This window comes from Scomber scombrus, chromosome 1 (assembly GCF_963691925.1).
Source record: "Scomber scombrus chromosome 1, fScoSco1.1, whole genome shotgun sequence".
Classification (NCBI taxonomy): Eukaryota; Metazoa; Chordata; class Actinopteri; order Scombriformes; family Scombridae; genus Scomber; species Scomber scombrus.
In genome coordinates this window covers 9,428,444-9,716,801 of record NC_084970.1, presented here as the reverse complement: position 1 = coordinate 9,716,801, position 288,358 = coordinate 9,428,444, and the positions used below count along the sequence as shown (strand labels likewise).

At 41.2% G+C, this 288,358-nt stretch overlaps 14 protein-coding genes across 17 annotated transcripts in view; 4 read left to right on the top strand and 10 right to left on the bottom strand.

Annotated features, from left to right (window-relative positions):
* adcy7 (adenylate cyclase 7) overlaps positions 1–7,044 on the bottom strand; it is a 60,933-nt gene extending 53,889 nt beyond the window's left edge. The window contains exon 1 of the mRNA XM_062420095.1: positions 6,954–7,044. The gene's annotated coding sequence lies outside the window, so the exon portion shown is untranslated. The remainder of the gene's footprint in view (positions 1–6,953) is intronic.
* Positions 7,045–7,497: 453 nt separating this feature from the next.
* Positions 7,498–32,733, bottom strand: tent4b (terminal nucleotidyltransferase 4B). The gene is made up of 12 exons (XM_062420118.1): positions 31,857–32,733; positions 18,097–18,220; positions 16,583–16,629; positions 15,682–15,802; positions 12,413–12,520; positions 11,954–12,082; positions 11,532–11,745; positions 11,293–11,419; positions 11,006–11,109; positions 10,710–10,909; positions 10,160–10,306; positions 7,498–9,917 (listed from the first exon to the last, which is right to left on the bottom strand). Exons 1-12 carry the CDS (start codon positions 32,423–32,425, stop codon positions 9,762–9,764), a joined length of 2,046 nt encoding a protein of 681 aa, XP_062276102.1. The 5' UTR covers positions 32,426–32,733; the 3' UTR covers positions 7,498–9,761.
* A 2,419-nt stretch (positions 32,734–35,152) lies between these two features.
* On the bottom strand, positions 35,153–44,810 carry heatr3 (HEAT repeat containing 3). Its single transcript, XM_062444236.1, has 15 exons — positions 44,576–44,810; positions 44,021–44,193; positions 41,463–41,550; positions 41,020–41,120; positions 40,575–40,684; positions 39,677–39,817; positions 39,099–39,394; positions 37,686–37,776; positions 37,277–37,431; positions 36,892–36,974; positions 36,612–36,748; positions 36,322–36,410; positions 35,840–35,983; positions 35,573–35,749; positions 35,153–35,289 (listed from the first exon to the last, which is right to left on the bottom strand). Exons 1-15 carry the CDS (start codon positions 44,717–44,719, stop codon positions 35,176–35,178), a joined length of 2,043 nt encoding a protein of 680 aa, XP_062300220.1. The 5' UTR covers positions 44,720–44,810; the 3' UTR covers positions 35,153–35,175.
* Positions 44,811–44,967: 157 nt separating this feature from the next.
* Positions 44,968–47,544, bottom strand: cnep1r1 (CTD nuclear envelope phosphatase 1 regulatory subunit 1). The gene is made up of 6 exons (XM_062415701.1): positions 47,483–47,544; positions 47,004–47,075; positions 46,629–46,702; positions 46,252–46,361; positions 45,532–45,586; positions 44,968–45,435 (listed from the first exon to the last, which is right to left on the bottom strand). The coding sequence occupies exons 1-6, from the start codon at positions 47,505–47,507 to the stop codon at positions 45,394–45,396; spliced, it is 378 nt and encodes a 125-aa protein (XP_062271685.1). The 5' UTR covers positions 47,508–47,544; the 3' UTR covers positions 44,968–45,393.
* Positions 47,545–48,370: 826 nt separating this feature from the next.
* On the bottom strand, positions 48,371–50,669 carry LOC133981405 (arylamine N-acetyltransferase, pineal gland isozyme NAT-10-like). The gene is made up of 2 exons (XM_062420071.1): positions 50,135–50,669; positions 48,371–49,796 (listed from the first exon to the last, which is right to left on the bottom strand). Exons 1-2 carry the CDS (start codon positions 50,139–50,141, stop codon positions 48,919–48,921), a joined length of 885 nt encoding a protein of 294 aa, XP_062276055.1. The 5' UTR covers positions 50,142–50,669; the 3' UTR covers positions 48,371–48,918.
* Positions 50,670–51,449: 780 nt separating this feature from the next.
* Positions 51,450–55,012, bottom strand: LOC133981413 (arylamine N-acetyltransferase, pineal gland isozyme NAT-10-like). Its single transcript, XM_062420083.1, has 2 exons — positions 54,935–55,012; positions 51,450–52,976 (listed from the first exon to the last, which is right to left on the bottom strand). The coding sequence occupies exon 2, from the start codon at positions 52,969–52,971 to the stop codon at positions 52,099–52,101; it is 873 nt and encodes a 290-aa protein (XP_062276067.1). The 5' UTR covers positions 52,972–52,976; positions 54,935–55,012; the 3' UTR covers positions 51,450–52,098.
* Positions 55,013–59,832: 4,820 nt separating this feature from the next.
* sdr42e1 (short chain dehydrogenase/reductase family 42E, member 1) lies at positions 59,833–62,187 on the top strand. 2 transcript variants are annotated; one of them, XM_062420060.1, is made up of 3 exons: positions 59,833–59,889; positions 60,302–60,378; positions 60,678–62,187. In XM_062420060.1, exons 2-3 carry the CDS (start codon positions 60,317–60,319, stop codon positions 61,774–61,776), a joined length of 1,161 nt encoding a protein of 386 aa, XP_062276044.1. In that variant the 5' UTR covers positions 59,833–59,889; positions 60,302–60,316; the 3' UTR covers positions 61,777–62,187. The 2 variants fall into 2 exon arrangements, with proteins under 2 accessions (XP_062276044.1, XP_062276035.1); XM_062420051.1 differs by lacking the exon at positions 59,833–59,889 and having other exon boundaries at positions 60,130–60,378.
* A 1,081-nt stretch (positions 62,188–63,268) lies between these two features.
* On the top strand, positions 63,269–91,433 carry wtip (WT1 interacting protein). The gene is made up of 8 exons (XM_062420025.1): positions 63,269–65,012; positions 72,999–73,100; positions 82,958–83,025; positions 84,403–84,465; positions 84,734–84,864; positions 85,156–85,207; positions 86,046–86,114; positions 87,789–91,433. Exons 1-8 carry the CDS (start codon positions 63,506–63,508, stop codon positions 87,939–87,941), a joined length of 2,145 nt encoding a protein of 714 aa, XP_062276009.1. The 5' UTR covers positions 63,269–63,505; the 3' UTR covers positions 87,942–91,433.
* A 7,813-nt stretch (positions 91,434–99,246) lies between these two features.
* Positions 99,247–105,630, bottom strand: gpib (glucose-6-phosphate isomerase b). Its single transcript, XM_062420022.1, has 18 exons — positions 105,474–105,630; positions 105,017–105,107; positions 104,783–104,851; positions 104,335–104,454; positions 104,156–104,239; positions 103,834–103,980; positions 103,647–103,718; positions 103,511–103,555; positions 103,371–103,424; positions 102,478–102,538; positions 102,150–102,193; positions 101,898–102,050; positions 101,412–101,541; positions 101,207–101,283; positions 100,521–100,649; positions 100,140–100,215; positions 99,837–99,903; positions 99,247–99,691 (listed from the first exon to the last, which is right to left on the bottom strand). Exons 1-18 carry the CDS (start codon positions 105,590–105,592, stop codon positions 99,568–99,570), a joined length of 1,662 nt encoding a protein of 553 aa, XP_062276006.1. The 5' UTR covers positions 105,593–105,630; the 3' UTR covers positions 99,247–99,567.
* Positions 105,631–107,676: 2,046 nt separating this feature from the next.
* On the top strand, positions 107,677–142,301 carry LOC133981273 (granule associated Rac and RHOG effector protein 1-like). 2 transcript variants are annotated; one of them, XM_062420020.1, is made up of 14 exons: positions 107,677–107,733; positions 120,203–121,650; positions 130,472–130,684; positions 131,442–131,582; positions 131,958–132,053; positions 132,150–132,311; positions 132,579–132,737; positions 134,991–135,088; positions 135,717–135,842; positions 135,994–137,102; positions 138,159–138,324; positions 139,042–139,179; positions 139,557–139,632; positions 140,225–142,301. In XM_062420020.1, the coding sequence occupies exons 2-14, from the start codon at positions 121,147–121,149 to the stop codon at positions 140,600–140,602; spliced, it is 3,366 nt and encodes a 1,121-aa protein (XP_062276004.1). In that variant the 5' UTR covers positions 107,677–107,733; positions 120,203–121,146; the 3' UTR covers positions 140,603–142,301. The 2 variants fall into 2 exon arrangements, with proteins under 2 accessions (XP_062276004.1, XP_062276005.1); XM_062420021.1 differs by lacking the exon at positions 107,677–107,733 and adding an exon at positions 114,341–114,416.
* Positions 142,302–142,455: 154 nt separating this feature from the next.
* ss18l2 (ss18, like 2) lies at positions 142,456–144,030 on the bottom strand. Its single transcript, XM_062418429.1, has 4 exons — positions 143,932–144,030; positions 143,732–143,808; positions 142,949–143,033; positions 142,456–142,847 (listed from the first exon to the last, which is right to left on the bottom strand). Exons 1-4 carry the CDS (start codon positions 144,019–144,021, stop codon positions 142,788–142,790), a joined length of 312 nt encoding a protein of 103 aa, XP_062274413.1. The 5' UTR covers positions 144,022–144,030; the 3' UTR covers positions 142,456–142,787.
* Positions 144,031–147,061: 3,031 nt separating this feature from the next.
* On the bottom strand, positions 147,062–284,730 carry lsm14ab (LSM14A mRNA processing body assembly factor b). Of its 2 annotated transcripts, XM_062420027.1 has the most exons (11): positions 284,727–284,730; positions 155,600–155,740; positions 154,677–154,840; positions 153,406–153,553; positions 152,520–152,699; positions 152,129–152,209; positions 151,844–152,020; positions 151,321–151,477; positions 150,350–150,376; positions 149,170–149,410; positions 147,062–149,083 (listed from the first exon to the last, which is right to left on the bottom strand). In XM_062420027.1, the coding sequence occupies exons 2-11, from the start codon at positions 155,721–155,723 to the stop codon at positions 149,060–149,062; spliced, it is 1,323 nt and encodes a 440-aa protein (XP_062276011.1). In that variant the 5' UTR covers positions 155,724–155,740; positions 284,727–284,730; the 3' UTR covers positions 147,062–149,059. The 2 variants fall into 2 exon arrangements, with proteins under 2 accessions (XP_062276011.1, XP_062276012.1); XM_062420028.1 differs by lacking the exon at positions 284,727–284,730 and having other exon boundaries at positions 147,062–149,080; positions 155,600–155,910.
* LOC133981316 (transcription initiation factor TFIID subunit 4-like) lies at positions 157,655–247,349 on the top strand. The gene is made up of 14 exons (XM_062420023.1): positions 157,655–159,047; positions 161,915–162,075; positions 172,946–173,098; positions 173,864–173,986; positions 174,529–174,618; positions 175,420–175,629; positions 180,250–180,325; positions 181,455–181,569; positions 190,585–190,754; positions 197,484–197,614; positions 201,090–201,215; positions 206,186–206,242; positions 220,664–220,786; positions 245,058–247,349. The coding sequence occupies exons 1-14, from the start codon at positions 157,655–157,657 to the stop codon at positions 245,229–245,231; spliced, it is 3,102 nt and encodes a 1,033-aa protein (XP_062276007.1). The 3' UTR covers positions 245,232–247,349.
* On the bottom strand, positions 251,435–276,578 carry LOC133979575 (BTB/POZ domain-containing protein kctd15). Its single transcript, XM_062418123.1, has 5 exons — positions 276,549–276,578; positions 273,771–273,946; positions 266,573–266,717; positions 259,757–260,062; positions 251,435–251,593 (listed from the first exon to the last, which is right to left on the bottom strand). Exons 1-5 carry the CDS (start codon positions 276,558–276,560, stop codon positions 251,435–251,437), a joined length of 798 nt encoding a protein of 265 aa, XP_062274107.1. The 5' UTR covers positions 276,561–276,578.
* Positions 284,731–288,358: the final 3,628 nt, after the last annotated feature.

Genomic DNA, 288,358 nt, shown 5'->3' with positions numbered 1-288,358 from the left:
AGAAAAAACGAGAGAGAGTGAGAGGGCAAGAGACACCCACACATCTGCACCATCCACACTCAAACGAGCATTCACACAGGAGGAGGCATGCATCGGCTCATAACTGGCTGCAGGCTGTTTCAACACTCGACACAGCGTTCAGTCTACACGTTAGCCACACCAGGATTATATATTTATATCAAGTTGTGGTCAACACATTGTTTCATGCCAGAGCGTTAAGGGGATATTATACATGCTGTAGAAGTCTGAGCTCTATCTTGTTGGTTATAAATAAATGATTATTTTGGAGTGTGTGCTTATGTTATAATACATTTTATCACCAAACTGCTGAAGGCTGATTGGTGCAATTAGTGTTTTCACTAAGGGGCTGTGGGCGGGGAAGGTGCCCAGGAAATGGAACAATTTAACAGACAATAGGTGAAGAGGCATTTCTCTAATGGCTCTCCAAAAGCATTCTATCTCAGCCGTGCTGATCCTCTCCAAACAGCACAAGTAAAAGAGGGCACGGCCTCTCGTGGCCCCTCAAGAGCTTCTCTGAGCAAGACGCATTAGCAGTCTTCAACAAGTTGTGGGACTGAAAATTAGAAGATAGATGATGTCAATAAAATATAAGATAAAAATACAGTTCAGAAATGAATATCCTATCCATGTATGTGCGCAGGAGGCTAAAGTGGATACTTGCTTTCAAATGTCACTCACTACACTCAACTACACATTTCTACAGACCTACTCACTCATAACAACATATGTGTTTAGCTAAAATGTGTTAAGGTAAGATAAGGTGTGTACAAGGACACTGGATAAAAACATGAATTATCAGAACCACAAAAAAACCCACAACTATTGATCTAGCCATTCATTAATTTGGGCCAACATAATGATATACAACATAAATGTTCATGTAAAAATGATCCAGATTATGTGATCCTGTTGAGTAATTCAAATTTAAAAATGAAGTATTTTGCAAGTTATCTTAACAGGTTATTGATTATTTGGGTTGTACTGAGTAAGGTTTGGCTAAATCTACTTGAAACATTGATATCACAACTGCCAAACTGTCAGTTTAAGCTCTTATATGTGATATATCTATATGAACTGGCAGCTTCTGTAATGATTTACAATGCACAATGTGGAAACCCTTGTTTCTACTCGCACTATGACATTTAATACAGATACAGTAACAGCCATAAATTGACTTCAGCACTTCATGTTGTTCAGTCCACCCACAGGCCACACACTACTGCAATTAAAATATGGTGCTTCAGGCCCTACTTTTGTCAGAGTAGTGATACAGTATATAGACACACAGCTGCTGCCCCTGTAACCTAGCATTGGTAGGCGGGAATGAGCCTGTTTGAGTAACGCAAAGCAGAGAGGTTTAAATGGCTAAATAACTTAACCTACTAACCTGTGTGTCTCTAATGCATTCACTGGAAACTATATTAGGATAGAAATATGTTAACTTACTAGTAACATCAAAAAAGAGCACACAAGTTGTGATTTCCTAACACAGGGAGGAGATCTAAACGCCCCACAGATAAGGCCTCAGCCAAACCCAGAAACACATTTTCATGTATAATTTCCTTAATTATTTCCTTATTTTCAGAAACTTTGTCACAGATTTGCTGTTCCAGTGCTCCTCTGTCTCCACAGTGTAGTTTTTAACCAATGTATTTAACCTAAAACCACTTGTTATACCTTAATTATACACAGAGGACCTCTGTTCAACTTATTATAGAAGAAAACAACTTGCTGCAGCAGTGGTAATTAGTGTGTCGGGGTAAAAGGAAGAGAATACTTCTACATTTTCAGTTCATTTAATCAGTTTGTAGAGATGTGGTAGATATCGGACATGATTTGGCATGAAAGGGCAGATCATCAGTCAGCATGTGTTATGTATCTAGTTTGTAGAATCATGAGAAAATGCCTGGTTCTGTTTGAGGTTTCTTCCCGTTAAAGAGGAGTTTTTCCTTGCAGCTGTCGCCAAGTGCTTGCTCATAGGAGAATGTTGGGTCTCTTTAAATGAAATTAAAGAATACAGTCTAGACCTGCCCTATGTGAAAAGTGCCTCGAAATGACTTTTGTCCTTCTTAAAACTGAATTGAATTTAGTGTGTGATGCCAAATCAATGAAGGTTTTATTAAGTTGAAGTTACAGTAAGATAAACATGTATTCAGTGTTGAAAAAAACAAACCCTCGCACAGATTCCATTGGTCAGTTTAAACAGTGAGATCGAGTCTCCTGCAGATTTGATGACGTCAATGACAGCAACCTTTGAACCTTGAGTGACATTAGAGTACTCGGCTCCTGTGGTGTCCTGCTTGTGTTGGTTATTTTTTCTACAGTGGGGAAGCTTCCTATGATTTCAAAACACAATATAGGGGGAAATCCTGGGAGTGAGAGATGGAGAGAAGCATCACTCAAGTAAAAGGTCACCTCCACCCAACTCTCTGGCCTCACACACTCAGACCAGCGAGTATTGAGATGAGGTTAGGTTCACTTTAAATAGATCCGACAGGCTTAAAGCAGTGTAAAAAAAACAATCCAGTTGGGTGGCTCGGGTGTGAGTGGTACTAAGTGGCCTGAATCACTGACCGATGATCTAATGGCCAATGTTTTTGCTCTTGTGTGTATCCGGGCAGTGTTAAACGATCTCACATGACACCTGTTGTCAAAAGTGAATATATTGTGTCAGAGGTGATGTCTGACCTGATGCTAAAAGTGGGCCTTTGCATCTTCTTCAAAAGCCATGAATCAGATAAATACAATATTCTGATTTTTCCACAGCAGTTATGTTCTGAAGCACAAATTAACGGGCCCACACCTCCGCACAAGCGTAGGCATTTCTGGATTTTGTGTTAATTAAGAGCTACATCTTCTCTGCTCTGTGTGTGTGTGTGTGTGTGTGTGTGTGTGTGTGTGTGTGTGTGTGTGTGTGTGTGTGTGTGTGTGTGTGTGTGTGTGTGTGTGTAGCTCCACTCCGCTCTCGGTCAAGCAGACACACAGACCCACCACTCCTTATTTATCCACCACACAGAGACGTAGAGCAGAGCAGAGCAGAGCAGAGGACAGACAGCGATACGATATAACCTGGTTGTTATGCTACGAGGTCCTGAGCTCACACCCAGAGTGCTGTTATTGGCTGGGGGGATTATACACCCACTGCCCAAAAAGGTGACGCCCAGAAACGCCCCAAACACAGCAAAAATTATATAAAAATAAGAAAATAGTGTAGATAAATACACCACCGCACACTTCTAATAGCTCATAAGTGATGACTGAGAGGGATTATTTTTGCATTAGTCTCTACATTATTTTGTTTTTTTCTTTAACTATAGCATCACTAAATCACTATGTACAGTTGACTTGATTTCTCTCTGATGCTGGGTTTAATGTCTTTTCGAAATGTGCATGAAAATAGAGCATAAGGCTGTGTGAATGACAGATTAGTGCTGATCTCTGGCTAGGAGCACCAGAGTCGGAGTTAATGAGTCCGATTAGTCCCCAGTGTGTGTTCATGGATTAGCACACTGTCCACCAAGAGAAGCCTTTCTCATTTCAAGCCTGAGGAGGAGGAGAGAGAAATTATTCATAGCAAATAATACTATTTTGGGATGTGGGTGGTGTTTATTTTATTATAATTACTGCAAAAAATAAAAAGATGTTTTAAATCAGATACTTTAGTGTTATTGTTTACTAGTTTATGAATAAATGATTGAGAAAATATAAATATTCTATTCTTTCTAAAAAGAAAAGAGAAGATGGTTGCAGAGCAGAGCAGATACTGAAAGTAGTACAAGAAGAGATAGTGAGGGTGTCTTTCTGACAGATGGTGTCAACCCTAAAGAAAACCTGCCAGAAGTCACATTCACATTTCCTGTGAAGGTTCCCCCATACTTCCTGTCAAGGTCACTGTCATTGTCAAGCAAGCAGGCCTCGGCTAATGTATGTGCTGAATGCATGCGTGTTTGCATCAGCGGGTCTGTATATGTTCAGGTTAGCCACATGAGTTATCACCAATTTTTTTGAGGGCCAGCGAATGATGTACAAACCCAACAAAGAGTTTGTTTTGTACAATTCAAACAAAACTGAACAGATTAAATGCTTCTTATTAGAAAAAGAAGAAAAATCATCAGTGAGGAAGTGAGGGAAGCTACATGATCAGATCAACAATACACCACAGGGTATAGATGATGCCCCAATAAATACACATTAGTCTACAAAAGCCCAAATGACCTGATTCTTTTTTGTCTCAGGGGCTGCAAATGCACCACAGTTTTTTTTTGTGGGTGCAGTGAACGTGACATAACAGCGTAGGCAGTTAAAATACAATCTGAAAATTAAAGATTTTCTAAAATAAACACTAAGTTTTGGAGAATTGTCACTGGAAGCACTTCAAGCTCACTCAGGGGAACCACTGGTAAGCTGAGGCTGCATGACAGAGGGGGAAAAAAAGAAACACAAAACAACTCCACCACTGATTATTAAAGGGGACTCGTCACAAAACAACGCTGAGAATAGAAGAAGGCTGTGTCGTCACTCCAAACAGTGCAGATCTGTTTTTGTGTGAGCGCGTGTGTGTCTACGCCGCATAACCCTTAACAGACGGCCCCTGTCCAGATCCATCTAAGTGTAAAATCTATCTAATAATATGCACAATCACAACAAGCTTCCCATCATGTCAGAATGAGATACATCACAACATCACAATGGATAATTGCACACCGATGGCAAATGCCAATGTATGTCACAGTTTAACAAACAGCTTCTCCACGAAGGGGGACTAACCATGGCAGCGGAGCATTGATCCATTGATCCACGACCAAGAATTCAACCCCGGCCTAATGTGGTGCCGCTCTGTGGTCTTGTATGCCTATTATATTCACACAAACAAGCTCCATACTTCTAAATCAATGCCCTGTTCGCCCTCTAACTTGGTTTTTAATCCTTTGAGTTGCTTGTTTTGTTCACTACAGACCTCTGAGAGAAACCAGTACTAATAATATCACTATTTGAATAAACTTGATGTTAATATTTTATTCTGGCTGAATAATAGAAGGGCTAAAGCTCTGTCCTCACCACACAAAACCAGCTACTTGTGACCCCATAAACTATCGACAAAGGGATGTAATCATCCAAGTGATACACCCCTCCCACAGACACACACGCCATGGCTGTCATCCTTATGCAGATGGTGACACTATGAATGCTCCATATGGACAGAAACATGAGACAAAATGTGATCTATGAGCACTGAATTGTAGTGGCCATGCTGTCCCTGGGTGTACACATTTTTCAGACTCCTGTTCATTGTAAACTTAAAACATTCAATTCAGTTTTCAGTGCAAACAGCAATAGCTATTAAGCCTGAGCAAACAACCTTAATCAGCACAAGTGTAATTTTGTTTTCATAGTGAAGAAACAAAGTGCGATGCGATGTTCTCACAGGATATATTTGTACAGCTCCACAATCTGTCGCTGCTACTCGAGCAAAAACTCTGGACTTCCTTTCATCGAATGTTTAAACAACATAATGATGCCAGGAAAAGTCCACTTTGCAACTCTACTTAAGAAAAGTCAGCCAAAGAATGAATGAATAAATGAGGCATGGCGGACGTGTAGATGAGGAGTGAAATACACACATTGACATGTCATAATATTTACATATTAGCCCACGGATCCTTGCTAATACAAGCAAAGAAACACTGCAGTGGAAGCCAATATTTTGTGTCGTGGTAACATTGCAGCTCAAGGTTTTCTCATAGTTTTTCAATACTGCTAACCAACACACAAGATTCCTTTTATCTCCATTGTATTGGAATGACGGCAGAAACCGCACAGATGGATGTCTGTATCTGTCATACAGTAGGTGGGAGAGGTTTTTATTGTCTAAATTAGGCGAAAGTTCCCTTTAGACTTAATGCTCAAAGTTTTTCACTGATTTAAAGTAACAAACTTTGCTGCCCCCTGCCACCCTTCAATTTAATGCCACAGACTCCTTTAACAAATGCTCTGTGGTGGTATTAATTGTTAAAAAAAAAAAAAAAAACTGGACAGGACACCATCCTTATGAACAGCATTTCACATGAACACAGTCAAACTATGTTAAAAAAAAAAAAAAAAAAAGCTCCACTTGTGAACACTAAAGACTGCAAACTTGACCAAATAAATGAGAGAGGATATGAAGCAAATAGCAGTAATGTAAGAGCAGTGAGACAGGAACTGAGAGCTGAGGACAGAGGTTTGCTTGAAAACCTTGTTTTATGTGGCAGAGACTAGAGACTAAAAACACTAAGAAGTGTACTGAGAGGATACATGCACGCAGGCAAGGGGGCTGGTCTCACCATCCCATGTGCGTAATGTTCTCGTTAGAGATATGACGAGATAATCTCTTTTAAGTCCGCATCTTAAGACAGCACAGCAGCACTTCTGCATACTGGTTGGAAAAAAAAAACATTTCCTGCCCCTGAAAATATTTTGAGTCAGGCTTATAGTGTAAGAACACAAAGTCACTGACAAGTGACAACACGAGTTGAGCCGGTAACTCACACTTTATACATTTATCTGCGATGTCAGAGCATTTCTTAACTTAACCGCTGCTCAAATTCAATTGAGTCAAAGTCAGCAGCCGAAATGTTTCAAAAACTCAACATCAAGACTCAAGATGACAGGGCTGCCAGGTGAAAACGCGGCAGGAAAAGTCGTCAATTTTAACCCCAAACTCTGTCAAAAAACACACATTTGTAACTTAAACATTTCGACTCGCATCGAAAGCGGTTGTGAAATGTGAACATTTTTGGCTAAGAAACAAGTCTTTTAACGGTTTTTTTAATTGTTTAAGCGCAGCAACATGTCACCTTTTCTTTGTGCGGTGACAGCGTGGTGTTACGGTTTCAAAGGTTTCATGAGAGAGCCGTTATTTTCTTTGTTAAAACACAATTTGAGTCTCTTACCTGTGACAGATCTTAAACCACGTCCCGGAGATGGATCAAGGTCCCTGTGCTCCTTCTCCCAACTGTCCGTGCGCGCGCTGCTCCCCGCGAGGACGCCCCTCCTTCATCTGTCCGTCACGCGCACACCCACGCGCCGGCACAACGCTCCTTCACACGTTTTTTTAAGAAATCACATTTTATTACCGAACTTTCGGTTATTTTTTTAACGGTATTTTTGTTTTTATTATTACTTTTACTTTATGTAATGTTACCATGCTGAATGTATCCGCCAATAGAAAGTGAAGTCGTGCCTGTTATCTTTATTTTATTATCATTGTCAAGTGTTTTCTGCTAGTGTAGCGACGTTTTCTATAAAGAGAAGGCGGGGGGGGGGGGGCTCCCCTGTCTCACACTTCTACTTTTCCTATCTAATTATGATCGCAGTATGTGTTTTTTTTTTTTATGGTGAACTAATAACATTGTAAGAGAGAGAGAGAGAGAGAGAGAGAGAGAGAGAGAGAGAGAGAGAGAGAGAGAGAAGGACCATATCTCCACACGTGGTTTCATTGTACTGTTTTTATTGCATGAATTGTAATAGCTGCAGAGATGGGTACAGTTGGGTTTGAGGCCTTCCTGCAGTGAATATAGAGATGGTAAAGTGGACATTCAGATGGCACTGCTAACATCATTCACCTTTCTCCCGGTCCGTCTAACACAAGACCAGCGCTTATATACTGCATTTATTTAAACCGCTTTTAAAAAACCGTAGAACGGAGGAGTCGGGGGGGCCAAAAAGAAGAATAAACTAACTAACACGCATTTCAACACCAAAATCTAAAAGTTTGTAAGTTAGTGCATGGATGTGCTTTTCCGTCTGAACATGTAAGATAAAACTTACTCAGGGGTGAGCATGTTGTCCTTAATCATGTATGATGTGAGGTGGTATTATTGCTGGCTCTTTGTTTCATATCACTGTGGGTGGATTTGGGGGTGACATTTGGGATAGAGACAATAAGAGGATTGTGGTGTGCTTTGGTGTACTACTCCCTCCAGCAAGTACTCAGCTTAACATGTTTTCTATGTGCAGCTGCTCGTTCACTTATGAGTCAAACACAAAAAAAGAGAAAAAAGAATAACAACGCAGAGATAAACCAAATCAAATGCAGTATAAAAGCCCAAACTGTGTGGACTCAGACCGGAGCGATGACTCCATCTAGAGGTTAAGTTGTTGTACTGCAATGACAGAGGGGGATTGACATATTGTGTTTGTTGCTAAGATAATTTATAAAATGAAATTTAAAAAAAAAAAAAATCGACTCCCTTTTAAATTAAGTAGACCAGCCACGTATTAAAACAAAATTCTCACCATTAACTAGTAAAATGGTCTCTCAAACGTTTCAAAGTAACTTGGTCACTCAACTGTCACTGAAAAGAAAAAAACAAAAAACAACCCAATAAAATAACAAAGGTGGCATTTTGCTGTACCTCAATATAACTCTACCCGCCCCCCCACCCTCCCAGCAACTTATCCTATTTCAATATAGGACTCAAAGATATGGGCTCTATGTTAATAATACACATATCCATACTATGTTCATATAATTAATAAAAAAATAAATACATTTAACAAATACAAATGATTTTATAGTAGGTAGATTACCAGAGAAACAGATTATCACCCACAGTTGTATTATTAACACTTTTTTTTTTAACTTTCAAGTGTAGGATTTTTCAATAAAATCATAATGACCCCTTTTGCTAATTTTAAACCAGTCATCTTAAAGCCTCTACGTCGGTGTGGCTGTGCTATTGAGCTGGGTGAGAGATCAGGCTCCATCCAGTCGTCTATAGGGCTGTACGTGAGCGTTGGCTCACTCAAGGCTAAATGTTAACACTGTTACACACTCACAGAGAGCAACCAGGAGTAAACGTTGATGCTGATGATTTATGTTGGCAATGGGACCCAAACCAGCTTTTGGCTTTTGCCAAAAAAGTTGCGGGCACAGGATGTGTACGTTAACATGTCTTCAATCGGTATATCTTGTAAAAAGGTCATATGAAACAATTTCCTTTTACTTGTGTCTAGTGTTTTTGTTTTGTTTGTTTTTAAGCTTTTTTTTGCTTTTTTTTGCATTTGCATTTTTTTTATACAAATCTTTGTATAACCTGTTTTAGACATAACAAAACAGATTAAACAAACAGAAAAAAAAATCAACCAACGGAAAGAAATCTCATGCATAAGTTATATCCCACTCTTACTGATTGCATTTGTCAGTTACCATCTTTAGAAAAATCAGTGTACATGTTGTTCATCATTTGTTTTTTGTACATTTTAAGCCGTTTGCCTTTTTTCATCTTTTTTTGCTGTTTTTGATAAAATTTTGGATCCTATTTTCATCTGTGAAAAGTACAGCCAGCCGTTCCACGTATTGCTCCAGAGTAGATTCCAGACACCCGACCTGTCTATTCCTGTACAGCAGGAGGCGCAAGAGGCATGTAGTGTAGGTGCTGGCTGTGGAAGGCTCCGTAGAAGAAGCATGTTGGGAAGCAAATGAGCAACTATCCTTTATGATTTCAGTTCAAGGTCTGAGAAATTAGACCTCATTTCCTAAAACAAATTTTTTTTGTTCTTTTTTTTCTCCTCTCCTGCTAGAAATTGTTGCTCGTCACCCCGAAAAGCTTGACAGAGAGACAGATACTGTAGAAGTTTTAATACTACTAACAACCTCCCAAGGCTGGAGTCTGGCAGCAGAAGTGGGACAGTCAGTCAGTTGCAGACAAGGAAGGGTTGAGGGGGTGTACGGGAGGAGGGGGCAGGCAAGGTCACCCCTATCTGCAAAGGTCTTCTTGTGTAGTGTCTCGCACATTTTTCCTCTTCTTGCTGTTGCCCTGGTGGTGTGGCTTGTTGCTCTGATGACTTTTGGTATTGGAGGAGCTCTGCTGTGCGTGGTGGCCGCTCTTGTGGTGGGAACGAGACATCCTGGCCTGGGGAGGAGCGTAAAGGCAAGATGAGTGTAAAGGCAAGATGAGTGTAAAGGCAAGATGAGTGTAAAGGCAAGATGAGTGCAGGATTATTGACTGGGTTCTTAATAAAAACACAGCCTATTGATAGTGGAGAAGTACGACAATAATGATCTGGTTTTAAAGCTCTGTATCAAGTATTCTTCCTAAGGAAACACCATAAAATATTTTACAGCTATCAGAAATGGCTTATTTCCAAAGCATACCTTTCCTCCCTTGTTGTTTCCAGGTGGAGTGCTGGTAGTGTGGCTCTGTGTCCGGTGATTAGTGACGACTGCAGACTTTTCTCTGTGGGTGCTGGGGCCCCGACCAGACTGCTGTTTAGCTGTCTTACACGGCGTGCCATCAGAGTCCTGCGGAAAACCAAGAATGTGATGTAACAACCTGCCCTCTTTTCACATCAGCTCACTGTGCTTAAATATACGCATACTGCTTTGAGATGGACATCACTGTTATATACACCTCCAATTTGTAGTCTAGTCTAACAAAAGCAGGGAATTTGGAGTTTGTTGTACAGCAACTTAATTAGGAGGTATGTAATTCATGTAGCAAGCAGTTTAGAGACTATAAGTAGTGTATTTATATCAATTTATCTATGTAGAATCTGAAAGATTTAGAAATGTATTTTAATAGCACATGTTTTTAAATCAATCTTAAACTAAATAGTACTTGAAAAGCTGCTAACTGCTACAGATATATGCAATAGTGTAGCATTTGAGGGATGTGTGTGTGGGTCTGTGTGGCTTCGGTACTGACCGCATCGCTGGAGCTGGAGGATGAGGTGGAGGGCGACAGCGGGGAGGAGGAGGGAGATGAGCGCAGTGACGGGGATGGAGAGGAGGAGTTGGAGGAGGTTTTGCTGTGAGGAGCAGACGGTAGTACCACAACGTCATCACCTGGAACGTTGTTGTTGCATTCATCGAGTTGCTGGGACTCAAAGAGTGTGACGTCATTTCCTATAGGAATGCAGACACAGAGGCGAAGTTAGTTGAAACAGGACTTCAAGAGATGTTTAATAAATTCAAAAGAAGCTTAAAACCGTTTGAACGTACTGTTGAGTGTCAGTTCGTTCTGAGACTGGCTCCCCCAGTTTTTTCTGATCCATTCCCTGTACTCGTCCACTTCCTGAGTCACCCGGATTATTCGGCCCAGTATGCTGCCATGCGATATAGAGAGACGTATACAAGTGCTTATACAGCAGCGTGAAGCACAACATGTTACTGGTATTTTCAGCGGGACACACAAAGCTAACCCTGACTGAATATTACAACAGACTGACTGGCTATAAAGAAAGAAACACTTTTTCTGTGATTGACAGCGTCTTTAATTAGCTCCTTACCTTTCCATCTCATTATTGGGGTAGTACTTGGCAATGGGTGACACAGCGTGGCTGAGCACCACATAGGCGTAGTCGAATGCCTGCTTCACCTGCATGGCACCGTATGAACTCCGGCCGACATCATTGTCTATTGGACACAAGACAGATGATCGGTTTGTGTAAATATACTTGACACGCCTTTGTTTTAACTGTGAGCAGCAGCAGGAACAGAATGCTGTGACTAAGAGAGAGAAACATACCTGGCTGTAGTGGGTCCTCAATGTAGAGCATGGAAGGCCTGTAACCGTCCATCATGTTCTTCTGAACTTCATCTTTGGCAACGTAGCAGCCTCCATCTTTTATCCTGATGCCTGTTTTCAGGTAGTTGAAGTGGCGACCGTAGAGCTCAAAGAATTCAATCAGCAGTACGCCGATGTTCATGTTGGGATTGCAGACGTCGTCCCTGTAGTGTAGCTGAAGAACACAGTACAGGTTGATGTCTGAATTACTGCAAATGGCTCAGACTGTTGACCAAATTCGGACATAATTATTAAACTGTCATTCTACATATACATGGCAGCCTAACAGTCTTGTTTCACTGAGAATAGTTTATGACTATATATTTATATGTGGATTTTTTTTTCCACAGAGTTGTCGGTATGAATCACAGAGTACATCTTACCTGCAGGAAGCTGACAGCCATGAGGAAGAGACTGTAGGAGCCGATTCCTCCGGTGAAAACTTCATTAAGGTCCCTCTGCAGTAGGAACTGCTTCAGTACCAGCACCAGGTAAGGCAGCACAGGGTATTTCTGTGGGACAAAGGACAGATACAGCAAGGACATGATGAATGCATTTTGAGGTCTACAGCACCCTCTAGAGGGAAATAGTGGAGCCTAAAAGATCCAGGGTCTTTATTGGTCTGATAACTAATGTATAAAAAGGAACAGCCAACTTGATACATTCAAAACTTATTACAAATATAAATTAACATCTTCTTGCGTTTGACAGTGGATTATGAATAATTAAGGTTCCTCTTTTTGTGGAAGTGCAATAACAGCAGTTTAGTATTTTCCTGGCTTTTAAATTTGCTCTTCCTGTCTCTGTGGGGTTGTTAGGTACTGTGGCGCTGCATACTGTACCTCTTTGAAATCCTTGATGAGCAGAGCAGCTTTAACGCCACTTTTCACATTGAAGCTGATGTCCACTTTGACCTCAGTGAAGGAATCAGTCAGTTTGATGATGGGAACCTGGGAACACAAGATACACACTTTCAGACAGGAGATCACTTACACACACACAATTACACAAAAATCCACTTTTAGCATTTGCCTTGATGTACATACCTGTGCACATGCAGTGTAGTCAGAGTTATAAGGCTGTCACAACAGCTAGTACTAATGTGATTTAGAGCATGTATAACTAACTAGCTGACAGCTAACATTAAAGAGCTAACATGTGTCAGCATCATACTGACTCAATGACTCAATAAAAGATTGATGATTATTAATGAAAGATTGATGATTATTAATCATAAAAGCTAACACATTCTGGTATTTGTACTTGTGGATTTATGTAGTGCACAGCTGATAGACAGTCAAACGTATACAAACATTACAGTTAAGCAATCATAATAATAATAACAACAACAACAATAATAATAATAATAATATGCTAAACATAACAATATTACGGAGCCTGCAAAGGGACATGGTGAAAATAAAATAAAACTTTGGTTTCCCGTGAGCACGAGAAACATTTCTGGTGAGCACGAGATACTTTCTGGTGAGCACAATATACTTTCTCGTGAGCACGAGAAAGTATCTTGTGCTCACCAGAAAGTATTGCATGCGTGCATGATGTCTGAAAGAGGAGACATTATGCATATGGGTTCCCAATCCAACCATTTTTTTGTGTATTATTTTATCATTATTAAGGGCAAAAGAACTCAATTTATGTCCATTGACATTATAATGATTAGGCTATAGGCTTAATATTAGTTTATATTAGTGCATCCAGCGTGCAGCGTGGCTGCACGGCTGCTACCACAATTATGAAATACTAAGATTGATGATTATTAATCATAAAAGCTAACACATTCTGGTATTTGTACTTGTGGATTTATGTAGTGCACAGCTGATAGACAGTCAAACGTATACAAACATTACAGTTAAGCAATCATAATAATAATAACAACAACAACAATAATAATAATAATATGCTAAACATAACAATATTACGGAGCCTGCAAAGGGACATGGTGAAAATAAAATAAAACTTTGGTTTCCCGTGAGCACGAGAAACATTTCTGGTGAGCACGAGATACTTTCTGGTGAGCACAAGATACTTTCTCGTGAGCACGAGAAAGTATCTTGTGCTCACCAGAAAGTATTGCATGCGTGCATGATGTCTGAAAGAGGAGACATTATGCATATGGGTTCCCAATCCAACCATTTTTTTGTGTATTATTTTATCATTATTAAGGGCAAAAGAACTCAATTTATGTCCATTGACATTATAATGAATAGGCTATAGGCTTAATATTAGTTTATATTAGTGCATCCAGCGTGCAGCGTGGCTGCACGGCTGCTACCACAATTATGAAATACTAAGTTTATTGTCTTTGACTGTGACCCTAATAAAAGTAATATTTTACAAATCTACATTATATAAACTAACGAAATTCGTTAAAGTAAGTCATTCAGTTAAACTAAGTCTATTCCTACGAGCGTGAATGATCACTCGAAGTGATCGAACTTTCTTACTTTTACTGGAGTAAAGAGTTGAATCAGTAAGTCTGCTTTTACTAGAGTCTTTTTTACACAAGTATCTGTAGTACTGCATACAGTACTACACAGGCATGACTCAGAAGAACAAGCTTGCACTTTTTAATCATAGTGCGTTGTGTTAATTGATCGGCTGTGTTGTGTTTTACCGGCGCACAGCACGCGAACACACACCTGTGCATGTTTTATGAGAGCAAACTGTCTGCCTATGATTTAGTGAATATATTTCATTAATGTTCTGTGTTTTTTAATTTTGAAATAACAATATTTTTCCCGGTTCCCGTCATTAAATTGCCCAGGAATTGGGAAATGGTTTTGATTGGATTTCCCGGGAATTCCCTTCCTGGGATTAAACCCTAATGCGCACACAGTTACGTACACAACGCACGTGTCGGAGGAGGCAACCGTGTTTGAGTAGCTACACTTAGGTTTGAGTGTGGGCCAGCAGGGGACAGGGGAGGGGGGACATTCGTGCTTCAGCACGGTAGGGAACAACTGACCCTAGTGTGAGTGCGCCCTGAAAGACAATTAAAACAAATTATGAAGTCTTGTAGTCTGTTTCGGCGCAAGGGATACACCACCTTGAATCGCGTAGTTCATTTTATTCATGAACAGTTACAAACATCTGGCCAGCTCTGTGGATATAGGTGGATGTACACAAAATGCAAGGAGAATTAGGACATTAGGCTATACATGTATTGCTTACTTTATGTGACTAAAGTTAACATTTATCTTCACCTTATCATCTTTTAGTTCGTTGATGACACTTTCAGGTATATTTAGCGTTTGAAGGGAAAGAGAATAAATCCACTTCTGCTGCCATTCTTTGAGCAGCCTGGAGGCTTAAGCACAGGAGGCACAACTATCCTTAATTAAGCTACCTTCGGTTTCTCGTGAGCACGAGAAAAGTATCTTGTGCTCACAAGAAAAGTATCTCGTGCTCACCAGAAAGTATCTCGTGCTCACGAGAAATGTCTCTCGTGCTCACGGGAAACCAAAGTTTTATTTTATTTTCACCATTTCCCTTTACGGGCTCCGTACAATATTGCTTCCTGATTAGGTGAGAAGAATTACTGGGTAGAAGAGAACTGCCCTCCGTCTAGAAATGATTGTCCAAACTTATTTCATTTGGTGTAGCTGTGAATGAAAACTGTAAATAGGTCTAAAATATTGTGTATTTGGTTCCTATTAAACGTATTAAATCCACTGTCTGGAAGAACACAACACATGCAAGTAGGGCTGGGCGATATGGACAAAATCAAATATCACAATATTTTAGACCAAATACCTCGATATCGATATTACAACAATATTGTAGAGATGACTGTCGATGCTTTCACAAAATATTTACACTACGAAATCTTTGATTTATAATCATCAGTAATGTGGATATAATGAAAAAGTGGGTAAAAAGTAAATAACAGAACAGCTAGAACAGTCTGGTAAGTTCAGAAAATTACATATTTTACTGTAATGCAGCATTTAAAACCAGGAAAAGACAACTCTGATGACATATTGCGATATTACGATATCCAAAATCTAAGACGATATCTTGTCTCATATCACGATAACGATATAATTTCAATATATTGCCCAGCCCTACTTGCGAGTCAGTTCAGTCTTACCGTTGCCTTGTCCAGAACTTTAATGGAGTTCTCATCTGCAACATTTCTCTTCCGGAGAGCCTCTTCCAGCGTCCAGAGTGGGAGAGTCTCCCACTTCCCAAAAACCACCAAGTCAATGTCACTGGAGGAAAGAGAGAAACAGCAGGTAAACACATAGGCTCATTCTTCCTCACACTGCAAAGTGTTTACTTATAAGCTTTGTAATAATGAGTCAACGGACAAACAGTACAACATACAGACGTGCAAAATACAAGAGGCTGGTTTTTAATGGACAAAACTAGGCAATAATATCCCTTAACTTGAATTCTAAAAAGCATTTTCTTCCTGAGCTCCTTATATGAAGTACATCAGCCATTTTTAAATATCCTCCACATGGTCTAGCAGTGCAGAGAGGTGGCTTTATGCCCCTCTTGTGGATATTTAACTAACTTCAGCCAGAACTTAAGAAAGCCAGCCAATGAGTGAAGTAGGTCAGTGTGTGTGTTCACTAAATACAAGCATTACTTAAAAAAAAAAAAAAAGACACACAAGTACATGTGCGCACAGAGTATATCATCTGTATTTTGTAACTTAACTAAGAGCTTTTTACAACACAGAAACACAGAAACAGACATTCAGAAAATCAAAAGCACACACCACCCACGGACACGAATGCATCCCCACAAACAGCTTAGTTCCATTAGAGTCGTGGACACAGTGTCCACTAATCCAAGTGACATGTATTTGTGTCTGTGTTTAGGAGTTGATTGTTTAGTGTTGTTGTTGTTGTGTTCAAGTGGTCAGCAATTTCAGGCCTCCAAATTAAGTTTTAAAAAGGATACAGGATCAGCGGCGCTAAAAGATCAAGAGAGCAACCATGAGTTTTAATCTCTGGGCTCGTTCAGGAAACCAAGTGGCTCACCTTGTTGGCAGATAAAGACCAGTGCTGAAGCTCCCAAACACTTGGACCTGGAGAGACAAGACATATAGTTACACACATATAGAGACACACATTTGATTTTCCCATGACAAGCTTTACCACTACAAAAAAAAACCTGTTTTCCAAGCTGCACAAATATTATTATTCCACAGCTTAACACGTTGTTGACTTAATGACAAGTTCAAACAAACCTAACAGGTGTGGTACAAGAGCTACCTATCAGGAGGGAGAGAAAGTGTAACTTGAGTAGTTTTAAATCACTTTTACAGAGGAATTAAAGACCACAGCTTAAAAAAGCACATGTTCTTTGTGTTCGTGTTGCACTGATGGGGAAACTAACTTCTAAAGAAATGAGGATTGGCAACTTGTTTACATACAAAACTCTCCTTTTAACTGCTGATCTCCTAACCTGCACGCTATGGAAGTGATTGAAATAACTCCAACCTTCCACCTTTTAAACCTCCCAGTGAGCAGCACACAAATTGGTGTCTGAACAGAAATAGACTTAAGCCTTGACCTCCCCCCCCCCCCCCTAAATCCTGCATCAAGCGGTAGTATAAACTCTAGTGTACAGCGCAGTCACATGTCCGGGGCTAAACTGATTGCAGAGCCGTGTTTGTGAATGAATGAATAGTAAGTCCTGAACGCTTCTGTTTAGGGTGAGGTAACTATGGGTGGTCTCAAAACATTTTCTGTCCCGAGATGAACTACAGCAGGGAAGCTTTCCATAATACGTCCTGGTATGGGTAATTGAAACAAGCTTCCAAAGATAACTGGCAAGTTCTTGATTCAGTGAAAGACTATGGAAACAGTCCAAGGTGTCTGGTGGATGTCTGGGCATCTAAGCTCATCAATTAAACTAGCATCACACTGAGTGGATGACCAAGTTGTCCTTGCTCACTCCGCCGGCCGCAGTGGAAATGGAATAAAGCTCGGGACGGTGCTGTGCTCCTTAATTTAGGAGCTGCTAAGCTCAGAGCAGACAGATTTTCAAGCACAATGCTCTATCAGCAGGATCAACGTCAGTGGGTACAAGAATGCCTGAGGTGTTGCTGATAACATGACCACAACAGAGTACTGTGCAGTGGAGAGATGATAGACAAAACAAGAGGAAGCTTTATGAAAGGTTGGCACTTACAGTCATTTGCTTGATATCACATACAGCCTGGTGTTTATAAGTGTGACTACTGAAGGTTGTAAATTACAGAGATTGTTGTGTCCAGAGTAGTCTGATCACAGTGCTGAACTAGACCAAAAAAACACTGTGTTCAGTGTATAATTCAGCTAATTTTACTATTCCACAAATTCACTAGCTTCTGCCAGAAAATAAAGAAAATAGCCTCTAGTGTTGCATGGCGTCCCTGAAAAGAGGCTTTTAGATTACAGCCGAGATTTTCTAGCAAACAGCTGGGGGCAATTCTCACCCTGGTTATCAGTGGAAAGCTGAAAAATCATGTGTGTCACACCCTGCGATGTGGAAAACAACCTGTGTGTACCTCAGCACTTGGCCATAGGTCGTTGATGACGCCTTTGATTCTGTCCACCACCTCCAGTCTCATCTTCTCCTCCTCCGGCCGCGGGGAGATGTACTCATAGAAATCGCTGATCTCTTCATGTAACCTGCATGGCACACAGGACACAGCAGTGTAAGAGGGGTCAAATAAACACACATTAATACACAAAGGGAAACATATAAATTCACAGTAACTAACAGAATAGACGATGAATGCTTTCATATAAACCATCTATAAATAAAATAACCTGGATTCTGTTTTTTGTGGTGATCCAGCGAATTAAACACTACATATAATTTCCAGATAGATAATAAATAGCTCAAAGGATGCCAAATAAGACATGGCTTTATGTCATATTAAGCATCCATTTGTGACATGGTTTGAGTACAGCTAATTTGCTTGGTTTAATTGGTAACTTAACTTTCCTCAAACCAAAGCAGATACTATCTTACTTACACTCTAGCAAGTTGATAGTGATAAGAACTATAAGCCACAGAACAGGTCAAACAGTGCAGCTCAGTGTAACTGATAGTTTTCAGTTTACAGATCAGTCAAGTACGTTTGTTTTCACAACTCAACGCTACAGATTTAGCCGCATTTCATTTCATACAACTCAAATAGAAATCAAGTTTGTATCACTTTTCTCTGTCTCCTTTGATAGGCATTGAAATAAGAATGAATCACATGTGCTATGTAATGGGGCTAGACCAGCCAAACAGCTCTACAGCTGATGAGTTATTGTACAAGTTACTTCAAAGATATGAATTTATATAACATCAGATTGTGAGGAAGGGTGCTGCCAAAACAATGTTAACCTGCCCTTGGTAAATACGTTTTTTAAAAAGAGCAGGAGTGGCTGAGTTCTCTGAATAGTTCCTTTATCAGGTGCAGGTAGATTCATGTCCATCACTAATATAATTGGTCCCAGTAGTAGGAGTCGTCTACTGGAGTTCAACAAGTATATTTCTCCTGCTTTAAAATCAAGAGAAAAAAATACTCCTCCACACATGGACTGACCTTTACTGATAGGAAGTTAATAATTACTGAAAACCAAGGAAAGAGTGAAAAAATAACTAAAGGTTTGTCTTTAAAGAAAAGCTTTTACCTCCCCCTACGCGCAGCTGTGTGTTCAACCATTTCTTTTTTGGTAAGAGCAGAGTAAAAACAAAACAGGAACCCCTGCTGTGACACAGAGTAATGTTAGTATGGAAGATACACTCTGTAAAGTCAAGTTGAGCGAGAGCACCGCATTCGTCCTTGAAACAGGTCGCTCTGCCCACATGCAATGACCTTTTCACTGACCAGTTTGTCTACATAGCCTACACGTAGACGGAGGGACAAGTCCTCTGTGGGCGGACAAAAAAGAACACAAACACACGTGCATGTGCACAAACAACCATATAAAGCCAGAATTAGGCTAATAACAGGCTTGTTCCCATTGGCAAACCACAGGAGTAGAGAGGAGGAAAAAGATATTTCTGAGTTCATAAATAATACAAACAAAAAACACAGTAAGCTGGACAAAAGAAACAGGTCCAGCTATCAACGCTGAGTGACTGATTTTTGGATTACGCCCCAAAGAGCACTCTGTGTGTGTATGTGTGGGGGGGGACATGAATAATGTCCCCAAAAGTGACCTAGGCCAACGTGTGTGTGTGTGTGTGTCTACTGTCTGGGTTTTATTTAACAAGCACTCTGACAGTAGTCAAAATTGAATGGGTTACACCTTTATGATTTGTTGGGTGTGAGAGTAGCAGAAGCAGCAGAGGAAAGCTGCTGGTCTGGAAACCATCTATGGAACACACACCATCTCCTCCCTACACAAATGCTTTCATGGTGACCTTGAGAGAAAGAAAAAATACTAAACCTGCAGTTGCTGCAGCCAGTGGTGTCACTGTAAGGCGCTGATCAGACAGACAGCGACACTGCATCAAAAAAAAAAAAACACACTAGATACTACATTAGTGTCTGCATATTGCTTGAGTGGGAAGATGTAAAATAAAAGGCTTGCCAGACACTCTACAGCATTGTATATTCTAGAAAAGTCTCAACACTAATAGTCAAATTTGCAAAGAAAATTCTACCTGAAACTTTTGCTTAAAGTCATTAATTGGCACTGATGGATGGATGTTTGAATGCACTGCAGCAAAACAAAGCCAGGATTTACATTTTGAGGTGTGGGCGTGCTGCACTCCGCTCCATGGATGTGGTCTTATGGAAATGAATAAAGAGGCCGCATCTTAAATGCATAGCTGTTGTTCCTCTGAATGCAGACTAATGCCAGGACAGACTACAGTTGGACAATAAGCCTGCATCCCGCACACAAGGTGAAACTTCACAAAGGATCTCTGTAGTCTCAAACATGCACACACAATGCACCACCTCATGTAATCTCACATGTTCACATGGTGAAGCAGAGGTAAATGAAATAGAGTGACATGGTGCTACAGCTTGCTTAATGCTCTGCAGTGAGAAAAAACAAACAAAAAAACAGGAGGATAAAGTAATCTGGATGGTTGGTGAGACATGATCAACACAGGTTGTTTGCTCTTCAGGTGAGATTTAACTGTCAGCTTTAATATGTGTCAACAGTAGTGGGCTAGCTAACGTTAGCCTCAAGGGGTTGAATGTTTAACGTATTGTAAATCCCGTAATGATCCAGATTTTAAGTCGTAAAGATCTAATATGTTTGGAATTTACTCGATGAGTTTGTGAGCAGTTCTGGGGGTTTAAGATTGGATCTGTAAACACCTCACATTACTGGATAATCTGGGCCGAACATCGGTACCCACACTAGATTTTCTTCTCTAATGTCCGGGGAGATTAATCGGAGACAAATGGGCTCAAAATCTCCTGTAGTTTGAGTCCAGCTTAACTGGCTGCTCAGTCCGAATGTACTGAATGTAAATACAGGGTGTGACTCAAAATGCAGATGAACTTAGTACTGAAAACAGGAGGGAGCACTCACTGGAAAGAGCCAGCTGCTACCAAGTCAAACAACAACACAAGTTTCCTGCGCTGCTTATTGTATCACGTGAATACACTGTGCTGAGCACGATTCCTTACAAACACACACACGGTGGGACATCTTCACACAGACCACGATTTTAAAAAAGTGACGTGAATGCCATTATTTCATTTGAATGACTTCCTTTGGTCATACAAAGAGAGAAAGTCAGTAGAAAATGAGTATCTATTTGATACGGCTGCTTTAAAAAACACATAAAATTCACTTTTATCCGTTAAATGAATCAGTTTATTAGAAGTAGTGAGAAGTTTGTAGCATTACAGGACTATTCATCATATGTATTTTGATTTTTAAACTCTGATTAACATATAACATTGAGTAACAGGTTGTTACTAAGACTAATTCAACAGAACACCATAAATAGCACAATAAAAAATTTGATATGTTTGTTTGTTTCTTTTTGCCAGGGAGATATAGGCAAATAGTTTCTGTTTCCATTTGATACCGCCTCTCCAACATCTGACAAGCACTCCACATTTTAATGACTAATCTCCTTTCCTAGAGCAAACTCCAGCCTAACACACACACACACACACACACACACACACACACACACACACACACACACACACACACACACACACACACACACACACACACACACACACACACACACACACACACACACACACACACACACACACACACACACACACACACACACACACACACACACACACACACACACGCTTTCATTTAAGGCTAAAAGAAACTCAGCAGCTACTCTCTGCTGCTACATTTGTTTTGATTTCATGGTGGATGGAAAAATCTCCCTGTAGCTTCATTTGTATCATATACATACCACAACCATAGCAGATAATTCATGTGCTGTGGTTGAATTATATGTGTGGGTGGATGGGTGTGGGGGGCATACATGATTCTGGCTTTAAGGTTCGATGTTTTTTTCCCACAACTTCCACAAACATAGAGCTTTAAAAAAAAAAAAAAAAAAAAAAGAAGAGGGTTACATTTCAAATTTCTCAGTTTGTTTCTTTTACAGCGCAGCATGGTAAACTAAAAACCCATTTTCTGAATCCCTACATCCCTGAGATATAAACATTTCACTCCACAATAGCAGTAGTAGGTTTCATTTCAGAGCAAACAGGACACTTGTGCTCTCGTCGTCACGTGATAGGAGAAAACACATCTCATGCCCCACCTCCCTGGATCACATTGCATGTCTGTCTTGCTCCTGCCTACAGAGCACATGGACTCTTGGCACAGTTTATCAAATAATCCCGCTAGCCTATATCAAAGTAATGGCATGTAATCTTGTGGAACAGGTTTCCATAGAGCTGAAGCTCCCGAAGGAGAGGGGGAAAAAAATATATTTCTGACATGATTGTTTTAGTGTCATTGTGATGTTGCCAGGGTCCTGAGGCACTCTTACTGCTTGTACTGTTAGTGCTGTAGGAGTTAAAGCCTGTCCTGTTCATATATGACTGAAATGTGAATGGAGGATAGCAGGGAAAGAGAATGAGGTAGTAAAGGATGTTCAATGATCTGAGGATTTTTTTTAAATGGTGTTTCTCTGTCTAAGTCTAAGGATGTTTACACATGCCTTCATTTACGATGTTTATAAACATAATTAGATTAATAATCGAGATGTTTTAACACTTGTGCCAAAGTTACATGAACATGTCGCACACTATCACACAGTGGTGTGCTTTCATTGTAAACTCTGACACAATCAGCTCAAAGTTTGCTACAACACAAACGTACAGTTAAGTTTACTGAAATATTATAAAAACCAGGTTTGATTAAAAACTTTCTCCTTACCAACTTCATTGTTGATTGCTTAAGCTTCTAAAACCAACCTTGTTTTGATCTGATACCAGTGTGGAAGTAGAACTAATCACTTTGTTTTTTAAATTTTGTTGTACGCTTCAATGTTGGAAAAAAAAAAGAATTGATAAATCTGTGACAAGGAGCTATCGTACTGACTCGCAATATTCTTGCACAGCCTCCACATGAAAGCACCTCAACATCCTGACGAAGGAGCATAATTCAACCATCAGGCTGCTGGCAGAAGGAGGAATGGGAAGGAAAAGTTAAAAAAAACACACACACACACAAAAAAACAGAAAGCAAAAGATGAGGTGAGACTGTGAAGTTAAAAGAAGGACAAAATGAGCCAGAGTGAGTGAGAAAGATAAAGTGAGAGGTAACGAGCATTAAGGTGAAATAGAAAAGTGGAGAGAGAGAGAGCGAGAGAGAGGGGGGGCAGACTGGGATGGGTGTGGTGCTGAAATGCCTTCATGTGAACGAGAGCCATCTGTTAAGTTGGGTAGGATGGAGGAAAAAGAGGTTATTGTGTCTTCACACTGGGCCCTACGACTGGCTGTAGCACAGCTCTACACTTCACTACATCATACTGTAACTGCATGTATCAAGACAAGTGTAACATAACTGGTAAACCTGGGCAGGCTGTACGTTTTTATTCATGTTGTGTCACTACATAGTATTACCTACAACTGTTATGCTCAAACTGCACAGATCAGCTGGTCATGATCGCTTCTGTCCAGTGACAATTCCAAAAAGTTTATTCAAACCTTAATATTTAATTATTGCCTTCCCTTCTAAATGAAAGGATTGTGAGCAGTGTTGTGGCCATTGTGTCCTAGAAAGAGTCCGAACATCACGGGCCCATTTTCACAAAGGCTTGAAATTTTGGGCCATGCCAACGTTTGCAACAAAAGACGCTGTTGTATGTGTGTTATGTGACACTGCTGTGACTGTATGACTTTAGAGTCTATAACTAACCATGAACAGCTTCAGGTTGACACAGTGCTGCCAGGAGGCAAACACGCTGCATCGCACGCTACCTTTTTTAAAATTAGGACAACCACAAACAGAGGCCGGGGTGTCGGTGTCTCACAGGTGGCAGATTCGTTAATGTTTCATCAATGAACTGATCTGCGGTGCTAAGTGTTGGCCGCTGGGACAGAAAGGCTCGGGTTACACAGGAGGCCAAACGCTGCAGACTGCCTGTCATAAGCCTGGTCACGCCTGAGTGATGCAGGAGGGACTGAGGTCACAACGGGAACAGTTGGACTATAAATATGTAGTGTCAGGACTGGACTTGGAGTATCACATCAGCAGGGTTTACAGTATCTGATAAGGCATCAATCATACTTCCGAATGCTTCTTGTTTACAGTCCAGCTTTAACTTTTGTTTCGGCTTGCTACACTACAACTAAGTTTGCATAGCTGTGGCTTAACTCCTTCCAAAGAGGAGTAGCTTGTAGTTTCACTGGTTTCAGCTCCAAAGTATTTTCCCCAAACACAGGCAAAAGCACTGGCATGTGAAGCATGTTTCAAGCCTCAAGTATGACTATGTTGTTTTTGCCCTAAGTAATCAAGAGAACAGCCAATTCAGCACAAACTGTCCACATTGGCCAGTTTATTAATTGTTGTTTTTCTACATCTCTTCCAAATAAAAAGGCCACTATAAAAGGGTAAAATAACTTGTTGACATATAAATGACTGCACTTGATGATATGGCTTTTCACGTGGCTTTTAAAATGTTTTAGGCTAATTTAGTATTTAAACTTTATCCTCTTTGTTGTGGCAGCATTTCAAAATGAAAGCTTTAATATGTTGGCACTAAAGACACTAAATGTTATATTTTGTGGCTAAACTAACCCAGCATCACTAAAAAAATAAAAAATATTATCATCATAGACGAAATGCAAAAGGAAATGTACTCTGTACACAGGCTCAGAAGGTCACAGTCTAAACAGGCTATGAAAAAAAAAAAAATCAGAACGCCATGTGTCGCATGCTGACTGCATCAGTCTGGAGCATGGGAAGGGGTTTGGACAGGAAGAGGAAAAAAAGAAAAACACATTCCTCACTACACATGGGAAGGCTGAGTTATGGAGAGCTGCCCACACGTGCTGTTCAGAGGGGGCCTGTTTCACCTACAGTCCCAAGAACCAGCATGCAGGCTTCGCTTTCTCTCTCTTTCTCTCTCCGCAGGCTTACACGCTTTGGCTGAGAGCCAGCTAGTGAGCAGAGAAAGAGAGAGGAGGAAGCGTGACAGACGTCAAAGCCAGCAGAGACTGGATGAACTACAGTTCTAATAATGGATCTTCAGTCACAGAGGTGCTATCTGTGTGCTAGCTGGGAGTCATAAATCTCCAAAAGACAGTGGCAATGAATGGCAATAAACGAATGAGCCCGGACTACTCATCAGTGAGCCACTAAACACACTCTTCATTAGCTTGCCAGTGATGTCCTGCTTCACTACTCAGAACTAGCTGCCAACACCGGGCTTCACTAAAATAAATCAAGTGCAGGTTGCTCTGTTATCATAACCATTTTGGGCCACAGAAGCAAACTGCCTCACATGAGTAAGACATTCGCCACATTTAAATGAAGAGGATGTCTGAAGAAAAGAACATTAGCATTTACAGGAACGCTAACAAAATAAGCACTGACACATTCTTTCACACAACTAATACTCAAAGTAAGGCTGGCAAACATGGCCCAAAAAAACTTTTTCTTCAAGGTAGGGGGCAATTCACATTTTTCCTCCTTCAAAATGCAGGAAGACTAAAACATGAGTGAAATGTCATATTTGTAGAACTCGTCCAACGCCGCTGAACAAGAACAAAGGCCTGCACCACCACGAAGACTGTCATTTTTAAGCATATTACAAATACAGGTTATGCCCAACAGCTATGGACTGTCAGTACCAGTCACGTCAAGTAGAGCGCGGACATCACATTTCATCTTTTTCAGAAAAGTCCATCCACTAATTCACCTGCTCATCTTGCTTGATGTCTGTGGACTGCTAAAGCTAGCTAGCTTTAGGGGACATTAGCAGCCTCCTGTGTCTTCAGCTTTCATAACCAGGCGATGCTTCATCTACAAACACAACCTGAGGGCACATACACACACAGTGTCTTTTTCAGTTCGTCTCTCTCAAAAGATGCAACTTTTAAATTCACATAATAGTAAAAAAATGTTGTGAAACTTTATTTTATCCTGCTTAACGGGCCAGACAGGTTCCGGTTGATAACGAATATCATTGTTATGTGAACTTCAGCAAAAGAATGACCTACCTGGTGCTCTAGACAGATAAAATATTAAGTAACCCACGTCTGATAACAATGTGCTTTTTTCACACCATAACCGACATGATAACCAGTTAGAGACTGAAAATGTGAAGGTGACCACTAACAACAAGAAACTATTATTAACAAATGATTGTGCCTGGTCAACCTGGCCTTCCTAGGATGGCTAGGCCAGCTGATGTAGTTTGCCTTGTGATCCTATAGAGTGCATTTGAATGCGCCACCGAAGCATCTGAGAAACAGTGTGTGGAAGTATTGCAGGGGGCTACATCGTAGAGAAGGCTGTTTGCTAACTTTGTAAAAGCAGATGTCCTACTGTACAACTAAACTGAGGACTCACCAGGCCTTGAGGCTGAATTCACACCAAAATCAGAAGTGCATTTAGGCCACATCGGTGGTTACAAGAACCAGTTGAACCAGAATCAATTTTGGAGAAACGCAACCTGATGTCACGCTGCGGTGGCCAATCACGGCTGGAGATCAGACTGACCAGAGCTGTACAACCCTGCCATGATGGAGGACAGACGTTACTAGGACGAGGGGAGGACATTTTTTCCTCACTTTGATGACGTTAAAAGTAAAGTAAAGTTTTCTGTCGGCTTCCTGTCTCAGTTTAAAAAAGACGAGAAAGAGAGAGCTTATGGCGCCAGCGAGAGAGAGAGAGCAGTGATAGCGAGAATGCCGGTGAATAAGGGGAAATAAAAGGATATTTTGTGAGTGTTTCACAGCAGTTACAAGAAACACACCCACATCACCACCCTGCGCCGCAATGCCTGATTTGGTGTGAATTCAACCTTTGACTACTTTGCAAACCACCCACAGACTTCACCTGTTAGCATGGCTTGCTATTTCAATATTTAACTGGGTTTGTGTCACTTTATACCTGGAAATGAGAAATCAACTGAACTAAGAACAAAGTGTTCTCGAATCAAAACTCAACACTCACGCTGATTTTACACAAACAAATGTGTTAATTTTACAGCTGTCATCTAGACTGACACTGGGAAGTTACACAGAAAAAGCGGCAGACTCCTCTAGTACATTAATCTGCTGCAGTACATTAATTGATTTATAATGCTTTTATCTGTTAAAAATTGATAGTAACTTTGGAACATTGCACCTTGCCTACACATTAAAGACCCGCTACACAACACCAGGACTCAGTCCAGGAGGACAGAAATGGGCCACAACTCCCCAAGGCTACACTAACTTCCTGTGCCCATATAAAGAATCTAAATAACTGTCCTACAGGACTAGAAAATGAGGTGGAAACACTCCCTTAAAACTCCCAATCTGATTGGACAGACACTGAAGGAGCTCGGGTTTCTCTCTCAGAAATGGTTGGCTTTGTTCTGTGGAAGTGAGGCCGTGTGGAGCATGTAAACACTGTTCCTTTTCCATCGTGAGGCGGGTTGCTTGCTTTGGAACCGCTAGCTTCCAGAAAGACAGGAGGAGCGTAAAACACAAATAAGCACATGCCTCTGTCTCTCTAGCCAACCCCAATGGCCAAATATAGTGTATAGTGTACAGACTGTCCCGTGGAAAAATGCATCTGAACTTACACCCGCCTTCATCCTCTTTGGTACTTGCAAATCAAATGCAATAACAATTCATGGAGTTATGTTTGCGCACAATCCGAGTCACTCACCCTCACTGGGTTGGCAAATACAATTTTATGCCCTGCGTCCAAATTTATGACGGCACAAAAAAGGAAGAGCAAGCATAGACAGCAAGAAATGTTCAGCTTAAATTCTAATGCTGTACAAGAATCTACAACACTTAAATATTCATAAAAGATTTACTTAATATTGCCCTACTTCGATTTACTCTTAAAGTGAAATACTGACAACTCACTTTTGTACTGTTGCTACCAGCAGCAGCAGACACAACTGATTGATTTGTTACTTTTTTTTGTTCTTTTTATTCTCATTCAACTGTAACATGTAGATCCACTCTCTGGTTTTGATAAAGCAACCCATCACACTCCCAAATCCCTCAAGCTACTCAAGCTTAAATGCTCAGAAATCAAACTGTAATGTCAGCAGTGAGATGGAAAGAAAATTGGGGATTTGGAAGCAGGGATGTGTGCTAAAAAGGTGTATGTGTATCATTAAGCAAAAGCCAATCGGGTATGAGAAGAGGGAGATGTGGCAACGAGAGGCTTTGCAGATTTGACACAACGGGCGTGCTGCTGACCATCATATTATTCAGTGATACCACCCATAGCAAGGCTGACTATAGTGACTGGCTAAAGCTATCAGCCATTTGCCTGATCGCAGAAGTTGTATATGTGCTATAACCAACTGTGGAACTGGATGTTTATCAGACTCCTACACATCCAGACCGTCTCGCACCAGCAACGAGACATGTCTTAAACGACTGCAGACTTAAACATGGAATTAACATAACAAAAGCAGCTTTCACAGCCACATTGATTGGACTTAAGATGTGAATTTTGAAACACTCAGCCATGGAGCCCGCTGGCATTGTGAAAATGTGAGTATGGCCAGACAGAGAGCCCTCAGTGGTGGTGAGTGTGATTGTGGCTCTGAGGTTCAGGTTCTGGTATTAGCAGAGCTAATCACTAAGGAATGTCCTTATACAAACACAGAGCTTCCATATTACTATAAATGAGGATCAACCAAACACTGAGCTCCACACTCTGGTGTTCTGCTTGTCTACACATGTCCAACAGAAAGGGGTGGTGCTGGTGGGGGACAAATCTCTGCACCTAAAAGGTCTTTACAACAGAGCCTCACCCACCAAAATTTTTCTCTCAAGTTATCATATGTTAAAAGAGCCTTGAGGGGGAAAGGCGGTCCCCTGATTACAAGTTACCAAATGTCTTGAGCATTTATTATAACTTGTGACTTGATACTGTTGCTTAATATTAGAGGACTAACTAATAAGAAAAACGGCACAGGCTTAGATAAATGTACAAACTCCATCTTTCTCTCTCTCTCAAATCTCACACTCAGTGAATGAAGCAGGGCTCTGGTTTGTGAGCGAGTCACTGAATCACTCACTGAATGAAGTGGAAGCGTGGTTCATGAACTGGCAGAAGCTGAAGCACATGAAGCATGAACTGCAGGATCACTGACGTTGGCATTAACTACACACCCTGCCTTTCAACTGATTTCATGATAAAAATCTCGCCGCTCTGTTGGATTTGATTTGAGCATCTCTACCTGTTGACATCACGCAGGGCTCAGCACACAGAAAAGAGTTAGCATTGAAATTATACTTCACCCAAAAACTACAGTAATAAACATTCAGCCCCTGTAGGTTTGAAGCGTGCCTGTAATCAAGTTTCCTCAAAAACAACAGCTGTGATTAAATGAAATTCAATCAGTTTCAATGTTTTTAAAAATACTCAAAGGTGTGTTCACTGTTTAAAACAGTATAAAACTCCCTCATGCATCTATATGTGCTCAGTTACGTTCCAAACATAACAAAAAACATCTAAAAGGAAGCCATGCATTCAGCCATAATTTGAGAATACGATGCGTGTTTTCATTATTTGTTACCATTTTGATACTTTTACAATGTAAAACTTGTCACCACAGCTGCTGTTCTTCATGAAGGAGAAAACAAGGGATCTTGGTTTCATTAGAGGCATATTCTGATTCGCCAGCTTGGTTGAGACTTCTTTGGTACCCAAACACATTGCCTGCAATTATTCAACAATATTGTGTGAGTGTTAAAGAAACACAACTTCTTGTTTGTGGATGATTTCAGTCATTGTGAGTGTACTGATTGTTTTTTTACTGCAGAGTTCAACAAGTTTGCCCGACACTCCTAACTTGATTTCCTTCGATATTCTGGCAGCCTGATACCTGTGAGTTTGAGGAGGCCCATGAAGTATCCCAATAAAGTGTTAACTCTTGTTTAGGATGACAACAGAGAATGTCACAATTTGATTCTTGATTCAAAATCAATCCCCAATTGAATGAACAGAAAAGGGAGTAGTTTTTAGTCTCTTACTCGAGTACACTGTGTACTAAACCTTCACTGGTGACCTTATTCCACTGAAATACAATATGAAACATAACTGGCAGATAAAAATGGCCTGCAGCCTTTTGATTTTAAAACATTAACAGCATGATTTAATTGCAAAGTATTTCAAAGTCGTCTGTCTGTGTGAGAGTAATGAAAATAAAATGCAACATACTGACCAACATCACTGATTAAAAGTCTTTTATAAAAACAGAAGTGGGTGTGTTCACTCTGGAGGAGGAGTGCTTCGCTATGTTATTAACATTTATGTCTCCAGCAGAGAAGACCAGCCTCTCTGCTACATTGTTGCAGAGGAAACACAGTGTCTGAATGATGGTGTTCAATGTACTCACAATATACAATGGCTTACCAGTGCATCCTGGAACAGGATCATTCATGTTTGTTTCACAAAGGAAATTATTTAGTCATTAAACCAAAAAAGTTGCCCAAACACTGCCTTTCTCTAAGACGAACTACAAGCTAACTCTAGCGTGTGCATGCTGTAGACTGTCCAGGCACTATCCTCACTGGTGAATTCCACATTTTCCATTCAATATTAAGTTATTAACTAACTTCTACAAAATATATTTGACATTTGTGTATAGATTCTGAATTGTAGAAGATAATAATCATGATTCTTACGTGAATCCGTTTTTTCAGCCAGCCATAGGTGGCAGCCTGTTACCACCTTTGTCCTATTCTAGACTCTATTTACACTATCTGTTGATGGATGAGCAGCATACTCGAATATGCACTTTCCCTAGCAGTATAAAAACTATGTAGGTGTGCTGTGTTGACAGGTTTGAAACAGCAGAGCTTCCTATAAGTGCAAATCTTCAGCACTGCTCTGCATTCATACAGTGACACCAAGAAAACACGATCTTTACAAACTGAGAGCTGTATGTTAATTACTTCTTACTACATTTGGATATTTAAAAAACGGTAGAAAGAAAAGGTACATGGTTAACTCTCCAAGCTGTTTGAATATACATACATACATTCCTCATCATCAAGCATTTTGCAACTTGCATTTTTTGAAAAGTTACTTAGAATTCAAAAGTGCAGGAAGAACCTGCATTTGATACATAGTTAGTTTCATATTGATAACCCACGTGGTGTTCTTCTAAAAGTGAACAAAATAGTCATTCAGCTTGTTTCCCACACCCTTTAAAGTGGTGAGTCACAATAGTCGTTTAATTAGATTTAATGTCTGTCTAAATTAAAATGCTCTGCAGCTAAAAACTTGTATACAACTCCATAGTATTTGGAAACGTGTTAACTATGTCCGTGTGTGAGGCTCACTGTGCTAGAACATGGCAGTGTCACATGTAACTTTACAGAGTTATCCAACTGTCCACTCAACGGGTTAGGAGAGAATTGGAAAGTGGGTGGGTGAGACTGACAACTCAGTCATCCCCCCGCATGACATCTCAGTGTGCAGGCGTTAAAAGAATCAACCAACTCATTTCACACATGGGATGCCCTGAAACAGACTTACGCCTGCTTGATCCACAGTGCACCAGCCCCAGTAAAAATCTGATACACGAGGGCTCACTTCCTCTGTGAGAGCGCCTCCGCTACCAGCAGCGGGGTTTCAAAAAAATGAGCCAGTCAATCTTGAATAAACTCTCTCTTACCCAACAATTCCTTCAGAGTAGTTCCTTGCTTTCCATGGCGTGCCCGTGTAATCATTGTAGCCTCCTGTGTTGGAGCCGCTGTCACTGTTCAAGAGGCTGGAGTTGAATCCAAAAGTGCTAGCTTTGTTGTCTCTTTTCCTTTTGTTGGGGTGTCCGTCCGTCAGCCCCCTCCAATGCACAGCGACCCCGCCGCCCTGCTGCTGCACCCCTCCTCCGCCGCCGACACCGCCCCTGCCAGCGGCTCGGTTGTTGTGGTTGCTATTGGTTTCTAGTGGTATAAAGTCCCGCTGTTCTTTTATTTCTGCGTCCCCCATTGAGGTCGACATCCCCTGAGTCCTGGCTTCCCCGCTGCCGGTGTTTGAGTCAAGTCCTCCGTTTCTGCTGGTAAGGACGGCTCCCGGCGCCCCGTTCACGGTCGCTTTCAGGCTCGACACGGTCTGAGGTCCGGAGGTGTAGCTGTTATTTAGATGCAAGTAACCGAGTCCTTGTGTCGTCTCCCAAATCTGCATCCACAGGTTGTTAGCTGGTCCGCGTTGTTCTGGTTGAAACCAGGCAATTCTTGGATCCATCAAACGACAGTAGGCACACCGCCCCCCACCCCACCACCGAGCAACGCTCAGCTCGTGTGCAGCTAGCCAGGTCGCTAGCTAACGTTAGCTAGCCTGCTATAGCCTCGTTATAGCTGCCCGTTACTTCTACAATCCAGTATAAAAAACACGCTCCGTAAGTAGTGACGATACTCAGTAGTCAGACACATTCATACACATGAGACAAGACAAGAGTGCGAGTCAAGTGTTAAAAATGATATCTGAGGCCAAAGTTGCGGGTGAAGGCTGTGGAAGCGTGTTGCGGCTGTCTGTCGAAGAGCCTCTCTGACCCTTTTTCCTCCGGACCTACGTCCCTCAATGGCGGAGTGAGCGGTGCTACTGCGCATGTGCGGGGCGAGTGAAGAAAAAAAAAAGAAAAAAAGGAGGAGGGGGGCGGGGAAACAGTTGTTACGCAACAGACAACTGTTTTATGTTACATAATATCTGATTTATTATTTGCTCATCAAAGTGAAATAGACGAGGTGTAAGTGTACAAGAATATTTACCCTCATACCCATTCTTAAACCACACATATGTATCCACTGTACTCGTCTTCTAGCTTAAAAGTTAATGTTACGCTGTATTTAACGTCATTCTTACGTTTACTCACCTTTTTAAAAATTAATTTGAAAGAAAACTATCCATAATGTAAACAATAATACACATACTAGATTGTGTTAAAACTCTTGGAGGTAATAGGTGGGCCATATAAATTCCCAAACGAACTGTTACTAACAATTGTTTTCATGATCACTCTTCTCAGCATTCATTGCACTATTTGTATCCTATTTAGAGTTCACAGAACTGTTTCACATGTGAATAGTAATTTCTTACATATATATATATATATATATATATATGTTTCTGAAGACTGTTGGTGTTATATTGTGTATGTACATTATGAGCCACTAAATCGCAGTCAAACCCTTAAATGTGTAAATATACTTGGCCAATAAAGATGATTCTGACTGATTGTCTTGCAGAAAATGTCTGCAATTAAAACATTTTTTAAAAAGCATGACAATTTCTCAAAGCCCAAAGATGACATTTTCAACTGGTCTGATATTCAGGTTACTATGATATAAAACAGAAAAACATCAAGTCCTCACTGAGGTTGTGAGATCAATTCATTATTTTTGCTTGGAAAATAATTTGATTCCCACTAAAGCCCAATATTTTATACACGGTGTGCATTTTTAAGTGTGATGTGCTCTAGAAGTTGGTGTCAAAATGATCTTGGATTCTCTATTTTTTAAACTCAACAAGAAATTAACTTTAGGAAATTCCTAACAGTATGAAGCAACAGCAGTGTTTTGCATCAAACCCCACTACTGGTCATTATAGCAGCATTTGGCAGGAGATACAAAAATCCACACATACCTACTCCTGATAATTCATATTATACAAAGAAAACACTTCACAACATTCTTAAGAAATCAAGATTTATTTCAAAAAATCAATTTATTCATAGCCTCATGACATTCTCCCTCAAATGTATCTCTGAAATTGTTCCTTTTTTTGATGATATGCAATTTACTACTATTCCCCTGAAAAGTTGACCGAAACCCAAATCTTGCAAGCATGTCTGACTCTCACTACATAAGAACTATCACAAAAAGGTTTTGACATTTCCACTTAAAGCCATTTATGGGTTCAAGTCCCTTTTTCATTTTTATTTTGAAGATTAATAAAAACTTAGAATTGTGACTTTATAAGCTTCTCAAATTACGATAAACTATGGATCAGATGCAAAGTAGATGATACCATCTTATAGGTCCATTATTCAAACCTGCTCTGTTGTCGAGCAGGCTTGTTGGCTGTAGCAGCAATTTTGCTGATTGATCACTATTAATCTATTTGTAGTTTGTTCTTAGACAATTAATTAATGTTACTGACAGCAATGCTTTCAGTACAATTTGTTGGCTGCTGTGGTAACTTGTAGACAGAAAAGTTTGCAAATGTACCACAGAAAAGCAGCTACAACTCCATACACACAGTAGTGCCTCACAAAGTGTGCAAATGAAAACGGATTGGAGGTGAAGGAGGCACAGAGAGGAAGAGGTAGAGAGTCTGTGTACATCTCTAAAGGCAAAAAAAAAAATGCCTTTGTTTTAATCAATTTTAGTCTTTTTAACAAACTTGGCAGTGAGCTTACAAACCCTTTCATCTTAGTGAATTAATGAAATCCTGTTTTTTCTTCCTTAGGATTAGATTACACAATATTCATAACAACAAAATCTTCTCCTTTTGTAAAGTAGTAGAGACTACAATGCTTCCTGTACGTGTCTGCAATGTACAATTTTAAATAACCATTGAAATACAGGGTAAGAAACAGGGTATTGGTTTTAAAATCTGGTGTCAGCTCTTCACACCAGATCTATTAATGATACCTGGAACGTGGAAATACACAAATTCAAGTGTGACAACCATTTTGTGTTAAATGATGAATATGAACTGAGGAAGGAGAAGAAAAAAAACTGTACTGCAACATGCAGTAACTAAAAATGATAGATTCCACCCTGTCTTTCTTCACAGCAAATACACATTCACATCACTAAGTAAATCATTATTTAGAGAATATAAACATTGAAATCAAGCAATAACAAATGATCTATTACCAACATAATAAATACTTAATGGTATCATAACCATATTCTGTCTCATTCTTACGACCCTGATATATCTCTCCATCTCTCCAAAGCGGACCGGTTCAAACAGATCGCTGACAGTTCTCATTTCTTCACCACCTTCTCCAGATAACCGATGAATCTTCTCAAGTTGACTTTGATGTTGTCTAACACGCACAGCTGCTGAGGGCTGTACTTGCCTCTGCCTTCTTTACGGATCTAGGAAAAGAAAAGAAGAAAGAAAAAAGATGATGTTATTAAAAAAAAGTTTTGAAAAAAATCTCATAACCTGCTGGAAAGATAATGAGAGAATATCTGAATCTTGGTTTTTTTTCTTAAAACGAGGAGGACAATAAAGATTTGCTAAACGATTATTGTTCCCTAAAACTTATAAGGCCGTAGTAAGCAGTACTATTCAGAAGGAGGAATTTCTTATAACTAAAGGCAGATGAAACAAAAAAAAAACAAACAACAGGATTCAGAAAAGAAATGAATGTGCTACCTTGGCCTTAAAGACAGGTTGAAGTGCCTTCAGTGCAGGTAGTAACTGGATGTTTTCAGCTGCCGCCTCCGCCTCGTCTCCATCTGCGAAAACGTCAAACAAGGCGTCGAGGGCCTCTCCGTTTACAACCAGGTCCACGTCCTTTGTGGCTACTTGAAGTAAAGCGTTTCCAATCACCTGTGGGAAGGGGGGGGGCAAGCTTTATTATTAGAAGCAGAAAAAAATATTCCAAAAAGAAGAAAAAGGAGGAGAGGGAAAATATCATACCTGAAGGGTTTCAGCAGTACCCTTCTCTTTGGCTAACGTGCTGCCAGTGATGCCCAGGATGGCGACGGCATTGACCCTCACGCTGACAACCTCGCAGCGGGCGGCTGCTTCGCTCAGGCTCATCAGCTGCTGGGGGGTCATGTGCTAACAAAAACAAAAACCAACCGCGCTGATATTGAGCTGTCCAAAATAAACATCGTCAGCTGTGTTTTGGTGTGAATTGGCAGCTGTTTTTTTTTTTTACTTTGAGAAGAATACAAAGTCTAGCTTCTGTGTTGCCTCTGTATTTATTTAGGACGCTATTTATTCACTGTCAACAAACGTGGAACCAAAGTTAATGGGGTGTTCCACCAATTTTCAACTGAGCCTAATACTAATATTAATGTATAGTAGTGCAACTCTTCATTTTAAAAACTACCCATGAAAGGGAAATGTTTAAAAATCACCAAATGCAGAGGACAAAGCTGTGATGTAGTCTGTACCTGGGGGATATTTTTAGAGGCAATCATCTGTAGAAGAGATCGCATGGCACTGATGACAGCCTCTAGGAACTCCTCATCTTTGGGTAGCTCTGAAAAATAAACAAAAAAGTGAATAAAATAAATTTAAAAAGGTAAAATGTATTTACTTTTTTCACTTTTCATTACAACTTTGATTCAAAATCTAGAGTCAAAATGACTTCAATTCGGATATTTTCTTTCATTTTCTTCACATGAAAATATTAAATGTGACTCATGTGCTACTTCACAATGCTGTGACATAAATGTGAGACCTGCTGCGCCAAAAACCAGTGTGGACAAGTGCTGTGCTGCTTCCTGCAGGGCTGCCGCTCCTCCCAGAGACTCAGCGTCCATGGTGGAGAGGATGCTGTGGAGGCACGTCAGCGCCCGGGACTGTACCCGCTGCATCCTGAAACAAAGCAGGAAAGAAAAGAAGTTGTTTTTGTTTTTTTTAAACTTCAGAGTGAAGATTGACGATACAAAATGGAACAGGGCCTTTAACAAACTTTTGATCAGACAGGGAATTTGAATTTGAATTTTTGATAGGGTTACTTTTTTATCAGGCTTTTCCAGGAGGGATTCTGCTGGCACACATCCATGGCTTCCTGTTTGGGAAACTGAGTCTTTTTGAGGACCTTTAATCAGGGGGGGAAAAAAATATTAGAAACATCTTCATGCTATTCAGTGTGGTAGCATAGGTCATGCATGTGAATGGGATCTTTGCACAAGTAAATGGGTGGGCTTAACCACATAATTAAACCATTTTTAAGATTCTAAGCATAGTAAAGTATACTGAAATGAAAATGAACTACATTCAGATTCTTGTCGTTCTGACACTGTGATGATGCTTTATTTATGTGATTTCTCCACTGAGGATTACTTGCAAATACTATTTGACTGAGGTGAGGTGTGACTGAAGAAGCCGGGAGGTATTTGCCTTTTCTGGGATGCTGTGATTGATCAAGGCCCCGTGAACCTCAGCGGACAAACACAGCGGAGACATCAGATTGGACAATCCGTCACAAAGGCCGTCGGCACCCATTTCACTTTCATCGCTGCTCGACGACTCCTCCCACTCGTCGTCGGACGGGTCTGAACAGACACACACATACGCAGGATTTGATCAGGGCGATCATCATGACACAGATTCAAGTCGAACACTGACTGATGCGGAGTGACAAAAGGCATTCCCAGGCGCTCAAATTAACTCTTTTCATGCTTTTTTTTGCTATAATAGCTTTTACGATAGACAAACGCGCGCTGGGTGGCCGTGTCACAGGAAATAATGTCGATAGGAAAAAAAAGTGCCCGGGGTCAGCACTGCTGTCCGTACCCACAACACTCACCGTCAGAGCAGCACATGTTGACGATGATCTCTAAGGACGTTTGCTGGGCTGTCAGCAAGGCCATTGCCTCCCTCAGCTCCTCCTTGCCCCTCTGGACAAAAACAAACCAGCCATGTGAGTCAACATCCTACCAAAATGACGACTGTTATCAGCTATCAGCTACCCGCCACACACAAGATATTTCTTTAGAGTGAAAAACCTGCTTGAAAACTGTTCCTATCTAGTCAGCCTACTTATTATGACTGTGTCTGTTTAGCTGCTCTCCTGCCGATTTGCATGGCTGGCCTTGTTAAAAAAAAAAAAAAAAACCCATTGTGTAACCCACAATATAACAGGGTATTTTGGAACGTCATCGGGAATGTCACCCGCAATCTTGAGGCTCTGGCTGTGACTGAGCCGACAGGGACAGCTCTGTCTCGCCGAGGTCAGTGCTGGGGACTGTCAGCGTGGTGGAAGCCAGAAGCTGGTCCCTAGTTGAACCCTGGTGAATGTCCCTAGTCTGCTCCCGCCGAAACCCGACAGTTTGTCTGCTCTGTCAGTCTGGCTTGCGCTCCGGGATGACTCACGCGCCACCCCTTCACCTGGCATTAACACGAGCCGCCAAAATACAGAAGTGGATCACATTCTCGCCTTAAAACAAACTGCTGTACATATCACACCATTGGTGCTATTATTAACGCTGCTGAATTTAATACTTCATTTCTTTTAAAGATACAGTTGCAATACATTTTTGTCATTTTAGTCATTTTATATGAGTTTAGGGCACCTTCAGTTTTGTTCTTCACTTTAATTTTTATACATACATTACCCTGCTTACAGACAGTTGAATACACTGTGTTAATTTTTAAGTGTTCAGCATTTTCTTCAGCAGCGCAGACAGCTGACGTTAAGAATCTCTTGACAGCCTGCGTGAGTCCTCGTTTTAAGTGCTGATTTGTTGAGAGAAATGTAAAAAAAAAAAAAAAGATAATTCACAGAAACGCTCAAATTCTAAGATTGGTTGTCAGAAAATAGTCCCGAGATCTTGAGTTTGTTTCGATTTGCGTGCGAGTTTACATCTGTTTTATCCTCCTGCAATCTGCTGATGAGGGAGACGTGCTGCGGAGAATGGAAATGGGTTCTTAATCTCTCTGACAAGTGTGATTCACAGGTCAACCTCTTTGGCCAGAAGGGCTTACTGTATGCATACTGAGATAAAGCGACATCTAGAGTGCTGGATTTAAATACTGACTTGGTTATGATCTGACCCAGCATTTATCTGTGAAATACTGATAGGAGGTTAAGGTGTTAATGTTCAGACAGGTCTGACATAACAGCCGAAGCCTCCATCTCTCACTGTCCTCGGCTTGTTTTTGACATGCATGCTTGTCTGAGAGTGTTAGTACTGGAAGGGGGGGGGGGGGTACCACTTACAGGCAAGAGGTCAGAGAAATCGTTATCGACTCTTGCTGCTTTCCCGTTCTTCTTGTGTTTAGGTGCTTCCGCCTCCTCCTCGTCCATCTCCTCTACAACCAGCTCGACTGCCGCCTGGTCCTCCATGTCTGTCGCAGCTGGTGCGTTTCTGTGGCGCGCCTCCTCTGCTTGTCTGAGTTCAGGGATCAGCGTGCCTGCGTCCAGATCCAGGCACTGTGACAAGGTGGCTACCACGGCGCTGAGGGTCTGCGCCTGGCGGGCGGCAGGAAGGCTTCCCTTCACGTTCCACAGTGTGCCTGAGGTGACACAGCAGGCTGAATTAGGGCTTAAGCAGGATTATTATAATTATTACAACTGAAGCATTCATCAGCTGCAGTGTTTGATCTGTTTGTCTGGGTGCTGCAGCTTTGACAACTTACATAAAGCTCAATAAAGAAAAGAAAAAAATGACATTTTCTCGGATTATACTTTTTCAACTATTTAAATGTCACTTTCAACATTTGTAATGGTGCCAAGTTTCAGTTTTTGTACAATTTAGGAGAAAAAAAATGGGGGCATGACAAAGTGACAAATTGTACCTGCAGCCAGTGTCCTGAGGAGAGTGTGTGCCATGCCGGGCTGAGATGACAACAGCGAAGTCTCCAGGGCTCCGAGCACAGCAGTGTTCATGCTACACAGCAGCTCTGGGTTATCCTCGGTCACAGTGTGCAGACAGTGGGCTGGGACAACACAGAAAGGAGGAAAGAAAAAAAAAAAGACTCAATCTCAAATGCTGGCATCTCAGAAACTTGAGAAACCAAATGAGTTATTATCAGTATTACTGAAAGTGATGATAGTAATAGATATGATGGGACACATGTAATGTCAATGTCAGTTCGCACCTCGTAGGTAATTTGTGTGATCGCCCTAATTACAGTGCTTGGGGTGTCAGCTCCATTTACACATTGTCATCACACCGAAAAGGTTTCTAACGTCACACATCGTGTTTAAGAACACCCAATTTTCATAAATCCACACAATATCCATGTGAGCCTCTGTTATCTTTTGGACTCGAACAGTTAAGACATTTTGATAGGGTTGTTTAGTTTATTTCTTAGATGCAAAGATTGATCCCGCTCTCATGTCTGTACCATGAACACAAAGCTACTGTAAGCAGCCTGTTAACTTAGCTTAGCATAAAGACTTGAAACGGTAGGAAAAAGCTAGCCTGGTTCTGTCCGAAGGGATGGCAGTGACTTCCTGGAGTCTTACCTGCCTACTGAACTGACCCAGTGGTGAAGTTAACAGCTATGTATATACAATTTGGCACTGGTGAGGATGTGACTGTCAGTACTGCTTGGGGGTAAAATCACTTTTATGTCAACAGGAGCAGTACCAGGAGAACGAGAACTCTTCGTCCTGATAATTGGACAAAATTGAAGGAGACTGTAAATGGACATATGCACTCAACACCCTTATTAAAAAAAAAAAACCTACCAGCAGATATGGCCAGTTCCACGTTGCACGGGTGTCTGTCCAGACACTGGACGACCACATCGAGAAGACCTGATTTGTTGAACACAGTCAGTGCCTGGTTGCTGCTTTCACTGTCAGGATGAGGGGTGTGATACCAGAGATGAATACACATAGAGAAACATTGTGCGTCATCTTAAGGTCAATAACTATGATTTAAGATCAGTAACAGACATTTGAGGATTAAAGTATATAAGGATTGTTCTCTGCTTCTTCCACAGCTATAGCCAATGTATCTTCTTTTTTTTCTTTTTTATTTACACCTTATAGCTTCATGAGCTGCCAAGTAGGCAACAGTTGCAGGATGGTATTACAGAGAACCAGTGTGCAGCAAACTATCCTTTGATAAACACAGTAAAAGGTTAAAAACACAGTGGTGTCAATCGGCCTGCAAGACCTCTTGGCTCACCATAGATTCCACAGCAGGTTCACAGCCTCATTGGCTACATCCTCCACTGCATTCTTCTGGTCATTCATCTGTACTGCAGCGCTCTCAAAGCCAGCACAGCACTGGAAAGAAAAAAATGAGACTGTGTTCAGATGAAAGCATAACAGGTTGGAACTTTGGCGAACACCCATGGAAAAAATTTCAAAATGTAAACTGGCGCGATTTGTTTGTGTAGAAACATATTGTGCATCCGACTAGTAAAAATCTGTAAAAGTACACGATCCCCATGTTTCAACTTCCAGCTTCGTCCACAGGTCGGGGGTGAGCTAATTTACATATCGTGAATATCTTTCGGTCTGGAGGGAAACCTCATTACTGAGGCTACGGTCGGCCCTGCTGGAGCAGCTGCTGATGAGGAGGAATTGAAGTGATGGGGTGAGCTAAAAGCAGCGGTGGAGTCTCACCTCTTTAAGCAGGGCTGTCAGAGGAGTCATGACGTCGTGCTTCACCATGTCCTCGCACACCTCCTGACCTCCACATGCACTCAGATTTCTGTCAGGGAGAAGGAGATACACGCTCATCAGTCAGTGTGAGAGAGACAGAGAGAGCCTGGATACACACTGTGAGCAACTGTTGTATTAAATATATCCAATACGTGGAACTACATTTAAGGTTTGCTGGAGGACAATATTAAAGTTGGACATTAAAACAAGTGTTGACTGAAGAAGATGATGCTAGAAACAATTCAGAATATCATCATCGCTGGTGAAGTTCTTTGGTTTTCGGGGGAGTTTAAAACTATAAATATTAAACACTAAAAAATAATAGAGAGGGACATGTAGCATAGGAATGTGTCAGGTTCCCCTCACAAGAGAACACAGATAAACACAAATAAGTGTATACGTGTGCACATTATGTCATGAGACGCTAATAAAACGTGCCATTAAAATCAGGAACACTTCCCAGCACCTTCTCTCTTCTTGCAGCTATACCTTTAACTGGAGCATGGCGCCCCCTGTAGAATTAATATGACAAACACTTCATTATAGATATAATGCTATATAAACCCACACTAAATGTTATCTTAATTATAGTGGAAACAAAAGCAGAAATATCCCACATGAAAAAACTTAACTGATTGAAGTAATGAGCTCTGCCTCTTATTGGAACCAAAGCTTTTCCCTCCACTCTAATCCTCTGTTCATAATCTTTAACTACAGGATATTTCTGCTGCAACTTTTCCTTTAACCTTCTCATTTCTTGTAAAAAAATAAAATAAAATAAATATCCAATAGGATATCCAGATGTAACACATAGCTTGTGCAGCAAGTAAACAAAAACAATGGGAAGTCTAATAGACTGGTAACACATACATGGTTTGGCATCAGTAAATCCTAATAGAAAACATATTGTGTTGTGTGTGCCAGCATTTGTAAGCTGCCCAAACTGTACATAAAACTTGTTAATGAACACACTCACAGGTGTTTTCACTTCTATGCTTGATTAGACACTTCTCAGGACAGCAGAGGCATGTGAGAGGTGTGTAGGGGTGTGTGTGTGTGTGATCATTCAGGTTAACTGAAAACACCTGTGTGGGTGTGCAGAGGGTCAAAGCCTGAGACCTAAGTTATATGAACCAGATTTTAGTACTTTTTACTGTTTATTATAACCATTACTACAAAATGTGTCCTACATCCCGCTCTTGTTCTTTAATGGTTTTGTTGGCACATGACCACGTTTTCTGGCACATCACCACCATCAACAGTCGACCAGCAGAACTGAAACTCGTGTAACTGCGTGCAAGGTATTAAAAAAACCAAACAGAGGCTCACTTGTAAAAACACAGCCCCATTGATTTACAGCTCTTCAAAGGCTGTGCTCACATTACTGGACTTTTTGTGTTGACGGTTCACAATTATGTTTGGAAGTGACGTGGAATAAAAAGCTGGGCTGCATGCGTACAAGAACGACAAAAGTGTAATTTGTGCAGCAGTCAAATCGTAAACATTGACGTCACGGCTGTGCTGGCAGATGTTGAGATTATTCGTCGGTACATGAATTCCGATCTGACTGTTCAGTCAGCAGTCGCACAGCCAGACATCAGATATGAATCGGATCTCAAGTAGCCCGGATCTGATGTTAAAAAAATCTGCTTTGTCTACACTTGCAGGAAAAACAATCCTATCAGATTTAAAACAGATTTAGGCCACTTCAGCATGTAATATGTACGTCGCCAAAATCTCCACAGGGTACCTTTAAACAGGACTTCACACCTTCACCACAGGCTAATATGCTGGATCAGCTAGTGGCACTCACTGGACTGTGCAGGGAGTTCTAATTTGGCAGATAGTTGATTCTACCTTGATCCCTCAACAGGCCTTTATCAAAGAACACTAACTGTGTATACTGTAAATATACTCACGACCTTTGGAAATATCAACATTAAGCTAAAAAACTATAAACCGAAAAGTAGCACTATACTGAATCATTTCTCTCACTTTACATTAGAGGGTAACCTTTTTCAGCAGATGTTTTGATATGTCATTGCAGGAAAAGCCTCGGTGCATTAACTAGTAATGTGCTGCATCCCTAAGAGCTTTGCCAACTATCCTGCATGCTTGCACATAACATGGGATGCGTTGAATGGAGCAGGGCCATTGTTAACGGTATAAGATCCATCTGCGTATTTTCTGTTTTGACAAGTCAAACTTTCTACTGTGGAAGTCTGTATATGTTGGTGTCTAGTGTCTATTTAAGAACCCTCAATAGAGATTTGTGAGGAGTGTTGCAACTAAAGATTTAAAATGTGGATGTTTCAGCCCACTGAGCCTCACCTTCACTGGACAAACCTGGCCATTTTTTATATATTCCCTTTCACATGGTGACCTGCTGAGTGATTGCTATCCTGCTGTTTTCCTGAAAGCACCTGAAGGCCAAGATCATCTGAGCCAACAGACACTTTTGGGGGAAACAGGGTTCTGTTGGTGCAGCTCACAGCTCTATCACTCTACTACTGACTCACCTGAGTGCTCCGGTGGCGGTCTCCCTCACAGACAGGCTGCTGTCCAAAAGCATGGGCCCGAGGCGCCTCACAGCATCCCTCTGCAGGAAGCCTGGGATGGTTTGGCTCTGCTGCACCACCCGAGAAATGCTGGCACATGCAAACTCTCGCACGTCTGCACTGGGACTCTGCAACTGCGGAAGGAAGAAGATGAAATTAAACACATGAATCTGACCTCTGACATTGTGCAGTGTGGTCAAACTATTCAATCAGTCCCCAGCTGCACTCCTTTGGCACCAGTAATAAGGAGTTCAATCTGGCTTTAAGACACATGTCACTTTAAACTGACACATGTTAAGTAGCTATGAGCAATCATTCTTAACATGAATGCCAAAATAAAGACTTTTGACACATATATAAACAAAACATTAGATCAAGTTTTCTCTACTGAGATAAATATGAAGCTATAGATCCATATTCAATACTTATTAACCATTTAAACATGCAGGGATGTTTATACAGCGACATCTTAAACATGAAGTCATGTGATAAAACAGGACTGGACTGTGCTCATACTTTCTCCAACAACTCCGCAGCTGGACAATCATCATCATCGTCGTGCTCTTCTTCCTCAGCGTCTACTTCCTTCACAGCATTCACCGGCAAACCGACCGTGTTGAACTGCGGACGCTTGAACTTAGTGGTTTTACTTTTCCCCATTTCAGTCTTTGTTCAGAGGCTGCGGCGCATAAGCGTGTAGTTTTCTCCTCTTGTACTCACTGTGACTCTACGATCAAACCTCTAACACACTCAAGCCCGGTCAGGGCCATGTGGAAGATACCTGCCGTAAAGCGGTGGTTGCTAACGGAAAGCAGAAAAATATGTCGCAAAACACATCCCTATGCAATCCGTATGGATATTTAGTCATTCTGCTGTGTACTTCAAATACCAAATAAACCACATGATTACATAATAATAACAAGAATAGTAAGAAGAAGAGGAGGCAGAAGGAGACTTTTTTTTTTTAAACCTTAAGAATTTATTAGGTAAATAACTTTAAAAAATAGACACATTTAGATAAAATACATGCTCAACATCAGAAACAGAGATGAACACATCTGAACTCACACTAAATGAGTCAAATATATATCAAAGACTTATGTGAGCAGATCAGCAGCTTTCACTTCGACACTGTTTTTTTTTTTTAAAAAAGAAAAGAAGAAAAAAAGGCCCCGTTCATGTCTTCTAAATGCATTTCCATCATGCCGACAAAATTCTGCCTCGGTTACTGTTCCCCTTCCTTCGAGACAGAGTGATCCACCAGCGGATTTCCACAAAGCCCAGACACGCTGTCTGACTACCACACACACGCTCACACATACACACGCCTGTGGTTATTGGATGTTCGGTCGTGGTTTGAGGATGAGCTTCCCCGTCTGTAAAAAGACATACATAAGAAGAGTCTTTATGATTTTATACAAATAAGTCATTTGAAGAGTAGGTCACAAAATCGAAGGGATTTGTTAACTCACATCGTCACAGGACATGTTGTATTCTGCTAAAACTGTCCGACAGCGGGCAGCGATGCTGAAGAGGTACAGGTCAAAGATGTTAACCAACAGTAAGGAAGTCAGACAAAAAAAAAGGTACCACAGACCTTTCTGAATTACAGCTGTACAATGTAGCACAACGTCGTTTAGCCAAGTAAGACATGTTCCTGGATCAACATCAAACATTGCAATCAACCTATCACAGCCTTTTGACATAATCAGCGTGCTGCTCCTGTGCTTCTTTTAAAATTACTTAGTCATGCTATCTGTAATATCTGAATGACAAATAAAGGAACCTTGAACCTATATAAAAGGAAGCAGAATGCGTTTATTGCAGATCAAGCCAGTATTAAAGTTAAAGTCTAGTATGTTCATTTTATTGATGAGCTACGCTGACCAAAGCAAAAATAAGGCTCCATCAAGCCTACTAACTTCAATTTGGAAAACTTAGCTTAACACAGAAGAAGCAAAAAAGAATTCTGAAAGAAAGAAGCTCAGGAGCAGCACACTGATGATGTCAAAGGACTGTGATTGGTTGATTGCAATGTTGATTCAGGTCCTGTCCTACTTGGCTAAATCAATTTGTGCATACAATATAGCACGAGAAGGGGTGAGAGCAAATGAGCTTAAGTGCAAATGCCAAAATTATTTTCTGAACTATAATATCCATGCTACTTCATGTGAATTCAGACAAAAGGATACATTGATGGTGCCACAACTCGTTTGTGAATGCCAGCAAAGAACAGAGCTATGAGGGTGATGCAGCTGATGGTGAAGAAGGGATGATTCCACAGTGATGAGAAGAAAGACACCTGCAGAACAAAGAGGAACAAAGTCACATACACTGTTATTCATTATGTTGATAACAAAACTTTAACTTTATTTTGTTATCATTTCTTTATTAATGAGTGCAGGTTTAACAGACATTTTCAAAGTCTATTGCAATTTCCCTGTTTTTGACATTCGATTGTGAAGAGCTGGTTCAAAATAATAGGAAAAATGTAATTCCAATATCATCTGCATGTTGAGTTTCCCCTTTATGCTTCAGTTCACACAACTAAACTAAACTTAATACATACCTTTTGTGTGTCGGGGTCTATCAACCAGTTCCAAGCCCCAGTAGCCGTACATACAGACACCACTATCAAAATCACTGAAACAAGACAGGAGAATTAGGCTCAGAGCAGCAACATGAAATGTACTTCACCAAATACTAACCCCTGTATGTCTTTTCCTCAGTGTTGGTGACATTCCTTTAGCTTTGTTCACACACACTTTGACATAAGTCACTTGTCATTATCCTTTCATCAACTTCTGCTTTTACTGTACTTGCTATGAATGCTTTTCTCTTCAATCATAAAAGTAGGGGTCAGGTTGACGCCAGTGAACAGAAATGCACAGAATTGACCAATTAACTGATATCTTGGCAAATGGTGACTGTAACAGTTACTTACTTCTCCACCTGCCTGTTGCAGGTTGCAAACAGGAGACATACTCTGTCAGTCTTCTCTCAAAGGCTTTCAGGTCTGACAACAAAGACAAAGGCACATAAATACAAATTTAGCAACTGGATTTTGAACCGTAAGTGTATGACTTAGCAACTTATTTTCGGGTGAAATTCTCTTCCCCCTCTGCAGCATATGTAATTTAATTGACTGTATAAAAGAAGCTGGCATAATGTCGACAATTAACGGATTCAACAGATGCTTTCTTAACTACTAACAACACAAACAACTGCCTCCTGTCAGTGCAGCTAACAAACATGCTAAGTGTCGTAAGAAGATTAGCCAGCTAGTTACCGTACTGTTGCAGCTAACTTTGAAATCACAACCTAACACCTTTGTTTTGACTGCCTCCTGTTATTACAGCAACGGGACTAAAACAAATAGGGGACTGTTTAAAACGGTGATAATTTGCTTTCTGTGCTGATTACCTTCGGCCTGTTCCAGTGAGTTCATGTCTGAGCCTTAGTCCCGCCTGTGCGCCTGCGCCCACCTCAGCTGAAGGACAGGCAGAATAGACCAACCCGCATTGAGTGTCTGCTCAGCCTATAACGTGATTGGGTGCAAGTTAGCTAATAGGCGGGTAGACCGCGTTAAAGTCCCGCCCCTATCTAATTGTCTAATGAGAAGCCGGAAGACGCTAGATGGCGCTGTTTGTCAGCTGACAGGTGGGGGTCAGACACATTTATTTTGAGCCAGGTTTCATATTCAATAATTATTCATAAATAAGAATAGATAAATAAGCAAAACATGGGCAAATGGCACCAGCCCTGTTCGGCAACTAGTCACCTATGCGTTTGGGGAAATATCCAGTTTGTGGTGCCTTGCACTTATCTTGTACTGCCTGAGTCTGTATGTTTCCTTGCTGCATGTTGGCTGTCTTTGTGTGAAGGTGACACTCGGCTTTAATATAATACCTCTTATATTATCTTAAAAACATATGTTTGCGAACAAAAAAACCCTCTCTTTTTGTTGTAGAATGTGAGTACTGACAAACTACTAAAACTTTTATCAATGAGAAGGCTGTAAAAACTGTATTTTTGTCTTAAACTATTGTTGTTTTATTTATTTTTTGTATATTATTTTTCTTATCTGGTGTTTATGATCTCCCCCAACATTTTGTTCACAAGAATAAAAAATAAAAAAACGTTTGTAAAGTTTAAAAAAAAATGATCACTCCTCTCCATAATTCATAATTCTGGAGAAAGCTGAATTATACTGGATATAATCATTTTATTTATTCATGACTAAACAACATGAATTACTTTTTTATAATGTTATTTGGGGAAGAAATTAATTAAAAGTCTTTGGACACTGGATTCAAGAATTCATGGATATTTATTGTCATTTCACCTATACTTTTCAGTTTCAAATGCAATATATGATTTATTGATTTATATCATTCATGTATGATTTATTCATTGGGTACAGACTCACCTGTCCATAATGCTTTGTTTCAGACTTCTACATCCTAGTTTTCTTTCATTTTCTGCACACTTTTATGTTATGAGGGATGCTTGGTTTAAGTGTGATGATTACTACACAACTTTGGACTCTGGAGTTTGGCAAACTGTTGATTTTCACATTCATTCCTTATAAACTGTCATTATTAACATGGTACAAAAAGTTCAAAGCATAGTTAATTTCTAAAACAGATGATTATTCACTAAACTTCCTTACATCCTTACAGCTTTTCATTGTCCTTTTTTTACTTCTCATTGCATCATTATATATTACAACAACAACAAAAATGATTGAAAGCATGATTAATGTTCTAAAAAGGCATCTCTTCAACAAGTTGCTCTACCTGGTCAATCAAAAAAAAAAAAAAATCAACACATGTTATGGCAACATTCAACATTGTTTTTCAGATTGAGTAGTCTGCTTTTTTATTTACAGGCTGCAGTTTGTTCTGCAGCTTCACACTGAACTTTCCCTGCAGAATTTGCTCCATCTCATCATCTGTTATGTTCCTCATGTCGAAGACATCTACACCCTCCTCAGGTTTGAAGGTGACCTCACTGTAGGTCCAGCCAACAAGTACTCTGAAGCCTGCAGGTGTCTGCAAAGAGCAGATGGACTTACAGATGAACAGTGAACTAGGATCTGTCTGAAGTATGTGGTTTATCTCAAAGAAATCTTCTGCTTGTCTGGGCTTTACGGTGAAGCAGTAGATCGGAAATGTTTCCTTCTTGTTCACCAGACTTGATGTGGCAAAGTCTGGATTGAGAACCTCTGGCTTTCTACCAGTCTTCTCCAGCACCCAGACACCCTCCTGGTCTATCAGACGAAAGACACCTGCTGCCTGAGGTTGGTCCTTTCCAGAGATGAGCTCCAGAGGCTCCAATATTTGACAAGACACCCCAAAGCTTACATCTGCTATGTAAGCTTTTCCATCAATGATGATCTTGTGGATGAGATGAGATTCACGAAGGCCAAAGTCATTGATGATGCTGCTGAAAACTCTGGAGCCCAATGTTGTAGTATTATATCCCATTTCTCTCAGAACCCAGCCGAACAGGGAGTTGTTCTCAAAACACCAGCCCCCACGGTTGCTCCTCACTATCTTATTGAAAATGGCATCAAGGTCCATGATGTTCCTCTCACCACAGTGAATGCTGAGGTTTTCAAATGGAATTGACATGACATGCTGTTTGTGGATCAATTGCAGTGTTGCAAGATCGGGCTTATCATATGAACCATGGAAGCCAATCCTTTTGAAGTACTCCTCCAAATTCATCTTGCCTGGAAAATACAGGACACTGCATGAAATTACAGGACAAACAGTGTTGCAGTTTCACAAAATTTTGTTATGTCACCTCTCAGTTGTCTCAAAAATTAAAAGGTTTCCCCACCAATATGATTATTGAGGGTTTTACAGTAATAAAGAATCAGTGTTCATTTGTTGCAATTCTGTAGTTTCTCTTTATCAAATCTAACATGGACAAAGTTCAGTGCATGTCAGTAAGTACAACTTTATGCTTGTTTTCCTTAATTAATCAGACATCAGAAATGTTAAAGTTTTAGAATCAGATTTGATTCTTAAAAAAGTTGCTGCAGAAAATACTAGCATTCAGCCTTACCTCTCATATTACTGTAGGTTGAATGGCTAGCGATTAAAATTGTGAAGGGCAGGTATTTGTACAGAGCAAAGGCTGCACTATAAAGCAATTCAGATATTGCTTCTAGTAAATGAGCAGCTTATGAAGTCAGTATCACATGACTGTGTTTGGGTTATTGATTTACCCAGGCCATGTGGTGCTCCACTGATACCTCACTATGGTACAGAGTACACAGGGAGCAGACAGATAATACAACAATCATATCATACACCTCTTGTAATTATTAGGGTTTTCTTTATCTATATCTAAATGTACCTTCTGTGATTTAACATAATATTCAGTGTGTTGGTGGGGTCCAATTGCATGTGCAGGTTTGCAACCTATGGGTGTCAGGCTCAAACAGATAATGTTCTTTGCCCATCATCCTCAGTCTCAAGGTGCTACTGACCACTGCCATTTGACTCTCGAGGCCCTGTTTAAAGCCTACAGTGTGAACTGCCCAATAGACTGGGAAGTAGCCATGACGTTCTTCCAGTATTTTGTCAATGAATCAACTAGTTTAAGTCTATTTGAATTTCTTTATGAGTATTTCTTTCTGCTCTTATCAGAAGAAGCACGTAAATGCAGGCAATGACAGGGGAGAATAACTACAGCTCAGCAGCAACTTTGACAATCTGGCAGAGGTTTAGTGTAAGTGGACAAGTATAAATACTGTACTAGAATAAGCACAGGGAAAAAATGGGGGAAACAAAACATGGACATAACACAGACTGTGTGCACACCAGTGGCAAAGACTTATAGGTGCGAACACGGAAAACACTATGAAAGAAGTTTAATGATTTTAATAAGACCTAACAGCAGGTGCAAACACAAGGATTTCAAATGTAGTAAATACAACACACTCTAGGTTATTCTAACACTTGATGATCTATGCTAAGATGTGCCTTTATGAGGACAAGAAGGAGATCTGAGATTCTGTCAGCAGTGGTCTCCAACCCTGCTCCTGGAGAGCTACTGCCCTGCATGTTTTAGGTATCTCCTCACTCTAACACACCTGATTCTAATAATCAACTCGTTATCAAGCCCTTTGACGAGCCTCAGCTGCTTGATAACGAGTTAGAGTGAGGAGACACCTAAAACATGCAGGGCAGTAGCTCTCCAGGAGCAGGGTTGGAGACCACTGTTCTGTCAGTAAGAGGTCAATGCCCTGTCCTCTTCAGCTTGATCAGCAGGAATGGACTGTTCTCCCAATACAAAAGCCTTTAGGCAACAATAAACCTGACAATACTCCAACAACAACCCTAAAAGGGTCACTGGCCTTTTTATAGATCTGCTTCCTCTAATTTTGGGATTATATACATATAAATGGCTCCACCTTACTCTTATGTCGTGAAACTCAGTTTTCTCCTCCAGCCTTCTCAGAAAACCACAGGCTCAGTCATATTTTTAAGGAAAAAGATGCATAGCTTTAGTTTAGGAGTATAATTTTGTAGCATTATTTACGAGCACAGTTACAAGAACAACCCTACAATAACATATTAGCATTAATAGCTCTGATTGGAGTGCTTAAAACTTCATTAGGTCTTACACTATGTATTTAAAAAATAATAAATATACCACTTGAACTTAAGCAAGTTACACCAGCATTACAACAGCATAATACCATTAAACAAAGTTGCTTGGATATGGTTGGTATTTTCTTTAAGAAAGGCATATTTGTTCCATATATCAATTCTAGATAGTTTGGTGTTCCACACATATACCAAAAACACAGATCCAAGACATGTCATTCATCCACCCTCAACTGTCAGATATGTCCAGAAAGCTCCATCAGTCCACTAACTCCTTGATACCACACTGCACAGAAATGTAATCCAAAGCATTGTGAATATTTAAATTAGATGATCCCTCAACAAGCTGCTCCACCTGGCATGAAATCAACACACATCATGACATAATCAAAGGACCATAACAGGACCTATTTGTCAAAGTGTGTAAAAGGATTTGTTGTTTAAAGGCTGTAGTTTGTTCTGTAGCTTCACACTGAACTTTTCCCACAGAATTTGCTCTATCTCAGCTCCTTTTATGTCCTTCATTTCTAAGATATCAACACCTTCCTCAGGTTTGAAGGTGACCTCACTGTAGGTCCAGCCAATAAGAGCTCTGAATCCTGTAGGTGTCTGCAAAGAGCAGATGGATTTATTGGTGAACAGTGAACTAGGATCTGTCTGAAGCATGTCGCTTTTATCAAAGAAATCTTCTGCTTCTCGGGGCTTTAAGATGAAGCAGTAGATCGTTTTTGTTTCCTTCCTGTTCACCAGACTTGATGTGGCAAAGTCTGGATTGAGAACCTCTGGCTTTCTACCAGCCTTCTCCAGCACCCAGACGCCCTCCTGGTCTATCAGACGAAAGACACCTGCTGCCTGAGGTTGGTCCTTTCCAGAGATGAGCTCCAGAGGCTCCAATACTTGAGAAGACACCCCAAAGCTTACATCTGCTATGTAAGCCTTTCCATCAAAAACGACCTTGTGGATGAGATGAGATTCAAGGGGGCCAAAGTCATTGATGATGCTGTTGAAAACTCTGGAGCCCAATGTTGTAGTGTTATATCCCATTTCTCTCAGAACCCAGCCGAACAGAAAGTTGTTCTCAAGACACCAGCCCCCACGGTTGCTCCTCACTATCTTATTGAAAATGGCATCAAGGTCCATGACATTTCTCTCACCACAGTGAATGCTGAGGTTTTCAAATGGAATTGACATGACGTGCAGTTTGTGAATCAACTGCAGTGTTGCAAGATCTGGTTTATTATATAAGCCATTGAAGCCAATCCTTTTGAAGTACTCCTCCAAATTCATCTTGCCTGGAAAATACAGGATATTGCATGAAATTATGCCACTTTCTACTAGCTCATAATAAAAGGTTTTGTAATGCCAATAAAAATGTATAAACATTAAATAAACCATTTAGAAAATATTAATAGATGATGGCCATGAATTTACATCTTCATCGCTTGCTCAAGTCCACCACATAGAGTGTAAACAAATAATGGGTGTAGGCACTGTGATGACACCAACTGAAGCCTTGAGTTATGATGACGGAGAAGACTTACATGAAAAGCCTACTTTACTACATTACACATCTACCCTGATAATGGCCTTGTAAGGTCATGCTAGAAGATAAACTCCCAAGAGTCCACCTATAGCACTTCATGCACAGCTGTAATAGTGTTTTGCCAATCACAAGGTAGCTACACCCTAACACTGCATTATTGTCTATTTTACTCTAAATGGAAGTAAGCATTATGCTGTATTAAAGAATACTTGAAACTAATCACTGAGACCATAATGTTTACTGAGGTAACAAATCAAGTGATAAGTAGGGTCATTGTCTCAGAGACTTCGTTACAAACTGACTTCTTTTTGGAGCCAGTGGAGTTGCCCTCTGCTGGCCATTAAAGAGAAAGCAGGTTTCAAGCACTTCAACAGGGCTTCACCTTTCAGAACAGGTGTTGTATCAGATTCTGTTTCCTTGTCCTTGTCTATATGTGTTCACCTAACCTTAACCTGCACCCAACCTTATTTCCAATCCATTCAGTTATATTTGTTACCAGTGATGGAAAGTAACTCAGTACATTTACTAAAGTAGTATACTTAAGTACAATTTTGAGTTAGTTGTGCTCTACTAAAGTATCTTGATTTAATGTGAATGTATGTTTCCACTCCACACTTCATTTGACAGCTTGAGTAACTTTTCAGATGAAGATTGGACACGCTTTTAAAATGCAACACATAGTTAAAGATGAAACCAGTGGTTTCCAACTGTTTTGTCTTTTGACATCTTACAAAAAAGCAGTGTGTAGTCGTGGTCACATTTCAGATGTCTAGGAGTTAACAGCTCCACTAAATAGTGATTTTCCCTCTAAACTTCTCACATGGTTTCATTTCAACAAAGGTAGAAATGATCCAATAATTCAACAAAAATCAAAGATTAATGTCTTAAACCTGGACAGTGATTTTGTTCATCAGAAAATAGTTTTTTCTTCTTTTCTCTCCCATTAATCTTCTCATGACCCCTCAGTTTTATCTGGTGATCCTTTGGAGAGGCCCCAAGCCCTAGGTTGGGAACCACTGGCATTATCAAGCTAATTTATAAAGTTGAAAAAGCTGAAACTCCACCTCCAGCAGCTACAACAGTAACATGCTGCTTTAACACTGATGCTTCAGTATAAATAATCGAATGTTGTCATATATAATAATATATCAATCAGAGGGACCAAACCACTACTTTTATGTTAACTACATCAAGCTGATAATACTTATGTACCTTTACTGAAGTTGGATTGCAGGACTTTAAAATAAAGGCATTCAATTCAATTCAATTTAACTTGTAATAGAGTATTTTTAAATTGCTGCATAAGCACTTTTACTTAAGGTTCTGGAATCTTCCAACACCGTCTGCTAGGCCTAAACCTTATCATAACCTAAACCAGAAGGAGAGCCCAAATCTACAGGGAAGCAGACTTCGACATAATACCGAAACCGCCACTTGGTTCAACATGTGCAAACCAACTGTTTTATTTGAGAGTTGCAAGAATACTGCTCTAACACCAACACTAAACTTTTCAAATTGCAAATATTATAGATTATTCTTAACAAGATCGTCTAAAGTCGCATAAATACATAAACTGCGCAAAACTGGGAGGAGGAAAACATGCCTCGCCCGTCAGAATTGACAGCATCGTTCAACAGTTTACTGAACCCCTTAATTCATTGATTTTTTTTCAAATCACCCGGTCCAGCGTTTGAAATGACCTCTTACCTATAAACTGTGATGTAACTTGCGGCTTAGAGTTGTCTGCTGAAGTTTAGACCCAGTGGTAAAATATGACGTGTTGATCAACGAGTTTGTTTGCAGTTGTACGGTTCCATGGTCACCACTAGATGGCACTTTAACACACAGAGAGTCCCCTTCGTGAGGAAACCTCACTATAGTTTTTTCTTACAGGACTATAGATGAAATGATACTGTGGGGATACTGTTCAGCAGGAGTCCCTAAACATACAATGTATGCATTTATAGTCCAAGATACACTTACAGTGTCCAGCTCAGACATTATTACATTACATCTATCACATCAAGCTCCCGCAGTTGTATTTCTATTATTACTTGTGATTTTGTTAAATAGAATGACACAAAATATTTCATAGGCATGAGTCTCTCACCGGAAGTTTCATTGTTGCTAACTGAGAGCATCCAGCTAACTTTCAAAATAAAATCCCTGTTGGCAAAAACGTACAGACAGGAGGTGAATTTCAAATTTATACGCCAAAAGTTCTCCAGTTGTTCACTTTTAATTGTATTTGATATATCTTGGATTGATTGTTCAGGTAAATTCAAGATCCAGGATTCAAAAGTTTATTTGTCCTGTACTCATATTTTCAGGATTATCTGCATGTGAGGGTGGCGTACTCCAGAGCAGAGGTTTTCAAAGTGGGAGGCAAGCCTGCCTAGGGAGCTCAAGTTTCAGGGGAAGCTCAGTCAATTGAAGTGAAAAGATGTTGCATCAATTATTACATTAGTCAACAAAACGAGATCATGTAGTCAGAAATAAATAAACGCCAAATAAATGCCTGTCCCCTTGGTCCAGCTTGACTCCCACTGCTACATCTATTATTATTAGTCATATTTCTATTATTATTATTACTGTTGTTATTGTTGTTGCTGTGTGTGTCTCTCTCCCCCTCTCTGTTTTCCTCTCCTCTCAATAAAACTGATTTGCCTTGATTTACTCGATTTGAAACAACAAGAGCTGCAGTCTTACACGCTTCTCTGTGCTTCCACTAGAGCAGTTACCCACCCAATTACATATAGAGACTGTGTCTGTCCCCCGACCTCCTAAACCAATTAAAACAGCTTTTAATAGAAGAGCGATACATAAAAACCTGACCAAAATTAATACCACTCCAGTAATGGACCATCAAAATAAGAGAGTTAAATGTGGACTCTTAAACACTAGATCTCTCTCCTCTAAAGGTGTATTAATCAATGATATAATATCAGATCATCATATTGACTTATTCTGTCTTACTGAAACCTGGCTGCGTCAGGATGAATATGTCAGTCTAAATGAATCCACTCCTCCCAGTCATATCAATACCCACATCCCTCGAGACACCGGCCGAGGAGGTGGAGTTGCAGCCATTTTTAACTCAGACCTAAAAATCAACCCTAGACCTAAACTTAATTATAAATCATTTGAAAGTCTTGTTCTCAGCCTTTCTCACCCAGCCTGGAAAACTTTACAGCCTGTCTTATTTGTTGTAATCTACCGTCCTCCTGGCCCGTACGCCCAATTTTTATCTGACTTCTCAGAGCTTTTATCAAATTTAGTCCTTAGCACTGATAAGATAATTATAGTAGGTGACTTTAACATTCATGTGGATGTTGAGAATGATAGCCTTAACACTGCATTTATTGCATTATTAGATTCAATTGGCTTCTCTCAAAATGTGAATGAGCCAACTCACTGTTATAACCACACCCTCGACCTTGTTCTGACATATGGTATTGAGGTTGAACATTTAATAGTTTTCCCTCATAATCCTTCTTTATCAGACCACTACTTAATAACATTTGAATTTTTATTACTGGACTATACACCACTGGACAGACATGTTCTTACTAGATGTCTGTCTGATGGTGCTGTCACTAAATTTAAAGAAAAAATTCCATCAATGTTGAGCTCAATGCCATGTATCAATACAACAGAGATGACTTATTCTGATTTCAGTCCCCCCCAGATTGACTGTATTGTTGATAGCGCTGCAGACTTACTGAGAACAACTCTGGACTCCATCGCTCCTTTAAAAAAGAAGATAATTAAACAACGGAAAACAGCTCCTTGGTATAATTCCCAAACTCGACAATTAAAACAAATTTTACGAAAACTAGAAAGAATATGGCGCTCCACCAAATCAGAAGAATCTCACCTAACCTGGCAAGACAGTCTTAAAACATATAAGAAGGCCCTCCGTAACACCAGAGCTGCCTACTACTCATCACTAATAGAGGAAAATAAAAATAGTCCAAGGTTTCTTTTCAGTACTTTGGCTAAACTGACAAAGAGTCATAACACTACTGATCCATGTATTCCTTTAACTCTCAGTAGTGATGACTTCATGAGTTTCTTTAATGCCTAAATCTTAACTATTAGGGACACAATTAATCACCTCTTGCCCTCAATAAGCACTGATTCATCCTCTAACATAGGAAACTCAGAAACTGCTTTTAAACCTGATATTTATTTAGACTGTTTCTCTCCAGTCGACCTTATAGAATTAACCTCAATGATCACTTCCTCTAAACCATCAACCTGTCTTTTAGACCCGATTCCAACCAGGCTGCTTAAGGAAGTCCTTCCCTCTGTTAGTACTTCCTTATTAAATATGATCAATCTGTCTTTAGTGACAGGATATGTACCACAGTCTTTTAAAGTAGCTGTCATTAAACCACTTCTTAAGAAGCCTACTCTTGATTCAGAGGTTTTAGCTAACTATAGGCCCATATCGAACCTCCCCTTTCTCTCTAAGATCCTCGAGAAAGCAGTTGCTAATCAGCTGTGTAACTTTCTAAATAATAACAGCTTATTTGAGGATTTTCAGTCTGGATTCAGAGCTCATCATAGTACAGAAACTGCACTGGTAAAAGTTACAAATGACCTCCTAACTTTATCAGACAATGGACTTCTCTCTGTCCTCGTCCTGTTAGATCTTAGTGCTGCCTTCGATACTATTGATCATCAAATCCTGTTAAAGAGACTTGAACATTTAATTGGTATTAAAGGAACAGCATTAAATTGGTTTAAATCCTATCTGTCAGATAGATTTCAGTTTGTAAATGTCAATGATAAATCCTCCATGCAAACAAAAGTAAAACACGGTGTTCCTCAGGGTTCAGTGCTTGGACCAATACTATTCTCCTTATATATGCTTCCTTTAGGAAATATTATTCGGAAACACTCAATAAATTTTCATTGTTATGCAGATGATACTCAATTATATCTATCAATAAAGCCTAATGAAATCAACCAGTTAACTAAACTACAAACATGCATCAAGGACATAAAGGCCTGGATGACCTGTAACTTCCTGCTGTTAAACTCAGAAAAAACTGAAGTTATTGTGCTTGGCCCTAAACACCTTAGAAACACATTATCCAATGATATAACTACTCTGGATGGCATTACTTTGGCCTCCAGTACTACTGTAAGGAACCTAGGAGTTATATTTGACCAGGATCTGTCCTTTAATTCCCACATAAAACAAATTTCAAGGTCTGCCTATTTTCATCTGCGTAACATTTCAAAAATCAGACATATTCTGTCTCAAAATGATGCTGAAAAACTAATCCATGCATTTGTTACTTCTAGGCTGGATTATTGTAATTCATTATTATCAGGCTGCCCTAACAAGTCTCTAAAGACTCTCCAACTGGTCCAGAATGCAGCTGCACGCGTTCTGACAAAAACTAGAAAGAGAGATCACATTACTCCTATTTTAGCTTCACTGCATTGGCTTCCCATAAAATCAAGAATAGAATTTAAAATCCTTCTCCTCACTTTTAAAGCTCTTACTGGTCAGGCTCCATCATACCTTAAAGAGCTCATAGTACCTTATGTACCTACTAGAACACTGCGCTCCCAGAACGCAGGCCTACTTGTGGTACCTAGTATCTCTAAAAGTAGAATGGGAGGCAGAGCCTTCAGTTATCAGGCTCCTCTCCTGTGGAACCATCTCCCAGATTCGGTCCGGAGGGCAGACACCCTCTCTACTTTTAAGAGTAGGCTTAAAACTTTCCTTTTTGATAGAGCTTATAGTTAGCAAGCTCCTAGTTTATGCTGCTATAGGCTTAGACTGCCGGGGGACTCCTACCCCCATGATGCACTGAGCTCCTCTCTCCTCCTCTCTCTCTCTCTCTATCCATCCATCTATATCCAATAACATTCATGTACTATTAATGCATTCAGTAACCTACACTTCTTCCCCGGAGTTGTCTGTGCTTTCTCATCTCACAGGCAATCTGGGCCTGTAGACGTCCGGATGACAGATTCCAGTCCCGGACCTTCTAGCCTCAATGTTTATTTTCAATGTGCTACTCTCTCTCTCTCTCTCCTATTCTTCCTCTCTCTCCCCTCTACCCCAACCGGTCGAGGCAGATGGCCGCCCACTTTGAGCCTGGTTCTGCCTGAGGTTTCTTCCTGTTAAAAGGGAGTTTTTTCTTGCCATTGTCGCTAAATGCTTGCTCATGTGGGAATGTTGGGTCTCTTTATAAATTAAAACTTGAAGAGTACGGTTTAGAACCTGCTCTATGTGTAAAGTGCCTTGAGATAACTTTGTTGTGATTTGGCGCTATACAAATAAAGATTGATTGATGATTGATGATAAACATTAAACACAATATTTCTCAGAAAGAAGATAGTAGCTGAAAGTAAGCTGAAAATTAAAATTTTAAAGAGCCTATATTCAGTTTAGAAAAATGTAAACTATTTAAAAATGTCAGTAACTACATGTCACATCTCATATTGTGAAAGTACGGCCGCCTTACTTCCTTTGTTATTCTATTGTTTGTACGTGCTTGACGCAGCTGGTTGGGTTGCGTCGTTTAATGACGTATTTTTGCGTAAACGTGCTTGCGTAAGCACGTACCCCTCCGACCAAGGAAGCGCAGATCAGACACCGGTTCAGGGTGCAACAGTGAAGATTAAATAATACTCGAGTGAGTGATATTCATTAGGAATTTCTCTGGTAAACGGTTGATGTTGAGATTGGTACCGCCAGAGAATGCGTGTCTGTGCGTGTTTGTTGCGTTAGTTTGAGGCATGCTGACTTATAACCCCTTAAGTAACCACCAGTGTGTAGTTACCATGGAGAGGCGGTGTAAGAGATTTGACTTATATAAATTTACTGTAGCCCACATTGGAATAAATAGTTCCACTTGGATAATAACACAGTTTAATAACTAGTGCGAACTGTAACTGAGAGTCGTTGTTCTCAAACTACGATAATACTTAATACCGTGTATTTTATGGTACTGTGTGGTAGGCCTACTACATTATCTCCTAAAACACAGGTCAAACACATGGTCTTTTGCTGTTTAACATCTAATCATCGTTTCTATGAACTCACAGATTCATCCTCCTGCAATGGGAAGTGCACGTACCAACACGTTTCTGATCACCGGGGGATGTGGGTATTTTGGATATCGGTAAGCACAATTTCAGGTTGATTTATACTTATGAGAAATATTGAAATACAGTCAGTTAACTTGCAGTATTGATTTCACTTTCCCTGTGCAGTAATACTACTTGTCACAACAAGGTGGCGATGTTGCACCAGTTATCTGTGTTCATTTTTATGCAACGAACAGAACTGTGGTAGATTTGAAAGTACGAATATATATAATTATTTTATCTTTGTCATGAATATGCATAGCACGACTTTATTTAAAACAAGAGACTTGTGTTGAAGATTGACTCATATTTAATAAAATGTTCCCCCCTGCAGGCTGGCATGCTCCCTGCATAAAAAAGGAGCCAAAATCATTCTGTTTGACAAAGTTCCTCCAAACCAAGCAATGCCAAAAGACATCGAGTTTGTTCAAGGGGATATACGTGACCATGCACAAGTTGAGAAGGCCGTCACTGATGTGGACTGTGTATTCCACATTGCCTCTTATGGCATGTCTGGCAGGGAGCAGCTGAACCGGGATTTGATTGAGGCTGTGAATATTCAAGGCACACAAAACATCCTGAAGGCCTGCGTGGAGCACGGAGTGCCCAGGCTGGTGTACACCAGCACCTTCAATGTGGTGTTCGGAGGCCAAGTGATAGAGAATGGAGATGAAAGCCTCCCTTATCTACCTCTCCATCTTCACCCCGACCACTACTCCAGAACCAAGTCCCTGGCCGAGATGGCAGTGCTAAAAGCCAGCGGCACAGCACTGCAGGATGGCTCTGGGGTGCTGAGAACCTGTGCCCTGCGCCCAGCAGGCATCTACGGGCCTGGAGAGCAGAGGCACCTGCCCAGGATAGTTGGCTACATAGAGAAGGGGATCTTCAGGTTTGTTTATGGTGAACCCAGCAACCTGGTAGAGTTTGTCCATGTGGACAACCTGGTGTCAGCACACGAGTTGGCTGCAGATGCTTTGACAGCAGAGAAGCAGCACTGCTCTGCTGGCCAGGCCTACTTCATCTCAGATGGCCAGCCTGTCAACAATTTTGAATTTTTCAGACCTCTGGTAGAGGGCTTGGGCTATCCTTTCCCCAAACTGCGCCTACCTATCTCTCTCATCTACTTTTTCGCCTTTCTCACAGAAATGTTCCATCATCTCATCGGTCCTTTCTATAACTTCCAGCCACTGCTGACACGTACAGAGGTGTATAAAACTGGTGTGACACATTACTTCAGCATGGCAAAAGCTAAGGCAGAGCTCGGTTATGATCCTCAGAGGCACAACCTGGATGAGGTTGTACAGTGGTTCAGAAGCAGAGGCCATGGAAAAAAATGTCACAGCTCTGTCGTCATTCGATTCGTACGAAATGTCCTGGTTGTCGCTGCCTTTGTGGCCGTGGTTCTCTCTTTTCTTCCAGTCGTTGGCGGTTGATTTGCTGCTAAAGCAAAAATATCAAGCTGACATTTTCCAAAATGCCATATGTAGCCTTCTGTATCAAGACTGGTTCATGACGAGGTTGTTTACATGTAAACTTACATTAATATGACAAGTACAGATTGTATGTCATAAGAAGCAGCTGTCTACAGACTAATTTAAGCTAACAGTTTCTTAAAATTAACATGTTTAATTAAGGACCCTTTCTTTTGATACTGTAATACCTATCACATGTGAAAAGAATCGTATACCTCATGTCTTCATTCCAGAGATTATAAGCGTGATGCTACCTCTTTTCTCCACAACAGTGAACATTTTCTGGGGGCAAAAAATAACAAAATAGGTGCCAATGTTTTTCATACTGTATGTGTAAAACTGTAAATAATTAACAAGAAATGTTGCAATAAATAAAACTTTTCAAGGCAAACAGTTTGTTTTTCACTTTGCATTTTTTCACAAATCTACCTCAACAATCTACACTAACCTACAGCAGCCTACATGTATAATTTAACCCAAATGAAAACAAAATCTCTTTCAGAAAAATGTTTAATTATTACATCAGGGACAGGCAGTCAAACTCCTCATAAAGAACCAGTGGTAATAGTTATTCATTCATTCATTTATGGCTATAGCATTTACACTCAATGTATCACAGTCACATAGTAACATCAGTTAACTAAACCCTAATTTGTGGCCATGATAAGACTAACAGCCCATTTTCGTGCACAGCTTCTTATTTGGTTTCCTTAATTGGCTCATAAACATTGCATTGAGATTAATCATACAACATGCAACCTAATATAAACTCAGAACAATCCTTTACCTGCTTGTGCATGGGCCACCTTTTTATTTCATATTTTCTTACCAACATTATATCTATTTAATATTTAAATCAGGGCTCATCATCATCTTAAGGAAAGGAATATTGATTCGCTTTAGTTAGGGCGTCCTGAGAATATTTTCAGACTGAAAAAAAGTGAATTTGCCCTCCATATTACCCATTCACTGCAGCTTATTCCTGGTGTAAAAGGAGTCGGACCAGGTGAGGCGTGCTTTGTGTGGTATTTTAGTCTGCCTGGGATGAATGCAGACGTCCCCTTCTCTCTAAACTATTCTCTTTTCAGAGCCGGCAGCCCCTTGCTGAGTTGGTCGCAATCATTGTTTCTCTGCAGCATTAACCACATTCCAGAGAGGCGCAGCGCATCCTGTCTTCATCCCCGCATTCCTTTGGCGCAAACGAGTCCCCTGCGTGAAACGCTATTTTATTTGGATTTCCACCCTCCTGCTGCGGTCAAATGGATACACAACCGGTATTTATGGCGTATCCGATTATTCACCCTACTTTGATTTCCAGCATAGCGAGCGTAAGAGAAATCTAGAGGAAAAACCAACAAGGGGAAATTCCTCCGCGCAGCGCGCCATTGACTGTAAAGACCTTTCAACTTAACAAAAACTGAAGTTGACAAACGTATCCCTGTCGGCTCAAACACTGAGAAAGAGTTAGTTTTTTTCGGCAAAGGGGGCAAAGCGGGAGAAGACGATGCGGCTCTCGGCGGAGCTTTGTGAGTACGGCGGTGGTTTAGTGTAAATGAGCGACGGCTGTACCGCGGCGTTGTGTTTTGATTTCCATGTGAAACGCAATTAGTGCTCCGCGGTGCTCGCTACTTTTGGCTCGCGGAGCGGAGCGCCCTCTCAACTTGTCCCTCTCTCTCCTCGGGAGCACAACATGGAGCATTATCAGGAAGATTTGGGACTCCGGGCCAGTAAATTGATGGAGGACCTTTCTTTATATGATGCGTATAAAGACGGGATGTACAGCGCGAGGAGAGACTTGGTGATTAACCCCGATTTAGACTTTTCGGCTCCGGCGGTCGCGGAGCATAAAAGTAAGCCAATGAATGGTACCTCTGTGCTCCACCAGCAGCATCACACCGTGGAGAATTTCACGACTGGGAATAAAGTGTACAACGCGGCTCCGGTGCGTCCGGTCAACTGCAACAGGACCGTTCCTGTGGATTTTTGCGCCCCTCAAAGAGACGCGGTTTACAGCGAGGAGGGCTGTTGCACCAAATCCGAAGTGGCTCTACCTTGCTACACGGGTGCTTCCGAGAGGCACAGGAGGTACTCTCTGGAGGTGCAGGGCCACAGGTACAGCACCGGCTCCGCTTTCGACGGCGTGCCCCTCAATAAGCCGGCGGCTCTGCCAGGCAACAGGTGCAACAGTGTCTGCATCACTAGCACTCACGACGGGAGATACAACGCCACCAGCCCCCGATCCAGCCTGGCATCTTCCCTGTCCTCACAAGAGCACAGCAAGCATGCCAGTCCCAGATCGAGTATCAGCAGCCCGCGTACTAGTTTAGTGGTGCCGGGCCAGGACAGGTACACGAGCCCCAGATCCAGTTTGGTTCACTGTGAGGGATCCAGTGTCCACAGTCCCAGGTCAAGCTATGCAAGCACCGCCAGCGACACGAGCAAACACTCCAGCCCCAGAGCCAGCCTCAACAGCTGCGACTGCTGCAGCAAGCCCAGCAGCAACCGAACCAGCGGCATCAGCATGGGCTACGACCAGAGGCACATCAGCCCCAGGTCAAGCACGGCGAGCCAGTACTCTTTCACCACCAGCCCGAGATCTAGTTACTCTGATTCCCGGTATGGGCCCGTGGTCAACCACGATCTGGAGGGGGCGATTTTACACGCGGCCCCGCTGGCGAGTCCACGCTCGAGCATCTGCAGCCAGGACGGGAGCGCGAGACCCGGCGCCACCGCAAACTGCGTGGTCAGCCCCCGGTCCAGCATCTCCAGCCACAGCTCCAGGAGTTCCCGCAGCTCCAGGGGCTCTATGAGCACCTACCCGGATCTGCAGCTGCCTTCACCTAGGTCGTCGATGCTGGGCAGCGGTTTACACGAGGACACGCTGCTGCAGGAGTTTGGAGACTCCAGCGGTGGCATGCAAAACCGCATCCATCTTCAGGGCATCTCGGCAGTGCCGGAGCCCCATCAGCAACAGTCAGCCCTGACGGGAGTCAGTGCGGAGATGACTGCTGGGTCGCCGTCGTCATTTAGTTATGGGGTATCCTCAAAAGCAGCATCCTCAAGCCAGAGGTTTAAGCTGCCTTACCAGGTGACCCCGAGCCGAGAGAGTGGGCCAAGCCAGGCGGAGAGACGGCTGGAGGCGCTCACCTTGGAGTTGGAGAAGGAGTTAGAGATGCACATGAAAAAGGAATACTTTGGTAGGTCATATTAAGTGGAAGAGGTTTGTGAAGTCAAATGTTTGTATCTGGGGATTTTTTAAGTTACAATGTTTGCAACTGATCACTGGGACTATCACAACATGCAGAAATCAGTTTAACTATAAGGAAGTGGTTTCCACATGGCTTCCTTTTTATCCAGTATTACACTACAATATTAAGCCTAACACAAGCCTCATTAATATTGGATCTTGTTTTTAGATAAGTGCTCTTGAAACCCAGGTCTTTCAACATAGGTGATTCAAGGAGAGGCAATTGTATCCAGTGCAGTTGTGACCTGCTGTCTTGTGTAACTGGCTGGCACTTAACCGTCTACACATAGTGTTTCTCCTCACACACTTGTGTATGGCACTGATGCTCTGGCCCCTGACTCCTGACCATACACAGGTGTGTGGGAGAGCTCTGCATTCACAGAAGAAACCTGTGCTTGAAGGTTTTGATTTTTGGAAAGATAGAGCTTTAAAATCCCTAAAAAAACAGCGGTTCACAATGACTGCTTACCAATTCCCATCATTGCTTTCTTTTTTTCCCAGTGAGTATAAAGAATTCTCCATGGAAACGATTGAGCAAACATGTAGTAGTATTAACAGTGTGAAATGGCATCCATTAAGACCTCAGTATTTCATCACAGCCAGGGATTCATTGAAACAATATTAGTAGTAAACAGCACTTGTTTATTTCTCTGTGTAGGGGGGGCTAGGCTAGTGTAAGAATCACAGTCACAGATTTGTCCTCTCTTCAAGTTCTGTTTGCAAGCAGCTAAAACTACACGGCCACTAACAGGTCCCTCTGTGGAAGATAAGAGTGGTTTTGCAGGGCAATAGTAATTTCTGTCTTGGCAGAGCTAACATTTGCACAGCGCTGCGCCATGCTCAATGGAACCTTGTGTTCTGTCGGAGCAGACGGCCTTCGGTCATTCAGAGCAGTGTGGTCTCGATTTGATGAAAATGCAGTTATCCTCCGTAGGAGTGTATACTGTGGTGGTGTTACAGTAGGGATGTGATTGTAATTGGAGCCATCAGACTGGAAATGTTTGCCATTTGAAAATGTTTGAAGTATGACCCTCTATTGCCATTTAGGCCTTTTTAAACGTTTGTTTTTCGCCTGATTTATAGTAGTAAACATTGTGGCACGTTTCTGTGATTAAGTACTTTGGGACTAAATATGTTTGCTTCACCAGCAGCGACACAGCTACAGAAAGGCTGCAGAGGAAGTTGCTGTCCACCTTTGAATCAGCAGCCAGACAAACGGCTGCAGTCACAGAACAGTGGCTCGTTTTATAGCCGGTGCACTTGCTCAGTGAGAGAAAGAGAGAAAGAGGGAGAGAGGCTGAGACAGCTGTTGATTTCTTCCTGAGAAGCAGGTGAGAGGAGGAGGAGGATGGAAGACAGGCGGGAGAAATAAGGAAGACGGCAGGGAGTGGGGGGGGGGACTGGAGAGATAATGGAGAAAGAAGCAAGAGGGTGGAAATAGATAGAGATGGTAGAGAGAAAGGAAAGGGAGGGCTATAGAAGAATGCAGCTAGACTGAGCCCAATAGAGACAGCTCTGTTTCCGTAGCGACAGTGGAGAAATTGATCGCTGGGGCTTTTTTTGGTGGGTTGGTTCGAGCAGGGGGTGGGAGCCCAGTACTGCCTGCCAGTGTCCCACACTGCCCGCACTGCTCTGCCGGCCGGCCCTTGTGTGGCCTCTGTTTGTTGTGGTGGCGAAGGAGCTGTGAATCAACAGCTGGCCCGATACAGGCCTGCAATTGAAGCGGAGGAGTGAGGCCCACCCCACCCCCCTCCTCCTCTTCCTCCTCTCCACCACCCCCACCCCCGCCCTGACTCCCCCGCGAAGCCCTTCATTAACCAGCCAGTGGGGAGTCGGGCAACACCAGACACTTGGCACACGATCTTGGCTGGCGGGCCAGACATAGTTGGTGGGGGTCAAGTCTGATCACCTGCCCAGAATTATAATGGCAGTAGTCATGCACATGGCTGACACACACACAGATGCTGACTTGTGGACAACTGCACCCAGGCCTGCTCTGCATCCTCTGTGTGTTTAACAAAATATATTCTGTACATGCAGAAGTTGCAGTTGACATAAGATTAGATGCATAATTTATTAAGACTCAATTTAAGTTTAAAACCTACATTATCCTCTGATGTGTGAAATTCTCTTAGATGTTTTACGAAAGAAGACTCCTCCTGACATGATGTCATATTTCCAGGCTTTGATACTGGAAAGGCTATCTGCTACACATTTTTTACTGTTCCTTATTGCAGATTTGAATTTAGAAATTCTCCCTTCTTTCATAACACTGCGTCAGTATGGTTTTAAATCTAAAGTAACAGCATCTGCAGAACTCTATAATGGTGGCCACCAAAAGCCACGAGAACATCCATGAAGCACCAGGATGGTTGTTCTTCAAGTGTCTGAAACTTGATTGAATACATTTGGGATGTCACACTTATCAAAGCTTGATGGGAAGTTAATTGCTTTAGTCTTTTTCAGCATATTCACTTAAATTTCAGTATACTGTGCAGCTTTTTTTTTTTTATGCTCTGTTGATCGAAGTATATTTAAAGGGGACCTATTATGCTTAATTTTAGTCATATATAATGTTACAATGTTGGATGTTTATGTGAAACATCGCCAAATAATGAAGAAAACATATGTAGAATTAATCCCTGTGAGCTTCAAACTGCTCTGAACACTCGGTTCCAGATGTTTTTTTCTATTTTCAGCCCGAGCTGATGTCGGCTTGCGACAGATTTCTTTATATGGTCACTGCCCTGCTCTGCAAACATTATGACATTTTTGCATTGTTTGGGGTGTAGTCATGCTGAGCCATGAGTCAAGTTGAGCTGGCACACTGTAAGCAATAAAAATCTCCAGTTATTTAGTAATTTAAAAGCAAATGTTGGGTTTGCATCGGCGTTAACTTAACACAACTTGGATTCGGCTGCCTCTCGACAGGCTTTTGGGAAGCTGGCAAATCAGGACAGAGTAGTCTCGTCTGAAGGGGGGGCTTAAAGAGATAGCAGCTAAGACTGCTTGTTATAGACAGAGGCTGAACTGAGGGACTGCATAAAGGGCCAGTATAAGATAAATAAGGAGTGTTTTCAACTGTGAATCATGCAAAGCCTCTCCAGTAGAGTCAAAAATATAGATCTGGGAAATGAGAATTATATGTCCCCTTTTATTATATTGTCTTTTTTATTGAATGCATAGTCCCAGCTGGGTTTCAGCCACGTGTCCTGGTAGTGTTAAGTTATATGATCTACCATACATGATTCTTTGATAGTGGAAACATATGTACCTGCTCTGTCTGCAGTAAAAAAATCACTCCTATCAGACATGCAGAGCTGTTTAAGAATTTTGCTGCATTTTCACAAACTACCAATCTGCTAATCTCGCCCTTCCTTTGTATGACGGACAGCTTTCACATAACCTGCCTATATCTTTGGTGATTGGTTTGCTCTAATGCTTTAAGAAGTCAATGACACACAGAGTGGTTGTTAAAGTTTCACGACTTAGGCTGTGCAAACCTTTTTACAACTCACAGCACCTTCTGTGTTGTTTTAAGCGATGGTGGAACATGAAGTCCAGCGTGTTTATAAAAGACTTGCAGAAAAGAATGATTATTATTCATATTTTATATTGAATATATTATTATGGATTTCACATACAGTGTTGCTGTTACATCAGGAAGATCAGAAAGGTTTTCTTTTGCTTGATCTTCACTTTATATTTCCTGACTTTCCTCTTTTGGAAATAAAATCTATTTCTTTATACTGACATACATATACTGAATCTAACTGGTTCATCACCTGATTAGTTTTTTTTAGCATTAGACTGATTAGATACTCAGTGTATTCCTGCACAGCTATCTAACAACCAAACAATTTGGTTTGATTTTACTAGTTCAAAGGTGCAGGAATGTATATGCATCGGGCGATGCAGTTTTATTTTTAACCCCAGTGAATGCACAACATCCTGTCCTTGCCACATGGACATGTTATGAAATGGGCACATGAGGGAATAGGCATCCTGTTTTAAATGAAGAAAAAGAGTGCCTCAGAGATTTCCCTACTGTGCTGGAAAATGCTAACCACATACTCATAGCCCCATTAAAGATTTTTAGCATTTGTGTGGAAATCAACAAAGCACACAGTGTTTATCCCTATGCTCATTCGTGTTTTCAGATTGTTTTCTCATAACAAAGATAGTTTCCATTTTAACAAATAAAACATCCGCAGTCAGGCCGACACATGGTAGAGTTTTAAAGGAGCTGCAATATAGTTGCAACCAGATGGAATAAAATGATGAGGGTAAATCAGTGTAGCTTTATAAATAAATCATTCTTTTTAGTTTAGCCTTTTGGGTAGAGTCAGACCCGAAGAGCATCATCAGTAGCTGCATAGATTATTCTGTTGGGGAAAAATGGAAATAAGACCTTAGAAAGGAGGGAGAGATGTTTATTTTTTTAACGCTGCTTCAAACCAGTTATTAAACAGCCACTCATTAAGCTGGATAATTATGGATAAGAAAAGGCTTAGAGGATAAAAACACACACGCGCACACACACACACACACACACGCTTTGTGGGTACACACTCACACTGTTTCTTAGACAGTTGTCTGAAACTTCGCTTGTCTGCTGCCAGGCCGTGGACTGTGTAATGTAGAGAATTAGTGACTTTGCTTTTTGGAATACAGAGAGGATGTGTGTGCAGTGAGCCAGTTGTTGCTGTTTGGTCTGTGAATACATGCTTAAATGTTGGAAGTAACCTTGGTGTCAAGGCTACATAATGGACTCAATGTACGGGGGGGGGGGGGGGGGGGGGGGGGGGGTCACAGGTGGCAGGATGACAATACTGCATGAATTATAGTCCACAAAAGACCATAGAGAGGAATAAGATGCTTTCAGGACAATGTGCTTACATACAGTTACACATATCATACTAATACAGAAGTAAAAGTCTATATTTAACATATGCAATTACCATCTGAAGTATTACTATGTCAAAAGATTATGCATTTTGTCCATTGGTGTAACTGCAAATAACCACAAAGGGAAGTACGCTGCCATAATGATGTAACAACAAGGACACACCTTACATTAACACATGAACAGAGATACGTTTGGATCTCTTTCGGCCACTAAACTTGACTCGTATTCTGTTAACTCTGCACACACACCAAAAAAAGAGGAGCATTCTTAATCACAAGGCAATTAAACGCAACAATACTGACTGAAGAGTGGAGGGTTTAATAGTGGACCAGATAAGGTGAGAGGGGAAATTAGGTCATTACAGTAGGAGGGAGTAATAAGCAAAGTGAAAGAGATACATTACAATCACAAGAAGCAGAACTAATACAGTGACACAATATTAAGTATGCTTATTATTATAAAGGCTTACTGTCACAGTTATTCTTTGTAATGCTACAAACAAATATACTATTTGTGTTGCTGAAGTCGCAATTATATAATTGACGAGGATTTCAGAGCTTGCATGTTCCTCTAATAAAAAGAAGCCAGCGAGAGGGCATATGTATTTAGTCATCGTCTGTTGAGTCGGTTGAGTTGAGGAAAAAATGTTTACAAAGGCTCATGTTCCTCTGAGCCGTAGCGATGATTAAGGAACAACCAGTTACTATCAGAGATCCAGCCATGAATGAAAAGATATCATATGTGTTCATTAGGATTACTTCTGTTTGCTCCGTATCATGTAAACGTCAATTTTTTTTAAACAGTTGGAGTGTTTCGATTCCGCTGAAACCACTTTGTTTACTGTTCTAGTCATTTTATTTTTTGGGAACTTGCTTTACCAATCAGGATCACTCAAAGCTGACTCATTATGACCTGTTTTGGTCTGTCATCTTTGTCATGAGCACGAGTGCAGTCATGAGTTCAAGAGTCACACCAGGAAATGCCAATATTTGACTTTGATTTAGATGAATTAATATGTTCAAACACTCGGGTTTAAAGGGAAGACACGTCACCTTTGGTAGGTTCTCCAGCACCCTCGCCCTTCATCTTTCTTCACAATGTCACAGGGAAATGATGCCTCAGATAGTCCAAGAATTTCACTGAATCTGTCCTGAAATGTGTATTTATTTCAAAGATGAGGAAATATGAAAAATATAATAATTTGCTTGTGGACCGAGGAGGACGAGGATGAGGAGTGGGGGTGGTTTGCAGCTCCCCTGTTGGGATCTTGTGAGATCTTGTGTCCTATAGTCACTGTGACCCTGGACTCACCCCACCCAGGCTTTGACCCTGCACTCCCTGAGGAATGTGACCCCAGCGGAGGTCGTCTTGTGCGTGAGAGTTTGGAGATTGTTAGTCTGCTGCATCCAAACAGTTTTTAACCACTGTTATATATATATTTTTCACTAAAGGTCACAGCACTCTGTAGCTGGTTAGTTCAGGTTTAATTGTGTGCATCTCAGATTTCCATTCACCTTGTGTACCTGTAGATAGCTGAACATTTCCACTTTGATTCAGTCAGTGCATCATCCTCCGCCTCCTCATCCTCCATCCATCGAAGATAAAAATACATTTCTATAAGGGAAGAGTTGATGACAATTTTCTATCACATTACTCTTAAGCACAGCAGGTAAACTCCAGTATCTCCAATTAAACTTGCTCAGTGTCCTGGTTCAACTGTGAAGCTTCTTGTCATGAATCTGTGAGACAGTTTGAAAAGACTTTGAAGTGCATAAAATGTTGAAGACATGAAAAACAAAAGGATGAAAAACATTCCTGCATTCTCTGTTAAGATGTTAATGGTCCATGAATGCACCACGTTCTATATGGTCCTCTGTTATTTAACGCTATAGTTTGTTTTTCCCCCCACTGCGGTAGCGGCCAAAAGAGGAACAATACAACCCCCTCACTAATTCATATACTCTCACAGATCAAAAATCAATGAAGTCAGGGTTCATAGCTAGAGCTGCAACAATTAGTCGATAGAACTAACTTTTGAGTCGAAATCCTCTGGTTCCGGCTTCTTAAATACCAAATGTGTCTAGTTTTTTAGCCTTTGACAATAGCAAACTGAATATCTTTGAGAATTACTTCTTTTTTTTTTTTTTTTACCTTTTACTGACATGTTATAGACCAAACAACTAATTGATAAAGCAAGAAAATAATCAAAAATATGTTTCACACTAATTACACATGGTGAATTTAAAAACTATTTCTGGTGATAACTCAAAAATGTAACCATTGAAATAATAGATGAATAGGTAAAAGAGCAACATCTTCTGGTATCTTAAAAGCCTGTAAAACCGATTCTAGTTGTAGAAGAATAAAATACCTCTCCAGAAAACATTCAGAACATTCACTTTTTGGCTCGGTATTAACTGTGTTGAAGCAGAAGACTGGTGGTGCTCTGTCAGCTTTTACTTGGAAGAAAAGAAAGCACAGACAGTTGTATGAGCTCAGGCCTTGAGTCTGTCCTGCTCTTGTTGACAAAATCAGCCCACATAATCATCACCTTTCCTGAAGCAGTGTGCCTCGGCGATGCACGCTATGATGTAGTGTGTGGAAATATCAGCAGTGCGAGATTGACTTGTGCGTATATCGACGAGAAATCATTAGTTTAGTTTTGGACTCTCTCTTTTTCAACGGAACAATTGACCAATTGGGTTTAAGGGTTTGACATACTATGACATCTCTGGATTTTCGTTGGCGAAATTGTGTTGCCGGTCTTCAAAAGCTGTCAAACTCACAATCGCGTTTGCCTCCACTGTTGCATAATTAAAGGAGTGACAACTGGTGATTTGGCAGAGTCTGTTTTTTGATCAGCTTTTCAACAAAGCTCCAACAAAGCTGCCAGCACGCCACTAAAGTGTTTGGCTCGTAATGGTGCACACTATGTAGCAGGCAGTATATTCATCAAATAGCTCCACATTCACCAATAATTCTCAATATTAAATGATTGCAACTAACTGACAAATGTGTCTCCAACAGGTATCTGTGTCAAATGTGGGAAAGGTGTGTACGGAGCCAGCCAGGCCTGCCAGGCCATGGGGAACCTGTACCACACAAACTGCTTCACCTGCTGTTCCTGCGGTAAGTAACACTCACAAATCAGTGATGAAAACCTCCATCCGCACTTGCACATGCGTTCTCTTTGTTCTCCATTGCTGTAACATGGAAACTGGTCATGGTGTCATTGTGTGTTGGAGTTGTGTGTTGCATTCGTCCTGTGGGTGTGTATTTGGCATATTTGAGTGGCTGCAGGCGACAGCTTTTTAAATGTCAGGAGCTGCTGTATGATTTTATACTCGCGGCTTGTTTTATAGTCTGCTTGCTTCCTATATATATATATATATATATATATATATATATATATATATATATATATATATATATATATATATATATATATATATATATATATATATGAGAGTTACTATATTCAGTTATAACAGCTTGTCAGAAAGTTTTTTCTAATAAATCACCTGTTTAGACTGTTGCCCTGTTGCACTATATTTGATCCCTGCAGTTTGAGACCACACCGACAGAAGGGCTGGCCTCACCCGTCCATTTTTAGCCTGATAATCAAACTGAATCATCATTTTGTCTTTCTTCATTCATTCAGCCCGCTGTAATGTCCGTGTTTGCCGATTTCTGATTAGGAGAGGTTGTTAGTTTTCCCTAATTAATCATTAGCGAGTGACGTATTCATCCCGCAGGCGTCATTTTCAGTCAACACAGAAGCTGCAGCAGAGGTTGCCAAGAGCATCTCAGTTGAAGACTAGAATCTCTTACGCTGTCATCTCATCCATACTTGTCACTCTTATTATTATTTGTGGATGTTCTCTGGCTCTGGCACAGAAAGATCCTCGTTCTACAAAGCTCTGATAGGTCCATTTGTTTCTCCACCCAGGGAAATCATTCAGCAATTAGCACAAGATTAAAACCTGTTTGAATTGCTGAAAATAATCAGACTTGAGAAGTGGAAGCAGGCTAATGCATTATTAGATCGCTACTTAACACTATAGCACTCTTTAGGTGATTGAAGAGTGTTTGACATCCATGAGTCGGATGCCTCGTATGTGCAGCATCGGCCGTTCTATGAGAGCACAGAGTTTTATGTCCAGGACTCCCACCTCCACCACCCACTCTGTCTGCAGATCACTCTGTTCCTTCATACACGCTTGCTTTAAGCTTCAACAGCTGCTGTCTCTGCTGGAAAATCATCATTAGCATCACCAGCTTGCTGCCAGAGGTGGTGTTGCGGTCGGGATCAAAACATCTAGTGCTAAAAAAAAAAAAAAAAATCCTCAACTCTCAAGTCCATTTAGTTTCTTTGAGTTGTCATTTGCAGCAGGACACAAAGAAATAAAATACTGATATTATTTGGTCTGTCCGACTGTAATTAAATCTGCTCTTGAGCTCAAAGTACAGTATAGATTCTGTGTGTGTGTGTGTGTGTGTGTGTGTGTGTGTGTGTGTGTGTGTGTGTGTGTGTGTGTGTGTGTGTGTGTGTGTGTGTGTGTGTGTGTGTGTGTGTGTGTGTGTGTGTGTGTGAGCAAGTGTGTTTTTTTGGGGTGTTCCCGTCACCCGACCCCTGCCCGCCTCTCCTGTTTCCCGGGGAAACAAGAGGAAGATGTCGGGGGACAGAGAGAGAGAGAGAGCTTTTTAGCCAGGTCGCTCCCATTCATATGTGTACTATACATGGATACCGATCCTCAACCCCCCCGCCCCCACCCCCACCCCCTCCGGCTCTGGAAGAACTGCCTATAATTTACATGTAACCAAACCCACATACTTTCCGATTTATTGTGTGTCTGAAGAAAGAGGGGCCAGATGCTGAAGTGTCCAGTTGCCGTAGATGTGGGGTTCGCTGTTTGGGGGGGGGGGGGGATAACCGTTTCAGGTGTAACGAAATGTTTAGGGTGTTTTTTAGCAATGAAAGTATTGTAGATTGTTTCCCCTGATCACTAAAAATTCTGGGACTGGATTATTTCTGGAGGTGCAGCGATCGCATCATCAAACAGCTATTTTGGGACTTTATTGCTATTTGACAAAAACAAAAAGACACCCCCTCCCTAGAGAATTATTGTGTCATTTATTAGAGAAACCGTGTCCGCGATTAGCTGACAAGCCCTTTTTTTTTTCGCGCTCAGCGTAGGTCGTGGCTGAGAACTTCACAGTCAGCGTCGTCTCTCCAGATGGTTTATTGGTAACGTAAACTGTGCGACGTATCATTTGACCTCATGTGAATGGGAATGTTTTCTTTTTAAGCGGCGTTTCGAAGGCCTCTGAGAAGTTTAGTTTCAAAAGTGCCTGTGCTTGTCATAACACAATCCGGTGATTTATCAGGAGCTTATGTCCCTGTTTGTTTTTTGGTTTCTCTCTCGCTCTATCTCTCTCTCTCGCTCTCTCTCTCTCGCTCTTGCTCTCCCCCACCCACTCACCACCAACACCACCACCACCCCCTCTTGCCCCTCCATAGTAGGGTCCTCCTGGAGTCTGGAGCTCCAGGGTGAGTTTGCTGAGACATTGCTCTCGCTGGTAGCCTTGGGCTTTGTTTAACCATGCATAATTGAGCCCTCCTCTTGGCTTACTCCCATGGTTGCACCCTCTTTTTATTTTTTCTCTTTTTTTCATGAAATGGCCAAGAATGCAAATACCCCCCCCCCCCCTCTCTTCCACTTCAGCCGGCCTTCCCTGGAGGACCTCGATCAGACAGTCACAAAGTGTACCAGACCTGCTTATCAGAGGGGGCAGGCCGGGCATGAGCTCACATTAAACGGCACATGGAGCAATGCGTGCACACACACGAGCAAACACACGCCACACTTAAACACACAAACAGACACAGTTTTAGGGATTTAAGGCCTTCATTTGTTTGTTTTTGCACATACTCGAAATGGCGGGTCTACTCATGTAAATATGAATTAAAATGCCACTGAGCGAGACACTTTATTTTCCCCCCCACGAAATTGCACGCTCACCACACTGTATATTTATTTCAGTGCGACCTGCGAGGCAGGGTGTTGTGGAAAATAAGCTCGCCTTCTCGTGATAAAATATGTAAAAAAATAAACACCTCGCTTCAGGCTGGATGAGCAGACTGTCTGCCGCGGGGCTGATGATGACTCATTTCTGTGTTACAGTAATCCAAATGGCCACCGAAAGCACTGGCAGCAGAAGAGAGCTCGGGGGCTTGAATTTCTCCTATCATACATCTGCCACCAGTTGCACCTGCCAGGCAGCGGAAATCAGAAAAATAGAGAGAACGTTCAGTCCTTTGTGTGTTGCTCCTGTTGTCACGCAGTATGTTTACATGCACAGTAATTATAGCAGTGTGGTTTTAAATATTTGGATTATGATCAGAATAAGGCAATACTGTCAATATCTCTATCTGTGCAGGTAAGAGAACTAAGGAGGGTGCTGTGAACATAGATTAACACAAACAGCAGGTATTATTTGGTGCTGATGGGGTGTTTACTCTACGCTGCTCACTAAAAGAATACCATTTTTCAGCTCGGACCTATGTTCTGTATACATGTCAAATATATCATTATAAAAGTCAGCAGCCTTTTAGATACTAACAGCTAACAATGTTCCCATTAGCAGGTGGTCAGCGAGCCAACACATAACAAGCCTGCAGCAGTATTGTGTTTTTTTTTGACATCCTCATTTTAACCTTTCTGGTTTGTTTTGGCTTGTTGAGTTCCTCCTCTTCATATAATGAACAATAGGCAGTGTGGATGCTGTGAGACACATTGCAGCAAGGCCGTGCCCTTATTGGGCTGCAGCCAAATATTGTATTGATTTTTTTTTTTTCTTAGAAAAAGAGAGATTATATAACAAATAGTAATAAGTGGCCTTCACAGGTTATTAAAGGCTCGAGTGAAGTCTTAAAATGGTTTATTCTGACTGATCAGTGCTCAGATAGGCCTGAGCTGGCAAATTCTCCAGTTTGAGAAGCAGTCATGTTTGTCATTGTACCCGCCGCATGACTTAAATGGTTACATTATAATCAAAAATTCACAATGATTAACTGAAGTAGACAAACAGATCATCAGTCACCACCAGTTGTTGCTTTAATCACCAGCACAGATGATTCAGGAGGAGCACCTCAACTTAAATTCATCACATTAGCTCAAGTTATTGGGGAAATTCAATGATTACCAACTATGAAAACATAAATTTTATTGGTTCCTCATATATTTCAGGTAATGCTGTACAGTATGTAACTGTATTCCCAATACAAGCTGCCTACATATTGAGAAGTCTCTATATTCTGTGTGGCCACAGATGTGTGGGCCAAAGTTGACACGTGCTGTTGTACATTTGTCAGCTGTACACAATACGTCACCATTGTGCCTGAGTATACATCTTTTTTTTTAACATAATCTGGACGGATGTAACATTTTATCTTCAGTTGGCCAGGCTCAAGATGAAAACCCCCCTCTAACACCTTAAAACACATACAGAGAAATCTCAGTTTATCTGCTTGTGAACAGTGAACACACTCAGACTGCAAGGTGATAAAATAACAGCACATCACAGACTGGAGGATATTATTAACATTATATTTCCAGTGGGAGGCACAGCGAGGAGGTTTTCACTCTCTCTCACTCTCATCTTCTTTTTCTTTTTCTTTACAGTTGGAGACTCGCCACATTTCCCAAAGCGTGTCTCCTACAGCTGTCCTTTTAAAGATTAAACCAGCTTCATGGTCAAAAATGTTCTTTTTTTCCTTGGTGAAATTTAATCCAAATTTTTGAAAATATGAAATCAGTTTGAACATAAATCTGAATACATATCTTGTAGTCTGAGCATGATATAAGACAGTGGGTGTGGCAGCAATTACTGGTCAAAATAGGGTGATATGTTATTTCTCCTAATAGAGAACTGCATCAGTCACATAGCAGATTTCTACTGCATTCTTCATGCTGCTCTTGCTATACCTTCCACTGCTGAGTTTTCACATAAAATACTTCAAATCTTGTTGAGGCTGCAGGCCAATCGCACAGGTTTAACTTTTTTTTTTTCTTTTTTTTTTAAAATCCATTTGAAGCTCCTTTTGTGAGCGAGTCACCGGATTTCTCCACCCTTCTAGCCAGACCAGAGCTGAAAAAAGAGACAGAGAAGACTGAGTGATGCCATCCACCAACATGAGCCAAAGCGATTACACTGGTTTACTGTCAGGTCCAAAACATAGAAGCAACGCTGTATAAAACACTGAGGTGAGAGAGACAAAACAAAGGGACATCCTGTTGTTTTTGGTCTGTCAGTGTGGATGTTAGAAAAAAGAAAAAAAAGAAAGCACTCCCACTCAGATTTCATTTTTTTGTCTGGATTAGAGTAGACATAAAAGGCAGAACACCTGATTTTTAATTAGCTCTTTTGAACAGGCTGCGTCCAATATCACCCCCCTCATCACTCATCCACTACACCCTCTATAACAGATTAATAGTTTACTCATAGTGAGCAGTCAATTAAGATTTTGGACACTCACTAATCATTGTCATCACTGTCAGCTATTTTTTGGCACATCACGTAATGGCATTGTTGAGGATAGTATATACAGTGCAGTATGTGGTAAATAGAAGATGGCCTCAGTGTGAATGCAGGCAGGTCTGGTCACTCGTTCTGACTGATAAGCCTGATTGCACAGCCAGATGTGTGTTTGCTTGTAGCTTTTTCAGCTGTGACGGGCATCAAGTGTAATCCACTCATTCGGTCAATCAGGCAGCGCCAAAAAATGCCTTACTTGAGGATGTTGCCATGTGGTGGCGAGAGACTCAGTTAAAAACAGTCAATAAGGTTACTTCATCAATCGGTATTAAGCCAGCTTTTTCAAAGATTTCTGGGTTTATCACTGTTTACATGGGAATGAAGGGAGTGGGGGGGCATTCAGCTCTGTAGGTAATTCCACTTCTTCAGATGTATGTTATATTAGCTTTACAACCAATTAACAACTCTAAACGAGTCAAATCATTTGTGCTTAAACTGCCGGTGCATCTGTTTATGAAACCACAAACTGCCTTCACAAAAAGGAACAGTGATCACGTGTCGAAGCACACAAACAGGCATATGACAAATAGGAAGTTGACAAATACTTCTGCTTGGAATATGACCAGATGTCCACTTTTGCAATTGTTTTGTACTAACAATAAGGATTTAGATGTTGCAATGGTAGAAAACTACCAAGTGGTTTATCCAGTGAAAAGATCACTCCCAGGAGATCAGTATTTAAATGCTTCAGTTAAGACGATTCATAGTTGAGAATGAGATATTCTATTCAGCATAGTGTTGGTCTCCCTGTCACAGTTAATTAATAGTTTATTCAGACTTGTTTATTCACCGTAGAAGATGACTTTTGGTGGGTGAAGCTGCTACTGTGCGTCCAGTACTTCAGGAGCCGTTATTGCCTCCAAGTTTAGCTTGATGAAACCAAATTGCATCAGCAGTTATTCAAGCACAAAGAAATCGATGGAATTCAGTTCAATTCGCTGGAACCTCTTTGATTAGTGGTACATTTGACAGCTGTTTTCACAAGTTCAACAGGTGAAGGAACACACAGCACCAGTTGCAGTTTTCTTTGTAATGTGAGAAGCGTAATTGTTTACCTTGTTGCAGCGAAGTATAAGTGATAACATGCAAATAACGCTTTACCAGAAAACTCAGTCCTGTACAAACAAAGCGTGCACAGCATCAGTGTGTTCATCTGAAGCCTCATGGATGAAAACTCTATTACTCAAACTGCAGCCGTCCCTGGATCACATTGTGTCACTGGTACCTGCAGCAACAGCCCCCCCGCCCCTACCCCCCACAGTCCACTACAGTGACCAGTAAACGCTGCTGGTTTTTAGCCTCCAGTCTTTGTGTCAACTGGCTCAATACACAACCGCTGCACCTGAGGGGAAATTTTCATCAAATTACACACAAGTCCTCTTTCATCAGACCAATTTTCATTCCCATGGCAACAGCAACATTCAGAATGAGTGCATTAGCAGAGAGAGCTCTTATTCCTAAATGACTAAAAATGACAAGCAAACAACATTAGGGAGTGTGGGGGCTGACAGTAATGTTATTAATTATTGTCTCAGGTTTACCATCAATGTTATCATTTATGGAGTAAATTATCAGGTTTATTAGTTGTTCAGTGCTTAAAAAGTGTTTTTCTAGCTTGTTTAGGTCCAGTTAACCTTTTTGGTCAGTATTTATATATTTGACCAACTGCATATTCACATTGAAAGCTTTTCTTTGTTTTTAACCTAATATTGTTTCAAATTGAAGGTCAGAAGATCTCACATTCATTGTTTACATTTGAATTGTGCATTGAATTCTGTATTACATCCAATTACATGTAATATTTCTAAAGTATTTGAGTTTTTATAACTTTAAGATGGATTACACATAGTAAATGGAGCTGGTGCTTCTATAACTTGTAGTGCTGTGAGGAGGTTCGGCCTCTCCACAGCGCTGTCTGGTGACAAAAGGCCAGAGGAGAGCAAGAGAGAGAGAGAGAGAGGGAGGCACGGAGTAACCCCCCTCCTCCTCCCTTTTCTCAGTGAGGGAAGCGGGCAGAGAGCGGGTGTTGGAGAGGTGCGGGGGGTTGAATGGGACCAGCTAGTGACCTCAGGCAGAAAGAATGTCCCCGTTTGCTCAGTCGGCCCGCTCCCCTAGCAGCGCACCACACAGTCATCAGCGCTGGGGCCTTTGTGTTCACCTTCCAGACCCCAAACTCCAGAGCAGAGGCCACAGACGAGCACACAGCAACACCTCGCAGCCCCCGCTGCTGCGCTCTTCTCTATAATCTCACTGTTCCTGCAAGTTTAGCCCTCTCAGAAGTCTCTTTTTTTTGTTGTTGAAGATGGTGTCTCTTATGAGTCTCTTACGCTTCACATGGAGTTCTTCCTCAGTCCAGCTTTTCTCTTTGCTCCACGCTACCAAAATGCTAATTGCTCCTCAGTCTCAAAGTCTTAAAAGTCTCACCTATTGTGTGGACGGCATTCCTCGGCTGCTCCGGCCATTTATGTGGGTGTTAATGTATTGCCATCTCCCAGCATTGTGACACAGTGTTTGCGTGTGAAATACAACGATTGCATAAATTTCAGTGTTAAAAAGAGAAGGGGGGGTGGGGGATGTCGGTGGTGGCGGGGCATGTCTTTCCCATGCTGGAACACCCATAAAATCAATGGTGGCTCGGGATGACAATTAAATCTGACTAATCCAGCAGATTTATGAGATCTGTGCGCATCGTCTGCCAGGCTCGGGTGAAGTCATCGTGCTGCCAGAGAGACACGGCTGCTGTTAAATGAATTTGAATGGGTGAGCTGTGAGGGATGCATGGCAGGGGGCTGCAGAAGCCAGCTTGCAGCAGAATTTCCTTTTGAGATTGGATTCAGACTTGGATTCTGATGAATGAAGGCTCACCCAGAGGAATTCAGCCCCTCAACACTCAGAGCTGGAAGCTCAGCGTGTTGAACCTGGGCCCGCTGCGCTGCGGGCATGTTGCTGTGGATGTGTTTTGTATGGCGAAGGGCTTAAGCTATGGATTATTCTCATGATTTTTTTAGTCTTAACATGCCAAAAAAATGATGACAAAAGCTGATAAATGACCAAAAATTCTTAATGGAAAATCAAACGTGTACATTTTCTTTCATTGGATTCATGGTTCCTACATGTGTCAAAGTTTGGGGACATCCTCCGTCCAAGTTGGTGAGCGGTGCACAATGGCAAGGAAGGAAAGAGGACAGATTTTGGGGGCGGGAGGGTTTGGAGAGCAGCCTGCTGTATTGATTGTGTATGGTTTGTGAATGGGAATCCTGTTGGGATCAATGGTCGAAGTAATTAAAGGGAGGTGCAGGCAGAATGTCGCCTACTCTGAGCCAGCCATCTGCTTTGCACTGACCTGCTGCTGTGGCTGTAGAGGAGAGGGACTGAAGAGGAGGAATACAGTATGATGTGTTTTCAATTAGAGTTTCAGCATAGTTTTTTACACCATTTATTGATTTCATGATGAGTTACACCAACTTATTAGTCCATCCTAGAATGAGAGCTTTTGACTAGTCAGGCAAACGGGACCATTTTATAAGCATATTTAAAGCAAAAATGACAAACTTTTCGCACATGCTTTAACAGCAATATGCAGCCCGGCTGGAATACCTGCCCCTGTAAATAAGCTATTTTACAGAAAGAGGAGAAAACACAGGTATTTATCAGTGATGAAAGTAGATATATCTGAGAATATCAACGAGCTTTTTCTTTTAACTTCTAAAAGATGTCTGCTTTTTCAGACAGCACATACAGAGGATTGCAACATGCAACATGAATTCATGTCAGATTCCAACCTGAGATCTTACAGGTACACAGAAAGAGACTCATACATTTATTCTAGATGAAACCTTAGCAGATCTTCCAGAACTGTTTCAAAGGCTTGTTTTAGGTTTCCAGCTTTCATCCTGAGAGTATTGCATAAAGAAGTGTAAGCTGGTTTCAGTTATTTTTTAACAGATGAAATATATGCAAATGCAAACAACACACATATGTGATTATTGAACATCTCTTTTACCCAACCACAGCCCTTAAACAGCCTAATTTTCTCTATTTTTCTCTCTATTTCTCTTTTTCTCTAATAGACCAAACTATTAATCAACGACTAATTGGGAAAATAATCTGCAGATTTGATCATGATAAATCAATGTTAGTTGCAGCCCTGCTTCCTGTTCATCTTCTTGCTTTATGGGCAGGAAATGTTTTCCCCCAAACTGCAGCCTGAGCTAGAAACACACTGTTTCACACACACATACCTCCCTCTTCTGTAGCATTAGGATTTCCCTCCATTGAAGGGGACTAGTTTAAACCATGAACAACAACCTCAGACCACAAGTTCATAAAACTCCTGAAAACCTGGACATACTAGAATCTGTAAATTTCATTTGTTGTGTTGTTTTCAGGGAGGAGACTGAGAGGGAAAGCCTTCTACAACGTCAACGGCAAGGTCTACTGTGAGGAGGATTTCCTGGTAAGTTGACGTGCGCTCCTAAATACATATTTAGTTTTGTGATGAGCAGAAAGCACCGTATCCATTGCCTAATGGTATATTGACAGAGCGAGAGATTCAGATCTCAGGATACATTCTGCGAAGTTTCAAGAGGAAACAGACGTAGCAGCTACAATTAGAGCTTAGGACCACCCCTCCAATTCACACTAATTTCCCCAAATGTCCCAGAGGAGCTCAATTACCCCACGAGCTGCTCCCCTGCACTTACAATTAAGAAGAGGAGGAGGAGGCGGCGTGTGGGACAGCTGCAGCTCTCAGGCTCCTGGTCCATCTGCTTCAGGTTAACCCGACAGACACAGGGCCCGGTCTCACGATGCCTTCACTTACTGTCAGAAATATGTGTAAAAGACGGATGTTTCCGATAATGAATTGTTTGTGTGCTGTAGTAGCCCTGAATATTTTTGGATGATGTTTTTTTTTAATAAAGGCCGACAACATTCACCACCAACAAGAGATACTCCTGTAACAGAAGTGTTGAAAACAGCTCCATGACCCCAATGCCTTCATCTGCTTTCACTATTTCCTGGTTAGAGGCAGCGTCCACTTATATTTTAATCTTTTCTTCTGTTAGGAAATACTTAAAATAGCTGTTTTCTATTTGCAATCACTGCCTCTCAGTGATACTAGAGGTCGGATGACGGGATGAGACTAATCTCATTCCGCTTCCCTCATACGGCTGAGATTTGACAAGTCACCCCGGGGGTGTTCCGGGGCGTGGAGGAGGAGAGGGGGGTGGCAGCAGCAGATGGTAGATCTAGGGTGGAAATGTTAGGGCAGGGGGCAGGCTGCTCATCACCACCTCCCACCTCCACCTGGTAGCCATGTCTCCTCTACCAGACCCCCTCCTCCCTCCACACCCTGACCTGAGTCATCAGGTCACGACCCTGAGGTGATTTTGAGCTGCAGATGGTCACCTTCATTATCTGTCCTGCGCTCTGGGTTTTAAGGTTTTGTTTCCTGTAACGCACAGAAGGAACTTAAGACTCTCGCTGGTCAACACAAAACAGACATCAAATGCGAATAGCTATAAGTGTATGCATGTAGAAAAAAAAGCAAAACCCTTCCCCCAAATCAACTTTAAACATGCATTACACCTGATGAACGTGTCAGCTGAGAGACAAAGGATTCAACCAACTCCTTTTTCACGTCAGTTTAAAGAGCGCAGCAGCACCCTCTATAGATGACTTTAAGACTGAAAAGAGTTAATGCCTCAGGTGTGAAGCAGCAAAAGCAGTCGTGACTGAGTGTTCTCACATGCTCTCTTCCTCATTAATGAAGCTGATTTCTCCCAAATTCACAGCTGAGAATAATAAATCCTGTATCTTCTATCGCCCACAGTACTCTGGTTTCCAGCAAACGGCTGACAAGTGCTTTGTGTGCGGTCATCTCATCATGGAGATGGTAAGAGCTTTATTAAAGAAAATAGGTAGACAACATTTCTAGCTTCTCCATCTGCTTGACGCATTATTGCTTTTATTATAATCTTGCATCCCAGCTTGGTATATTCTTTTAAAAATCTTTACTTTCCCGTAGTCTTTGTTGCTTTGTAACATTTTCAATACCTTTGACACATGACATCACCCATGAAACCTCATGGCCTCACTGCTCAGTCTTACTGTTATCTTATGTGTGCTGTTTTGTTTTGTTTTTTCTTTGTGTTGGTGTTCAGATCCTACAGGCGCTGGGCAAGTCCTACCATCCTGGCTGCTTTCGCTGCGTGGTGTGTAAAGAGGGTCTAGATGGAGTGCCTTTCACAGTGGACGTTGAGAATAATATCTACTGTGTCAAAGACTACCACACGTAAGGAGCGCATCTCTCTGCTGGGTACACTGATAAAATGGGATTATTGTAAGATAGGCCTGGAATCAGCAAAGCATGAAAGGAAATTTGGAACATAGAAATAGCACAGAAATGCGTTGCACTCACTGTACTCATGTCGTCTGTTCGATGAAGTAACGTCGATGCCACAGGAAAAATCCTGATATTTATTTGGAAAAGTGTGACAAAAATGTGGAAGTCAAAGGTTTTATACTACGTAAAAATTGTTGTGAATATTGCAGTTCCTAATTCCTGTTGTCTTTTCCATGACAGGGTTTTTGCTCCCAAGTGTGCCTCCTGCAACCAACCCATCCTTCCAGCACAGGTAAGCACATCCAAATGCATGCAAGCTCCAATATATCAGAAATATATGTTAGGTTTTTTTTTTTATTTAAGGGAATTTTCTCAGCTAAAAATTCCCACGGGAGCAAAATGTATCAAGTTGACCAACTAATCAACCAACATCACCTTTTATAAAGATACACACTGGTTAGCAGGGCTGAAAAACCTTTACAGGCTAAATCAGAAAGATTTAAAGATGAACATCAGATGAGATATTTTTCCCAAAATATAAATATATTTGAGACAAATCATTACTGTGTCAGGTCTTAGATCATCTTGGTTTCTCATCATGCCATGCAAGCACTCAATGTTGTATCATAATAAACACATTAGCAGCAGAGGTTATCATACCCGTCATGAAAAAATATGCCTAAAATAGTTTTCAAAATGAAGACATTCAATTACATATCTAGAATGCTCCTTAAAGCTAGAAGGTTAAAAATGAATAAATAAAAAGGTAAATTAAAGCAGAAAAATCCAAACTTTCTTCTTATATTCAACAAAAAACTTGAACATTATACTTAGATCAGCTCTGGTGTATCGCTCTGTAAAAAAGAGAGGAGGCAGGAAGTGGACCAGGTCGTGTGTGTGTGTGTGTGTGTGTGTGTGTGTGTGTGTGTGTGTGTGTGTGTGTGTGTGTGTGTGTGTGTGTGTGTGTGTGTGTGTGTGTGTGTGTGTGTGTGTGTGTGTGTGTGTGTAGCTTCAGGACACATGGCAGCTGCAAGGATCAAACTTGGGACCTGCTGCTTATCGGACCATCACTTTAATGAAACACCAGACTGATGTAATGTGACGGACTGACTGTGTGTTTGTCTCTGCAGGGCTCCGAGGAAACAATTCGAGTTGTTTCTATGGACAAGGACTACCATGTGGAGTGTTACCACTGTGAGGTGAGGCGCTGCTCCTGTCTGCACTCTGTCCACGAACACACACACACACACACACACACACACACACACACACACACACACACACACACACACACACACACACACACACACACACACACACACACACACACACACCCACACACCAGGCTATGAGTAAGAGCAGCCTACCATGCATGTGATTTGACTAGAGTCAATTTAGCATCACCATGTATGATTCAACGTTTCAAGCGGTTGTAAAATGAACAAGATACCACAAACACACACACACACACACACACACACACACACACACACGCACACACACACACGCACACACACACACAATTCACACTGTTCTTGGCACACAAAGCCACACTGATCATAAACACATATACACAAACGTACACATACACTCAGGTACACAGACACAGTGAACCCTAGTAATAGCAGCAAATTGTGGGACGAGACCAGAATGTTATTTACCAGCGAGTTTGAATCACTGCTGCTGTCTCTTTTGGAATGAATGAGACAGACATACACACACACACATACACAGAAAAACACACACGCAGACAGATACGGGCCCAAGGTTACAGATCAACATTGTGACTCATTGACATAGCACATTCCAGCGTTGAGCTCTGAACTCAGCTGGGGACTTGTTGCTTCAACCAGACTTGTGAAATCCCAGTCATCATGCCACTGCGCTCAAATCACACGGTTTACAGTTCAAGTGTAGCTTTCTGTCAGAACGTACAACAAACAAATATTACATCACCATGCTCTCATTCTGCTTTTTTTTCTCTTTTCCCCTGAATCTTGAATATTGAATCTTGAATATGATTATTTGTATGCTGCACAAGCAGGATGAGACTCCTCTGAACTGCTGACATTCCACTTCATGGAAATGGATCAGATCATTATGTAAGCAATGGGTAATCATTCAGCCGAGCTCTGGATGAGAGGGGGGGGGGGCAGGAAGGGTAAAGTCCTTCCTGAGCTGGATCATCCTGGGAGGTGGTAAATTCATTACATATTGAGGAAAAATTCACTTTTTTTTTTAAACCCGGAGGTATCTTTATTTCTAACTTTGCCACTAATCAACAGCTGAGCAGAAAGTGCAGGTACTTGTGAAAATGAATTTCTTACACATGAATTCTCAGCTGCTCATTCAGCTTTAAATCGTGACAGTGAGTTAGTGTCATCCCTCCAGCATGTTTAGCGTCTACCACGAGGGTCTCATCCCTGTCAGACGTACACAGGTTCAAGGTTCAATGTCTTCATTCATAAACGTCCGCCAGCCAGCATTTAAAAGAGATACACTCATGTCAAGAGAAGACAGGGACCTGTCTGAGGCAGGATCAGTTGTCTGAATCATTTTTTCAATATGAAGGAGTCTATTCAGAAACCTGCAGACACTGTAAGGAACACATTTCAGTCACATGTGTCAGAGCTTTGCCTTCAGGCTCAGGTTCATTTTCACCACGAGAATACAGTAAGATATCCACATGACGACAGTCACTGCAATAATGCATCAGTCCTGTCTGCACCTCATTGAACCTTTAATTGCCAGCGAGACCCTGTTGCCCCTGTACTTGGGGAAAATGATAGGAGTGTCATCCAGTAGGCTCAGGCTACCACAAACACTTCTAGGTTTGATTATTGATTGTTCATGTTTCTGTTACTCTTTGTCAGGACTGTGGTCTCCAGCTAAACGACGAGGAGGGCCACCGCTGTTATCCTCTGGAAGGCCACCTTCTCTGCCACGGCTGCCACATCCACCGGCTCCAGTCCCAGGTCCCTGCACACCCGCCCCCCAACTACCCCCTCCATGTTACCGAGCTGTGAGGGAGGGGGAGGAGGGCGGGCAGCAACCGAGCCCTCCCTCCCAGGTGACCTGAGACGCCAGCAGCAGGTAAAAAAAAAAGAAGAAAAAAAGACCTGCATGCACCTCCTCGGCCCGCACACCCAGCAGTTCCAGGGAAGCCTCCGTGTGGCCATCTGAGCCAGCGCTCCTGTCCTCAACTGGACGGCCCGGCCGCGGACTTACACACACTGTGCAGCTCCCACCACAAGCCCTGCTGTCACATGACAGGGCTGGGGGGGGGGGAAAGGGTTCCCCTCCTCCTCCATCTGTGGTCCTTTCCTCCCCCATACCCTTGGGTGCCTAACCCTGAAAGCCAACACGCCGCCTCACCCAGAGGCCCCCGGTGACGTCACGTCTCCTGACCCCTGCACATTCATCAAAAGAGAGGGTTTTTGGACCGGAGGAGAGAACGCAAACTTGTCTCTCTCCTTGCTTCCCCTCCCTTTCCTTTCCATGTTTTTCATTCCTGTGCTCTGATTGAAGCGGTTTACCGCAGTGAATTCACCAGGGCTGTCACGGCTGAGAACGCCGCTGATCTCGGCATCAGGGAAGGCCAGGGAACGAGCGGCTACATTCCAGTACTGGCTGGACCGGACAGGCCCCAGGGTGGGCGTGTTGCGCCTTCAGAGCAGGTCTCTCTCCGTGCAGCTTCGAACACTGAAATGGAGCCCTGCTAAAGGCTATGCAAAGGACACCTAGCATCACGACACAGGGCTCTCATCGCTCCTCGCCCCTGCACCACCCCGAAATAACAGATGCACAGTATCACCACAAGCCCAGAGGACGACTGACATTCCACTTAGAAGTCTTAGACGAGACCTTGAGAGATTCACAAGCAGTGTCTTAATTAATGATTATATTATGACAGAAAAAAGAAAATTTTAGATGCACATAGATTGTCTTTTATATATGAATATATATTTTGCAGATGTTTTCCACATAAGATGCTAGATGTAGATTGTTGTTGTTGTTTTTTTTGTCGCTGCGCTCATGATAGATTCAGAGGTTAAACACACTGTCTGTCACACAGTCTGAAACCTCTGAAACTTTTGGGTGTGTTGTATCATTTCTCCTCCAGGACACAGAGCCTGCTGGTGTCTGTCAGTAGGTCAGAAATCCACAGGCTTTGTAGGAGCAGACCAGGTTCAAATATTATTTGCCTTTATTCATTTTTTTCCACACTTCGAGTACCAAATGGTTACGGCCTGATCTGATTAATGACATGTGTATTCTCTTACAGAGCATAACGCCTCCCTACTTACTGTAGAGAACTTTAACACACACTGCCAGTCAAACATTCCTACTGTTCTCCTAGGCAACATACTCATTATATATGATATTGCCTGTTTTTATTATTTATTAGAGTGGAAAGTCCATCTAGACCTTTCTACATATTTATGTTACAATTGATGGCAGCCCATATAGACTTATCAGGTCAAACATTCCAGCCTTTAACGAGGCAGTAATTAAACCTCTGTGTTTATTTACCAGTGTTGTATTCAATTCCTACTAGATGTAACAAATGCATTTATCTTGACTTTAGACCCTTCAAAATAGCAAATCCTGACCTTTTAGCAAGTATCACACAGAGCGCTAAGATTAGGATTAAGTGTAATCTTAAAATCCACCAAGAAATACGTTAGGTCTTTAAGTACTAAGATTTAGGTCCTTTGCTGGAACACTTATTACTCAGCACTCATTACAGAAGGCAATTGTCCGATCAGGGCAGAGCAGACCAGAAAAGATTTGGCCAACCAACTATGTTATTTCAACAGTTATTGGTGAGACAAATAGCGCGGTATGCTGTGTGCTACAGGTGCCTCATTAAACAGATAAAGATCTGAACCATTTCCAGTTAGACTCATGTCATTTCAAGTGGAAAAAAAATGGCTAAATTGGCAAAAACGCTTAAAAGAATTTAATTGAAAGTTTGTAATGACATGCATGTTAGCATTTGAAGTCATTAGCTACTTTTCCTCTTAAGAGAAATAAACATGTAAGGTCTCCTCCCTTGCTAATGTGCGAATCTGGCATCTGGCCCATCTGGTACTCAAAGAGCAGATACGGAACAAATTAAATGATTATCTGCAAATACCTTGGGCTCGAGGCCTGTTCAGGATACTGTTTCCTGGTCTGTTTGCCAGACACTGGTTTTGTCATTTGAGCACTGAGAACATGGTGCGTTACTTACAAGGAATCTCCACTTGTCCACATGCCTTAAGACAGAACAGGTATGTTTGTGTGTCTCGCTTTGGTCCGCCATGAAGTCTGCTGTTGTGTTTTTCAGAGGCACGTCCCTGAAAACCCGGAGCTGCTGGTCCCGCCCGCGTTTTTAGGGAATCCCTCAGTGTTTCCCATGCTGGTTGTGTGCGTGTGTGTGCGTGTGTGTGTGTGTGTGTGTATGCGTGCGTGCGTGCGCAGGCAGGTGCTTGCATGTGTGTAGGTGTATATTTATGCAACACAAAAAACTACGGGAGACAAAAACACTTGAAACACCAATATTTTGGTGGTGCTGGAAAGAAAGAAAGTCTCACTTCTCCCACCTGGGTTTCTAAGCTACTGTCATCAGTGAGTTTTGTTGGATTGGCACTGAGCATCAGCATCAGTCATGTTGCATTTAAATGAAAGGTTGCAAACTATTTAAGATATTTTGAAGTTCTCTTACTGAGGAAAACTCTTGCACCGAGCAAAATCTGACCTGCTGCACATTTATTTATGCAGATAAATCCCAACTGTGCTTATTTCAAGTATGAGCAAATTGTGTGAATGTCGTTAGTCTGTGTGTGCGTGTGCGTGTGCGTGTGTGTGTGTGTGTGTGTGTGTGTGTGTGGTAGTGGCAGGGCCATGGAACATGCACCTCACTGTGTTTGCAGGGCAGCGCAGCATCCAACACAATGACACCCCCCCCCCCCCCCCCCCCTCGCTCAGTCTGTTGCCAACCCAGTGATGTTTTTATGATGGCGTCTCATCACGTTACTCATTCCAGATGTTTGTGTCTAATTCTTGGCTTTTGTTTTACTACATGAATGTGGATTATCACATTTCAGAGTCAGCTAAGTTCTTCTCATTTGACTCTCAAATCATATTGTCCCACATATTCCAGCAGTCGGTGTCGTGAAACAATCACTGACTATTATCTGCAAACACTGGCCCAGCTCTTACACACACACAGGCCTGATTTAAATACTACTGAATCTGTCAAAGACAGAGACTGAAGCAGAGATCGACGGCAGGGGTCAACACAGGCAGAAAGTGCTTTCTAACCTGATGTAATGAGATTCATTCGAATGTATAATGATTAGTGTTTGTTCTCCTCCCTGTTTGTATATTTGTAAAAGCAGAAAAAAAAGGACTGCGTACGTGAGACATTTCCCCTTGTCATATGATGTGTGTAACTTCGACTCTGTACAAGGGTTCTGGTCAGGTAATGTGTGCTGTACTTGAAGAATGAGGCACAACATCACCCCCCCCCCCCCACCAAGAAAAACTTAACAAGACCAGAGTGTGTCCCCCTTTTTAAAGATGTATTTTTTAAAAATCACCTCTTTTAAAAGTACTACTTAAGTTTCTATTGTATAGCACACAGCTAGTTACCCTGTACATAAAGAGGCTAGTTTTTTATTTTATTTTTCTGTCAAAAATCACTTGGAAAGAGAAGACTTCTTCTTCTCCTACTGTTAGTTCCAATAAGCACATCTCGACACCTGTCACACATCTTTTGTATCGCTAAGTGTTTTGATTACCTAGATGGTTCATAAAAAAATGGAAACTAGATCTATTTATCTAAACATGAAAAAAAGTCTAAAGTTATTTAATGTATTAAAAATCGGGACGTATCATTTAACTGTAGATGACATAATCTGCTTTTTCAATAAAGTGGTTTTGTAGCTAACTGCATAAAAATGTCTGATTATTGTCCAATTGTGATGAAATGGGTTTTATTTAATGACATTTGAGCATTTATCATCATGTGATCACTGTAAATGTAAATGCCACACAATATGAAAATATACAGATATTGAAAACTATGTATAGAATATTAAGTATGTCTCATAGATACTCAGACTGTAACTATGAGGTCACTGTAAAGCTGCAACGCTGGAAGGCATTTAACACTGAGCCACTACACAACTGTAACAGACACTCATTACACTTGTCAGCTATAATGGTTGGCACTGGTGATGAAGTGATTAGTAATTACAGTATATCGCTGTTCACTGGAGTAATGTTAAATTTAAAATTATGTTTGTAGATAAATGCTTTATTTATTCTGTGATCTTACACTTAGTAATAAGAGACTGTGCTTATATGAGCCATCTATATTCCGAGGACTCTGCATATGATTTAGTGTTTTGCACTTTGCATGTGAGGATGACATTTGAAGTTTTAAGATACAAATTTAGCCAACCAGTCTACATGTTTGCATGAAAACTTTTGCACATTGGAACTGGGCCAAAGTAATGGTACAATACTGTTAAAGTTCAGGGGCACAGATTGGAGCAACATATGGAGTCGAGTCAAAAATGGTTTGGAGTCGACCACAACTAAGTGCTTTTCCCACGGCTGGGAGACAGTCAGGTCTCATTGTGGCCCTGCCTTCCAACTGGCTCTTAAACTTCCTGTTAAAGCTGGAAAATGTAACTTTATAAGCAGCATCTTATGTCAAGTTCTCAAACTTTTGCATCACCTGAATTATAAAACACATTTAACTTAAGAACTACAATTCCATCTCCCAACTTCAAGCCCTCACCAAGAGCAGAGAAACTCCAAAACAATATAAGTATTGTATAATTACATCCATGCACGCAGCCTTGGTCCCCCCCTGAGATGCGGCCTGGAACTCTGATGGTCAGATAATCTCTTGCTTGACGAAGACATTAGACTCTGAAAACCCTTTATCCAAATACAGCTTTAAAACTACACTGACACTGGTCTTGGTGGCAAAGGTCCAGAGACAAATGACTGATAAATGTGAGTTTGAAACATGATAGCATGAGAAGATATAGAGCAACCAGTAGAAACACACATACACACACACACACACATGGACTGTCACAGATGAGGCGGCTGTCTTGGTACTTATGCTTATGGTGAATTACTCCAGCATGTAAACATTCCAGGAAATACCACCCATGCATGATAAACTGATACTGGGGGGGACCTCTGTGGCTTTTCTGTTGCAAAAGTAGAAAAGAAATGCATCAAGGTTTTGTCAACCATGACACGCTCAAACTTCTATCTATCAAGAAGCACATATAATGTCTTTAATTTCACATAATGAATCTTTTGGTATATAAATAGACTAAATGCTGAGCAGGAGCTGCAGATAAAGTCTGAATGGGAGATTATCTTTTGGAGAACCTACTATCAGACTTTTAAAGAGTTGTTTCCTGGTGTCTTCTTGTTTCTTTTTTTCTTGGGGTGATGGTCTTTAAACGGCTGTTTAGGTTTTACAATTCAAATAAAAACTGAGCTGTCGACATGAATGAGGAGACTGCACCCCTGTGGTGTCGTATTGTACAACATTTGGGCTAATTGGAGCATAAAGTAGGTTGATTACACCAACTCTCTTCCTAATGTCAAATATGAAAGTGTGAATTTTCATCTAGCCCTTAACAAGAGCCTCTGAAATGTCATCACACAGACACTTTGATAAAGCTTGGTAGAGAAGCTCCTTTCATGTTTAAGCCTGTCTCACTCAAGGTTATTATAGTTAACTAAAACTGAACTAAATACTAAAACTAAGTGTGAAAAAATATTTAAGTGAACTGAAACAATGATTGTGTACTTACAAAACTGAACTCAAATAAAAATATAGAGAAAATGCTTTTAGTTTTAGTCTCTGACAATATGGTGAAATGTGTAAACACATGAAGCATGAGGAGGCAGTGGTGCATGTGTTTATTGAGACTGGGATGTCTACATGAGTGTGACTCAGCTGCCTGACTCAAGTGTTGTCTTTGTATTGTCAAAACTATTCTGAACTTATTAAATCTTGACCCTGACAAATACCTCCCAAAACCAAACTAATACTGAAACAACAACAAAATAAACTAAACTAAACTAAATTGAAATTAGCAAATCCACTCTGGAAACTAACAGAAACTAAACGGAACTGGAAAAAAATGAATACAAATGACATTAAAATACAAAAACGAATGAAAAATACAAAACTATAATAATACTGGTCTCACTCTCTCACTTTAGCCACACCATAAATACTTTTTTAATTACATCTCCACCAGATATGGGTGGTGATGTAACCAGGCAAGTCAATTAAGATTATATAGTATCTTATCTTTGCTGCGGAGGCAGACAGTATGAGAAATTGAATTTGAATTTAAACAAATAAAGAAGGAAAGAAAAGAAAAGAAGAAAGAAAAAGCAGCTCACTAGGAGGACATTTAGTGAAAGATGTGTGTTGGTTTCTGGACATTATAATGGCTCCAGATCAAGGTCTACCACAGTACAGCGGGTCACAATGACAACAAACTAAACTTAACACTATTTTTAAACTCTGCCAATGTTTCCAAGCTGGAGTCTGATATTAATAAGAATAGACCTTGCATCTTTTTCTTAGGGCTCCTGGCTTTGCATGTGGACTCAATGTAAACACTGTAATTACATCTTTAAACCTGCTTTTGTTTTTGTATGTTTGTTTCGTTGTTATTTGGCCATATGGTGACAGCAACATTAGCGAAAATGCAAGTCTAATTATCACTGTCATTTTATCTCTGTTTTCATCATCATCTTCATCATTATCAACTACCGAGCTGCTAAATGTTTCACTTTGTTCTCTCTGATGCTGGCAGGTCGTGATCAGTAGGTTGGTTGATCAGAGGGTTTGCTTGAGAGTGGGTGGCTGGAAAACCAAAACAAACGGCTGAAAGGTGCTAAAACACCACTGAGAGCTGATGGAAACTGCAGCTTCATGTGATAACTTCATCACTAGAAGCGAACCCTTCCACGCTATATGTTATATAAAAGATATTAATTATAGCAGTTTTTAAAGTGATTATCTCCATGTGTGAGGCTTGTTGTACAGATGTAAAAATACAGACACATACGCATACATACTTTCATGTGCAGGTGTGAGTGGGTAGGTTTCAGTAGAAGTCCCACTTTTTATTGTTCGCTTGGTAACTTACTGCTGCCTGGCTCAATCCCCAAGAGGAATTGTGGGAAGAAATCAAGTCATCTTCTCCTGTCAGTTACAGAAAATATTTACAGATACCAGGCCGTGTAAGTTTTTTTTTTTTAAAACAAAGGAAAAAGGAAAATGAAGAAAAGAGACTGTTGCAGTGGCTGCACCTGCACCTAGAATAAAACATGCAACAGTCATTTCAAAACAGGCACAACTCTTTCATCCTTTCAATCTCAAATTTCAATTACACGAGGTACAGCAGTATTTATAAGCCACTGATACACAGATAGTTAGGGGTGCAGATTCATTTTGCGTGGGCGAACATAAAAGCGCAGTCTGCCCTCTGACTGAGCTCTCCTGTGAGCTGAACAGTGGTTTTCAGTGTGAGGAGCTCTCTGGTGTTGGTTGACAGCTCCATGATTTGGGGCACAAAGCGCCCTTTATGTGTGTGAGGGTCCCACCCTGTGACTCAGGGAGCCGTGTGTGTATGTGTGTGTGTGTGTAGAGGTAGCGGAGCCCTAGGGGATCCGCTGTGAGGTGAGCTCTGTTACACCGCACAAAAGAGTACCTTCCTCCTGGAGAACACAGGTCCCTCCACTGCCAGGAAACGAGTGAAAATATGCTCGGTTCAGGATTACCTCATACCCTCTGAATCTCTGGTTACTGACACTTTGTCCCCTTCCTGCAACAAAAAAATGTAACCTCCTGGTTCCTACCCTCTGTCCGATACTTCACTCATTCATACACATCATTTTGAAGTTTTCTCTCTTTAACAGAAACATATAACTGAGTCAACTAACGAATGTATTTACAGATTATCTCTTATTTTCTCAGAAACATATAACTGAATGTCAAGCTTCGGCAACAGCAGCAGAGTAAGAATATTTACTCTGCCGCTCACTTGAAGAGATTCAAACTTCATTTCCATCTGAAAACACATCAAAGTTAGTAGGGATGAGTCACTTCATAAAACATGCATTTTAAAGATATGAGTCATATTGTGTTTTGGAGCCATCCTGTACAGTTAATCAAATTCATCCAAACTCACTCACAGAAAAAAAAAAGAAAAAAGATATTGCTGCATGATGAGACATTCACCTCTGAAATATATGATGTCAGTACAATGGTGCTGATTGAACAGTCATTGTAACTGCTCGAAGGACAGAATAATTACATCTGAAAAACTCAGCAGCAATGTGTCTTATTAGAAACAACCTCACAGTTCCTCAATTGCCAATCAGATAACAGGCTTTTTGTGATTTCACTGAACAGAACCTTTAACACCAAGAATTTCATTCACAAAGAAAGTGTGTGGTTCAGTTGCCACTGTGGGGTTAAGTTGCTGAATTGAAACCGTATCTTTTACCATAACAAGAAAAATCAGCCATCCATTGCCCTTGTTAGAAATAACATTTTTTCATGAATGTTTACCAGCGTCACTTCCATGAGATGTGAAGGTAAAAATAATTAATCCTGCCTTTGCTGCTGGCTACGAAAACCTCACAGTCATGTCTGCTTGGGACCAAATATGTCATCACAATTAGAAACAGCCTTGATCTAAAAAAAAAAAAAGTGAGATACCAAGTGTCACCATCACTCTGAATGTGATATTTTGTATCACAAGCAGACCAAAAGAGGCTGACATCAGCGTGGGAGTGTTTCTTCTTCTTTTTATAATCTCTAAACGTTGTGATCCTGAGTAAGAACCAGATGTCGGTCAGCGTATCTGGTTATCAGTGGATTCAGGATAGACAGACAGTGAAAACAAAAATCTTACAATGGGTGCTCAGTATGCAGAAACCCACACAGATAACCAGATAACTGACCCAGAGCTGTCCCTGGAGGACAAACAAGCCCAGCTGTCTGCTAGTTTGGCAGAGATGAACCACTGAAAGCTCTGAATGCTCTGCGAGGTCAACGACATCTCATAAAAAAGATTCACTTTTACCAAAATAACATAACATTGACTTGAGCCTTGCTCCTCCATATTTTTTACCAAATGCTCACATAGATTTGCAGTAACACAAGAACATTAGATCCTCAGATCATATTGTTCTAGTATTTTTACAGGCAAGGAAATGGGTGTGTTGCATTTTCCATGTGGACCCCAACAAAAATGATGGATCCAGCTAATGTGTGTCTGACGAAACTTATTTAAGGGGGACAGGGAGTGACAAGGGGTCAGCTAGTGCTCCCTGTGGCCTCATGGGACTTCTGCTGGCTTCCTATGCAGCAGTATGACGAGCTCTGCCCATGTACTTAAGTTAATCTTTATATAACTCCAGTAGTCGTGGGAAAAATGAAGCTGGGCTTGACTCAGTGCTTTTTTTGTTTTTTTTGCAGCCTGCAGGGTTTCTGTGTCACTGCTGTCAATGACTACACTGGGTTTCATATTGGGAGGATGTTGTGTGAATGTGTGGGTCATGTGTTTGCAGAGCTAATGTTTAGCCCAAGAGAATATGTTCCCTGAAGGTTTCTGGTAGGAGAGGACAAATGAATTCATGCACATTAAAAGCATTCCAGCAAGGTCCGAGCGAGTACTAAAACTGGCTGCAGACCTGCAGGCCGCTCTTCTCTTCCGAGGCTGAGTTTCCGAGCTTGTTTACATGCAACGCTGCTGACCCCAAAACTGCTTCCAGCACTGTGGCTCATGATGAATACAAATGCGTGGCAAGCACGATGAAGATGAGCTGAACAACAGCTCGGTGGTGTTGTTAGTGCAGAGGAATCCCAAACCCCTGCTCCAACCCTTCCCTCTGACACCGCCATGAACTTGGGACTGCCCAGTCGGGGAGGCAGGGGGTGACATCACCATAGCAACCACCGCGGTGGGGCAGGTTGGGTTCCTGATCGAGCCAGGGGGGCAGCTCTTTAACGGTCCGGAGGGAGGGGAAAAATGACTGACAGGTCAAACCAATAAAGCATGAAGTGGAATGTGAGAGTATGCAGCGCCATTGTTCAACAAACATCTCAGGAACGCACACAGAACCTTTTCATGCTTTCATGCTGTTTGATTCTGCTCCCTAATGAACCAATAACTTTTCTTTTCTCATGTTGACTTGCTGTTTGTTTATTGTAGCCTAATACACCTGCATTAAATAGTTTGAGTCATAAATGATCATTGGTTCCAGTTACCACCGGTGGCTCTAGGTGTATCCATGACTCAGATAACAGTCATTTAAAGATGAGTTTCATCCAGAAATGTAACACCAGTTATGGAAAATGAGACAAGTTGAATCATCAAAAATATGTGTAACAAAATTATGCTGTTTTGTTAGTGTGGTAGTGTTACTAATAATTTATAGCATCATGAACATGGCAGGGCACAGGGTTTCTCTCCTCAGTCAAACTCACTTTCTTCTGCATCTTGTTTCAGAGCCACAGATGAAAAGAACAAGTTAGATTTGAAGTCGAGTATTGTTGCCTGGCAACAGCATCGAAAACCCAGCAGTGACTGGGAGTCTAGAATTTTTTTTTTTAACTTTCTGTTTGTCCTCATACACACTCTGTAATTGTACCCAGCAGCAGGTTTGAAGATAGCAAAACAAAGTGCAATATACAACAGTGAAATATATTAGCTCGGCCTTCTTTAGTGTATTGTGATGAACAGCATCACCTGATGTGCTGTGTGATTTGCTTTTTCTTATACTCTTATTAGATGTAACATAAGTTAAGTCGAGAGAGATTCATAGCCAGAATTTGGCACCGGACATTGAAATATTTAACAAATTAGGCTTGACAATGCTTAAATAGAGTGCCAGTGAGTACTGGTGTTCAGTCCAGATGCTTTTTCAGTCCAGCTGTTTGTTTTTCTCTCTAAATGGATGCTGTGGAGTCTGGGGATTTGTGGGGAGGAACAGTGCAGATGGACTGACCTTTGACCCTTTGTTCCATTGAATAAATGCTAATTTACTGGGTGGCCGATTTGCTCCCAGAAAATAAGTCTGGCACTCTGATGCCATCTAGTGACGTGTTGCATACAGAAACTCTTTAGAGAGAATCCAGGATGTTTTTTAGCAGCACATTGATACAAATGATTACAATAATTCGTACACAAGAAGACACTGAGCACTTGCTGCGTTTGTGTCTGTTCCTCACATTCGACCAGGTATAAGAGTGCTACTGTGAAAGCAACGCTCACATTAACTTTGTGTAAAGACATTTATTTTAGAAACTAATTCTTATGACAGAGGAAAAACAGACTGAGAGCATTTTTCACGCTGTCTTCCATTACACTCTGATACAAAAAGCTTTTGATCTCACAGTGGTGAACTAACAAACATAGAAAAGACAGCACCGTAGACATGTTATCCATAATGAAAGCACAAACATACAGGGTGCTTTAGCTCCGAATGCGTGGTAGTGATCAGCTGCCTCTGAGAGGCTTCTGTCCATGCAGCTCACGAGCTGATGAAATGGATGATGTTGTGGAGTAAGGTGGATGCTGGTGGAGGAGGCGCGACTCAAGCAAAGTTCTTCTTGAGGAAGTTGATGAGTCCGTTGGTGGAGGAGTCGTGGGAGTGGACCTCGGTTTTGTCCTTGAGCTCAGGCTCGATTTGCTTTGCAAGCTGTTTGCCCAGCTCAACTCTAATAATGTGGAGAGACACACAGGATAGAGAGGATTGATTGGTTGATGTGGATGCACAAGCACACTCTGTTTCAATCTAAAAGCTGCTCAGTATCAGCTACTGTTATTGAAGGAGAAAGATGTGTGTAGTAAAAACTGTCTTACCCCCACTGGTCAAAACTGTTGATCTCCCACATTACTCCCTGGACGAAGATCTTGTGCTCATACATTGCTGTAAAACAAGACAGAATAACCATTATTAAAATCAAATTTAAAAAAGATACAGAGTGCCACTATACAACAGTGTGCTTTCATGTCAGAGCAGACACTTTGTCCCCAGGCTGTTTCTGGAATGTCCCATTGAGGGATGATTACTGTCAGTGCAACCACTAGCAATAACAATAATACTGTACTGTTTCATAGACTTGATTTCACCACCAGTGAATGTAAGTCATTGTCAGTTCTCACCGATAAGTGCTCCAAGTGTGAATGGGTTCAGCTTCTTGAAGATGATTGAGTTGGTTGGCCTGTTTCCTTGGAATACCTGTGTTGAATAAGGAGAAATGTTTCATCATGCAGATCACTTTGTGCATACTTTCATTACAAATCCTCATAATGAAGTTGGATTGCTATATTTCTTCGCGGTCACTGGGGGGCACTGCCATCTATGCTTTGTAAATGTCCCCTGCTGTGTGCACTTCCTCATACCACATTTGTTTTGTATGAGTAACATGAGATGACTGTGTTGTCTCAAGTTCAGATTTAGGTTTAGTGTCATTAACGTGAGAGCTGCTGAACACAAGAGGGTTCATATTGTATAATAAGTCAGTTTTCCTTGAATTGACTTACTTTGTGTGGCAGGATCTTCTCCAGAGCCTCTCCAGTCAGACCGCTGGCCTCCAGCTCCTTCTTGGCCTCCTCTGTGGTCTTACCCTTCATCATAGCCTCTGTCTGGGCCAGGAAGTTGGCCAGCAGGATCTACAGCCACAACAAATACACACTCACCTTCAGATACTGTGCAGTACAAGATGTATCTCTTACAGGAGTGATATAAATATTGGTCCTGCAAGCCAGTAGTCTGTGTTCTACTGTAATATTATAATACGTTGATGTATTGTGTCTCATTGTGGCAGTTGGGCTACTTCGCTGTGTAGTTTTGGTAGCAAAAAATAATTTTGATATATTTCCACTGTGTTACACATCTTTGACTTTTTAATGTATCTGTCTAAATGACATATTCAATTACGCCTGTCAGCACAGAGCACTGAGGGAGTTTGACTGATACTCTTGGAGCAGATAGAAGTTCAGTGTCATTCTCAAGGAGTCTTCAGCTGGCTGTTCCGGTAGAGGAACCTGTGACCTTTAAGGGTGATCTCTAAAAATATGAGCTCTACAAGTTGTACAGGTAATTAATACACAGTTATAACCCTAACATGCACGTCACTGCACTTGGTTTAGGATCCTTTTGAGGTCACAAGATTAACCACTATTGGTTTTATCCATTCAAAGCACTGCTTTAGATGCATAAGTCATACCTTGTGGTGCAGACTGTTTCTGATGGGGTGCTGTGACTGAGCTGGGATGAGGAAGTCGGAAGGCACCATGCGTGTTCCTGAGTTGAAAACAGTTGGACTGCATTACTGATACACACAATTGCTAACCAGTGAACAATGCTGCTGGTAATAAAGAATAAGGAACACAATGTTGCTGTGATGAAGTGATGGTCTTTGCTGATGATACCTTGATGGATCAGCTGGTAGAAGGCATGCTGCCCGTTGGTTCCTGGCTCGCCCCAGACAATTGGCCCAGTGTGGTAGTCTACACGTGATCCGTGGTTGGTGATGTACTTTCCATTTGACTCCATGTCACCCTAGATGACAAACAGTCTTCAGTAAATATTTCAGTGGAAGTGAGTGTTGATCTCACTCACAGATTGGAGAGTTGCTTGCCTACGCAGCTCATACAATTTACCCATCAGAGAGAATTAACAGTAACACTCAGAGACAGTATTGTTCTTAGCACTGTCAGTGTTATGCATACTATGATTGTATCCACAAAGCCATTATCTCATTTGTCACTGAAGGATGTTGAACCCAGTGACATGGAGTAGCTATTTCAAAATCATCTTTTAAATCACTTCTCTAATAATATGAGCTAACACTTGAACTTTTCTTTTTACAGACTCTCAAAGAGACCAGTGAGGCCTGCAGCAGTGTATGGGCGGACCTGTTGGAAGTAGGCAGTGAAGCGGTGCATGTACTGGTCGTAGGGCAACATGGCGTGGGTCTCAGCGTGGAAGAAGTTGATGTACCAGATGCCAAGCAGAGCCAGCAGGACGGGAGCGTTCTTTTCCAGAGGAGCAGTACGGAAGTGGTTGTCCTGGAAGAGAGAAAAAGAAGTGTGTACATATATTATGTATTTTCTCTGCAGGAAGACTCATGGTAATACATTTTCTACAATTGAGAGATGCGTACTTACCATCCAGTGAGCTCCTGCAAGAAGCTTCTCAAAGTTGTCGAAGCCTGATGAGGAGAGAAGTTGACTGAATGAAAAAACTTTTGATTGTTTGGAATGATTGCTGTATTTTCTGTATTTCTCTCCATCAATATAAGCAAGATACATGCCTGTTCTTAAAGTCACTATGTATTTTTTTAAATGTGATTCTAGCATCTTTGAACTTAGATGATAAATGTGTTACTTTCTATCTTTTTGGATGCTACTACTAAAGGAAGCCAAAGATAGAAATGTAAAATTACACCCACACTTATTTTAAATAATTGAGTTATACAGTGTTCAGTGTACATACCAATGTGCAGGGCAATGGACATTCCAATAGCTGACCACAGGGAGAAACGACCACCAACCCACTAGACGAGAAAATAAACAAAAGGCTGAAAACACTCAAGATCCATACCCACATATAAAATGTGTGCTTTTGTGCACCAAAAGATGCTGGTAAAACAAGCCACAACATTATTGTGCAGGTCTACTAACACATTTGTTTCAGTAGACAAACATATACAGGGTCGCCCATAAAGGTGGAATAAAATATTTTTTACCTCTATCCATGAAATGATTGTGAAAATGTGATTTATTCTTGATAGATAAAGTGTATATATTCTCAAAATTGTATTGATCTCATTGCACCTGGTCAAAGGTGATTACTGATGTGTATAAATAGAAAATAAAAAGAGGAATGTGTCTGAAAACAAAATTATTCCAACTTTATGGGAGACTGTGTATATGTATATATATATATATACTGTATAAAATGTATTCTGGTTATCATATTTTTTTCCTCATTCTTAGGGACAGACATTTCAGCAAACTGTGTACATTTAATGATTATGTAAACTTCTGGCAGCCTTTTTCACAGTGACATAAATGCCATATTATACTGTAGCTGCTACACTTCAAATACCAACAATGTAACTAAATGCAGCTGACCTGACCTTTGAAACAACCCAGCCTTTACAGTAACCTCTGCAAGAGAGAAGGTCATTACCAATAATAACTGTGTCTGAAGAGAGAGGCTTCTGATTACCTAGCAGCTGCTGGCCAGAGACTGTCTATCACACCTACTTCACAGGTCAAAAGTCTATCTTATTTATAGCTGCTGCCTACATCCCCGATCACAGTGTGGGGATGAAGACGGGACCTGCTGCACGCAGTCAACTTTAAAGCTTAAAGAGCACTCACATCCCAGAACTCAAACATGTTCTCTGTGTCAATGCCGAAGTCCTTCACTTTGGGCTGATGGGGAGAGAGAGAAAAACAATTAGGATCAGATGTGGCAGAGACAGAGAAGGTTCAGCCTCCAGCAGTGCGTCGTGACTTACTCCATTAGTAGACAGGGCCACAAAGTGCTTGGCAACAGCAGATTTCTGTCGAAACACAGAGAGCATACGAATGAGAAAGAGATCAACCAGTCCACTAATAAAATATTGCTGCTTCGTTGGGCCACTGCACACTCACATCTTTGGCATGTTCAAGGAACCACTCTTTGGCCGACTCAGCATTGGTAATGGTCTCTTGGGTGGTGAATGTCTGCAAAAGGACAATTAGGCAGACATAATGCAAAGACCAAGAACTAACATCAATACAAATTAACTTATGCACATGTAGAAGTTGTGCAAACTGTGTAAAATAAGATTAGTGCTACCTTAGAGGCAACGATGAAGAGGGTTGTCTCAGCATTGAGGTGTGCCAGGGTTTTGGCGATATGTGTTCCATCAATGTTGGACACAAACCAAACATGTGGTCCACCCTTTGAGTATGGCTTCAGGGCCTCAGTCACCATCAGGGGGCCCTAAAATTCAAATTAATCCAAGATAAATGGACACAGAGAAAAACAAGATAGTTCAGATAAGTCTGTGGAGGTACTGAACAGCTCATAGGACTGAATATGTGTAAAATGTGTCCTGTGATGAACAATTGAAGTCTTGCAATAAAACATGGTATTTTTTTTGTAAAAATGCACTCACAAGATCAGATCCTCCAATTCCAACATTAACAACATCTGTGATGGCCTTTCCTGTGTAGCCCTTCCACTCGCCGCTGCGAACTCTCTGCAACAGATAAACACAACCATCACAAACATCCACTGCATCAAAAATGTCACGATCAGAATCACTAAACTCCAAACACTAAACTTTGCACTCACATGGCAGAAGCCCTTCATCTTCTCCAAAACCTTGTTGACCTCAGGCATCACATCTTTGCCATCAACCTTGATGGGAGTGTTGGAGCGGTTCCTCAGAGCTACATGGAGCACAGCACGGCCCTTCATAGCCACATCGCCAGAAAACAAAATACACACATACAGTTACATTCAGCACTGTGGTGTTTATCCTTATACTGCTTTTACTGGTGCTGACTGAAGAACTAAAATAATATTCAGCCATTTTAATCACTGTAATATTAAATGTTTGTGTTTTAGTGTCATTTATTTTATCACACTACACTGGCTAAACTCTAACTGTAACTGTAACCCGCTTTACAGTATGTACTAGAGTTATTATGTCACATGGTGTAAATGTTTTGTCAACGGTGTCACCCCAGCAGGACAAATGTCATGAGTCAAGCTGCAGCAGATATGTAACAATGAGCACCTCAGTGAAGTTGATCTTGTCACCAGCGAACATCTTTTCTCTGGCAGCTTCGATGCCTCTGGACTTGCCCTGAGGAAGACCACACATGTTTCTTTACAGTATAAAATAAATGTGATTTCCTCTTTACAGCTGCCCATTTTAGACCTTGAGCAAATAGTATTAATAAGTAGCTAATGATCAAATCTACTTTAGCGTCCAAACATCCGCAGATAAATAAGATGGGAATGGATTTACCAGCTCAACCAACATCTTCATGACTTCATCGGTGATGAGGTTCTTGGAGTAATCCAGAAGAATGTCTCCACCTTCGGTTTTCAGTGAGAGGCTACGCAAACAGAAAGGCGTCACTCACCTGAACAGTCTCAAGACTATGCAAAGACTGATATTTTCTGAGTAAAAACAAAATAATAATCAAATCTACTGAAATGTGATCTTGTCACACAGAGGTGGTTTGTTATTAGGTGTTAGTTAATGAAGCTGCACAGTTGTCCAGCTGAAATGCATTGGAGTGCATTCTCATATGAGCTAGTCTATCAACAGATAACAGAACCAACACATAGTCAACACTATGTAAAATGTTACTAATAATAAAACCTGTGTGCATACAAAACACTTTGCTGGTTAGTGGTGCTTCATACAATATAAAATATACTTCATACAATAGAAAAACAAGTTGGAGTATGATGGATACCTCAGTTTGTTGAATCTTTCCTTGTCAGATTCAAACATGTGCCTCATGTTAAGGTTCAGGGCATGGGCTTTGTACCATTCCTGCAGCTTTTTGAAGTGGGGGTCGTGTGTGAGTCCCATGATGTCCAGAGGGTCTTGCTGTGCTCCGCTGTGCTCAACTTGCCTGGCTGAGTGCGACTGAGTGGGTCAGGGGAAAAGCTTTTTGAAGGGCGTCCCGTGCAGACGTTCCCTCGCTCCTCCCATAATATATTCATGGTTTGTGTGTGTCACATCGCCTCACCGTCCTGCAAGGTTACACTGCATGGTGCCAGTGCAACGTTACCAGCACAGCAGCAAAAGGAGCATGTAGTGGAATATGCAATACAATATAGACAGTCTATCTGCTGGATTTCAGTTCATTCTACTGTTGTTTTCATTGTAAATTCGGAAATACAGCAGCTGTCTACATTAGAAGTATATGCACAGTACATTATCTTAGCTGCAAATATACAAAATATGCAAAAATAAAACCACATATACATTATTTGGTAAAGGTTACCACCCTCGGTCTCTACTTAACAAGATACTGTTGTTGTTAAAACAAATCATTACTTACTGGATATTGATAAACAGAAACTTGAGCCAGGTTAAAAAAACAAGCTATTCTTTAAGTTGTATGATGTCATTCAAATCATCTCTTTCTGGTATCATTGTTTTGGTCACATTACCAAAAATCTATTCTTTCTAAAATGTAAGAATTTGCTTCTTGAACAACACATGAAAAATAAAACAATGTACAAGTTAGTGGCAAAGCTTTTCTTGCCCTCTAGGTGCACTGAAGTCCAGTTATTACTACTATTAAAAAATATAATTATTTGCATCTTGACCATTTTGATGTTCACATTTTCTGTCTTCACATTAAATATTGTATTCTTCGTTTACCTGTATGTCCTTTTACTTACCTTTTTACTGTGCTAGTATGGATCAAAACTTCCTATGTCAAATTAATACAATAACCTGAGTGTACAAAACTGGTTAGTGTTTGTCATATTGTACTGTCAATGCATAAAAGTTATAAGTTATTTTCTTGTATGACCTGATACACTTTTAAGCCTTACAAATCAAAACCAGACAGAAGCTGAACAGTAAAAAAGCAAAAACATATAGCGATGCATACTGTGTTCTTTATGCATAGTAGTAAATATCCAGGACATGTTTGGCTCTTTCTACCTATCTTTACAGAAGCTTTTGCAGATGTATATGACTCTAATATTACTGTCACTAAAAAAGGAAAGAGAAGTTGATCATTTCAAAAATGTTCTGGTCTTTGTGTAAACGGGAGCTGCTGGACTTTTCAAGACTGAGGGACAGATGCTGGTTGTGGTTGCTGTTTGAATTTGTGGACATCTACGCCCCCAAGTGACTGTTTTTAAAGTGTGGAGTACAAGATGTAATAGTCCTTATCAAACCATAGAGGGCGAGAGAAGCTTACTCTGAAACTGGTTCACGTTGTTAAGCATCAACAATAACATGGTCTAAATGTTTAAAAAGAGATAGTCTGAAATGAATAATTTTTCTTTTAAAAACTCTAAAAATATTGCGTTATCTATGTCCCCTTTGGTCTGGCTTTTGTTTCTTACTGTTTTACTAGTGTAACTGGTATCACATTGATGTTTGTCTGCATATAGAGTACATTACACAATATTTTGCAACTTTGATATACTCACATCACCTTCAGCTGCATGATTATGACAAATTCAAGATGATACTGTCTGATTACTGAAATATGAAATGAAGTGGACTTCTTAATGACTCATAATAATATTTTGCCCAGAATACTTTTAGTGTCTTTGTAAATTTTAGAAAGTTTATTTAGTTACTGAGGGGGAAAAAACTGTGTATAGTAACAACTATAGTAATAACTATAATACTTGTGACAATTTATGACACAAAATGCTAACAATTGTTTTCCTTCTAGTTGTTATTATGTTAATCATTAAGTGAATGGCTCACAATAGAGAACCTGTATTTTTTAATGATGACTAAAGGATACCCAGAAAGGACACTTATTTGTTGTAACAGTGTGTGAACAAATGTGTCCTGTAACTCTGAAAATCCAACAAAGATTTTAAAAAATGAAGTTTATTTTGTAGACCCGAGGTTTCGGTGTATTGTTATATTATTGTGAAGGTTTCACCGGAAGTGTCTGTTCTTATTGCCGTCGCCTTGACGACAGGCACACAGACGGGACTCGCTGTCAGGAGGGTGGATGTCTAGAGCTGGTGAGCGATGCGGTGATTAACGTAACCTGTACTAATGTTTTTCTTGTGTTTTACTGAAGCTGTGTGGTTTGCTGCTGGTTGCAGCGGCACTGACAGTTGTTGGTCTGTGTCGGAGCACCGCTGGGCCTCTTGTATCTGCTCGTGCTCCCTCACAGCGCTCACAACCGTGTCGCAGAGAGCTAGCTGGGTAGCTAACGTTAGCTTGCTTAGCTATGCAGCTAGCCTGCCTTGTACCGATGAAACACCGATGCGCCCATTATCGGACATACTCTACTCTTGCATGCTCGCTTCCATTTTCCCTTCATAATTGACAAGTGGTACCAATTTAAATACTCAAATCACTGTTTCCATAAAGGTCTGCCAATGCATGTGACATATTTTTGCGACTATACGCGCATATTCTGGTATAACACCCCCAATTTGATCTTTACTGATGAGGCGCATCCGCCTAGCCAGGAGAGGGAGGAGGAGCGATTGGCGGTCTCGGTTATTTCTGTTTTCATTGCCACCTAGCCTTGTGTATGCGGGCAATGCTTCACATTTGAATCATGCCTTGACAGCGGATATGACTGTGACGATGCAGGTAACACAACAACAATAATGCAATGGGCTTTAGGCGTGAGTAGCGACCCGGTTTGTCTGCATGTCCGATAATGGGACCTGGGCATTGTTGGTTTTTAACTTGTGCGCCGCATTCGGTAACGTTAATCACCCACCGTGCTAAAAAACGGAATGTAGGTTAACGTTAACCAAACGGACGACACGGACGTGATTTAGATGCTCGGACAGAGTAACTTATATACGTGTTTGACGGTAGACTGACAGTATTTGTAGGCTTAAAAGAAAAGTTGATTAGCTTGCAAGCTAGCAGGCGGGTGTCTGATTGTGTGCGGCCAGTGGGCGAGTGTCAGAGTCGGTAATGGGTACCGGGCATCTAACTAACCGTCTGTGTACTCTGTGGCGGATTGATGTCAGTGGCTTTTCTAGTGTTTGGCGTGTTAATACACTGATTTCCGGCGACACTACATTTAGGGCGTTAAAAGGCCGTATTAATAGCTGCGACATAGTGTTCCCATGACTTAGGCCGTGTCATCCCGGAGAGTTTCGATGAAACCGGCTCACTGCGCTTGCGAGATTCAGTTACACCTCTCTGCTAAATAGTGATCGAGTTTTAAAATAGTGTTATTGGATAATACAAAATTAACCTTCTAAGCTAGGTAGTTTCCTGTCTCGTTGAAGTTGCAAAATAAAAATAGCTAATAGTGCTTCGCTGTTGCATTCATGCCCAGCCGCCCATGTAGTGGCTGTGCCATTACTCTAAGGTGTTGCAATCTTCTCCTTCGATGCATTTCACTGATAAACTGCAGATATGGTCATTTGAATGCTTGGCTCGTACCAGTGAATACACAGGGACTGTTTGTGTAGACTGGTGGTTATGAATCGTACTCACAGTAGTGACTTACACAACCACGGTGATGTCGGTAACGTGGCTTTACACTGCATGGTCTCCACAGTACAGAGGATATATGTGGGATTGCATTAATAAATGACGATGTCCCACATTTCTCCAGGGGGTGTAGGCATCTACACACTAGCCAGGGATCTGTCTTTTGAGATCATGTGGAATGTGTTTCCTGTTTTGGTCGCTGGGTGTAGATATTTAAGAAGAAGCTGGCCATAAGATTTGATCATGAAAAACAAGGAGATTACTAATAAGGCTGGGCGATTATGGCAAAAATCAAAATCATGATTAATTGAACTTTATACCTCGATTACGATTAATGAACGATTATCTCCACCCTGGATGAACAATTATGTATTTTCACATGTAGTTTCTTTTGTGTTGTATCTTACACTGGTGCCCTCACACAATATTTTGTGATATTTTCGCACACGAGTATCTTTAGGGAGTGAAAATAATGATGTTTTAAGGTGTGACGCTGTGGTTGATGTCTAGTTTACTTGATTAGAACTATGAAAAGATCATGGTTTGGGTTAAAATGATCACTGGAGACAAGTTTTCAAATTCCTTAAAGATTACCTTTACTGTCATGGCAACAGTGAACACCACGATTAATTGACATGAGCAAGATTAAGTCGATTAGAGTTTCTAAATGTCGGTTTCGATTACTTTTTCGGTTAATTGCCCAGCCCTTATTGCTAATGCTGACCGTTTGTAGCATTTACAATAAGGTAGCTGACGGTGCTCTGCTTGATATATCTGAAGTTGTTGTTTTAGATATTAAGTGTCTTTATTGTCTTAATGTTAACAATATAAAGCTGTGCATTGATATCAGATTGTTGTCTGAAGGAAATGTTATCCAGAGCTGCAAGGCTTCATTATGTGCAGCCACTGTGCTTGTTGATGAGATCTGAATGTCAGCTATTGTCATTACTTTCTGTGGAAAATGTTTACATAAATAAATAAATTAATAAATATAATGCTGCTTGTGGCCTTGATGAAAGTGATACTTCATTTTATTTTAATGTGGTGGAAGGGATGGTTTTGTTTATGCTTCTTTATAAAAGCCAAATGTTATGAAGGGTGTGAAAATGGCTCGGTGTAAAGTGAAGACCATGTGAGCTTTGAGTCAGACAGAAAGTTGTTGAACAGAACAGAGGCCCTGTACAGTTTCAACTGGCATTAAAACATTAGTAAAGTTTAAATGATACATTCATAGCAATAACCATTCATGTTAGGGTCGCAACCTTCCTTTTATTGAGTCCTGCAGGCTTGTACAGCTTTCACTGAAGCGACCCTCCACCTACTTGTTGACATCTGCCACAGCTGTGTCACTATGGAAATACGTGCTTGGCTCTGCAAAATTCCTGTCTCTGTTTAAACTCATTCTCTCTAAAGGCTGATTCAACCCAGTGTCTGAATGGTCTTCACAGTCTGTGGAGCAGCACGGAGGCCCCAGTTGTTTTTCTTTCTTTTTTTTAGCCGTGTGTGTTTGTCAACATGTGACATGACCAGGAGTAACACTTTTCCTTAGTCTAACATTGAATCCGGATGCGTGTGCGCAGAAGTTGACCTACAGTCACAAGATTACTGTTTGTGCTCGCCTCGGGTGGAGTACAGGCCCGGCCTGTGCTGCACTGGCACTGCCTCCAACAGACCTGAATTATATTTCCTTCAACAATGAAGCTTTCTAGTGATTCTACTGCTGCACAGCTTTAGATTATTGGGATGAATGTCACAGGGGCGTCTCTGCCGGGGGAAGGGGGCGAGTTAACCCCGGCCGTGATATTTTTAGAGCCCAGGAATCCGAACATTTCTGGTTGCTTGTGTGTTTAACTGAGTTCTATCCAACGGGGAATGAATGATTACTGGAGCTTTTAACATTTTGTTCTTTTTAAAGCGTGTGTCTGTTACCACTTAATATTTCATCTCTGAACTTTGAGATTTTAAAAAGTTCCTTGGTATGATCTTACAGGGTATTAAACGTTACCTTCAGTTAGTAGTCAACACTCGGCAACAAGTGGTCTGTAGTCAAAGAAACTGTCTTAATGGCATTAAAAACAAGATGTATATAAATATCTCTGAGTGTATAACATTATATTATCGAGCACATGCTTGAAGTCTTATTTGGGTGACCATACTGTATTTGTAAGACCCTTTACTGACGGCGATGGCCCACAAAAGGTACGATGAATGTAAAGAAATCATCACTCCACTGGATTTAGATATATCTCAAAAAAGGGACTTCACATTTTAAAACACTAAGACAATGATCATACAGTATTCACTAGGAAATTTACTCATAATAAAGTTAATCAAAACTAATAAAGTCACTGCACTGTGATAGTTCGGCCATGTTGTCCACCTCTGGTCTAAGAGTTAGAGACAAAGCCCAGTTTGGATGCGGTTCCATAAATCGTTGTGTTAGATAATATATATCCACCTACAACACGTTTTGCCGGCCCGTGTGTCAGAGAGATGCAGGCTTGTGTGCTTTGAGTTTGTATTGTGTGACAGGATTTTCAATTCGATGCACAAAACTAACAACACTATTTGCACTGGTGTGTGTGTTGAGGAGGGGGGGGGGCTGCGTCTTTTGTGACGGGGGACATTTCAGCTTCACATTGACCTGGACACTGTTTTATCGCAGCTGATTTTGCCCACCCAAACCAAATATGCTTTTTTCTAAGCAGAGCAGAAGAAGAGGAAGAAGAAGCAGCTAGCAGGTTTCCAGATGAGGGGGCGAGGAGGGCTCGTAGCATGGGAAATCTCACCCTCGTCTCCTGGGAAACCAGTTTAGCCTTAGTTTGTGGTCAGCTATTTGCCCCTCAGTCAAATGTTCCCAGTGAGATGCATAAACGCTTGTGCACTCGAGATGATCAAATAAAACAAGAATCAAGGCTACCATGAAACTCTCGTGTAATGTGAGACTTGTCTTTATTTATACCCGCTGGAAACATTTCGCTTGTTGCTTTTCCACGAGGTCGTCAGACGTCAGGTCAGCAACCAAACGGCAAACAGCGGAGTAGAAACAGATTCGGTTGTTTGAAGGCACTTCGGCAGCGGCTCGAACCAGCGTCTAATGTTAAAAAACATGATTTCTGACTCTACCGCTCTGCTGTAGCCATCTACATATTATACACATGCTCTCCTCACTTTTCCTCTTTTATAACTCATAATTACATGTTTTAAAGCACATTCTGGTGTATTTTACTTCATTTTCGGGTGTTAAAATAGCCCGTTTGTAGCTTGTGTGACCGAGCCTGAATTTCTGACTTTTTATGGCACCTCCACATCCTGCCTCATTGTGCCTAACGTGTCAGAATAAATTCAAACTTTTGTCCCAGCTAAAAATACAACACCCTGGTGGCTGGCATGCAGCACAACCTGTACCCTCAGTCATATATCCTGCTCGATATAGGCTGAGGGAAGCATTTTCATCCCCACAGGTCGCCACCAGCCTTTCATGAATGGGACTGACGTCAGAGCCTTTCATCACAGCTCTCACTTGTTGAAACGCAGTGGCCGGGCACGCTGAACACACTCTATTGTACATGGCTATTCTGGAGAGGATATCTGAGCTAATTCTGTTTGCTTACAGTCGAATACTGAAAGGCATCTATGCTTTTTTTTAATGCAGAGGCTCTGATTAGATCAAATCAAATGGCCCTTTATTTACTGACAAGCCCATTGTTGTATTGAGAGTTGAATACAATTAGTAAATCAGTCGTTTTTTTATTCCTTGTTATAAAGTTGGAACATATTTGATTAAGAAACAGGCGCATGTGTGTTTGCATATGCGACACAGACCTGCGGGGCCCTCAAGTATGTCCTTTGTTAAGAGTGGCCTGTCTGCTATTTTTATTGGAGCCATAAGCTACTTACAATGTCTGTTATGACATTACAGGTTAGCCTAATATTATCCACCCTGTTCACTGACTGTATCAGCCCTCTTTACTTATGCGAGGTATTAGGTTTAGTCCTAACTTACTCAACAGTGTTTTGCTTCAGCTGCGACAGCGGCAACGGGGGGAAAAAGTTCCGCCACCGCTTTTAAGAAAGTGCAGAATGTGCCAGAAAATACAATAATGGACTAGGATTTCACAGAAAAAGTGAATATGAACGTTTAAAAAAAAAAAAATGATAACAGAGTATTAAAGTGGATGTATTTTTAGTTCCAAAGCCACGGAACAAAGACGGGACCCAAACAGGATTAGTAGTGGAAACAAAACCAAACATTACCCACAGCCACCAAAACCTGCAGCTGCCTGCAGAGTAACTCCAGAAGAAACAACATATTGATGACAGAAAAATCTATTCTCGCAGTTAATATTAAATCTCAGCTGAGGCCTTTTATTTTTAATCTCCCCTCACAAAGTCTTGCAGCTGCATATGTGTGTGTGTGTGTTTTTTTTTTCGTTTTTTTTTTTCAGTGTGCTGGTATGAGGAGACCAAGGCCTGCCACAATACTCTCCTTGTGTTGTGTGGGCGAGAGGAGCCTGGCTCAGCTCCTGTCACACAGTTGCTCACGGCACTTGTCCTTGTCATTTGGGCTGACCTCCTCGACCTGTCTGCAGATTCTCAGACTTCACTGTAGCTTATCTCCTCCGAGGAATGTCTTCGAGTGGAGCTTCTCCTAACAAATGCAGATCCCGAGTCCTGTTTTCTTTAAAAATACTCAATTAGTACATTTTTATATATGTATACTTTACACAATGACACCACGTTTTGAGGCGAAGTTGTTGCAGTGTGCGGTTTTCCTGACCTGCTTTTTTGTGCTCATTTGAACCCACATTTAGACGGTTCTGGGGAAATGCATTCCTTTGCTTCATTGGCAACAGATGTAGGGGAGAGCATTTTTTTTTCTTTTTTGAGCTGAACCTTTTGGAGTTTCTAAAAACAGTGCGGTGTGGACCGTAGGGCAGCTGTTTTGCCCACGGAGGCTGAAATAGACTTCATGAGAGAGCTAATGCCGGGCTTGTGGCTGGAGCGTCAGCGGGCCTGTGTTTTCCTCACAGTGGCAGATGGATAAGGAGCTGTCAGCATGGGTAACAGCTGCCCCATCCGCAGCTATCGGGCTACCTTGCTGTGATGTGACAGCCACACAAATACGGCCATGAATGAAAAAATACTGGCTATAACGAGCCGCGATATTCTGAACGTCAAGGAAGCGGGCTCGTGACCGTCAAATCTGTTCGGAAATCTGTGTGTGTGTGTGAAGGTGAATAAAATGAAGTGTGAAGGTGCCTTTGAGCAACGGTTTAAGTATGCTGGAGTGGATCCGCTCCATGTCCAGGACCAGAAGGATGCAGATGTACTGGGCACCATCCCAGGTGTGAAGTGAAGGTTACTGAGGAGCGGGTGTGTGCACATTCAGAAAGTTTTCCCAAAAAGCAACATTCGGAGTCGTTTAAACGTGAAAACAAAAAAGATGTCATTAGTGTTTTGGAGCTGGTTACATTGTGGTCTGACTACTTTAATAAAAGGTTACTCAGGTTGTGTGCTGATAGCTGCAGTTGTTTTCCTGGAGGTTTCCTCTAACAGGTAAATCATGCTCGGAGCTGTGATTTACTATGTACTCGGACCCAATGGCATACTTGGCTTGACGTTTTTGTTACTGGCGACAGGGAGCTTGCTCCAGGAAACCTAAACCCCCCCTTCCTGTTGCGGCTGAGCAGCTGACATGAACGGTGAGCGTGGAAGTAGCACTAACATTAGCCCTAAACAGCCCTGCTGGAGGAAGGACATTAAAGTGGGCTGAAAGCCCCCCACCCCAAACCCCAACCAAAGATTTTCTTGTCCTGCGCCGTGGCTTGGTTAACAGAGCTACCAAACAAATATAAAAGTGCAGCGCTAACGTCAGTCAGCAGCTAAACAGCGTGTAAACATACCTGCAAATGTCACCTCAGACCTGTTAGATGCTGGTTTGGTCGCTGTCTGTCTGCAGTTTGTTCACTTCGTCTCCAATGAGACATTACATTTTGCAATTTATCCGTAGCTGACATGTGTGCTGAACTGTGGGGGGTGATCAACTATGTTCTGTTACACCACACTAGGTTTTGACCTAATTTTGGAAAGGCGCAGCTCCCAAATGGAGTCTCAGGGTTGTTTTTTCTTTTTTTTCCTGGGAATAACCAACTAATGAAATCTTGATAGACGAAGACTCGTCATCGAGTAACGGTGGGTTGACTGTTAGGGGGGCAGATACCACCACAGAGGTACTCTCCTATCACATGTGTTTGTTTGGGTGCAATCTCTTAATACAGCGTGCCTGCAACAGGAGGCGAACAGCCAGCAGAGCTACTCTGAGAAGCCAGAAGGCCTCATTAATATTGATGCCATGTCTGCTTCTCTCGGGATAACCTCTGCTTGCAGAATTTTATAGTGAGGAAGGAAATGTAGAGCGCTAACACTCTAATAAAGTTACACAGATAAATTGTATCTGCCTGGAACATATAACAAAGAAAGTAGCCCACAGTTTTCTCTAAAAAAACCCCAACCTGGCTTTAGTTTTCAGGCTGAATGGACGGTGACTCACTGCCATTAATTCGGTTCCTACGTTTGTTATTCACTCAGCTGAGAGATGTGGAACTATAAACTACGTTAGAAAGGGTTCATACACTCAGAAACAAAATACTGGTCCAGACTCAAGAGAGACTCAACAGCCACACACTTCTCTGTTTACAGTAGCAGCATCTGAGTTTGACACTAAAATGAGTGTCACCTTGAAGGTCAGTCCACCTTAAGTTAGCCTGGTCTCTGGTTAGGCTCTCGTTGTCAATAACTTTGGGGATAACCCTCTTCAGTTCTCCAGCTTTTGGAGAATCAACAGACGAGACGTTTCTTCATATTGAGAAACTGCAACATTTATTAACGGACACACTGTAGCCTGTTTTCCTCTCCTCCGCTCGCATTCACTGTAGCGTTTCTGCCGCTCGATCTCTCATTCAGCCACACACTCGCTACACTTACATCATGTAGATGTCCTCTGAACAATGAGTGGAGGGAGGATTCTTGGGTTTGAAGCACTAGTTAATGACCACATTAACAACAGGGTGTCATCGTGATCACACAGGGTGTCAATAGTCGCCCATTGATATTAATGTTTGTGTGAAATTTTAGCAGTACTGTGGTGCTTATAATATGAATGTAGGGGAAACACTGCAATGATAAGATGTCAGACTGACTGTGGATTACCGCTGCTAATTAAACTTGACAAATGTTTTGTCAAAGATTAAATATTTAACTTTCTAAAGCTGTCTCACCACTGTCCACAAAACCTGTTTTAATTATTCCAGGCTGTGAGCTGCTCCAACGTTTCACTCTGATGTGAACAAGTAATTATAATGATGAGAAGAAATGAAGTAAAAAGAGATGAAAAACAAAATGATTATATGAAGCACAGTTCAGACTGAATGATATTGTTCAGTAATGTCGTCTGTGGTGGCCTCATTGACCTGTTTAGTCTTCTTCAGCTGGACACACACACTCCTCTTTCTTATAGCCCAGCAGTGTGAAAGTTTGAGAACTGTAGTCACTAGCCTCAGGCTAGCTAAGCTCAGGTTTCCTGTTTACTTCGCAGAAGATAATATCCTATTAAGTGTGTCAACTAGCAGCCATTGTGGGACACCTGGCTGGTTCTCACTGTTGCAGTAATCCCAGATTCAGCACTGCTGCACTAGTTAGCTTCTCTCAAACTGCTTGCTGAGTAACGAGCAGACAGTCGGCATGTGCTGTCCACCTGGAAGATGCTTCTTAAACTCAATCCATTAAAGGTGCAGTGTGTATAATTTAGTGACATCTAATGGAACATGCTAATATTCATAAGTATGTTTAAATTATTGTTTAATCACCTGATAAGAATAATTGTGTTACCATAACTACAAAGGGAGCAGGTCCCCTTCATAGTGCCCGCCACGTTGACCGCCATGTTTCTACAGTAGAACAGATAAACCAAACGCTGGTTCTAGGGAGGGCCTTTCATTTTTATCGTGAGTTTCGTGCCCACCATATGTTATCCTACACACCTTGAAGGGGAGGGGTATTCATTTGGTTGCTCACCTTTTAAGAGTCTTTAATGAACTGTACCTTTAATTTATCAGCTCAGTTATTTGGCTAGTGGTGTGTTTTTTGTTTTGGTTTTTTTAATTTCCTGTTTGTTGCCAAAAATCAGACGAGGGTCTAAGTGTAGATCTGTTGTGTGATATTTATAGTACAGCTACAAATCAAGGCTGAGTGCAGATTAAGTCCACTCGTAATGACGTCTTCAGGAAAACACAAGGGGATAAACATGGAGGCAATGAATATGCTATATCAGAGCTAAACAAACTTTAAAAGTTTTCAAATTAAAAAAGTTATCAGAATATTTTTGAACAGGACATCTTTGTGGCCTGGTTACTGGCTTTAAAGGAACCGTGCAGTAAACAAAAAAAACAAGTTTTCTAAGTTTAAGAGATAAACAAATAACACTACCAGACGACATGTGTAAGATAAAACCACATTCGCTGTAGTATAAGTAATAGTATTTATTAAATATTAACGATGTGGCTGTAATAAATTGGTAAAACTATGGGAAGCACGTCTCTGTTGTCACGTTATGACTTCATTTCAGGAGGTCACTAGTTTCCCTGGCCTCTCTTTCCACTCAACCAGGGACAGATGATGCAGGCTGACTTTTTTTTTTTTTTTTTTTTCTCCTTCCTCTTGCCGGGCGTACCCCACTGTTTGTGAAAGGAAGTGAGGTTTGAAGGTCAGGAGAACACTGGCAGGGATGCGGTAAGGCCGCCACACAGCTGCTTAGCGTGCAGTGACAGCAGACTGGATGCTGTTATCTTGTTTGGGACAGTATTATTTTATTCCCCCCCCTCACACGTTGCTTTTCCTGACTCATCCCAAAACACAGAAGCTTTCAGCGTGGCGCTCCATGATAACATAGTCTGAATATCCAACAGACAGATAGTCCCGCTGTGTGGGGAGCTGTGTATCTCACTGATAAGTCTCTCATGTTGATGTTTGCTGTCTTATTAAGTGCAATATCACCAAGAGTGCGTCTGTATCAACTTCAGTGCCTACTGACGCTCTGCATAGCAGAGGAACCAGATAGTGGTGGACTGTGTGAAATCTGCTCCTACAGTGTAACAGCACAGTATCATACTAACACCAAATCTGAACATTGAATCCTGTTTCCCTATGAAACCTTTTCCTGTGCAGACTTTTCACTTTTTTCTAATCTGTGTCCGTTTTAGAAGGATGGAAATAGAAAGAAGACAAACAAACAGTACTTACTGACACTGATTTCAGATTAAGTCATTGTGACATTGTATTTTAGGACGAGTTCTTACTATTTCAGTGTTTTTACAGAAATAAGAAATGTCATTACATGTGTTAAATTTGACTGAATGCAACCAGCTGACTACGGCCTGTCTTTTAGTTAGATTACTGCTGTTACTTTAAATAAGAGACGCGTCCAAATTCCCCCTGAACGTGACAATGACAAATATGATATTCATAATTCAAGTGAAAAGGCCAAAGGGAGAAGTTCAAGTCATATAATGTTTGGGCATTGAATGAGAGTATTGTGACTCCTACTACGTGCAGCTCAACAGACCTCTCAGTGTCCGTCCAACAATGGCTTCTTGCAGGAATTTCTCTCGCAGCTGCGTTCAGCTAAAACCAGACACTGCCAGAGATTCTTTTCAGAGACGCTCTGCTCTCTCTGTGAGGTATGGTGTTAGTAATCGTCTAGAAATGTACAACTTTAAACCACTGCTCCTTACCAAACAGTAATATAATATCAGCACCCAGTTTAGACAAATGTGGCTGAAATCATCCCGTACCAATCGGAGCAGGAAAATAACAGTTGGATACATGCTTGTTTTAATTTATGGCTGCGTTTTGATAGTATCACAGTGTTGCTGTCACTGTATCTGAACAACAGTATAACAAGTTATTTTGTAACTTGCTCATTTTAACTATTTAGTAGACAACTGCACAAATCTCAATGCTGCATGGATCATAACAAGAAACTTGATATTGAATCAAGTCTTTCCTACACATCAGTGGCTCTAAAGAGTGTCTCAGTTTTGCGTGGTTACTGTGTAAATGTTATATGTTAATATGTTGTTTATTACCTTTTTTATTTCTGAGGGAAAATCATGCTATACATACTGACTGCTAGATTCTGTAAATTAGGTTTAAGAACGTGAAGTAGTCAGAGTGATGAGCACTAGTAAGATCCGTTTTATCCTTATATAAGCAGTATGAAGTAAGTGGTGTAGGATTAGAGGAAATGTGAAACCATATCTGTAACTTTGATGTAACATTTGACAATCGGTAACCTGAGTTTGTCAGTCATAAGTTCAGCCTTGGTGCGATAGTTACAAAAGGGGATCGAGTCCCTCCTACACTGCCTACAAACAATATTGTCCGGTTTGTGCAGTCTGCAGTGTGTTTCCTCTGACCTTTTTAGCTTTTAAGAGTTTTGGGAGTGGACCAGCTGTTAGGTGATACATTTAAATGGTTGACACATCTCAAAACTACTGACATTGCATTTATTGACGTTTTTGTCCTCACTCTCACGGTGCAGCGATATGACTTGAACTCTGACGCATGTAGATAGATTCTTGTTTTGCAAAAATTGGGTTTTTTTTGTTATTGCGCACATATCCCATAACTTCTGCTTTCAGTGACCTGGCAATGATCTTTTTTTATGGTAATTGTTGCTAGACCAAAAACTTTTAAAGCCAGTATTTTTTTTGTGTTCCTGTTCCTCTGTGTAATATATGCGTGTCATTAAATTTTAATGTGAAACTGTCCGTGTAATATTTGCCAGTTTTTAAAGAAAATGCTACGAGTCGGGTAAAGTTGCAGCTTTTGTGTTCATCAAGCATGAAGGCAGTCTAAAATTATTTTGGGGTGTAACTGTAAAACAGTTGAAATGAAGCTCATCCTTCCTCATTGACATGATGTTAACCCTCTCTTCTGTGTCTCTGCCCTTTCCTCCCTTAGGAAATGACCTAGAGGCCTTACAGATACATTTGTGCTTTTGTCGCTCTAATCTGCATCCGCGGAGAACGGCGAAATCTGGAAGCACACTTGTTTCCGCGGTGAGTAATATCTACCTCAGCCAGCAGACGGGGGAGAAACCAGGAAGCTGGTGGAGACTTCAGACAGGCAGACGGAGCTATCAGCTGGCCACTCGCTCACTGCCTGCCGAGTCCTGCTCTGTGAAGAGGATTTGAGACGGACTGGATCTGTCTGCCCTTTGCCTCCCGCAGCGCCTGTACCAGCCAGTACACAAGAAGAGCCGAAGCCTCTGATTCACTCACTTGTTTTTTGTATTATTGTCATTTTCCCTCCGTGCTGTTGACCAGTGTCTCGTTTTCCTTGGATTCACTTTTCATTTTTGCTTTCAACTTGTAACATTTTTTTTCTACTTTTATTAGCACAGGCTGGTATAGGTTTATATATGTACATACATATGTGTATATATTCTACATACTGTATGAAGAAGGATTTTTTCCCCCATTCTGAAGGAAAGTTAATGCACTTTAAAACGTGGCTGTAGTGTCACTTTAAGTAAATTAAGGAGTGTTTTTGACTTTTCCTCCCCTATTATGATAAGTTTGTTGGAAGCTGGAAACGGAGAATCAGGAGGTGTGTCACTGCGGTTTTCTAAGCTGGGCCTGATGTGTCTGCAGCAGGGCTGCATGTAAGCATTTCACTCAGCCTGACAGTTTTTTTGATTGCCCTCCGGCCTCACCCACTGCTGTGCTGCCTCTCTACAAGGCACACTGAGATGAGCCTCTGGCAGGTGGAAGCCTTGAGCTGTCTTTTTACGTAACTTGAACAGTTTCAGGACTGGTGGGTTTAGTGTTTTTTAAAGAGAACCAGAGCACTTAGTGGGAAAAAAACAAAAAAAAACAGGAGCTTCCGGTGCTGTTGCACCACTTATGTATTGTTGTAGTGCACAGGAAAGTAAAATGGACTACAAGCGTCGCTTTTTGCTCGGCGGGTCCAAGCAGAAAGTGCAACAGCACCAGCAGTACCAGATGCCTGAGCTGAGCCGGACCTTGAGCGCCTCCCTGGCCTCCTCATGCTCGGCCTCTTCACCCATAGGCACCGGGGTGGGCATGCCTGGCAGCTGCCACCAACCTCCCTCTGGTGCCACCACTGCGGTTGCCGACATCCAGCAAGGTATCTCTAAATACTTGGATGCCCTTAACGTGTTCTGCCGGGCCAGCGCCTTCCTCACAGACCTGTTCAGCAGCGTGTTCAGGAACTCTCACTATTCCAAAGCAGCTATGCAATTGAAGGACGTGCAGGAACACGTCATGGAGGCGGCCAGCAGGCTGACTGCAGCAATAAAGCCTGAGATTGCCAAGATGCTGATGGAGCTGAGCGCTGGGGCCGCCAACTTCAAAGACCAGAACGACTTCAGCCTGCAGGATGTGGAGGTAGGTTCTCACCCAAAATTAACACACTGTCTTGTTGAACTACTTTATACACAGGGCTAGGTCACACTGTGTTGACTTAACTAAAATGACTTTGTCTCATGTCCATATTCACTCCTGGAAAGAATTAGTGTCCAAATGGTGCTGATTTTAACCACTGCATATTTGTATATTCTTTTGCCCATGACTCGTCTTCTAGCAGTGGTGCTAACATGCTTAGCTGCACTCTGTCAGAAGGCTGGCTCCATGAATCAGTGTTTCCCGGCTCAAATAGGATTCTCACGCCCACTATTAAGCTGGTGTGAGGATCTGAGAGTGAGGTGTGAAAAACACTGCGGATGTGAGAAGAAAAGTAATCTTTTGTCACTCTGAATAACGCACCACTTTCCACAGCACTGCATTAGCTGATGTATAAAACGTGAAACCCTGTAGCCAAAAAAGTGCTCAAACAACATGTTGCTGCTTGGACATCCCTGAGTTGTTAAAGTAATATTACATTATAAATAATAATTTAAACAAAAAAACTAAATGTTAATGTCTGATAGCTTTAACAAAATAATATACACATGTATGCTACACAAAAAGAGGTATTTTCTGTTGTTCAATCGACCTGAGCTGTTGGAACAATAAATAAAAGATAAATAATAATAATGTTTTATTTTTGTAGTTACCAGTTTTACTTTTACCATCATTAGGCTTCCATACATAGCTACTAGCTGCTGCTCTCCTCATCGCCTGCTGCTGACTGTGAGATCTGAGCAGGTAGAAGCTGATAGTTCACTGACTATAACCAGGGAGCAACAAGGTTAATGATCCACACAGTGACATTATATCATTGATATGACGCAAAAGCGATAGAAAACCGATTGTTTTTTGTGCGGGTGCATACATGCGCACGCGCGCTTCGTGCCGCCCTCGGCAGGATGCAGCACACACTTTCTAGTTTTATGTAGTGTGAACTTCTCCTACACTTTAGAAGACTTTGGTGCGATTGGTCTAATAAGTGTGTGTACGAGAATAACGGGGAGAAAGAGTGCTATGCGGAGATGAATGAACGGAACAATATTTATATTTCAAAATCGCGTTTAACAAAAAAAAAAAAAAAAAACAACAACCCAGAATCAATTTGTGGCGCTCGGTGTTGATTCTGTGGCGCCGCGCCACACATTGGTCTATGTATGGGAAACACTGTGGTGTGTGGGAGACTGATGTGGTAGATAACAACATGGTTTAGCTGAGACGTTAAAATCATTTTTCTCCCTTTGTCTCTCTCTCCTTCACACTGTTGTTTTTGTCCTTTTCTCGTTTGTCTCACCTCAAGGATATACACACGTCTGACCATTATTCCACACTACTTTATCTATAGTTGTCACTATTTACACACAAACCAGGTTTGCATCTGTACACATATCCTGTATGAATGTATTAAAAGGGACAGCACATGAACATTACTGAGAATAGCAAACCTGATTGAGATGAGTAGAATGTTGTCGTGGAAACCCCCCGTTGACCCTCTCTACTTAAGCAAGACTGTGTCGGACACACTTATAACAGGTCAGGAGGTTCATGGAGTCAGGTTGGAAAACGCATGTTGACAGTGTCAGACCTCAAAACAGGTTCATGTTGGGTCACCAGTTCAGTCTGAAACGGGCACCAGCAAAAGATCAAGACACACATGAAAATATCTGAAAAGTAAACAGATTGTCCGTCTTTGAAAAGTAAACTAGGAATTGATCATTGTGATGGAAAACCTCAATTACAGCATTTATTAGAGTAATTCCAGTTATCAATTTACTGTAATCAAGCTGCCCTAAGAGGCGCTCTCTCATGGTTTGCTATGTACCACACCCAAGCAGCCCCCAGCCTGAACCCTGTCCCTCCCTTTTTACCATTTTTTTACTACATCTTTTCCTCCATGTGATGCATAGCTGTGTGCCCATCTACTGTGACAGCTGCACAATTAAATGTTTATTACCATATTGTGATAATAATTCAATAGGTGATGAAAAAACCCACAATTCAGAGATTCAACTTCTAAATGGCAGTTTTTGCATATGTAAATGCATAGAGCAGGATATTAAGACCTTATCTAAATCCCATCCAAAATCTGGATGCGTTAACAACAAAACAAACAAAATCCGCAGCAGTTCCAGGCTGATACTCCTCTCCACAGATAGTATACACAATACTACACAAACCATGGACACCAGAGGTAATGGAGGAAATAAAGATTCTTTAACGATCTACATGTAAATATAAGCTGAACTGAGACCATTCACACATTAATAAATGCTTTCCTCCTCTGGTTTATCATCTTGACCACTAACTTCCTCGCTCGCTGGCATTCAGACTCCTCAGTTTCACTCTCCTCATCAGCTTCCTCTTTTCTTCAGCAATGTAATTACATCAACAGTGGTTTCTCTGTTTCACACGTCAATCTTCATACTTGCAACTTAAAGTGCAGCTTTATGGTCTATTAAAGACTTTTAAATCAAATGTTCATTACATTTGAGAAAAAAATTATTAGCATGCTCCAGGTGAGAGTACATACACGAAACACTGTAATATAAAGCCAAAATAATGCGTGTTATCAATCGGATCTCCATAATCCTTTAGCATGTAGCATGTAGCAGGGAGTGGGGAGATGGTTGCGGCCAAGACACTGGATGGACTGCTGGACCTCAGTGGATGTGGCTGAGCCCAAAACAGGAAACACTTTTGCACCGCAGTCGGTAAATCTGACTCTCTGTGGTCTTGGATATGCACAGATGAATATTAGAGGAAGCCCAAGTCTGTGAAAGTTTAGACCGCACGGCTTGGCACCCACACTTGCTGTCTGGCCTCGGGCATAAAGGGTACAGTTGTTTAAAGCAGAGATGGAAACTACACTAATACTTACCTTTTTACAATGGCCTTATTCCAGCGGGTTCGTTGTGTTAACCTCTGAGGGAGGAAAATACAATGTGCCAGTCATATGTAAAAAAAACAAACAGTGTTTGTCTTGACTAATAACTGCATGACCTCTTACTAAAAAGGGAAAAAATGTGCATCGGTTAAAGCTGAGGAAGATTAAGTGACCAAAACGTGCATCCATAATCAATTCAGTCTGCAACAGCCTTTATGATTTTATGATGAGTCATCTGTAGCCTTGGTTCGTGTTCGCTCAATTGGAGTTTTGTTTTTAAAGCAACTATCTACCATGGTTTATTTTGTAGTGAAAGAAAGCTTGGTGTTTTTAGATCTACTAATAATTGTTGCAGCTAAATTCAGCCAATCCCTCACGATGTGTTGTATTTGTGACTGTAAAAGGGATTTTCCTTTGTCTGCGTGACTTGAGGAATGCTGTTTGGCAGCTGTTTGTATTATGAGGTCTTCAAAAAAGAACCAAATGCATTTCTGAGTTCGGGGAGTTGCGGTATGTGAGAGTATGTTGTGCTCAGAGTGACTCCGCTGCCAAATATGCATGGAAATGTCACGGTTTGTTTAGAGGCCGTTTGTTGAGCTTGTAAGTTTAAACCACAGAGTGAAAACCAGAGGCAGACTGAGAGCTCCCTGCAACCTGAGAGACCCTCATAGCTGCTCTAGACGCACAACTGCACAAGCAGCCAACCCCAGAAAAACAACCCCCTTTGTCTAAAGCTGTTAAAAATCTCTCTTTGCATCTTTGTAGAGTTGCTGTTTGTTTGTTTTTTCTTTCATGGTATGAGGTCATCAAATAAGGCTTGATCTAACTGCTGTGAAACGTTTTATATATTTATTGCACTTTCATTGGCTTTTTGGATTTCCGTACCGTGGAAAGAGAAAAATAACTTGCTAGAAAACATGAGTATTTTAGAGATGTAACATATGGCGCTTTTCCACTACACAGTTCCAGCACGGCTCGCCTCGCCTCGGTTTTTTTGGCGTTTCCACTAGGGAAAGTACCTGGTACCTGGTACTTTTTTAGTACCTGCTCTGGTGAGGTTCCAAGTGAGCCAAGCCAATACTAAATGTGACGTCAACAGACTGCCGGCCACTGATTGGTCAGAAGAGTTGTCGCTGGAAGAGTCATTAGCTGTCCCACATAAGAATCAAACCCGGCATTTTTAAATACCGGCAACATCGTTACAGCTATACGGCTCAATTTTCTTGCTTTGTGTGAGACAAAAAGCCACATACAGCAGCAAGTACACCACTGCCTCCATGTCCTCCATTGTTTGTGTTTTGTGTCGCGTATAAATCGAAGTCACGGCAGTTTCGCGGAGCTGTGCTATGACGACCCCGCCCACGTTGAGTAGGTACTTTTTTGTTATGGAAAAGGTCTGTTCTGGAACCGTGTCGAGGCGAGTCGTGCTGGAACTGTGTAGTGGAAAAGCGCCAATAGTTGCAGGTGGTGCTGTGGCTCAGGATGTGGAGCAGGTCATCCTTTAATCACAGGATTTACTGTTTGAACCCCCGACTCCCCATGTCAATGTGTCCTTTTGGCAAGACGCTGAACCCCAAATTGCTACTGATGGTTATCAGTGTGTATGTGTGTGAATGAGAGGTAAAATATAAATCCCATTGAATGAGAGAACGGTATAAATGTACTGTATAAAGATACAGAACTCTAGTATAGAGGTAAGTCTAAAGCGAGGCTAAACACTTTCGTGGTAACTGGTTAGATAATAAATTATAACAAAGCATCTGCTCTTTTCACACTAACCTTGTTTTAGTTTGATCATTACACCCTCCGAAAATATCCCCACTTCACCAAACTACATCGCTCATTTAGCTAGAGAGATCATATCAGTAAAGCTGCAACTAATACATTTTCATTACAGTATACATATTGATTAATCTGTCAGTTATTTTCTATATTAATACTTTATCAATAAAATCTCAGAAAATGATGAAAAAGTCCATCAAAACACCTCATAGCTCAAGATGAGGTTTGCTTATTGTTTGTTTTTGTTTTGATGTTTATTAAACTAAGCAGGAAATGTTTTGCTTTTCATAAATTAATCTAACATGAAAGCGGTTGCCAGTAAATTGATATTTTTTATTTATTTATTGATTGATTTTTTTTACTTATTACTTGACGTGAGCACCACATTGAAAAGATTCAGTTTGTGGAGCCAGCTTATGTAAGCAACCACTTCAAAGATCAGGACATCTGTGCCTTTACAATGTTCCTGTTTTTCTGTAATGATTGTGTAAAAAAAGGGAAAATCCGGAAAGACTGAAAATTAATAAGCAGGTCACCAGCAAAAGCCAGAGATCGACTGTTGACTTTTTACCCAACCGTGGTAGGCTGCGTGTTCTTGTTGGTTTTTTTTCACAGGTCAGGCAGCGGTGCAACATGACCATCTGGTTATGATATAAAAGCCTCACACTAGAAGAGGTCTCGATCTCTCCTAGATTCATTGCACTGATAGCGCAGGTGTTCTCAGAAAATAGAAGTATAAAAGTTGATTGATTCATGATTCGCCTTGTTTGGGCTTGAGAGGGGCCCGTTGTCGGCTTGGCCGCGCTGCGCTCTTATTCCTCATATTTTCCATGACTGTGTGGGATACTGCACAGCCAATCACATGTGTTATCCATTATCTTGCACCGTTGCCATGTCCTCATTTTTTTTTCTCCCCCCCTCACTTGGTTATTGTGGACAACTTTGTAACGCTTTGAGTTGTGAGCTCGTGCTCGTGCTATCCTGTGATCTTGATTAGAACGCACTGACTGCATGTGATGATATCAGTTCGCATTATCATCATTATCAGGCCGTGTGTCCCTCCTGTTATCAATGATTTGTCTGTTGTGCAAACACACGTAATCCCTGTTGACTGATTGAGTCGTGATTAGTTGCTCAACATTGACAACAGCAGCAGGAATTTCTCATCTTGGGCACTCTGGATGTGGGCTTGAGTTTCTATCAAGCCTCCCAGAATGAACAGGCAGAGTGACAGGCAGGCAGCGTACGGTCCTGTTTTATACATGAGCGTCAAGTTTTTAAGAATCAGACTTCACTGCGCTTGTTTTGTTTTTGTTTTTTTTAACTTTCTAATCCAACACACAAAACCTGTCTCATTTTAGAAGCGTAATAAGGAAGTGATGAAACAAAAATCACATGATATTTTGATTGTATCACGCAGCACTGGTCAACATACTGACTCGGGATCGCTGAAAAGGCTTTTGTGTGTTTGGTTTTTTCCCTTCATCTTTTATATATATATCTTTCATGTTTCACATTGCACAGTTTAAAAATAGTTTATTTGCATGTCTCTTGAAAACACTAGATACTCATGGCACCGTAGCAAGCAGGTTTTTGTCGTCTGGCATTTGATCTTTTGACCTTTCGGTTTCGGGTTAGGCTGCCTGACTGGTTATCACTAGCAAGAGAAAGATAATTCATTGTATTTATTTATTTATTTATTAATGTAGATGTTAGGAATAATATAGATATGGATATTCCTAACTTTTTTAAAGAGTGACTGATCAGGCCCTCGGGGTAAAAATGCCTTGACGTCATTTATTTTCTGTATTGTTTTGGTTTTTTTGACAGCAGAGAAGAGACTGGAAATGAGGCGTGCAAGAGAGAAGGAATGACATGCACCAAATGTCGTTGCCGGGGACACTGCATTTACATAGATACCACATAGTATATACTACACGATTACATAGGATACGGTATGTGTCCTAGCCACGAGGAAACCCCAGCATTAGTTAGTTTGACCTTAAATCCAGTGGAAAGAAAAGAAAAAGAAATAATGCTTCATCTACTAGCTGAGATGGAAAAAAGCAGCGTTGCAGGCAGCAAAATTCCAAAGTTGTGGCTCAAACATTCCATTAGAGGACGATGGATTTGCCATCACGTCCTGTTTTGTAGCTGTTATGAAAACAATGAAACTTCCAGCGAGGGGAGTTTTCATGCCTTCAGTCATTCACGCAGGTTAGATTTTTGGTTTCCATGAAGTGTGGCGATGAGGAATGAAGGGCGCTGTGACTTGTTGTTCCTGTCTGCCATCAAAAAGCAGCAGCATATTTCTGTCTTTACAACTCAGCCTCCCCCTCAGGATATTTTCAGCAGGTACCTGAAAAAGAAAACCCTGTGACCAGAGTGGACCCTATGGTGTCCTCTTTCTCTTATTTTGCTAACAGGACAACAAACGGCCTCTAAGCCCTGGACTGTTCTGTCACCAAACAAACACACACAGACTCACAGACTTAGTACGTGTTGAGCGATGTATGTCATCCTGATTATATTTGGTGTATTTCAGTAGCGTTGTTATACTTGTACACATATGTTTTACATGTTAAATACACACAGAGACAGAGGCAACGAGGTGGAAACCTTTACAACACTTCTAAACCACAAATCCATATGTGGTTAAAGATGATGTTTCTCAAGTGGTGCCTTGTTTTCCCTGGCCTGCTGCAAAGAACTAGTGTTTCAATTGATAAAACCAGTTTGTACACTTTCTCTTTTTCCTACACTAGTCTGCGATAAAAATAAAATGTAAATGAGAGGCAAGGATTAAAAGGCAGAAGTAGAAATGTATATAGCAGAATTTTAAATATTGATATTGTATTACATACTAGGCTTCTCTTTTTGGCTCGCTCTTTCTCTCCCTCTTTCTCTCTCTCCTCACAGACACACGCAGACAAACATTTTCAGGCTAAAGTTTTCCTTCTGTCCATTTCCCTGCAAATATAAATACACACTCTCTTGATTTTTATTTGTTTATAACACATCATTGAGCACAGATGCAGATGTTTAGCGAGCTGAAATCTTTCCCTGGTAAGAAGTTTAATTTTTAAAGATGTTCTGTGTTGAATCGTGCTTCATGACACTTCCTTGGCTCTCAGATTCGCGGTACAGAAGGGGCTTTCCTATTATGGTATTTGCTGTTGCTAACAATAGGGAAACAAGGTAGACGCGCCGGTTACACATCAGGCTGTTGGATAAACCTGAGCTGATTGGGTTATAGTCGATAATCACATTGGACGATTATACTCTTCCAGGTGTCCTAATCCTCTTTTTGTTGTTTGTTAATTTAATTATCATTTAAAGGAGCAGCCTGAAGGCAATCTTCTGATATAGTTCATGTGATGTTGTTGAACTAAAAAACAAACGTGATAGATGAGCCAAGCTTTTTAATGGTGTGGCATTATTTTAGGAAAAATGTCATGTGTCACAGCAAATATTTATATTAGCTCGTGCCAAGGGAAATGCTCAAACCGCATGGTGTACCTTTACAGAAAAATAATTTTGAATGTGAATAAAAGAAGTCTATCAATAGATTTCACCGTTAGACAGAACCAGGCATATACTATAAGTTCTTTTCATGTCAGGTACATGTTCATATCGTGAGGAAAAGGAAATAGTAAGGCAAGGCAAGTTTATTTATATAGCACTCTATCACATGCAGAGGTCATTCAAAGTGCTTTACAGGCAAAAGATGAGAAAAATAAAGATTTAAAAGATATATGAAAGATCATACAAGTTTTATAAAAGTACAGACACATTTATAATTGGATTAATGAAACAAAAAAAGACAATATTCTTAGTTTCTTAGTTCTTGGATCTTTTTTGGTTGATCTTGTCTGAAAATGTACAAAATATCAGAGTACGGGATACATTCTTTGTGAGGGACTCATGAGTCTGTTGGTAAAGTATCCCTAGAAGCTGGTTACATGTAGTGTTAACCAATCACTGAGGCATGTGGATATGCGTGTTAGTTTCCTACCCCGAGGGTGTTCATATTGTTTGGTGCCTCAAACATCCTGACTTACATACTCTTGCATGACTTGGATGTTAATGATGGGTGTTCCTTGCAGTAACAGTACTCTATGCTTTGTGTCTCCACAGGTACTGGGTCGATGCTTCCTCACAGTGATGCAGGTCCATTTCCAGTTTCTATCACAAGCCTTGCAGAAAGTCCAGCCTGTGGCCCAGTCCTGCCTGGCAGAGGCTCTGGCCCAGGCCCAGGAGCGTTGCACCAACGCCCGCTCCCAAAGCTCTGACCTCGGGCCCCTCACAGAGCTGGAGGATGCCTCCCGCTCATGGAAAGGTGCAGCTGAGGTATGCAGAGTCCCCGTACTCTTCCCGGTCTGGGGCTTGTCTGTGTGAGGTGAAAAGCCGACTTGTTAGACATTCCTGAGAAATGCCAGCCGTTTATGATTTCCAGCCTCAATTTCCTATTTCCTCTTTTTTGGGCTGTAGTTTGTCTGTGAGCCTGCATTGCTATGTTCTGTACCCCTCTAAACCCCCAACTATGCAAGGGAGACCATTTTGTAAGAGGACCTAACTAATCCCCAGGCTAATCAGTCCCTCTCGCCCATTTTGAGCTGTGTTGTATACAGTGAAGCAGAGAGGAGAATAGTGGGTTGATTGATCTGCTAAGCCCTGTCATGCAGAATGTTAGCCCTGGAGCGGACCAGGCCTGGATAGATCCCGGTAGAATGTGCTGGGGGGAGCGTTTAGACGGGGAGGTGGCCAGGACTCTGTTTCAGAAGACACACACACACACACACACACACACACACACACACACTTTTACGTACACTTTTAGCATCTAAAAAGTCTGATTCTGGGATCTTCTAAAACGATTTTAACATCTGTTTTGTCAAAATGTTTTTTTAAACATTTCCTTAGGTTTCTAGATTATTAAAAAGTAATTAACCTCAGACCTTTTTAAAGACACATTATATATATGCTTACAAATGTTGAGATGCTAGTACAAGTGTTTCTTTCTGTGTGTGAGGTTGTGCAGTAATAGCGTAGCTGTTCCTGCAGCCACTCTGACCCAGTATTGTGCTGTGTGCTGCTGTGCCTTCAGGCCACGGCGAGGCTGAGAGAGAGGGGCCGGGACGGCTGCCTGGCAGGCATCCAGGTTCAGCAGCTCTTCTGCTCCAACAACACTACCATCCCAGAGCACCAGCTGAAGGAACTCAACATGAAGATTGACAATGCTTTACAGGTGATGTATCAGCCCAAGACCAGGGCAGGAAAGAGAACTACAGACACTGTTGTTCCAGTGGTCCGTAGATTGAAAACAAAACCCAGGATAACTTGTTGCACATGAACACGACATTCACTTTGGTGGCAATGTAACAAATGTAATATTTTTTTTAGTTTTAATTTGGTTGTTCTTGTTTTTTTAATACCTGCAGGGAAAAGTGTAGTCATTGTAACTGAATAAAAGGGTGGGGTTGGATACAGTCATGAATGTATTTTCAGTGTCAGGGGAATTCAGAAATCCAAACCTATTCTTTTGGTGATGAAAAGGAATGAAAGTGATGTTGGACTGATATGAATGTTACGAATGCTATGAATGTTTTCTCTCTATCTTCAGGCCTATAAAGCAGCACTAGAGAGCCTGGGCCATAGTGAGTACGCACTGAAGGCCGGCTTTCATCTTAACCCCAAATCTGTGGAGGCAGCCTTACAGGTGGGTTACCTCTCACACATGGATTAACTGTTCTCTAAAACATCTTGAGGATCAACATCTTGAAATTGGCTGTTGTGTGTGTGTGTGTATCTGCAGGGCTGTTGCAGTGAGGCGGAGGCGCAGCAGGCGGGCAGGATGCAGACCACCTCCCAGCCCATCCAATGCGAGCTCCCTACTATACCTGTGCAGATAGGCTCCCACTTCCTCAAAGGAGTGTCCTTCAACGAGTCAGCGGCTGAAAACCTCAAGCTGAAAACAGTACGACCTCTGACCCGAAATAGCTAGATTTATGCTTCTTCTATTGGTCGCCGAGCTAAAGTTAAAATTGCTCTTTCTGTTATAAAAAAAGGCTTACATTTTCAATCATCCATCTCTCACAATTTACATCTCTGTCTCCTCTATCCATTCTTGGACATATGTTAACTGGTGAAAGCTCATGTAGCGTTTTGAATAGCATCTGTAGTGTAACATTAGTAAACTGTAATGGATGCTTGGTTGATGGCGCACCGTGTTTTGTCTCCTCAGCACACGATGCTGCAGCTCATTAAGGAGGCGCTGGGCCAGAACGGAGTGACCCCCAGAGACGAGTCTCCCGTCACCGAGGTCCTCAACCAAGTCTGCCCATCCAGTTGGAGAGGAGCCTGCAAGACAGCTGTCCAGCTTCTGTTTGCTCAGGCTGGTCTGGTGAGTAGAGAAAGACGAGAGTTGCTACAGTATGAATGTATCCTAGAGAAACATTCCACAATTTAAAAAAAAAAATGTCTAAATAGGATGCAACCAATTATCCTGGTGAGATACAAATGTATGCTCATATACTTAAATTACATTTTCTGCATTTCACTAATTAACCAGAACAAATTCAAGTGAGCATAGCAGCAACACAAACGACAACGGCTACTGTATATCATCCCCATGTCAAGCAACCAATAGCATGGTTTGCAAAGGTACAGTGACAGTTTTTGCAGTATTTAAAAGTATTTAGTAAGCATAATTTTTAATTTAATGCGACATTTCTAACTATTCTTGAGAAAAATATGAAAAAAGGACGAGGTGGATTTTTTAAAATCATGCTGTGGCTTTCCTTCACCTTGAAACTTGTCAAGGGTTAGGGTTAAAAAAAAAAAATGTAACTAGAAACTCTTGGAAAGTTGTTTGTTTAGGTACGTTTCACTGTGTTCTAGTATCAAGTGTCCTTTGTGAGAGATTTACTAAGTTAAACAGTTGTGTAAAAGATTTCTATTTAACCCTGGTACTATCTGTTACCACAGTGTAGTTGATAGTAGAGCAGCAGAGAGGAGGCAGCTTGTCGATGTTAACAGGCCTGTTGAACTTCACTGACACTTCTGCTTAGTTACTGAATCCTGTCGTTCCTGTGCGTCTTGCGAGTTTGGCAGCTCGCATCCCATTGTTTGTCATATTTGTAATGGAGATGAGGAGATCTGTCTGCTCGCTTTGAGGCAGCCAAGAGGTGTAAACAAACACTGCAGAGACACAAAAGGGAAGAAACATTCCTGCCGCATCTGGGTGAAGGATGGGCTCGCCTGGGCGGGTCTGCAAACAGAACCCCCCCCCCCTCCTCCTCCTCCTCCTCCTCCTGCTGCTTCTGAAAAGGAGTCACAAGGAGGAGGGTCAACTGCAGGACTCTCCTCAGACTAACACCAGTGTGTTTATTCTCTGCTGTTTATTTCCTCTGTGTGGTCTGTCCTGTTTTGTGTGTCAGGCCGAGGGGAGTGTTCCCTTCCAGCCCTGCCAGCCCCGTGCTAACTGTAAAACAATCCCTGGATGATGAATGAGTGCTTTACATTAGCTTCTTATCTGAGCCTATCGCCACTCGACCCAAAATAGTTCACACCGCAACGTGCAGGAACACACACTCACACATCACATCTTCCTTACACTTTTTAAAAACACTTCCATATACATACTCAACTGCTAACTGTTGTTGCACCAGTCGTTTTTCTCTTTCTCTCTCTCTCTCTCTCTCTCTCTCTCTCTCTCTCTCTCTCTCTCTCTCTCTCTCTCTCTCTCTCTCTCTCTCTCTCTCTCTCTCTCTCTCACTCACTCACTCACTCACTCACTCACTCACTCACTCACTCACTCACTCACTCACTCACTCTCTCACTCTCTCACTCTCTCAGACTCATAACGTTCACACGAAGAATCACTGTTGTGTTTTCTTTCCTGGAAGCATTACTCAACAGGGACTCCCTGTTTTTCCTTCTAGTCATGACTTTGGGAAACCAGCGAAGAACTTGAGCTCGTCTATTTTGCCGCTGTTCTTTCTTCTTCCTGCCCTCAGTGACCTTATTGCGTGCGTTTCGACATTGCTGAAAAACTCTCTGTGTCTATGTTGTTGCTCCCTCACAAGGGCAGCATGGGGTTTCCAAGGATACACCTGCCCTTTTAATAACAATGGAGTAACTTCCTGCAATACAGGAAGTCGACTCCTCCCACCTTCCCTCCCTCTTTGTGACCCAGCTGTGTGGGTCTCCAGGAGCCAAGGCCACTTTCAAAGAACTTGCTAATATATTTGACAAGCAGCAGGCATGAAGGCCAGCCTGCTTGTTGCCACTGGCTGATTGAACGCATTCGGCTTTCTCACCTTGAACCTCCTCTCTCTGCTCAGTGGGAAATTAGTGCCGGATGCCAGCAGAAAAACCTCTGACTTCTCTTTGTGGTTTGTAAGGTTTTTCTATGTTACCATGGTTGGTAAAAGTGCAAAAAAAGAGCACAAAACCAGTCTCTCCTGTTTAAGACTCTTGGTTTGGTTGTGCTGTATTACACAATGCTGGAAGATGTGTTAAAAAAAAAAGAAAGAAAAAGGTCATTATACAGTACACCTTAGGGTATTTCTTATATGCATAGAAGATAAAAGGCTGTAAAAAAAAAAAATAATAATAATAATTGTTTATGAAAAAATGTTTATGTGTGCAACAGGTGGTTGTTGATACAGCTCAGATTGAGAACAAGGAGGCCTACGCTCCCCAGATAACTTTGGAGGGATCCAAGGTGGTGGTTCAGGTTCCCTCCACATGGTAAGTACAGCAAAAACTTTTAAAGGCTCAATAAATACTCCCATCTCATTGTCGGTGTCACACTAAAATACAGAAAAATAATCATTCTTACAGAGACATGTAAAAAATATGGAATATTAACGTGTTACATTTACATACACCAATATTTGCTCATGTGGTTTTATGTTATGTACACAGCAAATTGTCAAACTAGCCGGTTGACCGGACAAGTTGCATATGTTAATCTAATGTACACAGTCAGACATGAGAGGCGAGAGAGGATAGTAACTAAATACTAACTGTAGCAATTAAGTGGAATACAGGGTACATCTTGTGATCAAGATAGTATTATTTGAGGAAAGGGAAAGCATCTCCCTTCATAAACCACATTCTACTTGTAATTTATAGACGTACAGTCGTGTGTGTGAAGTTTGAATTGGCATCGAGATTAGGAGCAGTTGAAATGTAGACAGTCTGGGAGCTGAAAAAGTGTCCTGTCAGCTCTTATTCTTTTTTTCTTATTCATAACTATCACGTGTCAAGTTATCATCTATTCAGCAGATGCACCTGGGCTTTTGTGTGTGAGACATTGTGTTTGATTCATGTCCTGTCCTGTTGTACGTGTTTGTGTGTGCGCGTACATGCTCAGGTGTCTGAAGGAGGACCCAGCCACCATGTCCTTGCTCCAGCGCAGCCTGGATCCAGAGAAGACACTCGGTCTGGTAGACGTGCTCTACACAGCAGTGTTCGACATCAACAGGTGGAAGGAGAGGAAGTGAGTGGATTTTAAATAATAATGAATCATCTAACAAGTGGAGATATGAGCCTGTACCTGTTGAGATGTGGTCAAGTGAATTCATATTCATGCATTAAGTACCTTTTGATACTAAATAATCAAATAAATGTCTTTCTCCTCCACTTAATAGAGAGCAAGCCTTGCCAACTATTCAGTTACAGCTGCAGAGGGAGAGCACAGAGTATGGCGGCCAGGTGGATATGCCTCTGGGCACCAGCTCCAAAACCTCTAGTGGATTGCCCAAAACGATATCCAAGCTGACTTCCAAGTTTACCAAGAAGGTCTCATCCAGCTCTAACAGTGGGGGCAGTTACTCCATCCCCAGCACCCCGTCTCGCAGCATGCTAACAAGCAGTAGCTCTGAGGACAAGGCCAAGAGCGTGGGCCACAATGACGGGAGGCTACACAGCATCCTGCAGATGGGCGGTCTGTCCTGCACCCCTGACTCTGCCCAGCAGAACCAGCTGGCCAACGGTTTAGTGTCTGATGACCAGGGGATGAACCTTCCTACTGACCAAGAGATGCAGGATGTCATCGACTTTCTCTCAGGATTCAACATGGGAAAATCCCAGCAGGCCTCTCCCCTGGTCAAGAGGAGGAACTCTGTGGCGTCTGCAAACCCTGCGGAGCTGAAGCCCCCCAGTGGACCTCCGCCAACCTCCCAGGCTATCTCTCACAGTGCCCTACAGCCCCCGACTCAGACCCTGCCCCAGCCTCAGCCTCCACCGTCGGTGCAGAAGCAGCAGCCTCAGCCACAACCACAGCCACCTCCTCCACCGCAGCAACAACAGCAGCAGCAGCAGCAGCAACAGCCCCCACCTCCGCCTCAGCAGCACTCCCCACAGGCCCTGCAGTACTACCAGCACCTCCTGCAGCCCATCAGTCAGCAGCAGCCACCGCCTCCTCAGCTCCCTCCTCAGCAGACCCCGCCCCAGGTTCTGCCACAGCAGCGAGTGGCAAGCAAGTGGCTCGGCACTTCTGGGCAACAGCCCCCACCCCAAGGCCCCCCAGCAGGGCTGTCACCCCTGGGTCCCATTGGGCAGTGGGGCTCCCCTGGACTGCCAGATCTGAGCTCAGACTTGTACAGTCTGGGCCTGGTCAGTACCTACATGGACAGTGTCATGTCAGAGATGCTGGGTCAGAAGCCCCAGGGGCCCCGAAACAACACCTGGCCCAACAGAGACCAGAGCGAGGGAGTGTTTGGAGTCCTGGGAGACACGCTGCCCTTCGATCCGGCAGGTAATGTAGATCGTATCATTTCTCATGTAGATCATAAATATTAAACTATATTATTCAACCCAAAACAAAAAAAATGATGTTGTTGTAGAGGTTTTGGGCATATTGGAGATTATTGTAGTAAAAGTCAAAGTAAAGTTTCTGCACTGTAGGTCCAAAAATTCAATATTTACCTTTTGTGTCCTACATTTTCCTTACAGGCAGGCATTGCCTGCACATGCGCTGCCTCATTTTAAAACGTTGATACTGACTGACTTCTGACACCATTGTTACATTTTTATTTTTTTTTTAAACTAAAAAAACTTTGCCTACAATGGTTTTTATGACTTACGAATGCTGTTATTAGTTCAAGCTTCATTATATCAGGAGACTAATGTTACAACAGGAGCATGGGTGTCCTGAGTTACATCCTGGCCATATATTCAAACTGAAAACAGTAAGATGCTTGCAGTGAGAAAGTTTCTCATCTAAATTGAAGTCTTTATTGTCCCATAAATGAAAATCAGATTAGACTTCAAGAGGGACGACTATACAAGTGTTTATAAATATGCTCAAAAGGCAGCATTTTTACATTTAAATAAACAGTGTCATGAAAGAGGCAATAAATGAGTCCCTGAGTGCATGGAAGTTTTATTTAGTATTTCAAATATCTTGTACAGATGTGGCATCATACTGCCAGGTTGAGTGTTAAAAATGTATTTGATTCTATTTGTTACATTATCCCTCTAAGCATTCGGGCATATTTAGGACAACACTGCACCCGGTTCAGAATAAAATGGTCAACGTAGGTCAGATAGTATGAGCAGCTGTTTTCGGCGGCGGCGACCGTAAGTTGACTGTTTATGCTGAATTTAGATTGCGCCAGTTGCTATTTTTACAGTGCAGCAGACTCTTTTGATTGCGATCGAGGCCTTTTGTGCAGGGTTGACTTACGCCCATTGTGATTTTTCTGCTGTGGTAGACAGTCTGCCTCGACGGATTGAGCTCTAGGGAGCAAAAGAGAAAAGCTGAGGGTGTCAGAAACTCATAGTTGTGTTTATCCTCCCTTTCCACGCGCAGTCGGCTCTGACCCGGAGTTCGCACGTTACGTCGCCGGCGTCAGTCAGGCCATGCAGCAGAAACGGCAGGTGCAGCACATCCGTCGCCCCAGTAACACTCGCAGTAACTGGCCAATGCCTGATGAGCAGCACAGGACTTGGTCCCACCCAGAGTACTACAGTGAGGGGTAGGTATCCATACGTGGTAACTTAAATCACGATTTAACATGTGAAAACACACACACACACACACACACACACACACACGCACACGCACACGCACACGCACACACACACACACTGCCTGATGCCATTGTTCAAGATGTACTTCAGGCAGCAGTAAAGTGCTGAACTGTTATTTAAAGCTTCGTTTCGACATAGCACACATTAGTGTTGAGTGATGTTTCGATTTAGTTCTTAATGTGGCAGCCATCATAGATACGTGAGGCATTTACCACATTAATCATGACTGTTGTCATTTAATTCCTCCCACAAATGTGAGACAGTACCATCTTGTTTACAGCTTCATCCAGAGAAGTAAACAAGAGGCCATTACTGTGCTTGTACACAACTTGTAAACAATGATGAAAGATTGTATTAAATGGATTCACTTTTTAACCACTTCTCTAAATCTTTTGTCATGAAATAGGACCAGGACTTTCTGTAAAAGTTGCTACATGTGGAAATATAGTCAACAAATGAAACAACCATTCTATGTCAGCTAGACTTCTAAAAGCAAAAAAAAGTTCACTTTTGCAATTTCATACACTACAGCATTTTTCTCAGATTGTGTCATCAGGGTGTTCAGGCATCATCAAATAAACGTAAACATGCGGTACCTTAAAACAGCACATTGTTAGGAGTATAAATAAACTGCTAAAACTTCCTCTGGTTTGTCTCTTCAGTGAGGCTGTAAACAGCAGCTGGTCAGCCAATCAGGGGGACTCTGCCAGCTCCAGTGATGAGACGTCTTCTGCCAATGGTGACAGTCTTTTCTCCATGTTTTCGGGGCCGGACCTTGTAGCGGCGGTTAAGCAAAGGAGGTAAATACAATTTTAAAAAATCTCGAATTGACACTAGTGACAACAAGAGGATACTGGCTTTATGTTAAGTATTGCTGGTAGAGACAACATTGTAGCTGCACTGGTAATTGTCACAAACACAATTACCTGAGCTCCACTTGTCGATATTCCGCATTCACATGGCTAAACTGTGATCTTTCCTCTCCTTCCTTTTTACCACACACTTGTTGGTATACACTATATTGCACAAAATAGGATGTATAACTTGTGTCTGCACCTTATATCTGCTCCCTCACTGTTGTTTTATCATCACAGTAAAAGTGTGTGCCGGAGCTCAGCTGTGATCAAATGCTCCAGCTGTATGTGATAAGTTTCAATGTAAAAATCTTTGTCTGCAGAAAACACAGCTGTGGTGAGCCAGAGGCATGCACCCTGCCCTCACCACCTCTCCATCACATCGGGGATGATAACCAGGTAAAGATGAAGCCATCCCAGATTGCTTAATCTAAGCAACCAGAGGAATCACAGCTCACAAACCTCCTGTATAAAACACTTTAATTTGTCTTACTGCCTCTCAAGGCATGTTTGTAGTGTCTTGAGCTTCCAGTTAAAACATCCCCCAAATCAGCTGAGCAACAGTATCCTTTGCTCAGCTTTTCTCGACACAACAAAATGTTACAAAATGATATGTAGGCTTTGTCACTCATTACATTTTGGAACTCATTTGGGTTTCTGGGATGTTGTATGGCTGCATTTTAACCAAATGTACACACATGAGATTTGGACAATATTGACAAACTGTTCACATTTTATTCCCTTTACAAATTAACCACAAGACTCTCATGAGGTTGAGACATGCTGGAAAATGATGGTTTCTCTTTTTATGGGCAACATGAATTTCTTATGTGGCTCTCTTACCACCGATGAAACATCAGAATTATTTGCACATTTTACGATACCACTCAAAGATTGTTAGACTTTAGGATTTAATCTTTTGTCTAAATTGTTATGTTTTGGTGAACCTCGTTTCTGATTATATGTCTGATCTATTCCACGTTCTCCACAGGACAGCAAAACTAAAACCTGGCCTCCCAAAGCGCCATGGCAGCACTCCACCCACACCAACACCATGCCCAATCCCAGCTCTTCCTTGTACCAGATGAACATCCCTCCGTCCTCCCAGTGGAGCGACTCCATGCAGATGCTGCAGTCTCCCGTGTGGTCCACTGCCAGCGACTGCTCCCCCTCCTCCGGAATCTCCTCCGGTTTTCCCTTCACCCAGCAGCAGCAGCAGCAGCAGCAGCAGCAGCAACAACAACAACAACAGCAGCAACAGCAGCAGCAGCAGCAACAACAACAACAACAACACAAACCCATGACCAAGGGCTTTAAATCTTTCCCTCTCAAACATGAGCACAGGCCCTCCTACCTTCACCAGTACTGATCCCAGTCCGCGGTGAAGAGGAGCGGAGGACCTGCTGCTCCGTGAGACGAGCCACTGAGCGGGCCGAGCTGCCGCCAATTACAGTCCACACCCACTGAATTGGAAGATTTCACAGCCTCAGAGGCAAAAATTTAAGTATACACACTGGCTCAACATTTTTATATCTATATTTTTCCATGTCAGACATCCCCATTTGAAAAAGAGATGTATTTTGAAGTTTTTTGAACTGCCATGTTTTAAACGACGAAAGATGCATGCCGGCAGCAGTTAGCCTAGTGGTTGTTTCTCTGTCTGTTGAGCTGACGTCTCCTCAGACAAGAGCTGGAGACGCGCACGGCCGTCACCCACTTGCTTCTGCGGCTTGAAACGCGTGTGTGTGTGTGTAAAGGAGGGGGATTTACACGGGGGCAGGGGCTTGAAACGCTCTCATTTTGCCCATAACAAATATACTGTGTCTACATAGCTGTAACTGCCAAATCTCACGCAAGATGACAGAGAATACAGCTACCATCTACTGTTTCATAGCTTGTAAAATACTGAAGTTGAAATATAAATATTTAGTTCTTTTTATTAAGAGGCTTTGAGCAGGCTCAGCATAAATATAGTAAGTCACTGCAGAGGTGTAATTTGAGAGAAATACACTACTTTTTTCAACAACTGACCAGAGTTAAGAATTATAGCAGTAACTATGTGCCATGTTGGTATTGATAGCACTTGCAGAAATATTATTTCCAACCAAAGCGTTGTTCAGAAGATGAATGGTGCTGAAGAGAGATGAGAATAGAGGCGGTCTGAGATTATTGACAACCCGTGAAGTTACACACCCTATTGGATGAGAGCATTAGGGAACATCTTCACACCCAGAAGCGCATTCATTTCCTCCTCTCTAATTGGCGGTTGTTTGCTCCAGATTGACACTAACTCCCATAAATCTAACTTTTTTTCTTTTGTTTAATACAATATTTTTCTTGTACAATTATTGACAGTATTAATCTTATTTTTGTATTTTTCTTACATGTTATACCATTACTGTATGTTAGTATTCTTGTAGGCATATTACATAAAAAAAAACATTATTTTCCACCTCCCAATATGTGAAAAAGCACATTTTTTCCTACAGAGTTGAACTACACCATCTATCTATAAACGTTACCAAATATGCCATGCTAAACACTAAAACATTGTGTGATGAGGGTGTTTTGGAGCCCTTGTTTCTTCGGTTTCTATGGCAATGGGCTGCATTTAAAAGCCCAGAATGTTATCTTTTTGTGATGTTTGCGGATGCCAATGTTGCCTGTATTTATGAAATGACACCATGTTTTCAGAAAACTAACATACTTAACATGTTTACAGAGAATTGTTTGCTGTATATACATATAAATATATATCTTTTTATAGTTAATGTGCTTTGCACAATCAAGATATAGGGTTTGTTGCTTTTTGTCTGTGTTATCTCCCTAACTGTTGCAGCCTTTTTTAAGACATGATTACAGACCTTGGACTGTAACTGTTAGCTTTTTCAGCTGTGTCAAATGGTTTACTAGTGGCTTCTACAAAAGAAAAAATAATAATAAAAACATGTTGCCCTGATATGAAGGGGGGGACTGCTTGGCTTATGTTGCTTATTGTTCTCTTGAGCTGGCAACTGAATCTCTCAAAGTGTACCAGCAATGCAAAAAATGAATAAAAATGACTAGCAATTCGACATGCTGTCTTTGTGTTTTTGTGCTGAAGAGTCGTTTTCCTTTGTGAACGTTATGGTCAAACTGTCCTGAACTGCTGCTATGCTGCATGCTGAGACAAAGTGGTCTCTGTACTGATTTCAACAACTGACATCAAGAAAATTCCTGGAAAATGTTTTAATGTACATTAAATTTGTTTACAATTTCACATTTTAATAAACAGCCTTCAAGATTTTAAATATCCAGGCCCGTGTTGCCAGATATATGTAAAAAAAAAAAAAACCAAACAAACAAAAACATCATTTTCATGATGCCTATTTACCTAGCAGAAAACTATTTACACGAAATTCATAGACTTTTTGACACATTTTATATACACAGCTACTCACAGCATCACTGAAAAGCTTACATTACTGAAAACAGTTCAAATTGAACATTATAAATACACTGTCTTGTGATATAAAAAAACATTTTCCTAATGCAGTGACTGAGAAGCTGCATCATCATGTCCCTCCATGTCCATTCACAGGTGGTCTGGAGACAGATGTTTCATTAGATGCGGACTGCAAAAAGATACAACAACACAACATATTAGAAACGCCACTAGTACAGATCACTAATAATGTTACTATAGTCATTAGACATGCTTTGTGAATGTTCTTACATTTGACGATGGAGGCACGTTGTCCGGGCTGGCGTCAGCTATGGTTGCCAGATAGACGATGTTGCGGTGCAGGATCTGTTGGTATCTGTTGTAGAAGTAGAAGACAAAAAAAAAAAAAAAAAAACAGCTGAAAAACTCCCAGTGTAAAACAACACAACATCAGTAGTGTGCAGACACATGTTTGATGCTGAAGTTTAGTGAAATCTAAATATTTAGCAGCTGATGGTGTTTTTGCTCCATCATGTCCAGGGGGTCAGACTTTACCATTAGGCAAGGTAGTTCTCCCTAAACTAACATTAATTACACCATGGACCCCATCTGATAGGATTTTTGCTTTTTGACGTTTTAATACAAGAAAGTGCATGAAACCCATGACCAAAACACACACTCTGTCACTGTGTTACTTATGGATGGAACTATAGTGAAAATAAATTATAGACCCCCTGTAACCCCCTTAATGACCCCTGGGGTTCACAGGAGCCCACTTTGAGAACTACTGGAGGCAAACAACAGCCTGGGGCCCCCAGCCAAAAGGGTACCAAGCAGCTATAGATGTATAATGATGCTTAGATATGAAACATATTTAATTGTTCCTATACTAACTCAGTGAATCCTGTTATAACTTACAAAAGACCCCAACACACATAAGATAATACACAGCTGTATACTTTTGCTTCAGAGGAAAGATACAGCAAATATTATGTGATGCAATAGTAATAGCTTTACAAACGATTCCCATTTAGAGAAACAGTGAAAATGAAGCAGACACCCCTGAGTACTTACTGCACACACTCCACTGCCCGTCCTTTCTGCATGTACTCTGTGATACATCTTATCAGCTGATCGTTTTCATCCAGCAGCTAAAAGACATAAACACAAGTTTAACATACAGGCTAACACACACTATGTCACCGTGTGGAAATGAAGCTTCACTTTAACCAAACACTGGACACAACATGATGTCATCTTTACTGTTGACCTACCCTCTGTATCGTTTCTTGGTTTATTTTAGCCTTTCCTCGGAGTTTCTTTGGCACAAAAACAATCGACATGTTCGCGGCTCCCTCGTACATGGGCTCGTACTCCTCTCTCCAGCTGCTTACGCGCCTCCTCCTCCTTCTTCTTCAGTGTTTATTCCCGCTTGACAACCCAGTTTAGAGGCGCATTACCGCCACCTACTGGACTTCAGGGTGTAACAACAGGGGGAAAAATTACATTCTTTTCAGGAATGAGTATCGGAAAACAAAAAAAAGGAGTGGTTATTTGATTTTCGTTCAATTGAAATACGATCTGTTTTTCTTTTTCCTGGTCAAAAAGGGATGAGCAGAACTTGGTAGCAGAAAAATGGTTTGATTTTCTTTTCATATTTAGAATAATGACAAATAAAATCACTGGCAAACATAAACATATTCTGAAGGCCGGATGTCATCATCAAGGCAAGAGCGCAATTAAGATCAATAATTTAAAAAAAAATCCTGTCCGTGTCGGGGAAAACACTGTTGAACACGAACCGACAGACCGTCACATATGTATCTATCACAGAGAAGGGCTGCAGGTGGCGCCAATTCATGAACACACAAAACGTATATCAGACAAAATATGTTTAAAGTTATTTATAATTTGCCATTTATACTACATGTTGATCAACTGCAGAACTGGAACCATTTCACAACCACATCTTGATGTACATAGAGGCCTGGATTATAACCATCATGTCCACAGAACAGCAATGAAAAACAGGGATGGTATTTTGCTGTATGTTAAACCTAACTATTTTACTTAACCACTGATTAACATGTATTTATAATTACAATTACAAATAGAAGTACTACAAAAACTAAATTAAAATGTCATCATATACAGATTGTTGTGTTTTTTTCTTTAGCTAAATCTGAAACAAAGAGTCTTGGAGTTTATATGCTGTTGCAGTTCCAAAGGATGACAGTTACTTGCCAGACTTGAGCCAGACGTCTGGGTGATGACGAGGGGAAGCCCAGAAACAGAATGATGCATCCCTCACACCCACCTTAGCTTGACTTGGTTTCTGGAGTTCCAGCCCCGACCACAGAGCAGCTCCTGGAGCATCATTTATAGCGTAGGCTGAAGTCAGCAGGAGATTTGGAACAGGTAAACTGACATATTTTACTGCAGCAACAAACCTCAACAAACCAGCAGTGCGACTATAACAGACTCTAGGAGCTGCATTGTAATAAACACATTCAGTTTGACATTTTATTTGTCATGGTTGTGGTTGGTACCTCTTTTAAGTAGAGAGCTGATGTTGTTTTTGTGTGGTCATTTTGGAGGCTGTTTGTATATTTCATTATACAGAGAGGTGTTTTCTCTTGTTTAGCCTCACCTCATTGATATAATGGGGTGGACACAAGATTAGAAATCCCTGTCAGTATGGTGCAGTACATTTAAACAGTAGTACAATCTGGCACCTTCATAGATTAGAAACAACACTGAAACAGTTTAAACAAAAAATGAACATTATCAACTTCATAAATGGAGGATTTGTTAATTCAAAAAAAGTGAAAGACACAGACAGGATTAAAAAAAAAATCTTTATTGCACTCTTGCCTTGATGGAGACATCCTTCTCAGAATATGAGAAAATGGGTCCTATTTTTGTTTCTGTTTGCCAGTGATTTTATGTTTTACTATTCTAAATATGAAAAGAAAATCAAACTGTTTTCAACATTTTAACATCCCTTTTTTAACCAGAAAGAAGAAAAACAGCTCATATCTCAATTTAATCTTTTGTATTTTAAAACGAAAAATCAAATAACCATTTGTTTTGTTTTTCAATAGATACTGACCAAAAAATACACGGACCGACTTGACAATGAAAAGTCATGCTGTTTTTCCTTCTTTAATGCCTGAAGAAGGTGGTTTTTTCCCTCATATTCTATTTTCTGTAATGAATCACTCCATGTTGGGCTGTTTCTGGTTGACTGCAGTATGCATTTTACAGTTGGGTAGTTGCCTTTTTTTGTATAATATATGATTGCAACCTGTGTGACCTATTCTCAGATGAACAATGACATTTTCTTACCCTCATTTCCAGCCCACCACCCTCCCAACACCAACATGTATATTATATAGATGTTTCATTATTATCCCACCATTCATGAGCTCCACAGTCTTTTTTCTAGTGAGGCCTTTCTTCTATCTCTTCAATCATTTGTCATGTAAGGACAGCGTAGTGTTTCAGGTGGCCTCCTTTTTTTTAATGTTTACACCAGATATACTGAACTCCACCAGTACGTATATGTCCCAGTAGAATGAGCTTTTTCCTCATTTTAAACACACCATGAACTGTTCACTTGTGCCACCCTCAGGCCAAAATGTCTACGCTGACCCAGAAGCATATGGACTGAAGTTACACAATATTTCTCAGAGTAACACATCCTCTTAACTAAGTAAAAATGATTTACTAAGACATTTAAAATACAGGTTGAACAATAAGATTATATTATAACAGAGTAAATGTTACTTCTGTGTCAGAACTGGCATTCATGTATGTTTATGGGACACCTGGACTGCTTTTGTCCACTGTTCATAATTACAGAAATTATACTAGAAATCAAGAGACAGTGTAATTAAATATGTGTATCAAGAACATATATAGGAATAATAATAAAAAGAACACAACAGGTTCTGTGCACTGTATCTGAACTGATTCTTTTGAATAAAAATGAAATTAGTGTTTCTATTCACTTACACTAACAGATTTAATTGAAATAATTCCCTAAATCTGAGAACAGTGACATAAATGTAATATTATGTAGGTAGGATCTTTGTCAAAGTGTTTGATTTCATATTCCATTATTATACATTATCTTGCACTATTTTGAAGTTTGTGTTTTAGGAAGAACTGAAGGATGTTTATCTTTAGTTACATTTAAAGCAATGTCTTCTGGCCTAAAATTAAATTACATCATGATTTCACAATTCACCATCGTGTCCAGATCATTTCAGTAACAGTTTTAATATACAAAGACACAGGTATAATTTAAAGTTTAGATCCAGAAAGGTGTGAAGTGCAGAGGCAGCATGTCTGTTAGAACTTGTGGATCAAGAATAAAAACAACAGACATGTGGATATTGTACAACTGTTTATCTCATGTAAAAACTCAATTTTGCTTATTCTCAAGAAAACAAGTCCCAGTTTACAATTTCCAGTGACTGGAAGGAGTAACAAACATATGAAAACAGGTCAGTTTTTAATAATTCAGTAATACTCTAAAGTTGCAATTTCAATCTCACTGGTTATTGCGAAAGCCCATATAAAGTGATGGTTCCTACGGCTATCATGCAGTGATCAGCGATCTGTGCAATATCCAGTTAAACAGCACATTTACAACCGGGCTGCTTGTTCTAAACAACCACAGCTACTGAGAAGGATCTAGTTTCACCTTGTAGTGCTATCAATACTTTTGTCAAAGGGTAACCTTTAAGTTAAAGGGAGAGCTGTAAAATATTCCCCACACTGAAGGCACTCCCTCAAGTCCCAACAAATCAGAACCAAAACGAAAAAAGAAAAAAAATCCATCTCCCCTGAACACAATGACACACATCCAGTTCTTGTCCCTTTGTTCACTCTAATTGGTTTAAAAAAAGAAATTCCCTCTGGAGAACATTAACATTGACAACAATGCAAGAAGAGGAGCTACACACAGGTCAGATGGCTGATCAAAAAATGCTACTACTGAACATATGCTTCAGACATCATTTAGTCCTTTTTCACCATTTCCCGTTTTCAGTACATAATCCTTACAACATGGGAATATTCTTAGTTTCAGTGGGAACAGCTGAATGTACACACAATGGGATTTTCCCCCCGTATATGACAACTGTACGACAATTCAAAGGGCGATGATACAAAAAAAAAGTATTTTAATAGACGGCTCAGTATGTTTTTGACCTAGAAAGGTAGAGGTACTAAAATGATGTAAACATATGTGCTCATTGGCTGTCAATTATTTTAGCTCAACTAAATGCCCGCATATTCATTTTTGCAAAATAACTAATACAGGGGACCTTTAAAAAAAAAAAAAAAATCCAAATCCAACCCATGTTTGAGCAAATTCTCAATGCTGATTTTGACTAAATAAATTTGACGCTTTTCTTCCAACTTCTATGGACCGTATTATTAATGAATGTTCCTCTGTCACAGAAACAAATCATGGGATTGCTCTTTGTTTGGCTACCTACATAAAAATCTACAGTCAACACATAATCCTAAAGCTAATGCTGTAAAACACATACATAAATCAAGAGAGTGGCTCCTGCTGAGAACTTGTATTAGGTTAAGAAAACACAGGCTTGCAGAAACCCAATTCATCTACTGAGCGACATTTAAGGGGAGAAAATATGATCTAAACACTGATTTTACATTTCTGAAGACTAGGAACGAGTGTCTGGCAAGTCACAATTTGGTGGGGCGCAACGTAGAAAATGATTTGGACATACATTCATTATAATTTTCAATTCAAATGACATTTCTTTCAGCTGGTTTTGATCTCTACTACACTGAGAAATAACGGATGATAACAGAACAAACTTCCCTGTAAAACTACTGAATGCATTGCAAACTAACTGAGTAAGTCTGCGCAGAACGGTGTCGGTTACGGTTACGGTGCAACAGGCAATGCAGTGAATTTTGTTGCCTATACATCATAATATCAAAAAGATGAAATCAAATAAAAAATAAAGCTATTGATCACATGAACTGTGATCCACTCACAGTATCAGTGGGCTCTCTGCATACAGCTTTCAATATCAAAGACAACTTCAGTAAGAAATTAACTTGATTGATGCAAAAATACAGAATTACTCCAAAGCAAGGTATTTACATGAGTTCTTGTCCATCTGGTGGTTGTTTATCAAACAAAACATCTGGGGCAAAAAACAAAACAAAAATCATCATTCTCAAAGTGGAGAGGGGGAGCTGCACTCCCTGATGTCGAGCAGTCAACCCTGCTGCTGCTGACTGAGAGCACGTCTTCATTCTTACTGTCAAATGTCGAGGCCAAAGAAGTTTTCTGGAACTGGAGTATTTTCATGATGAGGGGCTTCAATTGTTGGTGGATCTGTTGCTGCAGTACTATGCAGCCACCTTGTTGTCCTTCTGGAAGAAAACAAAGGTTTAGATAAGTTATCAAACTGTTTCTACATAATACACTAACAATACTTTTCAAAGGCTGATAGATTTACCCCGTATTCAAAATCAGAGAATTCACGGCCTCCTCTGCCACCTCTGAATCCGCCTCTGAAACCAGGCGGGGCACCACGAGGTGGTCCAAAGGAGCCTCTGCTAGACGACCGTCCTCGGCCTCCACGAGGCCCCATGAAGCCTCGACCACGGAAACCGCCTCTTCCTCGGTTGTGCCTCAGAGGGATGCCAAATGTCTCAGAATTCATTCGTCTCTCCTCTGCCCAGTTTGACCTCCGATCCCTGACACAGACACAGACCAGTCAGGATCCTTCTCTTTTGGTAATAAACAACTTAACAAAAACATCAACAAGACATCACGGGGAGGCACCACAAGCTAAGATCGCATACGGCACTCTTTTTTTTTTCATATTTTGCAACAATTTATTTCAGTAAAGATATTGTACAAAGTAAGAATTAGACAGTATGAATTGGTTTTTAATTAATGTAGGCAAAAAAACTATTCTGAATAGCATGTATTTTAATAACAGGCTGGTGTGAATCATTGTGCCAAATAGGTTTCAGCTCCAAAAACTCAACATTAACAATGTCATTTAGCAGCATATTGTGCAATTTACTTAAAGCGATGGTTCGGCGTAATTTCGCCTACTTACACTTTCCAATGCATTGATTTATGAGTAAAGACCCTATTTGTACTACTGTAGAAGTTTGATAACAATCCAAGCATTATTAGTGGAGTAATTTACGAGATACACTGGTGGGTCCGTTAGTGCCTGTACTAAGCCATTCGGCTGATGGCTCTAACTCCAACAGTTTGCGACAAAATGAAGAAAAAAAAGCGGAGCGGGTGGTTAGATAGACGTCATGGTGCATATGATGCTAGGTCGAAATTACGCGGAACCATCGCTTTAAACCTTTCTTGTCTCTCATTGATCTGATGAATAACGATGCCTAAAGATATTGTTTACTTATGTTATGTAGACCACTTCATGTAATTTAGTTATCTGGTTAAAAAAAATCCAAATGTGTGTCTGTGTGACATGTAGAGCTCTGAGAGAAAGTTGGGGGGGGGGGCATTTTAAAAACCTATGAATCAAATTAACAAACAAATATTCTCCCAGATGACAACATTCATGAAAATATGTAAATGTGCCTATTGTTCATGATAACTTTTACTTTGCGGTGCCTCCCTCAATACAGCAAGGAAAGTGTCTGACTTACCTTGAAAATCCTCTTTCACCCACATTGCTTTAAGAGATAAAAACAAAACAAAAGTCTTTCAGTGAATGAATTGAGTACAATTATATAGAGATTATTACCAATGTGATGAAAAAAAATCCTGTAAGTCATTATAAGGAGAAATGTTCTGTATTTCAAAATAATGAAAAACCAAGATTGTAAATCAATTTAAGACCATTTTGTTTTATGATTTATTCTCATTTCATCTCCCCCCAATTTATGTTTGTCACCTCATGAATTAGCTTGAAAATGACTGAACAGTGCCATCTTCAGGCATTATGCCACTAACTCTTTTGAAGTCACTATTTTGAGAAAGTTTATCATTATACTTACAGGATCCTTTTTCATCACACTGGTTGAAATAGGCTTCCATACAATTCAATGAATAATTGGTTTAATTAAAAGCCTTATATGAATTATACAGAATGATTTTGAATCTCAAGAAGCCAAGTTCAGACTGACAAATAGCAATGTGTCAAAATCACAGCGTTTTTTTAGGGCGTACTCACACATGCCTTATAGAGCCTTGTCAATTATGCAACGCAGCAATTTAATGGGACAGTTGCATCATTGACGTCACGGTTAGCAATCACACTAGTCAAATGAACTGGACTTCAGGGGTCAAACTTGCTTGTGCAGGGTACGGACCACCTGGTGTGAGTACGCCCTTAGCTTCAATGTGGCTACTGCACTTATACAGCACATATGCTCTCAGAGAATTCAGTTTTTGCAGCAGGACAGTTTAATGTCATCATCACATGCAGGTAGAATACTTTGTGGCATTTCCAGTGATATTCTACAGTTTGATTTCTAAGAGTTGAGACAGAAGAGCAAATTACTGCCTCTGTAACTTTCCAGTGTGGTAAAATCCTGCATCTGTAATTTTTTTTGACACTGTGCTACAATCAGTCCTACAAGTGATAAGTGAGTTGATTATGAACAGGCGGACATACTTCGAGTCATTGCAGGACAGATTATCAAAGAAGGACTTGGTCTTGTCATAGTAACATGTGTTTATCACAGCCTCTTCCTCCTCAGTGGTCCCCTCAGTAGCTGGATGTTCTGCGTCAGTTGTTTCTTCACCATTCACTGCCTTTTCAGTCTTGTCATCTGTGGTTTGGTTAGAAAAACAAAATAGTTTTTGGATCAAACCACTAATTTGTCTTTTTCGCCATTCAAGGAGATTCAAAGACCATCAATAAATATTAACTCAAGCAAATTATATTATACAATATGATCCAGTATCAAGCCAACATTTACTTGTACCACAGAAAGGCTTGTGGCTGCAAACCTGAATTCCTTCATTTACATGAGTTTTCACAAGCAGATATAGTGGTATGATAAAACATTAAAAACAGTTTAGCCCTTAAAAAAAACCCCAAACAACTACACCCGTCACCTGATCTATCTTTAAGTTATGATTCACCTCCACATTTGGGACAATATGTGTGTATAAAAGTGTGCTGGGTCCTATACCTTTCAGTTTGAGCTTGGTCTGAAGCTCTTTGTCAATCTCATCTTTGTGGAACTGGGCATTGGCGGTCTCAAAGTCAAAGTCTTCTTCAAACTTCATGGTGCCATCCCGACGCAAATTCACTCTGCCTCTGCTGCGGTTTCCTCTTCCACGGCCGCGGCGGATGAACTGAGCACCAGCTGAGAAGATGAAGAATTGATATCCCATTATGAGTTAACAGCTACTACAAATAATGAAGTGAAATGAATCAAATGTGTTTATATCTGTTGTTAAGTGAAGCTACTTACCAGCCTGATGCTTGTTGGGGTCACGGTTTTCAACAGCACCATGTTCATGATCTGGCTGTGACACTTTCTGAATCTCAGGAGCTGAACAGCAAGAGACACAATTTATCATCAAAGTGTTAATGCTCCAACACAGATGCCGACTGTGCGGGTTAAGCCAGCTTTTCTCTGTTTGTTCAACATGTAAACAATCTAAACTCCAAAGCTGAACTGTGTATTTAGTTCTCTAGAGGACTTTGTGCTCAGCTATCTCTTCTACACTTAGATATAAAAGCCTAATTGCCTCATAGATTTTTCAACGTGTCTTTAACAGCAATGGTCATTAACATCAGTACTCTGGAGGAACTTTTATCAGTGTGAAATTAATCATGACAAGCCCAGCAGGTCTCTTTACCTTTTCTCTGCTCCAGGAGGTCTGGAGGAGGCTTCTGGCTGCCAGTGGAGATGCTGGTTGGTCTCGGAGCTGCCACTGCTGCCTGACTCCTCTGTCCTACAGGTGCAGGTGGAGCCGGGGCAGCTGATGCAGGGGTGGAACTTTTTGTTAAAGAGTCCAGCTGAGGACTACTGCGTCCAGCTAAAAAAAGAAAAGAAAAGAAAAAACAATGTGATGATGATTCTCAGAGGCAGAGTAGTTTGTCTTAAAGAAGCTGTCAGAGGTAATCAGTTTTGTGATGTACTGAATGTTTAAAGCTGCTACATGACATACATCAGTGTCAATGTAGCAAAATATATAAATAAATGCCTTCTCTTTGAGCTCATTCGAGCTTCAGCAAAACAGTATATTAGGAACCTGTTGCATCATTTTCTCTACTAATCCCAGTTAAACACATAATGGGGTTCAGGTGTGCAGCAGGAAATTCAAATGGTGACATGCAGCTGTGCTCTATTCAAATCAACAAGAATCAGCTGCTGCTCCCGATTTGAGACACTGAGCACATTGAAAGTTTGAAAACTGTTCAACTGTTTAAATAGTCATCAGAAATAACTGTAGCATTGATGTGAAACCGATTCTCTGTGTTCTAATCTTAGCATTAACCTGCCACAGCCAATCAAACATGAACATGCAATACACCATGTTGACTTAGTGTGGTGTGAAATGAAGGGTTTTATTGGCCAGGGTCCTGCAGACATGTGGTCCTACACATTGATGGCTTTGTTTTAACTTTTTATAGTGATTAGTTGCCTTTACTTTTGTCACAAGTTGCATTAGTGTGAGGGACATTCTGACAACTCTCCTTTTAGGTGCTTCCTGTAATTCCACACAGTAAACAGACACTTACCTACTGCAGCAGATCCAAACTGCTGAGCTGCAAGTGGTGCAACACCAAACTGACTGTATGGTGGAACAGGGGCCCTGCTGAAAGGAGCATAGGATCCAGCAGACTGGAATGACGATGCTGAAGCAGCATTGCTGGATCCAATTGATGACTAGAAAACAAATACACCGTCAATTGAAAAAAAACATGACAACACAGACTGTCAAAAACAGTACTTTAACAAATGTCCTTGCACGTAGGATAATACATTTATGGTCCATTCATTCCAGACCATTGACAAAAATAAATTCATTACCCTCAAGACATTATGTGCTATATTGTTCGTCTACAACATAACTACTAAACAGAGTGTCATGGTTGCACATGTAAACCTACATCAGTTTAATTTACTACACAGCATCTTTACTGCTATGTTTCATGACAAGATGCATGGTCTTGCATTCAATGAGCCTCAGTGAGGTGCAAGACTGTTTATGATTATTGGCACAATAAAAAAATATTATTATGTTATCAGCTGCAAATTTTAATTTAATAAATGTTGACGTGTGGAGCTGGAGATGTTTTCAGTCTGATTACTGTGTCAGTTGTGGAATAATATTTGTTCAAAGGGTTAAGTGCAAAAATGATTTAATATTCATATGTACTTTATGAGCAATTTATGCATTGAAATGTGACTGGCTATGTTCCTAACATATTGCTTATGTTGCATTCAATATCCATGCATGAAATGTGTGTTCTTGAGCCATTCACTGAAATGCAACTTTATAATAGCAAACACTTGTTTTAGCATGAAAAGCACAGCTGTAATCAATAGCATAAATTAACGATAGCTGAATTCAGCTGTCTCTGGCAAACTGGCACACTTAATATCTGGAACTGAAGCAACTACATGAAATTAAGCAATCATTTATTGCATTATTTACACATGTGCTTCTCCTATTATGTTATGTCAAATTGTCTTCCATTATAAAGGCTAACTGGGTAGTCTTTTAACAGTATATTGACAAAACTCCCCAATTTAGATAAAATAAAAATTATGATACCATACTGATAGAACTATCTGCAGTATCAAATTTTTACATTTGCCCTCATTAACTTTTTTTGTGCAAATCTTTTAAACTCTGACCACATTTGGGAAAAGTCATGGACGTGCATAATAAAAATATTTGCTTTGTAACAAGTATCAGCCATGGCCAGACATTAACCTCAAAGAAATGACCAATGCTCTATTATAACATTCGTAGAAAATATGCAGAATTTACAAAATGACTTACTTGAACTATTGCAGGGTCCTGAGGCAGGGAGCTAGTGGCTTTGGGAGGCTCACAAACTGTCAGGTCTTTTATATCACTCCCTCTAAAGATGATATACTCAAACACTTCCTCCCGAGGTGGAATAGGCCGGTCGGTGGGACGATCTTCAGTGCCAAAAGAGCGAACTGTTGGGAAAGTTCACAGGATAAATGAAATTAATTAATACTGTTAGTCTTTTTGTTGAGGGTGAGTAGATTCAAGGTAGATGCAATGAGCAATATATACACATTTTATGACTGAGTGTCCATAACAGAAGTGATATGGTGTGATTTTAATTCACTGAATTGGGATACATAATTTTGCTGTTCAAATGTACCATATTTGAACTCAAACTACAAAGTCATGAATGACCAAGGTTTCTGAAATAACTAACATATCATATTACATGTAGGTGGGATAATATTTCTAGCTGGTATTGTTCACTTGTATTACATAACCACTGACTCCTGCCAACAATGTGAGAGCGAAGCTTTAGAGCACAGAAATAAATGTGACTTAAGTAAAACTCTCAGGTGTTGGAGGAGGCTAAATGCTACAGAAAGTTCAACTATGAGTCACTAATCACACGCTAAAGGGAACCTTGCTAACAACCCATGATTTAAAACTTTGATATTACATGTCTGGGAGCAACGGGACATCGACTTTCTCTCATGTGTCACTTTATACTGTGTAGAAAGAGGCTTGTATTCATCGTTAGCTCAAACACAACGTAAACAAAGGACGCACAGCGGTAACTCGCGTCAGAGCACCACTTAGCTAAAAGAGCTAGCTAACATAGCTAACTACGACGAAATTTACTCACCATTTCCACCGTGTACCACTTCTGTAAACCAACTTATACAGTTTTTTACGACTGTAGTCCGCTTTTTGGTCATTAAACTTACCTTTAGCAAGAGCTACTGTCGAGTTTTCAGTGTCAATGGTGTACAAAATTCCTTCGTAGCGTATCTCGGCCTTGGAGATGAGGCTAATTTTGCTGCCAATGTACGGTGTTCCTCCTCCGCTCATGTTTGTTCTCTTGGTTTAACAATAATTCAGCAAGATGTGTTTCTTTCTATCAAACGAGAGGTCAGGTGTGTTATTTTTCAGAGTTGTAGTTTTAAGAGTGCATTACGTGGATCAGTAAACTGCGCCGTGTCTGAGCTGCTCTCTGATAACACCACACAGGGCCGCTTCACGCTGCTGCTCCGCCCGCCGCTCAGCATGCTGGGAGGAAGGCTGCAGCGTCCTCTTCCTTTTTATTCATTCATTTCTTTGGCAACTTTACACCAGCTTGTCTGTCCAACTTCAGTCTAATAATATAGTTCAATAGATAAATACATACATAAATACAGTGAAAAGCTCATAGTTGAACAGTTTTTGCTTGTAAAGTCAGACATTGGGGAAAAAATGTATTTGTTTGTTTTTTCACTTCAAAATTTGGATTTGTGAATATTTGCATATTTATAATCTCAGGAACTTCTGCATATTGTACTTTTATATATTGTATATTTATTTACACAAATACCTAATATACTGTAATGAGTAGTTTATTTATTATATTCTATGTTGTCTTATTTATTGTTGATTCTATTTCTAGTACACTATCACCCTTACTTTTTTCCACTGTACTGCTGTGTCAAATTGAATTTCTCCCAAGGGGGATCAATGAAGATACAACTTGTCTTATCTTATTTTTATTAAAGAAAATGGGCACATTAATGAGCAAATTAATTCAATAGAACTACGAGCAGAGTTTCTTGCCATATTCAAGGATCAAACAATACATTTTCCCAAAGTGATGTAAAGTAAGAGTGGACATGATCAGCAATACATCATGACAATTTTCTCCACTTGTTTTGTATGCTGGAAAGACCACTATAAATATACCAGTGTTTCTCTCATCCACGTATTTTTTGACTTTGTGTAAATAAGTTAGTTGGATAAAACCTGTGAAGCATTTTAAATGATATCCCTTTGACTTTGCTAGTGAAAAAAAAAGAAGAAAAATGTGGCAACAGCCCAAAGCCAATCCCAACAAATAGCAAATGTGGACCAACATGATAAGGCTGAGGGTTTACTAATGATGTATTATTGAAAAAAGTTGATGGATGCATTTCTATTCTTAGTTCCCAATGAAAACGTTTTCCCAGCAGTTGTTTCAGCTGCATCTATCAGTATTGGCTGATTGCCATTTGCCATCTTGTTCCTCTTATTGCTACTTCTTCTCATTCATGACAAAGGGTGGTGTGTAGCGACTATATAATGACTGATGATCACATATGGACTGCACATGCAGTTTAGTTCATTTTTGCAGTTACTTTTGTGGGGAACAAATTAGTCAATTAATCAAAGAGGGTGCTTAACACAGGTTTGAGATTGAACTGTTTCATTATATCGCGATATTACACACGATCAACTATCTCTACCCTGCCCCCATATTATATATAATTATACATAGGCTTTACTCTTCAAGATTTTAATAATCAAGTTGTTGGATTATTAATTATAAAACTAAACATCTTGGGAAATTAGAGAGTATGTCATGGGTGCCTCATCTCTAATTTTGTACACTAATACTTACTAGCACAGACTTTTGACCCTATTGAAAAGGCCTAAAAAACCTTTCTATTCAAGGCTTTTTCATCTTTACGATATTAATACTGTAGCACTTGTTTTAGTATACTACTAATACTACTACTACTACTACTACTACTAATAATAATAATAATTATAATTATAATAATAACAACAACAACAACAACGACTACAATAATAATAATAATAATAATAATAATAAAAATAATAATAATAATAACAACAACGATAATAATAATAATTTATTTTTTAGGATGGCCCCCTGATCTAATGACGTCAGATACTTTCCCACAATGCCTAGTAACACGCAGGCGCACTGTAGAAAAAAAAAAAAAAATTAAGACAGAGATCTGTGATCAGAGATGGCGGGCGCCTCCGACCCCCTGGAAGATATGCTCTTTTCAGAGGTGGATGAAAAAGCTGTGAGCGACCTCGTAGGCTCATTGGAGTCACAGCTTGCCGGCCAAAGCAACCCAGCGGGTAAAACAGACGCAAACGGAGGCGCTGGCTCGGTGGCCCCCGCTAACCATCATATAGGAAAAACGCTGCCAGCTCCGGTGGGCACCACAACACTGGAACAACAACAACAAGGACGGCGGAATAAACCAGAGATGCGCCAGGATATCAACTCGAAAGACACTAGCCCGGATACAACTGTCCCCTCACCTTCTCTGGGCTGTACGCCGTCTCTCTGCGAGCCCTCCAACACCTCCTCTGCCTGTGTGAACGCCAGCAGCAGCAGCGGGTCGCAATCACATGGAGCATCCATCAAAACACTGGCTGCATCTCGGGGGTCAACTTTGGCATCCCCGCCGGCCAGCATCAGCACCGCAGCCGGCCGGGGATGTAAGGTTGCCCCGGGCACAGGTGAGACGTCAACGGAGGCTAACCTGTCGAGGAAACGCATAAGCACGCCGCGGAGGAGCGCTTCAGCTCGGATAAAGAGTTTGAACGGCGCAGCTGTAACGACGAGGAGGAACAGCAACACGGCGGTGACCGAAACCGTCAGCTCAGTGGACACCAGTGCGGCTACAACAAACTCTGCTCGACCGGCGGTGACATCCTCTATTAACACTTCGACTTTCACCTTATCCAACGCCAGTCTGCCTGCAGGTCGGTCGGCTTTTGCTCTGGACCGGGGGACTCCTACTATCGCTCTGCATAGACTCCCCAGTCACATTGTAGCGAGCATAGCCCAAAACGGAAACGGGACCAGTGTTTCGGCCTTGGTCCAGCAGGGCGCTCGTATAGGACCCATCACCTCTTCATCCTCACAGGGGAACCACAGCAAACCGCTCACAGACACTGGGGCTTCCAAAACAGACGATTGTCAGTCCAAAATTGTAATGTCAAGCCAGTCTGGTGGTGTCAACTCTGTAATAAACACTGTCTCCTCTGTGTCTTCTGTTACCACACCAACAACAACTACTACTACTACAATTACTACAGCAGCAGCTGCAACAACTACAACGACAACCGAGCCTCTGAGCTCGACCACAGCTGCTTCTGGTCTTACTGGGGTGGTAACTAGTACTGTATGTGGAACTGGTCAAACTACAACAGTGACTACTACTACTATGAGCATGGTCAGGCCCACAGCTGCCTTTCCGACACCTGCTGTGGCCGCCACTGCACAGTCTCAACCCCGTCCTGGACTTACAACAGCTCAAAGGATTGTAGCACCGCAGCTCATTGTCAGACCACCTCAACAGCAGACGACCATTCAGCTACCCCCTGGGTTTACCATCCCACCGGGTAAGGTTTGCAGGAGGGGGAGGAGAGCAGCAAGAAGTTGTGGCTTGCTTACACGTGTGTTATAATAACCATACCTGAGGCTCACAGGTTTGGTACAGTGATTGTTTGACTGTCTTCAGGATGAGGAGCTTGTGTGTGTGAAACTGTGTTCTTCTACTATGTTTGTTTGTATACTGCAGTGACTATCCTGTGTGCATATTGTACGTGCCATAGGATGGTGAATATTCCTGAGGTAAAATATACCTTTTGATATATGCACTTAATCACAGTAGCTGTACTGTGAAGCATATGTGGCCCCAGGGGGAATCAAACCCTTCGCCCAGCAGTTTTAGCGCTACAGTGTGCCAACTGAGCGGTGCAAAGTATTAAATCTACACCAAGCATCTCTGACAGCTCCATAACACATCATTAAACCACAAGTGTGAACTAAGAAAAGTAAGAATAAGACAAAACTTCCATGAACTTTGCAGTGAAACTGTGTCAAATTTAATTTATGTTCCTTTTAGTCATCTAGCTGATGCTTCAGTATTTTTCTTAAGAGATCAAACTTTTTTCTGTCCGCAGGAAAAACTGCACCGTGCTGTCATGAATTTGCTGTCAGCAGAAGACAGTGCTCTTTCCAGTGAAATCAAATTGAAATTTGACCACCAATGTATTCATATACCACATACTGTTAACAAAATACCACATACTCAAGAAGGCATCTGAAAGTTATATATATTCTATTAAATGGCAGCTACTGTCATGACTGTCACCACAGTTTCAGTTCATATCCAAGAGCAATAACTTGAAGTCAGTGCAACCACATCAACAACTTCAAATGTACACTCATGGTGCATAAAGACAGTATAATATATGCCATAGCTGGCATTCAGTACCAGCTACAAAAAGTTGTACAAGGTGCCCAGAATCATAATAAATGTTTTAAGACAGTACAGTACAGTGATACATACAGTACATGCTTTAAATACAATAGCTTATAATTCTAGTGTCATGCTGCCCGAGAAAAGGCAGCTTAATCAGCGGAGACCTGTTGCCATCCATGCAGTCAAAATCTGCACTGACAGTGTCTTTGTATTGTTTCCTGGTTGCTGTACGTTAAGTTGGGATGTTTTGTGAAGCTCTGATGAAAAAGCAGTGCTCACTATTGCTTTAATTCATTGGAGCATTGTGTTCCCAGGAAATGTTGTGCATTGATATTTTTTGTAATGTTCAATGTTTTTTGTGATGCTGCAGAATTATTGAACTACGTTGTTCTAAGATCATGAAGTGTATCAAAGGCCTTGTGTAGTCGTCCAGTTATCTTACATTTCCCGTGCAGTCATCAGCTAGAACGTTGCAGCATTTTGGTTGCCCAAATTTGGCTGGCATCTCAGGCAGGTAGCTGACCTCCATGAAGGTCCTATTCTGCCTTATAGTGGCAATGGCAGGTAATAAATGTGGACAGCGGTTTGTGAGAGTTTGTGTGCTGCACCACTGTTTTGTCTTAAGTGCTGTTCTTAGTCATCTAACCTGTGGAATAAAAGGCTCAGTCAGACAGTCAAGACTATGAATTAAGAATATGCTATTAATCTTTGACTTCATGTCTTTTTTACTTCATGGAAATTATGTGAAGATAAACAAATGTGTAATAAAACATTTTATCTTGACCTGATATGGGCTACTTTACAAGTGTGGCACTATAATAATGGCCAGCAATCCTGGCCTTTTATAGAGAGAAAAGAGTCTGGGTAATTTGCTCATGATCACAGCTTCAATGAAATCCCTAAACTGGAGACTCTCATTTGTGCATTATGATATCCAGCAAGGTCCAGAGGGTCTGTTATTTTCTATAACAGGATCTCTCAGAGTGTATTATTACACATATACCAAGGCTACAGAAGAGGCTGTGTTAAAATCATAAATTTTTATTTCTAATCAGCATAATCCATGCTCCATCCCACCTACTACACTCTGTCCATCATAAATGTACTCTGTCATCTCCAAGTTCAAGTGAGTTCATTGCTGGCTTGGCTGCTAAAGATGAAATTTGTTGACAATAAGAAAAATATAGAAAATCTCCAGCTTTATCTTTTAAGTGTAGTGTAACCAGTACTCCTATGCTGAATGATAATACTTTAAATTGTGTTAGTTGCCAGTTAGTTGATATTGTACTTTAGTGGTTCACATTCCCCAACAAATTTGCAATTAATCAAATTACCGAGACCAACTGACATGCAGTGAACCTGGGGCTACTGGGGCCCCTCTCGGCCCAGGGGCCAGCGAAAGTTGCCCACTTTGCCCACTAATTATCCAGCCTTGTTTAATGAATTGTTTCTGTGTGGTTCCATTTAATGTAGTATTAGAATGATCTTTAAGCTGAATATTGCATTCTTCTCTCAGTCTTAACATTGTAATGAAATGGTTTTGTCACTGCGGAAATCCCACTGTGTATTTCCTGTTTTGTAACAAGACTAATTTGCTGGTTTAAAAGAACACCACTGAATTCTCACTGGCTGCTTGTTAAGAGTATATGTTTGCTATAACTATTTAACCCCCCAGTTTGAATTGTGAAGCACAAGACACTCTTAAAATGATGCTTGAGTATCTGTACAAGTGGATAATAAGTCCACAAAAACTTGACATCCAACTCCCAAATTTACACTGTTTCCAGTTAAAAATGATAATACAACAACTCATTTGTTAAGGTAATGTTGATTCAGCTTTATAGTCATGTTATAGACTATAGGTGATGGTGCTGTTGAATTGTATTGCATTATATGGAGGGTAGACTGAACTGTATGTGCATTTGGATAGTCACTAGAACCTGCAGTGTGTCTAAGATGTTACAGTATGTCCTCTAATTAATCTCCCCTGTGGCTCCTCAGGGATGGTGCTGGTGCGTACGGAGCTGGGCCAGCTGGTGATGGTTCCTCAGCAGGCTTTGGCTCAAGCACAGGCTCAAGCTCAGGCTCAGGCCCAGAACAACATCTCCCCACGACCTGCCACCCCCACCACCGGTGCATCCTTCAGAGTAACGACTCCACAGGTAAGAGTCTGCTACAGAACCCACGTGGTAGCTACCGTACTGCGTTAAGACTTGCATCAGTAAGACCAGAGCACACAGTGTTACTGCCATAAAATGTTTCTGTCCAAACAAACAAGACGAGGAGAAATCTAAGAGACAGTTTAGAGGCTGTTTCCGGCTGTACCAGATAAATACACGTGATATGAACAATATCAGTGAATGATCTGGTTTTGTTCCATGCCATACATTGTTTGGCCTGTGTGTGGACATGTGACATCAATGTTTTTGTTTCATTACTGTGTCATGGATCAAATGACAGATCATCTGATTTGTCTGTCCATTCGGCTGTCGCACACAATGGGCTTTACTCATGAAGCTTTCCTATTCTCAGATATAATTTCAGCTGGTTCAGTGTCATGTAGAGAGCAGCAAATCAGTAGTGTGTGACTCAAATGCAGAATTGTCTTATTTTCTTTTTTTTTTTTACAAATAAGAGTAATTTAAAATCAGAAACAGTTCAAATTGACGACTGCAACATAGACAACAACTAGATGACATGCCATCTGGATCGACTTCCTTTTCCTGCACTGCAACATATGAAGTCATTTTTAAAAAAAGGAATATTTTCTTGTTTCTTTAGTCCTCTATGATAGTAAACTGAATATCTTTGAGCTGGTGGATGTGGGCTGGATTTCACACAACGCAAATATCAGTGACATAAGCCTGTCTAACAAAAATAAGCCAGCTGTGTAAACTCAGTTGGACTTTTTAAAGCCGGCACTGTATCACTAGAGCAAACAATGGATAAGAAAAGGATCAGGCTTTGAAGTATGAAGCCAATACGATTCATCAAAAAATACTGAAGTAAACGCAGATGCTGTGGATTGTGTTTTTGAGTCAGTAATACATATGCCACCTTGTCTTATTTAGCCACTAGAAAACCCCAAAACGATAATCTTTTAAGTGGAATATCCCAGAATCTTAGTATCTCTATTCTCCAGTGCATGCTTTTTTTCCTGTGGGTCATAAATGGTTTGTTTATGATTTACTGGGGCAGCACAGCGGCTCAATGGTTAGCACTGTCACCTGACAATAAGAAGGTCCTTGGTTTAAATCTGTCTCTCGTCTGTTTAGTGTGGAGTTTGCATTTTCTCCTCTCTCTTTATGAGTAGATCTTCTCCCACAGCAAAAGACAATGAGATTAGGTTTATAAAGAATATTATGACCCTAAGAAAGGCTCTGGTCTCAAAACTGGAGTTGGTCCCTGTAAGATGTGCTAAAGAGTTAATATGGAAACATTTCAGTGGATGAAATGAAACAATCCATTGTATCCAATGGATCCAATTGAGTAATGAGACTTAGTCACAAGCTGTTTGTAGTACTATTCATTGGTAAAAATATTTGTAAAACCTACAGACAGACGTGAAGGGTGACCAATAGCATCAATTTATGAAAAAAACGGAGATATGGGGTTTCGACAGCAACATTATATATTAACTTGTTACTGTGATGCTGCAGTGCTATGCATTGTAGTTCTACTGGGAATTATAACAGGTTGAAGTGAAGGGTCTAAGTGGATGTGCATGCATACAAAATGCAGACACCTGTGTATATACCTGTTCCCATTTGACCATCGTTAGCCAGTCGAAACAGTCAAAAAAGTGTTTTTTGGGGGTTTTTTGCTTTTGGAACAACTATGTAAAATAATGTCGTTTTGTAGGGTGGCTGTGGCTCAGGAGGTAGAGCGGTCGTCCTCCAATTAGAAGATTGGGGGTTCGATTCCCGGCTCCAGTCCACATGTCGATGTGTCCTTGGGCTGCGCCAACGGTGTATGAATGTGTATGAATGATTAGCTTCCTCTGATGAGCAGGTTGGCACCCTGCCATCAGTGTATGAATGTGTGTGAATGAGTGAGTGCGTTGTAGTGTAAAGTGCTTTGAGTGGTCAAAAAGACTAGAAAGGCGCTATATAAGTACAGTCCATTTACCATTTGTCCAACGTTCCTTCTCAAAAAATGTTGAGAAGTTCAACAATGATGTATGAGGAGCCTCTCATTTGGAGGTTTTGAGTGATGTGTGCATCATCAGCTTAACAGTGAAATGAGACCTCTTTTTGTCTCCAAATTTGGTTATTTAGATTTTTTGAAGTGACGGTTTAAATGTTCCTTTATGGGCTGAGGAAATTATCCAATATTTCATATAGTATGACACATTTAAAAACCAGCTTTGTGTCAAATGCACTGTCACAAAGCTGAAGGGTGGGCTGTTTTTCTTACCTCATAATAGCTGACATTTTGAAGCTTGATAGTATTTAGTGAACAGAGATGATACAGTATGTGGAATGGGCTGAAAACTGAACATTTGTGGCACACTGTATTTAAGGGAAAGAGTTATTATCCAGGATGACAAAAAAAGTTTGATCACACAGATGAGACTGTGGATAGCTCCTGGTGCTGAAATGAGGTCTAATAAACAGATGAGAAAGAAAACCATTTTATTTAAATAAAACAAAAAATGTGTTAAAATATTTTAATTCATAAGTATTATAATTTAAACATTTAATTCATCACTATTATTTTTGTCTCAGAAACACAAATGATGGTGGTATGTTGTTTTTAGCAGCAACTGTGTGAGTAACATAACATAATGGGATTAGAACATGAGGGTAAAAATGACTAATCTCAAATATACTGAACAGTTATAAATGTAGCTATTTTATTTGAAAGTGTATTTAAAAAACATTTTTCAAACAAAATAATTTACACCATACAGAATTGTGTCTCCACTGCACCTGTAAACATTTGCTGGTACACTGGATCACCACTGCCCAGCTGTCAACCTCTGTCCTACACCAATGAAATACAAGTTTTTAGATTAGCATAAAACACTACATCATCACACGTGCAATTTCAGGTATCTAACTAAATAAGAGGATAAGTACTCTAACATCTGTAGATATGCATTTCATGTGCTGTGCAGATTTTCTGTCAGTGTTAATTTTACACTCGTGACCTTTTATCAGAATTGGTTAAATCAGAGAAACTTTGATCTAACACTGTGTGGTTGGGTGGGCACCAGCTCATTATGTGAACAGCTTAATTTTAGACCCTAATTGGGATGTGATGAATATGTTTTACTGTGTAATTATAACAAATTAATATTCTTGATTATTTTATGTATAGCTTAAACTGAGATTAATGGGCGAATTAATGTCTCAAGGCTCCTTAATGACTCCATGGGGTCTTCTCATCAAAATTTAACGAGCCACTGAATCATTAATTGGAATTTGCTTATTATCACCTGTGGATCCATCATTCATTTAATAACTTGAGCTTGTGCTACACCTTTGGGACTTAATTGCTTTTCATAATGATGTTACTAGAGAGTTCTTCTCTAACAGTTTCTCTGTAAATCAAGTAGGGCCGCTTAAATGGCATCGACATTACAGTGACAGTACAGCGCTAATAAAACTCAGGTGTCAGTCGTCCAATCAGAGCATCTTAACCTCTTTTAACGAGTGACTCTCATATTGATCTCAAAATATGCAACATTGCTCAACATGTCTAATAAATTGTTCTGTTTATTATAGGTATAAAATGTAGGTTTTTCTCTTAAAAATTATATGTGGGGTTGGGATTAATACAATTAAATAAAAGAGATTCACGAATCAATCTGTCAGCAAAGCACTCCAAACTGATTTGATATGATACATTTGATTCATTTAATTAATTCAAATAATAAACAAAATACACAAGTGAGACAGTGTCAGGTTAAACTGTCAGTCACAGAACAATGTTCAGTGTCAGTCACACCCTCAAAATCAGGTTTACTGCAGATGTTTTAAGATGCAGCTCAGACCTTTGTTGTATTTTAAAACATCATCAGCGTGTTATGAGTTGACATTTTTACATTTATTGGCACCGTTGGCCACCATAATAAAATCAGACCTTGTATCTGTTGTAGTCTTTCAAATATTGTCCTGTGATCATCTGATCTGTCTGGCATGCAGCATATTTACTATGTGGAGCAAGGAAGAGATCAGCAATCAGGAAAACAGTTTTTTTAGTAATAAATATTTATGTGTAGGGCTGCAACTAATGATTATTTTCTTTATCAATTAAACATTCATATTCAATGATGAAAAATGTCTAGTTCAATGTCCTAGAGCTTAAGATGATGCCCTTTAAATGTCTTTTGTCTTTTGTTTGATCAACAATAAGAAACCCAAAGATATTTACTGTCACAGAAGGGGAACAAAACCAGCAGAAGTCTTTTGACTTTAAGAAAATGACTCAAATAAGTAGCCAGTTATCAAAATAGTTGATTTATTCTCTATCGACTGGACAATCGACTGAACAATCGCTTAATCAGATAATTGTTGTAATTGTCTCCATTTATGTGTGTGGCAATACAAGTAGCTTTTAATAACTCCATAGTCAAGAGTTTTGACTTTAGTGATATGGTCAGATTATGGTTGGCTATGGAGTGCTAAATGTTATCTCAAAAGACAAAAAACCTCATTTTTCACACACTCTAGTTCTGGTCCTGGAGCACAGAGGCCATGTAAAGGCATTTGGCACCTGTTCATCATGCCACTAACTGCAAATACAATAGAATGACACAAGAGGGCAGCATTTCATTGTCTTTTCAACGCAGCTACACTTCCCTTTGTATTTCAACTTCTGCTTTTTCTCAGGAATTATACTGCTTCCTGTTCTCGCATGTGATACAACAAGACATGTGCTCACCTAATGTATACTATTGTGAATATTATGATCAGAAGACATGGATGTAAAAAGACAGTAAAGAAGAATAGTTTGTCTGGACCTCAAGAATTAACCAATGTGACAATACCACTATCAGATCAGATGACAAATGTACAGGAACTACATCCAAAATATATCTTTAAACATATACATTATGTGTAGCATACAGTACTATTAAACTACTCTATAGTGGATAGTGTTACATTTCAAGGCTGTATTGCTAGACAAAAGACTGAAGTATAAAATCTTTATTCATTTGTCTCCCTTATTGAAGAAAAATGTCACCCTCAGTTAATCTTAATTTTACAGTATAGAAACCTACTGATGATGCGTCACATGTCAGGTTTTAAATATTAGTTTGAGTCATTCTCTTACAGTCAATGGTCACTTCAAACTAGGCCCCTGGTTTTACAGACAGGAGTCCCCAGCACTTACACAACGCCCCCGCCTCCTGTCTACTCAGCCAACCTGTATCCATCCTGATATGAACCCCTTCTCAAAAGAGAGTCGCAGATTGTCATCGCCTCTCGCAGTCACACTGATGACAAATTAGCGGGCCGCGGCGTTGCCTTCTCGACAGGAAAAGCAGTAGCGGGGAAATGAAAGGGAATGGTGTTTATTCCCACAGCTCAACCCCTCCGTCGGCCTGTCACTCTTCCCATGACCCCGAGGGGAGTAACGGAAGGCATCCTGAGCTTCCTTCCTTCCATACCTGTTAAATCATTCATCATCCAACTGCCTGATTATTTTAAAAAGCTAACAAGGCTTCGGTTCTCCAGTGTGTTTGCATGTGTCTGTCTGCATGTGCGAGAGGGAGAGAGAGGCATAGCTGGCGGTGGGATGCACCCCGTGCCCCCCCCCCCCCCCCCCCAACCCCGTCACCACCACCACCACATCCCCCCTCCCCTCATCCCTCATACACCCACTTCCCTCAGCTCCGCAATACAACATTGTTTTGGATTCTACAAAACTTTTTTAGTGGAGGGGAACCTCCCTCCTTCTTTTTTCTCATCCTACTTCTTCACTACACTCTTTCCCTCCATCCTGCTGTCCTTGGTACAGGTGTGGAGTGTGGACTGTGTCAGTTCTTGTGAAGTGTGTGTGTGTGTGTGTGTGTGTGTGCTTTGGTCTGTCTGTGAATGGAAGGCTGAGAGTCAGAGGTCGGGGCAGAGGCCCTCCTGGGTTGTCTTGGCTCATAGTCAAGATATAGCAGCCAAGAAGTGTGTGCCAGTGTCTACGTGATTGTCTGTAAATGTGTGTGTGTGTGTGTGTGTGTGTGTGTGTGGCACTCCCATTGGCTCTCTTTCCTTTAATATGCTAATAAACAAATCTGAGTCATGAGGAATTTCAGCGTCCTACAGAAGCGCAGAGGCCTTATCTCACAATTATGACTTCTTTATTTCATAATGATGACTTGCTATCTCAAGAAAAAAGATCTTAAAATGATGAGAGTTCTTATAATTACGAGATCCTGATCTGGTTATTATGCTGAGAAAAGTTTTAAAGTGGTTAACAGTCATTATTTGAGAAGACAGAGACACGATGACGCTGCCTCATTTAATTAGCTTTGATTTCCGCCTGAATGATATCCCAACGACTTCAGATGCGCAATGTTGATTTACTAATCGTTGTGCTTATGGTATTGTCATTCTTTGTGTCAAATCAAATAGGTCTACATAATTCCTCTAGCAATGATGTGCAAAGACTGTTACTGCTTAATTCTTTGGAGTTTTATGGCAGTTGGCGTCCTTCACTTTGCATTACTGCATTCTGGTCCTCAAAAGGGTTAGGGTTAGGGTTGCCTTCCTCATACTCTTCGATACTACTTTTTTTTATACTGAAGATCTCCAGTATTTCCATACTCTCTGTGCTCTGACCTTATTCCATGCATTTGCAACCTACTTTGAATATATATGTCATGGGTGTTTATACAGGATTGTTCTAGTGCACTACTGAAACATGCAGTGTGTCATTCCACATATTTATTGTACTCTGTGTCAGATTTATTCAGCCTATCCAGTCTCTTCTGGTCCTGCATTACTGCCATTAGCACTCCTAGGTTCTCGTGTTGAGACAGGTAATAGACAACAGCAGACTCCAAATACAAATGACAGAACGACAGGTAGAATCAATTCCAAAACGTTTTGCTGTCGTTTGGTGCATGAATTAAAAATGATGAAATTAATTTGGTGCCCTAAAACTGGATTAAACAGGTTGCAGTCCCTTCACAGTTGACCTAACGTGATGTAAACACCCTCAAATTAAGGCTGAGAGTCAGCACTTCCTCTAATTTCCAATGCAATACAATGTAATTCAATAAAACTAAACAAGTCTACAGCCATGCCAGATGCGGTGCTTTGAGCAGAATGCCAAGTTAAGCATGCTAACAAGCTCACTGTGACAATTAGAGAAATTTAAATTTTGACCAGATGGAAACACTATAGAAAAAGTCAGGTCTTTAGGATTCATCCTTTGGGGACCATGAATGTCATACAACATTTTATTAATATCCAACCAGTAGTGAGTAGTGCTGGGTATTGTTTAAAAAAAATGATGATACCAGTACAAATCCAAGTACCCTTAAAGTGATAATGATACCAATTGAGTACTTCATTCGATACCAATTACACATTTTGTGCACTTGCTTTTATCCAGTGTTACAGGCATGCAGTGTAGCCACACTTTAGAGCTTTGAGGTGGCATCTTGGCTTCTGAACTGCTAAGCACTCTGACTTAAACTCACAGTGAATTTACCACCACAGACGGATTATAGCTGCTGTGGCAGTGGGCCAATCACATGTTGCATTAAATCAAAGAATGCTTGCGTTGATTGGCTGGGAGCAAGTCCATACAAATAGTCCTATTTTCTAACTCTGCAAAAAGGATTGATTGCAGGTATCGTTTGACGGGAGACGTTTCGATACTTCTTGGTATCTATTTATTTTGGCTGATACCTTAAAGGTATCGAGCACCGATACCCAGCCCTAGTAGTGAGACATTTTTAATCTGAAGCAAACATTGACATCTCTAGATCTGTACTTGCATGGCTGAGAATTTCCAAAAAATTGCACTGTATGTGAAGAGTGATATGACCAACATGATCTATATTGTATATTATCTGTTGTACTGAATGTTTGGGTTTTTATCTCTGTATCTATGTCTCATTAAATTGTAATGTGAGATTTGTAACTGAGTCACCATAAGAGATTTTTCAACTTTCACAGCACTATATGCTGTATTAAAACTCCCTGGTGATTTCACATTCAAACTAGTCATTAAGTCAAAGGTGTATTCATTCATTTACTCATTTATTTCTTCATAAGTTCATTCATTTCTGCCTATATAAGTTGTCATCTTTAATTTGTTGCCCAATAATAAAAAGGATTCTCCTGTGTAAAATGTAAAACATCACCAGTTTGTTGTAATGGAGGTCAAACCAGTTAATCCTGCTGATTTATTATTTCTATTTACTATCCTCCCCTTTGCTGTGAGGAGGAAGTCAGGCTTCTCACCCTACACAGCATCGGGAACACACACATATTTCTAGTCGGAATTGGGTCTTTCAGATGGTTTCTTATGCTAATTTCTTTAATAGTTGCATTAGTCATACCAATTATTATGGTGTCTGTAGTTTTCATTAAAACAAATGCCAGTTAGGTTAGCCAATTCCTCACAGGAAAAAATTGTGTCTCGAGTGAGATTTGTCTCTGTGAACTGAACACCTGATGTCTGTATTTCATTATAAAAGCTGGGAAATGTTGAGGCTTTGAATAACTTCAGTGTAGGCAATGACATTATGACAACCTAAGACTTGTTCCAAATGCCCCAGGAGTCAATGAATTAGCATTTTTAGTCCATTTTCAGTGTTTAACATGAGTAAAACCACGCTACATTAGACTGTAAATGTCAGTGGTGTTCTTAGCATGTGGACACACTGCTCCCTCCCGCAGTATGACCCCAGCAGTATGACACCATGACCCATTGCTACCTGAGCAAACATGCTCTCCTCTGTTTGTCTTCACTACCACCAACATGCTGCCACCGTCTTTCTTCTCTCCTGCTGTCATGACCTTTCCTCATCTGTTTGCCAGGCACGCCATTGTTCTTTTCTCCCTTTCTGTTGCTGTCTCTCTCTCTCTCTCTCTCTCTAACGTTATCCAAGTCTGTTTCTCCGCCTCTCATCCACTTCCTGCTTCCTGCTCTTTCTCTCACATTTCAAACTGACACAGTCTCAGCTTTGTTGTTTTTCTTCCATTGTATCTCTTGAGGTGCCTTGTATTATTTTATCTCCCTTGTTTCCCCTCCCTCACACTCTTTCTCTGTGTTTCCTCTCCGTCCCTTTTTTCCTCTCTCCCTCTGTGTGTTGCTCTCTCTATCTCCTGCAGTCTCCAGTGACCTCTCAGACCACCAGGCAGTGTCCTTTGACCCCGGCCAAGATGGCACCGTCTCCCTCTCCCACCCTTTCCAGCCCTGCCCTCCAGACCTCCTCTTCTTCCTCTTCTTCCTCCTCTTCCTCCTGTCCTGCAATCCGCCCAGTGAGATAACCCTCCTTACTGCGTATTGTTTTGTCTTATGTCATTTTCTCCTTTTCAGCATCCTTGACGAGTGATCCCAGAACATAGTGGACGTCTAGAGGTTATACAGGTTGGGAACCAGCTGGGCTAGTCTAGGTGGAGCTAATGAATGAAGCTTTCTACACCCTCAGATTTTCTGCTGTGTCAGGAAAGAAAAAATGACACCACTACTTCCCATGTACCATGCATTTGACTAAATTGATTCCAGATGCAGGTTTCCATCAGGAAAAAAAAGGACTCTGACTCTCCCTGTGATTATAACTCATACATGCTGTAAGGTATTTTAACGAAAATGTATCATTCTTGACAATTACCGGTAAGGAGTTGAAAACACAGCATGACAGTGTCAGTCAGTGTCTTATGTCCCAATCCCACCATGATGCCCCATAATCATATCATTTTAAATGATGAATTATGAATATCATTCATGTTTAAAATCTATTGGTTATTGCAGAGCAAAATGGGAATGGTAAGTGATTCCTACCAACTAAAACCAGTATAGCTGCAGCTCTGGCTACACATTATAGCATCAGGTGCTGTACACTGGCACGGATTGAGATAATATTTGTAGTTAAACCCAAATAAATGACGCTCAGTTCAGTTCCATCCAGATGTGTATCCAAATGGCATGTAGATCCAGCTGTGTTGCACTGCAGATTTTATTTCCCTTCTCATATTTGAATGTATCTGTTGAGAAATTTTGATCTTTGCAACAGAAAAGACACCAAGAAACTGAGCAGATTTGGAGAAGACGACTGCTGTGGCCCTTTGGCTGCTTTGGCTGCTAAAGTTTGACAGTCAGATAATTTGTAATCAGTTGTGAAAGGGAGATTTGTCGCCATATACACATTAATTAGACAGCCCTTCGGAGAAGTTGAATGTATTTGGGCTCGAACAACACTACACTACACTACTTTATATATTGTAAGTGGAAGTACATGTGACTTGGCCCCCATCTATATGTGGCTTGACTGATCAAACCTCAGTGTGTCCTCTGTGCATTTTGGGTGCATTCACACCTGTATTTAGAACTGTCCACTTATGATTGCATTTCATAAGATGTATTTTATTGCCATGTGTGAACAGGCCCTGAGAGATTTAAAAGAGGTGATGAGGGCTTTAGAGTGAGAGACTGCTGATGGCAGCTCATCTGATGAGCAAAATTTGTGTTTTGGGTGTGACATATTTCCGAGTCATTTACCCTCTTCACATTTCAGTGCATGAAACTAGGCAGCCAGATTTACCAAGCTTTAGTATCAAAGAAAGTTGGAGCAGCCAATAGGTAACAATTACTGCTGACAATCTTGGTAGTAGCTTTCTCTTGTCAGGTAAGTAACTGTTAAGAAAAGCTTTGATGGTCTCCTGTCTTTCTCAGCCTCGAGTTTGTCACCACCTCCCCTTCGTCCTCCTTGTCTGTTAAGCGATGTCCACCGAAGTCAGGACACCAGATGTGACAGGAGCGCTGTGGCGCCTGCCTCCTGTTCTCTGTGGCCTTGCTGCGAGCGAGGCGTCACGTCCTGTTTATCTCTCTGTCTCTTCCTTGCTCTTCCAGAAGGGCCCCGTGGCACCGGCGGTGGCTGTGACGGCTCCGCAGCAGACCCCCGTGGTTAGTGCCCCACAGGCCCCGGCCCAGGCTGCCTCCCAGCCAGTGCAGCCTCTGCAGACGGGCATCGCCGCAGCCCCCGGAGGTCCTATCGTGTCCCAGGTCCGTTCTCTCTTTCGCCCTGCCCCCCCTCTCCTCCCCCTCACCACCCACACTCCTACCTCAAGGGCGCAGGCACTGTCACAGCTGCCAGCAGGCTGGCTGTGTCACAAGCACAGCCCCGGACCCACAGCCTCACCGCCTCACACAGCTGGCCACGGACAAAGAGTCTCACACATGCCCACACACGTTCACACTCATACATTCACACACGTCCATACCAACCCAAGGACATACAGACGCACACATACAGGCACAGGCCTGCCATGCACACATGTGTATACACATTCAGGGACATGAAGACACAAAGATACAAGCTCACATACAAATTACACACACATAAATAGAGAAAACACACACACATCTCCAAATATACAGGCCGGAGAGCCCTCATAGGAGCTACAGTTTGTAGCCACTGGCAGTTTGAGTGGACAGGTGCCATGTCTCATTTGGCTACAAAGATGACTGGGCAGCGTGCTAAATGTGCACTATGGACCGATTTGTCACTGATGTTCGTCATCTTTTTTATCATTCTATGTAATCTGATTCTGTAGTATCTTTGTTAAGTATTATTTATGTAGATACAGCAGAAATATAAGGCCACCTCTCCTCTGCGACGGTTTGATTCACTCATTCTAGCCTAATAAAAAAATACAATCTGTATAAAATGCTTTAAATGAATGTTGATTAGCTCTTTATCAACAGCTGGTGCTGGCAATTCTTAATTTTACACTGAAGGTAAATTGTTTGTTTCTTGTCTTGTGGCAGGAAATGCAAGAGAATGTGAAGAAATGTAAGAATTTCCTGGCCACACTTATCAAGCTGGCATCCCACAATTCACCGTCTCCAGAGACTTCCAAGAACGTCAAGGCTCTGGTTCAGGACCTGCTGGTGAGCAGCCGACCACCCAACAAACAAATAAACAAACACCGTTTTTATAGACATCATGGAAGCTTGTGTATTTTGAACACTGTCATTAACTCCACTTCAGGTCATATATAGTCAGTTTTTTCAGCCTATTTTATAATTATGTATTTTAAAAATCAGTGCTCATTTTCTACAGCTTTGCTTTTATAAGACATTTCTGATACATCAGATTGACACCTGATTGTTTTATTCAATGTACGACTCAACTTTTTTTGCACGTTAAAACATATCTACAAGTAAGTCAAATTTGACACTTTTGTGTGTTGTTGTATTGAATATTTCAAACCTGTAGATGGCAGCATGAAACTCTTTCCAGCACTCTTCTTGCTCAGTTTCGTGTTATACAGAGTTATTATTTATGAGCCATACCCTGAGGTGCCAGGATGGGAGCTCCGGTGATGGGATTACATCTTGCTATGTTCAAGTCACCGTGATTTACTGTACCCCACTTAATGCCTGGTCTCTCTTGTGAAGTGGTGTTAATTCTTCATTCTTCAACCTAACAGGATGCTAAGATCGAACCTGAGGAGTTTACCAGCCGGCTGCAGACTGAGCTCAAATCATCTCCACAGCCTTACCTGGTGCCCTTTCTAAAGGTGGGGTTCTTGACTATAAACCTCTTTTTAACCTTCTAATCAAACTTGTCTTTTTAACTTGGGGCGCTACATTGACCATTGACAGAGCCCCTCAGCTGCTTTCTGAATTGACCCCTAAAATTGTTTCCTGAACAGCTCTGTAACCCGCCCCCTTAAATCATCCCCTAACCTGCATCCTTAATCTGCCCCTCTCAAGTATTTTCCTAAACTGACCCCCTAAAGTAGTCTTTTCCCTGGCACGAGGGCCACTGACGGCTTTGCCTGACAGTAGAATGATACACACATATACACACCCCTCTGGCCTGACTTCTGACTGTGTGTGACAGTGGCCCCCGCAGCCGTCCCTGCCAGTAGCCAGCAGGTTTCTCCAGCCAGCCGTGATGAACGTCACATCAAGGCACCCGACCGCCCAACCCGGCCACAAACACATGTTGTCATGCAGTGTTAGGTTGCTTACGTCAAAAATCTGCCTGAAATAGTCTGTATGGAGCAACATCAGTTCCTCATGTCAGCTGTGACAGTGGGTTATCAGAAAAGGCTAATGACTATGGGTGTTTCCGACATCAAACATTCTGTAGGTTTACTGTCCTGAAATCAAATCTAACAGCTTCATGAATCACTGTATTAAATGAGCGTCACATGTGTCAGCAGGTGTCTGTTGCCATATATTTATAATAACAAAGTGCTAAATCAGCCACTGACCACAGCAAGAGTATTTGCCTTTGTAGCAGTAAGGTTTTTTTCCTCATGTGTTTTGCTGTATGACTATAAACTCTGGCCTCTCTCTCTGCCCATCAACAGAAGAGCCTCCCGGCCCTGCGGCTGTCTTTGCTGAATAGTCAGCAGTCCCTGACCCAGCCCCTGCAGCATGGAGTCAAACCAGCACCCGGCAGCACCCCTCCTGCTATTGTAGCTGGACCAGCTGTCCGTATACGCCACCCTAACAGCATCAGCACCACTACGGGTGCCAGTGCGCTGCCCGCCGGGACGGTGGGACATGCAGCTGCCATGGTATGTACTGAGAGGGCTAGCTGGAATAAACAGAATATAGACACACACACAGTGTTTGCATTTGCAGGTTATGTTTAAATTGAATTACAGTGATTACAAGGGTAGAATTAAAGATTTCTAACATTACAGTTACATTAAATAGACTCGGGTGTATGTGGAAATTGGATCTGAAGCTGCTGCTGCAGAAACATGTTTATAGTACAAGACCGGTTATTCATAATGTGTAAATGTGCCTGAAACATACAGATATGTCTCGTATGTGAGGATTACAGACTAGAGAGTTAAAGATACAGTGGTCAGGTAAGAGATGCGACAAATATTCACCCACAATATTCATACATTCAGCAGAGAAGTGCTAAAATGTGATGGATGCAGACCTGCAGGGGGTGTGATGTGTGTGTGTGTGTGTGTGTGTGTGTGTGTGTGTGTGTGTTTGTGTGTGTGTAACTCATGCAGTCTTATACAAGGCTGAATTATCAGGCTGTAGAGTGTCACTGTGCCATGGCTGGGAGTCACACAACCAACAACAGTGAGTTAGAGTCACACCCAGCTCACAGAGGAATCACACACACACTTTACCAGGAAGAAAAAGGAAAGTTTTAGAAAAGTAGGACTTAGAAATATGCAGTGGCAAGCCAAGATCATGAAAATATGTTACATAAAATACAAGAAGAAACAAACAACATTCACCCTCCATAAAACAGTAAGCTAATTAAGATCATAAACGCTGCATTTACTTGCTAGTAGTGAAAACTATGAAAGTCTCAGTGACAGCATTCAGACAGAAGGTGTGAAACAGCTTCTTAAACTGCTTGTCTCATTCATGCTGGTGGCAGGGCGGGGGGCTGTATCCCAGTATGCATTGTGCAACAGTCAGGGTACAGCTGAGACAGATTTCCACACAGACAAAGAAAGAACATTCAAACTCCCATTGGAAACTATTTCTATCTTTAAAAATATATATTTTTTGAGCAGTGAAGGACAGGATATGAGAAGAGACACACCGCTAAACATATTCACGCCTGTGAGATGGTCAGTACAACCTCGGCGTATTACTGGCCGCTGATCAGAACAGATGGTGGTTGAGTGCTTGGCTCAAAGGCACCTTGACGATTATTGTTTACTCCCATCCCGACTTTGACAGCTGCTTAGAGGAGTCTGACACAGCAACCTTGCAGACACAAACCAGTCTCATTTTTCTGCCCTTTTAAATGCTACATTCAATTTAAAAAAAAGGTGCTACATGAATAAAATGAATTATTATTTTAGGCTAACAACAATTCCAACTTTCTGTTATTAAGTATTCGGATCAAATTGAAAACTAACTATAATTCCCACAAGCTAATTATGTTTTTTTAATAATTATGTTTTTTATCTTTAATGTGAAAATGAGCTTCATTTATTCAGCTTTATGTTTTTTTTTTTTTTTTTTTTTTTTAAACTTGAATGGAAACTCATGTCCGCTGTCTTGGTTAAAGCCCCTATGGTTAGGATTTAAAATGTTCTAACCTTGGTGACTCCTGGTGGTAGCGTCAGAAAAACAATATGTCTTGCAATGCACACAGCTATTCCCTACCCCTCCCCCTCCCACAGATTTGACCCGAGGACACCGAGATGAATGGGCTGCGCCACTTTTCACCAGGATTGTCTGACAAACAACAAACAGAAACATGCTCTAAACATAAGAGCTTTATTTTCTGAGAGGGGGGTTAAACCCAAGTTCACTGGTTGAAAAACACACTCCAATCAATACCCCGCTGCATTTAATAGCATTTAGCCCTCATATTTCTGATATGCACAGTACAGTATAGTGACTCTAATGACTAGTGGTACTGACCAAGGTTGTGAGTAGGCTGTGTGGAGATACAGCTAAAGCAAGGCCAGATAACCTGCAGGTTCCAGTTAACAGAGCTAGCAAAACTGGATACCTACAGCTTCATTCAGCTCAGTATTCAAATGTATGTGTGTGTGGGCACGTGCATTACACCATCACACACAGCACAGGTGTCTGTGGACGACTCAGGCGAGGTCAGGCTCAGATTGGTTTGGTCCAGGCAAAGTGTGGGTGAGCCAGAGGCTTCTCTCTCGTTCTCCTTCGCCTTTTCTATCAGTCTTTCTCTAACTCTCTTACTTTCCCTTTTTTCTCTCAATGCCTTCCCTCTAGCTTTTTCTCTCACTTTCTTTCTGGCTTTTCCTCTTTTCCCCCCTTTTTACACTCTACTCTTTCACTCTCCAGCTGTTTTTCTCACTGTATCTACCACTGCATCACTCTCTCATCTCCCTCCCTCCGTTAACCGTTGAAGGGTGAAGCGAGGTAACTAGGTCAGCCCCGGGTCAATTTTAAAGCAATGTGGCGGCCGCAGTCTATGTCCAGAACATGCCTCTGGTCTCTCTCTCTCTCTCTCTCTCTCTCTCTCTCTCTCTCTCTCTCTCTCTCTCTCTCACACACACACACACACACACACACACACACACACACACACACACACACACACACACACACACACACACACACACACACACACACACACACACACACACACACACACACACACACACACCCACAAATATACCGACATAAGCTATCACACAAAACATTAGTAAATGATGGCCTCTGGCACATCAACAGTCTGAAACCAGACAGCTACTAGAATTAAGCTAAAAAATCTGCTCTTATCACAGTAGTATGGGAAACATTTCTCGGAGTCGTATTGAAAAGTCTGATAAATGCTTGTGAAGTGATGCAATTGTAACTTAAAGTCGATAGATGTGGAGTGAAGCTTTCTTATGTAATTACTCTTATTGCACAAGAGCCAAAATGTTAGTTTCTAAAAGGTAAATATAACTGCTGATTGCATGATGTTGTGTGGATTTAATGTAATAACATGAAGTATGACTACAATTTAACACAGAAAATCCAATAAAGTTGTAACTTAGAAAAGTAAATTTGTGGAGCCTGAAACCCTTACACCACTAGCTATGATCAGACTCGCTGCACCTTAAAATTCCTCAGGGCAAATCATTTATGAGTTGAGTGGAGTAGATAAAGCAGTGGATGAATAGAATAGAGACTAGTAACTAGGCCACAACCCATTGTAGCAGCTTATTCTTCATCACAACAACCAATGCATAAATGTATAATCTCAATACATATAGAGTTATATGTGTATGAAGTTGTAACACATGTATTTTCAACCCTGTTCTTCAGTGAATTTTGCAATATCAACACTTGGGAAGCCAGCAAAACAAAATAGCTGAAACTTTCTAGGCTTCAACATGTGCATGTGCACTAACATGTTACTCGGTTCCATAAAACAAACGTGTGTTGTCTTGACATATAGTGGATATACATTTTGAAATGTCAGCATGATAAGGAGCATTAAAACAAACAAGGTAATTTCAGAGGTTATCGGCTGCCACTTCTAGTTTGACATTCTGTGTTTCTGGTTTAGACTTGGGTGGCAGTTTGCATTACAGCACAAATTAATGTTGCTTTACACAGAATAAATATGCAGTTGATCTCTCAAAATTCAGTAGCAGTGGTCACCCTTTTGAAAAATACTAGCTAGCACTAATAGTACCATCGCTATGTGAAAAATGTGAAAAATCATTCAAAATATGTTTTCAGTTTTTCACAGCAACTATACCTTTAGTGTAGCATTTAATATTATATTGATAATTGATTTAAAAGCATGAAAAGGCACTTGAAATGTAAGATGTACAGTGTGTTCAGTTTAAGCATCCTTCTTTCACCCTCTGATTCCCAAACTTTCTACCTGAGTTATTTTTTCCCCCTCTTTTAACTGTGTCGCCGGCTGGCCAGAGGTGTTTGCTGTCTCTGCCTGTGCTGAATGTATTTTTTCCCCTTGCCTCCCACTCTCGCCAGCCCCTGCAGTGGATCTCTGGGAAAAATGGCCTCTGTCTTTTTTCAGTAGCTTGAACAGTAATATAGCATGTGTCAGGGAATGGAAAACAAGGCTAAAAAATATGCAGCAAGAAGCAAACTGGTAGGAATGGATGGCTGAGCCTGAGGCTCGGCCTGTGGCTGCTACCGAGGAAGGAAGTGACTCTAATAGCCCAGCACAGCCCCTCCACCCCCTGCTCCTTCTTCGTCCACTGCTACTTCTTTCCCATCTTCCAAACTACTTTTTCATTGCAATCTTGATTTCTTATTGCCTTTGTCTTATCTGGAATGCAAGCAAATGTAGGTCACAACTCAGCTTCCTCCTGCATTTACATCAATCTCCACATTCCCTTATATCCTCCCTGAATACAGTAAGAAAAGATAGCGGAAATTGTGGAATTAATCATTCTTTTATTTATTCTGCATCTACTCTGCATTACTACTGCAGATATTTTAATATGTTACAGTAGAATAGAAATTAGTACTCTGTAAAAAAACTTCAGTGGCCCTCGGCCAGATTGTCTCTGGATCATTTCTTGCAACTTACTACGGCTGAAAGGGGAACGATTTCTCTTGCAAATGGCGCAAAAGTGGAGTGGTGGTTCAGCAGGCATGCAGTTTTGTACTTTTTAATCTCCTTTCTCCCCTTGTGCATTGTTTCACTATTTGAAATACTACAATAATATACATAATCTCTACTTTCCTTGTTCCTGTAGGGTATCAAGACAGTGGGTGCTGTCAGTGGCCAGGTCCGCATGCCTGTGATGATCACACAGTCTGTCAGAGCGCAAGGTAGGACACCTGCTGGCCTTCTCCAGCCACCTTTGATTGTCACACATTTAATATGATTTATGCATACATATACATATTCCATATCTGACATTCAGAGTGCTTTTTTGTTCATATAAAGATGTTTTAAAATTGTGTACAAGCAAAGTTAAAGTCCAGTTAAAATCAGAAGATTAAACAAAGACCTCAGTGAATTTCTGGCAGATTTCAGTTATAGCCTGCAGTTTTTTACATTTTTATTGAGGCTTGGAGAGATCCATCATAGAAAAGATGTGATTCTCAAACCCTGCTTGACCTTCTGGTTAAATACAGAGCCAGCGAAATGGCTTTAACAGAAGTTAGCCATTAGTAAAACTCTAAATGTTCTCTCAGTAGGCTGTAAGATGTGTAAACAGGCAGGAGCCACAGAGAGAACAGGTGTTTTTTCCTGTCTGGTTATAAAGCCTTCTCAAACATTTGCGCTGCTGCTTACTCACACTGATTCACAAACACTCTTCCCACAGAAGCCCACAAATATCGCCCCAACACCAACCGGGCGTAACGCTCCCATAAGAGAGCTGTGTGCTCTCAGGTGGTGTGTGTAATGTGTGTACTTGTTTGTACCTGTTTTTGCTTGTGTGTGTATGTGTGCGTGTGTGTGTGTGTGTGTACGATTGGAGGTGCATACAAATTTGATCTGCCCCCTTCCCCAAGATTGCCTGCAGTGAAAGATCTGTAGGTTGTTTTATGCCCATAAATTGGAATGCGGGGATAGTTCTAAAAATACTTTTCTGTGCCTCTTGGCGAGGAACATGCCTGTTAAAATCAAGTTTAAATTCACTCTGGCAGTCCTTGTGCCTCTCTGGAAAACGTGTCTCGGAGCAGGATGCGGTTTAGGAGTGTAAGGAGAGCCGGTGAAGCGCAGTGATATTGACAGAGCGACGCTCTCCGCACCAACCTGGGGAGAGCGTCAGTACCGCTCCCCCCCACCTCCCCTCCATCTACCCCTGCAAGGATGATAGAGACAGTTGAAGGTAGTCGTTAGACAGGAGGATATTTGATGCAGATAGAAGGGGACACTTCAATGATAACATTACTCCTTTACTGTTTTGTTTAGTGTTTCCTTCTTTGTTTTTTCCACTTTGCTTAACAGGCACAATGGGGAAAGGAGCCGCCATACAAGCAGGCAAAAGTCCCGTGGGCTTGGCTGTTCAGATCTCTGGGAATCAAAAAAACAAGCTCAACGACCCCGGAGGAGGCTCTTTCAGGTACAACTCCTCTCGCTAGGAGATCGACCATAAATGCGCGCCTGTTGTTCCCGGCAGCCGTCACATGGGGGCAGCATTTCACTAAGATGCCTCCGCATGACTACAGGCTACACTCTCAGCAAAGGCTATGAGTGTTTATCCCAGTTGCCTGCCTGGCCACCTGGCTGCCTGCCTGCCTGGCAGACTGGCTGGTCCTTTTTCTCCGCACCCACCACATAGCAACACACTGCCAGCCAATAGATCACCCTCACGATCACCCTCCTTGTGTCAGTGTCACAACTCATCGACAGGGTTGCAAATGAGCTAAATCTTAATTTAGCAATAAGGTAATTGTGTCCAGATGGTTGGAATTTCTGGATGCGGTTCTGAAAATACCTTTTGGTTAAGTCAAAAATACGGTATTTAGCCTGCAGCTTTGCTCTCTCTCTCTCTCTCTCTCTGGTCTTGTCTCTTCTTCAGCTGGGCTTTTGTCTCAAAACATAAAAGGTTCATCGCCCACATGCTGGCCTTTGTGGTCCATGTTTTGTGCGAGTCTCTGTGTATGTGTTTTTCTGTGTGCGTGCCAGGGTGTATATACACGCATGTTGTACGTGTTTGCATATATCCCTCTATTTCTCTGTGTTTGTTTGTGTTTGCATCGCTGCTCGGTTGCACATGAACATATGTGTATATTCTAAGAGTCTACGCAAGTATTTGTGTGTGTTTATGTATGTAAATCAAATGTGTATATGTGAGTATTGACAGTTAGGGTTTAGGATTGCCCCGGTGTGACCGAGCCAGGGCAAGAAGAGTCTGGGTCACATGGGCCAACGGGTTCATGGTAATGGGTCCCGTCTCCTGAGGGGAAAGGCAGCGCCCGGGGCTCTGATTGATAAACCAATAAATCTTTAGCTGCGTTGGTAATTAAGCTGTCAGGCTCGCTTGTTACTGATGACCTTTTTCCCCCTGCGGTGATCACAGTGGCTCCACACACAAACGCACTGGTTTCAACATAAGCTCGAGCACCACTGTCACGGAAGAAACATGTCACTGACATTTTGAAGCATATTTACATGTCAGATGAAAATATGCCTCTTACTTCTTCTTTTGGTTTGTCTTCACATAGGTAGTTTGTTTTCCTCCAACAATACACACTTGCTGAACTTCCCTGACTTAACATTGTTTAATTTAAGTCAAATAGGAGGTTTCTGAGCCTGATATTGATTTTAATGTTTAATGAGTGATGGACCACTGTTGAGATGATTTTCATTTCTCGTTTATTTCTTTATGTTTTTACTCTTCTATAGTCCATGTGAAGTGTTTCTGAGTGTCGTGTTGTTACCATTTGTTAATGCTTCAGCTCCGCAGTCCTCATGCACTGTTTATTGTTTGCTGTCCTTTTTCTTACCTGAGGACATAAACATGTTGGAACAGAGCCCAGTGTTACAAGCCGATCTGTTGGACGCCATTGTGTCTTCCACACCTCGTCCGGAAACCTGCAACATGAACATAATGACTTGACCTGCGAGCACAGGTGGTTGCTGTGCTCCCTGTAAATCCCAATGAAAATAGAGAATTTTGATTTGCTTTACAAGTTGTTAAAGGTTACAATCTCCCTTTTTTTTTCTTCTGTTGAGTTTGATCGTCAACATTCACCACCCCCCCCCCACCCCCTCCTGATTTATTCATTAGTTTTGACAGCATTTCTCTTACAAGGGCTTAAGATACGAGGGTAGTGCACATGACAAGATGTTAACTTGTTGATTCATGTAACGTTGTGTAATGTGATGCCAGTAAGAAAGAAAAAAAAACAATCTATTAAGCAAGGCTGGCCTGGTCAGCCAGCGACCACCAGCCCCTCACGCACCCAGCATGCACCGTGTTCAGCTGTAGTTGGCGAGTGATGTGTGTATGGCTGTCACTCTGAGCCACTGGTCCCAGCGGCCCAGCTGTAGCACAAACACCCACATACACACTGCAGGGCTTGTGGGGTTTCCAGTGGAGCTCCAGCCTTCTGTAAGTGCTTGTGTCGGTGTGTGTGTGTGTGTGTGTGTGTACATGCGTGTGTTTGTATGTGTGTGTAGTTTGCAGTACAGAGTGAAAGCAGCTGTCTCTGTGCCCCCCCTCCCCCAAAACCACCTCCCCTCCTCATCTCTCTGTAAACACTCCACATCCGCTGTAATCACAGACGAGCCAGCCGAGGCCCTCAGCCCTCTGCCAACCTCAGAGCTCAGCCTCAACCCCTCAAATCCAACCCTGTCCTGCATGGTGGACACACACTTATGAGCATAAACATGCAAACGCTGGCATACCTGCATAGGAAAACACACACAAACACACACACACACACACATACAGTACGAACACCCACTCGAAATAAGGAACAAATGTTTTTGTTCTCCAGTGTATTAAAAAAGTCATCCACCCCTTTTCCATCATTTACCAGCAAAGTCAGTTGATTCTGTCTTTGTGGTTGCATCCTTTGTTGCTCTGTAAATTGCTATTGACTACATTAGAACTTAAAAGTGACCTCCCAAAAAAATTGTTGATGCAGAGACTTGGAAACAGTGCAGCCGCAAGATTAGATTATGTTCAGATTGTGTGCGGTGCCACAATAAAGCTGCTCCAAAAACATCCATGAAGAGGAGAGTGGCACTGCAGAGTTAATATATTTCTACTGACGGCCACATCAAACCGAGGCATTTTGGCACAGGACTCCATTATTCACATTACACCTAGCCAGTTTTCTTTAATGCTTGAATGAATAATTAGAGCTCGAGTGTGGGTGGTCTGTTTAGTTAATTACAGTTACTCACTAAGCATTGAGCAGCATTTAGCTTGTTGCTGGGTTTATCGGTCCCTCTTGTGCCACCCCTGCCACCAGTGCTGCACATTCTGTTCAGCTGCACGGTAAAACCCAGACTGCTTTATGGAGAATATGGCCTGGGTGTAAGTCGCCAGGATCAATCAGGGCCCCCTCCATGGGCACAGGGACCTTTATCCACGGGGATGAGGTGAGGGGGTTGGGGATGATAGCGGAGGGAAGGAAGATCTGGATGCACCCCCCTCCCAATCCACTCACACACACACACACACACACACACACACACACACACACACACACACACACACACACACACACACCCTCTAAATGGCATTGCAATCCTCTCACCACCTATGGCGTGCCCTCGTTGAAACACAAGCTTGATATGGAAACGACATGCATATGTATTCATGTGACCGCTGGCTCCATGTCCTCGAGCCAACCCAAACCAATAACTGAGAGGCTGCTCTTTAGCTTCTGTGGAAGCTAATTACATCTCTGCTTTATTAGAGCAGAGGTATAGTCTGGAATATTTTGCATTTCATATCTCATTCCCTCCTTTTAATGTCAGACCTGTCTTTGGCATTCTCATTTGATGTGAGCCCCGGCGATCCCAAATAGCCCAAGAAATCACACCGTCCAAGAAAAAGAAAGTGTATTACTCAGAATATTACCAGTGTTCTTGGATACTGGATGTTTTATGCACCTATACTGTGAGTCACTGTAGTGATCTCCCTGCCCTGTATTACTGCTGATGTTTTTTGGTTCATATCCAAGATATTTAATATACTTTATCGAGCATCAACACTGCTGATATTTGCTCTGTGAATTTTGACAGGTGAAAATGAAACAACGCTTACTTTCATCTCAGGGTTTCAGCAACATCGCAGCTGTAGTTGTGCCAGCATGATGCAAAAGGAAGGCTGTCATGGTTAATTTGGCTGGATTAAGACACTTCTAGATGAACAGATCACAGGATGAAACATTATAGGTCCGTTTTTGTGATTATTTTTATGGACTGATATACAAGGATACACAAATGCCACATACCATAACATCAACCAAATTAGTGGTAATATTTTAGTAGTTTTTCTTGGAGTGTGTTATTTTTGATGCACTAAACATGCAGTGAAGTTGATTTTGTCTTTCTGCTCATTATTTGATACCATTTCAGTTATGTACCAATATTCTGTCCAACCAGGTTATGGTGTATCTGAAAGAAGGGATCAATTATAGCTAAATTATATTTTTATATCTAAACTGTTGCACCATCATCTGCTTATTCTTGGCACTTTGATCAACTTTTCATGGTTACCCAGTTGTAGACTACATCTTAGAAAAAAACACAACAACAAACAAACAATTTTTGCTCAATTGAAATATGTATGTAAAACATCCTCTGTTTAAACCTAGAGATCAGCATGTTGTTAAATAGTCACCTTGAGTGTGCTTTTGAGTGTTTTCTGTGATGCTAGCAGACTTATTGTTGCTTAAGGTAGAACAAAATTAAAAACATGTATTACTGCACATTAGTGTACTTCAGATGCTCTGTACCACTGGGTTCACAAAAACACAAGTGTTATATTTTATGTTGGTTGTTGAAGGCTTTGCTGCTCTTTATGTTAAATCCAGTATTACTGATATTTCAGAGTTCAATTTCCTGATTGGCAGGTGATTGTTTGCTTCGGTTTTGAGTGATGTTGTGTAATCACTCATTTCCTTCTTTTACATTAGCTACTTACATAGCTCCAAGCTGTGGAAGTAGCAGCTTTTTGTTTTTGTGTTTTTGAGTGAACGTAGCCTAAGGCAGGTTTCTTTTTAGGACAGGTCAAGTTATCCACGAGGACGCGATGAAGGGAGGTGCAAAGCCTGAGGTGCAGCAGAGGGTATAATCCTATGTATCCATGCTTGTGTTGTTGTGTGGATTCTCTCTGTGAAGGCATAATTACACTCAGTGCTGGAGGAGTGGAGGAGCAGAGGAGAGAAGGTAGAGGTGTGTGAGGTTCAGAGAGCTACTCTAATCGTCTTTGTCAACCTCCCGCCGTGGTGTCAAGTTTCATATCGACTCTCTGTGGCCGCACCAAGGAGCAGGAGGGCCTCGGCGGGGTGGAGTTGGCTGACGGTGCGTGCCCACACTCAGGCGCCTGAAAGAACTCCGGGCTTGCGCTGCACACACGCATACAGAAAAGCACAGCGATACACACACACACACACACACACACACACACACACACACACACACACACACACACACACACACACACACACACACACACACACACACACACAAGCTCTGTCGCAACCAACAGCGATGGCATGAACGTAAATGACTGTGGAGGTGAGCCAGTGAGTGGCGAGAGGCCACTCTGTGTGTGTTCTGTGGTTCTTTGTTCCCTCCGTCAAAGCCACTCAGAAAATCCACTGCTTGCTCTAGGCCAGTCCTGTAAGCACAACACGTCACCGCTCAGCTAATTCAGGCCAGAATCAGGATCATTACTTGCCAAGTACAATAATTGTAGAGGAATTTGTCTCAGTGACAACTCACAAAGAAAGTTGCATTTGCTTTGAGAAGGATGTGTGGACCCCATTGACTGTCAAATGCAATGACCTAAACACAATTTCTAATGTCAGCATTACGCCTGTGAGAAACGGCTGGTAAGTCAGAAAAATACATTGCTAAATGCTGCAAAGCCATCTGTAAGTAGAGTTTGTTGACATTATTGTATAGCCAGATTAATCACAGCTCATTGCCAATCCTCAGGAGTGTTCTTACCCAGCAAAACTCCATCCAAACGCTCTTCATCTCCCTGCTTCACTCAGTGCTGACACAAATAGACCCTGGAATGGGAATTTTGTGCCATTATGACCGAAGTATAGCCGCCTGTACAAAGAAATCAACCAATACATGTTTCCATCTAAGACGGTATTCATGAATAAAAACTACATCTCCAGCATATATTGAAGGAATATGTTGATATTGTCAGGACATGAATACTAATATTGTGCAAGGGTTCCTGTACAAGGTTTTTCCTTAATACTCAAACTGAATTCATTTTTGGATACATTTATTCTCATTTAAAAGGTAGAGCAAAATTTTACATTTTTCTCTTTTGGAGTTTTTGCTTTTTCTCCCAAATTTTGTAAGAACAATTTCCACCTGCACTGCTGCCCTTGTTTCTGCTATCAGGAGAGGGTGTAGACAGAAGGAGGCGGTGTTGAGACATAAACCAGTAGAAGTTGCTAATGCTGCGACAAGGACGAGATCCCTAAAGACATCCCAAGTGGGCTTTTCCCCTGCGCCGGTCCAGTTTTCCTATCCAGCGATCGACCTTCACCGACTTTAGCAACCATAGCTTTAGTACATTCTGAACTGGTGAAAACTGGTGATGCTTGTACCTCTCCTGTACATCTATTTTCTAGTTTTTTATTGTACCATGACAGTTTTTCCTCATTTGCTCGAACATTTTTATCTATTCCGAAGTTCCATTTTACACATAGGCCTAAACTGATAGTTGCTGGCCAAAATGACACATTTTATTTGCAAAAAAACATGAAAAAATATCATGCAAATATTTCTATCAAACAACACAACTTATGGTCAGACTAATATATTCCTTCAATCAATCATCAAACAACAAAATATAAAATGCAGCCATCAAAATGAACCGGCTCAACATTATTTTGTGCTATATGCTTATGCCATTTGTTGATACATAGTTACAGTATGTACCAAAAAAGACAATCAGGCATATCACCAGTTTCATTATTTTACTAGATGATTTTACTGGAGATAACAAACCCTGCTGCACTCTGCACCTGCAGAGATGACCTGTTGAAATACTATTTAAAAAAAACGACAACAAGAAAAAACCAGAGAGACATTTTCTTAACACGCTTTCTTATTAAGAAAATGTCTTGTGTGCAGGTCTTTCTGTGCCCTTGTTGACATGTAAGACCAAAAGTAAGCACCTAGACTAGAAAATGTGGACATTCATTATAGTGCAGCTGTTGTACTGCATTCTCTCTTCACCAAATAACCCATAAAGAATTTCACCGAAACCCTGAAATACTTAGAAACAACGATTTTTATTGTACTGCATCAGATTTTCCATGTCATTCTTTTTTCCGTACTTTTCAAACTCAGAAATGCTGAACACTGTAAATAAAAATAAAATAAACATAAATGCCACCAAAGGAGACTCATGGGTGGAAATATCCAAAAAACAAATAAAGCATTGAAATACTCAGAACTTCACATTAAGTCCATTCGTTCCTGACAATTAGGCCACAGGTTCTCATCAACATTGCATTGCATGTTTTTCTTTGCAATGCACTGAGTAATAAACCTCCTTGCATGGCGTATCCATCCCTGGCAGTCTTCTGCACCTATTGCCAGGCAACCAGCATTCATTGCCTCCAGGAGGGACATCTGGTCATATGGCCGGTGATCATATACCTTCCATCTTCAAGCAGAGAAGAATTCCTCAATTGACTTCAGAAAAGGAGAGCATGCAGGGAGGAATTGCATCATCACACGAGGCTGTGCTGCAAACCATTCATTTACAAGGCGAGAGCGGTGGAAGGAAACATTGTCCCAAATGACGACATACAGAGTCATGCCAGGCCTCGACAGCTCTCTCTCATTCAGTGCATGAAGAAATGTGATGAGGCATTCTGTATTGTTTGGGCCGATAGCTGGTATGTGGCAAAGGACGCTATCATTGGAGATGGCAGCACACATGGTGATAGTGGCCTCCCTCTGACCTGGCATTGGAAACAGTGGTTCTCTGCTCAGTGAGATTCCTCCCACGTCCCCTCACTTTAGAGAGGCTGAAGCCGGCTTCATCCACATGAATGAATATGTGATGTCCCCCTTCAGCTTCAAGCTTCATCATTCTCCAAGAAAAAAACAAATTAATAAAGCAAATTATTCCAGTTGCATATTATTGTATGGTATGACAAGGCATTACAATAACAAATCCTTATCTGCACATACTGGAGTCTTGCCTCCTTCATGATGTCAGAGTTTACTATGAGTAGAAATCTGCACAGCTGCTTCATTGCGACGTGGTTAATGCAACGATTCGATCAATAGTAGCCAAACTCACACTGTTGATATTTCTAAATGCTCCCTGATCTGCAATTACTGCTGCCTGGATTTCACGCAGTCTGATGGCATTGTTTGCCACGACCATATCTACAATGGCAGCCTCCTGTTCAGCATTATAGATATTTCCTCTGCCACCAGTGTGAGCTAATCTGTGGATTCAATGAAGTAAATGCAAAAAGCATGTCAAAATTGACATGACAGTCACATAAATGGGATTGATGAAACAACTGCATTTACTGCAGACACAGTTTGTTCTGCCAACAGGGCAATACAATATAGCTGAAATACACAGCGGTACAGTAACATTGTGATTTACATATTATCATTCTGAAAAAGTCTGACAAAAGATGCCACAATGCTCTAACCCTTTGTCCAGCCTCTCTAAAGGACAAGCCATGATTGATGACATACTCAACAATTGTGGCCCGATTTTCATTTGAAGCTTGAGCTCAATTTTCTCCTCATGCTGCTGTTCCTTCACCACACATGCAAACTCCTCTTCTCCGGGCCCCTCTTACGTGCCTTTGGTCTCTTTGATCCACTGCTTGCAATTAGCAACCCAGAGGTGGCATCTTTTGTAGATGGATGATTGATTGCTGATTGAAAAGTCGTGTAAGGAAATTTCACACAGGTGCATTACAGATTCATAATTATGCAAGTAATTTCTATCAGATGTGGGCGGATGTTTTTCCTTTTGTTTCAAGACAGTTAATCCAGTAGAGTTTTGGGTCTTTCTATGAGATCAGTAACTGTTTGGAAAAAGGGTGTGAAAAATGTGTGAAGCCAATCAAAAAGTGTTAACACATTTTCAAGTGAAGACTTCTGCTGTGCTAAGAAGGTGATGATGACGATCAAGTGGATCCAAGTTTCATTAAGAATGTCTAGAAAAAACTATAAAATGTGTTAAAGATTAATAATCCTAACCAGGATCATCAAATGCATCGTCTATCTAACATCTGGTAACATCTTTCGTTTACCTAATGCTAACTATGCTCTCTCTTGCACCAGAGATCTTTTCATTTGGTTTGTAATGTATTTTAACCTACAAAGCAATGCTTAACAATGTATACATTTTCCTAATCTTCTTTGTGTTGTGTTTCAGGGATGACGATGACATCAATGACGTGGCCTCCATGGCCGGGGTGAACCTGAACGAGGAGAGCGCAAGAATACTCGCCACTAACTCGGAGCTGGTTGGAACGCACATTCGCTCATGTAAAGATGAGGCCTTTCTCCACCCGGGACTGCTCCACCGACGAATTCTGGAAACAGGTGAGATAACTGTGCCTCACCCATCATGCCGTGCAGCTTTGTTTTATGTTCTGAGCAGAAGATAGAGATTAGAAAACAAGCCGTTATTACAGCAGAACAAAGAAATCTTAATGTCTCCCCAATTTGCATCTGCCTTTTTACTATAAAACAAAGCCAGAGCTGAAAATCAAGGCTGTAGTAGTGATGACTTATCTGTTGCCTTTTTTGTTAGGAACATGTTTTTTCTGTATTTATAGTGTCATCACTAAAGACAGTTTTGATTTTCTTTCTTTCAGTTGTTCAGGCTGAGCCTTTTCTTGTTTGCCCTCGGTTTAAATATGATACACTTAACAATTCTTTCACCTCCTTTAATGAATTCTTCAGTGGCTGTCTGAACTCACTGGACCCCAGGCACACACATAAATACTTTATGGGTTTGTCTTTTGAAGGCTGGCTGTCAGATTGTCCTCTGGTCTAAAGGAACAGAGTTTTGAGGAATGAGGCTTGGCAGTGAGATTTTGATTCTTTTCTCTCATTTTTGTGGATCTTGACACTCCGATCGCACGCAGTATTGCATGTGCTAATCGATACAGGCGAAGAGGTCTCGGTTTGTTTGCAGCTTCACATGAGAGTGATAGTGTCTTCATTACTCCGTTTTTGCTACCGGCAGTAAATTTTATTGCTTGAAATACACTTTAGGCTCTCACTGCACAGTGCAACCTGTGAAAACGTATAATGAGCGTTATTACTCAAAATAAAACTATGCCTAGCATCTTGCTCCTGTGCATCAGATCAAAAAACACACAGCGTAATTCCACGTGACGGGGAGTCTAGCGCCCTCATCTTGTTTCATCTCAATTAAAGTATCTTTAGTGTAGCACGGAGGCCTGCAGGTCGTGTTTCGTTACGTGGACTCTTGGCATGGTTGTTATCCCGTCACCTTGGGGCAGAGGGGTTGTTTAAAAATATAAATCTTTCCTTAGGGGGGCACACAGCATGATACAGGGCAGGAGGCTAGGGCGCCCCCTGCTGGGGAAGTGGCACTTATGCAGCTTTGTTGTGTCAGTGATTGGCCTTGCTACGCTCCCAGCTGACAGCAGTCCGAGGGAGGCTCCCCCGCCCTGCCAGGTCCACTCAATCAGAAAGCCTCGGCTGCTCCTCTGTACTGTACAAGCACCAAGTTTGACTCTGCTCTGCTCTCTGATTTACGGTTGGGCATCCTGCTAAAACTTCACTTAAACCGTTCCTGCCCTCTGTTTGCCCCCACAAAATGAGGGGGGGTGTCCAGGACTGATCCTTTGTCTCTAAAGCGACTTATATTTTTTAACCCAGGCAATGAATCATAGGGGACATTGCTCCTGCATCTTTCCTCTCTTTATCATCTTCTCTTTGTAACCTTTTTTTATATTTAAATCAATGGAGGCCTGATTCCCCAATCTGTCTACCTTTTTTATTTCTTTTCCTCTAGTTTCTTTTTTGAATACTGATTCGAGTAAAGGATGCCGGCTGCCTCTTTCTATCAACTTCTTTATTTTCCTCTTCATGTCTTTCCGTGTCTCGCTTCTTCTCCTCGCTTATTTATCCCCTCCAAACAAACACTTGTGCCGCCCTCCTCTCCCAAACCTCACTCTCCCTCCCCTCATAACTCTTCAGGCTTGTCCTTGAGCTGGGAGGGGGGGGGGTGCAAACAGCACTCCATCCCCCATCTCAGGAACCAGAACATAGGCACAGCTGGAGTTCTCTAGAAAAGCTCCTCAAAGTAATGATAGGCCACTGGTAGCTTAAAGGTCCACACACACGCACGCACACACTAGTGCACGTGGGATGTTCACATAAACTTACACACAGACAGAAGCTTTTACATGGGACATAGACAAACAGAGCAGACATACAACACACACACACACACACAGACACACACACAGACAGACAGGTGAAATCTGCCGAAAATGTCTTAAATAATAAAATTGTAAGACCTGAAAATATATAAAAACAAGCATTCATACAGTATGTGGATTATTACCTCTGTGTCAAATATACCTTGATAGCTCAGTCTAATGGCTGAAGAGAAATAATAGCAGTGACCGAGCATAATTTCTTGCAAGTTGAATATGATTCACTTTCAAAACAAAGGAAGCGCCTCATGCCGCGCTCACATCATGTCAGCTTTACCATGAAGTTAGCATGACTCGCTACCGGGGAAAACACTGGTCAACACAAACACATCAGCCTTCCAGTCATAGGACACAAACTCCAATGGTTTTATCATGCCATCAGAAATTGTGGAATGTGTTTATTATTATTTACTATTAAACCCTTTCATACATGCACTCTACCATGAAATGTTCAGGAACATTTCCTGCATGGGGTCATGTGTGAATGGGAGCAGGGATCGATATTCAGGGAAATCTCTAGTGCTACTTTTCCAGCTCAAGACCAAGTAACATTTCTGGGAATATGCCATTACAGCTGTGTTGTGAATGAAAGCGGTTGAAAGATTGAAGGGAAGGGCACGTAAAGGGTTACATTCATCTGACGAAAGACACTTTCACGCATAGCGAGCGTCCCAATCACAAGGCTCTTTTTCAATGTGTAAATATTTGAAATAAAATGTTCACACTCTTTGGTAAATGTTTATTCTCGTAACTTAAACTGTATTGCTTTCATGAAGCCATATCGATTATTCAAAGCTCTGTCAGACGCTGAGCCACGCTCAAGCTGATTATTCAAAATCTTCAATCTGACGGAGCTTTGAATAATCGATATGGCTTCATGAAAGCAATACAGTCGGTCACGTGAATAAACGTTTACAAAAGAGTGTGGCCTTTTTATTTCAAATATTTAAACACAACACAAAAATAGCAATGTAACCTCTGTTCAAGCAACAGCCTCCCTTTCAAAAGTGTGTGTGTCTGTGTTTGGTGCAACAATATCACAGCATCGTGTTCTGTGTTATACTATTATCTTTTCTTTAATATTAGTACTTTCTGATTTGTGCACAATGACAGAATTTACAGCTATTATGCTACAGTATCTAACTTAGCGTGTTAGCTTCATTGCATAGCCCATAACAACACTGAGCTTTTTCACTCAATTGCTCTAATGCAATTTTTCCCTTGTATTGGCAGTTAGTAGGTGGTCCCTACTAGAGCTGCAGAGATTAGTTTATTAATTGATTAGTTGATTAATTGATTAGTTAGTAAACATTAATTGCCACTATTTTGATAATTGAAGAATGTCTTTTTTCTGGTTGCCACTTCTGAAATGTGAGGATCTGAGGCTTTTATGTTACAGACGTGATTGTGAACTTAATATATTTGGATTTTGAACTGTTGATCAGACAAAACAAGACATTTGAAGATGTCATGATGATTTAAACATTAAACTGTAATGGTAATTTTTGATTGTACATTTTATAGGCGATTTATCGATTAATCAAGAAAATAAGCAGCAGATTAATCAATCATGAAAATAATTGTTAGTTGCAGCCCTACTGGAGGAGTAATCAAACTTCTCAGGCTGCCTGGGAACACTGTCAGGGTGCTTGAATGGAGAACCTGGCTGGTTATGAAACCTCTGGTTCAAGAGGAACAGATCTTTTTGGAGTTATTCGAATCTGCTAATAATGTGTGTTTTATAGATCTGGGAAAAATTCACACGGTCCTTACACGGTCCTGGGGTTGCTTTAGTGAGTCATTTGTTGATGTTAGCTCAAAGAAAGGTCTGTGCTGTGTAAACAGATGTAAGTTGGGTGTGATCTGTAACAAGGATATGACTGTATGGTTACAACTTTGGTATTTGAGGATGGGCTGGCCCTTTAGCTATATTAGGTCTTGACTGTTTGAAAATACCAAAGCTGTCTTTATTTTGGCCGGGATGAAGATTAGCACCCGCATGTCTGAGATGATGGTTCCTCCCTAGAAAAAGGTGAATTTCTCAATCCATGCGAGGGGGAGCCACTGCCTTAAAGGACAAGGACACAATTTTTCAAGTCTCAAAACATTTTCATTCACATCTCATTTGAAGCTTCACATTAGTTTCTGATAAACTTTTAAATACATTTTTGCACAGACGGGGGGGGGGGGGATTGTGGATTTTGGCCACCTTTACTTACACCGTAAGGCCATTATGAAGAGAATTTCACTTTGAAAAAGAGGAATGATTATGGTAAGAAAAACCTATTTCAATGTTTATTTTGGCACCTGACTGTTGTTTTAAGACAGAGTTGAAAAGCTGTGAACCCGCCCTTTAAGTAGAGTTCAGGTATCTCATGGTAATTATATATTTAGTTCAAAGCAGCCGGTGAAAGTTATGCCAGAAGTATCAACAGAAGCTGCTTAATGGATCACACAGCTGCAGGTGGCAGAGATACAGTATAAACTAGCAAAGACGGGTCATACAGGCCCTACTTCCATGTTCACTGCCAGCTACTTTTCTAGGGGACCCTTGTTGCTATGGATACCGTTCACTTCTATACTAAATAAATATTCAAGTCACCAGGCGTCCGTGCGGATCATGGCATTTCTTTATGTTGTCTGTTGAGTTGAAAGTGATGAGCAGATAGCTACAGAATAAGAATGTGTTATGTTATCTCATGTTTGACAGTTTTCGTACGATGTCCAGATGCATTGCATGTAGGGCTGGACGATAAGGACAAAATCAAATATCAGAATATTTTTCAGGCAATACTTAAATATTGATATTCCATTTTGCTTTCACAAAATAGGTTGGTAATGGCAAAAAAAACCCCCAAGAAAAAAAAATTACATCATTTTACTGTAATGCATTCTTTAAAACCAGGAAAAGACAACACTTCCACACCACAACACGATATTACGATATCAAATATCTAAGACGATATCTAGTCTCATATCAGGATATTGACATAATATCAATATATTGCCCAGCTCTAGTTGCATGACACACTGAAGGAATGACCAAATACATGAATATGTATCTATTACTTGATGAAAATGCTTTCATTTTGCTTTTCAGTCGTATTTGTGGTTTTGAGCAGTGTCTACACAGTCATTTGTGACTCAGGACAGGACATTTTCCTTTGTTTAGAATTGAAACCAAACAGAAATTCTGACTTGGTGATAGTGTTAAATAAAAAGTCATAAGATCCCATAAAGTAGATGAGATGATTCACAGAGCTTTCCATTTAATTAGTCTTATTTCTAACTGTTTAACAGGCTTTTTTCTGGGTGGATGGCAATGATTTGTATATCGGTACGAGTTGAAAAATGTGTTATTGCTCACAGAAATGTAGCTAAGTCTCTTAAACTTTCTCTGAAATATTAATGTCCCCGATAGATCTTATTTTTTAGGAAGCATAAGCCTATTAGTGTTTTTCTTTGACCTTGTGACATTGCCACATGTATTGCCACTGTAATTATAAGGCTAACTGGGTTCCCTCCATCCATTTCAAAGCTGGAGCGGGTGAGGAGTATATGTATTGTTCAGCTGATTTAAATAATTGGTGTGGTTTACTTAAAAGGGTGCCAGAGAGAAAATTATGTTAATGGAATAATTTAAAAGGAAGTTGGAAACAGATAGTAACCCTATCAAAGTCTGTCCTCCTCTCTTTTGTTATGACTTCAGATGAGGTTTGCTCCAAGGAAACTAAATTATCCTTCTCCGACAAAAAGAGATGGTCAATGTCGTTTACACACTTGGAGGAGCTTAGCTAGTAAATCCACTCTGGATTTTGCACTAAGACTGTGAAACAAATTAACTTTTCTGTGTGATGAGTCCTATTTCTGGGAGTTAATTGCACATTCTAATCCACACTGTTTCTCTGTGTCAGTGTGTGTGTGTGAATACAGTAGATGTGCGTACAAGTGGAGGTGTGGAATAGGGTTTTTTGTTTGTGTGTTTTTACGTGTTTGTAGTTGTGTGTTCCTCTCAAAAATAATTGCCTTCTGTCCGTTCATTGTTTTTGTCAAAGTGGCAAATGTGGAATGGAGTGAAATGATGATTCAAAAATCACTTTCAATGTCTTAACCACCGAGAATATTTTCGAGCAGTTATGCATATTGGTCTATAGGTTAGTTTATATAAACACTCCACTAACGGCTTTGCTGCTAGCTAGCAGCTAGCTGAGGTAAAAATTGAAGTCAACAAAGTCACATGTAAATTGTGTGATGCTACTCAGTTTCCTAGTACTAGTATTAGCACTATGCTGTACCACATGAAGACACACTATCATACTACTGAATGTTTGAGGCAGTTTTATGCTGCCATTCAGTGCGGTAGAGGGTAAGGTGATGAAAGAGCTAGTTTGGTACCTCGAGCCTGAGTATGTTATGCCATCGAGAGCTACTGTGTCTAAACACGTTGAAAACACTCTGAGGAGCAGAAATATGAGCTAAAAGTCAAGCTAACCAGGGCAAACAAACTAGCTCTGACCACGAACTGCACAGTGCTCACGAGCAAAACCTAAATCAAAACTTTTCATAAAAATGAACCAGTTTGTTACTCAGTAATTAGTGTCAGTATATCGAAAGCAAAATTAACCAAAACTGACATCCCTACAAAGGTCATAGAAACCTCCCTGGTGGTAAAATTTTAAATGTGACAGAATCAGTAAGGTGAATGAAAATGATGGGCTCAAATATGAAAAGCAAAAGTACTGACTGTACCTGTCGTGTCAGAAATAGGTGGGAATGATGATTAAGAAATGAATATCAATGATTTACTGTTTGCAAAAGTTTATTTTTGTCCTCAATATATGCATGTGCCCCACAGCAAAGAAGTTTGGAGTAACGGAAGTCCCCATGGAGGCAGTGACATTCATCTCACACGCCACACAGTCACGACTTCGCACTGTGGTAGAAAAAGTTTCTACTATCGCACAGCACCGACTGGACTCCTGTAAGGTAAGAAAAACAAACGTACGAACCCACAAAGTAGACATGTCCTGAGCTAATAACACTGTTGGAGTCAATCAATGCTTTTCTGTAACTGTTTGTTATCAGCTGTATCCAGATGTGCTTTAAACTTTCAAATGTTCTATTGTATTTTTAAAGCTGATTAGCCTACTGGCTAACACACAGCTGACACTCAGACACTAGGGAATTCACTTTTTATTCACAATTCACTCTACTGTTCAGACATGGGGAAAAAATGTAATATTAAATTTCTAATTATCTATACGAATTAAAAATAACCATAACAGGCCAGTTGACTTGAACTCCAGAAAAAAGACACTGTCTGTCTATTTACTGACGTTGTGAAATGCAGCTGCCTTGTAATGTCAGCTAGTCAGTCATGTGAAACAGCAGAATGAATGAAACACGTTCTGACTGATCTTGCCTGCCAAAATGTAACTTATTTGCTGAGGCAGAAAGTAGACAGGACGGGAAAGAGCATGGACAGGGTTATAAGTTTAAACACTTTCTCTGCTGCTCCTTAATCATGTAAATGATCCTTGAAAAATCCAACAAGCTTAATTTACTTTACAAAACCTGTTGATATATTATTAACAAAAAGGGCAGCATCAGTCCTAATGACCCTCATTAGCTAACAATCAGCACAGTCCCTCTTTATTTGAGTATTGTCATAAAACACTGAAGCCTCCATTCTGATGAATTAACAAGCACAATGACGTATAAGTGCTCTGTTGTACAAGCCAGAACCAACTAAGTGATGTCAAACTATTAGACTGAGACATGGAGGTGATATGAAATCACTTTGGCAAAGACAGAAACTTTATCAGCACACACACACACACACAATGGTATGCACACAAATTCACAATTGTTCACATAAACTGGCAGATGGAAATGCATGCATGCCACTAACATAAACATATAAAAGTTAATATGAGAAATGTTTTATACCCTTAAGTTGATAAACAGGAGAGCTCAGACTTTTCAGTCAGTCAGTCACAACTTGAAAGATAAAACAACTTCTAAGTGCCCATCTGCGTACACCTGTGCGCTTTTCTCGTTACCGGTGACTTTACATTACGCAGCTCTTGAATGTAAGTATAAAACCACATTTAATTGGTGAACATTAAAGCGTGAGTGCAACTCAACTGCGAGCCTGAAATCCCAGGGTTGTTGGGAGAATTGGGGGAGGAAAACTTTGAAAAATGTGTTTTTCCTGACACCAAGTAGAGAGGATGAGGAGGAGGGAGGAAGAGCCATCGCTACAGCTGTCCCCATCCTGTTTTGTGCTTCTTCTTTTCGTTCGTTCTTTTTCTCCCTTTTTTGTGGTTTTGTAAATGAGGTGTGTGAGAGAGGCATGAAACTCTGTGAAGCCACTCTGTTGACATCAGCGGAAAAAAAAGAAAGAAAAAAAAAAGAAAGGGAAAAGACCAAAAGACAAAGCGGCCTTAAAGAGCAACCGGGCTTCGGCAGCAGCGGCAGGAGCTACGGCAAGAGTGCAGGCTCAGCGCTGCAACAAAGAGGAGGGAGGCTGGATGAGAGAGAGAGAGAGGGAGAAAGAGGGGGGTTGGAGGGGTGCTGGCGATGAGCCTCCTCTGATGTGCCTTTGTGCTCTGTGCCACCCAGCTTCTCTCATCCACTCATGGAAACACACACATATACACACAGAGACCTGACACACTCACACACACACACACACACACACACACACACACACACACACACACACACACACACACACACACACACACACACACACACACACACACACACACACACACACACACACACACACACACACACACACTGATAGAAGAAGGAGTGATATGAAAATCAAGAGCAAGAGGAATGGAGAGAGAGCGGAGCTGCATAGGAGACAGACATACAAACATGTGAAATAAGCAATTATCTTATTAACTTTTGATGACCTACAAAAGTTGTTTTTACACTTACACTTACCTTTCCATTTCCCAAGTGGTGAGGCGATGCGCTTTGTGCAAAGAGAAGCGTCGTCTGTAAATAGATAAAGTTAGTGTGTTTAAGTTTGTTGTTGTGTTCGGGCTGGTGGTGTTCTAGTTGAGCCGAGACTTAAAGTTGGGAGTCTTAGTTTAAGCAATTGTGAAGTCAGGAATGAAGGTATTGTTATGCTCATCAGCAGGGTAATACTGAGTTCATTATTGTAATCTTTAATTGACATGATGGTGGTAGGAGCTGCATGGCTATTTTTTACTGTTACCTTAAAACAAAACAAGTGGCTGCACTGGTGGAGGCATGTTGCTCCAAGTAATGAAGAGACATAATGCCAAAAACACTACACACAACCACAGGATAAACAGATCAGGAATGTGCACCTGCACATATTTGACTGGAAAACACAGCACCTTGCTGGATGATGTCATACATTTTGTGCCAAGTTCCACTCTGTGTTCTTTGCAATTATGCAAAAAACCCCACAATCAATTACTGATCATAGTCAGTTCACACAATAAATAACCTTAAAACTAGATGTTTATTTGCTCTTAGAAATAATTATTGCATATTCAAGTAGGGCCTGAATGACTTTTTGGAGCCGATGCTGGTACAGATATCAGGGAGTTAAAAAAATTCCGATATCGATATATTGGCCAATAATCTTATATATATAGAATATGTACATAAACACATATTTTTTGTAATGATCCTTCAAATGCGGTAACCAAAATATGTAATTGAGGCCATATTTTTCTGTTTAACAGTTAACTTTACCGTATAAAATGACGTTTGGTGCACTGAAATAGTAAACTTCACTTGGAGTTTAATAATTATAAACAACTGTAAATAAAAAACACACAAAAAAACACTTGGACGTATATATTAACTTATGTTAATGTAAGTATATTACTTGAGTTAACAAAAAGGATCAAACACACAGAAAATGCGGCCTACATAAAGTTAAAAAATAAAAACATATCTGTACATATTGGACAACACATAGGCCGATATCAACCGATAATATCAGCTGACTGATATATCGGTCGGGCTCTATATTCAAGTCTTCAAGAGTCAAGAAAATTCAACATTTTAAGTAAATTGCAGAAAACGTATTACCACCCTATCAGATCTTATGCACAATTGCACTGACCCATGCATCTTCTCAAGCAGTCTACTCTTAGTTATAAGCTGTTCTTTTGGCAAGCAAGTGACATCATGAATTACATTCACTGTGGGACAGCAATCTAGTCAGAACCGATGACACATTTTCTGCCGTGTACTCTTTTTCTTGTGGGCTAAACGGAGATCTGGTTTGCTTACGGTAGGTGATGTAATTTCCTCTTTATTTTGTGAAAATGTTTCATGTGCAGATGGACTGAGGGCTGCCCTAAAGTTCTCAAATCTGTGGCCAAAGCCTCAAAAGTAGCTACTGAATTGGAGTTGTAGCTTTAGCTGTTGCAGTGATTTTTTTTCTGCTCTGTCTGCTTGTCAGGATGATGAGTGCTACGAGCAGTCTGCAGACGTTCGCTCTCAGCTTCGCTTCTTCGAGCAGCTGGAGAGAATGGAGAAGCAGAGGAAGGACGAGCAGGAGAGAGAGATCCTGTTGAAAGCCGCTAAAGTAAGTTATTGTTACTTTGCCCTGTGTGTGTGTTGTTACGTCCCCATGCAACAGTGTGCATGCTTGTGTACTGGTGTGTGTATGCGTGTGTATGTTGCTCCTGTGCAGGCCCTGAATTAGAGTGTGACACCAGTGGATGAAGTGACCTCCCCATGTCCTCTCAGGCTCCTGGCCTCAGGGCTCCTCAGTCCTGGCTCTTCCTCCCCGGACACAGCGAGGAAGGGGGGGACCCTGTACACTACGCAACACCCCCCCCCCCCCCCCCCCCCCCCCCCTTCCCCATGCACCATGTAGCTGACACACAAACACATACATTCATCTGCACACCCAACCTGCAAAACATCCCTCTATCATAAGCCTTGACAGCTCAGGTGAAACAGAGCAGACCACAATCTGAATCTGGATTTTAGCCTGATTTTATCTGTCCATTTATTTTGCTTTCGCTATATGTGTTGTTCTCAATGTCTGTTTCTTTACCAGGAAAAAAAAACATTCTGTGCACAGAAAGTGATGCACTTTTTGTTTGGTTTGTTTGAAATAAACAGAATATGTAATCATAAACAGAGAGAGTTGCTTACATTAAACTTTATCAATAGAAAATTCTAAGACAAAGGCCCCATAATTCTGCACAGAGCACAAATACACACAAAAAAGAGCTCTTCTCCTCGTCATTGCAAAAAAAAAAAGTCTGTGTATTCACAATTGCAAATGCCACAGATTACAGCTTAAAGCAATAAAAAATATTATGGTGTTCGGCTCCAACAACATCTAACATGACAATCAGAAAACAACGATCAGGGAGTTAAGAGATGCATCAGTTGCTTTAGTTTTTTTCCACATGGGGAAGAGAGGAGAAGAGTGGGTACTGAATGCTGACAAGCTTCGCTGCGCTCCGTCTTAACTGTTAAACAAATCATTGCGAATGCTATCATAACTACAGGCAACACTTTTTACTGTGTCCTGAGCGATGGTAAAGGTTATTTCACGGGCCTGCAATTAGTTTATATATAGCAAAGAAGAGAAATATAATTGTGGGTCATTATTTCAACAGTTACCAGCTGCTAACACCTCCATCGCTGCCAAGACAGATAACTATTTAAACCATCTGGAGCAGAAAAAAGGTTCATGTGTAAAATTAATCTGCAAACCTCAGAAGTCATATGTTTTTCTTGGCTCCATGTCACAGTCTTTTTGCTTTTAGTTATCTTATGAGCTGATTGTATTAAGTCTCAGCCGAGTGCATATATTAAAGTTTAACATCACACGACATGATATTAGCATTTTGTTTTGTAAAAAACAAATTGATACAGTTTCAAGTTCAGGTGTGTAATTAACTGATAATGTTTTAAAGAATGTGCACAGTGCAAATACAATTCAGCTGCATACACTACGGTATGCTTTGGAAAAAGGTCAGCAGTAATCAAAAAAGTTAAAAGTAACTGATGTCCAAGTTCATCACTGGTGTAGGCATTTCAAACACTAAAAATATATTTAGGAAGAAAATGAGTTCATGTATATGGACCCTCTCTAATATAGAGGATCAAGTCAAATCTAAAAATGACATCCTTTTATTCCTTACTTTTATCTAGTTGATGGGCGTCTTCTCTGTTGCGCAACGCCCATGATGCAATAAAAAATATTCCACAGGAAAATCTGCACTAACAACACAAGAGAAGTATTAAGACTACTTCTTTACAGTCGGGTGTGTCAGTTGTTACCTGTCCACTACTCTGATCTCAGTCTTTAAATCTGAAAAGATCACCACAAACCAAAAAAGGGTGAGAGAGAATCTTTTGCAAATGAAAATGCCTCGCGGTGCAACATTAGCAGAAGGCTAGGTTAATTTAATTAATTTTGAATGGAGCCAATGTCCCACAGTAAAGATTCTCATTGCAGCACACCTCACTGTCTTAATTGCATTATTATGTTCCGGTCCTGCCATGCAGGATATTAGAAAATCCTCCAGTTGATGAACACTGGCCACCAAACCTCATGACCTGTCTATTTTTTGTGTGTTTTTTTTAAGGAGAAACCAGATAGTCTCGCTCACAGATGTGAAAAAACAACATTGCCTCAGCAGGAAAACAACACCGTAAAGTGTGTTAAAAAAGGAATAGTGAAGCTTTTAGATCCTCTTTGTCAGTCCCCAGTTCTACATGGGTGAACAATGTAATCTTTTTTTTATACTGTAAAAAGCGCTCTTTATTAACAGGATTAGTGAAGAACTTTTGCAAAATTAGCCAAGTTCTTGTAGGAAGGACTTACCTCAGGGCTATTTGGATTATAAGAGCCTCAATGAGGGTAGTTTGACTTCACTGCAGAGCTACGTCTATGGCTTTTGGGCTCTTGTTGCCATGGCGTCACAGTTCAAGGAGAAGTTTGGAAAGCAAATCTTTGCCTAATGATTGTACAGTATATTACACAAACACACTGCCTGATACCAGTCATTTTTGGACAGTTTAACCATGTGTGCGTTATCTTTTTTTAACAGTTCTATGATACTCTTTAGACACAAGCATATTTATTACTTATGCTGTATCAGTACACTGGTTCTTACCCCTGCAGACAATATGAGTCATTTAAGACAAAATCCATCCTAAAACACTTAAACAAAAGTTGCAATTACTCCCATTTTGTTGTAAATGTTAAATGTATTTTTGTTACCCTCACTGATAAAAGTCCAAATCTTAAATGTCATGTTTTGTAATTTGTTCTTTAAAAAATTTTTATTTTTTATTTGCACACTTTTTTGGACCGACGTTCATTCATTATACAGGGAGAAATCCATATCTGAATACATCATAAGCCTCAAAACTCCATAATGTGATGCAGCCGGAAGACATGTTGCATAAGTGGATCATCTCATTTTTTCTCAACTTACAAAACTGCTGCTCACATGAAAGCAGATGTAAAGCAAAGCTGTGATATTGATGATTGGATATTTGGTGGATATTAATATTCATCTTACCACAATTTGGAAATGAGTGAAATGTTTTGATAAATATATGTGTCATCACTGTAAGAGGAATTCTAAGTTGTACTCGCTGGACTCAATATTTGGGAGAATATATTGACAAAATATTCAATGTCAAGTTAACTTTGCTCTGGCAGCACACAACCCACGGCTTAGTGAAACAAGTTCAACCCTCCGGAGGTTTTCAAAAGTGACTTGAGCAATGATAGAAAAACCACTCAGCTACGTCAGAGTAGACGAGACTAATTGGTTTAAAAAAATAGCAAAAATTTAATTTAAAAAAATGCATTCAGCATCACGATTGGTTCGATACAGTTGAACACGTATTTGTGTTTAAGTACACTCCACTCTGACAAACCCCCAAAAAAACTTGTCAGCGTTTAGTAACCCAGTCCTCCTCTCTGCTTCTCCCCTCTGCTCTCTCTTGTAAGTGGGAAAACCAGGGCAGCTGACAGAGGAGATGTAAAGCATGCCAGTGGCACCGCTGCCCTTTGTAAACAGTCCATCTGTACCCACCCCTCCCACACCTCTGCCCCTCCGCCACCCACCTCCCTGCCCGCCTCTCTCCTGCAGGAGCACCTGCTAATTTGACCTCTTGAATAAGAACCCACTAAAATAATCCCCTCCACCCCCGTCTTCTCCGCTCGCTCACAACAAGCCCCTCCCCTCCCTTTATGCCGTCCATTTAAAATATGACTCGCGTCTTGAGGGATGCTCCGGCCTACTGGAGGGCAAACACATTAGTCTTAGTTGAGATACCGACCAGTACGTGAACCGCCTGATATATTTAAAGCCAATTAGCAGGAAGGCTAGGAGGAGCAGCTCTCCATCCATAAGACGGAGGAAGATGAGGAAAGGAAGAGGAGAAGGGGAGGTGGAGAGTTGAGGCAGGAATGGGCTGCCTTGCTTTAGAGGACGCAATGATGCCCAGCACCCTAATTGATTAGGTATTGGAAGGAGGGTTAGGGTTATTAAATATAATACCAAAATAGATTTTAATGCTGTATGATATTCAGAGTTTATTGCTTAACAGTTTAAAGTGAGTTTTCATTGATTTAACCATTGCAATATCTTCACACCTATGTGAAATGTGTCAGTGAATATAACAAAGCAATTAAACTGCATGCAGGTTTAGAACGCTTGCCAAAAACCCATGGAACAATAATGGGACAGAAGAGCTTTTTAATGGACCCGACCTAAATTTTGTTGATCCAGCAGAAATCCAGCTATGCAGATTGTGTCCACATTTACAAAATAACAACATTCAGTTAGTTTGAAGTACCATAATCTGCCTGTTTTGCCTGCAGTGGTCAACCGTACATGTGCATTTGGCTGTGTGGTGAAGGATTCCCAGGGACAAGTACATTCACCCAGATCTTGGCTGCTGATTAAAATAGAAGTGCTGTGTTGTTACGCCAGACACACACACACACACACACACACACACACACACACACACGCACACACACACACACACACACACACACACACACACACACACACACACACACACACACACACACACACACACACACACAACAACGCCACACTGGCTCACAGTGACACACACACCCAGCCACTGCCACTGATACTCACTAACATCCTTTGCCCTTTGTGTGTGTGTATGTGCATGTGTGTGTGCGTGTGTGTGTGTGAGCGGCGTGGGGGTGGGGTGGGGGGTCTGTGTGTGTGCTGGCTGGTGCAGAATTTTTAATAACCTCTTTTGATTAGAATCCCCCTCCAGCGGCTTATTTAGGGCTGGATTTGGAGCGGGTTTAAAGGCCACAGCCCCCCGGGGGGCGCTCCGTTGCACTTCTCTGAATTCAAATACGATGTCCTTGACACCTCTGTATCCTGTTCCCATTTTGCACTATTTTTGCTGCAGCAGCAACAGATGAGTAGCGAGGGTTTGGTGGAGGGGGTGGGTTCCTTAAACCAGCTGTTAACCTGTGTCCCCCCCCCCACTCCCCACTCCCCACATCCTTTTACTCCACAGAGTCGCTCCAGGCAAGAGGACCCAGAGCAAGCTCGACTGAAACAGAAAGCTAAGGAGGTAAGCTGCTGCGGAGATCATTACCCTTGACATTTCCCAGACTCCAGTGTATTAATTTTTCATGCCTCACTACACATGTAATGCCATTTAAAGTCGGACTTAAAAAAGTTTGAGGAATTATTCGCGCCGATTGATGCCCATGTGTGGAAAATTATTTTCTGCGCACCAAAGACACCATCCACTTCCTCCACCCCCCCCCCCCCCCTCTCTCTCTCTCTCTTTCTTTCTCCTTTCTTCATCTATTTCAGCCTCTTCATCTATCACCAGTTTGAATTTTGACTAAGTGATCTTCATTGAGCCCTGCCCTCTCTGGTAGAGGGGCTATCATGGGAACGAAATGCAGTGGTAGCTGTTCTAGTCTCTGTAGGTTTATTCTGCATCCATATTCTCATTTTATAATTTTGATATATCTGTATCTCATGTTTAAAACTGATATGTGTTTCTTTTATTATAAAACAAAACTATAAAATATCTGCTTGTTACAACAACACAGTATGACTTCAGAGAGGGAAAGATTTAGTTTTTGTTTTTATTTGAGTCAAATTGCAGCAATAGTTCAGTAAAGGCATAAAAAGAAAGCAAGTGTAAGGTGAATGAGGGTTTAAATGTACCAATTCAAGTTCTACATGAACATTTACTACTACAAAGCAGTGAAAAGAGTTATTGTCTTTTCTGTGTAATAGGCCATGGCACAGCACTTAGTGTTGCAAATTGGGAAATGTTTCAACTGATGTAGTGCACTCGTGTCGGCAGTGCGATGTTATATCTTCATGTTTTAAGTGCAGGTCTTGTATAGGATGAATTCCCAGCGGAGCTCAGAAAGTAGACCACTCTTTTTCTTTTAGTGGCTGAGTAATGTTGTTTACGCAAACGAAATAGTTCAGTCACAGCGGAAGTTTTTGCGTTTGTTTTCTTCTTTATTTACTCCAGAATAACTTCACTGGGTGCTTTCAGTCCTTGGCTCACTAACAAGGATCAAGAGGATTGTGTGGAGCTTCCAAAGTGAAGTCTAAGTAGGCAGGAGGATAAAACAAGCGCCAGTCACCTGTTGTTGTTGATGTAGAACTTAAGGAGCAGATGTGGTTTCTTCTAAGTCTCTCGCTCTTTTTTTTTTTTTTTAAGCCCTTTTATTTATTCAGGTAAAGTTTACTGAACACATATGCACTTTTCTGAGTAGCTCTCTAATTTAAACTCACACAGCTCTTCAATTTTCCACCTGACAGCTTCCCTATGCAAATGCTGTCTTTCAACCTTGGCCACTCAGCCATTTACATTTCGGAGGAGCTGTAAATGCCTCTCTCAAGGGCGACTCAGTATTGTTGTTTAGCCAAAGTATTTCTTGTTCTATGGAGTTGAACTTGTGACCTTCAAGTGACAAGTTGCCTTCTCTTACCTCTGGCTACTGGCAGCACTCTGTCTTTTCTCTGCTTCTCTCCTGGACATCTTTCTTGCTACAGTGAGCCCTGCTGCAGTTTAGAACATTCACACTAGATCTCAGCCTACCCATAAGCCCCACATATGCAAATGAAGCCGCGTAATAGGCAGCGCGATAGGTTTGCCCCAGGGGCCATGTGATCAAAGTGGATCTCCTCCCTGTTAAGTGGCAGTCCGCTCGTCATCTGGATATGACCAGATTAGCGCCTCGTGAGCAGATGCCGCGCGCACATACGCACATTTTCATTTTCATCTGGAATTTTAAGAAGGTGGTTTGGAAATTGTTACTTTATGTAATGCTTTCTCCCGCTAGATAGAGAGGAGGAAGACTCCAAACGCCCCCCAACTGCACCCACCGCCCATACACACACACACACACACACACACACACACAAAACACCCCTCTTCCAACCCTCCTTCACCTCTTTCTTTTTTGCTTAATGGCCGTCGTTTCTCAGCCCCCGTGCCTCTCCGGTTTTCATCACCTGACTGGCTCAAGGGGACAGAGCTGGCTGTTTGTGTCACTGCAGAGTCTGTCGGCAGCTCACACATCTGCGCAAATTTCATCAGGATAATGAGCTGGAGCTACTCTTCCAGGCAACGGGCAGAGGAGCCAGCCTCTGTTTAAGCCCCCTTTCCCTGATCACGCACACACACGCGCGCACGCACACACACACACACACACACACACACACACACACACACACACACACACACACACACACACACACACACACATGAACACAAAACAACCAACACCACCTAACAGTCATCATTTTGGGAAGATGGAATTACAGCGTGTTATATGCTTGAACCAAGTGTGGGCATGTGAATGAGCTGCTTCATGATTTGAAACTACTGTAACAGTAGTCAGTGTGAAGGCCACCTACCAGGTACCATGTCGAGCAAATAAACAAGTCTCAGACTGAACGTCATGTGAAATTAAAATATATTTTGTTTGTATAGGCAGAAAAACAAACCACAAAAGCCCCATATGGCTTTACAAGCTGTTCAACATGCAAAGTCCTCAATTTGGCTAGGGGAAAAAAAGAGGACGAACCTCAACTAGAGAAGCAAAGGAAGGAGCCCACTCATGATGGGTCTGAAGCATCATGCACAGATTTTATTTTATATTTTTTATACAATGAAAGCAATATCACTTAAACCCTGTGTACTGCCACCTACACAGGCCTTCTAGGTGCTTAAATTGCTACGGTTAACTCACTATCATTGCTCACAGTCACACAGAAACTTTACACTTTACAACTTGACAATAAGGGCAGGCTACTGTAGCAAATATTTCAAAAAGTTTTAATTAAACTTATTCATCATTCATTCATCTTTAAATATAAATGGTGTTGTTTGGTAGAGCACTGTCTCATTATACCAGTGAGACCCAGAGCCCAGAGCCTGTACTGCACAGACTAACATGAAAACTGTTCATGTTCCCCAGAGGATAAATCCCCAATAATTTCATCCCTTGGTCTTTCCTGTAGTGCCATTATCAGGCACGGCACTTCTAATCTAATGGGCAGATTGTTGTGATATTTATGGAGCACATTCATGCTCCCCAGCAGATAGACCCTCTCTGTAGTTAGTCCATAAGCTTTCATCTTGTGCCACCCTCAGGCCAAAATGTCAACTTTTGACACATCTTACAATATTATAAGCAAATGAAGTTGCGATGAAGTTTAGAGAGCACATTTATGCCTCCAAGAGAATAAAACCTTTTGTTTTTTAGTCCATGATTCGTCTTGAACTTGTTTCGAGATATTAGAACCGTGTTTTTTGTCCAACATTTTTTTTTGTTTTTTTGAGTGGTGTAATGAGCATTGTAGGCTGTGGGTGTTGCTAGCATGGCTTTGGGCTTTCAATCTTTTATATTTATGTAGCCACGGCTCTAATTGTGTATCTGTATTAGCACCAGCAACCTAACCCACAACTTTGTCACCAGCAGTGCAGGCTGGTCAGATAGTCGCTGGCAGGGGTTTTCGCGTGAGAGAGAGGTAGAGCAGTCTAGCGCCTCTGTTTCCTCCATTCACCACCATTTGGCCGAAAGGTCAGATGGGCTATTTCAGAAATGCCCCCAGTGAAAATCAATGGGCAAATCGTGGAGCTCAGTTCCTATTTGTTGTTGTTGTTGGTGGTTGGTGTGCGTGTACTGTCTGTTCCATCACTGAGGCAGGAGGGCCAGGCAATGCCCAATCACTGAGAGAGGGAGAGAGAACGGGAGAATGAGAGGGAAGGAGACAGAGAGACAGAGACAAAGAGACAGAGAGAAAAGGAGACTTGGGGGGTGGGAGGAGAAAGAGAGGGGAGGCAGAGAGAGATAGAGAGGGAGTTAAGGCCAGTAGAGATACATCACGATGTCAGACACACAGACACACTGCAGCCACAGATTCATCATCGCAACCGCGTCTGCAGGCACAACTGGACACAGGAAACGAGTGAACTGGAGAGGAGAAGTGGAGAGAGGACAGGAGAAGAGAGACGAGGGAAGAGGGGGAAAGACAAATTGGCCACTACAGTCGGCCAAAATCTGGGCAAAAACTTGATGTTAGGGTCTGTTCAGCTGCAAAAGCAAACCGTGTCATGCCAAGAACACGAATATTTCCACTGTTTGGCATTCTTAATGCGAAATGGTCCCAGCCATTATAAACTATTGCTGAAATAGCATGTTGTGCTTGTCCAGATCCCACGGTGCAAATCACACTGACGTCACAGTAATTGCAAACCCACTTGTCCACCTGTGATTTCAACAAGAAGTGGTAGTCTGAGGAAGAAGTAAATAACTGTGAACTGATTTATAAACAGTTGCGTCTGCTCCACCATCACTGGTATCATTTTCTTTCCTCTGTCCAAACTATAATTTGACTCTTTTAGAAATATGACATTATAATCAATATGGATACCAATTTTTATAAGATATAAATGAAAACCATGCTAAAATTCACATAACAACAGCTTTCTGATTGAGATTCATAGTTCCTTCTTGGACTTAAAAACATCAGATCTACATGCCACGATTTTGAGAAAAGTATTATAATCCAAAAACATCTTTGCAAGGTACTCAAAGATGCTTTACACAGAAGAAGAAGAAAATCTAAATAAAAAGACAGAGAAACCCACTAAATGTACAATAACTAGCAGGGGACATTAAATTAAACATTAAAAGCAGCTTTGAGATGGAATGAACATGCTGTTTTCTGAAGGAAAATGATAGAAACTCAGCTACAGACTGTACACATTTTGGGTTTCTTTCTAACAATCTGACAGTAACCTCAATTCAACGCCACCCTTCTCCATCAAACCAGCTTTACAGCGCAGGTCAGGATGTTTGAGGCCACAGCTCTAGAATGTAATTTGTTAAAAAATATAAATTATTCAGAAATAATTCTTGGTAGATGAGTTATTGTAGAAGCCCAATTATATTTTTGTACAGCACACACAAAGGCGTAGAGCTTTTGTGCTGCCAGACTAAGAAAAAAAAACAACAGAGGAATATAAAAAACATTGGGATCACTTGAATAGAAAAAATAGATGGCAGGCTTCAAGATCTTCAAGATATTGGATAAGATTTGGCAGGACTGTGTATGTGCAGAGGGAGAAAGTTAAACCACAGGAAGTGACATTAAAACTGAACATGCATTCACTTTTTTATTTTTTATTTTTTGCACTTTTTAGCACACATTCTGTTACTCATTTTCAAACATGGCAAATGCTGACTGTGTACCTTCACTGAAGTAACTGATGAATGAGAAAGTATATTGCAAACATTTCCCCCTTTCTGAGCGACTACTGTTGAAGCACCTTTGATCAAAGCGCCCATTCTCTGCTTGCTCAAGTGGAAATACTCAGCGGCTAACAGCAGCAGTCTGTGGTCTGAGTGAATGTAACAGGGTGTTGCTGGAAAGCGGCATGTGGAGCTCAGTCAAGCTTCCCTGGATAAATAAAGGTTAAAAATGGTTAACACAGTCTGTCTCCCACTGATAGACCGATCACTGCCAGACCTTTAGATGATGCAGGAGGAGTACATGCTCCTCTTCTCTCCTCTCCTCTCCTTTCCTCTCCTCTCCTCTCCTCTCTTATTATTATTTTTCTCCATTCTCCATCACCGTGCCCTTACAGCAACACTCCACTTCTTGCTTAGAGTGATTCCAGAAGACTTGTGTGAAACCGAGAGCTGTCCAATGGGAATCTCCGAGGTTTTTTGTTAGAATAATTTTCCTCAAATATTTTTCTTCTTCAGGCATTGAGAGATTTTTTTTGCCCATCTTGACGCACCAGCATTGCTTGAAATGTCTTGAACCACTGCCGAATTAATTCTGCCCTAGCTCAACTTTGAACCTTGCATGGCTCCAATTAAAAGCCTGCAGTTATCCGTCCAGCACTGCTGTATGAACATATATGTAATAATCCATGCATCGTATTAGACTTATATCGCTGTGACATATCCACAACCGTGGTCAAATTTTACATATTTAATCTCTCTGCACCCATAATAAGGAATTGTTCTCATTAATGTTGCGTGTGTTATTGAAATCACAAGCCTTTACTCAGTCAGCATGAAGCAGGCCATAATGCACAACATACATGTTTCTTGTTTGGCCTGGCATCCTCCACAAATGACCAGGTCACGGAGAGACTGGAATCCACCCACACTGAAAGCCCCGTCAGCCAGAGCCTCACACTTCTCCAGAGAGGAGAGGTTCTTGTGTGTCAGAGGACAATGTAGCAGCCCCTTAGTTTTTATTAGGCCAGTTATATCTGCAAGTTCATAGGCTCTCATCCTCTGGCCTTCCACAAACTGCTCTGCTCAAAGAGGCGCTCTCCCCCATTAGGCAGGCCCCAGGGCGAAAGCCTGCTACCCTCCTCCACGTTCTCTCCCTTTCTGCGCCGACTTTCAAAGAGAATTCCTGCTGTTTTGTGTGTCCCAATTCATAGTTGTTATATTCTTCTCGTTCTGGCCTCACAGATACACAATACTTAAATATGAACAGAGCAGCAACATTCATGGTCAGCTCGTTGGATTGTGAATAGAAGAACATTATTGTTATTAACACTTTTTACAGATTAGGTTATGCATTAGTGTGGCAGGCGTTCTGTTATTTAGAATAATTCAAATTGTGATTGAAAACATCACATAGAGGGTTTTGATGTTGATGATTATCACATAAGAAATGTCTATTTTGTAGGACTTCAAGATGTGCGGACTACTAAATAGTACACTGTAACCCTATTTTTATTTGTTGCTTTGTTGTCGGTAGTCTCAGTTTTTTTCTTCACCTCAAGTCATATTACAAGAAAAAAAAATAGAGGCAGGCTTTAAAAGTACCTTTGGTGTTCCTGTGTGTTTTCGAATATTACAAAGTGCTGTAATGAGAAGGAAAACAACAAAAAAAGGAGATTTTTTTTTTTTTTTTTTGCCTCAGAGGGAGATAGCGACTCGTCTCCTCGCTGTACAAGCCTGTAGGTTCACTTTTCTCTTTGTGCGCCGGAGCACTCCTTGGGACTCGAGCGACAGGGGAATTGGGCATGCTGAGCTACGCTGGTGGCGAGGTGCCAGCCTCCTGTGCCTGGGATATATAAGTGAGAGGGAGGCAGGAGGCAGGACACGTTTCAATTAGGCAACAAACACCACACACGGAAGATGGGAGAGGAGAAAGAAGGAAGGGGAAAAAAAAGAAACGTTACCACCTCACCTTCACCAGCTAACTTCTCCCTTCTGACCTCTCCCAAAAACACACTTCTCTGAACCACTCTGCCCCACCTTTTCTCTTTTTCATTCAAGGTGTCATTTTTGAGCTATTCATATGGGAAGGACAGTGGCGGGGGTCTTTGTGAGGTGATGCTAAGTGTGCCAGCTCAGCCTGCATGTTTCCATTAGATTGTCATGTTGGCTAATTAGAGAGCGGCAGCATGATTCACCTTGTTAATTAGGAGGACTTGCACACCATGTGCCTGGGGGCGGTGTGGGGAAGAGGAGCCCAGCCTCAGAGCCTGCTAGTCGCCTGCTGCCTATGAAGATTCCCCTTCTCATCTACCTTCCTTTCACTCTTTTTTTTTTGATTTGGAAATGAATAAATCATTGAGATCGTCCTCTCTCGGAGTGTGAATATCTGAGTTCTCATCTTTCCTGGATGCAAATTAGGCGTGATCAATAGAAGGTGACGAGCGGCGAATCTAAATGTTAAAAAAGAGAGAGACAGGGAGAGAGAAGACTGCTAGACGAAGCATAGAATGAGACAAAGCGAGAGAACATTTAAAGTAGGAAATTTTCCCTTAGATAAGCAGTATTTTTAATGATCACCACTCTCCCCCCGTCGCTCCGGTGTAACACCGTCAGAATCTGCTTAACACTGATTTCTGCCTCCTTCATTAAACACCGTTCCTTGGCAAAATCTTTAGCGCAAATGTTATTATTTTTAAACATAATACTTACTCTGAAGGAAACGGCATTGAGTCTTTTCAACACATTCAATTCATCCACACATTTCACACAGTCTCCCTCTGCACAGTTTAATTCCTACAAATAAGTTGCAGATGAAGAGTAACCGTAGGGTCATGATAGTGACACTCACATAATGACCTTAGCTCCAGGGACGGCTGATGGCTCTGAATAATTGGTCCTTGGCCCTGGAAACACTTCTGACATACTCAGCTTCAGAGGAAATGGAACGCTGGGGCCAAGACTGTTAGCTTATGCATGTATTTTGAATTCATCTCCATATAGGTAAAATAATATAATCACAAACAGACTCGCTGGAATATCTAAAGAGATTTATGAATGTTAAAAAGGATGATGAAACATTAGGATTTAAAAGTAGTTTGCCTTGCATCTTCAGCCTTGACTGATTTATTATCTGTCATTTAAGGAGATTAGTATTGTTGGTATCTTGTAAATAGAAGTACTTGCATTAAAAAATATATACTTTCATTTGTGAATAGCACCGTCTGCTTAATATAGTATAAAAGGATTGCGTTGATGGCGACATCTTTGCAGATAGATATGTTATTCTGCCAAGCGTCAATCATACTGATAAATGTAGCATGAAAACAACATACTGTACTGAGTCTATGCAACTTTACTCCGATAAGGGTAATTAAGTCTGCTTGTAGCACGGCATGAAATGTCATACACACATTATGCATGTATTTTTATACATATAGTGAAATCAATATTTTATTTTAAGTCATACATGTCTCTATCTAAGTTTTAACACAAAGGCTTGCCTACATTAGCAGGTCAAATCTGAACTCGCCTCTTTGTAGTATCGGAGTGCAGATGGAGGAGTAAAACCTGATTGGTTACTGCAAATGGCCCTCGCCCTGCAGCAAACTAACTGCCAGGCACTTCAGATGAAGAAAGGCCTCAAGATGCAGCTCGCAGATGTTCACGTTATGTCGGCCATGTGGGTGTCAGGTGAATGAGATCCATGGATTACAGAGCTGCATGAAACACATACATACAATGTCAACACAAGTAGCAGGAACACTGTGCAGTGTTTCGAATGCCTATTTTTGACAGTTTTTGTAATTCGTGTTTGATGAAAAACTCATCTTTCCTCTCATCTGAGAAATTACTACAATGCTTTCAGTCATTAATATAACTTTTATAAGCACAAATTGGATCTTTATAAGATTCTTCAATAATTTTTCATTTATGTTATAACCAGTTTTAAGACCAATGATAATCAATTCACATAAATCTTTTTGTTTTTTTGTGCTAATTTTCAAGTTATACCTTATAGTAAATAAAGTACAATTAATAGGAAAAAAGTCTGATAAAAATCTTAAATATTCAAACAGTCATTAGTACCTTTATTGTTTTTGGTTTGATGTTTGGCTCAATCGATGTTCTTATTTATTAGAAGGTGTATTGCAGAGAGATGAAGAGATGACAATAAAGAATGGGAGATGATATGAAACAAAGGTCTGAGGTTGGCCTAAAACCGGCGTTGATGTGACAACGTGGTCGGTATATTATATCCCAGGGGTACCAGGAACCCCCATTAATTAACAGTGTCTAACAGAAATTATTTAAAAAGATCATTTTGTTTTCCAGCTGACATTGATGCTGGTTTATGTGTTGCTGGTGGGATACCAAGAGCCAGTGGTGCTGAAACTGTTTGTTCTATCCAAATATACCTGATAGCAGACACTTGTTTCTGGTTGTAAATCAAGCTGCCGATTTTATCTTTCCACTGATCTCCTCCCAACCTTTTTCTTACACTGCTGACACTGAATGTCATTATTATGGTGTTACTTCAACACTTTGCTAGTGTTTATATAGTCCACAGCAGCAGAGTAATTCCATATGAAGTCATGTGCAGTCATATGTTAATGAGAATGTGTTGTTACCAAGAACAAAAGATACCAAAAAGAGTTTTTGATGGCAATGTATAATATATTTACATTGCAGTATTTTTTATGAACGCATTATGTGTTTTAACTGATCTCTGCCGACACACAATTAGAAAATATAGATAGATAGTATAAAATGCAGAAAGTGCAACATTCAGTGCTGCAGATGTCAGCAGTCAGGAGACTGCCTTCACTGCATTTACTGCACTTTGTAGTACTTTGTGTACAATGTGTCTCCTGAGGATCCTCCCTTCAGCGTTTGACAATACCCAGGTTTTGTACCATGTACTAAAAATGATTGGAAAAGTTTTTAGTTGTTAATTTTGATGCAGCATTCCTGCCAAAATACAAACTCAAATAAATATTTTCCATTTTACTCTGTAGCGCAGCCTATAGGCGTGTAGTGCGAAGGTTAGAGGGCAGAGCCATGATAAGGGATTTGATTCCCACTGGAGCCAACCACCATTGTTTAAAATGTATGCACTCTATCAAGGCTCCTTGGGGGGAAAAAAAGCATTCACCAAAAGTGGCATATGTTATATCTATATACTGAGAAGCTTCCTGCTGTGTCTTGTTGGACCAGAGCTGGCTAGGGGGAGGGTAAGAGACAGACCAACTCAAAACCCACGGTCTGGCTTTTATACTGTGGTCTTTGCAGGGCAGAGAGCCCTTTAGCTTCCTTCATATCCCCGTAACTGCTTGTGACGTCAAGCAGAGCGTGTTCTGCTCTACCAAGGACATCTGTCTGTAAGCGTCTGGGGGGCCGCGAGCAGCCCCTCAGGCCAGAAAGAGGAAAGAAGGGAGGGAGGGTAGAATGAAAAGCCTTTGTTAAAAACAGCAGAGATGGAGAACGGCAGGTTGGCCATGATGGCTCCTGCAGCTCATCCTCCTCTTGACTCCAAGCATATCAGACCGCTCGAAGGTTCTTGCCATATTTTTGACATTTTTGCATCATAAGGGAGCATACTGCCCTGTTATTTCTTATTTAGGTTTTGACAGACATTTTTACTGACCTATTATGGGTACAGAGCTTGAAGTTAGACTTATAAATAATTCAAGATGTGGGAAACAGGTGACTAAAAAACAATAGTAAGACTGTCAAATGGATCCAGTTATATTCAGTTGCACGTATTGGGCGCAATTCATGCATGCCTCCTTTTCTTCTCTCTAATTCTACATTTGTCTGCAATAATGTTGTGAGAATAATAATGAGAATAAATCATAACAAAGCCAGAACATGCAGAGGCCACTGATTTGTTCTCACATATGAAAATACAGAAACTCGTTAACATAATTTACTAGCTGTTGCCAGATTTTATCCAAACTACTTAAACCACACATACAAACTAAATAATTATATAGGATTTATATTGAAATATTTTGTATTTAGATTTAGAAACAACAATTGACAACTGCAGAGCTAAAAAGGGCCAAAATCTGTTCAGTTCACAAGGCAATGCCAATTATCAGTAATGAAAACATGACTAATGTGAAAAACATTATTTATGTGGTGCCACCAAGGATTCATGGTGTTAGTAGCCTGGCAACTCACCACAGCTAAATGTCTATTAGTTTATTAACAACAGTAAACTGATTCAGGTGTGAAACTATGCTGCTGATAAATATTCATTGCTAGAGCTTGTAGAGATCTTAGTCTTACTTAAATATGATTTAGGAGGAATCATTCAGGAAACAACTCTATGACACAAATAATCTGTTCTTGATGAATACATGTGATATGATTTAGACAATGTATTTTGGGAGTTGATGGTGGGTACTTTCATGTCATTATGTTTTGGGGTGTAGTCATTTATTCTCATAGGAGAGATTTGCATAAAGTGTTGCAGCTTCAGAAATAAGTCTGAAATCCTACTGTGTATTTTTTATCTGAAATCAAAATTTCAGTGCATATTTGAAGTGATCCTTGATAATTACAGGCTGGGATCTGATTCATTCTAGGGACCTTCACAAATGCACACATAGCAGGGCAGTGAGAGCTTTGTGCAACTGTGTTTCTCGATCACATTAACCCTGAAATGTACATATTTATAGTTGCCATCAGCTCCCTTTTTCACACATTGACAATAGTCACCTGACATTGTTCTGTCTGCATCCAGACTAAAACCTCTCTCTAGAAAAGCTGCAGAATGATTCTGTTGGGTATCTTGAACATGTTCTACACCTGCTGACCTTTGCTAATAATTTTAAATTACAAGTCCAAGTTCCCTGCTTCAAAAGGGCATACAGGCAGACTGGAAGCACTGGTATTTATGTAACAGCAGATACTTATGCCGTACCATTGATCGAACCTGGCAAATGTATGCATATACCAGCTGGTTATTTTTCCAGTCTGGGATGAATCTCTGTGGTGACCTTTGGTGAAGATTGTACCTGTGGCTAAACAATGCTGGCAGGCTAATCCAGAAGGTAAAGAGAGAGTCAGAATTTGATTTCCTTATGTGTCTCCACAAAGAGATTCAAAGATGTCAAATAGCTGCACTGCTAAAAGGCAATTTAGAATAATTGAATGTAGGAAAGGTCTGGAAAATCATGACAAGCACTGTAACAGACAAACAACATTAGTCGACAAAGAGCAGTGGCATGTAGAAACTCAGATTTATGACATTCTTAATGGAGTAGATGTTAAACACCACAAATAAACAGAATGAAATGTGACCAGAGAATGGTACCAACACCTCATGACTAAATCTCAACAAACTCTGTGCAGTCCAGGACAGCTCATTACAGAAATCTAAGGACCCAAACTGTTCTGAAGGCAACACATGTCCACATTCCTTAATAGTTGCTGCCAGTACTACTTCATGGACTTTGCACACGTGTCCTTGTATGTAAATGATGGTTAAATGAAAAAAAAAAAATCTATCAAAGCCTTGCCTAACTCTGGCTTGTATCATTCGGCGGTCATCAAAGGAAGGTAGACTCGGCGTAGTGGCACCAGATTGAAATCAGAAATCAGTCTCCCTGTGTCATGGCGGCCTCATCACTGACGGGAAACGCAGACTGGAGGGTTGCAGATGGTAAATTGAAGTCTTCATTTATCATACAGTCATAAATCTGAAAATGCAGGCAGTTGCTGTGGGCGCTGGGAGCCCATGCCTGGTGCCAACTGCCAGGCAGAGATGCCGGCATCCTGGTGCCATCAGTGAGATAGCGGACCTCTCCCTCTTTCTCTTTTCTGCTTGATCGCTCTCTCCCAGCTCACTTTTGAGTGGGATTATTTAAGGCCAGGCCTGGAGAGATTTGTGTGTTGTTTGTGGCAAAAGCGTAATAAGGTTAGCATTGATAACATTAATGCTACATTTGCCAAGTGGACAGCGGCAATAATCATCCACCCTGTTAGCGACATCCTGCCACGATCCCTGGTTTCTGACTCCATTACTCCCTTTCTCCATTTGCATAGCGTTGAGCTTGACTCTCGAATCAACACTCCCTGAAATCACATCATGGACTCATTCATGTCATTTCTATCAGTTAGTATTTGTTTAACTGTATCTCCGTTTCCACCACCATCCGTTTTAAAAAAGGATAAGTAAATATGGTTTAGATATTCAGCTGGTTGGCACCACTACTATTATTTCCCCTGCTTTGTGTTGTCAGCGTGTTTAAATCTTTCAACAGTTCCGCCGTGCTAAATGTGAAGTGGCAACACCCAAGGGCATGCCTTGCCAGCAGGGTTTTAGGAAAAAATCAGAGGCAACTGCATGCACATTTTAGATAAGACTTTGTACACCAACCTTTTACGGAGCGCCATCTGAAAGTAACATGAAATTTTCCCCTGATCAGACAACATACATGCCTCACCCAACCACCACCACCCAGTGAACACATGCTGAGAGATAACATAAAAGAACATGAAAGACATGAAAGCACACATTGATTGTCCCTGTTCGCTTTAACCCAGGCCTCTCTCCCCCAGCAGGCAGGCACACAGGCAAGCTGGTGGGTAGGCATTCCCAGTGCTGTGGCCAAGATTGATAGGCACGTGTGTGTGTGTGAGTGTGAGTGTATTGTGTTTGCGTGTTGGAGGGAATGCTGACACCCCCTGTGCCATGGCCCCAGGCTCCTAACACGTCCACCCAATAGAAAGGGCAGCTCTCAGCGACGCTGGGTTCCCCTCAGCCCTGCGGCTAGACATGACATTACCTTGGGCAGTGCCTCCCCACAACCTCCCCCTTGTACATCACAAACTGCAAAAATCACATCAGGACCATGTGACTAGACCCACCTCTTTACACACAGACATGTACAAATACTCACAATCTCTGACAGACGCTCCGTTAATGGCTGACAAAAGGCTTCCATTTTGTTCTGTTCATGAGAGCTTATACAATACAACTATGGACAGATAAAAGAATGAAGAGGCATATCTTTCTCTTTTACTCTTGCCTCATTGCTCACTCATTCTCACTAGGTCTTGCAAACAACTGCAATGGCTTCTAATATGTGAAATTCAGATTTTGGGGTCTCTTCATTGTGCATCGATGCGTAGTTGACATATACACATCTGTACATTGAACAGAGGTTGTTAATATTGGTATTTGACGTCACATATGGTGCAGATGTTTAGGTTATTTTCTAATCTTTGTGTTCTGTCTTCACCAGATGCAACAGCAGGAACTGGCCCAGATGAGGCAGCGAGATGCCAACCTTACAGCACTAGCGGCCATTGGACCCCGCAAAAAACGCAAAGTAGATTCACCGGGGGCCACCCCATCAGGGACTGAGGTAAGGCCTAGACTCACAGAAAGACATAAGACAATATTATAAGTTGTTTTGTCCAGATCCAGGTGCCACAGCTGACATCATGTCAGTTTCACCAGTACCCTTTGTTTGAAATCTTTTTAACAAAAAACAGGGAACTTCAGGGGAAGTTTTTATTCATTTCAGTTTTACTGTGTTTGTCTGACAAACACAATACTATAGAGAGAATATTTGGTACCCTTTCGAATAGTTCCAAAGACAAGCAACTATGAACTCAGCTCTTTTAAATTCATACTGATGATATAACAATATATGTAATGACTACCCACCAACAGTGGCATTCTTCATGGTTTACAGCAAAACTGAATCTGTCCTCTCACTCATTTTGCTCTTTTATGTTCAAACATGAAGGGAGGCTAGACAGTATACAAAAAAGAGTCACCAATTGTTTATCTGCAAGATGAAGAAAAAGAAATGCATTGTATGTAGGGGTGGGTTTCCAGAACTGGTACTAAATTGGTACCAGCTCTTGGCTGGTCAGTACTAAAATATTGATAAGCTGGCATAGGAGATGGTAATGCACCTTAACGCTGGTTGCCACCTGAATGGTAACCACATTAAAATGGAAAAAAAAGTTAGCCAGGAGACAGCTGCTTACCAGGGTGAGTCTAAGACAGCGGAAGGAACAGGAGAGCTGTCCGGAGGACGAGAGGCTTTGCCCGGGCTTTTCAGACTCCAAGATAACGTTATCTTCTGCCTTCTGGTTAGAAGTGGGGAATTTACAGCTCACAGCACCTTAATATGATACAGTGTCTGGTTTTTGTTTGATAGATATAGCTATCACTGTATCACCCGCTATGTAGTTAGCACGAATTAGCCCAGAGGGCTAACATGGCTTGTTTACTGTATTACTTGCATGTTGCTTTTTTCCCCCATGGACCATCTATTGGTTGAAGAGTAGGTAGAATTTCAAGATTTTCTTTGGTTGACTGCAGACCTGATCATTCTAAAAATAAGTATAGTTATTAACTCAGGACAAAGCACTGATTTAAGCACTTGTAGTTTAACAATTATGTTTGTAATTAAATAACTGTTAAACTTTTCACACCTTTTCATGTCATGTCCAAATTATGGAGAGTTGTATTAATAAGAGTATTGATAAGCAGTATCGGCATTGGTATCGGTATCACTAAAATCCAAACAATAGCCATCCCTAATTGTATGGTAGCCTCTTTAAGAGATGTTTTCATTCATTGTTCATCCGTTCGACAGGATATTCCAAACTTTTCATGTGTTGTAAGTTCAGGTTTGTGATAGTCAGTAAATTGACAATTTGTATTTTTAAAGAGTTTGATATTGTTGTTAAGTAATGTGCAGTGACTGACATTGCCTCTGGGACAATTAATCAATAATTCACAGTCAGCTGTGGTATTGTATTTTTAGATTGGGCAAAATCACAGTTAGATTTGCTTCCCTTTATGAATACAGGCAGAGTTTATGTTGAGTTCTTTGCTACAGTTTTCTGATGATTTAGTATAGTATGTTTACATAGTACTCTTGATTACCTATTCTAGTTTTTTTCCTGTTTTATTTATCTGCCTAATATCTATTGTCATGCATGAACTCATATGTCAGTGTTCAGCAGCACATCTCATTTCTCCGATTTTTCCTGATTCATAGACAGGTTTGGTGCCTTGGTGCAGCCAGCCTGGCATTGTCATCATGGCCGATTTACTCTAACATCCAAACTGGCTTCATTCCCATGTTGCACCTTCAGAGACACTGTATTTTGCATACTTTAAACTCTAAACTCTAATTTGCATGAAGGAAGGACCAACATTTTTCTTTTTATTTAAACTACTCTCTCTTCCAGGAGCACAACACTACATCATACCACATGTCAAGCTCTGAGGTGATTGGTCCAAAGAAACTCATGGCAGGCCAGATTTCACAAGCTGAAATACAGATCAGCTGTCTAAAGTTAACACCTGACTGATCCAGAGACACTGGGTTGTTGTCATTGTTGCATGTTATGCCACTAATTTCTTCAAAGAACTGATAAATTATTAACTTCGTATTATTATTTGAATATTTCCTCGGTATCAGTGGTTCTCAAACTTTTTCACATCAAGGACCCCTAAACTGACACAAAGTAGACCACAGACCCCAATCTGATAAGATTTTTGCTTTTAGATGTTTTATTACAGGAAGTGTATGAAGCCCATGACCGAAATAGTTATTTACTTAATAATTATAGTGAAAATAAAAGATTCCCCTTTTTGCTCGGGACCCCCGGAACCCATTAAAGGACGACTGGGGGTGCCCAGAACCCACTTAAGGAACCATACTGTGGTGTCCTCATTTGTGACTGCTCTCCTCATGAAAGATGTGATCACATCACAGTCGACTCGTCTTACTTACAAATAGACTTCCATTTTAATGCATATTAAGTTCAGTTAAATTAACCTTTAAAAATTTAGTTTGGACAAGGCAAAATTAGTTTTTTTTAGCCTTGAGGTTAAAGGTTTTATACTGAGGCTGAACCTGATAATACAACTGAAACTCCCTGAGATAGTATGACCCTAACCTGGCTAACAGTTTTTTTTTCCTTTTGGTGGCTATTCTTGCCATTTGTAAAACACTGACATTTTGACATATTATACAGGCATGGCTGAAAATGCTGGTACCACCTTTTTATTTTAAAAAAACCCCCAAAGTTTTCTCTGTATTAAGTTGAAACTGACAAAGGAATATGGTATCCATTGTTCTTTATTTCTCGTGGGATATAACTGAAATTCTGATTTTGATTTACAACTTAACATTATTTAAAACAAATGAAAATGGCAAGGACAAAAATATTGGTACCCTTAACTTAATATTATGTAGCAGAGCCTTTGGAGGCTAAAACTGCAGTCATGCACTTTCTGTAACTCTGAATTAGGTTTCTACACTACACCACTGGTAGTTTGCCCTACTCTTCTTCAGTTATCTGCTCCAGTTCTCTAAGGTTTGATGGGTGTCGGCTCCTGACTGCAGGTTTGAACTCTTTCCACAGATGTTCAATGGGCTTCAGATCAGGACTCATAGCAGGCCACTTCAGAAAAGTCCAACATTTTCTTCTCATCCACTCCTGAGTGCTTTTTGATGTATGTTTGGGGTCAATATCCTGCTGGAACACCCATGACCTTCAACAGACTGGCAAAGTCCAGTCTGGGTTTTTTGTCTCCCTCTCTGAGTGGGGTCTTCCTGGGTGTTCTACCATGAAGCCCTTTTTTTCCCAGATAGCGACAGATGTTGCGACTTGAAACTGCTTTACCTTGAACTTGAAGATCAGCTTAGATCTGTATTGAAGTTTTCCTTTGTTCTTTCTTGACTATTCAAGCAATCCTTCTCTTCAATCTCAGGCCAATTTTCCTCTTGTGACCACATCCAGAGATGTTGGCTACAGTTCCATTGGCCATAAACTTCTTAGTAATATTGGCAACAGTGGTCACAGGAACATCAAGCTCTTTGGAGATGGTCTTGTAACCTTTACATTACCCATACTTAGCTATTACCTTCTTCAGACCACTCTTTGTTTTCCTTCTGATCTCCATATTCAATGTGATTCACACAGTGGCACAAACAGTTGAGTGACTTATTTCCTCTTACTTTCTCACAACTTACAACAATGGTACCAATAATTTTATCCAAGCTATTTTAGAAAATCGTTGTAAAATAGTTATTTCACAACATTTTTGTTTTGTTCAACTGCAAACCAAACGTAGACATGCGTTATTATTATTAAAATGCAAGGGCACCAATAATGTCGACCACATCTGTAGTTGTGAGCATAAAACTGACAAGACTTTAACCATGCAATGATATATTTTCCTTGTGTGAGGTGTTAAATAGATAAATAATTAGAAGATACCCCATGCATAGCAGTGTCTCCAGATGCTGCAGGGCAAATTACAATTATCAAATAAAGTACACCAGCGCACACCGGGATACTACGATTGACATTATTGACTGTATCAGACAGTTGTCTCATATTTAGCATTGAAGTGTAAACTGTTCCATTAGATCATTGGGATTCTAATAGGATTTAAGTTCAAGTTTAGCTTGCTTGTTAGCTCATTTGAGAACATTTTCTCAGTGAGATGCTGTGCACAACACAATACAAACACAAAGCCATAAGCCACAAATAAGGATAATAGCAAGTCATTAAAATCAGAAGCTAAGAATAGACATGAGTTTAGTGTAATGGATTCAACAGGCTGAACAGACTAATAAAGATATAGAACAGTGCCCAATACTGCAGAATGTATAATAACAACAGCAGAAATCAACATAAAAAAGAGAAAATAATGTGAAAAGTACATAAGCTGCTTCTGGCATTAAAAATATAAGGAGCACATTGAAGAGTTTAGGCAGTGGTCACAGATCACTGATTGAGTTAGGATACAGTGTCAGAATGGGATCCTTATTCCCACAGAATCTGGCTGATTGTGTGTATTCACTATTGAGGTTGTTAAGTGAGAATGCTGTGAAATGCAGTGGTGGATTGGCGACACAGTGTTCAGCCCTCTGAACCTTTATTCTCATGTTTATTCATCTACAAAGTGCATAAAGATGAACAAATCTGAAATCCGTGATTAGAGCCACGAGCCAATACCTTTCTGGAGGCACCAGAGAGCGAGTTTGTTTTGTGGACAGGGCTCTTTTGTGGTCCCCCTACAGCTTTACTTTTGAAAGCCTTTGTATTTTTAATACCACACATCCTCTTAATGCTTAACCTGTTAACCATTAGCCAAGTTTAGGAGTCTGTCTAATAATCCACTTTCCACAATCAAAGTTAGCAAATGTGGCGAAGATGGAAGAATATATCTGTGTATGTTAGAGGGAGCATGAAGCATGGTGACATACTCCCATGTGACTGGCCTAGCCTGTTCTCAATTAAGCTGAACTGTGTTATTATAAAGGAACCGTCTCCTGTTTGAGGTTCCAAAAGCAATGACTTGAGTATCGTATTTCTCCAGCACAGGGTCACACATGAAGTCATACACAGTTGCTGTACAAGTCCTATTTCCCTCTAGGCAGCATGGTAAACATTTATATTCCACATATTTGTCTGTAAATATGATGAATGTAAAATAAGCTTGAATTTTGAATGTCAATTGGTCATTTTAATAACCTGCTTATTGAGTTGCATCTTCACATCCTTGGCTTAGCAGCAGTATGCTGCAGAGGAGCATAGTAATGCACACGGTAAAAAAGCATAAATAACAAAATAAAAGCATTACTTCTGGTCCTTGAGTGCAGTGCCAACCTCTTTCAGAATGTTTTACCCTGATGGGTATTAGCCCGCGACCTTCTGCTGCATTAAAAAAAAACTGCTTTTCTAAACCACTTTCCCAAATGCAGTTACACAACATAAACATGAATATACATTATTCTGGAGTTGTGTGTTTTTTCTCTCTTTTTTCCCTTTTTTTAATGTCCTGTTCATGTTTAATTAGAGGGGCATAATGAAGTGAAGTCACACTGTGCCCCTCCTCTAGAGTGATTGCGGAGGGGGCGGAGGAGGAATCTTAACTTATTTTCACTTCGTTTTCACCTCCTCACATTTCTTCATTTCACATGGGCTGGAAGCGCCTGCGGCGTTCTCTTTCCCTTCTCCAGAGCAAAGTGAATGTGACTTTTCTAAGGGGGTCACAGGATGCCTGGAGGCCTGTGGGTGTTACTGGACTGTTGCCTGCTCTTAGCTTCACTGAGGGGCTTGTCATAGATTTCATCTCCACAGAAATGAGCCGGGGGGCCCTGGCCAGGAGCACAGGCAGCCAACGTTATGAAGGGCCCACGCTGATTATTTCCCTCTGACATCGCATCCTGAGCTTTCCGCATTAATCCCAGACAAAGGCAGCCCTTCAGTGCTGTGCCAGAGCTCAAATTAGGAGCCAGAGAATGGCCTTGTTGAGATCCTGCTCTGTTCAACGAGAGGCAGAGCTCCTGTTGAAATCCTTCTCTTCAATATTCCTTACCCCCTGCTTGTTCTTTTCCTCATCAGACCACCTTTCCAGCGTGTTCGCACTGTGACGGAATTCAGGTGACACAATTTCACTCCTCCGCCCCCCACACCCCAACCAACCCCCCACATTCACCCACCTTTAATTTGATGGTGGCTTGGCCGGGCTTGGGCTTGTGCCTGGATGTGGATCGCCACGGGCTCTGAAACTGATAGCCAGTCAAGACTGGAGTGTCTGTCTCCAGCCTGATCTAGTCTGCAGGAAGGAACAAAGGGGGCCTTACAGGGCTCCTCAGGGTGGATTAGTTCCAAGGAGCCAATGGCTGGGTCTACTGGCTGGCTCGCTGGAAGAGGGCCGACTGTGGCCCCAGCGGTGGGTCACAGCACAGGCAGGGGCCACACAGGCGCACCGCGCAAATCTCCCTCCAGCTCAGTTCTCCCCATCGTACTGCCCTGCCCCTCCAATCAGCACACATAGGCTTTTTGAAGTTCAGCACAAAAGTCAAGGGTGAGCTACCTTGAGGATGGTGGAGGGATGAAGTGCAGTGACAAAGGGCAGCTGAAGGTGGTTGGAACATGTGACCGAGCCTCAAATGACCCTTGCCCTCAAGATATTACCATGAAGATGTGCTCACTACTATTATGCCTGATTGAAAAGTGTTGAATATCTCAGTTTTTAGTATGTGTCTTTGTTTTAGGCATCAAAAATACCTACACCTGGAAAACAAATACAACAAAATTAGACATTAGACATTATTCTTTGGATGTATTGTGCAGCTTAACTATTATCATCTATATAGTGGTGCTATTTCGCTTTTGAACAATACATGGAGTTACATCTTAGACATACACTATATTCAATAATCAATATTTGTAAATTTTTTGTAGAAGAGATGCTTGATGAATGGCGGATGGGAAACGGTCTGTCAAAGAGAGCTTTACTCAATGATTACTCCATCACACCCCTCTATATTCTGTCTTTTCACACATTAGACATTACTTCAACACTTCACTGTTTCATTTACCCCCATTGATTTTCCTGTGATCCCTTCTCTTGCCATTTTGTGCATCTTTTCTAAATTGCATGGCCTTCGCGTTGCCGGCTTATTATTATTACGAGAGACAAATAGAGACTCCTCAGTACATCTAAGGTTAGCATTAAAGGTTCTGTGATGTAAGATGCGCCCCGACGCACCATGTCCCGCAGTGTTAAACATGCTCCGAGCTTTGAAACATCCTTGACACATTTACGAGCTCAGAGTTATCATCCAGGCGCTTGGGCCATTTATCACATCAAAGGAAGAGCTTTGTTTGTTGACGTCAAAAAGCGACAATAGCTGCTAAATTGCCCCGGTTTGTACAGCCGAACTGCCTTTCTCCTATCTGTCTCGACCAGGCGCAATGCGAGGGACAAAGGTAGGCGAGCAATTTAATAGTGAGCAGTCTATTTTTCCATTTGAATTCATTTCACCTTCTTTCTTTGAGGCTGTAGATCAGAAAGAAGGAGTGAGGCAATAGAGTGAGAGGCATGGGGAGAGAGGGGGAAAAGCACAAGGAAAACTGATGCCCTTTCCTCCAGCTAAATTAACAGGAATCACGTGGAAAACAATCTGAGTCTCCAATGAAGGAAGGGAGGGGGGGACCATTAAAATTAGCCTCGAGCTATGGACTGCACCCAATATCACTAAAGCTGCACTCACTACAGATGTGGAGGCTGGCTTACAGGCAAACTATGCTCTGTTCTATAGCTACAATTAAAATCAACCTCGCTGCCAAAAAATAGGAGGGGGAAAGAGGGGGTAGAAAGGCAGACATGGAACATCAAAGACAGATTGAAATGTGTAGTCAGTAATAAGAGTGGTCTCCAAGCCCCGAGGTTCTCCACGGTCCCCTTGTTAATGAGAAATTTTGACCTCTGGTTTGTAAGTTAAACTTGTAATCTCGGTTAATGAAGTAAATCAATCCCAACTCGGGAGTGTTCAGTGTCTCTCCCTTTGCCTTCTCCCCGCCAACCTCCCCTCTGTCCTTCTCTCTTGTGCTTTTCTCCTTATCCTCCTCCTCCTCCTGCGTCCCTCCCAATGTGCCGCCTGGGAGTAAAACGGCCAGGTCTTCAACCAGACAAACAGGAAACTCACAGAGCACGAGGGTTCCGGTGCTGGAGGGAGGGTGTAAGGACTCAGAGGACTAGGACCAACCAGGCTGTTTGGTTAAGGAGACAGGCCAACTGAAAGCTACTAGAAAGGACAGCGTGGTAGAAACCATTCGCTTCTCTTCACCCTGCCTCCTCTGCCTTTCCATCGTTTTCCCTTCTCTGCCCTGAGTCTGTTGGGGGTAGTATTTGGTTAAAAAGTCATGCCTGCGTACTGGTACAGAATATTCCTCCTCCTACTCCTCCACCTCCTCCTATACCCTCCTCCTCCTCCTCCTCCTCTGTATGTCCATGCAACACACAGTGGGAGTTTACAGCAAACTTAACCTTGCTTTTGTTTCGCCTTTAACATGTGGAGCTCCACTTTTGCTCTTAAGCATATGGAGGCTGCTGTTAAATCCACTGGGTGCATTGACATTAACCTCTGATTAGCCGTTGCATTTATTTACTTATTTCACCGCTAAAGCAATGCAGGGAGGGAGCTGACATTGAATACAGTGACTTTGGCATGAATTGTATTAGGCTGTAATGAAGCATAAGGATTCCTGTGTGGGTTCCCCTTCTCTACACACTACATAAATATGATTAAAGAGGGCACAGAGAGGCTGCTATTGGTTTCATAATGTCAAGGAGATTGTAATATTAGTAAGACTTTACATCTCAGGGCATTTCTGTATTTCCAGTGAGGACACAGAGGAGACAGAGTTGAGACTTCAGAATGGTTACAGGGGCTTACTGGCCAGATGCCATGCGTTCTTAGAGCTTTAACACAGTGCACTTTGCCAACTTTCCTTTCTCAAGCACAATGCAGAGCACAATGGTACCCATCAGTGGTTAGTGCACTATGGACTATGGGTTAAAGCATTTAAAATGCAGCTATAGCATTAGCATGAAAGGGGAAAAAAATGTTTTTTTCCCCTTCAAATGTCTCTTTCCACTCCAGTTTAATTGTGTATTGAAAAACCATGTACAGAATATGAAACATAGTAACATGATGAAACATACATTCCATTACAATAAAAATACTGGAAGAAGTCAATGTAAATTCATTTTTGTTGTTTACTTTCTAAAATCCTGCCTGTAACTGTACCTCATCTACTCATTTTCTTTTCAAATTTGGAACAAACACAAGCGTTTAAATTGTTAACATAAAACTTTTTAAGTAAAAAAAAAAAAAAAAATTACTGATGGTCATCAATTACTTTTTTTTTTTTTAGATAAATCCAACAATTTATTGAAGAGGTAAATCAAAACTTAAACTGCAGCCAACTTGTCAACATACACCCTTTTCTAATAAAAATACTGGCCAGTTTTGAAGAAAAAAACACAAGCTTGTTATGTAATTGAAATATCGTTGATGACAGTTTGTGCTATTTGCATGTAATTGTTGGAGCTCTGTATTTTGCAAGAACCATTCAGATAACTCAGCTGTTGTGTTATGTGTATGCTACAGTAAGTACTAAAACATAATGGGACTTTTAATGAGTTTCAAAGAAGAATTCCACTCTGTTTGTTTTCCATTTGTATAACCATCTTCAAGGACATACATTCAAGAGTTTTTCTGAATAGCTTGTTCTTTCAGCTGTCTCTATCCATTTAACCAGTTTGTACGTATATGATTTCAGCTGATGTTTTTCTCCAGTTAAGAAGGCGTGAGGCATGAAAAGAATTATTTACTTTCTGACGTGTTTGTATCTTACTCTTTACAGACAAATTGAAGTAGGTACAGAATCAGGGAGCAGAAGAAATACTGTAGAAGCCAATATAGTCTGCTAGGTCTTGAATACATGGCAACTGTCAACTTGACTCAGTGTCACTAGCTTTAATCCCTTCGTTCATGGAAAGAGGCTGAGAGACCACTAACGCGCATATGTGTTTCTGGTGAATCACTCTTAAAGAAATAAGACAGCAATTAATCATTCTCAGTGGCAAAGAGAGGATTCCTCCATCTTCCAGGTTGCTTTACCTCATACCATGAGCTCATGAAAGAACATATATTATTCACTGAGTTTATAAAGTTAGATTAGATAGTCTCTGTGATATATCAGTGGGGTTTGATGAATTGCATTAAGCTTATCGTGCTCCATCTAAACTATAAAATCAATCTGCATCATTACAATAAACCTCCTGAAATCGCCCTCAAGAGAGAAAACATTACACACTTACACTAAAGCTCAAAACAAAACTAGAGAAGAAATTATGTATAAAAATGTTTATGAAAAATGTTTATGCTTTTGACAGTGTTTGTAAGACTTTTCAGCTAAATGGGAAGTGTAGTGTGTTATCTTTGAACCCAGACTTATAAACTTCCGGGAACAGGTTTGGGACTCTGTCCACTTTGGACTCTGTTATATTTTAAAAGCACTTTGACCTTAAAGAGAATTTGATGAAAATTCTGTTTGACTCATATATGAGAGCATCACGCCACCTTTTTCTTTCTCAGGACATTCTGAACATGGTCACATCTGTGTTTGTGTTACTGAGGAGCTCCTTTAATGCCTTGGACAGTTTAAAGTTCTGGATGGCCTTGTGGTCCACCAAGTGGTCTATGTTTATAGACCACAGGGCTCATTCTAAGCTGAAAAAAATCCCCGTCATGATTTTACATTTAGGAAAGGATTTTAGTCGATGCAGCTAATTTTGATGCTCTAGTAGTAAAAAAATTCCTTCATAGACCTTACATTCATATATGTACATAAATGAACACAATAGTGTTAACACTGTAATCCCCCTATTTAGATAAGAAGCTCCTATATATCCATATTCATGGCAAAGTAGTGATCCCCCTCATTTCTGCCTTTAAAACTTTGCCCTGAAATAATGGTTAAATATACAGTTTTGACAACAAAGTTGAGCCCTAGGCATTTAAAAGATACCCATCTTAAAGAAATTAATTACCTCCCTTGTTAATCTTGATATAATTAAATTTCTGAAGAATGAAATTTGCTGCCTTTTTTCCTCCCCTCCGCCTAGCTGCTATGGAGGCGGGCCGATAATGGCTGGCTCTCTAGCTAGCCTGCTGGTCAGGGACCTGGGGACAGCCTAACATCCTGAGCCCCATGCTGTGCTATACCGCACTGTGCAAACCCACTCTCCTCATCCTACGCCTTCACCACTCATAGGGATAGGCAGAGAAAATGCCTCAATCACTGCTTTGCCATGCTGCGCCTGCTTGTGTTACTCCATCCTGAAGGAGATGGAAACTCCAGGCCTCCAAATTCTTATTCTTATAACTTGTGATAATATTGTCGAACGACTGGAGAGTTTTAGAGCGCGGGTGCTGCTAATGAAGTTGTCAACAAGAAGCCTCTGAAACTTACATGGTGGAGCCCTGGAGAGCCCACAGAGTTCTTACTGTTATGGCTCACTTAAGAAACTCCTGTGTCTTTGTGTGACTTACTGTCGTTATTTATAGAACCTCCTGCGATGCTGTTAGATTTAACCCTGATTGCTTTGTGCAGCACAGCACTGTGGCATTACCGGGGAGGAGTACATTTTCTTGTCGCTATGTGTTTAAGTTTGTTTTCCTTTGACTATAAGTTTTATGTCAGCTCTGTTGTCAGCTGTCAGGGGTTGAGCCTGGGGAAAGAAAAAGGAGAAAAGGGCTGGAAAAGATCTTTCATTAGCTGTTGGCAGGGGGGCAGAAGAATGCCAAGGAGGGCGGAGGAGAGGTGGTAATATGTATGGAGTAGGCAAAATACTACAGCTGCATGGCAGAAATGCCAGAGTAGTTTGAGTTTTCCAGAATCTGATTCAGGACTTTTCATTTTGGATGTGTACATTATGCATTCTGTAAGACGCAGCTCTCTGCAACTTTGTGCTCCCTGGCGACACTTTGAGGTTAAATTTTGATGAACTGACTAGTGAATATGTTTTTGATCAATCAGTGAGATGATCAGTCATTAACTAACCCCATTTTTCCAAGCTTTTCACTACAGACCCAAGTAGTGCCTTTTTTCTCTCCGTATCCCACTGTGAGAGACCCCGTTTTAGCTTCCAGTTACACTTCAGCTACCCCTCATAACCCAGACCAACCACCAGCTACTGAAGTCAACAGAGATGATCCATGTGCTGTAAATGAATAGCTTGCGTAACACAGTGCTTATTCTGTCCTTCACTCTAAGGACCATTTATTGCATTGTTTTCTGTTAAAATATCGTTGTAATACAGTGTCCTCTATTTTGTCTTTTAACGCAAAAACAGAACATCTAAAATTAGCTTCAGAAAATGGTGAAAGAGAACAAACAAGGCGATCCATTAGTGAGGATGGGTTATTGGCTGACTTGCCTCTTCTCATGGCAGCCCATTAAAAGTGGTAATGTCTGCCTGCAGCAGTGCCTGGGGAAGAAGAAGGAGGCCATGGAAGGCATATTTCACATGCATCAGACACTGGAATTAAATAGACCAATGTTCCCTAAAAAGACTGAAGTACATCTCTTTCTGATGTGCGTCCCGGGCAAAAATTCATTGATCTTAGAATGTCCCTTGGCAATTATAAAATATTAAATCCAAGTCGCACTTTTCGGCTCAGCTTAATTTTTTTTTCTCGCTTTTCACTGCTTTCCATTTGACCAATTTAGAAAAAAAAGTTAGAAATGGATGGCCAAGAAAAAAAAAGGAACTGATAATAAAGACTGTGCTCACTTTTAGACATCTTTTGTTATGTTTCTGTATTGTTTTTGCAGAACATATCAGATCATTAAATGGGATAAGGGTCTCGGCAAAGCTGAGAGTGCCTGAAACATGTCTTATTACAGCATCAGAGTTGTGTTAACCAGGAGCGCAAGCGAGCGGAATTGAAGCACACGAGGGAGTGAAATTGTTATGACATCTTTATTTCAGAGCACAAGGTCTTCTTAGCCTCTGACGCCGGTTTCAGCACTCTGGGGATGACAAATATTTGTCAGCTGCTCTCCATTAGGTCTGTGGCCCTGGTGCTCGCCTCCCTGGCCCCTTTACGTCCCTCAGAGATTACAGAAGGGTCTACAGTTAATTGCCCGAATCATTAAATTTAACATATATCTCAATAAATATAATCAGCCAGCTGTTTGACAAGGTACACAGTTCATTAAGTCCCCTTGCTTGTTTGTCGTTTCCCTAATTAAGATTTAGAATCGATCATTGAGTGTGTAATGTACAGTGTAGCTCGGCTTGCACAGGGAGTCTCGCTACTCAACGAAAAGGAATGGCATCCGCTTGCTAAAGCTTTACCATTTAGCACACTGACTGCAATGGGAATTAGACATCCTGTGCTAATTAGGGAGGCCAATTAACTGTGAAATTCAGGCGTTTTTGACAAATAATCTCAGCAGAATTCAGACATCATCATGCCCATGAATGTTATCTGTCCTGAATGGAGAGAGGATAAAGGCTACTGGCTCCAGTGCTGTTTTAGATTCCTGGTTGTGCCGCTGAAGATGATTTGTGCACCCAGGGGTGTTGTACATGTCAGTTAGCATCCACGCTGACCTATTGTTTCCCAAGTTGCCTGAATAGACCCACTCTTTATGTGCATGCCCATTAAAATCCATATATATGATACCCAACTGTGTATTTAGCATCAGTTACACAATAGGTTACAATGATGCGACGGTGAATGCATGTACTTAACCATCACATAAATAGTAGAGGAAACAATTGAAATACATTGGCGTACTCTGAGAGAAAAAAAAATTGTAATAAACTCAGATTGCTGATATTTTGGAGCAGAGTGTCACCAGGTCTGACTCTGTTTTGGCCTCTAAGCAGCAGAACAACAACGTTAGCCGTGTGTGGCACGGCAGCTGCCCCGCGGTTGACCTCTTTTCGCTTTTTCCCGAAACAAAGAATTGACATCACCAGAGAACCTCAATGTTTCTGTGTCTCTCATTCCCATTTTGATTCATGATCACATGTATTTTTTAGATTGCATAAATTATGTATTTGTTGGACTAATGAACGCCCTCCACTGATAGAACTTTGGGAGAGTTGTGAATAGCTGGATATGGCCTCTATCACCCACATCACTGTTCTGATTACATGTCACGGCAGAACTGAGCGATAGATGTGGTTTGGCTGAAAAAGACCAGCCTGTCCTTTTGGAGCCATTTTTATGTACACATACAACAAGAGTCCAGAGTGCCACAAAATGTAAACATACCTCCTGGGCTGGCCTGTGTCACTACACACCACTGCTTTGTTGAGGGTTTGTGTGTGTGTGTGTGTGTGTGTGTGTGTGTGTGTGTGTGTGTGTGTGTGTGTGTGTGTGTGTGTGTGTGTGTGTGTGTGTGTGTGGAGTGAATTGAGGTGTGTGATGTGCCTGCCAAAGTGTGTGGTCTGACTCGTTGACAACTTTAAAGCAGGCCCCTGCTGTCTTTATTACCTGTCCGACCTATCCTGACTGCTTTGTTCCCGTCGTGCATAGAAGCACATTCAACTGTGCTTGTGGTGGCACTTTCTCTTCACTGGGAGTCTTAATAGAAAGCCGCCATTAAACCATAGAAGGCAATGGCTGTGGGTATGTGCTGAAGCTGTTTGGATACCAGGCAGCGCCGGAGGTGTGTTTGCTGGGCGCCGGTGGGCACTTCCTGCAGCTGCCCGCCTCAGGTGCAGGAAGAATTGAGTACTTCCTTTTACAAGATGTGTAATTATTATCATGGCAGACAAGGGTGTGGATTTAAACCAAGTCAATATGTAGATAAGTGCTATACACACATACACGGATACACACACAGCTGCCTGGAAAATGATGCTGTTGTATGTGGCATAATAAAGCAGGTTTCCAAAATGCTGTGCAGGTAAGAAGGAAGCCTTCTGGGCCTGTGGAAGAGGAGCCTGATGGGAGGAACGAGGCCTCCAGGAAAGCACCAGCAAAACTGTAATGAGAATGCTACCTGCCATTTTCTGTACCTCCAACCAGCCCTAGATTTCTAATTGAGAAAAGTATTATATGATTTCACTTTTGACATTGTGTTACCAAGTGCACTGGATTCAGTAGGGTTATGTTGTATGTCAATACCAGGCTTATCAGCTGAAGTCGTAGCAGCAGTGGTTTAACTTTTTATTCAAATTCCCAGAATTGTAAAAGAAACATTTATTTCTGACTGTCTTTTAAAGCTCTAACAGCCTCTCGCACTGGCAGCTTGTTGGATGAAAAACCATGACACTGGGGGTCACAAATGTTCACAAAGGCACTCCTCCAGTAAAGTTTTGATTTGTCTTTCTGGGCCATCTATATAAAACATGAAACTCTACTCTTTCCCCAGAAGAGCCGAGATTTTAATCAGACCTGCTCTTCAGACAGTCGTATTCCTGCCTCATACTTAGCAGGCGTCACATCAGGTGCATGGGGACCGGTGACAGCGGCACTGGAACTGAGCCTGTGATGGCTAAATGATGTCAAAAATGGCCCCATTTATGTCAATTTGAGATCAAGAAGCAATTCATAGCGTGAACCTCCGCAGTAAATGTGCTTTCTAATCTCCTCTATCTGCATATCCACTGTGGCCCCTTGGTGCGTTCTTTTTCTTGTAAGTGAAATGTGTCACTGCTCATATGAGGATTTATGTGAAGACTGACAGTTCAGCACACAGCGCATGTCTGCAGAGCGGCAGGATCCGTCGTGCCGCCTTTTGGTCTCTTATCTCATTCTCAAGTCAGTGTCTGTTAGTGCTCAGATTATGTGTTATTCAGTTCCATGCTATTTTGCTAGCCTACTCTATTCCCTAATTAGGCCATTTGCAGGATGCGTTCCCCTTAGTGTGGTCATTTATGTTCGATACCACTCTGAACTGATAGGCTTTTGTTAACTGGTTGTTCCTATTTGGAACGTTTCGCAAAGACATCAAAGGGCGGACCACAAGCCTCATTTGGCAACTTCTCCCAGCTATCCATCGGCTGCAAAACACCCCGGTGCCTTGATTATTAACTCAGTCACCACCCTCTCATTCAACTTGAATTAAAAATTAAAAACCGGCAGAAATGACAGTGCCACACCATTGAAAGTAAAGTGTGCAAAACCAACAAGGGCTCATTAGCGAGTAGTTCTGAAGACAAGCATTCTGACTTGAGACTCATTACACTTCTCCTATTTTAACTCTAATTGGGTTCATTTTATATATGAAACGCTTTGAATATTTAATGTTGAAAAAGTTCTACTTCTGATACTTTATGTAGCCAAAGATACTTGGCCTGTGTTAATTGTCCAGGTTTATGTAGGCTATTAGTGGCTTCTCTCTCTCTCTTTCTCTCTCTCTCTCTCTCTCTCTCTCTCTCTCTCTCTCTGTCTCTTTCTTTCTCCTTCTCTATAGAAAACAGCAGGGAGAAAAAACATTGAACACATTTCTTGGTGGATTATTGATTGGATTATGATCTTCAGGCAAATAGAGCCAATTTATACAGTAAATCACAACAACAAAATCATCATCTGTATTGTTTCATTTCTGATACCAGCTGCTTTATTGCTGTTGCACTATTCTGATTGTAGACAAAGAGATTTCTGTTCATTTAACAGCCAATAAGTAACCAACATGTGAATAAAATGTTATTACCTCAAAATCCTAAATAATGTTGCCAACTTAAGCCACAAAGACAGAGCTAATAAAGCCTTTGTACTATTTAACAAGTTGTTCAGCTAGCCAGGATTAGAGCATTTTAATTAAACTGATTAAAAACAATGTTATGGTTTCTTCCTCTGGTTGCCTTCACACAATCTTTTGTTTCTCTCAGGTTGAAAAGAAAAAGAGAGTGGGGGAAGAAAAAAAAAAGCTAAGATTGTGTTTCCAGGCAGGAAAGTTTGAAGTTCTTTGTTTGGGAGCGTGGTTCCGGGTGCAGCACACTGTTTAGCTTGGTGACCCTGTGACTGTCTTCTGAGGAATTGTATGAGCAGCCCTGCAGAATAGTGCTCCAGGGTCAGCTTTCATCTTAGCAGTAACCTGTGGACTTTGAAACTCAGGGCGATGGAATTGCAGCTTTGTCAGTACACTACTAATTAGAAAATTCCTGACCTCGAGCAAGATGTTTTAATTATGTGTTGTGTCAACGAGTTTGCAGATTTAATCCACCGTTGATACACACTCAAGTGTGCAAACTGTGTCGCACATTGTAATAGATCAAGTGGAATGGTGAAGGGGCTTTTTGCTCCATCTTTCTCTGCCCCACATAACCTTACGCCTTTTGTGCACCATGTTTGTTAAGAGCCATCACATGCTTAAGTAGCCAAATTAGACGTGGAGTTAATGTGTTAGCTCGTGAAAAAGCTGGTCTGATTTGCCTTGGTTTGTGGGAGGCTGAACAATGTGACAGCATTGTGCTGGGTGTGAGCTCTCTGTTGCAGTGAGTCAGTGTGAGGGAAGGCAGGAAGGGGTTAAACAGAAATTGAGCGGGGATGCTGGGGGCAGCAGTGCTGCAGAACATAGCAGTGTTCGTGCGAAGGCAAGTCATTTCCCGAAACACTGCAGACACATGGCCTGCGGCGCTCTAAAACCTTTGGAGACCAAAATGGCTTGCAGGAGTTAGAAGTAATAAGGTGTTTTTTTGCCTTCTTTCTCCTTGACTGAAATTCTGCACGGTTGCTATGCATTGCCATGGAGCTGTGTAGCTGTTTTTATGGTTTATGTGTGTATTAAGATGCTCTGCAACTGGCCATTTTTGAGATTTGTTGTTCTTTAGTTGTGAAGCAAATGGAAGTTGTTTGTTTTGAAAGTAATTCCCTCATTTTTTCTTTTTTCTTTTTTTGCCATGATCAGAATGCTAGACCTCACTCTAATCCAGTTTGTATTTTCCCCTCATTCTTTCGTTTATTCTCTCAGCTGTTCACAAAATGACAAGTTAAAAAAAAGGCATATATGAAACGAGAATAAACAGATAAAGCAAATATGTTTCACTCTAAAAGGGCACAATGACAATGGAAGCCTCTTGTTCAGGCTTTTCCACAGAAAAGGAACCTGTGATGGGAACAAAGGCCGTCTGTGTCGTTGCATGAACATAAAGCTGTGGTATTAGTCCATTCTGACCTCTCTGATTATCGGTGGACTGAACGAAAACCCTTTTCATCCTTTCCCCTGGTTCTGTTAATCTTGGCTGCCTTGTTTGCTTCAAAGAGAGGCTCCGGCATATAATCTGGGTATGTACATCTGTGAATTATTATTCTAATTCTTTATACATTTATTAGAGCTGAATAAACTCCACATCAAATACATCACTCGGGCAATGTCAGAAAGCCTGGGGCAAATCAGCCGACATCTGTTAACTCTTTCAAAATGGCCTCATCCAGCATGTCTGTGGGCGTAGAGGAGCGAGAAAAAGGAGAGGCGAGAGAGGAAGAGAGAAAGTCTCTGTTGCTGATTAATGGTGGCCGTAGGAGAGGCGTTTCAGGCCGAGTGCAGAGATGAAGCGGGGCTGCACTCCCACGGCTGGGCTCCACACTGTAAACACTGTGAAGGGACGAGGCAGCGTTCCCCGACTGAAATGCGGCGTGGAGGAGAACATGTGGGAAAGCTTTGCTTCCTGGCACATAGTCAGTCAACCAGTCAGTCAGTCCTGCAGTCAGTAAATTAGTCAGCCAGTCAGTGAGTCAGTCAGTCAGGCCCTCAGCCAGTCAGCCAAACAGTCAGCTCTTCACTTTGTCCATCAGTCAGCGAATCAGTGAGTCCTTCAGTCAGCCAGCACGTATGCCAGTTCGTCAGTCACTCAGGTACTCCTAATGGTAGGAGGCCTGAATACATCCAAGCCTCTTTAATTGTTATACCAACAAACTGCACAGCACCAATGCAACAGGACCACCAAATCATGGCTGGCTATCTGCCAACGTGGCCTGCATATAGACAAAAATTATCAATATTTGACTGCTGTTAATTTCCATCCTGGCTTTAACTTTAAAGAACACCACCTGGTTTATCTTTTGCTTCAGTCCTTTGTTTAGCTTGTCAACAGTCTGTCTCTGTTGTGCTATATATGTCCTCCTTGCCTGAAGCACAGACATCAGAGTTTAAACGGATTTTTCAGCATCAAAGTAATGACAACACTAGAGTAATGTTGCATCATGAACAGCTTATCTGTTTTTCACCCAACATTGGGGGTTAAAGTCTTTATCCCTTAATGTGAATGCTGATCGATGTTCTCACCTTATGTCGCAGTCTTAGTTAACACAGTGCGTTAGCTGCTCTGTTGTCACATACCTGTACACACAATACGTGTGTGTGTGTGTGTGTGTGTGTGTGTGTGTGTGTGTGTGTTTGTGTGTTCTCTTACCATACAGCCCCTGTCTGCAACTTCTGATGTGAGGAGCAGAGTGCTGAGACAGCAGGTTAGCCTGTGCACGGCCGAGCAGCTCTGTGTGCCTGGCAAAGTGGGCCATTAACCCACCGCCCTAAGGTGTGACCTGGGCCAAATCCAATATTGGCTCCGGCATCAAGGCACAGGTGCCACTCAGGGTTCAAAGCCACAGATCAGAAAGCCCCCCGACCCCCAAACAATAAAGGACTGAATGCAAATTCCTCAAGACACCTACAACATCGCTGCCTCTGCACAAGGAGAAACAGAGAATCAAAACCAGAGAGAGTGGGAGAGAGGTTGAAAACATACATTATTACTCAACAGTAAATATAACAAGATATAAATTAATTTTAGTCCTCTCAAGGTGGAGCGAATATTGTTGGTGATCGGAAGGCCGAGGCCCTGCTGAAGTTGTCCTTCTGTAAAAGAAGAATGTTTTTTTATTATTGACATAGTTATATAGTGAAGTTTCCAAGCATGGCTGTGTACTCCACACAGTGAAAGCTGCTCACCCACCACATCCTTTCTCTTCGGCTTTTGGTTACTTTTAAATACGTGTTGAAAAGGTTCAACTTTTCCTTAGTATTTTACAGGGATTTCTTTTGTAGTCAATGTGTATTTGAACAAGTCTTAGGGCATCATGTGAGCTGCGGCTCTGACTATGGCTACTTTGCCAAAGTTGTTTTGCATGGCTTCCTGCCGAGAATCATGAACTGATGAGATTAGAATGTATTATGTAGATATATATTTGTATAAAATTAGAAAAGGTTATAAAAGTTGAATTATTGAATGTTTGGATGTTGCGTTAGTTGGTCTGAGTGGACATCATGCTGTTGTTTTCATCTCTAATACCAAGAACTGTGGCGAATAAATAATACATTTATAGATTTTGATCCTTTTAGCCAGCTTAAAAAAACATGCTGCTTGTTATATACTACTATGGATACTACTATTTCCATTTGAGCTGTACTTCTGTTCTTAGAGAGTTCTGCATGGTGCCATTTAAGATTCACTGTTTCTCTCATTTAAATAATATTTTATGTCCGTACAGTTGCCAGAAATCTGTAATTCTATCATGTACAGTACACGCAACCTTTTTAAAATGCTGCCTATATCATGAATGCAATACACTACAAAGTTCACAGAGATGTCAAAAATAAATAATGTTGAAGCAACACGTATTATGCTGGAACACTCATAAATCTGAAGTGAAGGTTTGTGCAAACAAGAAATTCTTGTAGTGTAATTGCCAGATTCCTGTATCAAAATCATGGCGATCATATTTCTTCTCTTCCCTCAATCTGTCTTTTATTTTCTTTTATTGTTCGCCACGTACCGTATTGTACTTATTGTCAGCTGTACACAGAACACTTAGGCTTGTTCTTTCTGCTCGTGTACATGCACATGTGTGAGGGGAAAACCACAGGAGAGAGGGGGGGTGGATGAAATAGTGTAAAATAATGTGTCTGGCCCATTGGCACGTTGTCATGTATGTCAACAGAATGTTTCTGAAGACCAGAGCCAGCAAAAAGGCCTTATTACAGAATCTCCTCTCTTCTCCTCTCCTCAGGTTTTATCCACTTCTCTCTCTCTCTCTCTCTCTCTCTCTCTCTCTCTCTCTCTCTCTCTCTCTCTCTCTCTCTCTCTCTCTCTCTCTCTCTCTCTCTCTCTCTCTCTCTTTCTCTCTCTCTCTCTGTGTTTTTCTCTCTGTCCCCCGCTCCAAACAAGTCAAATGTCTGAAGAGATGTATCGAAGTATCCCTGGACGTTCTGTACGATGGATATGTCATATGACATAATGCCTCCAAGCGCCCATCACAGATAAAATGACAGATGCTGTTTTTTGCCTCATGGATCTTTCTTGGCCAAGCTGATTTTGAGACTTTCAGTTATGCCCCCCGCTCTCTTTCTCACTCTCTCTCTCTCTCTCTCTCTCTCTCTCTCTCTCTCTCTCTCTCTCTCTCTCTCTCTCTCTCTCTCTCTCTCTCTCTCTCTCTCTCTCTCTCTCTCTGTGCCTCCGCTTTCCTGCATTTTCTCCTCTTCTCACTTTTTCTTTTCATCCAATGTGACCTTACAAAGCCTGCCATTTTGTTTTTCATTGAATTTCAGACACAATTACTGTGTAATTGCTAGCGACAGGGAAAGCGTGGTCGTTGATGTCTTGCTTTCCTTTTTAACTGACACTCAGCCATCTGCTTTGTTTAGCGTTGGTGTTTACCCCTCCCTTCCCCACTCGCTCCTCCGCGACATGATTTCCTGCGTGTACCAATGAGAGGGTTCGGTCTCCATAGATACCGACAACAACATACTGGTGTTTGGGTTGTTGGCATTCTTTATGTGGAGGGCATATATAGACAGAGGGAAGAGGAGAGGCTGCGTTGAGTAAATTCCTAGATGAGCACTGACCTTTCTGCCTGTATTTGGATCACTTAAGGCTGCCCCTGTCCCTGAAGGGAAGAAAGCATTCTGGGAGCGGTGGCACACTACCAGTGCAGCAATGTCTGGCTGGAGTCACTGTTTCCCTCCTCCTCAACATCACCACTTGGGCTGTGGCACCACCGCAGCACCGCCTGCCTGTGGCTACTACTGCCCATCTGTCCAGGTGGATGGATGGCTTTGATTGGTAAAATCTGTGGGCCTGTCACCGGACTTACTTGTGAGTGGCAGTAATTGGCATGGCAGTAGGCAGGCCCATCTTTCACATATGGTCAGCCATGATTGACCTGATTAGGCTGGGGTTGCTCCCCAAAGTGAGGGTCTGGTGTGCCCCAAGGTGCTGAAAAGCTGGCTGTACCCACTTGTGCCTAAACTCAAGGCAGTCCCAGCATATCACTGTTACAGGCCAGAGACGGTAGACGTAGCGGAGGTAAGTTGGCGGGAACAGTGGCCCGGCTACCCTCTCTCATTATCCAGTGTCCAGGGGTCAGAGAGTGTACTGTGGGAAACTTGAGACAAGGCACCGTCATACAGTGTACACAAAGACAGGCATATGAGGGGGCGGGTGCTAGAGGGACTTTGGTTTGTTTCTTGTAAATTCATACCCATCATATGTTTGCAATTAAGGCCTGTCTGTACTGTGTGTTTACAGAGTGGTGCAATCAATGTAATTGTGAGAGGGTGTTCCTGACTGAAATGTCTGTCTTATTTCTCTCCGCCTGGGTTCAAGTGGGCACTTGCAGGATTTGTTTCCCAGTGTTTCTCATTTCCAAATGTAAATGCATCTCTTGATTTGTATCAGCCTCTGTATACACTCCCTTTTTTTAGCCATTCTCATTTTTCCTGGATCAAATACAAACAACAAGGGCTCCATTTCAGAGTGGGATGTCAGCTCAGATCTACTGTATATCAGCAGCATTGTTTATTTAGAGGGAAAATCTGTTCATATTCTCGCCGTTGTAAAGAGCACTAAAACACACTTAAATACAAAAGATGGTTTCCTTTGTCGTCGGAACATGTTGCCAGTGTTTTACACAGCCTCATGTTCAGCTAGTTTAACAAAAAAAATCTAAGAACACTCAACTGCACCTGAAGATCTGGACATTATTAGTGCATCTTTTTGATCTCATTCATGCTCTGCAAGAGGGATTATTTTTTTAATAGGAGGTGTATACTTGCTTAGAGGCCATAACATTCCTTACTACTGATACTGTCAATGTGTTTGCCATTCACCAAAGATTACTTCATTTTAGTGAATGTGGAACATAGTACTTGTCAGCTGTTCTGTCTCTCTGCATCCCGAGCGCCCCCTGCAGGTTTGGAGCAGTGACCGGCTATGAAGCGTTTTGCTTTTGAAGAAGGTTTCTTGGTTTGAATCGTTTAGTGCTCTGCATCGTTTCTCTATTTGCAGCGCGTTTGATGATGCTGCATTTGTCTTTGTTTTTTGCAGCGCGTTTTTTCATTTGCAACACGTTTCTCTTTTTGCACCTCGTTTAGACTTGTGTTTGAGTTTGTACATTTGAATCGTTTCTGTACTTGAAGCTGTTTTCCTTAACGGAGAAGCGTTTGGCCGTTGCAGTGCGTTTGGCCCTTGTCGGCCACCGTACTTATTCACTCATTCACTACTTCCTTAACAAGTAGATACTAAACAGTTCACTCCACAGTGGACAGCAAATTGAGATTTTGGACAAACACAAATTGTGCGTCATCACTGCACAACAGTAATCAGTAAGCTATAAAATCTAGAGCACTGCATTGTGGGATTGTTAGCACGCTTCTTTTTTGTTCCATTGTGAAGTTTTTGTGGACACTCTTCAGTATAATGGGCACATTTACACACTTAGCATTAGGACACCAATATAATGGCATAGGGTTAACGTAGGGGATATATAGCATATAGTTAATATATAGTTAATAAACTGATTTTGTTCACCATGTTCTCCATCTTTGTTTAGCTTGTTAGCATGTTAAGATTGTTAAGATTTGCTAATTATCTCTTAACACAAAGTCTGATGGGATTAGTTTTTTAGGCAGTTGGTCAAAAACTCCTGGATAAACTGACATTTAAACCTGATGATGGTGCTGGATGAAACGTGAAAGGGTCCCCAAAGTATTGCATTTTACCTCGTTTTGATAAGTGGTACTTTTACCTTTGTACGCTAAGCCATTGCAGATATCACTGTTCACAAATAGCTACCTACTGTAGTTCTTCTGTTTATACCAAACACTGTGTTGCTGTTGGAAACACTGGCACTGCTGCAGGTTGAATCATTGCTATGGTATATTAGAAGGCAGCATCCAAAGTGTTGTTTTCTTTACTCATTTACTAAGTCTTGAAAGCTATGAGAAATAAAAATGAGAAGCTATGAGCTACGAGAAAGCTTTAGAAATACAATTGTTAAGAATTCTCTGTGAATTCATCTAAACTTTTGACCCCTCCCTTGTCCTCAGGTTTCAGGCAGCACGGCGGGCTCCCCGGCCAGTTCATCCGCCCCGTCCACCTCATTGCGCCAGTACACAAGGCAACGCATCACCCGCGTCAACCTCAGGGACTTAATTTTCTACATGGAGCAGGAGAGAGAGACCGCCCACTCCCTCCTCCTTTACCGCGCCCTGCTCAAGTAGCCTCTGCTCCGCTCAGCGCCCACCTCAACCTCCTCCTCCTCCTCCTTCCCAGCCACGTGCCTTCAGATCAGGTCTAATGTTTCAGCTCTGTGTCTCCATATGTACTGTAGTGACATTTGATGTAGCTTTTAATAAGAAGAAAGAGAGAGAGAGAAAGAGAGAAAAACTCAAAAATAAAACTGTTGTTCTGTGTCTTCTCTGTTTAGCCTCACGGTGTGTAGTTAGATCATTCAGTTTTAAAGGCCATATCAAGAACTTTTTGTTGAAGTTGGATTTGTTAAATAAAGGAACAAAGTGATTTTTGTGTGTCGCAGGACTTGACCCAGAGCTCTTTCCAGGTATGTCAGGTAGCTGTTTATTTGACGTTCTTGGCAGTAGCTTCAATGAACCACCTCAAAGTAAGGGTCATTCTGGCAAAGAGAATTATGTTCACACCTCAATACAGCCTATGATATTCTCCACAAGCTATTTATTGAACACAGTTCAATGAATGTAGTCGAGCTGAACTCAATAAATGAGACTCAACAGATTTCTATACTTAGACATCATTTTGAAACACTGAGATTCCAAATAACAGCATCATGTTCAATTTGCTTGTAAGTGTAAATAGTTCTTTTTGAATTATTTTACAGCATGTATATTTTTATCACGTGAGCTTTGTAAGAAAAAGAATAACCCATGTGTCAGTATAATGAAGCCTAATATTTTGTAAAACCATGCGTTTTGAATGAGTTGAAATTAGACAGTTTATGCTGTTCACCTGTAGAGTATTTGTTATATGTCAGACGCCCTCTGACGCCTCTGCAAAGGTCACTGAACAAATTCACAGTCCGCACTAAGACACTGGTTTCTGATTGGTCACCATTGTTTGAGTGAGTCAGTATTTTTTTACCCACACATAATGTGAACATTGATTTTATAACTAGATGTTTGTTATTTGTGTCTTATCGCGTCCACTTCTTCAACATATCTGTTTAAGAAGGTGAGTTTGGGTTCAGAGTGGTTCACATTAGGTGGAGATGAGATTGTGAGTGGGGAAGAGTGAAACCTCTGATAAAAAAGACATTCCTTCATCTTTCCTTCTCACTGTCCTATTTGCACATTAATGATATTTTTAAAAATTAAAGGTGAACTATTCTCCATTTTACTGGTGGGCCCCTGGAGCCCCATTTAGTCCCCCCTACTTTGGAAGTGATTGAATGGCAACGGTAGTCAATGAAGCATTTTAGTGCACAGCAATTATACTTGTCTGTATTTTGATCTGAAATGAAATATTACAGCTGTAAATTAATGTTTAACTGTGGAAGGAGCATTCGTATGATTCCAGCCTAAAATTGATGTCTTTTTTATGTATTACTGACTGAAGAGAAGTTTGGGGCAAAATGCTTAGCTCTTTACATGTCTAATTGCATCGTCGCCTTGTTAATTTTTTAATTTCAGATCTTTATTGTATTATGTAATATTGTCCATTATGTTTTTGTTTGTTTTATATGTGTTATTTCTATTTAACTTAATATCTTGGCCTCTATGCAGCTTTTCTTGTCATATTGAAATTTATTTAAATATGGGTGACATTTGAAACAACTGTTGTGCATTGTAAATTTAGACAGCACTTTTTTTAATATCTATTTTACCTGAACTTCGAGCTGTCACTGTAATATAGCAAAGAAATGACTCTTTTAAGTAATGAACAGTATTGCCAATTTCTGTCAAAAGACACTTATTTTTATTATATTTTCTTTTCTTTTTTTTTTTGATTGGATTTTGTGCTTAACACATTTTCATACATTTTATCTCCAAAGTACCATGTTTTAAAACAAGCACAACGATATTGATTGTGGTGAATTCAAAGGATTTTAATAATGATTTCTATGGTTTCTGGTGGTTTCACAGGATGACATTTCTACTACTACAGCTTTTTAGCCAAAATATTAGGACAATATTACTGATGTAAACCAGACCGGGGAAATAACATTTCAATGTAAGGATGATTTGTAAATATTGTTTACAAGACTATGTGTTTATTAGAACCACGTTATTTTTGGTAAACTCTTGTATATATCTTGAAAATTTCCTGTTTGTGTGAAAAAACAATACTTATGTATTTGTACCTATTTTGTAAAGGAATAAATAAGCTGTTTACTAAACTGAGAAGATGCTGACCATCTATTTCTTCTTGTTTTTTTTTACTCAAACAGCATACACATTAAAATATCTGCACACAGGAGTCTTGCTGGAATTAAAAAATGTAAATTTTACTGTAAAATGACTTGTAAATCTTAACTAAGCAATATAATTATTCTCTGCTCATTTCTTATGCTTTAAAAGGAAAAATAAGCTGTTATGTTTTTGCAAGACTGTTTTACCAAAGTCAACGCCTAATTCAGCCTGCTTAATTTCCACTTCTAACATTGCACATGCTAAGTAAGTAAGTCAAGCACTGCTGCTCAACTATGAAAAGTCCCTCTAGGTTTCTGATGCTAATTAAGCAAAAGCATTTTTGAAAAGACCAAACCGTTTAACTCAGTGCAAAATATTGGGGTTTGGGAGCATATTCTGTGTTTTCTTTTTTTTCCAAGATCTTGGCCGACTCCTCAGTCCCTCTGGAGCTGTAGACTGTTGATTTGAAATCAGCCTTGAAGACGACCTTTTACAGGCAGACCCAGACTTGCTCGGGTAGAGTAGGCCGGTGAGATTTTTCAGATTTCATCAGCTCAGTTGCAGGACAGAGATTGAGGTCCTCTGACTGTATAAGGCAACTACACATTTTTCGTTGTTGCATCATCTGTAATTAACAGTTTTATAGTACCAGTTGTGCCTGCAGCAGTGAGTGCTAACCGTCTTGAAAAACATAAGAGCAATGAGACACATCAGACAGATATACAGTACATCCTTTTATTATCGCAAATATGCAAGAAAAGTCAAATGGAGACACTGTAAATGAACACATGCCCTTTAATACCACAGTCTAATTGTTTTAAACACTTTAAATAATATACATTTGCACCTTATTATACCCTTTGAAATGTTTTAATCCATATGTACACAATGTAATGCTTTGAATTATTTTCATTCTTTTTGAGAAGAGGACTTAAAAACACGAGGGTCCCGTAAAACCCGGAGTCCTGATAATTCAATATACAATAACTGTACAGCTGACCCGCCTTAGAGGTGGTGCGAATGCCATGTGAACTGGCTGAACACTGACCAGTACTTCATCTGAAAAGATGGCATGTGTGAACATGTCTGTGAAGTTACCAGTCCTGTGGAGTTTGTCTAGCTCTGTAGTTAACCTGCCATGTATATGCTGAGTTGAAAGGCGCATTCCAGGTTCGGTTATTGCTGCTGCTGGAAAAAACAAACACCTGCAATTTTTTATTCCTTTTTCTCACTTCATGTGTAGGTTTGAATGATCATGTTTTGTTTTTATTTAAAATTCCATGACCCGTAGCTTTGTAAAGCTCTTAAAAGCCCATTCTTTGACTTCAAAATGCCACATCAGTGAGAAAATATGCCTTCTTTCCTTCCTCCCAGAAAAAAAGGAATTCTTGCAGATGTGTGGTTTTAGTACAACATTGATCACTTTTTACCCCTGTTTCCTCATGAACTAACCCAGATGAGTTTCCACACCTCATATCATCAGATCAAAGGCCTTGGGATCAGCAGCGGAGTTAAGACGCCTGGCTGTACAGTATGTTCGGGGACGAGCTGCTGGCTGCTCAGATTTGACTCATCAGTTTGTTTGGTTTGTTGCGGTGTGGTCCAGTGAGCCACAGCATAGGAGGGCATTTTGAAAACCAGGGCATGGGGATGACACAGCAGCAGGGGGTACAACCCAAGTTTCTACTGGCACCGCTGAGCTGGGAGCCTTCAGGGAGGCAGAGGGGGGTGAGAAGCACTGTGAAGAGCCCAACATGCCTCGGCACATGAAAGGCCTGGTTGACCATTCCCTTTGAGGCGACTGGATGCAAAGGCGCAGGCCACTGGCAGGTCAGAACAAAGATGGGCTTGATTGTGAGAGGGACCCCCAGGGAGGACTGCGCTGGACTGGGAGCTACACTTAAACCAAGCTCATCTTTATCCACTTGCTGGCTTTGCTTAATCAACGGCCATCCGGAGAAAGCAGATATTAGAGAACATGGTCAGAAGAACAACTGCCCATTTTTTAATGAACATATTTCAACTAGTTTATAAAAACAACCCCAGTTTTACTCAAACAACTGCCAGCGACCACAAAGATCAGAATGGGCTTCTTTTTTTATCAGTCTTTTGGATGGAAGAAACAGCATCTGTAAGTTACACACAAATATAAAGCATGAAAAAATGGCCTTTCTTGTTTCTGTCTTTGATCCAGAAATGTTGAGAATAAGACCAAAAGAATGAGAGCAGGATAGAGTAAATGCCGCCCACTCGCCTCTTTGTGAATAACACGCTGATGCTGGGAGTACAGTTCACTTTTGGTTCTGCCATACATACATGTGAAGAAGCACTGAAATAATCTTGACTTAGAAGTGACAATGTTGGTCTGAAGGTACTGGGAGCTATTCTCAACAAAACTGTCAAGACCGGGGGCCTGGAGGAACAAAGGTTGGTACCCTTCATACAGTTTTGAATAATGCATTGTGTCTTCTTCAGCTGTAAACTGTAAAAAGAGACACCATCATTATATTTGTACAATCAATAAAATAGGCACCTTGTCCCCTTTGTTACCTACAGTAAAGTATTTGTTGTCTTGGGAGTTTTACCCCTTGACTGGTTTTTAAATGCTTTAATATTCTAGCCTCCTTTTATGTGTTTTGAGAGAACAGGGCAGGGCAACTCTGTAGGAAATGTTTAAGTGCAAAGAAACATTAAGCATTTAGAGTACATCTCCTGCTGATCAAGAGACATACTAGTAAACGTCAGCTCTCCATGTTGGTCCTCAAGCCTTTAACATTCTAACTCAAGAAAACTGCAATACACTTAGAGTTCGTGCAACTTTAACCTGAATTCCAAATTTAAGAACTTTCTTAAACTTCTGCAAAATAGGGGGAAAAATAGTTTTTTTCGCTTGTGTGAGAGAATCCGATCAGAGACCCAAGATATGTTAGCTAATAAGCAGAATTCCAGAGCACTTTTTTATGTGTGCTACACATTTGACTATAAACAATGTCGAAACATCCAGCTTCCATCCCCATTTGAACAATGGGACTTTTTCTGGCTCTGAATGCATTGCCAGCCAGATCGCTTTAGCCACATAGCCTGCAGACATCTGAGTTTCTGCAGCTACTGCCAAGAAACTCTCCCTCACAAGCTCTCAAAGTCTAATGAATACAACGTTCGTACATCCTTCATATTGGAGAAAGGAAAAAAGAGACATTAAAAATAATCCTATTAATAATAATTGTTTACACCATGTCATGATAAGAACAGCAAAAGGAGCAAGAAGAACATACTTTAGAAACAACAATGAAAAACCGTAATAAACAATCAGTTTGGCAATGATGCTGTTTTTCGGTGAGGCCCCGACGTCTGTAGCGAGGCCTGTAGGGGGAGATTGGATGGGGTTGGAGGGTCACGGGGTCATGGGGATTAGGGCCGTTTGGGGGACTGCGAGATTGGATTATGTCCTCTTCCTGTCATCCTTAAAAGAGTCCCGTCTACCAAAGCTTCCTTGACCCACAGCAGGCCAGACTTGTCCCCAGTCAGACAAGACCCGGGCTTCATAAAGACACAGAACTGGAACACTGCTGAGTGCTGGGATTGGATTGACTTGGATTCAAGGAGGGAGCAGTTGTGTCCTTCCAAAAGGGTCAGGACACCTTTTTTCACAAGAAGATGAAGGAAAAAATCAAGCGGTCATGGTGCTAAAGTGGTTCAAGTGAGCTGCTGTTGAGTCCATTTGTCATCATTTTCCCAGATTATTGGGGTGTTATTGAACAAAAAGTCAAAAACTTTTGTTGCTGATGCATTTTTTTCCTTTGTTTGGTACTACATTCCCCTCAGAGTTCTGCAGAGCTGACGAGGTTAACAAGCCTCTGCTAATACTTAGGTATGTTTCTCGCTGGAATTGCAGGGGGCATTTTGGGGAGGTGGGGCAGAGGAGCAGTGGTGGTGGTGGTGGTCCTGTTGGAGCAGAGATGGGTCATGGGGAGGCATGGTGGGGTGGTGTGAGAGGATGGAAGGAGTATGGGTGGGTTTGGCAGTCCCTCTCCCAGAACGCTCTAGTCCAGGGGTTCCTGTTTTATCCTGATGGGTGTGTTGATGGAGAGACTCCTCCGGTCCTCGCGACACAACACATACTCGCTGAACTGGGAGGAGTCCACGCCGCCTCCGCAAGAAGCTGCCACGCTAAAACCTTTCTGAAAAAGACGCTCCAGAACCTGTAAAGAGAGAAAAGAGGAAGAGAGGCAAGAGAAGGAGCTTAATAACAGAACTGCCAAACAAAATTTTACAGACACAAATGCAGGTTTCATGCTTTCTTAAATGTGAGGATGTAATATTTTCCAGCTTGAAAGTCGTGTTTTTCCAAACAGAAATAGACCACCGTTGATCATTTCCTTCTATAAAAATGATGACGATGGCTTATAGAAATGTTTAGTTACATCTCATTACTAGAATTTTAAAGATACCCAGTACATTTTCAATACATGCTCAACAGCAGCACATATAAGTAAGTCTTGGATAAAGATCCCTTTTTGACATCCATCCATCAGTCACATCATGCTCCACGTGTCATTAACCTCCCCCTCCTCCGATCACACGGACTGATGGAATGAAACCAGAGGGCTCTCCGACATTACACCACCTCTGCAATATTCATGCCGCTTGTGCTGGATTGGCTACTGAACCGAGGGCATGAGCTCAAAGGGATGAGGAGAGCGGAGTGCGAGCGAGGTGTGTTAAGAAGGTGGGTGAGCTTGGCGCGGTGATTACTGGAGCTCCTAATTTGAGTAATGAGGCTGGGGTGAGAGGAGAAGTGAGGTCCGTGAGCGAAGGAGAGAGCGACGTGTGGGGAATGAGGATAGGGAGTTCTGGGTGATGGGCATAAGGACAAAGTGTTGGTACCGCAGGGAGAGAACTGGAGACAGGAATGAAGTCGGGGCATTGATACATACACTTGTCCAAATGCAAATACGCTCCGACACAGACACGTGAACTCCAACATCACTTTTCTCTCCTCATCTGCTGTAATCCTTGTGGGATGTTGTTTTTTTAGAGAGGCTATATCTAAATCCCTGTGCGAGGAGTGCCGTGTATTTACTTATTCCCCCGTCCTATTAATGGAGTGTGCAGCGTATGGAAATGAAAGGTCTCGCTGAGGGCTAAGCCTTGCTGCCAGATTCCGAGCCAGAGCAGTTCACGCCAAATAGATCGTTTTCTTCAGACGACCATACACAAACACACACTGCTGCATACACTTGTGGCAGAGGATGACCTCTCTAATTACAGGGGCGAGGGCCCCATTGGAGGACTGGAGTCGGGCGTTTAGGCCTCCAGGTTGAAGGGCTGCAGCCTCCCCTAACTGGGGATTAGCACATAGAACATAGAAGAGCTGATAAATCACACACACAAAAACAGTCATGATAGAAATGCAAACACAAACTTGTTGATAAGACCTGAAACCCCTCACTACCTGATTAAAACTAAAATGTGGGCTGACATGCTGCTTGTAAGCAGTAAGGACCACTTGGAAAAGTGAAACTGCTCCCTCCCTTTTGTCTTCTGGCCATACGACGACAACAAACTGTAATTTGTGAGACAGAAGGGGTGGCAGACAGCTGATGGTGAGGATGGCTAATTAAGAGACCTGCCCAAGCATCAAACACTCCCAAATCCATGACAGACGACAGAGGAGCCTAACGATTATGGAAATGATATTACATAGCCTTCTTTGATCATTGCATCACATTGCATTTTTCCCCATCATCTCTTAACGCATGTGGGACTCTGTCATGTTCAGCAATGAGTTTGGTCACAGAGGAGAATGGCCTGATCAATAAAGATAGTCTGAAAACACTTGTATCATTAATGCACGGCAACACAAAAGACTTAAGGGATATTATTATAGATAGCTGTAACTGACTCAAGGATACTGTAATGACTATAAGAAGGCATAAAAAACTTTCACATTCAGTCTGACAGTGAAAAAATGCCACAAGGGAATAAACAATACACTGAATAATTAAAATGTATCCAAGCAAAAGGTTTCAATGTCCACAGGACAATGTCCTGAAATCAATCCCAGCTGACAAAAGAAATAAATGCGCCCTCTCAAAAAACTAAAACATGTCCTGGTGGCTCAGTTTAGTACTACATACTTGTGACCGCAGGCTCTCAGATCTGAGCTTATGTTGTACTTATGCAGATTTCTCTGCTTACTTTCCTGCCTCACTTGAGCAAAACCATAACAAAATATGCTAACAGAGAGTTGCATGAAGCAATCTGATTGGTTGAGGTCTCACTCAAAGCATGATGATTTCCGTGAAATGGAATTACAACTAGTTAGCTGTCTTTGTGTTTTTTTATTATTTACTTCAACATGTTTTTGAACTCACAGAGGTCCTCCCAGAGTCCAGCATCACTGCTATCATGTTTGAGGTTTGCCAATATCCTTATTGTTTTCAAAACAGGAATAAGAAGACAACAGTGCAGAAGACACGACAACACTTTATCAAATTTTGCCATTATTATCCTGAACTTTACCACTTCTTGTTTTTTTCCTGCCTGTGTGATCGAAGCAGACGCTGAATAAAAGCTTCTCTTTGCCCTCTTCATCCCCAGTGATCCTTACACATTTGAAACATAATAAACTATTCTTACTGTTGCAGGGTCGATTTGGCTGCACGGGGATCTGTCCCCCAAACATGCGCGCACACCCCATTTAACTTAAAACCATCTCACTGAGCTGCCACTCAATCTGGGGTCGCCATGGGGATGAGGAGTGGATATATCATCCTCACTCCTCTAACCTCTCAGCATCGTATATTTCCAAACACAGTGAAGATGGCAAGACAGGAATCAAAGTGGATGAGTCTCAGGGTTGGAAACCGGAGCACAATGTAATATTGATGGCCACCAGAGTGCACACACACACTTGCAGCACCTCTCTGGAGGCGCTGGAAGACACTTGCTCCTCATGGCACAGGGCTGAGAGTTGATTGACACGTATGACACACACGGCGTAGCATCTGATGGGCGCTGCACTCAGGGGGTTGCTTTTGTTTAACTATGCACAGTCTTTTAATATGTGACAAGGAGCACTAACTGCATCGTCTCTGCATCGTATCCTCTGCTTATTGCAAGCATCTGGCATAAAACATCCGAGAAGCTCCAACTCTTTCTAATTCTCGGAGCCATCTGCCAGCTTTTTTTAGGAATCACAAGCGACAAACACACTTTGACAGTGTAATATATTGTTGTACTATTTGCAGCACATTATCAAGTAGCTTTGCTTCTGAAACTGACATGGCGGAGCAACTAGTCTGCATTCGACAAAATATTAAACAATTTCTAAAAACAATCTTCTGGCACCAACTGCTCTGAGGCTGTCAAACTGTCCAGTCTCCATCCTCTCCTCACTGCGGGTTAATCTGCTGCCTGTTGAGCCTGAGTGCTTGATGTTGTTCTCAAACAGGGAGTAGAGGGAGCCCAGCCACAGCAGTGTTAATGTCTTGTTCTGTCAATCGGACCACCGAGGAGCACAACTGAGGTGTTTGTGTGGCCTTGTCAGCTCTGATGAGCTGTGCTTTCTCTCTTAACCCAGACCAGGATTGATGGAGTGGCAGTGTGACATGTAAGAGAGTGTTGCGATGTGTTGCGTTCCTTGCCTGGGCAGCAGGGGGACAGGGAGCCCTTCTCTACGACTGCCTCCGCTGTCACATTGATGAAGGACGGATTGGCTCTGGTCTGATCTGAGTGCTTCATCATAGTGATGTATGGGGCAGCGGGCCCGACTCCAGCTCTGGGACGCGCGTGTGTGTACACCTCTTGTGGATCTTTGGCTAAATGTTTTCCCTCCGCTAAGTGCCTTTCCTGCTCTCTGTTTCTCTCCGCTGGATCTACATCACAGCGCAGGTGGTTTGCATTATTCCCTAAATTCCATTCATGACTTCATGGAGAATCACGCGCCAAGGTGGAGTTGTTTATTCTCACTCTCTCACATCTGAATACACAAGATGAAGGACTAAAAAAGAGGCTGAATTTACAGTACGCAGTATTATACTTTCCTTTCTGTAGACTGATACAAACTAGCTACTATCGTTATATCCTTATATTTAACTATTGATAGAAGATAAAATAAAAATATGCAAGAAATTGACTCGGACTCCGAAAAAGAGCCTGAGAATGGATATATTTTGCTAAGAAGTACAAGTACTGACCTTAAAGATGCTACTTTATCTTTATGTGAATAAAAACCGAATAATAAACTGCAAAAACAAAACACTGTGCTTAGTGTACAGTAAAATATTGAGAAATGTTATGTTATCTCATTGTGACCAAAGTATCACAAGGTCTAGCAGTTTCAAGCCCTGGGCAAGACAGCTACAGTACCTTAACCCTGATAAAATCACTTGAGACCAGAATGAGTTCTCTATGCCAGTGACATGCAATAAACTGAATGCAGTACATTTAAAGGCTGTCACATATCCGTCTCTTTCCTGTCAAGACCTCTTCAGAGGCGGTCGGGTCATAAACACACTGTTCCAGACATGACTGCATCTGTCCCCTTCCCTCCCTCTTTTTTTCTCTCTCTCCTTGCATGGTCTTCCTCTTCTGGGCAGGGTGTGGTTTTGTGTGTGTTCCCCTGGGTTGGGGTCCAGGACTGAAATCAGATCAGAGGCTTATTGTCTGGCTGGTAAGATGAGGATTATTTTCCTAACCTTCTCATACCTTCACACAACAATAAAAAAGGACAGAATGAGTAAGTTGTTTAGAAAAATCTCCCCTTACGCCAAAAAAACACCTCCATCTGCTCCTTGTGTCCTCATCTACGTCGACTCAATGAGCCAGGCATTGCATGTGCATGAGTGTGTTTATGTGCTTTTGACAGAATTTTGTGTATCTGTGTGTCTTAAAGGGGCTCGCATGAGAGAGAGAGAGAGAGAGAGAGAGAGAGAGAGAGAGAGAGAGAGAGAGAGAGAGAGAGAGAGAGAGAGAGAGAGTGAGAGAGAGAGAGACACACACACAGACAGAAAAAGAGCCTGACACCACAACTAACACCACCTTAATCGAGAGAGGCCATGCTGTGAGACAAAAGGGAGCATCGCTTACATGAGACCATAAAGATCACCATCTCCACTTTCTGTTAGCAGTTTGTCTGAACAGAGGATTTCAGCTCACCTCACCTTTAGAGCAGCCTAATAAAAACCTAAACAATAAAAACCCTTTTAGACCATGTTAGTCAGATGCGCTCACATCCCATAACCAGTCTCACTGGTAAACAGAGTGGGAAAATGTTGTGTTAGTTGATGCGGCCAATTAATTATATTGCAAGTCATTTAAAAATCTATAAAAGAAGTATAAACCGGTTTAGGCTGTTTGAGAAATTGTAAGTATGGTATTAAAAAATGCAATACGTGTATTTCAATTGCCTTGAGCGCTGTTATATTGGAGTCTTTTTAAAAAAGGAGCTGTGTCTTAAAAAGGAGTAAAGCGTAAATTATGCATATCATTTTCCCCCCCTTTCCATTCCTCTTTTTCATTTTTTCGCAGGAAAAACATGGCCGCAGTCCATACGTGCTTTGTCCCACGCTCGCTCGGCTCTCCTTCCCTGGAGGTGGTCTCTCGCACTGGCAGGAGGGAGGTGGAGGTGTCAGAGCGCGCTAGCCTGCCTGGGAGAGGCTCTCTCTGGGTGCTGGAGGGGGGGGGGGGGCTCCTCTATGTGTTGGCCTGTTTGTGGCTGTGGGCGCTGTAGTGTGTTATATCGAGCCTGTGGTGTGAGGCTGATATGTTCTCCCTCTCACAGACCTCGCTCGCTAACACGACTGTAAAACTATTTTCCTGAAGTTGTTTTTCATGTCTTACTACTTAAATACAAACTGTGTTTTGCGTCGAAAAAAGGAGATAATTAATCTCAGTCAGACTAACTGGTTGAAAATGGCATAACACACCAATACCATATGCTCCTGTATGTACAGCGAGTACAATTAAATGATAAGGAGCAGGGACATACTACAAAGCACAGGCCAGGCTCAGATCTTGGAAACAGTGAAAGTTCATCTTCAGACAGAATGAAAAATGACATAAACTCTGTGCACCTGCCATTATTCTCTTAACAACCTCACTGTAGCCGTCACAGTTGAAATTCTTTTTTAATAATGACAAAGAGCAATTAGCTTGACTGTGACAACAAGCAGAATAAAAGGCCACAAATCATGCCAACTGCCTTAAAGCAAAAGTGGTGGAATTCAAGGTTATAGACAGTGAAGAAAGCCAGTGAACACAGATAGTGTAAAGGTTATAGGAACTGGCTTATGACGAGTGAAAATAAAATCATCAGACTGATGTGGAGTATCTGGGCTGGGAAGGTGCTGTCAACTGCTAAAGCCCAGTAACTCCAGTGAAGCTGTACAGTGTCCATCAAAGCTCTGGTTGTACAGCCAAGTGTTAAAGTGTGTATGAAAGTTTTGAAGGGTGGTGGTGAAAAATGGTTTACTTGCTCAGCAGAATCCTCTGCTGGATAAATAAAGGTAGAAAACATCTCCACTGTGGCAACATGCACAGTATATACAAGGCCACAAATCATGCTGAGTGACTCACGGTGGAATCTGTATTCTGTGGCTAACCTGAAAGTCGGGACTGTTGCCATTAAAAACCCACAGTGTCAAAGCAAACTTAAACATATGCTAAACTCTAGTGTCTAGACAAAAGGTAGGCTATACAAGGGTTTCATTGTGAAATCAAAATGAGAGCTGTGCATTTAAAATAATAATCTTCACCTCCTGATGCAGAAAGATTTTTATCCTTAAAAAGTAAACTTTGCCAAAGACCTCAATTAGACTGTGGTTCAGGTAAAAATACAGTTTACATAAGGAAACGCTTCACTCTAAGTGCTTTGTGTGACACTGTAACTCTATTTTTAATGTTTGGCACTATTGCATTACAGTCACACCTTACACATGTATGCAGTACATAATGCATCTTGTCACTTCTTTTAACAGTCTATAAATCTGTTGGGTGTGTTACTATAAGTTACTGTGTGTTTGCCCTAGGAAGTATTTAAACCCGTTTGCTGCACATTGTGTGTGTATTAATCAAATGTCACCAAGATGAGTTCCATAGTTAGCTGAACTCTCCTAATGTGGGTATTATGGTTAGCAGAGGCTTAGTTAGCCATTAGTTGGTTTTTTGTGTGAAGTTAAAATTGTTTAATATTCACACTTTTCTGTCTGTATCACAGCGTGGCTTCTACTTTGAACCTTGTGTTAGATAAATCAATATCCAATAAAATCCAGGACACACTTGGTCAGCATATCTTCTTAAAACAAACCTTCAAATCAGTACATTTACAATATTTTATTCCTAAATTGGCCTTTTTAAATAATGTAGGTGTTTAAATCCTGATTAATTATTATATATTTATTTTACGTATGCATAGAGAGGGACTGCATTGAAAATACAATTTTAATCAGCATTACTAACATGTAGACTAAATGTCTGAGTCTCCATTGTTTGGGTTGCATTATACATTCAGGATTTTAAAAAGAGATTTTATAAATACATAATAAAGGGGATATAAATACTTTATAAATAAAGTTTGCTCTTTCCTGCCTAGTTTCCTGGTTTCCAGGGTGAGTATTTACTGGCAAATACTACGCTGATAGGAAATATGATTTACATGTTTTTCAAGGCTTTAAAAACGCATCTTGACTTTAGACAGCTACTTTCATTTGGTTCATTATGGAGTTATATTTGAAGCAATGCATTTTATGGTAGTATACCTAGAAAGAACTTAGAAAGTATCTGGTAATAATAATTTAATGTATAAAATCCTAAATATTTTTAAATAACTGTACAGTAACTCATTACTCTCAATACTAAATTTAAACACCTTTATATTATATTATACATGTATTAACTTTTGAACAGAAAAGAGTTTATGATATTTTTTACTATCTAGTGTCACTATAACATTACTGTGGAGACTTTGGATTTCTATTATTGTGTATCTGCTTTAATTGTTCTTTATTTCCTCAAATCAGTCTTTGTGAAATGAGAAGGTATCTGTTGGATAATCTGTCCTACATGCAGGCTGTCATGCATTACTCAAACCTGCATTAGCATTTTCAGTAAGCAGAATATTCATGATACACCAACATCAGAAACATCACAGCCACCCACAGAGCTGGTTTATGGTACTTGCTTCAGTCATTAGTATGGCAAAAATATGTATTGTTGACAATTGTTTTGGTAAAAGCCAGATCTGGTAGTTTTGTTTTGCAGAAAATGTCCTGAATGTATGAAATGTGTCACATGCAGTTAAGATTTGTCTGCATTACCAAACAAATCGACACTATATAGACAGGAGAGGCTTTGTGTGTTACCTGGACGGAGTTGAGCCTGCAGTAGCCATTGAGGGGGAAGCGGATGACGTGTGTTGGGTCCTGGTTCCAGCCAGCGTTGACTGAGTTACACATGACGTCTCCAGTCTCAGGGAAGATCTCCTCGATGAGGACCTTCTCCCCGCTCAGGGCGATCCTCTCGCCCAGGTCAGGTGTGACACGAACCACCAGGCAGTCGCAGGGCTGCGCCATCCGTCGCTGCTCACGCTCCTGCTTCCAGCGCTCCAGCTCCTTGATCATGGGTGTCAGCTGGTAATAGCGCGCCTCCTCATACAGCAGGTGGAAGTCCTACACAAGCAGATTAACATGGAGAAGGGAGACCAGTGAGTTTGCATGTCTGCGGTCGTGTTAAGTCCTCTTGGCTATGTGTGACTAATGCACTGTGAGTTTTAGTACTTGACATGTACATTACATTACAAGGTCACAGAGATCAAAACCTAACGTGTGTATGGTGCAACATTAAGATCACAGTAGTGAGTATTTGCAGGGTATCCTGATGGCTTCCTCAGGGCAACTAATGACAAAATGTCCTTCAGCAAGACACTTAACCCCGAATTACTCCAGTCTGCATCTGCACTTTGACCCCTCTACACTGGTGAAACACAGATTGTTTTCAACAATTACTACTTTTTAATAATAATATTTTAATGGTATAATTTAAAAAATACTACAAAAAAGCCCACAACAACATAACTACATAGCATAGCTTATTAAATAGACCCTATTTTCTGGGTTGCCTGCAGCACCACCCCGGTGCATCACCTTCCACCCTGTAGTTAGACTTAACTAACTGTAGGGGATGGGCAAGTTATCTGAACTAGTGAGCGACACTGTCTGTGGAACATGACACAATTAACGTCAGGACCCTAATTTAAATATATCATGTCAAAAACACCAAAGCCCTCTGGTGCCCAGGGAAGAAAAAGAATAAGAGAAGAGGAGTAAACTGTTTTAGTGTTACTAGCTCACTTTGGACGATAGTAACATTTGCTTATTTAATAAATAGCTAGAGTTAATGTCAGATACTCCCACCTTCAATCCATTAGGGAAAGTTGGAAAGACTATTAAGGAGTTTCGAGAATAACCAACAACATCATTTTGAGAAATATATGTTTTCTTTTAAATGTGCTGTTGCTGGACAGAGCAGCTGTCTACCTCAAGAAACCAGGCGAACATTTTTATTAACATCTTAGTCTAGTTAGCCAACGTTAGTCCTTCTTGTAATAGTCAATTAAATGCTTTTCTTTTTCCATAACCTTTCGTAATTTGAATTTTCATTATTGATTAGTCTCATATGTAAAGCAAACAGCATGCATCATGTGGTTAGAAATGCTCATTGAATACATGTTTTGTGCATGAAAGCCAGCTGTAGGGGAGACTAGGGGCAATTATAAAACAAATTTCAAAATTACTCAAAAACCTCTTGAACTATTTGGACACAATTTTTAAGCAAGTAACTTCTATCTGTGTTCTACTTGTTAATAATCATAAAATATTTTTACACATAATGTTAGAGTCACAATTGATGGGAATTGTAACAACACACATAATCCTTCATAAAAACACCAAGGACCACAATATATACCAAAATATACCATTATAAATATAGTTAAAACAATGAATTCCTTGCCTAACTAAAACAGTATAATAATTCGTAATTATACAATTATAAAAACAAATTCTAAAGAGTAAACGACACACACAGCATCACACACTAACACAAAAACGGTCCCCCTTCATCAACATTTAGATAGAGTGAGAGACATCCGTTTGTCCTTTGGCAGGCAGCGAGGGATCATCACAGACCATGTGCATAATGAGTTTCATGGTTCTGTCTCCTTTCTGATTGGTGCAATTTGAGATGTTACAATTGCCCCCAGTCTGCTGTTGCTGTTTGTGTTCAGAATGTTACAGGCTATAATGGGGCTTAGGTGCTATTATTGGCTTGTTTTCACCATCAGCAGCTTTTTAATTAATATAATGTAACACCCAAGGGTCACATATACTACTCTCTTCAGATGCACTTTTGAAATATTTTAATCCCACCCCTGCAAATCCTGGGCCACCTGCAGATACCTTCTCCACCTCAGGACCTTCCAGCAATGCAGGGTCAGGGTCTACTGTTTTTTTGTTTTGTGTGGTTTTGTTTTGTTTCTAAAATAAGGATCACAAAGACATAAAGTTATGCAGTTTCTGAGTGAGTGTATATGAACATTGGTAGTGGTATTGTCTAGGATGCAAGGGGCAGCAGCTAAAATCTTGCCTAGGGCACAAAATTAGTCAGGGCTCTGTATATATAAGGAACAATCAGGTAAATACCCCAAATAGAAATGTAGAAATTCTGAAGTTAACAGTATGTAATAGCCACAAAATTGAAGACAGAGCATTGTTTAAAGGTACAGTGTGTTGGATTTAGTGGCATCTGGCAGTGAGGTTGAAGACTGCGACAAGCGTGAAAGAGCCAGTGTTTGGTTTGTCCCTTCTGAACTACTGTAGAAACATGGTGGTGCAACATGGCAGAGGACCCGCTCACTATGAACATATAAAAGGCTCATTCTAAGGTGACAAAAACAGAATTGTTATTTTTAGATGATTATACACTAATTAAAACATAAATACAAATATTATATTCCATTTCTGCCATGTCTTCTGCTAGATGCTGCTAGATTCTACACACTGCACCATTAACATCTCAATTGTTAGCATGTAATACATCTTCTGGAAAGAAGAACAATAAACCGAGATCAGCCATGGCCTCTGACCAGCAGGACAACAGTCTCAATAAGCAAAGCATAACCATGCTGTAGCTCCACAGTAGCTCTTGGCAGAACTATGCTAGCCTTTAGCAAGTTTCAGTGAGCTAACTCCAGAAAGGCCATCGGTAGGGCTCCAGTGAAGTGGGATGGTGCATTCCTGTGTGCAGACAGTCTGCAGCAGATTGCCTGACTCTCCCTCCTGGGCAGGGCTTGCTGGGGGCCATTTGCCCCTGTGCTCTTGCCTCTAATTTCCCACAAGACCAGATGGCACCATCATTCACCGCTACCAAAGAAAATACGGGGAGGCGGTGGTTCACTATTGGAGGCAGACGGGAGGTGAGGAAAAGATATGTGCAAGTGAACATGAGGACAATCATCAGCCAGGGAAGATTTTAATGTATTCCTCACATGGAGGGAATTTTATGTTAATGAGGCTTGTGGCCCGATGTTAAGCTCCTATTAGAACAAGATTTAATTAGGTTACACCTAAATGCTGCAAATCTTTCAGCTAAACAATTAGTAATTAATAAATCTGTGTTCTGATTAGTGTTTCACTGTGACAAAGAATGACAGCTTAATTCATTCTTAGTTCATGAACTGCCATTGCTGCCATTCAGTCTATTCTTACACGATGTTCATGTTCCTTAGCTCGTGGCTATAGTTTGTTTTACAGTATGGATATAGTAAAACCATGGCAAACAACCAATCAAGCATTTGATATATAATGAATACAGATAGAAGTTGCTCATCTTGGTACAATGCAAAGTCTAAACACCCTTGAAAAGTGAGGCAATGTGTGTTTGTGCGGCGGAAACAACATATGTTTCATATAGTCTGCATCATTGGTGGCTGTGGGTGCCGGGGCTGCCAGGGAGCCCTGATCTAAAAAGAGTTTTCCCCCTTCCTTTCTCTGGACCACTGCTGGGTACAGAAACAGAGCATGGCAGCAAACAGCATATTCATTAACCCTGCTGCTTCTGTCAGACTCTTTAGCCTTGAAAAGCCTCCCTCACTGGTTTACCCCTTCATCTAAACTGTGCCTTCATCTGAGGCGTGTGAACGACACCCAAATACAACTCCATCTGGACGGAGCGTTGACGCAACACATCTTAAGCTGACGGCCTAATATTTAAGATTGCAGAATGCAAAAGAGAGGGAGAGTGCGTCTTTTTTCCCTTTTTCTCTCCTGGCCTTCTTGCTGCAGCTGACAAAACTCATACTGAGACGCTCCCCTTCAGGCAGCTCTCTGTATCAAAGTGTAGCTCCTCATCCTTCACAGGTCTGAAGCCATGGATGGATATGTTTTTAACAGGGGTCTATCTGCGAGGCACTTTAGTCATCCTGAGCAGCGCAGAAAACAACAGAGTAATCATAAGCGCTGAGGTGAGGATGAGAGGGAGACAGGGCCAACAGCTCTGTCCTGGCTGCTGGAGCTGCTGCTACTGCTGCCAGCTCTACCAGACTATTCATCCCCCAATCCTGTGTCCAGACAGCCCGTTTGAGCTTCAAAATAATGATCCGACCTGATCGCCCACCGGCAAGGCAACATCTCAGGGAAGGACAGAGGGAGGGAGAGACAGAGAGGGAGGCAGAGGGAGAATGAAGAGGAAAAAAATGATGGAAACTGTCACTGTGAGGGAGTCGGAGGACTTTTTTTGGACACAAAATAACTAAACCCACACAAGAGGGGATGCACAGGTTGTTGATAAAACGGAACACTCTCGGAAAATCCCACCAACACTCATCTAATATGCAGCCTCACAAAAAATAAAAACATTAGCTCTTCCACATCGCTTTTGATACCTGAAGAAACAAAGCATTATTGATTTAAAGTACAATATGAAAACCTGAATAAACCGAGGCAGAAACCACTAGATCTTAATGGTTTATAACCATGCCCTCAATATGACTGAGCATTGCTTACAATCTTGTGATTAATTGTAGTTTGAATAATGAGATGAGGGAGGATATTAATAGTGAATATTTTGTTCCACTGATGTAGGCTGAAACATTTCTTTCCCTATTCTGCTCAGACTTTCACATTGATTTAGCAAAACACACAGTGCCGTGGCTGCCAGCAGCAGAACAGACCCAGCCCCCGGGCGACGGCAAGCCTGATTGTGTTCAGATAAGGACATGCTCAATTCCGCCTCGCACTATTTGCATTTTTTTTCCCCGGCTTCACGCAAATTGAAAGGTATGCAGATCAACACAGGCTTATGCGAGGGGATCGTAATGAGTTGAAACAATAAAGTCCAATGTATTCTCCTCAACCTTGGTGCCTGATTGGACTGTCAAGACTTCACAGTCTTCACAGGGAAGGAAAGCATGAATAAGAAAGGGAAAACTAATCGGTACTGAGTCAGGACATCATTTGCCAAAATATGCAGGGCTTTCATGTCATGTTCTGTTGTCTGATGTTTGGCTCTTGTTCAGACTCTCCGTGAGGCCTGGAGAGTTTGCCTCTGGCTCTATGTGGCTTGGCCTCGCCTTGTTCTCTTGTAGAGAATGATGAACAAGTGCCAGCCCAGTGGAAAGGTCACACAAGTTAAAGTGGAGTAGAAATGAAGAGTAGAATATACCTAGGAAACAATGTCATTGAATAAAAACCTTGAACAGGAATGAGCTTTGGACAGAATGTGTAATAATTGTGACATACTGTGGCTACATATGGCCATGTGGATTAATGTGAGGGGAGACTAACTTGCTAGTTATGCTATCAGTTTGATTTAAAGCTGCACTTACAAATATCTTTTTTATTATCAATGGATTTTATTATGACATGTAATGTGAAAAGGGTCACTTAGATAGTTAATTATCAGTTAATTATCACCCAACTCTGTAGTGTTACCCTTACCACCTTAGAGTCTCTCAGCTCATTGTGTTGGTCTCAGAGCCCGCACCTTTACTGTTTTGATTCACTCCCACTGCTCTCATCAAACCTACCCAGCACCAAACTACTAACACCACACAGTGGAGCATTTAGCAGCTAAACATAAAAACTTTCAAGAATTGGTGGAGACCAAAACAGAGCTGAAGGTAAAAAGGTTAAAAAAGAGTAAATGCAAATAGCCAGCTCTTTGCAAACATGTTCACCATATCAGCTTTGTATAGTGGTGTGTTTACAGTTTTTTGTGATGCCTCAAAGTGTGTATGTGTCTATTACTTACTTGCACGGATGGGAATCTACATGTATGTGCGCCCTGCTGTCTGTGTAAAACATTATTTGATACCAAGCCTGAAAATGTTTTGTTCTTTGTTGCCATGAACATGTGCCATGAACATGTGCTATAACATAATACCATAATGGACACAATATAATGAACCGTATATGAGTTCACTTACAAGTTCTTTCATGTAAACGCTATAACAGGAGCCAGGTGTGGGCACCCTCAGCCCACAAAGACTAAAGTGTGTGTGTGTGTGTGTGTGTGTGTGTGTGTGTGTGTGTGTGTGTGTGTGTGTGTGTGTGTGTGTGTGTGTGTGTGTGTGTATGTGTGTGCACAGATGCATGTATACATTGGTAGAGAGTACTAAACTGCATCAACATGCCACAGCTTTCCCTGTGAGTCCTTGACTGTCAGAGAGACTTTCTGTCAGCATGGGAGCCGGTCATCAGAGCACAGGGAGAGCGGAGGGGTGCGCAGGCTATTTCACCTGGACTCACCTCTATAGAAACCACTCTGAGTTAAAAAACAACAGCTCAGGGCTTTGGCACACACATCACCGGGCCATGCTCCAGTTAGCCAGTTAGCGATTTACCTCTCCATCACTGTACACTCCAACTGAGTCTGTTCCGCATTTGGTTTTTCCAAAAAAGTTTCCCTAATTACTGCTTATGCTTATACTACAGGTGATTAATGTGTTGAATGGTGAGTCTACGTTAGGCACCGTGAAAACAGAACTGGCAGATCTGCTGTGGCAGGCTATCGGGTCTATTATGAAAGCATGCAGCCTTTGAGAGGGCAGGTAAATAAATACAAAGATATTATCTTTAGAAAGGAATACACTTAATGCAGTATGTTTGGAGGTTGATATGTACCTTGAAGTCATCTGGAAGGAGCAATTTGCTGGTCCTGAGGAAACTGAGAATGTAGCGGAATATCTCGCCGTCCCGATCTATGAAGTAGTGCTGCTTCAAGCTGTCCAACACGATGGGCTCGGTGCCATTGAACAGACGACTGATTCTGAAAATTGAAAAACACACATACAATTACGCACGTGCGCAGACAAGTCACACACACACAGAAGCACACACACACACACACACACACACACACACACACACACACACACACACACACACACACACACACACAAAAACAAACACACATAATGGAATGAGCCAGCTCCCTTCAAATGCATGAAACAATTACCCTCCATTTATTTTTCAATTTTATTAGCACTAAGCTTGAAATGTATTAGCATCCCAGGTTGAAACAAGGGGCTTAAGGCACAGTTCTTCCATTCCAGACTTGTTTGAAGTGTCCCTTCTGCAGAGAGATTACAACAACACACACGGTTGCTGCTTGTACTTACAGAAATTAATGGCATGAATGTAGCATTACAGCTCTATTATTCCATCTGTCAGAGGGGTGGAAATGAAACAGGTAGGAAGTGTTGGAGGGCGACATATTTAATGTGGAGAGGACATCTGCACAAAGATATTTTACTTTTACAGTTTGACTTCGGTATGAATGTGCTGCAAGGACATCTGGACATCTACTGTACAACATGCTGCCTAAATATCAGTATTTAACACTGTCTACCTATTTATGATGCTTTGTATTCGAGTTTTGTTTATAAGAGACACATTTCACTATAACATCTGTCATTATATGGACCATTTGCTTCAGGAAAAACTAATGACTCCTGCATTGTCTCAACTCAAGTATCTGATTTACGTGTGTTGGCATGTTAACTGTGTTGATTGTGAAACAATAAGGCGATGACTATGAATGACAGTGTAACAATCGAAAATGAACATGAAGTCAACAATTTTTCCTTTCAAAATGTACATTTGTTTGCTATTTCCAATTCAGGAAAAGAAACTCTGCATCATCATACAGTATAGTCATCTTGGAGAAAGGACTCTGTATAAAATGTATCTTAACAATCCAGAGAACCTGAACACAATCTAGTTATTTGCTTCATATTTAGAGGGAAAGCTAAAGTTTCAAAACAAAATTACATCAGAGATAATGAAAATAATATTTCCTACAATTACAGTAATAATATTTTGCATTTAAGAAACCCAATAATTAACTAAAAACATCATTAGATGTATGTTTTTAAGCTTTAACCAAATATTAACAAGACTTTGGTGTAATAATAGGACACTTGTTGCTGCCTAGTGTCCTATGGTTAACCCTTTCCACTGGTGTACTTTAAGATTAAGGGCTTTGTTGAAGTTGGCTACGGGGGCTCATCAAGGCAAAGAGTGGAAATTGCTGTTATCTTTAAACTTTCATCACACCGTGTTGGAGCCGTGCCTCGAGATACCTTTGGACAGATATTCATTTCCTCTCGCCGTTGTGTGGTTTTCCTGCCACTTTACTTTCAGGTCTTTCTCTCGCTGTCTAATAATCTCATCTGGGCACCTCCGCTCTATCTGTTTGTTCATTTCCAAATGCTAAATGTTCCTTTTCAATAATTAAGAACACTTCTCTGGTGTTCAGCATTACAAGTATGATTGTGATTTTGTTAAACGTATCAACTCCAAAAGCACAAACTAACTCTGAAGTTTAATAATTTCCTTCAATTTTGTGCCTCATTTTGAAATGAAACTTGCATCTCCCTCGGCGGAGAAACCTGGATTGCCTGCGTAGTGTAAATAAGCCATACTAGTGATTTACACAAGAAATCTGTTCGCATGTAACCTCCTTAACGGTTTCACTGCACATTTCCATCGTCTTTCTCAGAAACAGCTCTTGGCAGGGCGCTGCGTTGCTGTTATTATCATCATTTTGATGTAATCAGCTCTTTAATCACACTAACAGCTCTTAGGTCGGCTGACAAAGTTGTATGACAAAGAAAATCGTTAAAAAACCTATTTGCAAACACGTCCACCGATACGCACATGCATGCACAAACACACACGTACACACCCTAGCACTGCCTCAGCACTGGCATTGTCAAACTCTATTACAAGACACTGGAAGGGAGCCACAGAGGGAATGTCAATGAACAAACAGCAGGGTTGGCTTTAGTCTCACTCACAAACTAATTTCACTGAATTTACAAATTCAATCCTCTACTTTGGAGCAGTGTGTAAGCTTGTATTTAACGGTTGTATCAGGTATCTCCTGACCCCGATGTGTCGGCTCACCACATTGAAGCTATCATGTCAAATTCATCCCGCTTCTTTTCTTTGACTTGACTATGTGAAGAAGCAGAGCAAAGATGGTTCTACTTCTCTCTCTCCCCTCCTGCCATCCTTTTCTTTTTCTTTCTTTCTTTCTCTCCCTCCGTCTCCATCCTTCTCCCTTACTCGCTTTCTCTCTGGAAATCGATGCAAAATGCTTTATAAAAAACCAATACTCATCTCCCTGTTTTGCCTGAGGTGTTCCTTTCTCATATGGTCTTGCAATTCTTCCAGCTAGAATTTCACCATACCCCTCCAGGCTAACTCTGTTTTTCATCTCCACTTTTTTAAAAAGCAATTAAAATGCTGCCTGTTTTTCTTTTTCTTTCCCTCTCCTCCACTCCCTTCACTCTCTCTCTCTCTCTCTCTCTCTCTCTCTCTCTCTCTCTCTCTCTCTCTCTCTCTCTCTCTCTCTCTCTCTCTCTCTCTCTCTCTCTCTCTCTCTCTCTCCCTATTTCTCTGTTGGTCTCCTCATGTTTTCCCCTTTCTGTTAAATCCCTGATTTGAAGGGTGGGGGATAGTTTTTTAACAGGTAGGGGGAGAGAAGATGGTGTGTGGGGGTATATATAAAGAGAAATGAAAAGAGAAGATACACAGACAGACAGTCCAAAAGACAGGGAGATTGATGGGGGAGAAAGGAGAGAGGGGAAGAAAAAAGCATGACACAGGGAGAGAGAAAGAAAACAAGACAGGAAAATCATAAGAAAAAAAAACTGTAACAAAATTAAAGAGGGAAAAAGCAAGAGAGAAGCAGAGAGAGAAACAAATAGAACACAAGAGGAAGACATAGGGAGAAAAAAAAGCTAAGACGGAGAAACAGAGAAAGACAGAGAAAGTCAGGGAGAAGGAAGGAGGTGGTGGGTGTAGGAGGTTATCAGCTCAGATCTCCCACCCCAGCGGTGCAAAGTGAGGGCAGGCTACAGGGCAGTAGGTGGGCAATATCTGGCAGGATCCTTGCTGCAGCAGCTACTGCCGGCCAGCGGCACCGAGCTGCCAAAGATGTGTCTGCAGGAGCTGGGAGAACCCAGCGCAGGTAACACTGACTCTACTACAACACTATCTGGAAACTGTAACGCTAATGGACACCTAATGAACGTGAGACATTCAGCAGCTTCCTGCAAAGTGAAACAAACACACCCAGGGATCTCGATGAGTGTGTCCAGCCTGACATGAAGGGCCGCCCACTATGGCTTCAGAGTAGGGGAAGAGTATAGGAGTTGCTGCCTCTGGCTCTGATTCAACTCAGTCTGATCCTGCTCAATGTCATTGGTAAAATATCCAGTTAAATGGATCCTAAAACAAGGACTCCAAAAAAAAACTGCTGCTTGGCAAAAGTTTTAGAGCAATGAATTATATTTTAATTTCATTGGACTTTTAGAGAATATATGAGAATGACTGCTCAAATCAGATTTCATTCTAACTCTCATGCCTTCATATATTTCAGTAGTAAATCAACAACAGCAATAAAAATCTTCTCACATGGTTCCCTGGGAATTAATTTCATCATCTGTTGCCCAATATGTGTCCACATGGGTCCATGAAGTGAATGTGTTGAGAAACTCAATTGCTCATACACTGATTATGTGACTGTATAAGAATAAAGGAATGCAAACAGTCTCCAGGTCATAAAATAATAGACATAATATCTGTTTTTTTGGAGCTACATTAAACTGGAATGTTTTGTTAAAGAGCAACAATTAATTAGCATTATAATTTCATATTGAATGCTTAAACCTAAAAGTTTTACTTTGGATAATGGCAGTGTCTAAGTGTAATATTGCCTCTTAAAAATCATTAAAATAAACTGATTAACAGGCTGAAAAAACAATAAGACACTTAAAGCTGTGCTGAGAACAGGAACAAGGAATTAAAAACCAGAGGAAATGCAGCATTTCATGAAACTAACAAACAGTAAATGATGTGACATTGTTAGCCGTGTTAATTATGGTGATTTGAGCTTACAGAAAAGTAAACTATTACATTCAGGGGACCATTAAAAGAACATGAAGCCAGTACAGATTTATCGTCTCTTGACGCAGAAGACTCGTCTTTAAAGAGAAAAATGTCCAGTGGGCCATTCAAAATAGTCTCCTAGTCTCTGGAACATTTCCCCTAATTTCCTCAGCTTCTGTTCAAGTGACTGCTGAGACTGTCCTCTCTGAGAGCTACATAGAGTGTGCATCAATGTTTCATGACCCCTGTCCCTTAATATGGAAGATGAATGACCACACATTAGTTACTAGACTAACTTTCTCTTGGCATGCTGCATTATTTAGGGACCAATCTATTAAAAGTAATCATCAACTTTAAACTCTTTAACCCTGGTCTTTTAGTCGTCACGTTCTCAGTTATGCCAGGGCACCCTGGTCGATTGGCTGTGGCCGAATGCGGCATATACAGCTATGCCAGTGTAATTGTTTTGCTTTCTGCTTTCTGCTGTCAGCCATTATCCTAATTCACACAAAAGGGCCCCTCCTTCCACTGGCTCCAGTGGAAAGTGGAGCCCTGAGGCCAATTGTACACTGAGGAGGCTGGGAGGCTGTGTGTGTGTGTGTGTGTGTGTGTGTGTGTGTGTGTGTGTGTGTGTGTGTGTGTGTGTGTGTGTGTGTGTGTGTGTGTGTGTGTGCGTGTGTGTGTGTGCGTGTGTGTGTATGTGTGTGTGTGTGCGTTTGTGTGTGTGTGTGTGTGTGTGTGTGTGACCCAGAGTGAGAAAGAAACAGAAAGAGACACAGACACAGAGAGAAAGCAAAGGAGCATGTGTGAAAAAGAGAGAGAGAGAGAGCGAGAGAGAGAGAGAGGAAAAAGCACTCTAACCAACACTCACACTGGTATCCGGTTTTTACTCTCACTGTAACAACACTGTTTGGTTACTCTGACATGACTCTGTGCTCCATTTACATGGTGCTCTGTGTCTGTCCCCCCCTATGAATAACCTCTTTGTAAAGTGTAAAGCTGCACCAGAGCATGAAAAAATAAAGAAACACAACAGCAATACACAAACACCAATAAATAAATAAAGTCCTGCTATGTGAGATGTGTTCAAACATGCTTTAAAACACATGGAAACCTTCTAAAAGCCTCAAAAATATCAATACTGATATATCTTAGACTCTTGTCTTGTGACCAGTGGATATATATCACTGCAACAAGGAGGAAAGAAAAAGCCTTAATAGCAAAAACAATCACAGAGCCTTGTATGGGATGAGTTTTATTTTTCTCATGACATGTTACAGTCAGGAATAAAAGGAGAGCTGTCAGGGATTTCCTGTCAGCGGACCCTGTGAATATCAAGGCTTTATTACCAGGGGATTATGTGGATTGTTTCCTGTAGCCAATTTGGCAGATTTTCTAACAACCTGGTGTATGTTTACCTTGGCCCACATGGGACTCTGTTAGCTGATGCAGTATTTAAGACTGTATAATGTAATGAATGACACGCTGCAGTGAAGGAGGGGGAAAAAAGCAGAGGGCCATATCATTTTAGAAAAAAAATTCACATATCATATTTTATCATAGTTAGTAGTTGTCTTCAAGAGCTACCCTCAGTGGTCCACCTTGTTTGTGGATGGAGCTAAAATCGTGAATAAAGTGGGAGGGTGGATTACCAACAGTTCTTACACAATCTGAATCATCATGACTAAATCATACAATGGGAAGAGAATCAGAAATAAAAACCCTGTTTGATTTATTCATGAGAGAAGAGAACTATCAGATAATCTGACAGTTATATTCAGATGTGTGGGAGAACCCAAGCCCTCTCCTTTTCCATCCCTACAAATATTCAGTAAATAGTGTTATAACATTTCAATGTTTGACTGCAATACGAGCCTTGTTTTAGGTTATTTGAAAATTTGCAATAATGACTATGTTCTCTCACAAAATGGCAATAAAGTGTGAAAGTTTTTTTTTTTTTTTTAAAACAAATATATTTTAAAATACTGCATATGTCTTGGTATGGTCAGAGTAATCCCTGTTTTTAACTCAAATAATGGCAAGAAAAAATAACTTGTGGTGGTGACAGCTGGATCAAAAAAAAAAAAGGGAGAAAAAAAGAAATCTATAACTAACAAGCCAACGATTTAGATTTTAATCAGATTTGAAGCTGCCCCATATCAGCTCTGATGACAGGGGTCCGGACATTTACATCATTGTTTTGGCTTCAAGGGATCCTAACAGCATCCTCATCTACTGACAAGGGAAAAAGACTGTGAACGGGGGAGTACTGCACGCATGCAGATAGGTGTGTGTGTGGTGTATAAATTCAGAGAGAGAGAGAGAGAAAAAAAGAAAACGTGAAAGGCACTGTACTTGCCGGCTTGGCAGTAGCTTAATTTTGGAGTACATGTGAAAATAAATAAAAAATAAATAATAGGAGGTAATTGTTTAACTGGTGAAATAACCATGACAAAATCAAAACAAAAACAATCAAATGCATCATTTTTAAACTAAGAGAAGATAGAAATAATGAAAGAAAGGTAAGTTTGAAAATATATTAAACTTTGTAGCTTTTGGGGGCTCTCAGTAGAAGTTTCAGTGTAGTTGTCTTAATGCCAGTCAGCTAAATGAGTTGTCAACAGCACAAACCCAATTAGACTTAATTAAGCAGTCAAATAATTTAATAAATCATTTGAGGAAGACTAAAGTGCAACATTAAAGAATTAAACAGACCAATCTAAAGCTTTAATGAGAAAAAGGTTCGTAGTGGAATAAAATACTTCACACCCTTCAAGTTCACAATTATGTCACATTTCAAACAAAAGCAACATAAAAGTCCACTCTCTCTTAATCAATCAATATTTCTCTAATAATGATTTCCCCCCCAAAATAGCAATGATTCAATAAAGAAACTCCATCAATAAGTGTGAACCTGTCTTACCTTGAGTCTGGGTACTTGGTGAGAGTCGCCAGGCTGCTGGTGTACATGTGTCCCCCGACATCGATGTGCACTGGGGCGTTCGACTTGGTCAGCTGAGCCGGCAGAGGGATCCCCTGAGCGGCCAGAGGAGAGACCGGGGACCGGGTCAGAGACAGCCGTGACATGCTCCTTCCCTCCTGAAAGCAAGTGTACAGAAAAGCCATGGGAATAAAGGTAAAGGAGGGGGAAAAAAACAAAAACACACAGTGATCCTACACAGGGAAGCAGATAGTATCCTTTCTGAATGGTATCAGATCACTTCCATGTCTGTCTGGTTGCATATTTAGCCTGGAAATTATTGCCACCGCTCTAATTAAGTATGTTTGCATCTTTTCATGCAGCACCGGAGGCGAGGATAGGAGGATGCTTATTAGAGAACCGGGGTGAGAGAGAGCTAGAGAGAGATAGACAGATAGAAAGAGAGAGAGGGAGAGAGAGAGAGAAGGAAGGAGGGAGAGAGAGAGAGAGGGAGGAATGCTAGGTGTCAGCCTCCAGGGGAATAAAACAAACTGCTGCTGCAATATTCTAATTAAAGGTCGCCTTATGTGTTAGACGTGATGCGCCCAGACACACCAACCACCAATCTGAGAGCAAGGAAAACACGGTGTGGAGAGGGGGGTAACTTTTCCTCTAACACACACGCACACACACACACACACACACACACACACACACACACACACACACACACATACACACACACACACACACACACACACACACACACACACACACACACGGAAAGATTAAGGTGATCGCTTGTCATACTTGTGTTATTGTGCTACAACTTCATTACTAAACAGGCGAAGAAAGCACAATCCTCCTGTCCATATTTACAGGCCAAACCAAACATTATCCTATACCAGGTAAGTTTTGCCTGAATGCCAGACACATGTTTTCAATAACTCTAGTTATTAATGACAAAAAAACTCACAATATACAGGCAAATACAATAATTTGCCTAGGTGCATATTTGGGAGAGCTGTCTGGATCTTATTGGGAGCTCGCTGGTGCACTCAGGGGTCAGGACGGAGCTGAGTTTGATTAGCTGATAAAATGTTTGAGAAAATATTTTTAATTCACTTCGATACGCCGCCATTTGATTCCGTCTACTGCTCCGAGAAGAGCAGAGGAGGCGTTCAGTGCCAACTTACTGGTGCGTAATTTGTTGGCGAGCAGCTGCAGGTAAACCACCTAACCTCAGTTTGGCCACACATTAGTGCAGACTCTTGTCTATAATAAAGATACAGAGTAAATCATAGATGGATTAAATCATGACGGAATGGTTCAGCTTAGATGAGGAATTTGGGGTTTCTGAGGAAATGGAACAAATGCAATGCTGTTTTGAAACATTCATTCTACTTTGGATGTTTTCAGAATGATCACTGTGTAAAGGTCACAGTTTGCCCAATTTACCATTACTCCCATATTTGCTGCAGGCTTGAGCTGAAATACAGACCTTTCCCTGACACAATTTACAACATGAATTCAAAACCATTTAAATACTCGGAGCTTCGCCGTAGAGCTACATATCTGGGTTCAAAGCTGATTGAGATAATCGCTTACAATTTCACCCTTCAGTAAATCAGCAGAATTGATCAGTTTGTTGTTGCACATATGGACTGTTTTACTGTCACGACTAATAAACTGAAGGCCGTAGTGTAAGTCCAGATCATCCCTTCGGCTCTAAGCGAGCTGATGCCTTTGGGGCACAAAGTGAGACTGGAGGGGTTTTTTTTTTTCTCAGGGTGTTGCCCCCCTCACAGCAGTATCATGTTCGTTTAATACGATTACAGGAGGACGGGATTACATTTCAAATCCCAGGAAAAGAAAGGAAAACTTGGAAAGACTGTAGAAGTTCGGGGCACATACCAGCAGCCTGTCCCACCACCAACGGTAACACACACACACACACACACACACACACACACACACACACACACACACACACACACACACACACACACACACACACACACTCTCTCTCTCTCTCTCTCTCTCTCTCTCTCTCTCTCTCTCTCTCTCTCTCTCTCTCTCTCTCTCTCTCTCTCTCTCTGTAACAACCAGTTAATCAGTTAAATCAGTCGTGGCATACGCAAACATAAAGGATAAAAAGCAAGATAAAGATAAATGCAAAATAGATCAATAAATCCAATCTCTCTTGCAATCAAACATCATCTCAGACATCCAGCATTCTGTCTCCCTCACCGCACAATATGATAAATGCCTCTACAAAAATCACAGCAGCTGTAAAGGCATCAACTTTCTCCTCAGTGCTGCTGTTCCTGCTTCCCTCCGCTGACCCCGTTTAGGCGTCGCATCTTATTTCACACTTAGGACATCTACAAGATAACCCTGACAGTCCCAAATTGAAAACTAGTCATAAAACGGACACGGAAAAACGTTAACATAGCAGGCAATGCAACATCCCACTCCACACGAACACCATGCATGTGCTCTGCCTTTAATTATACCAAATGCTCAATATGGCGTCTTATTCCCGCTGTACAATTAAAAGCATAATCCCGGCACGTGTAATTCATCACCCGTTTGATAAAACCCACATGTGTGAACTGTCCAGTCTGAGAGAAAAAAGGTAAAAAACACTTTGTTTCGAGCAGTATTCGCGTTGCTCTTCAGTACTTGCTCAGCCACTGACTATATATACTCTTCGAAAACTGTAAGCTTTCACTGTGCGTAAAAACATTGGATTCTGTATATTTTTATTTTTCACCCTACCGTTTCAAACATTGTAGGGAGTCCAGAGGAAATCCGTGGCGGCTGCCAGTCCCAGCTGCTGCGTAACGCCAAAATTCTCAAATATTTGATCCAAATGCCCCCGACTTTGGCACAACTACACCACCATCCAGCTCCAGCACGAACCTATTCTTCCGTGCTGAAAAAACAAGTCTTCGCACTGTATCCCACACAAAACTGTTTTTTTCTTTAAAAAAGCACTAGGCTGTGACCGGGATGGACTGCTTGCAAAGAGTCTCTGTGGCTTTAAAGGCTCTATTGCAAGGCTGGCTCGACCTGTCCTCACCAAGCTTCTTTGTACCAAAGCGCACAGGAAGCGTCCTTACCTTGTACATTGATGAGATGATCTCCTTCCCCTTCACAGCTCTTATTTGGATACGCGTAAAAATGTGCGCTCTTGTTGGTATCCTGCTTCGTATTTCGGCTTCTTGTCTGCCTTTTTGCCTAAATGAAACTGCCCCTGTGGTTTGTTATGAGAAGAAGAAAGCCAATAATCCGTCTCTAAATAACAGAGCAGAGCTAAAAAAGAAAATTCTTGCTCCGGGCTGCCCAAGCGCCTCTGGGCCAGGGATTAGGCTACAATTAGCTCAACTCCACTCTCTCGCCCAGGCAATTTTCTCAAGGAAGAAAAACGTGATACCCCCCTATTCTCTAAATTATGACTGCACAGATATAATAAGTTATCTTATTTTTTCCCCGGCAAAAGCAGACCGTTCCCTTTAACGGTGTGAAGTTGTGATTTAGAGGGGGATAGGAAACCCAACAGGCAACTGTCAGTCGCTCAATAGATTTAGAGTAGCAAAAAGCAGATTTTAATCATTGTCATTTCGTCTGATGTAATAGTTCCCCAGGCAGTTCCAGCTAGTAGGCATACATTTCCATCTCCAGCTCCAGCCTAAATTTAAAGTTTAAAGCCAGGCGGGCTGCCATAGTCCTTCACTCAGGCAACATATAATAAAGGCGCAGTAACTTGTTGATAAAGTCTCAGTAGAAAAAATATGTTGAAAATGAAGAGATATCCTTGAACCAATATCTTTCATGCGGTGATTTCCCTCTGTGTCCCCGCTCCCTCTTTCTCTCCCTCTCTCTCTTGCCTTAATGTCTGGAGTTGTAACGCCAAATTTCCTGCAGGCCATTAAAATCAAATGACGTCTATGGACATGCATGCATGCTGCTGCTGCAGAAAGCGCCCTCACAACCTGCCTGCAGCCAAATGCGCCATTTCAATTATAGCGCAGGGCTTAGATGGAGATATATGCCCAGAACACCCCCCTCCTCAGTCTCCAGTGAAAGCAGGCAGCCTCCAGACTTTTGCAAAATAAGATTTTGGCTGATTATTTTTTATTTTTCAACACATAAAGACACAAATAGAAGTGATGAAGCGCTAAAGTGTTGCGCCACTTTTGAACCGGGTGAAGGGGAAAGGGAGTCAAGCAGGTGCTCACACCAAGGAGACCATTATTTATTTATTTGTATGTTTGTTTATTTGCGGGTAAATAACTGTGAATAATTGATGCAACATTGAGCCCAGTAATTACTCTGTACCAGCATCCTGAGAGAAGTGTAATATTCGTTTCTTGATATTTGGCGCCAACCAGTGTAGGAACTTATTATTGGCCCACAGGAAATAGATGAACATAAACTCACTATTTGGGATGCATTTCTATTGTTTATTAGCTGGCAGAAATTATGATGTGTTATAGATCCTATGGAACATTACAGTTACCTATTAGTATTATTATGACCTTTTATAACCCATAATGATTCCTTTGATTTCTAGGGATTATCATTAGATATCATATAGCTTTTGCATTAAGTAAGCCTAAATATGAAATGATGAGTATTTAAATAGGAAATACAAAAGTGGTGAAGGAGATGTTTGACAGCAGGACTGGTGGGAGTGTGAGAATGTGTCTCCATCCTTGAAGCGGGCCAAGTCTTCATAATTAGGCAGACCTCAGTGCGCCTCAGAGCTCTCCCATCTTCCCCTCTGGCACAGATTTGTTGTTTCCAGAGGTACAAACTGGAGGGGAAACTGAGTTTTTTTTCTCATTAAAGGAAACAAGCCCGGAGTTAGTTCAATTACATGAAGTATGCAGGGATGTTGTAAATTTAAAGATTTAAATAGCTTACAAAGTGGCCCCGGGCCCCATCAGTTAATTTCCTTAATTTATGGATTTTAGCGGAGTGTCTATGTGAAAGGGAAGAAGTAGGTCAACTTGAGGATTTGCATGAAGCTTTGAGATTTCACAACAGATCCAAACAGCTGCCCTCCTGACCAGCACCTCAGCAGGTGAAAGGACACTCCAGCTTTTTTTTTTATTTTTATTTTTTTTAAAAATTTTATTTCAACAACACAAACATGTCGCCATGATGAAAAAAGACACTTCTTTTCGATTCTTCTGGGGGGGAAAAATGCAGATCTGATTGTACTATTTGACCCAGGTAATGAGATTATTGATGCAGGAGCAGACAGAGATAACGGCTCTGCTCTAAAGGATTATTCCACTCAATCTCAAACGTATTTAAAATGTTTGCCTTTCTTAAATTGTGCAAGTCAAATTCAGATAGATTTAAAATCTGAGTTAAGATTTTAAGCCAATAATAATTATTCATTTTCGTATATGAATAGAAAAAAAATGAAAATCAGTCAACATTTCAAAGTCTACACATAAAAGAATAATAACTGTCTCCAGGTACTTTTGCCTAAAGATGACAATATTGTGCATTTCTCTATATCTGCTTTAAAAATTATTATCATTATGATTATTTTTTAACCATATATCAATTACATAATGACAGCAGGTAGTATGTTTATTTCAGAATGAGAATAACCAATTATATATTCTACTTAAATTACCAAAAAATGTTCTCTCTTTACAATTACTTTGACTGAAATTCATAAATACAAGAACTTTTTTGAGGTTAACTCAGATTCAGTCAAACACCTCATGATTTAAAAATGATTTAATACTTGAGACACATGAGACCTGTTTTGTTGAACTGAATGTGTGTGTCTGCAATCATGTTTTTTTTCTTCTGGAAAAAACAGATTATGCAACAAGGTCAAGGTCCCACACTGAAGAATCAGTAGTTCTGTTAATTCTATACATAATGATGCTGGATCACAGTAAGGTGGAACATAGTACCATCTGCTGGTTAGCAGAAATATTGTGCATAAACCATCACTCTGGACGATCATTGTATGGAATATCTGGTTATTTATATCTACGTCGTGGCAATTTGGGAGACCAATGTAGATAAAAATATAGAGGTTAGTAGAACACATTTACAGTAGGAGATTTCAGCTCCCACCTGAGCCTTACTGTTAAAACATCTATTTAGTGCTCTAAAATAGCACGTTACAATTTTTTATGGTATCATTAAATATGTAACTGTTTGCTCTAATCTTCCAATGAACAGCACTGAATGTTTGTCTTATTCATAATCTTTTAAAATCCTAATATTCTAGTAAGTGACTAATTGCCCCAGGACATTTAGCCAATATCTGTCTTTTTTCCCTTCTTTAAAAAAAAAAATCTACATAAGGTCACCCACAAACTGTACTAATGCACTGAGGTGGAAACAGTAGGTACAATACAGTCACAACCCTCCCTCTAAACGCCAGCATTTGCAAGAATCTCTTTCAAGCGTTTCGCATCAGATCAACACTCCTACTTTCCCCTCTGGCATGTGGAAAAAGAAAAAGTTTGAAAAGAACATTCAGAACTTGCTTATAGTAATCTGCATGCTTTGTAGAGCCCGGTTGCTGTCAATCGTGCCGTTCTTCCAGCCATTTGACATTCTGCTTGATGTTGGTGTGTGTCTGAGGTGCAGCAGCGACACTTATTGTTCATTATTTCAGAGAAAGAAAGAGAGAGAGAGAGAGAGAGAGAGGGAGGGTAAGAGGGTGTCAGTTTATTAATAGAACGTGTGGGGTTGTGTTGCACACAAACACCCAACAAGCACAGCACAGAATTCCCTCAAGTGTTTAATGCCAGCAATTAAGTTTCCGAAAAACACAGAGAGTACTCTCTGTGTATGTCTGAGAGATGCTGTTATGAGTCAATCCTATACAGGTAAAACTGCAATGACCCCGATGCTGTCAAGTTATTGGTTTTTGTGTACTCAGAACATCATGAGACATTTAGTGAATATTTACCAACTGGAAAAATGCTGAGTAACCCCAACACAGTCTGTTTACTCCTTTGGATTTTTTCATTGCATTTCCCATAAAACTGTGAGCATTTTAAAAGTGAGCTTTTCTTATATAAAAACTATTGTACAAAGGAGGTAAAATATCAAGTATTTAAAAAATATATAAAGCAAAGATTAGAGAAAAGGGAACATTTTTCTTTAGATTGAATTAATTCATGCATAGCACATACAATGTGGTGTAGAAGCAGGAATGACAAAGGTTAATCAAAGGGTAGCTGAGTGACAGTCTAACCATGAACTTATTACTTCTGATGGCTTGATTTGAATTGAATTGAATTGATCTTATAAATCAAATCATCACACCACTTTTATGGTCAGGTACAGGACAGAAATCATGGCCAATCTCAAGTATTTGAGATTTGGCTAAAAGAATCTCTTTTGCTGCCATCATGTGGTCTGAGACTCTAATCACAGAATATATACAAACTGTAACTAACTGCTTGGTACCTGTGAAGAAGGCCTGTGGGTAATAGAGGCCTTTCTCATCTGCTTCAAGGATGATCACTGTCATTTTTTACCAAATGTATGTATGTGGGTACAGGAGTTGAATTATGATGTGAGGGTGTAAAGGATATATTTACAAAATGTCAAGAAATTAAGCATTTAGTCTGTTTAGTCTGTATGGTGCCTTTGTGTTGTGTCCCTCGTCGTATCCATCATCAAACTCTCCTAACCGCTCTCTGAAATTCTTTAAAAAATCCCCTGAAATGTGTTATTCTGCTTCTGGCTTTAAACAGTGTTACACACATCCAGCATCATGCCTTGAATATGTGAACAGAGGAAAAATGATCTTTTGCCTTCGTTGCAGCTACTATTTGGTTAGCAGTAACAACGTGAACAGTGTGATGTCTCCAATCACATCTGGTATGCATCACATACTATTCCTCCCCGCTCTACATGCCTTCGGGGAAGTCCCTGGCACTGCAGAGCACCCACAGTCCTCATTAGAGTGCATGTGTCATGATGGCATCAACCCACAGCCTTGACTTATGCTTTATATTTACAATCATCCATCACAACACTATCAGGACAACAGTCAGTCACAGATCTCATCTTGAACGGTTTGAGCTGATCCGGCTCGTGTTTGTAACTCGTGGTATGTTCAGCATCCTCAAGGGTATTATTCTGTCTGTAGCCGTGTTGTTGAGACTAGTAATGGCCTGAGACTGAAACTGGAGTCCCTGTCCTTTTGTTGTGCACTGAGCTCCCTAACAGCACAGAGGAGGGACAGGGTTTGATGTGTCTTCTGAAGGCCCGCTGCTTTGTCAACACTGAGGCCTCAGCACTGACACTATGGAAGCCGAGCGCCTCAGGGTGACAGGGAGGGGAGGGGTGGGGTGGGGTGGGGTGGAGTGGGAGGGATGGGTGGGTCACTGCAGCCTGGTAAAAGAGAGACAGAGAAAAAGAGACAGACAGAGGAAGAGAAAGAGAGAGAGAAAGGGGGGTGGGGGTGCCAGCAAGTGTGGCCAGCGCCCAAGGCTAGGGGAGAGTGCTCTGTGCAGCAGACTGCCTGATAGGGACTGAGGCTGCTGGCTGATGACATTTTATGGTCACAACATGCAATCCCACCAACTTTAGTTGGTGAAAATCCAGTTTTCATACGCTGAATGGTGGTGGGTTTTCTTGTTAGAGCTACACAAAGAATGACGCAGTTAAGTGTGTCATCATGTCCTTTGAGTTTTAATTCTTTTACAGTAAACAGAACAGTGGGTGGTAAAATAATCCCTAAACTCATACCACATGGAGGAAAAACAGACCTTTTTCAAGTAATCGTGTAGATTTTACTTTGCAAACACCAAAAGCTTAAAAATCATTGTACATAGTTCCACGTATGAGCTTTCATTTGATAAATTAAGGCATAATCTGCTACCGATTAAAGTGGTAGAAAGTAACTAAATACGTTTACTTATACTGTACTTAAGTACATTGTTGAAGTACTTGTTCTTTGCATTGAATTCTACTTTATACTTCTACTCCACTACATGAGAGGGAAAATTGTACTTTTTACCCCTCTACATTCACCTGGCAGGTTTGCTTTTCTGGCTTAACTCTGTACAAAAAAGCACTGTTTACTTGGAGCCCTGTTAGATGTCTATGAGCTGTGAGCAGTGAAACCAAATAGACATTTTCCCTCTAAATACCTCAGATGTTAGATGTTAAATCTGTTTGTTAAACTGTTTAAAGCCCAAAGAGGTAAAATGATCCAATAGTTCACAGAAAATAAAGTAAAAATCCCTTAAATAAATATACATTTGTGTGGCAGAACTTAGTTTTTTCTTCTTTCTTAACCCATGAATCATTTCACGATTGGACTAAACTTCCTAACTATATTTAAGCGGTTAAAATTAGCTACACCTCGACCACCTACAGGAGTGAAGACTCACAATAAGATTAAAACCGATGCAGGAGAACACGAGATATCATATTTTTATTTCACGCGTTCTTCTTCCTTTTCAAAGCCTGGTGCCTACATTACCCAGAATTCAGCTCAACTCAATTCACTTGACTGTACAGATTTAGGTGTGTTAGGGGCAATTGTAGCCTTCAACTGCAGCTCACACCAACTTTTTTTTTAATGTATGCAGTAGTACTCATCAAGACCTGAGAACAGACATTGATGTGTGATGTAATGCACCAGTGGATGATATAATACCACTTCCTCTATGGAGTATTCATCAGCCACATTTCCACAAGAACGACCAGAGTCACTGTGTTGGATATAATGTTATGGGCCAGTTAGCCTATGATATATCTGTGTTGTGTAGTGAATCAGAGTCTGAATGTGCTTGCTGCCCTCCAGAGGGTTAGACAGAGCCGAGGCTGGGGGTGGCCTGAGGCACTGCTCTCTCCAAGGCTGGCCTGATGCGGGCTAAAAACACTTTGTGTTAAGTGGCCATAAGTAACGCTGGCTTTCTATTGTGCATGCAACCAGAGAGTTTATTCTCTCACACATCATTATGGTTCACTTGTGTTTGTGTGTGGTCTCAGTGATGCTTTTCCCCTATGTTTCAGTTCTGACCATATCCTGTTAGTTTATACCTCTGATATGGACCATTACTCCACTTCTGTGAAGCTACTGTTTACATGAATAGCAAAGTGCTGTGATAAGAGACAGTTTGGATCTTCTTTGGTTGGTCTGGAAGTTAAATTCAAGATCTTCTGCATCCGTCTGGTTTGTAGGCCTCTGTTTGAATTAGGTTTTAAACAGGCATGTGATTAACAAAAGGAAGAAAAAGCAAGACAATATACACAGTGCAGACCCCCCACACACCCACTCAAACACACACATACCCTGACCCTACATACTTAACCATAAGTCATTTATTGAGTATGACTTCCCGAGTCTGAGAATTAGCTGGAGGGCTTTGGGTTTTCTGCTGGCTGGACAAAACAAGCAGGTTGAAGTCACATGAGACAGTTTTCTGACAATTTACAGACCACATTATTAATTGTTTAATCCTTTACTACAGGTCTAGTCAGATTAAGACTCTATTTTTGATTAAATTATTAGCTGTTGACATTGAATGGTAACAAAAATCAGCTTAAAAAATGTCCAGCGTAACATGATTGGATGTCTTGTTTTGTCTGACAAACCCCAAAATAATATGAAAACAGAAAAAAACATAAAATCCTCAAATTACAAGAGCTAGAATGTGCAGAAGGTCAGGCATTTCTGCTTTGAAGAGAACTTGAATGATTAATACATAAACCAAGTAGTTTCAAAAAAAAAAAAAAAAAAAAAAAAAAAAAAAAATCTGTCAATCAATCAATTACTCAACTATTTGTTTCTGCTGTGGGTCACATTTTCAGAATGGAAAATCTGGAAAATTCCCATCCCTGTTTGTTTAACTGTTCAGCAATGTGAACATTTTTTGCAAGTCAGCAACCATAAACCTTTCACGAGAGCTTGTATTCCATTGTGCGACAATTTGTTTTCTTCAATAAGAATAATACATTTCTTATTACAATATTTAAAATCTGCACTAATGAATATTTCTATATTAACAGTGGATGAACGTAATGTAATGTGAAAGGGCTGCTGGGCTTACAGACCTGCTCCAGTTCAGTTCTACAGAGCATTTTGGCATCTTTCTTTCAACATCATAACAGACTGTTTTCTTTTTTTCTTTTTTTAATGGATAAAACCACCGTACAACCCTGCTCAGCACTAAATGGCAAACATAGCAACTAGCTTGTGAACACAGTACTTAGCAGTTAAAGAGCCGGATATTTCCCTCTGGAGTTTGTGGAGAGAAAAACAGAATTAAAAGCTGAGTGAATACTGGACTTACATTTGCCAGGTGGCCAGAAACAAAATCAATGCTAATGTTACTCTGTGCCTGCTGGATGTGTAAATAGGCCACTGTTGACTAACATGTTCGCCATATAAACTTTATAAAGTGACAGTGTCAATGTTGTATTTACAGCTTGTGGGGTTGCACGTAGGTGGCCAGAAAAAACAAACCCAACAATTAATGCATGTTTAAAAAGGAAACAAACTAACTCGCTTTTATCTAAACAACTGAAATAATGTGAACATGGTAACAAAAACCTTACTGCTTGATCATGTTTCTTTACTTTTTGTGCACTGAGAAAAACTTTCTCTTTGGAAACTCTGAGTGTTGGGATTCATCATCACCAGAGTCTAATGAATAATACCACCACTGTGTCCTGCTCGGGAATGAACTGCTGTGAGTCGGCGTGGTGCACCTGCCTTCTGTCAGGCAGCCACAGCGCTGCAGCCAACCCAGCCAGCCTACAGGCACTCCTAGATAACTCTTGTCTGATTAGCTCCTTAGGAGGACATTGTTCCAAAAGCAATTCAATAAGACTCCCAGTATTAATTTAGTCCCGAGAGAGAGGCCCATCCATCCTAGGTAGGACGGGCTGTGCTCAGGGCCTACCCTACGGCCTGCTAATAGCACGGCACCTCCCAGCCTGTCACTATAAGTGATAGTCTCTGCAAGTTTGTTGCCTTGTTGTGTGTTTCTCCCATCAGGCAGTGTGCCTCCCTCCCTCCACTTCTCTCCTTCTTTCTCTCCGTCTTTGTCAGCGGTGGTTCAGGGCAGGTGTCTTCTCTGTCATTTCCATCACTCACACTGCTTGACGAAGGGAAGACACAGTTCAGAACACGACGGGAGCATGGGATGATTCATTGAAAGCTCGCCTCTCTCGTTGAAAGGGAGCGGGAGAGAGAAACAGTGACTGCATTTTTTAGTGTTTGTGAGAGCTGCCAGCCACAAGGAAATAAGAGGAGAATGTGAAAATGCTTTCAATGTTATTGAAGCTCCGAGAGTTACTCCAAAGTGAATACTTCTTTTAAAAATAAGAGGTTGACGCATCTTCTGATGTGTGATGCACCTTTATTGATAAAGAACTCAAGCTGTTTTGAACTGGCAGGGGATCCCAGCTGGGATATGGAAAGCACCAGTGTTTTCCTCCTACATGTTGTTTCTGTTTGAGAAGCAACGCTGTAATGTTGGGAATAGCTGAAGAAGATTGCAACTTTACACTGCTGGAACAGACATACAGATGAGGAGGATTTCTGCAGGTTAGAGTTGTTGGAGGCCAGTTCACCTGTGGGGAACATCTTAGATCTTTTTCATTTGTGGCATTACTTGATATAAATGCTGTGTTGTGCTTAGATATGTCTGTACAGAATATGTGGAATAATTGAAAGATACCATTCAAATGCAACTAAATTGTCTTATATTTAGAGATTCTTGGAGGCAAATTTACATTATTCATGATGATGCATGTTGCTTTTCCACTACAAGAAGATCTGATTTTCACACTTTGACACTGGAAACGTACTGAATTGCACTCGGCTGTGTGATGTCATCTGACTTTTCTGTGCAGCCAAGAGAGTTGGCAACATCGTTTTCAACATTGGAACACAGTGCTCAGTGTTGGAAGGCATTGTTAGGAACAAGCGGACCAACACTACAACACAAGTTAACTGCAAAAGCTCACAAACCTTGTTCTCATGCCAACGGAAGAAAGAAAGTTGTATTATGAGTATTGTCATTAGTTATGTGCATCATTAATACATTCTCTCTCTACTATAATGGGTGTTTCATTTAGATATCCACACTTTTTAGGCTACCTGCTGTTATGGATAAGTGTGGGTTTTGTTACATTAATGCGTGGTAGTTTGTCTTTTTTATTTCTTTGCATTTCGTCTTCTTCTCTTAACACTCCTACATCTCAGCACACCTCCTTTCTCCTCCTGTCCATCAGCATCACCGCGCAGATGTTTGCCTCAACCCTTGATGTGTTTTTACATTAAAAATACATCCACAATATGCTATCATTAGAGGGTGGGTGGAGGTTTAGGGGGGGCGTGATTGTCTAAATATGAAAAGCAAAGCGGAGCATTATTTTATCAACTAGAACGTTTCTCAAATGTAGTGATATAGCCCCAAGGTTAAAGAACCACTCTGCCCACAGCAGCTTGTGTGACTGGCGTAATTGTAGATCCTGTGTTTATTGATTGGACTTCATTAAAGCTGCTGCATAATTCATGTCAATGGCAGCGTATAGCTTAATTAGAAGACTTGCAGTGGCTTTCATGGGTGTTTTAGTGTCAAAGCAGAAGCATGACAGGTGGTAGCAGCAAATTGGGTACCAAAGTGCACATTACTATACTACACATACCTCCATGTACGTGAGAGTACTTTGGGGGCATCGTTCTTTTGAAAAACAAAACCAGTGTTGGGGGTTGTAATATTTCAGATACAGTACTGCCATCATGTGGTTATGTACAATATGTCTCTGGATAGAAGAGAATACACAGCAGGGCTTTCCAGCTTTATAAATATAGTGTTACAATAGCTGCATTCAGGAAAAGATTTACTTCAGCACAGAAATGAAATTAGACTTGATAAGTGAAGAGCAATTAGAAAACCTCATGTCTGATCTGAGTATACAATACTGATAAAAGTAAATCATTCTTAGTTTTTTTTTTCTTTTGCAGTTTTTGAACCTTTAAATACAAATTCATGCCATCGAAAGCTTCTGCTGGTGCACATAAGAAAAAAATAATGACGGATTAAGATTTTAATTCTGTAAATCCACTCTCACAGCAACATGCTATTATCACTCGCTCCATCCTGCCAAATGATGCTCAAGTGCTTGTTTCCAGAATGAGCAGAGTATTGATTAAAGGGTCGGGCTAGTTAACCAAATGAGTTGTTCGGGAAGCGCGTGCCCTCAACAGGACTAGAGTTTTGAGATTTCCTCCATAAAATTATTTCCCACTTGTCATTTTGCTTTGCTTGATTAATAACAGAGCTTGGGCAAATCATTTTAATGAGGTTCATATCACTGAGAGACGTGTCTGGAATGTGCTGCAACGCATTGCCAAAACAAACAAGGATTTCATGTGGAGGAGGGAGAATGAACCTGGCATGCATGTGAATCAGAGGAGTTTTCTTATTGACGTTTGAGGAAATATTTTCTGCTCTTTCAAATTTCGCCCATTGAACCGAGGAGTCAACCCCTCAAATTGTTTTTGTTCTGCTGATAAATGGGAGATTTCTTACAAAGGCATTGAGGCAGTTGTTGCCATTGTT

Excerpts from the sequence above, each read along its gene's own strand:
- sdr42e1 (XM_062420051.1), top strand. The coding sequence starts at position 60,290 with ATGAACTCACAGATTCATCCTCCTGCAATGGGAAGTGCACGTACCAAC. Across the intron at positions 60,379-60,677 it reads TGTGGGTATTTTGGATATCG|GCTGGCATGCTCCCTGCATA; the intron begins GTAAGCACAATT and ends TCCCCCCTGCAG.
- tent4b (XM_062420118.1), bottom strand. The coding sequence starts at position 32,425 with ATGGATCCAAGAATTGCCTGGTTTCAACCAGAACAACGCGGACCAGCT. Across the intron at positions 11,746-11,953 it reads TGGCTGTCAGCTTCCTGCAG|CTACACTACAGGGACGACGT; the intron begins GTAAGATGTACT and ends TGTGTTCTTCAG. Across the intron at positions 9,918-10,159 it reads GAAACAACAAGGGAGGAAAG|GCCAGGATGTCTCGTTCCCA; the intron begins GTATGCTTTGGA and ends GCTCCTCCCCAG.
- lsm14ab (XM_062420027.1), bottom strand. The coding sequence starts at position 155,723 with ATGAGCGGAGGAGGAACACCGTACATTGGCAGCAAAATTAGCCTCATC. Across the intron at positions 152,700-153,405 it reads GTTTGGATCTGCTGCAGTAG|CTGGACGCAGTAGTCCTCAG; the intron begins GTAAGTGTCTGT and ends TTCTTTTTTTAG. Across the intron at positions 150,377-151,320 it reads CTGTCCTGCAATGACTCGAA|CAATGTGGGTGAAAGAGGAT; the intron begins GTATGTCCGCCT and ends TATCTCTTAAAG.
- LOC133981316 (XM_062420023.1), top strand. The coding sequence starts at position 157,655 with ATGGCGGGCGCCTCCGACCCCCTGGAAGATATGCTCTTTTCAGAGGTG. Across the intron at positions 201,216-206,185 it reads TCCTGTTGAAAGCCGCTAAA|AGTCGCTCCAGGCAAGAGGA; the intron begins GTAAGTTATTGT and ends TTTACTCCACAG. Across the intron at positions 206,243-220,663 it reads TGAAACAGAAAGCTAAGGAG|ATGCAACAGCAGGAACTGGC; the intron begins GTAAGCTGCTGC and ends TGTCTTCACCAG.
- LOC133979575 (XM_062418123.1), bottom strand. Across the intron at positions 266,718-273,770 it reads ACCAAGTACCCAGACTCAAG|AATCAGTCGTCTGTTCAATG; the intron begins GTAAGACAGGTT and ends TTCAATTTTCAG. Across the intron at positions 251,594-259,756 it reads GCAGGCTCAACTCCGTCCAG|GTTCTGGAGCGTCTTTTTCA; the intron begins GTAACACACAAA and ends CTCTCTTTACAG.
- cnep1r1 (XM_062415701.1), bottom strand. The coding sequence starts at position 47,507 with ATGAACTCACTGGAACAGGCCGAAG. Across the intron at positions 46,703-47,003 it reads TGCAACAGGCAGGTGGAGAA|TGATTTTGATAGTGGTGTCT; the intron begins GTAAGTAACTGT and ends GTCTTGTTTCAG. Across the intron at positions 46,362-46,628 it reads TAGACCCCGACACACAAAAG|GTGTCTTTCTTCTCATCACT; the intron begins GTATGTATTAAG and ends TTTGTTCTGCAG.
- heatr3 (XM_062444236.1), bottom strand. The coding sequence starts at position 44,719 with ATGGGGAAAAGTAAAACCACTAAGTTCAAGCGTCCGCAGTTCAACACG. Across the intron at positions 41,551-44,020 it reads ACCGCCACCGGAGCACTCAG|AAATCTGAGTGCATGTGGAG; the intron begins GTGAGTCAGTAG and ends TCTCCCTGACAG. Across the intron at positions 37,432-37,685 it reads CAACATGTGCTGCTCTGACG|ACCCGTCCGACGACGAGTGG; the intron begins GTGAGTGTTGTG and ends GTGTCTGTTCAG.
- LOC133981273 (XM_062420020.1), top strand. The coding sequence starts at position 121,147 with ATGTATTGTTGTAGTGCACAGGAAAGTAAAATGGACTACAAGCGTCGC. Across the intron at positions 132,312-132,578 it reads AAAACCTCAAGCTGAAAACA|CACACGATGCTGCAGCTCAT; the intron begins GTACGACCTCTG and ends TTGTCTCCTCAG. Across the intron at positions 137,103-138,158 it reads GCTGCCCTTCGATCCGGCAG|TCGGCTCTGACCCGGAGTTC; the intron begins GTAATGTAGATC and ends TTCCACGCGCAG.
- wtip (XM_062420025.1), top strand. The coding sequence starts at position 63,506 with ATGGAGCATTATCAGGAAGATTTGGGACTCCGGGCCAGTAAATTGATG. Across the intron at positions 83,026-84,402 it reads ACTGTGAGGAGGATTTCCTG|TACTCTGGTTTCCAGCAAAC; the intron begins GTAAGTTGACGT and ends TATCGCCCACAG. Across the intron at positions 84,865-85,155 it reads TGTGTCAAAGACTACCACAC|GGTTTTTGCTCCCAAGTGTG; the intron begins GTAAGGAGCGCA and ends TTTCCATGACAG.
- ss18l2 (XM_062418429.1), bottom strand. The coding sequence starts at position 144,021 with ATGTACGAGGGAGCCGCGAACATGTCGATTGTTTTTGTGCCAAAGAAA. Across the intron at positions 143,809-143,931 it reads ACCAAGAAACGATACAGAGG|CTGCTGGATGAAAACGATCA; the intron begins GTAGGTCAACAG and ends TATGTCTTTTAG. Across the intron at positions 143,034-143,731 it reads CGGGCAGTGGAGTGTGTGCA|ATACCAACAGATCCTGCACC; the intron begins GTAAGTACTCAG and ends CTTCTACAACAG.
- gpib (XM_062420022.1), bottom strand. The coding sequence starts at position 105,592 with ATGGGACTCACACACGACCCCCACTTCAAAAAGCTGCAGGAATGGTAC. Across the intron at positions 104,455-104,782 it reads ACAAGATCAACTTCACTGAG|GGCCGTGCTGTGCTCCATGT; the intron begins GTGCTCATTGTT and ends GTGGCTATGAAG. Across the intron at positions 103,425-103,510 it reads TGGCCCTGTCTACTAATGGA|CCCAAAGTGAAGGACTTCGG; the intron begins GTAAGTCACGAC and ends TCTCCCCATCAG.
- LOC133981413 (XM_062420083.1), bottom strand. The coding sequence starts at position 52,971 with ATGAATTTGGAGGAGTACTTCAAAAGGATTGGCTTCAATGGCTTATAT.